This window comes from Dromiciops gliroides, chromosome 4 (genome assembly GCF_019393635.1).
Source record: "Dromiciops gliroides isolate mDroGli1 chromosome 4, mDroGli1.pri, whole genome shotgun sequence".
NCBI classification, from domain to species: Eukaryota; Metazoa; Chordata; class Mammalia; order Microbiotheria; family Microbiotheriidae; genus Dromiciops; species Dromiciops gliroides.
Genome location: NC_057864.1, coordinates 177,771,553 through 178,059,910, shown reverse-complemented (window position 1 = coordinate 178,059,910; position 288,358 = coordinate 177,771,553). Strand labels below are relative to the sequence as shown.

At 40.5% G+C, this 288,358-nt stretch overlaps 1 protein-coding gene across 16 annotated transcripts; it reads right to left on the bottom strand.

The window, feature by feature from the left end:
* Nucleotides 1-128,114: 128,114 nt before the first annotated feature.
* Nucleotides 128,115-277,699, bottom strand: SPAG9 (sperm associated antigen 9). Of its 16 annotated transcripts, XM_043962930.1 has the most exons (33): nt 277,259-277,699; nt 244,293-244,413; nt 223,062-223,132; nt 205,217-205,311; nt 188,190-188,343; nt 172,878-173,076; nt 172,315-172,414; nt 170,425-170,546; nt 168,665-168,676; nt 167,181-167,195; nt 166,493-166,550; nt 163,837-163,989; nt 163,482-163,533; nt 161,307-161,437; nt 158,173-158,229; nt 157,998-158,009; nt 156,951-157,124; nt 156,058-156,187; nt 154,359-154,448; nt 153,932-154,099; nt 153,555-153,726; nt 152,544-152,762; nt 151,761-151,956; nt 150,666-150,791; nt 149,661-149,741; nt 148,894-148,961; nt 146,962-147,110; nt 143,458-143,629; nt 141,452-141,565; nt 140,142-140,180; nt 139,041-139,217; nt 138,372-138,566; nt 128,115-134,713 (listed from the first exon to the last, which is right to left on the bottom strand). In XM_043962930.1, exons 1-33 carry the CDS (start codon nt 277,559-277,561, stop codon nt 134,598-134,600), a joined length of 4,041 nt encoding a protein of 1,346 aa, XP_043818865.1. In that variant the 5' UTR covers nt 277,562-277,699; the 3' UTR covers nt 128,115-134,597. The 16 variants fall into 16 exon arrangements, with proteins under 16 accessions (XP_043818865.1, XP_043818869.1, XP_043818868.1 ...); XM_043962934.1 differs by lacking the exon at nt 167,181-167,195; XM_043962933.1 differs by lacking the exon at nt 168,665-168,676.
* Between the last annotated feature and the right edge of the window lie 10,659 nt (nt 277,700-288,358).

Sequence of the window (288,358 nt, the reverse complement as noted above, 5' to 3'; positions counted from 1 at the left end):
CCCAGGTCCAGTGTTCCTTCCACCATACCACATGACTTCTGGATCAATTATAAGCTATAGATTTGCTCTCCCAACCACCTGTGCACCAGCGGGTCAGGGCTTGAGGGCACAGATGGCTATATTTTTCCCCATGAGGGTGCTAGGGACACCCTTGAGGGACAGTGAGGATCTTCTCATGCCGTCAGTTTGAGCTCCCATTCCAATGTGTTCCCCTCACAATTAATTATAATTGATTGGAAATATTTTGCATGACTAATTATATATAGCTTATATTGAATTGCTTGAGTTCTTGGAGGGGGAGGGAGGAAAGAAGAGAATTTGGAACACGAAGTTTTAAATTGATGTAGAAATTTGTATTTACATGTAATTTTGGAAAAATAAAATTCTAAATTAAATTAAAATAAAAAATTATGATTGAATACTCCCATGATGTTAACCAATTAACATCAATTAGCTTTGTGTGTGTGTGGGGGGGTTTGGTGAGGCAATTGGGGTTAAATGACTTGCCCAGGGTCACACAGCTAGTAAGTGTCAAGTGACTGAGGCTGGATTTGAACTCAGGTACTCCTGAATCCAGGGCTGGTGCTTTATCCACTCTGCCACCTAGCTGCCCCCAATTAGCTTTTAAAAAGGGATATTTACAAAAAAAAAAAATGCAGCCAGCACCAAAGTTCAAAAATATACCCCTTCAAAACTGGGACATACTCTCCCCTCTCTATCTTAGTCCATGAGGCCAGTGGCCTCAGACTTAAATTAGCAGCTACATTTATTTAGGTGCAGCATAGCCAATGGACAAGTCACACCTCTGTTTGCCGCACAGAGCATCATGGCCACTAGGCTGGGTCAAGCAGGTCACTCCTCAGAGTAGACCTCAGCCAACCCTGATGTTGGCTCCTTCCTAGACTCAGCTGCTGGACTGCTGGTGGTTCTTCTAACCTTGTGACACTTCCTAAGGCCCTGTGCCAAAGGAAAGAAGGTGACCCCATCGAAGACAGTTTGCCGAGGAAGCCATGTGCTCATGGTCCTGCCTGATGAGGGGAAGAGCAACATTCCATAGCTCAGAGGAAGGAATTCTGTTGCAGGCTTTCTCAGCACTCAGTGCTGGTACATCAGCCTAATTAAAAGGCTTCTTTTCATTGAACAGTAAGCAGACAGGAAATAGTCACAAAATACTTGCACCTGTAATGAACTGGGGACAGGACTCCCACTTACTGTCACCCAGAAGAAGGCTCCTCAAGCAAACCTGTAGGTCAACACCAGGGAGGGTGGATTGAGCATGTATGCAGGACTGGGCCTCTGTTGTCTAGTCACCTGTTATGCTTCAGTATAGTGACTTGCCCAAGGTCTCACAAGCCTTGTAGTGAAAGGATGGATTTAAATCCAGATCTTCTGATGTTACAGGAAATGGAGTATTGTGCCTAAAGTCAGGAAGACGTCTTCCTGAATCCAAATCTGGCCTCAGATATTTACTATTTGTGTGATCCTGGGCAAGTCATTTAACTCTGTTTGCCTTGGTTCCTCATCTGTCAAATGAGCTGGAGAAGGAAACGGCAAACCTCTTCAGTATCTTTGCCAAGAAAACCCCAAATGGGGTCACAAACAGTCAGACACAGCTGAAATGACTGAAGAACAACACTTTCTGACTCTGGTGAAAAAGTCTTTTTTTTTTTTCCTCCTGCCCTGTAGGAGCTCTTGATGACTAAAACTTCAGGACCACCCCAAAGTGGCTGTGTGTCTAGGGGGACTCAACTTAAAATATTATAACTTTTTCTTTTTTTTTCTTTTTAACCCCAGTCTGGGCTAGCCTGACTTAAGGTATTAAAAGTCTCAAAAGATTTCTCTGCATTTGGGCATTTGCTCAATTTTATTATAGCACTTTTTTATATATAGATGAGTTTTGATTATATAGCAGTGGCCATTCTCTCATCCTCATCACTCCCTACTCATAACAAATTGGTAAGTAGGGAGGGCAAGTCCTATGTTCATTTTACAGATGAGAAAACTGAGGCTCAAAGAGAAGTAGTTTGTCTCAGATCACAAGGCTGCCAGAGTACCACAGTGCCTAGGAATCAAATCCAAGTCTTCAGAATCTTAAGTCCAATGCTTCTCCCCCATGCCAGGCTTTTTTGCCCATTCATTATTCACAGGCAAAGCTTATGCCAAATAACTGTGAATCAGCTTCTACTCTTTTTTCTGTGTTTTCCCCTGTTACAAGGAAAGTCTCACTGGGTGGCAAGGGCAAAGGGGGAAGGATATATCTTAAAATAACTGGGATATAAATACAAGAGGCATCAACAACCCTTTAAAAATAAATGAGAGGGGTTGTTCTGAGAAGCGGCCATGCAGGTATTTTCTAAATATTTGTTGAATTGGACTAAGGAGAACTGAAGTTTTGCCGGATAGCTTTTACTGAGATTGGTTATCATTAGTCCGAGAAGGAAGGCCAACTGAAGCCATGTTGAAAATGAGAGCTCAGCTGCTTTTGATCAATGGTCTGTCGGGCTATCTTTCTTGGTCCCCAAACCCCCAAATCCGCAGAGATAGCACATGCCACCACCTTGGGCTGGCTTTTTCTGCCCTTTTGTGCCATTAAAAATCATGTTGTTATTCTCCTAAATCTTTTTTTAAAAAATAGTTTGATCAGGCTTAGTGGTATATACCTGTAATCCCTGCTAGTGGGAGAAGCAGACACTTATGGATGGCTTGAACTTTGGAGTTCTGAGATGCAGTAGAGCTAAAGCTGATCCAGAAGTCATACTAAGTCTAGCAACAATATGATGAGCCCCTGGGAGCAGGTTGGCAAAGGAGGAGCAAATGTTTCCCAGATCAGAAAAAAAGAGTCAAAGGTTCCATGCAAATCAGCATTGAGATTGGACCCATGAGTGGCCACCAAACTTCTAGCCTAGATGAGATAGGGAGACCCAGTCTCAGAAATAATAATCAATTGCATTGCTATCTTTTGGTTTTTCATTCTCTATATGCCCTACTGTATGTCTTCTTCATTCCCTCCCAAATAAAAAACTTCCTCCCTTATAATAAAGTTTGGATTTTTTAAAGAGAAAAAAGTTCAGAAAACTAATTGACATTTCAAAAAATTCTGCTGTAACATGAACTGTCCCACACTCCATAGTCCCCACCTCTGTTAAGAAGGGAGAAGGAAGTAGGCATCTTTTCACATCTCTTCTTTTTTTTTTTTTTTGAGCTGGGCAATGAGGGTTAAGTGACTTGCCTAGGGTCACACAGCTAGTAAGTATCAAGTGTCTGAGGCCAGAGTTGAACTCAGGTTCTCCTGAATCCAAGGCCGGTGCTTTATGACTGCATTACCTAGCTGCCCCCTCACATCTCTTCTTAAAAGCCAACCTTGGGCAGCTAGGTGGCACAGTGGATAGAACACCGGCCCTGGATTCAGGAGGACCTGAGTTCAAATCCTGCCTCAGACACTTAACACTTACTAGCTGTGTGACCTTGGGCAAGTCACTTAACCCCAATTGCCTCACCAAAAAAAAAAAAAGCCAGCCTTGGTCATTATCATTTCAGAGCTTTCAGCTCCTAATGTTGTTGTTCTTTCCATTTTCATTATGTATATTGTTTTTATGATTGTACTAAGTTCACTTTGCATCAGTTCACATAAGTCTTCCTATGCTTCTCTGTATCTACCATATCTATTTCTTATAGCACAGTAATATTCCATTATGTTCATGTATCACAACTTGATCAGCAATTTTCCAACTGATAAGCATCTACTTTGTTCTTAGTTCTGTGCTACCACACAAAGTATTGCTGGAAACATTGGGGTGTATGTGGAGCCTCTCTATCTGTCATCAGTCCCCTTGTGGTATAGCAGGCCTAACAATACAATATAATACATTCCTGTCAGCCTCAACTTAGGCCAGATTAAACACTGGAGAACTCCCAGTGAGGATGAAAAGGAATACTTGTACCACTCTTCAAAACCATGGTGTTTTGCTAGTTTCTTCATCTCTTCCAGTGGCTTCCAACTTTCACTTTCAACACAACTTCAGTAGGCTGCCCTTGTCAGTCAGATCAGGAGTTAGCGGTCAGCATGCAAAAGTCGAATTCTTGGTTCAATTCAGTAAACATTTAAGGCTCTCTGACAGGCTATTTCTCAGAAGAGTACTTTAAAAAAATTAAGCCTTAAATTTTTTTATTGATGCCTTTTCTTTTTTCTCTAGTAGTTATTTCAAGATACAAGTGCAACAGGGCACATTCAGAGCTGCCCTGCCTGCTTCCAGCTGGGCACGTGTGCCCACTCAGCAATTGGAAGCTTTGGGGATGACAAAGTCCTTGGCTGCTTCCAGACAACCATGTGTCACTCAGTACTGAAGGACTCAGTTGCTTTGGGAATGATGAAACCATCCCATCCTCAGCCCCTGAACAGGAAGAGATGATGCCCAGTTGACCTTTAAAAAGGGAGTGCCTTGGCCTCTTGTTGCTCTTCTTTGACCCTCCAGGTGTCATCATGTGAGTCTGAGTCTTCTCATGAAGGGTAGAGGAAGCATGGCTCTTCTTCATTTTAGCAGCCTCTCAACTACCCCCATGTGGCAGCAAGAACATTGGGACTCAACAAGGTGACCCTGAGTCCGGACCAGGGGGAAGTCTCTTTGGCTTTGTGTTGCTTTGCTTGCTTCTAGATGATCAAACATAGCTTGGAGGCAACCCTGTGAGCTGAAGAAGTCCAGAGATCAATCCTTGTCCTCATTTGGTGCCACCTGTACTTTGGAAAGAGGGCTAGGAAATCTTGGAGAAGATGAAAACTTGCTCAAGGCTTTTGCTTTGTTCCTTTTAGAGAGAGTAGTAAATGAGGAGTGGGAGAACGTGAAAGGGATTTCTCTCTCCAGATACAGGCAGCTGGTAGTATAGTGAATAGAGTGCTGGGCCTGTAGTCAGGAAGTCCTGAGTTCAAATTTGCCATCAGACAATTATTAGCTATGTGATCTTGGACAAGTCACTTAACCTCTTCCTGCCTCAGTTTTCCCCAACTATAAGATGGGGAGCATAATGGTACGTACTTTGGCATATAGTAGGCATGGCTCTGTCTAAATGCTAATTCTCTTCCCCATCCCTTCTCAATGTTGTCTTGTGGCAAAAACACCCACAGTCACAGGAAACAGCTTACCCAGTAGAGAGGGAAGGGTCCAGAGGACCCCACATGTGACATTCTGCATCTAGATTTTGGCACCTGGGGCAGCTAGGTGGTGCAGTAGTTAGAGCACTGGTCCTGGATTCAGGAGGACCCGAGTTCAAATCCAGCCTCAGACACTTGACACTTAGTAGCTGTGTGACCCTGGGCAAGTCACTTAACCCTCATTGCTCCACAAAAAAATTAAAAATAAATAAAAATTTTTTAAATAAATAGAATTCGGCACCTCTGCAATGGAAAGAAGATAGTGGGTTTTCTCATCTCTTTTGGGGGTCAAGATTGATCATTGCAAATACACAGGATCTGATGTAATACTATCACAGATTGAGATCTGGCCTCAAAGACAGGAACACCTGGGTTCTGGCCCCACCTCTGACATGTACTAGCTGTGTGACACTGGGCAAAAACCCTTAAACTCCCCAAAGCTATAAAAGTTGCAGAGAAGATGCCTACCTATGATGTGGAGGGTTTTTTGAGGCAATCAAGGTTAAGTGACTTGCCCAGAGTCACATAATTTGTAAATGTCTGAGGCTGGATTTGAACTCAGGTCATTCTGCCTCCAGGGCTGGTGCTCCATCCAGCCTACCTATGATGTTAGAGGGAGTATCCACATATGGGAGTTTCCTATACCAGTAAAATCAAAGTTCAAATCCCTCTCCATATGCCTATCCTTGAAATCTTCTAATGTTGCTGCTGTTGTTTTCATTGACATGACCGTAATCAGTGCATCTTGCTCTCCTGATTCCGCTTACTTTACTCTGCATCAGTTCATATAGCTCTTCTCAGATTTCCCTTGGTTCCTTGTTTTTCTTTTCTGACAGAGAAATATTCTTTTATGTTCACATTCCTATACCATGATTTGAAATATTCCTTTTAATAGGATCCTGGGTTCTCAACCCTTATTTGGTGATCTGTGGACTCACAAGTTTCAGTGACTAGAGCAGTGTGGTCCAGAATGCTGGACTTGAAGCCAGAGAGAGCTATGTTTGAATCCCACCTTAAGCATTTATTAGCTCTGTGACCCCAGGCAAAGCACTTAAAAGCTCTGGTCTCATCGGTAAAATGAGGTGGTTGCTCTCAGGGGCCCCTCAGGTTTCTTCTGACTCTAAGTCTATGATTCTATGATTCTATGATCCCCTGAGGCACTCACCTAATTATGCCAAACCCAGACCCTGAAAATGAAGGCCAGCTTGTCTTCTGCAGGAAGACGACTGATGCACATTACCATTTTTATCTTTCCCACTGTATAGAATATAGGCTTTATCAGTGGGGTGGCTGGGCCATGTGAATGTATTATCTAGCCTGGTTGCCTTCTTACTGATACACAGTGCAAGGAAGGCTGATTTGGGTTAATATAATTCACCAGTGACTCACTGCCTGGATAGGACATATGATGGATCATTAAGCTGTCTTGGAACTTGTTTCAGGCCCACACCCAAAGATGAAAGCTCTCAATTTGTTTATCTGTGCTCCAACAATAGGCCCACTATTCTCCCTTACCACAACTCAGCTCCACAATCATTCTTCTCATGTCTTTTAGCCACCTACTGAAAATCTGTCTGTGAAATGCAACAAATCCAACACGCTTCCACCCAATCCTCTACCAACAGGATGACTTGCACATCGTGTCCTCTCCTTTATGGCTTGCGCAGTTCCCTTTTGCCTAATCCAACTTTGCTCCCCTTCAACTTCATCTTCTAGAATCCATTTTATCCTCCCTGGGCCTCAGTTTCCTCGTCTGTCCTATAAAAAACATTGATGTTAATGAACTCCCTTCAACTCCGGACCCATAACTGTCATCATAAGAGAATATTTAGATAACAAAATGATGGAGAATCTACCCCCATCTCTGTCTTCTATGAATTTTATGATAAGCAAGAGAAGTACAAGCAGGGCTGTATATTGTTGGCTTTCCGTGACTTACCTAAAAAGTCTCTGTGAGGGGCAGCTAGGTGGCGCAGTGGATAGAGCACCGGCCCTGGAGTCAGGAGGACCTGAGTTCAAATCTGGCCTCAGACACTTAACACTTACAAGCTGTGTGACCCCGGGCAAGTCACTTAACCCCAATTGTCTCACTAAAAAAACAAAAAAGCAAAAAAAAAAAAAGTCTCTGTGAATGGCTAACTCAGGATGGTAGAGCAGAAAGCTCTAGATCTGGAGTCAGGGGACCCAGGTTTAAATCCCAGCTCTGGAATATCCTTGGGAAAATCACTTCATCTCTCTAGACCTCAGTTTCCCTAGCTGTAAAATTAAACAACTGGGCCAGATAGTATCTAAGCGACCTTCCAACTCTTTCACTCTGTGTGATCTGTGAGATCTCATCATCCTTCAGCCAATCTCACAGTGGGGCTTAACTCTCTGAACTTGGCTAGGCTGGTTTTCAGAAGACAGATATATACGCCATCACTTGGGCCAGGTATTCCCAGTAATGTAGCACCTTCCAGAACTTGTGCTGTGAAGAAATAATCTTCAAAACCCAGGCCATGGTGAAGCATAGCAATAGAGCTTAAGTGAAGGATGCAAGAGTAGAATATAAAGAGGCAGCAGGGTATGGTAGAGGTAAAGCATGAGAGTTTGAACCATTTGGCACCCACATAGCCTTGGGCAAGTAACTTTCCTGGGTACTATGTCTTACTGGTTTGAATTTTAAGGTAAGTGACACCATAGAAAGGACACTGGGATTGGAATCAGAGGACGTGGTTTTGAATATGGTCTTGGCCACCTACAAACTGTATCCTTGGGCAATCACTTGCTCTCTCTGGACCTGCTTTCCTGCCTTTATAAAATGAGAGATTTTCACTGGATGATCATCAAGATACCTTCCAGCTGTCAATCTACAATCTGTATCTTGTCCTACCCCAAATGACAGGAACTCAGTCTCTTGTTTGGACTCCTAACAGGGACAGATTTTCCCCCCTTTTCTCAAACACCCTCTTTCTTTTGTCTTCTCTGTTTCATTCATAGTCCCCCTCCCTGAAATGATTCCAACTTTCTGAATTACTAGTCTTATTCCTAATGGGGTGGCTAGGTGGCGCAATGGATAGAGCACTGGCCCTGGATTCAGGAGGACCTGAGTTCAAATCCGGCCTCAGACACTTGACACTTACTAGCTGTGTGACCCTGGGCAAGTCACTTAAGCCCCATTGCCCTGCAAAAAACAAAAAAACAAAAAAATAAAAACTAGTCTTATTCCTAATGATAAGAGACAGCAGAGTGTAGTGGGTATTATGCTGGTCTCAGCCAGGAAGACCTGGGTTCAAGTCCAACCTTTGCTACATACTGGCTGCCTGACATTGGGCAGCTGCTCAAGGCAGGTATTTGAGACTTTAAGTTGCTACAAAGGAGTTCCTTTTGCCAGTGAAATCAAAGGTCCAGCAATCTATCCCTATTCTGAATTATATTCATAAGCAGAGGATCATGGAGGAAAGCTAGCCCTGTTGTTGCATCTGTCCAGGAATCTTGTATGATGTTACAATGTGCAGGGCATCATCCTGTTGGAGGAGAGTGATTAAGACTACATTTCACTCTAGCAAATCAAATTACTTCTTCATAATCAATAAACAATGGACACAGCTAGGTGGTACATTGCATAGAGCACTAGGCTTGGAGGCAGGAACATTAGAGTTTGATTCATTTAACTTCTCTGGGCCTCATCATAAGAATAATAATAGCACCTACCTCATAGTGTTATTGTGAGGATCAAATAAGACAATATATGTAAAGTGCTTTGCAAATCTTCAAGTGCTATTTATTTTTTAAGCTCTATTTAAATTCTAGTTATGCATTTTAATTTATCTTGTATCCTCTGCACATTTCAGTCAATTGTATGACTATAAAGATGCAGTCTGATTGTTCATATTAATCTAAGCACAGGACAAGGAAAAAATGTACCAGCTGGAGATGTTTTCCATTGTCATGTAGGATGTCCAGCATAGACTCCTAAGGGAAGGGATCCTATAGATTGTGAGATTCCCCTGAAGCTCCCATTTACAGATGACTCTGTGCTGATTGCATCACGCCCTGGAATACCAGAGAGGCTTCCAAAATGAAATTCACAGTGACTCAGAAGAGATCAGCCTAAGAATCCACGTATGAAAACTCAAGAGATGAAGTATTCCTATTGTCCAGACTAGGATATGTCACTGGATGATTGCCCCATTGAGCTGGTCCATGAATGTATATATCTTTGAAAGACAACACAAATGGACAATGGGCTTCACCTAGAGAGAAATAATAGGAAGAGAGGTTGGGTTTGCATTTGTGAAGCAAGTTTCTCTAAGGAAAAAAAAAAGCTTTTTAAAAAAAAAAAACACCTTTAATCTTCCAAGAATGCTATATGGCTGCAAATTGTGGTACAACACAATCCCCAAAGCATTAAAATAATAGGTCAAAGGGTGATGGAGAGATTAGGTTGGGTATAAATTAGGCTGCAGCGTACACCAGTTGTTATTTGCACATAAGAATTGACATTAAAAAATTACCAGAGATGTATGATTGGAAAAGGGATCCAGTCACATAGCAAGAATGAGGAATGGAGAGGCTAGGTGCTGCCCTGATAACCTGTGTAAATATTAAAACAGGGAGGCCAAGGGTACAATGAAAAGAACACTGATTCTGGAGTCAGAGGGCTTGGGTTCAGATACCAGCCTCTGATGCTTAATAATCGTGTGACCTCGGACAAGTCAACTAGCATTCGTTAAGCACCTACTATGTGCCAAGCACTGTGCTAAGTGTTGGGGATACAAAGAAAGGTTAAAAAAAAAGTGTCTGCTCTCACAGTCTAATGGAGGAGGCAATATGCAAATAACTAAGCACAAACAAGATATATATATATATATGTGTGTGTGTGTGTGTGTATTTATATATATGTGTGTATATATATATATATAATATATATATATATATATATGGGACAAATCAGGGTAATGTCAGAGGGAAGGCACTAAGGTCACTAGAAAAAGCTTGCAGAAGGTAGGTCTTTAGCTAGGAGGCAGAGGTGGGAGAGCATTCCAGGGAAGTGGGATGGCCAGGGGAAATGTTCCAAGTCAGGGGATGGAGTATAGTGTGTGAGGAGGTGGGGGCGGGTTATGGGGGTAGGGGGAGGCGGTGTCACTGGACTGCAGAGCACATGGAGCGGAGTTAGATATAGGAAGAAGTGAAATGTAGGAGGGGACCACTTTATGAAGGGCTTTAAAAGACAAACAGAGGGGGCAGCTTGGTGGTACAGTAGATAAAGCACTGGCCCTGAATTCAGGAGGACCTGAGTTCAAATCTGGCCTCAGACATTAAACACTAGCTGTGTGACCCCAGGCAAGTCACTTAACCCTCATTGCCCTGCAAAAAAAAAAAATGTAATTAAAAGACAAACAGAGGATTTGGGATTTGATCCTTCAGGTAATAGGGAGACACTGGAGTTGACTGGATCATAGAAGGGGTGCGGGAAATAATCGCCCCTGTGCTTAAGGGAAACAATTGACAGCTGGGTGATGTATGGACTGGAGTGAGGAGAGACTGTAGGCTGGGAAGCCAAATGGCTGGCTATTTCAATAGTCCAGGTGTGAGGTGATGAGGACTTACACGAGGGTAGTGACAGTGTCAAAAGAGAGAAGGGAGTAGATAGGAAAGATAATATTGAGGTAGAAATGACAAGATTTGACCATTGATCATATGAGGTGGGGGGGAGGGAGTGAGGAATTGAAGGCTATAAGCTTGGGTGCCTAGGTTTTGAGCCTGGATGACTGGGAGGGTAATAGTACCCTCAAAAATAATAAATTGGGAAGAGGGGAGGCTTTTGGGGGAAAGATAATGAGTTCTATTTTGAACATGTTGAGTTTAAGATGCTTATGGGAAAATCATTTGGATATGTCTAATAGGTAGTTGAAGATATGAGGCTGAAGGTCATGATAGATGTTAGGACTGGACAGGTAGATCTCAGAGTCATCTGCATAGAGATGATAATTGAAATCATGGGGAACTGATGAGATCACCAATAGTACAGAGGGAGAAGAGAAGAGGGCCTCGGGGTACCCTGACAATCATCAGACATGTTATCATAGATGAAGACCCAGCAAATGAAACAGAGGAGTGGTCAGACAGATAGGAGAAGAACTGGGAGAGTGTCAGGAAAACTTAGGGAGAAGATGGTGACTGACAGTGTCACAGGCTGCACTGAAGTCAAGAGGGGCCTCGACAGAAGAGGACAGAGAAGGGTGGAACTGGTTCACCAAGGAATCAAGAAGAAGAAGAGAAGACAACATAGCCAGTGCAGGAGTGAAGGGTGTGGGAAAGAATTGGAAGGTGGAGGGACTGGAGATACCAATGAGGGATTTTATCTTGTATCCTCTGCACAATTCAGTCAAGAACAAGGGCCGGGTTTGCAAGGTTTAGGAAGACAGTATGGTCAGGGAAGGGAATTTCAGAGTTCATGACCTTGGATGTGTGATATGGGTGACAGGAAGAGCCACTGCCACCAGAGGCACCATACTCCTATTACCTTTCCCTCTCCTTCTCCTTCTCCCTCCTAATCGCCCAGGCCCAAACCCACACCAGGGTTCCCCCCTCGCCTTTTGCCATCCCCCTCAACTCCCTCCTCCAGCCCTAAGCCATTCTGGAACCTCTCCAGGCAGCCAGATGTAGTGAAGAGACACCCCCACCAAGGGTGCCTTGTCCTATTTCCCTATTGACTCTGCCCCAGCTGTTTGACTGCTCACAGGGCTCAAATGAGATGGGAATCAACAACTCAGTTCCTTCTGATGAGACATTACCGTCTTCACTGCCTCTCGATCCTAAAATTCTCCAGCCTTAACCATGTTCTGGGCACCTCTGCCCTGCAGTCCCCTGACACTGTCATCCTGACTACTTATGTAACCCAAGGTCCTCTGCGCAGGCCATGCCTATCACTGCTATACCCTGGTGGCTCCTAGGTCGTTCCATTTGACCCGCAGCTTTCTTTTTTTTTCTCTCCCAATTAAATTGTGAGCTTCTTGAGAGCAGGGATTGTCTCATAGTTTATATTTGTTGCTCAGTTGTTCCATAGTGTCCTACTCTTTGTGACCCCATGGACCATAGAAAGCATTTAATAAATATTTTCTTTATCCATTCATTCTGTGACCCAGAGGAAAGACCCCTTTGAAGGATATAGGGGAGGTTATGGATTAGAGTCACATGGGACGAGAAAGGAATAAACATTTATGTAGCACCTACTATATACCAGGCACTACGCTAAGCACTTTATGATTATTATCCCCCTTGATTCTCACAACAACCCCAAGAGGAAGGTGGGATTATTATCATCCCTGTTTTTACAGTTGAGGAAACTGAGGCACAGTGAGGTCAAGGTTAAGGGAATACCCACAAAACCAGGTCTCAGAACCGTCAAAGTCAGAGCACTTGGGTTCAGATCCCAACTCTGATATTTACTACTTGTGTGACCTTGAGCAAATCATTATTTACTCTGTGACTTGATTTCCCCACATGTAAAATGGTGGCAACTAAATAGCAACTAAGGCCCCTTCTAGTTCTCAGTCTACCACCAGGGACAGTAAACTTCCTGACTCTCTTCTAATCCCCTTTTGTAACTAATCTCTTTGGGCTGAATTCTAATTTTCAGGAGGGAAAACTTTCTACTTTCCCATATCTAATAATCCCTTTGGAAACTTGGCTTGAGTATCCTTGCTTCATTTTATTCTTCCAGAACGCCTGGCTCACTCTTGTGACAGCAGGTCCTTTCTCTGTGGGTGATGCCACTAGGACTTCTCAATGAAAATAAGCTACAAAACACTTTATTTTTTATCTGCCTCGTGAATGAACTGTAATGTTTATGTAGCAAGTAACCTGTTCTTGCTTTCCTTGTGCCTTCTCCAGAACCATTAGGAAAGATACGACTGTAGCCATTTAGTTATCTGCCTGAGCACACCACGTTGGGCTGGATCCAAGAATAACTGGAGTTCCACAACCGGTCCTGAGACAATTGGCTTCTTTGCACATGCTCAATAAGGGCCTGGACCTTTAGTCACAGAAACACGGAATCTGGGAGCCCCGAGAAACTAAGAAGGTCAACTAGTCCAACCTGTATCTGAACAAGGAGCCCCAGCCCCCACCCCCTCACCCACTACCTCTGCCTTGCTTTAGCAACATGCTAAAATAGGGATCATCCTCGCCTTTGCTTGGAGGGATCCAGGGACAGGGAATCCATCACCTCCATAGGCAGCCTATTCCATTTTTGGAAAGGTTAAGATCCAGCCTGAAGTTGCCTCTTTCCAGATTCCAAGCAGCTCCTGGTCCTGTGGCCAAGCAGAACAAGGCTAACTAATCCCTGCTCCCCACGACAGTCCCTCAAATACCTGAACATTGCTGACATGTCCCACCATCTTTTCTTCTTCAAGTTAAACATACCCTGTCCCTTCAACCAATTCTCACGTGGCATTTTACCAGGGTGACTTTACTGCTATGAAGACTGTATCCATCCCCGTGAAGGCTGAGGACTCTACCCCTTTAAAGTGTCCAGAGATGGAGGTTTGTCTCTATATAATAGAGTGCACACCCCCCAAACAGGACCTCAGCCCAATTTGGCTCATGGCATCATGGAATAACAGAAAAATATTCCATTTGACTCTTAAAACCCCCTTTAATCTGGCCCCTTCCTACCTTTTTAGTCTTGTTACACCTGACAACCCCACTCCACCCCAACATGTTCCCTTCAATCCAGTGACACTGATGACTCTCTTGGCTTTCCTTGCACAAGACACTCCAATTTATGCTTTGTATTATTTGTTTGTTCAAAGGTATTTTGTCTCCCCTGTTAGACTGTAAGCTCCTGGAGAGCAGTGACTGTCTTTTGCCTTTCTTCTTGGTACAGAGCTTGAAGCATATTTATTGTTGTTATTCTTTAGTCACTTAGTTGTGTCTGATTCTTTGTCATCCTATTTGGGGTTTTCTTGGAAAAGATTCTGGAGCAGTCTCCTTCTCTAGCTCATTTTACAGATGAGGAAACTGAGGCCAACAGGGTTGCCCAGGGTCAAACAGCCAGTAAGTACCTGAGGCTGGATTTGAACCCAGGTTCTCCTGGCACTGTATCCACTGGGCCACATAGTAGGCCCTTAAAGTCTTGATGTGACTTGACTTCATAGATTTTGAGCTTAGTGGAACTCAAAGGCAATGTAGCTCAACCCCCTCATTTCACAGAGAAGGAAATAGAGGTCCAGAAAGATGACTTATCCAAGGTTACACAAGTAGTAAGCAAAAGAGTCCACATGCAAACCCAGGTCTTCACACTCCCTCTTTCTACCATACCACATTGTTAATGACCTCAGTGGGTCTTTCCAGCTGCCCATATTTCCATTGTTCATTCTACCAATAGTATTCACAACAGCAGGACAAAGGTCAAACTCATCCTCTCCACTGATTACTGTTATACCCTACTCTCAGGGATGCCTTTCCCTGTGGCCAGGTTGTCACTCACCAGGCCTCCTTCATAATCCCAGCATCAATTCATCATGCCAAGATCCTGGACAACCAACAGGGAAGATTTCCTTTCTCTGGTTCTTAGAGAAGGGAAAAAATGTTTCGGAGAAATGTGACATAGTTGGAGAGGGAGGGGATTAAAATATACACATTAATAGGGCCCAAGACGGGGAGAATTGTCAATCAGTCCCCTGTACCACTTTTCTCTGTTCAGAAAAAGAAGGGGAAAAAAAAACTAGATCAGCAGAAGCCAGAAGCTACATTTAAAAACAGTACTGCTGAGTTTGGTATTGGGATTCATTCTTCTTCCTAAGTAAGGCCTTTGGAATACTTAATAGAATCCATGAACCTAGTAAGAGCATTCAGGGGATTCTGGATAAGTATCTAGTTTGGTTCTGGCACTTGGGGCCTGTGTAACTTTGGGCAAATCACTTAACCCCTTCAAGCTTTTAATTCCTCATCTATAAAGTGGAGATCATAGTAACTGATCAACCTCAATGGGTGGTTGTAAGGACCAAATGAAGTGTGGAAAGCATTTGGTAAAGAGATGTGTAAGTATAAGCTTTTAAACTATTGATGTAGCCAGTGATAAGGAAGAAGGAAAAGATAATTATCTCATTAGATATCTGTGCCAAGGAGAACAAAGAAATAAAGGGCACATATATATACATACTAAAATAGACATAACAGCCTTTTTTTGTAGTAGCTGGAGTGAGTGCCCATCAATGGAGGAATGGCTAGACAAATTGTGGTATAGGAATGTCATGTAATAATATGGTACAGTAAGAAATAATAAACATGCAACTGAGAGAAACTTGGGAATACTCATATGAATTGATGCAGACAGAAGTAAGCAGAACCAGGAAAACAATATATACGGTGACTGGTTGTTCAGTTTTGTCCAACTCTTCATGACCCCATGGACTTTTGTCCATGGGGTTTTCTTGGCAAAGATACTAGAGTGGTTTGCCATTTCCTTCTCTTGTGTGTCCCCATTTCATAGATGAGGAACTGAGGCAAATAGGGGTTAAGGGGTTTGCCTAGTTACACACAACTAGTAAGTATCTGAAGCTGAATTTGAACTTAGATCTTCCTGATTCCAGACCTGGTGTTTTATCTACTGTATTACCTATCTGCTCCCATATATGACTACCAGAATGCAAATGGAAAGGGGGTGGGAAGAAGCCTCACAAAACAATATGTTATGAGGAAGTCACACTGAAGAGTTATAATGACCAATCTTGGTCCTGAAGAATCAAACATTCCTTTCTCCTCTTGAAAGAGGGGTAGTGGTGGTGGTGGTGGTGGTAGGGTTATGGGTACATAATGTTACACACATTGTCAGATGAGGTCACCGTCTTGAATGGTTTTGAGTAACAATTTGTTGTTATTGTTAGAGGTAGTTAGATGACAGTCAAGAAGACTTAGGTTCAAATCCAACCTCAGACACTTGCTAGGTGTGTGATCTACGCAAGTCACTTAACCTCTGCCTCAGTTTCCTCAACAGGAAAATGGGATAATAATAGCACTTATCTCACAAGGTTGTGGTGAGGATCAAATGAGACCATATATGTTAAGTAATTAGCACAGTACCTGTAACACAGTAAGTACTAAATAAATACTTCTTCTCCCTCTCCCCCTTAACCTTGCTTCTCTTGTTACAAGGTAGGATTCAGTACTGGGGATGGGGTGAGGCAAGAATGTCTTAAGAGTTTTTTGTATTATGGCTTTCTTTGGTTGAAAGCTATGAACCCTTCCTCAGAATACTATTTTTAATGTATAGCAAAATATACAAGATTACAAAATAAATCAATTTTCCAGAAATGTAATTATTAAAATATTTTCAAAAACAAATTCATAGATCCCATCTTAAAAACCCCTGGGGCAAAGTTTATACCAGGGAATGATTGTACTGTAAAAATCAAAAGGATCAAAGATTTTATTTTTTTTAATGATAAAGATCTAAGAAGGAGCTAGCAACCCAAGTGGTGGTGGGTGTCAAAGGAAAGCAGGGGAGAATGAACACATTACCCCTGCTCCTTTTTTCTCCTTGAGTGAAAATGCTTGCAGCAGCAGAATTCACATGCTGCATTAGGGAAGGTACAAGGCCTGGAAGACGGGAACAGGAAGACATCTTCAGAAGATTGCTACATCGGCTGGCTTGGGGCACCAGTTGCCCCAGTTTCTGAGCCTCCCCTGGACTGACGAATCACAAAGGCCTTGGCCGTTACAGAGAAGACACATCTAGCAATGGGTCGTTTCTTCCAGGGAAGGTTATATGAAAGAATCTTTGATGAATGCAGTGCATGACCCATGTCTAGGAGATTGGGCCAGCTGGGGCACACACAGTAAATGATTCAGACCTCCCTTCCTACCTAGGCTCTTATCTGGGCTAATTGGAAGACTTTGCTGTCCCAGCCTCCTTGCATTTGAATTGATCATTCATTGCAGTCTCTTCTTTTCATTAACTTTAATTCGGACCTGAGTTGATCAACATTGCTTCTCTTTCGGGATGTAATTAGATTTATAAATAGTGTTAAGTAGTGATTTGGGGTAACTGAAGCTTCATCTGTTATAATGAACCCACCAGGCCTCCTCTAGTGAATTCACTAGACACTTCTGTTCTCAATAGACTTTGTTTGTGACATGCCCTGTTCAACTTCCTCAGTTCTTGGGCTCAAAGATTTAGAGCTAGAAGGGACTTTGGAAGTCATCTATTCAAGCTGTCTCATTTTAAATATGAAAGAACTGAGGCCTGGAGAAGTTAGGTGACTGATTCAAAGTCACACAGGCTATAAAATGGCAAAGCTAGAATGTGAACCCAGATCCAGCATTGCTTCTATCACACCGCAGTGCCCAAAGCTGAGAACTAGGGAGGGCCCCAGGCTTTCCTGTCTTTAGTCAATCAAACTTTTATCTTCATACAGATCATTCTGATTAAACTTTTAGCCTCAGGAACCTTTTGATAATATAGTCTAAGCCTTTGAAACATCCTATTTCCTCCATGAAGCCTTCTCAGAGTTGAGTAGATTTAGCAGGCCATTTCTACCCAGCTCACCCCAACTGAACACAGACTCCCCTGACTGCTTTCTCCTGCAATTTTCTTACAGTTTTGTACTAACCTTCACCTCATCCATAGCCCTAAAATAAGTATTCCTGATCAATATGTGTCTAGTCCCCAGGAACTACTCAGCTGGGCCCACAGGTGTACTGCAACTCCTTCTATTCTGCATGCAGGTAAGCAGTTTGGACCAGGTGCAGAGGCAGGAGAGCCCACACCTACTGAGAGGAGCTGGGCTTCCTGTTCGAACACTCATTGGCTGGCTAAGTCCCTGGGACAATTTTAATTTTTGTAAATTTTGTGACCACTTTTAAAAGGGAAGAGTAAAAAGGCACTCACTGTCCACTATGAATGAGGTCCAGAACAGTTAACTTATTCCTGCACACCAAAGGAATGCTAAACATAAAAGACATAAAAGAGGCATAAACAGAATGCTTTTTAAAAAAAAAAGGATAGACTAACTTATAACCACTATTAAAATCCACTGGGTAGTTGATACTCAAACTCCCACCAAAACATAAAGCAGTCTGTAGGGTTCCTGATTAGGCATTTTGCATTTCGCCTCAGCTCTGCACTATTTATTGTTCCACTCCAAACTCAAACCTCCGCTAAACTTTGGGTTCAATTGTCCCTTTATCTGCCACAACTAACAGCTTTTCTTATTGGATCCAGGACTTTTGGACCTTCCAAACTCACAGGATGACCTCCAAGAATGGACATGTCAACCTAGAAAACCAGGTTCAGTCTTCTACTCAGGAATGAATGAATGAATGAATGAATGAATGAATGAATGAATGAATGAATGAATGAATGAATGAATAAGCATTTGTCAAATGCTTACTATATGCCAAGCTCTGGGGTTACAAACAGACAAACAAACAAACAAACTGAAAAGGTTCCTGCTCTCAAAGAGTTCACATTCTGGTGGGAAAGATAACACATCTAGAGGGTTTCAGCTGCAAATCCCGTATAAAGACCCAGCCGGCCTTGGGGGACTATGGCAAAGTCAATAGTAGTCTATCTTCTTTAATACAATTTATAATGGTAAACATGTCAGTTTCTGACATTGAACCATATGATAATGCCAAGGACTTTGTTGGAGGGAACTTTCTATTCTGGGTCTTCAATAGCTGTGTCAGCAGCATCCACAGGAGTAGTTTTCAGGCTGAATCTCCATGGGATTTCTTCCTGGGGTTGATGCTTCAAGAGTTGGGGGTGGGGAGGTGGTAGTTCAAGGAGCACTACCATTCCAAGGCTTTTGGGCTCAGGGTCCTGGGCCATCTCCTTTGGAGTCTGAGGAGAGGTAACATTTGTAGTGGTGATGGTTTGATTCTCCCAAGGGTGCCATGCTGTCTAATAAAGCAGTAAAGACAGCTGGGAGCCCAAGCCCTAGCCTGCCTGCTTGAGTCCAAAAGGGGAATAAGGCTGGGGGTAGAGAGAGAGAAAACAGAAGGCAGAGCGGGCACTACTTGCTGGCTCCACGGAGGAGTCACGACTGAGCTGTCTGTCCTTTTAACTTAAGGGTTATAAATCTGGGGTCTGTGAACTTTTGATAACTGAATTTTGATAGAATTAGTTTCCTTTGTAATCCCATGGCTTTTATTTTATGCATTTAAAAACACTATTCTGAGAAAGCATCTGTAGGTTTCACCAGGTTACCAAAGGGAGCCCATGAAACAGAAAAGGTTAAGAACTCCTATTTTGACTAATGTAGCACCTCCTCTGCCCCCAGCCACTCTCATGGGATAGGGAGGAATGAGGGACCACTCAAGATTCACCACATCCTACTAAAATGCCAAGTCCTTTCAGCACTGAGCCACCACATGGCTGGAGATAGCTGGGACATTCATCATCCCCAAAAGGCCCAAGCAATGAGTCACCATGTCCGTGGAGTCCCAGAAGTTTCCAGGGGAGATCTGGGTGCACGCTCCCTTGAGTGTCCCCTAGAGGCCAATTCAGCCTCTGCTTCTTTGTGACATAAAAAACCCCAAACTAAACCTTTTCCATTTGTGTCTAGGTTTATGTTTCCATTCTACTCTTTGTAAACAGACCCATGAAGGTCTGTTTACGTTCCTTCCCCCATTTCCAGTTTCAGAAATTCTGTTTCTCATTCAAGATCCCACTCAAATGCCAGCTCCTCCATGAAGCCTTCCCTAATTCTCCTAATCAGAATGATTTTTTTCCTTCTAACATTCCCATAACGTTTTGTTCTCTCCTCATTTAAGTATTTTCTTATATTATTGTATGTGAGTTTAACTCATATCAAACTTAGAAATAACTGTATGGAATCCTTGGAATGCCAAGGCACTAAAGACAATGTGAATAGAAATGCCTTGCAGGAGGCTCTATCTTAATGAGATGGCTAACCACTTTGTCTGTCTTGTATTCTTCCAGAACCTCCAACAAGGGCAGAGAGCAGCCCCAGCACAGGGCTCTGCACATAGTCCTAAATACAAACTTACTACATTGAATTGAATATGTGGTGTCTATGTGCTTTTCTTTATAAGCACCCCCAATTTAAATACAGCCTTAGATGTTTCCAGGGTTGTTTTAGGCAACATGACTATGTTCATGGAGACCTGAATTGAGAGACCTTTGTTCTTATCTCAACTCTGCCCCAATTTGCTGTGAGACCTTGAGCAAGTCACTCTCTCTACCTCCAAAATCCACTCCCCACCACCACTGATAAACAAGAGCTTTAGAATAGAATCAGGGGTTCTTACCCTGGGATCCATGAATTTATTGTTATTTTTTAAAAATAAATATTTTGATATTTTAATTTCAATATAATTGGTTTTGTTTGTAATCCTACATATGTGTTATTTTATGCTTTTAAAAATATTATTCTGAGAAAGGGTCCATAGGCTTCACCAGAGTACCAAAGGGGCTGGGTCCATGGGATAAAATTGGTTCAGAGCCCTTGGACCAGGTAGTGTGTAAGGGCCCTCCCAGCCCTATTCACTGTCCTGTGATTCTCCTTCTGAATGGGCTGAAGGCAAGCCTGCAGAGATGTCCAGGCCTGCTCACCTGCTCACAGCTGGGCACTGCCATGTCAATGAAGGCATGACCAGTGGGGGTCTCCCCAATACACCATGGGAGATATCCTGTCAAGTTTTCAAACATACCCAGACTCCCACCTTTGGGGGGTGGTGTCTCTTCCAAAAGACCTGAGAGTAACGGAGGGAGTGAGGAAGGTATTGCCTGGGGAAGGAGTCCTGTGGAAGTGGGTTAAGGAGGCAGGCCCTCTGGGACAGGCTGAAGGGTTTTCTCAGCCACCTGGGAACCATTCACTACAGCACAGTGAGACCTAGAAAAGATAAGGTCCCAGGGAACCCAGTGGCAGGGAGGATTTGGCTGAATCCTGGCTGGAAAGAGTAGGCAGGCCTCTCTCTTGTCAGCAAGTAGCAAGGCCTTCCCAGAAGCCAGAGGGAGAAGCACTGTTGACATAAGTAAGTTGTTCAGGCTGGACTCTCAAGGCCCACTGACACAGGCCTCTCTCACTCCCTGGAAACTTTGTTCAGTTGGCAGTTCTTTCTCCTGCCAGTATTTCCTCACATCTTGACAGTCAAGATATTTTAGAGGCCTTGTGAATATAAGCTGCCAAGAGGCCTATGGCATGGTGGATAGGCAACAGGCCTTGAATGCAGGTTTGGATTCAAGTTCTGTTTCTAATCATAATGACTCTGTGACTCTAAGCAAATTACTTAGCTTCTCAGTGCTCCAAGCAATTCTCTGAGACCAAAAATTTCAGAGAAGGTGCTGACCCGGGCTGATAGAGAGCATTTCCTTACCAGGAAGTTCCCTATATAAAACCACAGGTCTAGTCCTGATCTCTTGTAAACATAAGCTTCTTGAGAACCAAGTCTGTCAATTCGTTTATTTATTTATTTGTGTCTTTTTCTTCCCAGAACCTAGCATGGTGTCAGGTGTGTAGTAGGTATTTAATAAATGCTGATCAGCATGTAGTAGGTATTTAATAAACACTGATCAGCATGTAGTGGATATTTAACAAGTGCTTGTTGATTGATTGATAAACACTAAATGTCATGCTTCCATCTCATCCAGCAGCCCCTTCCCAAAGACTTTAAGACATTCCTGGTGGTGACCTGAGAAACCAGGCCCAGTCCCTTGGCTGCAGAGAACACCAGAGTGGCAGGTGGTAAAATTAAAAGGGGACTGATAAATTGATTGATTACTTAAGAGCCTCCATCTCTACCCACAGACTCTGCTGACTGCCCTAGCCAGAGTGGTAAAGTAGGGCAGGAGAGGAAAACAAAGCTGGGGAGCTCCCTTTTCCAAGGGGGAACTCAGCTGAACTGGTGGTTCCTTGTTTCTTTGTTTTTGTTTTGGGGGTGGGTTTTTAATTTTTTTTTTTTTTAGTTTGCCTGAACATAGCAGGAGATTGGCTTAAAACTGCTGCCACAGGATGGTGAGAACCAGCAAAAGGGAAATAATTATAGCATTTCAGCCTACACTGTGTCTGCTTAAACTCAGGTATAAATAGATCCTTAAACCCTCCCCTATTCAGTTCAACTCCTTCTAATCTCAACCAGCAGCGATGTCTTGGAGGAGGGGGGAAGGGGGGATTTTTTGAAAGTGAAGCAGAACCATATGTCTATCCCTCCTCCTTCTTCCTCCTCCAGGCAAGCACCTTCCCAATTCTCTGGGCAGAAAGAGAGTACATGCAAGAGCCGAGGATTCCCAGAATGGAGGGCTCCATTCAAAAGACTGAATCTCGTCCCTCTCCTAAGTCAAGTTGGACAGCCGTTATGGGGGTTGCCAGACAAATACTTTCTCTAGTGCCCAGGTAGCTAAAGGCAAGTAGAAACCAGACGTATAGTCTCCAAAAGCAATCACCAAAGCTCAGGGCTTCAAAGTCTCAGCTGATAGAGCCAAGCTGGAAAACCTGCTCCGTGGCAACTTGGAAAAGGCCCCTTGATCCTCCAAGGGCACATCGAGAATTTCAGGTTGAACCAGAACCCCAGTGGAGTCCCCTGGGGTGAGCGTCTTGTTAGCCCCATGCCAGCTCAAGGAGTCTCACCCCAGCCCCGGTCAGGGTGGGTGCCTGCTTGCTCCTGAGTACAAGGCCGGAGAGGAGCAGGCAAATCCCTGGGAGTCTGCAAAGATGGAGTGAGTTATTCCTTTACCACAACTAGGAGGGAAGAAGAAACGCCCTTTGCTTGGAGAGATTTTTAGTATGCAAAGCAAGATTGTTTTGGGAGGGGAAAAAAAAGCCTAGAGGAGGAACACAACCACAGCACCATCTACTGTTCCCACAGCCCTGGAAAAGGGCTGGTTTTCTTCTGAAAGTGGGAATTTTAGAACTGGAATGTTAGAATACAGTGTCGAAGACGTCAGAGACAGAAGGGACCTTATGGATCATCTAGTTCAATCCCCTCGTTTTACAGAAGACTCGGGCCTCTCTGGTGGCAGTGACTTACCCAAGGTCATATGACTAGTTAGTAGAACAGACAGGATTAGAATTTGACTTCTATTTTACTGTTCTTTTCACTAGATCACTCTATTCCCATTTCATTTATTGGTGGATGATTTTGCCTTAAAAAACATTTTAAAAGTTGATTCTGAAGAATTTTAATTAATAGGCAGAACATGCCTCAAGCAAAGAAAGTATCTCCATTGAGTTTTTGGTTTAGTTTGATTTAGATATGGAAGTTGGAAGGGATCTTAGACTCCAGAGTCCAACCCCTTCATTTTTTTTTTTTTTGGTGAGGCAATTGGGGTTAAGTGACTTGCCCAAGGTCACACAGCTAGTAATTGTTAAGTGTCTGAGGTCAGATTTGAAGTCAGGTCCTGAATTCAGGGCTGGTGCTCTATCCACTGCACCACCTAGTTGCCCCCCCCCACTTCGTTTTTCAGATGGGGAAACTGAGACTTACAGAGGTTAAGTGAGCTGCCCAAAGGCACACAAGTAGTAAGCATCTGAAGCAGGATTCAAACCCAGGTCTTCTTGATTCCAAGTCTAGCACCCTGGTCATTATGTCACCAAGCTGCCTCTCCAACTCCCTCCTCCCATTTTACAGATAAGGAAACTGAGGCCCAGTGACTTGCTTAAGTTCATACAGATAGAAAAAGAAGCAGAGCCAGGATTTGAACCCAGGTCCCCTGACTCTAAATCCAGTCTCCTCTTTCCCCTGTGCCATTACAAAAAAGGCTTGGTGACATCGGAGAGCAGATCAAAGAGGACAGAAGCAAAAATGGGTGCAAGGCCTAGTAGTGGGAACCACAGTTTCTTCATCTGTAAATTGAGGATAATACTTATAGTTCCTCCTGCACAGAGTTATAGTAAGGAAAGAGTTTTGCAAATTTGTCTATATTGCTTTAAGATTTGCAGATCTTCAAGCAACACAGACATATACACACATTGGCATGATCAAAGCCATAGGAATGTGAATTATTTTGAGTCTGCAACACTAACCCAGTTGGTCAAAGGCACTAACCCTGAGACTATCCAATGAGGGTGCCCTGAAGCCTTTATTTTCTATGTATGTGACTGTTTCACTCATTCTCTAAAATCTCAACCTGGGCAGTTACTGGAATCTACCACTATTGAACTTCTAACCATCCTGCCTGGGACAAGAGGAGGTTTGTGGATCTGTTTCTCAATAGGCTTCTTTGCTTTAGGTGGGTCTCAGGGTGTGAGATGAGCACAGGCCTCCCTGCTCACTTGGAGATCCAGGACTGATCCAACCTCCTGTATGCAGCTTTCTCAGGAATTCCCTTGCCTCTCCTTTCCCTTCTAACCTTCCTTTGCCCTTCTTTCCAGGGCTTCAAATCTGTTTGGTCTGGTCTCTGTCTTCAGCCCTGGCCTGTCACCTGCACCTGTTTATCCCACAGACCTCAAACCAGAGTCAACAGTCTGTTTATTCCCATTGGTCTTCAGCTTATCTCTCCCAACTGTTGTTTGCTATAGCCCAAGGATACAGCGATAGTTAAACATTCCTCTCCCCTTGTCTTCTCTCCTTCACAAACTTTCTAGTTGACTTCTGAAAAGGGGGATCGCTTTTCTGTGCCTCAGTTTTCCCACTTACAAGACAAAGGTAATACCTATCTCTATCCCCCCTCTTGGTGGGACTTCAAATAGAACAGAACACTTGGGCTTGGAGTTGGAACACCATGCATGGGTCAGTCATTTCACTTCTCTGGGCTGAGGGCAGTGAGGTGATGCAATAGATAGAGCACCTGGCCTGGAGTCGGGAGATCAGAGTTAAAATCCAACCTTAGACACTTAAACAAAAAAAAACAAACAAAAAACACAAACAAAAGACATTTACTTACTACCTGTGTGATTCTGGGCAAGTCATTTAACCCTGTTTATCTCAGTTTCCTCATCTGTTAAAAAAAAAGAAAAAGCTAACTGGGGAAGGAAATAGCAAACCATTCCAGTATCTTTGCCAAAAAAGCCCTAAATGGGGTCACAGAGGGTTGGACATGACTGAAAAACAATTCCTTCTGCACAGACCCAATCCTGTCCTAAATTATGATGCCCTAAATGTGATCAGCATTCTGTATCACTGAAGTGCTGTTGAGCTGTTTTAGTTGAATTCAACTCTTTGTGACCCTATTGGGTGTTTTCTTGACAAAGATGCTGGAGTGGTTTGCCATTTCCTCCTCCAGCTCATGTTACACATGAGGAAACTGAGGCAGACAGGGTTAAGTGCCTTTCCCAGAGTCACACAGCTTGAACTCAGGTCTTTCTGACTCCAAAGTCAGTGTTCTATCCACTGCACCAGCCAGCTTTCACAAAGGAATATTTACTGAGAAGTTATAGCAAGAACAGAAAAGCAAACACATCCTCTCCTCTCCTCTCCTCTCCTCTCCTCTCCTCTCCTCTCCTCTCCTCTCCTCTCCTCTCCTCTCCTCTCCTCTCCTCTCCTCTCCTCTCCTCTCCTCTCCTCTCCTCTCCTCTCCTCTCCTCTCCATCCATCCAGGGGCACACTGTCCTCTACTCTATACCATCTCCATCCTACCCTACCTACCCTCATTTGCCCATCAGTAGTGTGGGCCTGGGAGAGCAGAAATGAACCGATGTACAATCTGCCAGCGTAGATTGCTCCCCTCTGCCACTCCACCCCAGGATTTCCCAGAAGGTATAAGGCAGGTATGTATGAACATGGGAGAGTCTAAAGTATTTGCATGGACATTTGTGTACCATTAGCCTGTGTCATCAAAGCAGTCTCTGAGGACATTTTAAATTTATAGTGTTTGCTTGAGTTCTTTGGGGGGGGGAAGAAAATTTGGAACACAAAGGTGTTTTTAAAAATTGATGTCAAAATTTGTATTTACATGTAATTTGGGAAAGTGAAATTCTAAATAAATTTATAGTGTTTGTTACCTGGGGTTGTTCCTTCTTGCTCTTTCTCTTTGTTCTTTTTTCATATATCCATCCTACTTGGCCCAGGTCCTTCTGAAAAGAGCCCTGAACGGGGGCGGGGTTGAGACCCCAGGATTTGATTCCTGGCTCTGCTACATACTGTGTGATTTCCAGCAAGACACATAACCTTGCTGTGCCTATTTTCCTAATGGAAAAAAACAAAAAAGATAAGACCTACCCTACCTACCTGTGGGCCTGAGTTCCTTTGGTTTGTTTGTTTTTAGTGTAAAGGGAAAGTTTCTTTACTTCAAAATAAAAACAACTTTTATCCTTGAAAGGTAAGGCATTATAAATGATCCTTGCCTTGACTTTTTGATGGTAATATTTTTATAGTTCTATTTCAAAATAAATGATTTCCTTTGTAATCCTATGTAGTATGTTATAAGCATGTAGAAATATTATTCTGAGAAGGGATCCATAGGTTTCACTAGACTATCCAAGAGGCCCATGACACTAGAAAGATTATGAGAGCCTCCGACCAGTGCTTTGTAAACCTTACAGCATTATATAAGAGTTATGACAGTGGTGATGGTGATGGTGAAGTTGATGATAACTCTACAGTTTACTGAAGCAATTTTAAGATATATAGCTTAGCAAATCCAGCCCACTTTTTTTGGGTGGGGGGGAGGCAGGGCAATGAGGGTTAAGTGACTTGTCTAGGGTTACACAACTAGTAAGTATCAAGTGTCTGAGACCGGATTTGAACTCAGGTCCTCCTAAATCCAGGGCTGGTATTTTATCCACTGAGCCACCTAGCTGCGCCCCCCCCCCCCTCCAGCCCACTTTTTTTTTTTGTTTTGGTTTGTTTTGTTTTGGGGGGGCAATGGGGGTTAAGTGACTTGCCCAGGGTCACACAGCTAGTAAGTGTCAAGTGTCTGAGGCCGGATTTGAACTCAGGTCCTCCTGAATCCAGGGCCGGTGCTTTATCCACTGCGCCACCTAGCGCCCCCCCCAGCCCACTTTTTAATGGTATCTTCATGATAGAGGCAGGCCCCACTTTGGGATCAGGTCCTTTACTAAAGTTCATTTGTGAATCGGTTTAGACCTTAGAAGGCAATTTCCCACAGAAATTCTGTTATAAAAGGGAGCCAGCTTTCCAGGCCAGGCTCCAACAGCCTACTTAAACTATAATATAACTGATATTCAGGAAATGTGCAATGAAAGAATAGTAAAGAAAAAAAATCATGTCGCAATACTAGTGCCTAGACAAAATCGACAAATAGAATTAAGCAAGATTTAAGGACATACCTGACTTGATTGTTGGGGCTTAAGGGGAAAAAGACACATGTTTACCTATGTACCCTCTATTGGGTGGGGGGGGGGGCTTATTTATCCCAATTCCCATTCACACCAACAAATTAAAATGCTGGAACAAGACCATATCTTCCCCTCATTATTCCAGGGAGATTCCTGAGGTGTTGGAGTGTCTCTCTAATGCTGTCAGCTCAAGGCCCCATTCTGGTGTGTTCTCCCCAATATCCATCATCAGTTACGGTTAGTATCTCCCCTATATAATCGATCGAACTTGTGCTTAGTATTCTGGTATCATTTAACTACTGTTTGGTTATTTTAGTCGTGTCCAGCTCTTTGTGACCCTATTTGGGGTTTTTCTTGGCAAAAACACTGGAATGATTTGCCATTTCCTTCTCCAGCTCATTTTACGCATGAGGAAACTGAGGCAAATAGGGTTAAGTGACTTGCCCAGGGTCACACAGCCTGTAAGTATCTGAGGCCAGACTTGAACTTAGGTCCTCCTGACTCCAGGGTCAGTGTTCTATCCACTGTGCCAGTCACAAAGGAATATTTACTGAGTAGTTATAGCAAGAACAGAAATACAAACATATTCTCTCTTCTCCTCCATCCCTCCAGGGGCACACTGTCTCTATCCCTGGGGAGAGTGAGCTCAGATGGAAAGTTTTTATTTCAAAGCCTTTGCCACCCCAAGTTCACTTCTGAATGTAGGCATAGACATGGGAGGGTTGCTCCCTCTTGCCCGCTGTCAGCACACAGCCCTGTTCTGCAGTACTGGGACCTCACCTGATTTTGCTGCCAGCACACTTTGGGCCCTTGGTGACTCTCCGGACATTTTGAAGCTCCCAAGTCCAAAGCCTAGTTCATTGCTTCTCCTGTACTCCACTGAAGAGCAGGAAAGAGAAAACAAATAGAAGAGGCACCATGTTCATAGCCAAGCCTGGGTCAAAAGAGAGGTGTCTGACAGCAGCAGGCCCCTATTACCGCTATTACTGCCTCCTTCTCTGGATTCACACCATTTACCTACCACTGCCTGTGAGAGAGAGGGCCTAAGCGTGTTGTGAGGATGAAGTAAAATAACAGAGATGAAGGAATAGGGTCCAATAGAAGGGAGGGCAGTCAGTTGGTCAGCTAGAACTTATGAAGGATTATGTTCCAGGCACTGAAGATCAAAGGTGGGAGTGAGAGGTGGCTGTCCCACTTTATTCTGTGATGATCAGATCACTCCCATGTCAGGTTCTATACAGAGAACATTCATAAGGTGGAACATGTTCAAGGGAGGGCAACCAAGAAAGTGAGGGGCCTGAAAATTCAAGCCATGCAGAGTACCTAAGCTAGTTAAACTACTTTGAGAAGAGTGGAGGGGATAGGTTGGGCAGTTTGTTAGTCAATAAGCATTGAAGTACCTACTGTATGTCAAGCCTGAAGTCAGGAAGACTCATCTTCCTGAGTTCAAATCCAGCCTCAGACACTTACTAGTTGTGTGACCCTGGTCGAGTCACTTAACCCTGTTTGCCTCAGTTTCCTCATCCATAAAATGAACTGGAGAAGGAAATGGCATATCTTTGCCAGGAAAACCCCAAATGGGGTCATGAGCAGTCAGATACAATTGAAACAAGTGAACAACAAAAGTATGCCAGGCATTCTACTAAGTGCTAGGCATGTGAAGAAAGGCTCTTTGAGGGTTCCTGCCCTCAGAAAGCTAACAGTCTGATAAGAGAGATAATATGCAAATAGCTAGACTTGTGACTTCACTCATATAGGGAATCCCCGGATGAGGAAAGTCCCTCTCACAAGACAGGTGAGGCCTTCTCAGAGACTCTTAGGTTTCCAGAGTTTCCTAGAGCACCAAGAGGTTAAATGAGCTGTTGTTCAGGGTCACAGAGATGGTATATTGAACATGGGTCTTCCTGGGTTGAAGGATAGCTCTCGATCCACTAAGTGACACCACACTGCCTGTGAGAAAAATGACATAGAATGGAAAGAAAAGGAATATAAGAGCAACATTAAAAAGAAAGCAGAGGGGCAGCTAGGTGGCGCAGTGGATAAAGCACCGGCCGTGGAGTCAGGAGTACCTGAGTTCAAATCCGACCTCAGACACTTAACACTTACTAGCTGTGTGACCCTGGCAAGTCACTTAACCCCAATTGCCTTACCGGAAAAAAAAAAAAAGCAGAGATGATAAAAACAAGCATTTTTATTTGAAGAGAAAGCAATGCAAAAAAACCCCCCAAACCAGCCTTTAAAGAGAATCCCCCTGGGGGCAGCTAGGTGGTGCAGTGGATAGAGCACTGGCCCTGGATTCAGGAGTACCTGAGTTCAAATGTGGCCTCAGACACTTACCACTTACTAGCTGTGTGACCCTGGGCAAGTCACTTAACGCCAATTGCCCAGCAAAAAAAAAAAAAGAGAGAGAGAGAGAGAATCCCCCTCTCTCTGGGTCTTGGTTGACCATGGCCTCCAGCTCAGCTGTTTTCAATCCCCCAAAGGACTCTGGTGCACAAGGAACAGTATCTTAGACAGATACTATCTCTTGGGAACATGCAGCAAATATGGAAAGCATTAAGTTCTTAAAGAAATGACAAATGATATGTAGGCTCAGCAAGAGAACCAGAGCAAAGTAAGTGATGGGGACCCCACACCATTTAGCTGCCATCTTTTGCATCAACCCACCTCCTGTTGGGGTAGTATTAGTGGCAACAATAGTGATGGTAGCAGTGGCACTCAGTGAGATTGCTCATACTCTCTCCTTTCCTTCTCAAAATTTCAGCTTCCTTTCTGATGAGAAGAGAAAGAGGTTATCTTTCTCCTCACACTGAAGGCTCCTAGTCATTGGGTCAGAATCCACTGAGGATTTTTGTCCCATTCTGCAGGCATCTATCCCAGATGCATCCCAATTCCGTGGGTAAGAGGTTGCTCGATTGTGGATCATTTTCCTTTTTAAAGAGATCTTCTTTTGGAGTTTTGGACTATTTGTGGGTGACATATTGGGGCCAATGTTATAACTCTGGGCAAGAGATGGAGACACTTTGAATGTGGTATGGATGCATGGTAGAGAGGATAGCATGATGTAGAGGAAACAATATAGGCCTTGGAATCAGGAGACCTCGTTTTGAATGCTTTGATTTCCTCATCTACAAGATGATGATAGTAATACTTGCTCTACCTATCTCAAGGGATAGTTGCAAGGAGCTCATTTTTTGAACTTTAAAGTGTTAAATAAGTGTGAGTTGTTATACTTGTGCCAAGGGCTCCAGCAGTCTTTCCTGGACTACAGAAAAGTTAGTGTAATTTGGCAAAGCGAATTAATAGGGCAGAATGTGGAACTACAAGTTAGTGTAATTTGGCAAAGCGAATTAATAGGGCAGAATGTGGAGCTAAGAAATCTGGATTTGAATACTGTCTTCCAATCTGCTAGCTATAAGACCATGCAGGGGCAAGTGACAATCTCCCAAAGCCCAAAGTCCCAGTCTCCTAACCTGTCAAATGTAGAACTTGGTGACTGGAGAACTGGACCAGGAGTCAGGAAAACCCAAGTTCAAATCCAGCCTCGTACATGGCATAGCTATGTGACCTTAGGCAAGTCACTTAATCTCTGTTTGCCTCAGTTTCTCCATCTATAAAATGGTGATAATAATAGCACCTACCTCTCAGAGTTGTTATAAGAATAAAATAATATTTATAAAGGGTTTTTCAAACCTTAAATCACTATGCAAATGCTAGCTATTATAATAATTATTAACATTTCTAACTACATTTGCAAGGAGGGGTGACACGAGGAAAATATTTTGCAAAGCTTAAAGAGCTGTATGATATGATTTTTTTAATTACTGGAGAATTGAAGATAACAAATCATCCAGTTAAGGAGGGTGCCCCAGGGCAGCCATCTCTTCATTTCTATCTGGCTGAACTCTGGTGGACGTCATCATGCCCCCAAACCAGGAATGACCCTTCTTTGCAGATTCTCTGTATGTGTTGTCTTCCCCCATCAGATTGTGAACTTCTTGAGGAGAAGCACTGTCTTTTGCCTTCTGTTGTACCCCTACTGCTTAGCACTGTGCCTGGCATATAGTAGGCACTTAATAAATGTTTATTGGCTGACTGACTGAAATGCAGTCACTGTGGTCATCTAGGTAGCTTAGCAGATAGAGCACTGGATTGAAATCTGACCTCAGACACTTACTAGCTGTGTAATCCTGGTCAAGTCACTTAACCACTGTCTGCCTCAGTTTCCTCATTTGCAAAATGGAGATGACCCCTACCTTCTAAGGTTCTTGTGAGAATCAAATGGGGACAATTAGGTGGTGAGTGGATAAAGCTCCGGCCCTGGATTCAGGAGGACCTGAGTTCAAATCTGACCTCAGACACTTGACACTTACTAGCTGTGTGACCCTGGGCAAGTCACTTACCCCTCATTGCTCTGCAGAGAGAGAGAGAGAGAGAGAGAGAGAGAGAGAGAGAGAGAATCAAATGAGATGATAATTGTAAAAGGCTTAACACAATGCCTGGTACATAGTAGGCACTTACATAACTGTTAGCTATTGTTATTATTCTTACTTAGGTGCCACCCAGTGCTTGGATTATTTTGTTGAGCAAAAGGCATTTGGCAGGCACCTTGTTTCAGGAGTTCAATGGTACAGTTTGGAAGCATGTACAATTATGGTTGCACAACTGGTTATACCCTTCCACCCAATGATCCCACTCTACTCTAAGGAATGTAAATTTGGAAAGACATGAAATAATGCAAAGCAAGGGAAACAGAATTAAATATCAGAAGCTACATGGACAACTGCCTAAAAACAATAGTGGCAAGCTTCATCAGAAAGAGATCGAGAAATAATAAAAAAATTTTTTTTAAAAAGAAAGAGATCGAGTGAGAGACCCCCAAAATAAAGAAGCTGTGAATCTTATTTTACTAACACTTTCAAAAAAGGCATGATTGTGTTGTTTGATTGAATTTCATTTCCCCTTATTTTATGTTAGTCAAGATCATAATTGTAAGAAAAATTATTTTGTTTCAAAATGTTTAACTTTTATCAATATATTTCATTTTCATGTTGCCTTTATGTCCAAATTTATCCTTTCCTCCCCCAACCAGAAAAAAAAAATAGTCTGATACTATTTATAATCTTGTGGCTTAGATCCTGATCTCCAACCCCTATCCTTTTCAGAGCGAATATGGCTCCAGCTAAAGTGTACTTGTTCTGGGTTACCCAGGACATGATGTTTTTGTGCATGAGGCTTCTGTTTTAAAAGACAGAGTAGGATAGTGCAAAGTAGAAAACCTGGAATCAAGTGACTCAAATTCATTTTCTGTCTCTAGCATTAGTTGTGTGAAGCCTTAGTTTCATCATCTGTAAAATGGGGATATTGACACTGGCAGGGCCTACCAGACTATATAGTTGTAGAGAAACTGTTTCCTAATCTTTAAAGATAATAGACATGTGAGTTACTTGGTCCTGTTTATGGCAAAATGGTGAAGTTGGATGTTATGTACAGCCTTTTGTTGGTCTCTGTCTACTCCTTTTTTGGCTTAGTAATGATCATAGAAAATAATCTATAACAAATAATGATATATTACTAAATAAATTTAGTAATATATAATAACAAATATGGTGATTTAATAATGCTATATGATAATAAATAATTTTAGTAATTTAATAACTATATAAATTTAGTAAATAAAATTTAGTAAATCCTCATCTGGAGGTGTCCGAAAGACTCTTTTGCTTTTTAATCCTTCTCTGGGATCGAAACAGGAAAAAAATCTGATATGTCATTTATCCTTTTTTTGGCGGGGAGGCAATTGCGGCTAAGTGACTTGCCCAGGGTCATACAGCTAGTAAGTGTCAAGGGTCTGAGTCCAGATTTGAACTCAGGTACTCCTGAATCCAGGGCCAGTGCTCTATCCACTGCACCACTTAGCTGCCCCATGTCATTTATCCTTTGGCAGAGACTCATTTACAGCAAAGTGTTAGCTCTCACTCTGTCAGTCAATAAACTGTTAGTCAATAAGCACCTAGTAGGTGCCAGGCACTGTGCTAAGTACTAGAGATACAGAGATTATACTTTTTTTGTGTGTGTGAGACAATTGGGGTTAAATGACTTGCCCAGGGTCACACAGCTAGTAAGTGTCAAGTGTCTGAGGCCAGATTTGAACTCAGGTCCTCCTGAATCCAGGGCTGGTGCTCTATTCACCATGCCACCTAGCTGCCCCCAAAATAAAGATGTCATTTTTTCTTTTTTTTGGTGAGGCAATTGGGGTTAAGTGACTTGCCCAGGGTCACACAAGTAGTAAATGTGTAAAGTGTCTGAGGCCGGATTTGAAGTCAGGTCCTCCTGAATCCAGGGCCAGTGCTCTATCCACTGCGCCACCTAGCTTCCCCCTCCTACCTAGCTGCCCCCTCGGTACTAGAGATACAAAAAGAGGCAAAAGACAATCTCTGCCCTCAAAGAGCTCACAGTCTAATGGAAGAGACACTAATATGTGAAAAGAGGTGAAATTTTATTTGGGACTTAAAGGAAGCTACTAGGTGGAGATGAGAAAGCATTTCAGGCCTGGGGGCCAGCCGGAGAAAGTAGCCAGAACCCAGAGATGGGGCATCCTGTTCAGTGTCATTGGATCAAAGAGTACCTGGGGTAGAGGGGAGTAAAATGTAAGACCAGAAGGGTAGAAGAGGGCTAGGTTAGCAAGGCCTCCAGTGGCTTCCTGTTACCTCCAGGATCAAATACAAAATCCCATGTTTGGCGATTCAAGTCCCAGCCCCGTTTCTGGTCTCCTTACACTTGACTCCCTGAAGCCTACTCTTCTACCCAGTGGCACCAGCTTCCATCTCTCTCCTCTAGGCATTCTCTCTGGCTGTCCTCCATGCCTAGAACTTTCTCCTCCCTCTGCTTTGACTATTGACCTCCCTGGCTTCCTTTAAATTCCAGCTAAAATCCTACCTCCTACAAGAAGCTTTCCCAAACCCTCTTAATCCCAGTGCCCTCCCTTCCCTCTGTTAATGATTTCCTATTTAGGGACAGCTAGGTGGTGCAGTGGATAAAGCGCTGGCCCTGGATTCAAGAGGGCCTGAGTTCAAGTCTGGCCTCAGACACTTGACACTAACTGTGTGACCCTGGACAAGTCACTTAACCCTCATTGCCCCACCAAAAAAAAATTTTTTTTTCCTATTTATTCTATATATGGTATGCTCTCTATATATATCTATATATCTCTATGTATGTATATACACATACATACACATACACATATGCATATACACATACACATATGCATGCATGCATATATACACATGCATATATATATATGTATATATAATTTATCTTTGTTTGCATGTTGTCTCCTGCCCTTAGATTATAAGCTTCTTTTGAGGGCAAGGACTGTTTTTTGCTTCTTTTTGTATTCTCAGTGCTTAGCACAGTATGTGGCACATAGCAGGCGTTTAAGAAATGTTTTTAATTTATTGATTGATTTTGAACGCCAAACAGAGGGTTTTGTATTTGATTCTGGAGGCGATAGGGAGCCAACAGAATTTATTGAGTAGGGATTATTGACACTTGGTTAGCCCTGTGCTTTAGGAAAATCACTTTTGTAGATGAATGGAGGATGAATTGGAGTGGGGAGAGACTCAAGGTAGCCAGACACACCAGCAGGTATTTTGGATTTTTAAGGCTCTTAATTCTTTGTTGTGTAATGTAAGGGGAAGATCTGGACATGCACTCTGGCCCCCTCCAGTAAAATATGTGCCTCTTTCTAAAGGGTAAGTTTAGCCAGAGGCTCCAGATTGGTCCCTGTGACTTTGGGGCTGTGTCAAAGATGATGGGGACTAAACTAGAAGGAACCGTCCACTCAGTAGGTTTCAAAACAAGAGGACACTGTGTGACCCTGGGCAAGTCACTTAACCCTCATTGCCCTGCAAAAACAAACAAACAAACAAACAAACAAGAGGACAAAAGTGCTACCCCCCCACACTCACTCTCTCCATCTCTTTCTGTCTGTCTCTGTCCCTCTCTCTCCCTCATTGCTTTGGGGCTCAGCCAGTTCTCCTTTGAATTTGGGGTGGGGGGAGAGAGAGAGAGATTTCTCTTCTTCCTTTTCTCTCTCACCCAATGAACATATGGCAGCAAGAGTACTCTGGAGCGAGCTCCTCCCAAGTGGTGATAGCTGATTGTTAAATTTTCAGTATGAACATCTAACCCTAGGAAATCAGCAAATGCTACGACCAAGGCTTTGTTTATTGTTTTATTAATGATCTAGAATTAAGAAAGTTATTAAATGCAGATAAAATCTAAAAATGGGTTCTGCGCGCATTTTTTTTTCTAGATCCAATCGTTAAACATTTACCATGCATGGAAGCGAGAACATGTACTTGCTTGGGTGAGCCCAAAACTGGACTTTGTGTTCCTGGCTGGCTCTTCTGCTTTGCGTTTCTTACCCTGAGCACAGGTGAATGAAAAATGATCCCGAGAGATGAATGTTCCCAGCTGTGGGGGCTACTCAGGAGTTCCAGATGTCAGAAGTTCCTGAGTTGGTTCTTTGGTGCTGGTTGCCTAGATGGAGGTGATTTCAGGTTTCAGCAAGACCTTCCCAGAAGAGTGGAGCACCTCCAACAGCAGCATTCTGGAGCTGAAAGAATTCGGGAATTCCAAGGCTGCTACTGGCCATCCAGTAGACTTAGAATTGACCATAGACTTATAATTGTTAAATATGCTATTTGTAATAGCATAGGTCAGATTGGAAAGTGAAATACTTGTTCCTCAGTCCTAGAAGGTCCTCTTGGAAGAGCATGACAGATAATGGGTTATTGTTTCTCTAATTTTTTTTGTGTGTGTGTGTGTGTGAGGCATTCGAGATTAAGTGACTTGCCCAGGGTCACACAGCTAGTTAGTGTCAAGTGTATGAGTTTGGATTTGAACTCAGGTCCTCCTAACTCCAGGGCTGGTGCTCTATCCACTGCGTCACCTAGCAGCCCTGGGTTATTGTTTCTCTAGAAATGTTTCCTAATGTATTGTTTATGAATCCTTTGTATCATATAAATTTCTTTTGTGGTAGAGGATATAGTTATCATATATCTGATACCTACTTTATTTATTTTATTTTATTTTATTTTTGCGGGACAATGGGGATTAAGTGACTTGCCCAGGGTCACACAGCTAGTAAGTGTTAAGTGTCTGAGGCCGCATTTGAACTCAGGTCCTCTTGAATCTAGGGCCAATGCTTTATCCACTGTGCCACCTAGCTGCCCCCCCACCAAAATACCTATTTTAGACATTAAGTACTTTTCTAGAAGGGATGCCACAAATCCCTTTTATGGAAAACCCTAGACATGAGTAATTCTTAAGTTTTAAGTAATTTTTCCCAAATTCCAAAGTGTGACCAGTGACACAGAGTGCAATAAAAGGCTGACTATCGATGCTCTTTTAGGAGTCAGGCCACCCCTAAGATGAATCTGGCTCTGCCAGAGTCCACAAATGTACCCCCACTCCCCACCGCACTTACACCCCCCTTCCCCATGGTTCTGGAACCATAAACTAAATGAAATCCATTCTGCAATTGCTCCTGAGTGAGGTGTGGTATTCTCCTATGGCCCCACTCAACCGTACCTGGAACTTTCTGGATCAAAATGCCCCTCCCTGGCCATCACTGTCCTGTGTGTATTATTTCCTTTTTAGGAATGTTCCTTAAGGTCAGGGCCCATCTATGTTATTGTATTGGTATCCCCAATGCTTAGCACAGTGCTTTGTACAGAGTAATACCCAATACCTTTTCATTCATTCTTCCTTTCATTCATTCTTGGGGTCTGTTCATCCAAATCCTGAGCTGAAGGTGCTGTAGGAAAGATAAATCTTGTGCAAGGGGTCTTCTCTGTCTCTCAAATACATTATGCTAGTCTTCAAGCTAGTCTTTGAACTAGAAACCTGCTTTAGTTTTATTAGGATGCCAGGGAACTTCCTGTATTAGGGGACTGGGTTAGAAGGAACAACGGGGTGCCTCTATCTCCCCTCCTTATTATTCTTGTTCAGCCATTTAAGTTGTGACCAACCGAACCTGTGTGACCCCATTTAGGGTATGCTTGGCAAAGATACTGGAGTGGTTTGCCATTTCCTTCTCCAGTGTATCTATTTTGTCAGACAATCAGAGGTTAAGTGACTTGCCCTAGATCACACAGCAAGGAAATATCTGAGGTTGGATTTGAACTCAGGTCTTCTTGACTCCAGGTTCAATGCTATATTCTCTGAGCTGTGAGCTGCTTCCCGCCTTGTCCTCCCACTTTATCTTAACCCTTCTCTTCTCATACTTTTGATTCAAGTCTCTCAGAATCGATTTCCACTCTGTCTGATCCTCTTCCCTGTTCTATCACTCCTGTTTTACATCTTCCCTTTAAACTTCCATGGCTCGCACATGGCAATCACTGCCTATAACCCCCCCATTTCCTCCATTCTAAGATATCCACAACTTCCACCACTGTATTTCCTGCCGCCTCAAGCCGTTCAGTGTGCAAGATATTGGGTTTAAGGGTACAGAGCAGTTATTACAGGACTCCTGGGAGGGTGAAGTGCACAAGGAAGTTCTGGCAGAATGGGAGCACATAGGTGAAGTCCAGGAAAGTACAGCCCTGGGTCACGGGGCTAGAAGGCAGTACTGAGAACAGCCCAGCTCTGGGAGAGGAAAATTCAGAACTTGGATAAATATATAATTGTGAGTATGCACATGTGGGATCATTATTATACAAAGATAGATAGACAGACAGACAGATGGAGGATGGATGGATGGATGGACGGATAGATGAATGGACAAACAGATGGAAGATGGATGGATAGACAGACAGATGGGTGGATGGATAGATGAAAGGACAGACAGACAGACAGATGGAAGATGGATGGATGGATGAATGGACAGACAGACAGATGGAGGATAGATGGATAGACAGACAGATGGGTGGATGGATAGATGAATGGACAGACAGACAGATGACAGTTTCAGGGAAATAAATGGTCTACATTGGAGTTGATTATAGTTACCAGAGAGCTAAAATGGAATTACAGATCTCAGAGTTAGAACCTTGGAAATCATCTAATCCAGCCCCATGTAAATCATGAAATCATGAATTCTTTCTACAACATCCATAACAAGTAGTGACCTAGTCTCTACTTGAAGATTTTCAACGCTGGCAACATACGAGTCTATTAAGTAGCCCATCCTGCTTTTGAAATGATTCCAATTGTTGGGAAATTTTCCCTTACATTGAGCCAAAAATCTGACTCCTTGAAAGCCAGGCTAAAGACATCTTTGATTTCTTCTCTCTCCACCTCCCACATTCAGTCAGATATATCCTTTAATTTTTCCATTCAGAATATTGCTCCTATTCATCCCCCTCCTCTCTAGTTATGGTGTTCCCAAGTCAGTTCAGATCCTCATTGCCTCTCTCTTTGCAAGAGCAGTAGCCTCCTAATTGGTCCCTCAGCCTCCATACTTTGCTTCTCCAAATCACAAAGTTACCAAGTCAATCTTACAGGCCTGCACAGGTCTAAGGAAGCTGGGTATAATGGATAGAATACTGGATCAGGAGTCAGTCTAACTGAATTTGAATCCTGCCTCCAACAGTTACTGTGTGACCAGAGACAAATGATTTAGCCTCTTTCAGCCTCAGTTTCATCTGTAAAATGCAGGTATTAATAGCACCTATCTCACAGTGTTGTTGTGAGGATTAAATAAGATAATATATGGGGCAGCTAGGTGGCACAGTGGATAGAGTACTGGCTCTAGAGTCAGGAGGACCTGAGTTCAAATCCAGCCTCAGACACTTGACACTAGCTGTGTGACCCTGGGCAAGTCACTTAACCCTCATTGCCTCGCCAAAAAAAAAAAAAAAGAATAAGATAATATTTATAGAGTGTTTTGCAAACCTTAAGGCACCATGTTGGATATTATTATCATAACATTTCCCTGCTTGAAAGCTTTCACTGACCCCCTAATTCCAGTAGGGTGAAAAACTAAATCCCAAGCCTGGTGTTTAGAGGGATTCCATTGTCTTTTCAGTCTCATTTCATGCTTCTCGCCTTTGCATATTTCCATATTTCAGACAAAATTGATTCTCAGTTATTCTTCAGAGCTCATTTTGCTCTCTTGGGAATATACATATTAATGCAGACCATCCTCTTTGCTTAGAATATATCCTTTCCAACTTCTGTTAAAATTCTCCTTACTTAAAGATGATCATTGCAGTTGACAACAAAGTTTAATCATCCTGGAAGAAAGGCATCTCTCCCATCAAATTTTCATATAGCTCTTTCTTCTTATCTCCCTTTGGCCCTGTCATATTGTGCCTTGAATCCTCCTAATTTGCATGCATGCAATATAGCTCTATTAGAGTGCAAGCTTCCTGAGGGTGGGGGATTGTAGCACTCTCCACCTTTGTACTCTCAGCTCCCAGTGCTGTGCATCATACTTAGTAGGATCTTACTCCAGTGTTTAATTGAATCAGTCCTGGTTCTGTTGTTTTAGTCCAAGTAGAAACAATTCGAATTTTCTTCCATGTAAAATGAGACGAGAAAAACTAAATCAAAGTGAGAAGAGAAAAACTTCGTTTGGCTGTATAAATGAAACCCAAGTTATAGTCATTTGTGTGAATTGTTTAGCATTTATACCTAATGTCAAACTTACTTTGTTGTAAAGTTTATTTGATTACGACAGTAAGTTGTAAATAAGTATGCTTAGGCCTCATAGTTTGCTGCCCACCTCACAGAGTATAAATGTTTGTTTGTGTAGCATGATCACAGATAGTTTAGGAAAATAGGAGAGAACATTGCTGGTGGCATATCTTGTAAAAATCCAGTTATCCTGATTGATTACCAAATCCAGCCGAGGAGAAGATAGAAAGTCCCCCTACTTCTGCCCACCTCTCTGTTAATAAGCCCCCCCCCGCCCCCAAATGAAGAGCCCATGTCTCTTTCAATGCCGACAATCCGTGTCAATGGCTGAGAGTACTGATGTTCTTTCAGTGCATTGGAAGCTGCCAAAGCTATTACAGCCAGGATCCAATTTTCCCCTAGGGAGAAAAGATCTCCGTCATATGTGCTTAAACACCTGACAGTTTTCTCATTTTTTGATAGGAAATGCGTTTCCCTCCTCTTCAACGGAGAGGAGGAACTAGCTGACAGCTCCCATCTGCACGGGGAGATAGCTGAGAATTTCCAATAGAGAAGTGTCAAACTTTGCCTACCCTGGGGAAAAGGGCTCAATCCATCCCCCTGTAGACAAAAGGCAGAGGCCTCGAGGAGATGGTGGGAAGAACTCCCCAAAGAGAGCTAAAAACAACCTGCAGACCTCTGGATAGACTGAGGGGTTTTTCCCTTTCTCCCTCACCCCCCCCCAATTTTGTATGCCTCAGCTGCCTCTTTCTTTATTAGAGGAAGAGGGAGGGAAGAAAGGAGAGGGAAGAAGGATGCCAGGCCCAGCACCAGGGCCAATTTGCCCTTGGGGTTTTGGTCCAACAAGAACCTCGACTGGGTCCTTCCTCTCCAAGTATCTGGCTTGGCCTGAGGGACTCTGGGACCATGTCCCTTTGGCCTCTTGGAGAGCTCCCCAAGAGGCCACGCTAGCCAGGTTCAATCTTTCAGATTCTCTTCCTAAGGTGGTTGTGATTTCCAGACAGGAGAACAAAGTTCCTCTCTTGGCTTCCAAGTCAAGGTGAAGGTGGGGAAGGTCAGAAAGAAGCTTGTTGGTGTTGGAAGAAATCCATTTGGGCTGGGGGTAGAGGGAGAGGTTGTTTGGTGGTGGTGGTGGTGGGGTTGTTTTGTGTGTGTTGTTGTTTTTGTTTTGTTTTTTCCACAAAGGACCTGGTATCAGGGGTCAGATGGGTCAGTGACCATCTCTCTCTCTTTTTTTTTTTTTTTTAGTGAGGCAATTGGGGTTAAGTGACTTGCCCAGGGTCACACAGCTAGTAAGTGTTAAGTGTCTGAGGCCAGATTTGAACTCAGGTACTCCTGATTCCAGGGCTGGTGCTCTATCCACTGTGCCACCTAGCTGCCCCATATATTATCTTATTTAATCCTCACAACAACACTGTGAGATAGGTGCTATTAATACCTGCATTTTACCAGCCACAGTGCCGGGCATATGGTAGCAACGTTATAAATGTTGGAATTGAGCAGTATTGTTCAATAGTAGGTACTCCATAAATGACCGGATGTGAGGAAAACTGTATGTGTGCAAACAAATCAAGAGATGGTCATTGGGGCAGCTAGGAACTGTTTTAGGTGGTAGAGTGGAGAGAACAGTGAACTTGGAGGATTCCATGCCCTCACCCCACCCCCGCTTCAGTAAACCCAAGAGAGAGCTAGCAGAGTTCCAAGCTGGATGCCTCAACTCTCTTCACCTCCAAAAATGGAAGAATTGGAATTCAGGAAGATTTGAGGGGTTTTTTTTTGTTGTTGTTGTTGTTGTTGTTGTTTTTTAAGATATGAGTTTGTATCCTGCCTCAGATACTTAACTAGCTGTGTCACCTGGGGCATTCAGCCTGCCTTGGTCTCAGTTACCTTACATGTAAAATGTTGTTCAGTTGTTTTCAACTCTCCATGACCCCATTTGGTGTTTTCTGGACAAAGAAACTGGGGTGGTTTGCCATTTCTTTCTCCAGCTCATTTTACAGATGAGGAGACTGAGGCTAACAGGGTTAAGTGACTTGTCCAGGGTCACATTGCTAATAAGTGTCTGAGGCTAGATTTGAACTCTGGAAGATGAGTCTTCCTGACTTCAGGTCCAGCATTCTATTCACTGTGCCACCTAGCTGCCCCACACATCAAACAGGGATAATAACAGCACCCATTTCACAGGATTATTGTGATAATCAACTGAGATAACATATATAAAGTGCTTTGTAAACCCCAAAGTGCTCTATAAATACTAGCTATTATTATTTTTGTCTTTAAGTCTCCCCAGTAGCTACCACAGTGCCTGGCATGCATTAGGCACCTAATAAATGCTTGTTAATTGATGTCCTGCCTAATGTCATCCATTTATTCTGTGGCTAGAATTAATATTTTCTTTCCTTTTCTTTTCTTTTCTTTTTTTTTTTTTTGCAGGACAATGAGGGTTAAATGACTTGCCCAGGGTCACACAGATAGTGTCAAGTGTCTGAGGCCATATTTGAACTCAGGTCCTCCTGAATCCAGGGCTCCACCTAGTTGCCCCCTTGATTCTGTGGCTATACATTAGGTAAAGTGACATCATGAAGGCTCATCTCAAGAGTCTGGCCAAAGACTTCCTCCCCAAACCCCATTATGGTGAAAGACAGCATTATGGGTGAAATATATTGGTATGCGTATTACAAAATAGCCAAGATCAGGGCGTACTTCTGGGTCGGATACCTATGGAGGGAGGGTGCTCAGAGGAACCCTTTGACTTGCTGCACCAGGATATTCTCATGGAGCTGAGAACATACTTTGGGTCCAGAGATATGACCTTATATGTATTCTATCTCAGTTGAAGGATTTGTGCCCTGGGATGAGGCTGTGTCAAGTAATGATGGATGACTAGGCCAGGAAGATCCTCCCACTCAGTAGGCTATAAAAAAGAGGACAAAGGCTCTGACTCTCTTCCTTTTCTTCTTGGAGCATTTAGCTTGGAATTCTGCCAGTTCTCTCTTGGGCTTCCCTTAGTGCAAGGTGTGGAGGGGGGGGGGTTGATGAGAGGAGGAGGGGGGGGACAGTGGAAGGATGGAATTCCTCTCCATCCATGGAAAGAGCAGCAATGATGGCTACAGTGTGCTTGGCTAGATGAGACTGAAACTGAACCTCAATCCCTGGGTGCCTGGATTTTTTCATGTTTTTGTCCCTGAGCACTGGAGACTGTTAGCCCTGGCTGCCAAGTGGGAGGTGCTCCCTGATATTACATCCCCTAGGAAAAGGTCCATTGACAGAATCATGCTGAATCTAAAGACCAGATCTTGACCTGATGAGTTGCTCAAATGGGATAACATCCAAGATGAACATGAGGGACACAAAAAAAAAGAAAAGAAAAGAAAAGAAAGATGAACATGAAATTTCTGTTCAGCAGCCCCATATCTTCACTCCAGGGATAGTATAATAGGATAAGCTATTGTCTTATGCTTTAATTATTTTTTACTAATGTATACTTATTTCTTTTGGTGGTAGAAGAAATAAATAGCTGTCCTCTACCTAGATACTGACTTTGTATATTAAATACTTTTTCTAGAGTAGTTTTTGATGCAAAATACCTCTGAAGAAGAAAAAGCTGCAGCAACAGCAGTCATGTTTTCCCAAAGCTCCAGGAGACAAAAAAGAGCCAATGAGTGTTGTTACACAAGAATTTTTGTTTTGTTTTCTTTTAAAGATGGAGTGGATGGAGTTTCACCCTTCTGACTCCTGGGTCAGAGTACTCTTTCCAAATGAAAAAAGCTCCCCCTTGCATATTATTTTCATTTTTTAGAAAAGTTAATTACAGCCAAGCTCCCATTTTAAAAGGTGTTTGGACTGTAATGATATCACAGGATCACCGTTCAGTCTTCTGTACTTATTTTTTTTTTTTTGCAGGGCAATTGAGGGTTAAGTGACTTGCCCAGGGTCACACAGCTAGTAAGTGTCAAGTGTCTCCAGTCAGATTTGAACTCAGGTCCTCCTGAATCCAGGGCCAGTGCTTTATTCACTGTGCCACCTAGCTGCCCCGCCGTTCAGTCTTCTGTAAATCAGACTAGGCTGGCCCTGCTAAACCCATCCTTGGGTGTCTGGAAGAGGAAGACTGAGAAATCACCTTCTCCATCCCACTAGCATGGAGGCATGAGGCCTATGTATACATGCTCTCCTGCACTGATGGGCCTTATTTCCTCCCAGCAAACAGGTCCTGCTAGTTTGCCACTTGGAGGCTTTGGGGCCACTATTCCCATGGGCTGGTTAACTAGTAACTAACCTTTGTTGTTCATGAAGAAGGGCCCCTGAGCATGCTTGTGACATGAGTCCATCTTGGGCTCCTGCGGATGTGCCTAGCAAAGCTTTCTATTGGTTTTGACTTATTCCCCTCCACCCCCACTCCGAATTTCTTCCTATAAAACTTCCCAACCACATGAATTACAAGACTGATAGTCATGATGATGACAGGGATTTTCTTTTGTCTAGGCCTTTCATTGGAGTATTTCAAAGCCGAGAGCTCTGGTCCCTGTTTAACTGATGGAACAACCAGGGCACAGAGAAATGAGGCCGTCATGAGTCACTGACTCAGGCTTCTCAGCCCGACTTTGGGTCCCTCTTAAAATAACACCAAGCCAAGGAAGAAGAGCGGGAAGCAGAATGGCTAGTGAGCTAGACTCAGAATCAGAAAGGCCTGCGTTCAAATCCTCCCTCTGACATGTCCTAGCTACGCCACCATTAACCTCTCAGCCTGTTTCCTCATGTGTAATAACAAGCTACTTCATTGGATGGTCGTGATATTTAAACAAGATGATGTCTATAAAGCACTTTGTATTATTATTATTAGCTGAACGTTTGTATTATTATTTGTATCATGTTATTATCTGAACACACAGTAGAGAGCTGGGGTTCAGTTTTATTCTCATGTCCGAATCTCTGGAATGAATCTCTAGCTCATAAAGATATAGAGCCAGAAGGCAAAGATCTGAATCTATATTCTGCTAGCTATACTGTTTGTGTGACTTTGGCCAAGTCACTTATCTTTGCTGAGATTCCTTTTCCTCTGGTATAGAATGAGGGGAGTGGGACTCGATGACCCCTGAAAATCCTTTCCAATTCCTAATCTATGCCCCTGTGATATTTGGGGGCCTTTAGATGTGTTAGATTATGTGTCTGTGTTTGGGTGGGAGGAGGGGAAGGAGGAGATGCAGGAAGGAAGTGCCATTGAAAATTTTCCAGGTTTATACTCAGTTGTGTCTTCAAGACATAGAATCCCATGGTCTCTGAAGAATTAAAAAGACCTACTCAATGGGCAATGGGGAGGTACATGTAGGTCTGAGCAGGCTGAAGTAAAGAACTGGAAAGAAGACCCAGAATAAAAGGTGCCACTAAAAAATTATACAGGGCATCCCAAAAGTCTTACTGTGGTTCTAAGCTTTAATAACTTCTCATTGTTTAGTCATTTTCAATTCTTTATGACCCCATTTGGGCTTTTCTCAGCAAAGATATTGTAGTCATTTGCCATTTCCTTCTCCAGCTCATTTTACAGATGAGGAACTGAGGCAAACAGGGTTAAATGACTTGCCCAGGGTCACACAGCTAGGAAGTGTCTGAGGCCAGATTTGAACTCAGGTCTTCCTGACTCCAACCCCCCCACCCCCAACTCTATCCACTGTACTACCTAGCTGCCTTTTAATTGCTTAGAACCAAAGTAAGACTTTTGGGATTCCTTTATTAGCAGAAGATAAAAAAGATGGACTGGTCACGTGGTAGAAGCAAAGGTGAGACAGTCCATGTGCTCTATTGGTATCCTCAAAATGTCAGAAGAAAGGCCCCTAGAATGTTGAATTGACCATTCCTCCAATCTTGGGAGGAACTGATAGAAAGATATTGACGGCATGGATAAGTTGTAATCTATAAGGGTGGAATGTCTATGATGAGATCATGGATCTGTCTGAGTATATTTTTCATGCAGCAAGAGAGGAAATGCTTGTCCCGGGGTTGGGAAGACCTGGGTTTGAATCTCACTTTGGATACTTATGACCCAGTTGATGGCCCCAGTCACTCTTTTTTTTTTTTTTTTTGCAGGACAATTGGGGTTAAGTGACTTGCCCAGGGTCACACAGCTAGTAAGTGTTAAATATCTGAGGCCAGATTTGAACTCAGGTCCTCCTGAATCTGGGGCCGGTGCTCTATCCAGCGCTCCACCTAGCAGCCCCCCACTCTTGAGTACTTTACCTCCTATTTCATAGAGGGTTGCAATTTCTATTAGTGCAGAAGATTTCCTCACTGGGAGTTCCCCAGTGCATGATGTGTGTCATCTCATCTAATGGGCAGGAAAAAAAAAAAGTCAGTGGAAAATGAGGAACCTTGGGGCAGCTAGGTGGTGCAGTGGATAGAGCACTGGCCCTGGATTCAGGAGTACCTGAGTTCAAATCTGGCCTCAGACACTTGACACTTACTAGCTGTGTGACCCTGGGCAAGTCACTTAACCCCTATTGCCTTACCAGGAAAAAAAAGAAAAAAGAAAATGAGGAACCTTGAGACTTTTGCCTTATGTCCTTTACAAAGGATGGTCTTGTAGGACTTCCTAACAAGGCCTTTCCTTTTCCTGCCTTGGAACACATCCTTTCTCTATACTTGTGAAGACTTTGCCCATGAGTTGGCCATCATTGTCATCACGGTGTTTACACAGATTCATTTCAGATCTTTTAGAATAGCTCTTTACTGGTGAATACTGACGATCATCGTTGGCTGTTTTCCAGGCTTCTACTTGCTTTGGTGTTGGTTATACTGGGGAAAGAAAAACAAGACGTTGTCTAGTTCATCTCCCAGCCTCCAAGCAGGATTTAACTTTACTAATTCTATGCTGGCAGAGGACAAATCGATTATTGAAAAGATCCCACAGTAATGGATCCAGACCAGCCAGCCATCATTTCTCCTAACTATGCCTCAGTTTCCTCATCTGTAAAGTAGGGGGATTGGACTACATGATCGCCGAGTTCTCTTTTACTTTCCAACATTTTGTGATATGTCTTGTCTCCAGGGGAAGAGGCCCTCCTGTTTCCCCCAGAAGTTCACTTGGGTGTCTGTCTGCCAATGTCTCATTTCATTCCCTTCTTTCCTCCTGGGGCTGCACAGTCAGTGGAAAGGATGAGGGCTTCAGGATTTTCCCGTGAATGAGCTATGGCACTGTTACACCGAGTAGCTTTGGAGTGTTTTCCACTTGACACTATTCTGGGCCTGAAGACTCCTTGCATTGGAATCTGCAAATGTCAGCCAGGAGGGGCCGGCCTTCTCTTAGATCATCTTCAGGAGCAAGTTGTTTAACAGGCTCTAAAGCAAAGGGTCACTGGAAAAGGGATGGAATATTCCTCAGAATAGCTTTGTTGTTTTGTTTTTTGAGGGGGGGGTGGGGGGGAGCAGGTAGAAGATCCCTGCTTGGTTACTTCTCGTGGAAGACTTTTTAGAGCAAATAACACCTATAATGAGGAAACTGTTCAGAGAATGAAAGTCTCAGTGCTAAGTATTTGAGAAGCTCCCAAGCTTTCCTCCCCTCCCCTCCTGGGCCCAGACCAGAGTTGCTAGGGGAAAAAGAAAGCAGCAGCTTCAGAAATTCAGATCAAAGCCACTACTCTTGCTCCCAGATCATTGGGGTTTATACTAGACCTAACTTGGAATTAGAGTCATGGTATTTTTGAGCTCTGAGGGACTTTAGAGGGCATCTAGATCCATCACCCACCTTTTATGGATGAAGAAATTGGGGCTCAGAGAGCAAAGTGACTTGCTCATGGTCACATACTGTGGCTAGTTAAGGCTCAGAGTTTTGAGGAGACTTCCCGTGCATGCCCCACCCACTCCCCTGATCTCCTGATTGCCAGGAATCAAATTGGATCCAAAAAAATAGCAAAGTTTTAGAGACAACAGATATAGGGAACCCTCCTTGGGCCGTATCATTTGAGAGAGTTTGCAGGATCATAGATCTAAAAGAAGGGTTCTTGACTTGGGGTCCCTGGATAGATTTCAGGGGGTCCGTTAACTTGGACAGGAAAAAAATTGCACCTATATTTCAAGACAATTGGTTCCCTGTGTTAATCTATATATTTTATTTTATACCTTTTAAAACGGAGAAGAGATCCATAGACTTTACCACATTCCCCAAGGAGTATGTGATCTAATACACAAAGGGTTAAGAACCCTTGATCTAGAACAGGCTTTCTTAAGCCTTTTCCACTGGAGACCCCTTTTCACTAGAGAAATTTTTACTCAACCCCAAGTATATAGGTATATAAAATAGATATACAAATCAAACATTTACTGCCAAATTTTTCTCAACTCCCACATTCAGTTACCCACAGTTTAAGGAGCTTTGATCTAAAAGAACTATATTAAGATTTAGAGGTAAAAGGGACATGTAGTCCAGCAGCCTCACTTTGCAGATGAGGAACTGAGGTTCAGAGAAGCTAAGCAGTATGTCCAATGTCACACAGGAAGAAGTAGGGCACAATTTGAATCCAGGTCCTCCAACTCCAAATTTAGCATTCTTTATACTCAGTCTCCAAGGGCCCCTAGAAGTCTTCTAGTCCAATCTCTTCTTGTCTTACATCAGAGAGAATTCAGTGAAAAATCAGCTGAACAAGTGCTTAGTATATGACAGGCTTCTGGTGGCACAGTGGATAGAGTGCTAGACCTGAGTTCAAAATCGGCTTCAGACACTTACAAGCTGGGTGACCCTGGGCAAGTCGCTTAATCCTGTTTGCCTCAGTTTCCATATCTGTAAAATGAGCTGGCAAACTGCTCCTATATCTCTGCCAAGAAAACCCCAAATGAGGTCACAAAGAGTCAGACCCCACTGAAATGACCAAACAACAACCAAGTCCCAGGCAATGTGCTAAATACAAAAAAGAGTCCTCTCATCCATCACATTCTAATGAGAAGGATGTGCTTTCCACAGACAAGTAAATACAAAAGTTACTCGTAAGGGAAAGAAGGCAACAGGCATTTATATAGTGCCTACTAATTGGCAGGTACTGTGCGAAGTGCTTTTTACAAATGTTATCTCATTTGATCCCCACAACAACCGTGGTAGGTAAGTACTATTATTATTTCCATTTTACAATTGAGGAAACTGAGGTTAAGAGACTTACCAGGGTCACACAGCTAGTAAGTGGCTGAGACCAGATTTGCACTCAAATCTTTCTGACTCTAGGACTAGTGCACCATCTGCTTGTGCCACCAAATGCCTCTGAAGTAAATAACAGCATGAACAACTGGGATAGTGCGAAGGGTATCATGAAACACATATAATAAAGGGACAGGGTGGGCAGCTAGGTGGTGCAGTGGATAGAGCACCAGCCCTGGATTCAGGAGGACTTGAGTTCAAATCCGACCTCAGACACTTGACACTTACTAGCTGTGTGACTCTGGGCAAGTCACTTAACCCTCATTGCCCCACCAAATAAATAAATAAATAAAGGGACAGAAAGGAATAGAGTCCTTAAATGCACCACTACTGACTAGGGAGGGAGGACAGACATCCCTGGCAGGCAGGTGTACCCAACCTTTGACCTAGTTCCTCCTTAGCTGGAGAAGAGCATTACTAGGTCAAGGTGTGGCTTGTCTGTCTTTCCAGCCAGGCCGTGGTATTCACCCTCCATTACCTACAGCCTCCTTTGATGGGGTCAAGTGGTTTGGTTTGGGTAAGCTGAGGTTTCCCTCTTCAGAGTGTTGGTAGAGGAGGGTGAGGTGTATTCATCTTCTCCCTGAGGAATGCGGCCTTTGACATCTTCCTGAGGAAGGACAGGGATTCTGGGGCTTCTGGGTGATTGGGGGAGATTCTTTCTACCCCTGCTCCTGCCGTATTGCAGGCCTCTCCCTCCTCAAGGACAAGTTCAGGCCATTTCTGCACTAAATTTCTAGCTGCAGGATGCTTGCCCCCGTGTGACACAGGTCTTTGAACTAGGGTGGACCCTCTCAAAACTAGTTTAAGCCAAATAATCGACCATAAACGACATACCAACTTGAGAAGCAACCAGCCTGCCATAACTAATCAATTAATCAACAAATACTAAACACCTATTAGCTGCCAGGCACTGAGTTAGGCACTTGGGAATTATAGGTACAAAGGAATATTTATCAGCCCGCAAAGGCACCCAGGTCACACTGCTCCCTTACCTCGTCTCAGCTCAAAAGCAAACACATTTATTTCTGACTAGCAAATTCCTTTTCCAAAAGGCATTGTAGGTAAGGGAGAGACCTCTGACAAGAAAGGTGGAGGTGATAAGATACCAATTGTACACGTGGACCTTAAGTGGTTTAAATGTAAGGAAGACAGTGCTGGAATTCTCCCAGGCAAGATGGAAGCTGCCTTTAACAGATTACTGTGCACCCAAACCATGGTATTTCTTGGATTCCTCCCTGATGGGCTGGCAAAGTTCCTACCTTAGGTGGGCTTGTGCCCAGGGGGCTGGGCTGTGAAAGAACCGGTGCCTGGAGACAACCAGTGGGCTGAAGAGAGTATCTTTTGATGTGCTGTGACCACAGCAGTATAGATTGGAACCCATCCCTGCCTGCCCATCCTGTTTGCACTCTGGTCCATGTCTTCCCATAAAGCCACCACAGGGCAGTCCATTCAATGTGCTTAGCACCTTCCTTTAGATCTCTTGACATTGTATGAACACCAAGGGAAGATAGGGATAGGGAATGGACTTATGATTTCACCGGCATCAGAAACTCCCAAATGAGGAAAGTCCTTCTACCATAGCAAGTAGGCCTCTTGTCTGAAATTTACAGTCTTAGCAGTCTAGAAAACATAGGGACTGGGGGCAGCTAGGTGGCGCAGTGGATGGAGCACCAGCTCTGGAGTCAGGAGGACCTGAGTTCAAATCTGACTAGCTGTGTGACTCTGGGCACGTCACTTAACCCCAATTGCCTCACAAAAAAATAATAATAATAATAATAATAAAATAAAAATAGAAAACATAGGGTCTGGTTCTGCTTGACTATGTGAAGTGAGTGAGAACCAAAAGCAGAACCAATTCATGCTATAACATTATATTATAAAAATGAAAATTTTGAAGAATGAGCAGAAGCAAAAGAAGCATTTCTCCAATAACAATAGTACTGCAGAAACAAAGAGCTTTGAAAGCTGCATGATCGAGGAAGAAACATGTTATCATTCACAAAGATATGGCCGAGTTAGGGTGCACAATGAGATATCTACATAATACTGTAGATCTATCTTTTTATACAGCCATTAAGGGAATTTGTTTTGCTTCACTATGTGTATTTATTACAAGAAATCAAATTTTCTTTCTTCCTTCTTTTTAGTGGGATGAGGAGTGAGAGGGAAAGAAAATAGATTTCTGTTAATTTTTTAATGGAAGGGCTACAGATATGGAATGTTGTAAACACTTTTAAATGAGGTCACTGTATTTTTAGTTTTACTTAATTTTTTAACTTGGTTATGAGACATCTGACAAAGTAGAAATAAACTCAATATGTTTATACTATATACATACATACATATACACATAGAGAGAGTAAATTGGAGGTAATTTCAGAAGGAAAGCACTAGTATGAAGGGAATTCAGGAAAGGCTTTTTGCAGAAAATGGAATTTTAGCTGAGAACTGAAGGAAGCCAGGGGAATCAGGAGAGAGCATTCCAGGCCTGAGGGATAGCCAGTGAACATGCCTGGAGTTGTGAGATGGAGTATCTTGTTCAAGGAACAGCATGGAGGCCAAGTGTCTCTGGGTCACAGAGTACATGGAGATGATCAACCTGTCAGAAGACTGGAGGGGCAGCTAGGTGGCGCAGTGGATAAAGCACCGGCCCTGGATTCAGGAGGACCTGAGTTCAAATCCGACCTCAGACACTTGACACTAGTTGGGTGACCCTGGGCAAGTCACTTAACCCTCATTGCCCCACCAAAAAAGGAAAAAAAGAAAAAAGAAGACCGGAAAGGCAGAAAGAGGCCAGGTTAATGAGATTCTATTTGAACTTTTGGAAATAGCCGGAGTCCTTTGTGCAAGGAAGGGCATTTAGGTGGTGCGGTGGATAGAGCATTGGGCTTGAAGTGAGGAAGACTCATCTTCCTGAGTTCAAATCTGGCCTCAGATACTTAGCTGTATGACCCTGGGTAAGTCACTTAACCCCATTTGCCTCAGTTTCCTCATCTGTAAAATGTCATGGAGAAAGAAAATGGCAAACCATTTGGTATTTTTACCAAGAAAAAGCTCATGAAGAGTCAGACGTGACTGAAAAAAAAAACACCTCATCATCATTTGTGTAAGAAATCACAGATAAAGTAGTTAAAATTATGTCAAGAGATGAAGACATGAAAGAAAAATGGAGGCATAGCTGGATACAATGATCACTGGCTTGGGAATTGGGACCCCCTACTTTACATGGAATGTTTCCATCTAAGTACTCTTTGTGGTTCATGTTTTCCAATGTTTAGTTCCATTTCAAGTTGCATTGACCTTTGGTCTTTTATTTTTTTGAGACTAGGCCTTCCTATCTTGCCCAAGCTGAAAGTACAGCAGCCTCCAATCAGCCAAATCCCAGTACTGATGAGTGTGGAAGCTTTATCATTTACCAAATGAGATATTTGTAAAGTGCTTAGGACAGTGATTTAGGTACTTAATACATGTCTATTCCCCACCCTATCCCTTACCTTTAGCCTGATTTCTTTTTCCCAACCTGGACCCAGGCCCCTCCCTAGGCAGCCGGGTGGCTTTCGTGGATTCATCATATTCATGCTGTGCTTTGCCCTACTGCAGCTGAGAACTCCCCAAATCAAAGGATCAACCATCCTCAGCCTGCCCAGCTGCAGGAACTACAGGTGTGTTCCTTGACCTTTAGTCTTAAACAATTAAGTTCTGACCCATTTATAAATTCTGTCTCATCTCAGTTGTCGTAACTAAAAATGTACTTGTGAAGTATTCATTTATGATGATTGGTACTTGATGGGAATAGAGTGATACTCATAGAATTTAATAAGAATATAGTGGAAGGAAGATACCAGTGTTTGATCTTATTATAGGAGACAGGCCTTGGGATTGATTGGCAGCCACAGTGGCTAAAGGAAGCCAACCTCCCTAGTCTTAAAAGACTAAAAGCAGGACATCACAAAAGCACATGGAGGCAGCTTCAACAAGAGCCTTGCAAAATTTCATTTGCAGTGTTGGGCTTTCTGATGAGCTTTTGCCATTTAGGTTTTCATAATCTTGTCCAGGTTGTAAATTTCTAGGTAGTTAATTACTTTCCACTGGATTTTGTATGGTGGCCTGTATACAGTGCACATACTAAATACTTAATTATTAGGGATATAGTTGAATTCTCAACCTCAAATCTAAACCCTCTGTCCTGAGCTTCAGCCTAGCCCCTGTGATCCTATGAATTGTTCCCCAAAGGTAGGACTTGAGGACCAAGATACTCCTTGGCTTTTTCCTGAGGCCCACAATGCTGAAGTCTGAGGGGCATGAATCAGGAGGAGTGTCACAGATTTTTTTTTTTTTTGGTAAGGCAATTGGGGTCAAGTGACTTGCCCAAGGTCACACAGCTAGTAAGTGTTAAATGTCTGAGGCCAGATTTGAACTCAGGTACTCCTGAATCCAGGGCCAGTGCTTTATCCACTGTGCCATCTAGCTGCCCCAAGTGTCACAGATCTTAGGAATTACTTAATGGTCTCAGTATTGGTTATTAATGTTAATGTCTCAGTAGACTTAGGTGTGATCTTTTCCAACTAGCAAGTCTGACCTTAAAAGCCAAACAGAGGATTTTATATTTGATGGCAAAGGTAATAGAGATGCATTGGAGTTTGTTGGGGGTTCTGGAGAGAGGGCAGGGTGACACAGTCAGACCTGTGCTTTAGGAGTTGATGACAGAGTCCAGCCTGGACCTAAGGGTGAAAGTAAAATGATCCAGCAGGAAGATAAATGACCTCAAAGGTTGGAATTAGAGAAAAGATGAGAAAGAGTGAAACAGAAAGAGCCTGCAGGTGACTAATTAATGCTTTGAACCAAGAACATGATCTTTGGGGAGAAACTTCTTCTTACTTCCCCCTTGAATGATGGTAGTGAAGATTTACTTCCCTAGTCCCAGACAAGCATGGTATGATGGGAAGAGATCTGTAATTGAATCCTGCCCCACCACTAAAGAGTTATATGATTTGGGGCAAATCTGGGTCTCAATTTCTCGGGTAAATTAAGGAGTTTGTACTAGATAATCTCTAAATTCTGTTTTTACAACTGTGGCATAGAGGAAAGAGTGGGGTCAGAGGAGCTGGGTTCAAATCTCAGTTCTGCTACTTCGTACTTTTGAGACCTTGGGCTTTAGTTTCCTCATTTGCAAAATGAGGGGTTGGAGTAGATAACTTCTGAAGTCCCTGTTAGCTCTAAACATAAAGAACCAAGCAGGATAGGGAGTTTTTCATTTGGGGAATGCCCCATTTTTGTTTTTTATTTTTTGCTACTTGGGGTTAAGTGACTTGCCCAGGGTCATACAGCTAGTACATGTCTGAGGCCAGAGTTGAATTCGGGTCCTCCTGGCTCCAGGGCCAGTACTCTATTCACTGCACCACCTAGCTACCCCAGGAATGCCCCATTTTGTTACACCCCTCAGGAAGAGCCAGTAGGGAGATAAGAGAAAAAGGAAGAGTTTTATTCAGTTTATTTAGCACTTACTGCCAGCCATGCAGTTTCCTTTCTTGCTCTTGATACCAAAGGTATATACTAGTGATTGCCTGTGACCTGAAATAACCTGGGACGGTCACACTTGCTTGTGAGGTTCTGCTCTAGCAGCAGCTTTGGGGTTGTTTCCAGATGTGGGCAGCAGAGGCAGCCCCTCCTGTGACCCATCTCCATCCCCCAGACCCTGTTCATTCTCATTTGCCCATCTGACTAGAGGTGATGAGTGAGCTGCCAACATTTCCCTTTTCCTTGACACACTGCTCACACACATCACTGGGTAGAGCATTCAGGGTCTCAGGCAGGCTCTTGCTGCTCTGACTTGAATTCCCCCACTAAAGAATGCCAGACTTGGAGAGGACAAGGGTTCAAATCCCAGCTCTGCAGTTACTAGTCATGTAACCTTCAATAAGTCTTTCTGGGACTCTGCAGAAGGGAAGTGTTAGATGAGGTCATGGCTAAGACTCCTTCCAGCTTGAAAGCCTATGCCCTCCAAAAGGGCAAATGACTGGGACAGCTAGGTGGTGCAGTGGATAGAGCACCAGCCCTGGAGTCAGGAAGGCCTGAGTTCAAATCCGGCCTCATACACTTGACACTTACTAGCTGTGTGACCTTGGGCAAGTCACTTAACCCCAATTGCCTCACCAAAAATAAATTTTTTTTAAAAAAGGGCAAATGACAGTCCCAATCCCCTGGCATGCCCTCCCTCTTGTCTTCTGTACTCTACCTCCCACTCTCACTTAGTTCCAGTTTTAGTGAGGCAGGGATGGAAAGAGCTATGAATTCAGAGCCCATACACCTGCAATCAAATCCTGGCTCTGACTCTAGGTGTGTGTATCGGATTGTAACACGAATTCTCTTCCAAATCCATGGTCTGCAGATTCATTTTTGGCTGTTTCACGGTGCCTTTAACACCAAAACACCTCCCATTCAAGGACCTCACACTCCCAGCGGCCAAGCGTGACGTCAGTGTTTCTATGGAAACTCTTCCTTGAAACATTCTCTCTGTCTCTCCATCTCTCTCCTTTCATTCTCTTTGCCCTTCTCTTTTTCATTCTTTTTCCCTGTCATACTTTCTCATTGTCTCTTCCTCTAAGTCTTTCATCTTTTGCCTTTCAGTCTATTCTCCTCTTTCTAGTTTCTTTCGTTTTCTCTCTCCCTCCCTCTTCTTCTCCCCCATCTTTTTCTCTCTCCTCTCTCTCTTCCTCCCTCTCTCCCCCTTCTCTGTCTCTCTGTTTCTGTCTGTCTCTGTGTGTATCTGTCTCTCTATTCGTCTGTCTCTGTCTCTCTCTGTTTCTGTCTCTGTCTCATGTCTCTCTCTGTCAGACATCTGTCTCTCTATGTGTCTCTGTCTCTGTCTTTTGTTTCTGTCTCTGTTCCTGTTTCTCTCTTCCTCTCTGGTGCTGCTGGTTTCCCTCTGTGTGGACTTTGCAATACTTGGTTGCCACAGCAGTGGGTCAGCCTGTGAGCCAGTATTGCCTGAAGGGTGAGGCTGGCAAATCCCCTTGGTCCCAGCATTAGCAACGGTGATGATGCATCAACAACACAGAAATCCTCCTGGAGGAGCCTGTATGCCCAGGTGCCTGGGCAGAGAGTCAAGGCCCAACAGAGGAGGTAGAGCCAGGGTGACCTGTCTTGCAGGACAAGCGTCATCTCCTTTAAGATCAATGTCTGAAAATTGAAAATTTTAAAAATTTTTCAAAATTAAAAGATCAGTGTCTGGTTTCTTCTGGTGCCCCCCTCCTTCTCCTTCCCTACAATACCCCATTCAGCCTCCAGAACAGGGTTTCATTGCATAGTCCTGAGGTACCCAAGCAAAAGCAGGCTTTGGCAAGTTTGTATTTTGGTTCATAGATTTAGGGCTAGAAGTCATCTAGCCCAACCCCCTCCTTCCTTTTGCAGTGATTTACCCAAGGACACGTGTAAGGGGTGGTGGCAGGGAGAACTTGAGCCAAATCCAGCATTCTTTCCCCTGAAACACGGTGTCTCTTACTAATAGTTGAGGGTAAAGAGCACTTGCCAGGAAATCACAGAATCTGAGTTTGGGATCAGGTTCTGCCATTAATGCACTTAATTTGTGACCTTGTGTAAGTCACTATTCCTTTCTGAGCCTCAGTTTCTTACTCTGAAAAGGAAGTGGTTGAACCATAAACTTAGATGTAGAAGAGACTTCAGAGACCAGGGAGTTATCTCCCCATTCTAGCCGCCCCTCCCCCAACCTCCCCACCCCCACCCTTTGCATTTTATAGGATAGGAAACCAAGACTTAGAGAAAAAGACTTGCTCAGATTCACACAAATAGTGACAATTCAAATCCATGTCCTCTGATTCCAAAGCCAGCTCTCTATTCTGCTTCACCACACTGATCTCCCCACAAGCCCAGACATTCTGGGATTTGTAGGGGCAGCAAGATGACCAGTGGATAGAGCTCTGGACCTGAAGTCTGGAAGACCTGAGTTCATATCTGGTCTTAGACACTTATTAGCTCTGAGACCCTGGGCAAATCCATAAATTGCCTCCTGCCTTAGTTTCCTTGTCTGTAAAAAGGGGATAATACCAGCACCTATTTCCCAAGGTTATTAGAAATATCCTCAGAGGGGGCAGCTAGGTGGCGCAGTGGATAAAGCACTGGCCTTGGATTCAGGAGGACCTGAGTTCAAATCCAGCCTCAGACACTTGACATTTACTAGCTGTGTGACCCTGGGTAAATCACTTAACCCTCATTGCCCTGCAAAAAAAAAGAAAGAGGGGCAGCTAGGTGGCGCAGTGGATGGAGCACCGGCCCTGGAGTCAGGAGTACCTGAGTTCAAATCCGGCCTCAGACACTTAACACTTACTAGCTGTGTGACCCCGGGCAAGTCACTTAACCCCAATTGCCTCACTAAAAAAAAAAAAAAAAAAAAAGAAAGAAATATCCTATGAGATAATATTTGTAAAGTTTCTGGCACATATTAATGCTCAGAAATGCTTATTCCCTTCCCCTTCTCTAAGATTTCCCTATCTGTAAGAAGAAACAATCGATTATTGGTAGAAAACAAAATATCCATTTCAGCTGTAATATCATATGATGGTGGTGGTGATGATAACATCTCCTGGGACCTCTAAATCTTTTGTTTTTATATCATTTTCACTTCCCAATATATATCTCCCTGCTTCCCCCAGAGCTTTTCCTTATCAGAAAGAATTTTTTAAAAGGCTGAGGGGGAAGCTATTCGGCAAAAATAATCAATATATCAAGTCTGCCCAATACTATCTGCAGTAATTCCCCTGCATAGCCCCCACCTCCTCAAAGACATGAAGAGTGAGGTGCATTCATTCTCACATCTCTTACTCAGAACCAAATTTAGTTTTTAAAAGTACACAGACTTTCAGATTCAATTTTGTCTCTGTCAATTATATAAAAGCTGCTTCCCTGGCTAGGCTTCTTCTGGTCCCTTCCCCCGTCAACCCTCCCCCTTTCCTCCATTAATAAAATCCACAGATATCTGCTGTAGGTCCAAAAAGGTCTAAGACACATAAACAGGTTATGACTCTGCCCTCTCAGGCTTCTAGCTCACTTATCATCTCTAATTGGAGTCACAAAGGCCTTCTCAGGTGGGTGAGTCCTTCCCTGTTGCCTTGAGGCACCTAGCCTAGTTGGTAGAGTTGTCCGTCCTTTTCTTAGAGCTCCCCAAGAAAGGTCCTTCCTCTTTGCTACCGATCCCGTGCCTACTAAACTGTATTTCTGGAACGGTCCTCCTGCTAACTCCCCTCCATTTTACAACATTTTAAAGCCCACTTTCTTTTGGCTCTGCTAACATTCTAATAGTGTCACAAGTACCAGGCCTTGTAAAGAATGGGGAAAGAGAAAACTTGTCCCCTGTCTTAAATTATGGAGGGAATTCAGATTTACTTTATCCATCTCATTTCTGTGTGTGGAGGCCTTTTTATTATTAACCTTTAGAGGCTATATACCTACTAGTAGAATCTCTGGGTCAAAGGGCATGGATATTTTCACCAATTTCTTCACATAATTCCAAATTGCTGACAATTTTCACAGCTCTACCAACATGGAGTTTACTGTACCCATGTTTTCATAACTTCTCCAACACTGAGGACTCCCATCTCTTTCTCTTTTCTTCTTTTTTTTTTTTCAGAGCAATGAAGGTTAAGTGATTTGCCCAGGGTCACACAGCCAGTAAGTGTCAAGGTTCTGAGGCCGGATTTGAACTCAGGTCCTCCTGAATCCAGGGCTGGTGCTTTATCCACTGTGCCACCTAGCTGCCCCTACTGATGGGCTTTATGGACCTCAGGTTAAGAACTTATGGTCTAGGGGCAGCTAGGTGACCCAGTGGATAGAGCACCGGTCCTGGATTCAGGAGGACCTGTGTTCAAATCCAGGCTCAGACCCTTCACACTTACTGGCTGTGTGACCCTGGGCAAGTCACTTAACCCCAATTGCCTCAGCAAATAAAAAAAAAAAAAAGAACTTATGGTCTAGTAGACCTATTTCAGCCATACGATTTTCAGGTTTCTTGGCAATTCTCTTCAAATAGATCATTTATGTTTTCAAGTTTATTGACCACTGGGTCACCAAACTCAGTTAGCTTTGACTCTGTCTATGTTATTATTTTCTAACCAAAGAGTTTTGTTGATGACTGTTTTATAATATAATCTGAGGTCAGGAAGCACTATTCCTCTTCAGTCCTACTTTTTTTTTTTTAATCATTTCCCTAGATAATCTAGATCTTTTGTTCCTCCAAATGAATTTTCTTATTATTTTGCCTAGTTCTGTACACCTTCTTCTCAGTATTTTGATTGGTAGAGCTCAAAATCTGTAAATTAATTTTGGAGACATTGTTATTTTTATTATATTGACATAGCCCAGTCAACCAAACACTCCAATTATTTGACATGTTCTTTATTTCTCCAAGGTGTATTTTGTAATAGTATCTGTACACATATTGGTTGTTAAATGCATTTTGTAGTTATTTTTAACGTGACTTTCCTTTCTAATATCCCCAACTCCCCCTCACATTTCCTTGTGTCTCCCCAAACCAATCATGAAACTTGGAGTTGGGAGGGGCCTCAGAAGTCATCTTTGCCCAACCCCTCATTTTATAAGCCCAGAAAAGCCCAAATTCAGACACAGAGTGTCAGAGCTGTCGTTTGAACCCAGGACCTTTGATGCAAGCTCCAATGCCTTTTTTGGATTTTGGGTTTTTTTTTTTTCTTTTTGGGCTTTGGGTTTTTTTTGTTGTTGTTGTTTTCTGATGAGGCACTTGGGGTTAAGTGACTTGCCCAGGGTCACACAGCTAGTTAGTGTTAAGTGTCTGAGGCCAAATTTGAACTCAGGTCCTCCTGAATCCAGGGCCAGTGCTCTATCCACTGCGCCACCTAGCAGCCCCTCCAATGCCTTTTTCATTACAATACACTGTCCTCTCAGCACTTTCCTCTGACTAAATAAAGACAAATAGTTAGGGGCAGTATGGCCTAATGGCAAGCACTCTAGCTAGACTTGGAGTCAGGCAGGACGCTTTGGATCAAATGCCTGCCCAGACACTTTCTAAGTTATGTGGCCACTGTAAAACGAATTTCCATTTCCCCATCTATAAAATAAGAACAAGGACACTTGCCCAACATACCTCACCTAGTCGTTGTGAGAAAAGCATTTTGTTCCCTTTAAAACCCTTTACCAAAATGAATTTTATTATGACAGATGCCTGTGTTTCTAGATCCAGGTTGTGTAAATGATTCTTAAGAATGTCAAGTGAGTTATTGGCGATTTTCACCCATCTTGGGAGACCTAAAAGTTCATTAATGTGCAGTCTCTAATCACTGTTGTTCATTCATTCATTAATTCAAGTATTTATTGAGTGATTACCGTGTTTTCAACAATGTGTTAGGTGCTGAAGGAGATGAAGAAAAGAAGCAGTCCCCTGCCCCCTTGGAAGTAATTGGTAATCATTTCATTTTGTTGTTGCCTGTTATTGTTTTTTAACTGCCCCACTTTAAAAACCATTCCTAAAATGCTGGAGTCTTGAAAGCTTCTTAGGCAGTGTCTTTCTTGAGGCCATCCAGTTCATTCCCCTGTCTCTAGGCAGAACCACACCTTGACAGGTCACTGGTCAATATTCCCTCTGATTGCCCTGTGGAGGGTGTGTGTGTGGCTGCCTGTGATGGAAACATTGAACCATGCCTGACAGGATGACTCAAACTGGAGGGTGCCGGAGGACTCTGACCCTTTCCAAAGAACATTGAGCAACTAAGATAGCAATTGGGCAAGAGCTTCCAAGGGCACCCACTACCGACTGGCACCACCACTCACACACTCCACAAATGCCCACAAGTGCCCTTCATTGCTACTTAGGCTCCACTGAAGAGTCTTTTCTTCATAATGGGGGAGGTGCCCCTCCCCCTCCTCAGCACAAATCAATCCCAGATGGGGTAATTCCAAAGTTGTTTCAACTTGCCTTTGTAATGTTTAAGATGGTGATTTGGGGGGCATCTTATTTACCCTCTCACCCGACAGGGATAAAGTTACAGGGCATTCACTTACCTGGAATCAGATTCTGAGCTGGAAAAAGGCTTAGAGTCTAACACCCTCTTTTAAAAGATTAGCAAAGGGGGGCAGCTAGGTGACGCAGTGGATAAAGCACTGGCCCTGGATTCAGGAGGACCTGAGTTCAAATCCAGCCTCAGACACTTGACATGTACTAGCTGCGTGATCCTGGGCAAGTCATTTAACCCTCATTGCCCTGCAAAAAACAAAAGATTAGCAAATCAAAGCCCAAAGAGGTTATGACTTGGCCAAGGGTACACAGGTAGTAAATGGCAGAGTCAGTATTTGAACCTAGGCTGTCAGGATCTACATTCATTGTTTTTCCATTATAATGGAATGTATATGGAGGTTGGGTGCTAAGAATGTAGGAAACAAGGCAGAGGGAGGGAGTGGTTTATCATTGGATAAAGAGAGCCTGGGGGGGTTCTAAAAGGGGAGTAGAGTGGAAGGGAAGTAGCTATAGCCTCGGATGACAAACATATACCCTAAGAATAATCCACAGTTGATTGGTAATAGAAAAATCATCTAGGGAAAAGATGAGAAGGTGTGGAATCTCAACATCATGCTATGGAAAGAAGGCATTCTAACTCTATCACTTCCTACCTATGTTACCTAAGACAAGTCCATGAGACTCAAGTTTCCTCAAGAAATAAGAAAAATTAGTGTTGGACCAGAGGGCCTCTTCATTCCTTCTTGCTGTAAACCTAAGATCCACTGTGAGTAATCTTAGCTTCTAGGTTCTACAAGGCTAACAATCTTTTTTCCCCACAAACTCTGGGGCTTCATCATTGACAAGACCACCCAAAACACCATCTTACCCAGACATCTCCTGGAAAAGGACCCTAGATTTTACTTCTTTTTTTTTTTTTTAAGAAGGACAATGAGGGTTAAGTGACTTGCCCAGGGTCACACAGCTAGTAAGTGTCAAGTGTCTGTGGTCAAATTTGAACTCAGGTCCTCCTGAATCAAGGGCTGGTGCTTTATCCACTATGTCAGGATCCAGCTGCCCCCAGGACCCATATTTTGTTATAGGCCTAGCACCCCAGAAGTTCTGTGGGGTACATAAAAGAACCTTCTCCTTGAGAAACTAAACCAAAGAACAGACACATCTAAAGAGACAAATGGCACTGGATCAGGACTGAGCTAGCTCCAGGACCACCACCCTTCATTCCAGTCTCCCCCACCCCTGAGGAGATAAGATTAGGTGTGGCTGCTGCCTTTGTGGCTTGAGGAGGAGAGAGATGGTTTGAGAGATCTGCAGCCACCCCTCACCCAACTCCCCCAGCCACCACCAGTGGGGGATGGTCCTCCCCCAATAAAGGAACTTTCCACAGTCAGATGATCACCCCCATCAGTCCTCTATAAAAGTATCTACCTGTCTCCTGCTTGAGGAGATAGGTATCTCAGAGCCAGGCCTCTGTGCCATGCCTTCTCCCCATGAGAAGAAGTCCAAGGATTTCTTTCTTGGTTTCCCTTCCCTAGCCCCTAAATAAACTATTATCTTACTCTATTAGATTTGTGTGCAAGAGGGTATAATTCTTTAAAGAGGAATTCCTAAGGACCCCTACCCCTAACCCTACTCCAAACCCCCACCTATTCTCCCCATAACAATTTGAAATCAGAGGACTTGAATTTAAATCTTACCTCTGCTCTCACTAGTGTGACCTTGGATAAGTAACTTGACCTCAGTTTCCTCATCAGTAAAATGAGGAGGTTAAACTAAATTATCTTTAAGGACTCTCCCAGTTTTAAATGTATGATCCAGAACACACTACCTTTAGTGTACAGAGGTGAATGCCTCAGGCTTCTGCAAACAGACAGTGGACTGGTAACTACCCTAACATAATAAGAAGGGAAGGGAGAGCCTGCAACAGGAATTACCAGCCAGAAACTACATATACAATGAAAGGTATTTACGTAGGTAATAGGAGTTTCTTCATTGAGAGCTCCCTACACAATAAAATCAAAGGTCTATGCTAAAAATATGTGTGTGCCTGTGTATGCCTATGGTACGTGTGTATATGTAAAATGTAGTGAGGGTCTCTTCCTGGTTCTGGCCCACTCTGTGGAAGCTTTTGGGGGAACCTACTTCGAGCTATGTGTGATTGCTGAAAGGCTTGTACTTGAGATGATGAAGAGTCCCATCATGTGTACAGAGTAGAAAACTGATGACTCAATGGATAGGCAAAAGAGAAGCAGCCTATCCTTCAGCTCGCTCTTCCTTCCCAGTTTTGAATTGTGTGGTACCGTTTCAAATTAGGTCCTGAGAGTCCAGTGGGGTAGGAACAGATGGCCCAACATAGGAAATGAGTCCATATTGGAAGCTAGTATAGGGAGACTCCACCGGGAGAGCCTGGGACAAGGTCCATAGCAGCCTTTTCCTCTTTTGTGTTTTCTTTCCCAAGTAGATGACAACTGGGGTGGCTAGGTGATGCAGTGGATAGAGCACTGGCCCTAGATTCAGGAGGACCTGAGTTCAAATCCAGCCTCAGACACTTGACACTTACTAGCTGCATGACCCTGGGCAAGTCACTTAACCCTCATTGTCCCACCCCCCCAAAAAAACAACAACAAAAAAACAAAAAAAACAAAACAAGTAGATGACAATTAACAACCTTAAGGATGATATCTGTAGGCTTAGATTGAAGGTGGTGGCAGCAGTGTCCACCAAAACAATGGTGTTGGCATCCATACTGCAGTGATGGTGGCTGACAACAGGAGAAGTTAATGCATGGCAAGGGATGGCCATCAACAGGAAGATTGGCCCCTGACTGACTGTTTTAATGGGAGACATGTTGTAGAAACTGTTTGAACAGTGTCCTGCAGAGGTGAAATGCAAATTGCCTCATTGGATGTTCTGCAAATTGCTTTACGTTCTGATGAGGTTTTAAGAATAACCTCCCACCAGACTGTAACAGTAGTTATAAATTAAACTACTAGATCTTATTCTGTAAATGCTTGCCTGTAAGCATCTGTGTTCAGTATTCCTTTCATGTGCAGGAATAAATTTTTGTTGCTGTTCAGTAGTTTTTAGTCATGTCCAACTCTTTGTGACCCCATTTGGGGTTTTCTTGGTAAAAGATATTGTAGTAGTTTGGCATTTTCTTCTCCAGCTCATTTTACAGATGAGGAAACTGAGGCAAACAGGCTTAAGTGACTTGCCCAAGGTCAAACAGCTAGTGTCTGAGGCCAGGTTTGAACTCAGGTCTTCCTGACCAGTGCTCTATGCACTGTGTTACCTAGCCATCCTATGTGGGAATAAATTACCTGTCCCATATCTGATTCCTGTTCTACATTCTGGCTTTAAATTTCCTCTTTTGGGGAAGGCCCTACGTATAAGCCAATAAGTAAAACTATCACCAGAGGAACCAGGATAACAGGTCTAATGAGCCACTGCATGAGAAAAAAGAGTCCCCTCTTATTAAGTCCAAGCTTCCCAGGACTGAATCCAGTCCAAACTAAATGCCTACGTACAAAACCAGAAGTGGGTGCAATACTCCCAGCCTGTGGCTATCCATCAATGATGCCTCAGTGCCAGAAATAATAATACACTTAACACTCAGGCTAGATGGAATGTCATTGTCTTTTTTTAAAACTAAATTTTGTTAATGGCCTTTGTTTTTACATCATGGACATTTATGATAATATCTCTCCTTATTCTCCCCTCCAATTGAATCCTTCCTTATAACAAAGAAAAGCACCTAGGGCAGCTAGGTGGTGCAGTGGATAGAGCACCAGCCCTGGAGGCAGGAGGACCTGAGTTCAAATTCGGCCTCAGACACGGAACACTTACTAGCTGTGTGACCTTGGGCAAGTCACTTAACCCCAACTGCCTCACTTAAAACAACAACAACAACAACAAAGAAAAGCACCTCATCTTACATTGTAGATAACATTCTGCCCCAGTAGCCTCCACTTCTCTGCTGAGAGGGAGGTATATTTCCTTATCTGTTCTAGGTTTATCTGGTACTCAAAGCTCAGCTTCCTTTTAGTGCTCTTTTCATTGGTGGGTGTTGTTTAATGTAAGACATGTACCCCCACATGTAAAATGTGTTTTATACATGATATATGTATGTCTACATGGGTTCTCAAAATGTGGCTCCCAGAGAAGCATTGCTGGAGAGCTCTGGCATTCTGCCCACTCCTCACCAAAGGAGACTTTGATTCCTGCCTGGGGAGGAGCAGGAGAAGGGGCCAATGAGGCTAGTTGCTCTCTTTTCCTCTGAGAAAAAGGGGTACTAGACTAAAATTATATGTGTCTTCCCCCAAAAAAATATTCAAATATTTCTGGTCTAGAGGGATTTTTTTTTTTTGGTTAGTTTGTTTAAGTCATACCTTGACTACTATCCCTTAAAGGGGGATACCTCAAACTCACATCCACAGAGTTGACCCTTTCCCACCAAATGCTAGTTACACAAAAGACCCTTCACAAAGAGCGAATGATGAATAAATTCAGGCAGATAGTGAACAAAAATCAAAGAAGTTCTACAGGTTAGAGTATATGAGAAAGCACACTATAAATGAGGGAGGAGAGGAGAGGACAGGAGCAGACAGGAGAGGGGAGGAGGGTAAAGGAGAAGAAATAATGACAGAATGTTTCAAAAGAAGAGTTTCCATAGTGTCCCCAATCTCACCCAAGGGGAGATTCCCTGAAGTCTCTCAATGTCTTTTCTCTCTCCAGGGTCTCTCCTTGAGAAAGTCTACAACCAAGTCTCTGTCTCTCTGTCGGCCCCCCCCCCCAACTCCCCACTCCTCCCGCTCCCCCATCTCCTGATTCCATGCATTTTTAGTGGCTATTCTCTTTGCCTAGAACTCTCTGCCTCCTCCTCCCGATCTCCTGGTCTCCCTGATTTTGTTCACCACTCGGCTTTGAAAAGCCTTTCCTGGTCCTCCTTAACCTTAGTGCCTTCCCTCTGAGATTACCTCCAGTTTGTTCTATATTTGTGTGGGTGTGTTTTACACACACATATATACACGCACACATACGTGAAGGTACAGATGTATGTAACTTGTTTTTAGATCATTGTTTGCGTGTTGTATTCTCCATTAAACTGTAAGCTCTTTCAGAGCAGGGACTGTCTTTTTGTCTTTCTTTTTACCAATGCATTTGAGCTATTCACTGGAAGGTCAGATAACGAAGCTTAAATACTTTGGCCACCTAATGAGAAGTCGGGACTTATTGGAAAAAAATCCTTATGTTGGGGAAGACTGAAGGCAAAATGAAAGCAGATGGTGGAGGTTGAGATGGATAGATAGTTTCATGGAAACCACAACCATGAACTTGGACAGATGTGGAGAGTTACTGGAAAGGGGCAGCTAGGTGGTGCAGTGGAAAGAGCACCAGCCTTGGATTCAGGAAGACCTGAGTTCAAATCCAGCCTCAGACACTTAACACTTACTAGCTGTGTGACCCTGGGCAAGTCACTTAACCCCAATTGCCTCACTTAAAAAAAAATTGTTAATGGGACACTGAATGAGTATATTATGAAGGGGGTGGTGTAGGAAAAGAGCAGGATAATAAATGGGAAGAGGCAGACTGTCATGGGATCCAAAGTACCTTTTGTATAATGGGATAGGACACCACTATAAATTGTACAGGAGATTGCTGAACAACAAACCACCCTATCACTGTCCTCCAACTGCCCTCCCCTGACAACTCTGGAATGATTTTTAACTCCTCCCCTGGTCATGCCCCAGATTCCCATTGCCTCCTATCTGATCTCTCTGCTGCAATACATCCTACACCCAGATGCCAGATCAATCTTCCTTAAACTCTGCTTTCATCAAGGCATTCCCTTGTTCTAGAGCCTGTGTTGGTTCCCTATTACCTATTTTGACAAATCTATCTTCTCCAGGCCAACAATCAAATCCCTCCACCCACTAGCCCCACCCATCCCTTCCCTCATTCACATTTATATCCCAGTATTACTCAACATAACTGCATTACTCCAAACAAACTAATCTGTTTGCCATCCCATATAAAGGTTTAAAGTTTCTTTGATAAAGGTCTCATTTCCAAGACATATGAGAAATGGATTCAAATGTATAAGAATTAGAGCCATTCCTCAAATAATAAATGATTAAAGGCTATGAAAAGGCAGTTCTCAAGGGAAAGAATCCAAACTGTCTACAATCTCATTAAAAAAACAAAACCTGCTACAAATCACAAATAATTAAAGAAATGTTCCTACAGACTTCTGGTGCTGCAGTAACATTTGATGTTCCACCTCATAGCCATCAGAATAGCAAAGATGACAAATAAAGAAAATGACAAATGTTGGAGAATTTATGAGAAAACAAGCACATTGATGTTCCACTGGTAAAGCTTTGAATTGGTCCAATCATTCTGCAAAGCAAACTATGCCCCCAAAGTTACCACATTACATGCTTTGACCCAGTGATACTACCACCAGGCCTATGTACCAAATAAAGGAGATCAAACAGGAAAAAGTTCTATATGTACATACATATATATATGTATATATATATGTGTGTGTGTGTGTGTATACATATATATATATATATACTTATGGTAGTTCCTTTTGTGGTGGCCAAGAACTGGAAAATAAGAGGGTGTCCATTAACCAGGGGATGACTAAAGAAATTATGGTAGGGGGTAGCTAGGTGGCACAGTGGTTAAAGCACTGGCCCTGGATTCAGGAGGACCTGAGTTCAAATTTGGCCTCTGACACTTGATACTTACTAGCTGTGTGACCCTGGGCAAGTCACTTAACCCTCATTGCTCCCCCCCAAAAAAAGAAATTATGGTACATGAAGATAGTCCTTGTTCCATAAGAAATGATGAAGGGGATGGTTTCAGAGAGACCTAGAAAGACTAGGATGAACTGAAGTAGGGTGAAGGGAGCAAAACCAGTAGGGAAATGCAAACCATAACAAAAAGATTGTAAAAATGAATAATTTTGAAAGACTTAAGAACTCTGATCTATGCAATAATCAACCATGATGAAGAATTGAAAGGGACTAAATATTCAGGACACACAGATTTCTGTACATGGCCTATAGGGATATTTATTTTCCTTGACTATTTTTGTTACAGGAGCAGCTAGGTGGTACAGTGGATAGAGTGCTGGGCCTGGAGACAGTAAGACCTGAGTTCAATCCAGTCTCACACACTAGCTGTGTGACCCTGGGAAGGCACTTAAACCTGTTTGCCTCTGTTTCCTCATCTGTAAAATGAGCTGGAGAAGGAAATGGCAAACCACTCCAGTGTCTTTGCCAAGAAAACCCTAAATGGGGTCATGAAGAGTTGGACATTAATGAAAAACTAATGAATAGGGGGCGGCTAGGTGGTGCAGTGGATAAAAGCACTGGCCCTGGATTCAGAAGTACCTGAGTTCAAATCCAGCCTCAGACACTTGACATTTACTAGCTGTGTGACCCTGGGCAAGTCACTTAACCCCCATTGCCCCGCAAAAAACAAAAATAAAAACAAAAACTAATGAATGACAACAAACATTTTTTACAAGGGCTCTATATGTTTAATATTTTTTTTCAGGGGCAGGGCCAGGAAGTGGGAGGAAGAAAGAAACAAAATAAATGATTGTGAATTGAAAAAAGTTAATTAGAAAAAATAGCATGTAACTAGCTTATTTCTTGCACCCTAGATTTCTAGTATGTGGGCAGGATATACCAGATGTGATCCATTTCAACTTTGGGAATGCTTAGAACCCAGCTAGATTCTAGGATCCTTATCCCAACTCCCACTCGTGCTGGCAAGTTTGGTTCCTAGATTTCCCCTCTGTAATAGGGCTACCCTAGCATCTTCCAGATGTTATTGGCTCATTCCCCTCTTCCAAGGTGTTCCCCTAATATCACTTGCCAGTGATTAGCACCCCAGGATCATTTAACCAGTTTATACCAATTAGCTTTTACAAAGATATATTTACAAAGAATATCTAGCAAAAAGAAAAGTACAAAACATTGCCCCCAGTACCCCAATACCTAAAGAAACATTCTTTCCTCTACCACCTTGGAAAGTAGACCCAAACTTAAAAGTGGTTGCTAAAAAAGAATTCATCTCCATCAAGTTTACTTTCAAATGTAGCATAGCCAATTGATTGTCACCCCCTTACTTGCAGAAACCAACATGTCGGCATTCAAGCAGTTGACTTGGGGCTTCACTCCTCATGGATTCCAGTTCTCAGATCCCTGGTGCTTCTGTCCAGTCTAGTGGGGAGAGCAGGTTGCAGGTGCAAGCTACCTCTCCCTACCCAGACAATGGCTTACAGAAGTCCTAGCCTCATCATTCTGACACGGTTAGGCAAGGACAAGAACAAGGGCCCTTGGGGTCCTTTGAATGCATACTTAGTTCTGACTGTGACACCAGAGAAGCCTTTCCTCATCTCTCGGTAAATGGACGTGAAATAGTCATAGAATAACTGAATGCTCTCAGGTGGAAATCTGAGCCCTCCATGATGCCTGCCCTCAAGGAACTTATACTTTACTAGAGAATACAATTTATAAACAGATAGGTAAATGCAAGATAATTTGAAGAAAGAAGGCTAACAATGAGGGGGACTAGCTGAGACTCTTGAGCCTCAGTTTCCCCAACTGTAAAAAGGCAGTTGGATTCGATGGCCTCCAAGGTTCTTTTCAGTTCCAGATTCCATTGGTCCCATAACCAGATGCTTTCCAAGCCCACACCTACTTCTTTATTTTTTCCCACAAAGCACTTTAAATTAATTTATATATATACTTTCATTCATTTATCTATTTTTATTTATTTATTTATTCATTTCCTCCTTTATTTGTTCATTTGTTTATTTACTATTAAACATTTTTATTTATAGTTTTGGGTTCCAATTTTTATCCCTCTTTCCCTCTCTCCCCTCCCCCTTCCCTAGGTGGCAAACAATCATATATTGACACCTACTTCTAAAACCTATGACCCCCCCTTTTTTTTTTTAGTCCGAGCTATAGGTTTTTTTTTTCCCTCTCTATCATTAAACCCAACCCATATCCTGATTTAACAACACTAGAGAACCTGAGCATGAGAAGGACTGAAGAAGCTGGACAAGATAGAACATTGGGGGCAAACATTATTATTATTCCCATCTGAAGAACAAAGAAACTAAGGGGGAAGGGACTTGCTCAATGTCACATAAGACCAGAACCCAGATCAGACTCCAAATCCAGGGCTTGGATGCAAAATAGAAGGGAAAAAAATAAACAGTTTATATTTCTGTTGTAATTAAAGATAATTTATTAGCTTAAGTAAGCACCCACCCCATCATTAAAGATATTAATAGAGAAAACTTGCCTGAAACTGGGTCCTTGTGATAACAAAGGTATAGATTAAAAAGCAAACACACTTGCACAAATCCAGACATATTATCATTTACTCATGTGTCATTTTGTTGTTGCTTAGTTTTGTTCAACAATTTGTGACCCCATCTGGGCTTTTCTTGGCAAAAGACACTACAGTGGTTTGCCATTTCCTTCTCCAGCTCATTTTACAGATGAAGAAACTGAGGCAAGCAGGGTTAAGTGACTTGCCCGGCGTCACACAGCTAGTCAGTGTCTGAGGCCAGATTTGAGGATGAGTCTTCCTGATTCTAAGCCCAGTGCTCTATCCATTGTGCCACCTAGCTGCCTGTAGAAACAACTTTAATAAAGGCAGAACATTTTAACTAGAATGAGCAAATGATTAGTCTTGCAGTGGAAGGAAATACATGGGGACTCTAATTAATATAATTGTTCTCTCCATAAAGAAAGAGGATTTTTTTTTTCCCTTTTGTTCCAAGCCTGTGATTTCATTGGTATGGGGAACTCCTGATGCAGAAATGCCCTTCATTGATTCAGATCTGCAATTCATAATCTCAGAGTTACCTGGGGCGGTGAGACTCCCTCAGGGTCACCCAACTATTTTATATATAATCTTCCTAACTCCAAAGTCAGCCCCCTGTCTATTATACTACACTCCTGTATCCTGAAAAATACAGCATTCATAATGAAGAACATTCATTTGATAATAATGTAGAGTCAATATATAGCTTGCTATAGTGGAAAGAGGGGCAGCTAGGTGGTGCAGTGGATAGAGCACTGGGCTTGAAAATCAGGAAAATGTATCTTCCCACATTCAAATCTGGTCTCAGACTAACTGTGGGACCCTGGACAAGTCACTTAACCCTGTTTGCCTCAGTTTCTTCATCCGTAAAATGAGCCAGAGAAGGAAATGGCAGACCACTCTGGGATCTCTGCCAAGAAAAAACACCAAATGTCATGAAGAGTCAGGTACAACTGAACAACAACAAAAAAGTGGAAAGAATGCTAGACTTGGAATTCTAAAAACTTTCAAATTCTTCCCTGATTCTTACTTACTTGCTCTGTTACTGGAAAGCATGTCACTTGACCACTAGCTGCCTCAGTTTCCTCATCTGTAAAATTGGGATAATAATCATCAGGGAAGGAAATAAGTATTTATTTAGTGCCTTTTATATTCTAAGCATTGTGCTAAGTACTTTTATAAATATTACCTCATTTGATCCTCACAACAACCCTGTGAGTTGCAGTAGAAGGAAACTAGGACAAGAAGTTAAATGACTTGCCTAGGGTCTTGAGGTCACAGTAGAACTCAATTCTTCTTGACTCCAGAACCAGTATTCTATCCATGGTGTCACTTAGCTGCCCTAGTTATACTACTTATCTCATAGGGTTGTTTTAATGAGAGAACTTTAATGGTTTTAAAGTATTATAGAAATGTGGACAACTAGGTGGTGCAATGGCTAGAATGCCAGGCCTGGAATTAGGAAGACTCATCTTCCTGAGTTCAAATCCGGCTGCAGGGGGCAGCTAGGTGATGCAGTGGATAAAGCATTGACCCTGGATTCAGGAGGACCTGAGTTCAAATCTGTCTTCTGACACTTGACAGTTACTAGCTGTGTGACCCTGGGGAAATCACTTAACCCTGTTTGCCTCAGTTTCCTCGTCTGTCAAATGAGCTGGAGAAGGAAATGGCAAACCACTCCAGTATCTTTGCCAAAAAAAAAAAAAATTCCAATGAGCTAACAAAGAACTGGACATGATTGAACAAGAACTTCAAACCATCAAACCAGCTCAGTGTCTCAGTGGCTCAGAGCCTGGTTAGGACCTAAATTCAAGTCTTAACCTAAATCCTTACCAGTTCTGTGACTCTGGTCACTAACCTCTCAGGCTCAGTTTTCTTCTCTGTAAAATGGGACTAAGAACAGCAGCAACCTCACAGAGATGGTATAAGGATCAAGTGAGAAAATACACAGAAAATGCTTTGCAAACAAGAGGAAGGAGGAGGAAGAGGAGGAGGAAGAAGAAGAAATGTGCACAATTATCATAGAATCACAGAATATTGGAGCTAGAAGGAACTTCAAAGATCTTCAGATCTAACACCCTCCTCCTATGGATAGGTTCAAAGTGAGGAAGTGACTTGCCCAAGGTCATGTGGCTAATTAACAGTCAGCACGAGTTTGTCAGGCGTGCACTACTGACTAGACATCTCTTAACTGACAGCTCTTGTGTTTTATCAGCATGACATCCCTGAGGCCCTAAGGGAACCAGTGGTGGGTCTTCTGAATCATCAAAGACAGAGAGGTTGGTCTCTGGCTCATTTTAGTGCGAAGCATATTGTGGTTATCCACAGTTCCTTGAAAATGACGTGTCACTCATCTTTGGGAGATGAGGCAACTCTTCACTCACCTGAATATATGATGAACCAAAACGTTTCATGCCCAAGGAATGGAAGGTAACTGTTGACTCTCTGCCTATGGATATAAATAGCTCTCTCTATTTACCTATTGAGGATGTGCTTTAAGCACAGCTGTGCCCAAATGCCAGCTTTGCCCTTCTCTCCAAGCTAACTTTCTTGTTTTGGTTTTTTGGTTTTGGTTTTGGTTTTGGTTTTGGTTTTGTTTTGGCAGGGCAATGAGGGTTAAGTGACTTGCCCAGGATCACACAGCTAGTAAGTATCAAATGTCAGAGGCCAAATTTGAACTCAGGTCCTCCTGAATCCAGGACTGATGCTTTATCTACTGCACCACCTAGCAGCCCCTCCAAGCTAACTTTCTAATGGGCATCGCTCAGAACCTCTTCCCCGGCCATTTGAGCCCCGGCCTCCTGAAGGGTTCTATAGACAAGTACAGTTTGATGCTTTGAAGGAGCCTGAAGTGGCTGCTTGTCAGAGCGATGCTCCAGCTCTGCTTATGTAACTGGGCGGCTAATGCTTTTTTACATGTTGATAAAGCCCAAATTAAAAGAGGAAATTATTTTCCTGATGCTCAACTCTCCTAATCCCCATCTGTCTGTGTTCTTGCTTTTCAGTGCTTACAGTGCTTTCTCATCAAAAACTCTTGAACGCATTCCAGCTTTCTAATTTGGTTTGCTTATGTAACCAAAAATATTATGGCAGCGTTTCCCAGGGTGATTAAGCATGTATTCTGAGCTCCAGAACTACTAAAAATGGCACAGAGATTTTTGCTTCTACCCGGGTGTTAACGCGTCTCACCACGCTGGGTGGTTTTTTTTGTTTGTTTGTTTGGTTTGGTTTTTTCTTTTTTTTTTTGGTCTCCCTGAAGGGCAGGTGGGTCTGGAGCCGGTAGGAGCTGGAACAGTACGATCCCACAAACATACGCTGACAGAGGCCAATCGGTGGCGACCTCCGGAACCCTAAATACTTTTTGGTAACCAGGCAATGCCAAGGATACATGTGATCAGTTGTGGGAAATTCTGTCCACCCCAGCCCAGTGAGAATACAGAACTGGAGGGCGAGATTCAGACTCAAAAATGATATTCCTAAAAGTATAGCTCTGACCTCATCACTCCCCTGCTCAGCAAAATCTAGTGGCTCCCTATTACCTCTAGGATCAAATAAAAATTCTGATACTGAATGCCTTTCACAACCCAACTCCAACCTTTCTAGCCCTATTATATGTTATTCACTTTGTGTATTCTATACTCCAGTCAAAATGCATCTTCATGCCTTTGTACCGGCTGTGTTATTGTTGTTCATCCTTCATTTTTGAAGAGGACCAATGACATCACAATGTTGGGATAAAAAATAGCAGATGGTGGGCAATGTCTTGACTTGTGTGTGAATTGAATTTCAGTGAGGCCAAGTTGTGCAAAGTCATTGGCCTCACTCTCTCCTCCAGAGTCATTAGAGTCCAGTGGCCTGGGTTGCATTTCTTTTACATCATTACCTCTTAGAATCACTGCTTTCGTTCAAAACTTAGTTCAAGAGGCACCTTCTGTTCAAAGGCTTTCCTGATTCCTCCAGCTGCTAGTGCCTCACCTAGAAATTACCTTGCACTCATTTTACATACATTTATGTCATTTCCACCCACTTACTGGGTGGTGTCTATAAGGACAGCCCTGAAACCATGCCGAGCTGGCTGGGAGGATGTAAAGTCAATTGAAGAAGCATTTATTTACTAAGCTCCTACTTTGTGTCAAGCAGCTAGGTGGCTCAGTGGATGGAGCTCTGGGCCTGGAGTCAGGAAGATCTGAGTTCAAATCTGTCCTCAGACACTTACTAGCTATGTGACCCTGGGCAAGTCACTTAACCTCTGTTTGCCTTAACTACTGGAAAAGTAAATGGCAAACCATTCCAAGTATCTTTGCCAAGAAAATCCCAAAAGTCTGACATGACTAAATAACAACACTTTGTGTCAGACACTGTGCTAAGTGTTGGGAATATAAAGAAAGGCCAAAGATAATTCCTTGGTATCAAGGAGCTCACAGTCTAATGGGGGAGATAATATGCAGACAATCATGTAAAAACAACATATAAACAGGATATATTGGAAATACTCAACAGAGGGAAGATACTAAGATTAAGAAGAACTAGGAAAGGCTGGGAAATGAGGAAGCAGAAGTGAGGAGGGAGAGAAGTCCCGGCATAGGGCACAGCTGGTGAACATGCACAGAGGCAGGAGTTGGGGGTGTCTTGTTCACTGGTTCCCAGAGTACATGGAGGGGAATGAGATGTAGGATAACTGGAGAAGTAAGGAGGGGTCAGATTACAAAAGCCTTTTTAAGGGGCGGCTAGGTGGTACAGTGGATAAAGCACCAGCCCTGGATTCAGGAGTTCCTGAGTTCAAATCCGGCCTCAGACACTTAACACTTACTAGCTGTGTGACCCTGGGCAAGTCACTTAACCCCATTGCCCCATTAAAAAAAAAAAAAAGAGCCTTTTTAAAAAGCCAAACCGAATGTTTGACATTTGATATCAAAGGCAATAGGGAGCCACTGGAATCTATTGAACAGAGGAGTAATATGGTCATATCCGTCCTTTTAATGAAGCTTTTAATGGGAGATCAATTTGATAGCTGAGTGGAGGATGGACTACAGTAAGGAGAAACTTACAGCAGGAAGAACAATCAGCAAATGCTGCAATGGTCCGGGAGTGAGGGCTGCGCCAAGGTGGTGGTAGTATCAGAGGAGAGAAGGCATAGATGAGAGATATTAATGAAGGCAGAATCAACATGACTTAGCAAAATATTGGATCTGATGGGTAGAGGGAGAGTGGGGAGTCAGGAATGACACTTAGGTTGTGAGCCTGGGTGATGGGGAGGATGGTGGTGGCTTCAACAGTACTAGGGAAGTAGAGAAGACATTAGGGTTTATAGAAAAGGATAATGAGCTCAGTTTTGGATGTAAAATAGGCAGTGGGAGATGCAAAACTGGTGGTTAACAGAGAGGCTAGGACTAGAGAAATAAATCTGAGAATCATCTGCATAGACATGATCATTGAGTTCATGAGAGCTGATGAGAACACCAAGGGAAATAGAAGAGGAGAGGGGAGGGGAGGGGAGGGAGGAGAGAGGAAGGGAGGGACCAGGACAGATCCTTGAGACACCCACAGTCAACAGGTATGACCGGGATGAAGATGTGATTCTTGATTGGTTGAAAGAAAAATGAACTTTGATGCTAAAAAGAAAAAGGACTTCTTCACAGATGACTGGAGGATATCTAGGGAGGCAATCTTGACAGGCAATAATGACATTTTTAATAACTATGGGGAGCATTCAGAACCACAAATATGTAGGGATCTAGTTCCCAACATGGCTCTCAAAACCTTAGAGTAGGCCTTTCTTGAGCTGAGAGCTCACTCCCACCCAAAGAACTCTTTCACTTGTATGTTCCTTTGCCTATCTTAATCTAAACTTCCCTGATTTCTCTTTACTGATTAGTTTGATAAAATAATATGCTATTTGTGATGGTCTTTTGTGTAACTAGCATTTACTAGGAAACAGCTAAGCTAGCCATAGTAAACCAAGTTTTAACCTCTCCTCAGGAAAAATATCTTTTATTTTTTTGACCCCATTATTTTACCCTGAGACAAGATTATAAATATTTGAAGTATAATATAAAGGCAGGCATAATTCTTTATACAAAATTCTTCCTCAAGATTTACGTTGCAGCACCCAGCCCAGTATCTGTTACTTAATAAATACTTGGTTCTTAATAAATTCTTGTTAATTGATTGATCAACTTTTTTGTACCATTCACAACTCAGATTTAGTTGGGAGGGCAGCTAGGTGGTGCAGTGGATAGAGCACTGGCCCTGAAGTTGGGAGGACCTGAGTTCAAATTTCACTTCAAACATTTACTAGCTGTGTGACCCTGGCAAGTCACTTAACCCCTACTGCCTTAAAAAACAAAACAAAAAAACATCTGGGGCCATCTCCTCTCATCCTGATCTATATCTTGCCACTGGACCCAGATGGCTCTGGAGGAGAGAGTGAGGTTGGTGACCTTGCACAGCTCTCCCTCTGTAAGGCACTAAAATTCTAGTTAGTCTGTCTAAAATATCTAATGAGTAAGCTTTAGCAAGAGTATTTAAGTATTTAAGTATTTATTAAAGAGCATTAGGATCAGAGAGAAAGGTAAAAATCTAACTATTTCTAAGAGACCCCATCATTGGACCTGCCATGGCGAGGTCAGGAACAAAAAGAACAAGAACCCCTCCACCAGCGTCTGCTTCCTACTTCATGTTCTCCTCTCAGAAATGGGAGGCTCCTCAAGTTGATTGGCTGGTAGTTTTGATAGACAGTACTGATGAGCAAACATCACTTCCTGACGCCAAGGACCTGACTGCATGGCTTGCCCTCAGACACCTTCTCCTCATGGCAGAGCTTTCCTATAGTACCTCTCCAGCAGGTGGCGTCATTCCAATCATTACAGTCCCCCCTTTGTTTTTTCGAGGAAAGTCCAATTCACTGCAAGTCAAGACATCATGATGCCATGGTCATCTTTGAGAATGAAGGGCAAATAACAACAACTTAGTTGGGACCAAATCACCAAACTAGCAATATTTCACTAAAGGTATGAAGGAAGGGCCTAGACTGAGACATGCAAGGAGGAGAATGATGGAAGAGGATGCCGTTGTAGGAGAGGGTCAGGGAACCCTGAGTACCAGTTTGTATTTCCTGGAGGCTTGTAAAGAGATTCCTCAGGAGCAGTTAGTTGGTGTAGAGGATAGAGTACTGGCTCTGGAGTCAAGAGGACCTGAGTTCAAATCCAGCCTTAGACACTTAACGATTACCAGATGTGTGATCCTGGGCAAGTCACTTAACCCTCATTGCCTCACCTCCCCTGCACCAGAATAAATAAATAAATAAATGCTTATTTTAAAAAAAAGAGAGAGAGAGAGATTCTTCAGCTAGGAAGGGAACAACTGCTCCGATGAGCTCCAGACCATTTCCCCCTAAGAATTCCTTTACTCTCTTTTCCCCCAGGAAATAGATTTTTATTGATGCCTTTTGTTTTTGCATTGTCTAGATTTTCCTCTGTATCCCTTTCCTTCCCCCTCCCAGGAAGCCAGTCCTTGTAACACCTTAAAAAAAGAAAAAAATAGCAAAGTTGATTAATATAGAAGAAAAAATCTGATATTATATGCAGTTTTCTACACCCATGGGCCCTCCTCACCTCTGTAAAAAAAAGTGAGGTGAAGTGTTTTCTCATATATCTTTTTGGGGGACCAAATTTATTTTTATAATTTTACAATCTCATCATCAGAGCTAATATTTATATAGTTTTTACTAGGAGCTAAGAATTTTAAAATGATTATCTCATTTGGTTCTCACAACAACCCTGGGAAGTAAGCACTTTTATTTATCCACATTTTATCAATGACAAAACTGAGGCAAATGATGCTTAAGTGATTTGCCCAGGGCCACACAGCTAGTAAACATTTTCATCTATCGCTCAGTAGAGTGACCCCAACTCTAGGGGTACTGGAGGTCATATGCTCAGTCCAACCCAACATTTTTCGGCTTTTGGCTAGAAACAATGCTCTTGTTCTGCCCACAGCTGCTAGTCTGGATGATTTTTTTCCCTTACTCTGTTAATAGGATTCTTATTTCTACTATAATTCTTACATATAAAAAGTGCTTTTGGGGGCAGCTAGGTGGCGCAGTGGATAGAGCACTGGCCCTGGATTCAGGAGGACCTGAGTTCAAATTCGGCCTCAGACACTTGATACTTACTAGCTGTGTGACCCTGGGCAAGTCACTTAACCCCAATTGCCTCACTAGGGAAAAAAAAAAAGTGCTTTTACTTTAAATGTCTGAGGCCAGATTTAAACTCAGGTCTCCATGACTCCAGGCCCAACATTCTCTCCGTTGTGCTACCTAGATGCCCATTGATTTTCTGGTTGTTTTGTGGTCGTTCTTCTCATTTACATTGTTGTAGTCATTCTATATTTTGTTCTGTCAGCTCTGCTTATTTCACTTTGTAGCAGTTTATGTAGATCTTTCAAACTTCTCTGTATTTATCACGTTGGTTGTTTTTGATCGCACAACAATATGCTATTACATTCACAATTTGCTTAGCCACTCCCCGGTCAATGGGCATCTGTTTTGTTTCTAGCTCTTTAACTTGACTCCGGTCTCGGCGCTCTATCCATTGTGCAACCCAGCTCCACACCATACCAATTATGGAACCTCAGAGTTGGAAGGGACTTCAAGTCCCACCCAAACCTGAGGCACTCTGTTTTCTCATCTGTAAAAGGGGGATAATAATAACACCGCCCTCACAGGGTTATCATGAGATTCAGAAGAGATGCTGTAGTCCCCTCTGCAGTACACCTGGACAATGGTCACCAACCTCTGCATGAAGACCTCAGGTGAGAGGAAACCCATTGCCTCTCAGCAGCGGATTCTACTTTGTGATAGCTCTCATCATGAAAAAGTTTTGGTTTTTTTCTTCCCTCAAGCCTAAATTTGATTCTTTAGCCCATTTCTCCTGTTCTGCCCTCCAGGATCAAGCAGAACAAAGTCAAGACCTCCCCCCTCCACGAACCAGAAAGGCTATCGCATCCTTTGTCTTGGATGCAATGTCTCTCTGTGTGGCTTTCATGTGAATTAATAGCTTCTTTGACTGCCTGTATAATACTACTGACACGAGTTGAGTTTGTGATCCACTTAAACACCGAGATCATTTTCAGAACTGTTGCTTTCTAATGCAAATTGTAATGAGCCAGTGACTGAATAATCTGTGTTATACCAATCTGTAACATCATCTAAATTTGTCTAAAGTTAAACAAAAAAGGAATATTTGGTTTCAAACTGCAAAAATTAAAAAAAAAAAATAAACCATGAGACCAAACCTGGAGTAGGGGCAAGTCTCTATAGAAGAAGGCATGTAGGGCAGTTAGGTGGCACAGTGGATAAAGCACCAGCCCTGGATTCAGGAGGACCTGAGTTCAAATCTGGCCTCAGACACTTGACACTTACTACCTGTATGACCCTGGGAAAGTCACTTAACCCCCATTGCCCTGAAAAAAAAAAAAAAAGAGGTTTATGGGTTTGTACTGCTAAAATTACAGCTCACAAACCTCCTCTGGTACACATACCTTTAGTAGCTAGCCAACAGACACAATTAGCTCAAAACAAGGCTATTACTAAAGACAGCATGGTAAGAACAGGAGCCACACAACATCCCTCCCATAAACATAGGGTGCACCCTCCAACAAATGCATGCAGTATTTCTGAGGACAGTTACTGGCATTGAAGCACTCATGTAAGTAATACAAGAGGCCCAGGTCACTCATGTCTCGGCTACTGCAGGGACTTGGTGTCCTTTCAGCATGGTGTCCTCATGCTGCTTCCCCCTGGGCTCAGAGTCTTTGCTGGGCAGGTGGCTCAGCTATGTTCCAGGGGGCTGCTCCCCTCTGTAAGTTGACTCCTTACTCTTGGGTCTAATTCTCTCTTGAATACATAGTTGATTCTTTTCTCTGCTGCCAAGAGACCACACTCCTTAGAGCCACTCTCTGTCTCTGTCTTTTGCTGTCTCTGGTTCTCTGTCTTTGTCTCTGCATCTCTGTCTCTCTGTGCCTCTATCTCTCTGTGCTTGTCCATCTACCCACTCCCCCTGTCTTTCTTTGTCTTTTGCTGTTTCTCTCTGTCTCTGTCTTTCTATCTCTTGCTCTGTCTCTGTCTCTCTCTGTCTCTGCATCTCTGTCTCTCTGTGCCTCTATATTTCTGTGTTTGTCTATCTACTTGTCTTGTTCTGTCTTTTGCTGTCTCTGTCTTTCTGTCTTTGCCTGTCTCTGTGCCTCTATCACTCTGTGCTTGCCTATCTATCTACCCGCCTTTCTCTCTCTGTCTCTTTCTGTGTTTCTGTCTGTTCTCTCTCTCTATCAGTTTCTGTCTGTCTCTGTCTCTGTGTCTCTCTCTGACTTTTTCTGGCTCTGGCTCTCTGTCTTTCTGTCTCTGCATCTCTGTTTCTCTGTGCCTTTATCTGTTTCTCTGTATTCTCTCTCTCCCTGTGTGCTCTCTATCTCTGTCTATCTCTGTCTCTCTCTGTTTCTCTCTGTCTCTCTCTGTCTCTCTCTGTCTCTCTGTCTGTCTGTCTCTCTCTCTTTGTCTCTCTGTCTCTCTCTGTCTCTGTCTCTCTGTTTGTCTCTCTCTGTGTCTCTCTCTATGTCTCTCCCCCCCCTTCTCCCTCCTCCCAGTTGGATACAGTGTCTCCTACAGATCAAATAGCTCTATTGAAAGATGCTATTGTAAACTGAGGAGGAGGAAGAAGGGTGAGCACCCACTCCCTCACCCTTCTGGTAAAGGTGCAGGGGTCCAGTCACATTCCACAAAGCAGCTTCCACTCTCTCAAATGAATTCAGAGCTGCCAAGCTTGCTTTTCAAAGGTCACCAGGGGGTGTGGCCAATCTTAGACCAACTAATGGCCATTTGCCCTTCCAATTTCATTAGGGAGATTTCTTCCCACTTCATAAAATAATAAAGGGAAGTAGATATGTCCTTGTTCTCTAACTGGGATTTGTGAAAAAGAATAATAGGACTTTATAAACATTACTCAATTTAAAAAGGAAACTGTTTTCCTGATGTTGAGCTCAACTCATCTCCCCCAAGAAGCTGTGGAAAGAGAGTGGACTTGGGCAGATCATTATCTCTCCTATGCCTCTGTTTTTTTATATGTAAAATAAAGGATATAGAACAGAAACTGAGAGAATAAAACTGAACACTGTAATTGTAATGACTAAGCTTGGCCAAGAAGAAGGTACGAGTAAAATGCATCTCCCTTCCTTCTTTGCTGAGGTGAATCACAATGAACATTGCATATTCTTTTGGAGTCAGATAACATATAAGTTGGTTTTGTTGAACTACTTTTCTCTCTCTTTTTAATTATTTTTTAGAAGAAGAAGAAAGAGGGGTGTGTTTGAAAGTGAAGGTGATGTAAAAAAGATATTAGTTAAGATGACATGTATAAAGGGGGACAGATACAGAGAAAGATAGCTATGGAGACAGAGAATGAGACAGAGACAGAGACAAGGATACAGAAACAGAGAGGAGAGACAAAGAAGAAGATGATGAAGATGGAGGAGATGATAATTGTTATGAGCCTGGGTACCTCATTTGAATGGCCCTGGGTACCCCAGAATTTTTGTGGGGTAAATCAAAAGAACCTTCTCCTTGAGAAACTAAACCAAAGGACAGACACACCTAAAGAGATAAGTGGCACCAGATCGGGACTGAACCAGCTCCAGGACCACCTCCCTTCATTCCAGTCTCCCCCACCCCTCAGGGAGATAAGATTAGGTGTGGCTGCTGCCTTTGTGGCGGGAGGAAAGAGATGGCTTGAGAGATCCGCAGCCACCACCAGTGGGGGATGAACCTCCCCCAATAAGGGAACACCCCCATCAGTCCTCTATAAAAGCATCTGCCTGTCTCCTGCTTGAAGGAGATTGGTATCTCAGAGCCATGCCTCTGTGCCACGCCTTCTTCCCCATGAGAAGTCCAAGGATTTCTCTCTTGGTTTCCTTTCCTCATCACCCTAAATAAACTACTATTTTATTCTAATTGGATTTGTGTGCAAGAGGGTGTAATTCTTTAAAGAGGAATTCCTAAGAGCCCCTACGCCCAAACCCCCACCTATTTCCCCCATAACAATGATGAAGATGACAATGAATATGAAGGTGTAGATGATGAAGAAGAAGATGATGGAGGAGGAGGAGAAGCCAGAAACAGAAATAAGAGAGACAGAGAGAAATACTACCCATCCATCTGTGATTGTTAAGTTTGGGAAATAGGCAAAGAAGGTAAAGAGGCATTTGTTTGTTTTGTGAATAAAAACATTAAAGAAACTTTAACATGTTGAGAGGAAAACAACTCCTGCTCAATAATTCTCTGGAACTCAGCGGTGGGGATGTGTCAGAGGCTCATTTATTGTCATTCTTATGAGAATGGTCACCTAGTGTGCAGCTGGTGGGTGCAAAAAATGGGGGCTCGCAGGCCCCATTTTAACCCCTAGTCCCTAACACGAATGGATCCTCCCCTTTTTTTAATCACTGGTCCATTACTCAAGGGTTATAATCTATGTGCAAAAACTAGCTAACCAGAACGCAGTATTCCTAACCCTAATTTCTATAATTATTCTTTGGATTCTTAGCCAATAGGGAAGGTTTCTTCAGACAGGAACATTTCTTCAATCTTCCCTTGTATGAACGCAGCCCAGGAGAGGACCTTATTGAGACCAGCTCAGGGCTAATTGGACCATGCGATCTTGTTTGCTGGAGGGGAAGGAAGGGGACTGAGACCTTTGTCCTCAACAGGTGCGGAGGGGTGTAATTTGGATGGTGACTTATATCCTTATTGAGAGGAGACCATTACCCATTTCCTCACACATGTCAAGAAAAATGAAAACCAGTTGGGTGAAAAGCAATCTGGCCCACCTGGAGAAGTTCCCATGGTAGGGAGAAGAGCAGACTGTAGCCAGAAATCCCATATTTGAAAGCTCTGGAACCCTCCAGGCACAAGAAGAAAATTCTAGCTCTTTCTGTTGGGGAGACACTGGGTATTGGAGCAATTAAACCAGGTTGCCCCTTTTTTCATGCAACTGTGTCAGGAGAGGCAGAGCAAGGAACGAGCAGATTAAAGGTATGTTTAAAGGCTGCTCATAAACCGCCCTGTAAAGCTGTTCACAAAAAGAACCTGCAGGTCGAGAAGGAGCTGCATATTCCTTCAAATATTTACATCTTCAGCACAAAGATGTCTAGCAGGGTGTGGGTGGGACCATCTTGGGGAAGTATTTTTCTTTTTCGTTTTTTTTCTGGAAAGGGGCCTGTGTGGCTAGATTTTGATTAACAATAATAATAATTCCCTTTCCTATAATACTAAAGGGGAAAAAAAAAAGCCAGTACTAAAGGAGCAGCTGGTTGGCACAGTGGTTAGAAAGCTGGCCCTGGAGTCAGGAAGACCTGAGTTCCAATCCAGCCTCAGACAATTACTAACTGGGTGACCCTGGGCAAGTCATTTCACCCTGTTTGCCTCAGTTTCCTCATCTGTAAAATAAGCTGGAGAAGGAAATGGCAAACCAGTCTAGTATCTTTGCCAAGAAAATCCCAGATAAGGTCATGAAGAGTCAGATATGACTGAAACAACTGAACAACAAATAATACCAAGGCTTCCCCTTCATATTTGCCCAGACAGCCAACCCTACAAAGGGGGGAGTTTAATAATAACAATAACAATAACAATAATAATATAATTATAGATGACACTTAAAGTTTGTAAAGCACTTCATGTATATTATCACGTTTGAACCTTACCTCCCACCCTATGAAGTAAGCAGTACAGCTATTATTATCCATTTTACTGCTGAGACAACTGAGGCTCAGAGAGCTTAAATGATTTGCCTCTGGTTAGTCACACAGCATATAGTATCAGAGGCAAGAGGTGAATCCCAGGTCTTCCTTACTCCAAGGCCAGTCTAACCACTATGCTGTGCTGGTGAGCATGCACAGTGTGCTCCACTGATACAATCCCCAGCGGAAGGCCTGGGAAACCTGCTTCAGAAAGGCAGGGTGACGTATAATGCAAGGGTCCAGACTCCTCATTCAGAGCATGCCTAGACATTCTGTCACTTGTTCTGGTCTGCTAAACACATGATGAAAAGATGAAGTGTCGATTTCCCAGGTAGCCAGAGTTAGGGTGAATTCAAAAGGCATTGACCAGACAGATAAAGTGACCTTGGTCCTCTTTCCTGAATAGTGGTGTTCCAGTGAAGAGGCAAAAACTGCTGTGGGGAGAGAGGCCTTTCACAATCCATCATGGCTGCCGCAATATGGCCCATGAGCACATGACTCTGCTTTTGCTTCTGTCTCTGTTATATTTTAGGTAAAGGAGCATTGGAGATAGCTTTGACCTTATGGGCTCTGACAAGTCAGAATTGTAAGCCAATAGAAATTCTAGAGCTAGAATCCATATTGGGATTTTCCAGAAGTCAGACAGACAATAAGGATCAAAGTACTGAGTTGACCTGCTTGACCCAGCCCAGAGGTAGCTGAGACAGACTTATCCAGAGGCTGTGTCACATTTGGAAGAAAATTTGGTGGGGAAAATGCAATGTAGAAACTTTCATCTCACTCCAGATGGTAAAGGGGAATCTCTTTACCCCAGGTACACCCCAGGTGTTGGAGGGAAATATTTGTAATTCTGCTCTTGGGGTTTCTTCACAGTAAATGTGCTTTTGCAAAAGCTAATTTATGTTAGTTGGTTACATGGAACCAGGGTGCTAATCACTAGTAGCCAACAGCGGGGGAGAGGGAACACACTGGAATGCAGACTCCCAGTAGATTATATTAGGAAGAAAAGCCACTTCACTTCCCTTAAGGGTATGAGAGAACCCTGATGTGGAGATGTAGCTGACCTTGATCAAGGAAAGTGAGTCCAGTCTCAGGACACAAGTATTAGCTGCTTCAAAGTTTAAATGACTTGCCCATATTCACTCTAGAAAATGTGGGAACTGATATTCAAACCCAGACCTTCTGATTCCAATTCCAAGGTTCGTTCCAAGATATTTCAGTGGCTCCCCAGGAAATGTGTTACTGGGTAAGAGAGAGGCTGGGCCAATGACTTCTCTGTCCTGCCAGGGCAGATTTGGTATCTACAGTCAACTTTGTTACCCCAATTCACCACCATGCCAAGATACCAGAAATCTGCTGCTCTCTCTCTCAGGGAAAAGAGGAAACAGGGCAGGCTTCTATTAGTCCCTGGGAGAATCCTTAGGATTTGACTGACAGTATGACCCAAGTCATACCCGACCCCAGCTCTTTCACAGCTTGTATTCCTCAACTGAGGCCAAGAGCTTTGTCCATTCTCGTGTCAATAGTCCTCTTCTCTTCCAAGAAGTGCTATCTTAGCTGTAGAGAACATTTCTTATACTGCAGCTGCCACTGAATGAGGGACCACTCAGTTAACTCGGAGCCAAAGTGAAGGTGAAATACCTCTTCAATAGCCCCACCAAATCTTTTCTATTTTAATGTTTTGAATATCAGTCTCCTAGGAGGGTATGCGAGTAACAAAAATCTTTTTCAAGTCAGTGTTTTAAGTGTTTCTTTTGCACAAAGGAAATAAATAGCTATCCTATAACTGGTCTACATTGCATGTACATTGAATATCCTTATACTCCCCTTTCTGGGGGAGACCCTTGACATGACCCTAAACTAAGCTGTAAGTGATTATCTCTAGGGATTCAGGGGATAGATTTAAAGGGAAAGAGAGTTCAAGAAAAGGAACCCGACTCTACTCTTTAATGGCTAGACTCTTGCCAGGACTAAACCCAATCTACAGGGAAGTCCAGAGTTAAGGGCCCCTTTAGAGTGAGAAGGTGGGCTCTCCAGTTTCGTAACTATAGCAGGAGTTGTATGTTAGCCACTAGGAAACTCATTTTGCAAGATTTTTTTGTTTACTTTGCTAGGTAGACCAGTTCTAATCATGCAGGACAACCCTAACCGTGTCACTGGTGGGGAGGGAGGGAATAGCCAAAGAAAATGTGTCCTCTTTCAGGTGAGAATAAGTAAACAGGATATACTGGGCTCCCAGTAATACCATGATCAGCTCTACTTTAGAAAAAGGGTTCCCAGGGGCAGCTAGGTGGCACAGTGGATAAGGCACCAGCCTTGGATTCAGGAGGACCTGAGTTCAAACCCAGCCTCAGACACTTACTAGCTGTGTGACCCTGGGCAAGTCACTTAACCCCCATTGCCCTGCAAAAAAAAAAAAAAATAGTACGCCTCCATCTGCATTCAGACTCCATAGTTCTTTGGGGCAGCTAGGTGGCGCAGTGGATAGAGCACAGGCCCTGGAGTCAGGAGTACCTGAGTTCAAATCTGGCCTCAGACACTTAACACACATTTACTAGCTGTGTGACCCTGGGCAAGTCACTTAACCCCAATTGCCTCACTAAAAAAAAAAGGGTTCCCAAACCGAGGTGTGTATATATATGTGTGTGTGTGTATATATACATATATATGTATATATACACACATACACATATGTACATACATATGTATACACACTAGATATACATTTATATTCCTGGGGTTATAAGAAAGGGGGAGATGAAAAAGCATTTATTAAACATCTGCTCTGTACCAAGAACTGTGCTAAGAACTTTACATGCATTATCTCATTTGATCCTTTATGAGAAGCTTGCCAAGGGGCTATAAGAATAATTTGATTTGGTTTCTTTAAAAATTAATTTACAATCAATAAAATTAGAATTTTTTTGTTATACCATTAGAGAAGCATATCCTTTTCTTACTTTTCTTTATGAAAAAAATTAATCTTATTTTATTTCTTATGTGCATATGAATATTAAACTTTAGAATTTATTTCTTTTTATATGGAATAGTGGGCATGGTCAGGTTTACTAAAAGCCAAGGGATTTAGGGACCAAAAAGAAGTTGGAGATCCCTGCTCTAGGACTTGGTGGGAGCTATTTCCCAGGTCACCATCCCTACTGTTCATAGAATATAACTTACACAGGACAATGGGGACAGCTCGTACTGGGCCAGCTGGTAGCCTGGCAAGAGGCCCAGCACTAGGATTCACTGCAGTAGCTATTGTCCCAGATTGCCCACATCCTTGGAGGAGAAGCCAGTCATGGCCCCAGTAGCCAGCCCAGGATATCAGGGAATATAAAGAGAAATCTAAGAGAGGTAGACTAGAAGATGTCTTGATTTTACACAAACTGAACTTTACCATTAAGTTTCCCAGAATTCAATTCAATTCAATATCTTTTAGTCCTTTCCCTACCATGCTCTGGGGGTTCGGAAAGATACAAAGATGAATATGAGATTTACTGCTCTCAGGAAACTTAAGAGTCCAACAAATCAGGTATGTACAAATATAATTATGTAACACGCCTTCCCTGCCCCCAAATAACAACTCTGGGGTAATGTTTGAACCAAGAGCCTACACTACTGTCTAGCTAGTCATGGGGGGGATACGGGGGCAGGGGATTTAAAAGAGAATTTGTAATAAATTCTATGAGAAAAGCATAAATGCTGTGAGAGTGGAGTTCATGGTATTTACTTGTGTAGGATTTAGAAGGGATTATTGAGTTCAATATCCTTATTTTTCATATGAAGAGACAAGGACAGAGGGAAAAACTGATTTTTTCCCCAAGTTATATAGTAAGTTGAGCCAGGATTCACACTCAGGTCATCAAATCATCTAATTAGAGCTGGACAGACTTTAGAGATTACCCAGATTCCCTCATTTTACATGTAGCCTTTTATACACACTGGGGGTTCTTATTCTGACTACCAATAACATTGGTAATCCAGGTTCCCCAGGGCAAGGCTAGTTACATCTCTCCCACAAAGGTCTGGGGGTACAGGGGAGGACTTGGTGGTATCTTCTAATATTATTGGCTCAATCTTCCATTTCTATGTGTCTTTCCCAATATCCATCTACAGATCCAATTGGTATTTCCTTTATATCTTTGATTGACCCAGTAGTTAGTATCCTGATATCTAACCAATTAACTGCAATTAACTTTTTGGATATTATTGTTGTTCAGTTGTGTCCAATTCTTCATAGCCCCATTTGGGTTTTTTTTTTTTTGGCAAAGACACTGGAGTCGTTTGCCATTTCCTTCTCCAGCCTATTTTACAGATAAGGAAACTGAGGCAAACAGGGTTTAGTGATTTGCCCAGGATCACACAATTAGTGTCTGAGGCTAGATTTTAACTCAGGTCTTCCTGACTCCAGGACCTATTCACAGTACCACCCCGCTGCAAATTAACTTTTATGAAGGGATATTTACTAAGATAAAGCAAGAACAGAAATTACAAACATTTTCCCCTAACACCTGGGAAAACACTCTCCCCTCTATCTCCTTGGTCCATGGGGAGAGTAAACTCAAACTCAGACCAATTGTTTCAATGCATTCCCTCTAACAACTTCACTAACCAAAAAGCAGCAGCATAGCCAGAGATAGGGGTTAATCACTTGCTGCAGAATCGAGTCAATGTGCTGCTGGGCCAGGTCAATCAGGTCATTCTCAGAACCCTGCTAGTACTTCACTGGGCTTGGCTGCCAGCAAATTCCACTTGCACCGCTCTGTTTGGAGGTCTGTGAATTTCCATGCTTCCAAAGTGGTATGAGCCCTGGAGGAGGGTCTGTTTGCTGCCCTCCTGCTGTGTACTCTGCCAGTTCCTGACCCAAGTCTGGGTCTGTTGGTTTGTGTGTGGTTAAGTTTCCATAGACTGCTGCTGCTATCAGTCTCTGATGGCAACTCTGGGGTGTTCTATACATGCAGAGGGACTGAACTTCTGGCTTGGTATTGGTCTCCCATCCTGGTTTGTTCAACATGTAAGCCTGAGCTTACATGCGGGACTAAAGGTTAACACTGAATCCTCTCTCTGTGCCTGGGCTCAGAGCCACACATGTTCTTTGCTCCTTATAAAGGTAGGGCCCGTACTCCTTCATCAACATGACTGCTTTTCTCCACCTTGGAATTGTGACCCAGGACTAGGTAACATGAGCTGGAGAAGGAAATGGCAAACCACTCCAGCATCTCTGCCAAGAAAACCCCAAATGGGGTCACAAAGGACATGAGTGAAAGGACTGAACAACAACAACAACTGGGTGATGAGTGACAGAGCTGTCACATGGCACCTGATCCTGCTCCCGGTGCTCATCCAGGGGTCCTCTGGGATCTCTTTCAGCTCAGGTGTTCAGTCCCCTCACGGTCCTCAAGCACGGGGCTGCATCTAGCCTGCTGTTACGGTTCTGCAGCTGCTGCTGAGGCTCCTTGCTCTTGGCAAGTGTTCTCAAACCTCCCTTTCTATCTTCCTAAGCTGCCCTGGACTGGAAAAATGACTCACTGAGACTTTTTCTTGGCTTTCCTGATCACAACTTGGTCTAGCAGTTTTTATCGTAGGGGAGGACTAGCTCTCACTCTGCCATTCTGACTCTCCTCCCCGCCCCCACACCCCACTCCCCACTGCCAACACCATTTGTTGTTGTTGTTGTTGTTGTTTTGTTTTGGTTTGTTTTTTTGGTGAGGCAATTGGGGTTAAGTGACTTGCCCAAGGTCACACAGCTAGTTAAGTGTCAAGTGTCTGAGGCCGGATTTGAACTCAGGTCCTCCTGAATCCAGGGCCGGTGCTCTATCCACTGTGTCACCTAGCTACCCCAAAGTTTTTTGTTTTGTTTGTTTGTTTGATTGTTTTTGTAGGGTAGTGAGAGTTAAGTGACTTGCCCAGGGTCACACAGCTAGTAAGTGTCAAGTATCTGAGGTCAGATTTGAACTCAGGTCCTCCTGAATCCAGGACCTGCCAGCACCATTTGGCATGGACTATGGCTCCTGGATTCCTGGTGATCCTCTTGACTGTTTGAAGCTCACAAAGTAGAATTTGAGCCTCTTCCATTAAAACAAATACAACGAAGCAAAGAGAGGCACTCTGCCCTCATAGCCACACATCAGCCTGAGTGAGCAGATAAACAAGAGGCTGCTACCAATCACTTCTCTGACTTCTCTCTGTCCCCAGCTAGAGAATGACAGCAGTCCTTGCCTCTATCGTCACCAGGAAGAGAGATCAAGCTGCACCCTAGGAATAATATAAAAGCAACTCTTAACTGCCAGTAGGCCCTGCTTCTTCAAAACCCCAAAGTCAATGAAGTAAAAGGACAGCTAGGATAGAGCACTAAGCTTAGAATCAGGAAGACCTGAGCTCAAATCTGGCCTCAGATACTTATTAGCTGTGAGACCCTGGGCAAGTCACTAAGTCATGTTTGCCTCAGTTTCCTCATCTGTAAAATGAGCTGAAGGGGCAGCTAGGTCGTACAGTCGATAGAGCACCGGCCCTGGAGTCAGGAGTACCTGAGTTCAAATCTGACCTCAGACACTTAACACACACTTACTAGCTGTGTGACCCTGGGCAAGTCACTTAACCCCAATTGCCTCACTAAAAAAAAAAAAAATGAGCTGGAGAAGGAAATGGCAAGCCACTCCAGTATCTTTACCAAGAAAACCCCAAATGGGGCCATGAAGAGTCAGACATGACTGAAGAACAACAATGAAGCAAATGTTAAATGATTTTTTTTTCTTTACAAAAGGATTCTTCCACTTTATGAGCTTAGCCACAATGCTACTTTAGTCAGAGAGCACTCCTTGCATGTTTCAAGGAGAATTCAATTTACATAAATTTGCTGTACATGAAGCTTTGGAATAATCCGTTGGTTGAGTAAAGTGAGAGAAGAGGAAGAGAAGAAACTGGCAAAGTAGATAATATTGAGAAGACTTCCATTGAACATGGTGAAATGAAAGGTCCTAGAGGATCCCAGCTCTCAAAAATGACCAAGAAAAGTTCTGAAAATGCACCAGAAGAAACAAGTATAAAGAAAAACAAAAAAGAAGTGTTACAACCACTCCTGCATTCAGTTCAAGGTTTTGCAAAAAGAATGCCAGAAGAAATCTTCTGTCATTCTGAGTGGCAACAAGCCAGAAGATACAGAAGCAACAGCATACAGGTGGTACATCACCCAAGGATCCAGCAGAGGTGCCACCTCATGAGACAAGGTCACATAGTATCTGGGTAGCACAATCACTGGGTGTTTGAAGGCAGTTCCTGGCTACCAGTGTAATCAATGACATCTGGTTGAGGCTTCTCAGGGCAAGAACAAGGACTGGAACCAACTCCCAGTTTGGGGCTGTGCAAGGAAAAGGAGATAGATATGGTGCTGGAGCCAGAACTCTAGTGGAGCCACCAGGAGATGGGGCCAGAAGCAAGAGATTCCTGAAAAAAGTTGGGATACCTCTAGTCACCACATCCAGAACAGCAGAAGCAACAGCATCCAGACAATATAGGGAACAAGACCAAGTAGGGCCTGACCACCTTAGTGTAGAAGGAAGGGAGAAGAAGCTGGCACAAGCACAAACTCCCAATCCAGAAACAAAGACTAAAGATATGAGTAAACAGAAGAAAACACCAAACATAATAAAGAAACTCTATGGATTGAAAGAAGCCCAAGAGATGAATGCAGAAGAAAAGAGTAACTCCACAATAAACTCAAATAGAGATCTGGAGAAAAGAATGGCTTGGCCACAATGACTGCAAAAATGAATGAAATAAATGGAGTGAGAGATTTTAAAGATAGAATTAGAATTGAAATAAAAGCTCTAGAGGAAATAAAATAGAAATAAAATAATGAGCTTGGAAGAGGAGGTGAAAAAACTCCATGAAAAAGAGAATAAGGTAATCAGAAATCAATAACTCCATTGGGCAACAAGAAATAGAACAAAATCTGAAAATTGAAAACAGGAAAAATAGAAAAGACAATATAAGATATCTATTGTCATTTATCAGTTGTAAGATACCTGTCATGTGTTATCAGTTATCTGGTGGGTCTGCCTGTTTCAGGACTCTCCCCAATCTAATCCCATCTCCATTCTGTCACCAAAGCAGATTCAACTGCGTCAAATATCTACTCAATAAACTTCCAAGAGCTTTAGTGCCTCTAAGATCAAATTTTAAATCCTGTGTTTGGTATTCAAAGCCCTTTATAACCCAGACCTCTCTTACCTTTCCAGACTTCTTACATCTTACTCCCCCCACATACTCTTTGATCCAGTGACACTGGTCACGTGGCTCCTTGCTCCTTGAGCAAGACATTCCATCTCTCTGATGGCAGGCACTTTCTCTAGCTATTTCCCATCCTAGTTATTCTCCCTCCTCTTCTCTACCTACTGGCTTCCCTGTTTTTTTTTTTTAAGTCCCAACTAAAAGAGGACCCGAGTTCAAATTCCAGCTTCAGACACTTGACACTACTTGCTGTGTGACCCTGGGCAAGTCACTGATGAGAACAATTTGTTCCTGTGGCCATGAAGGCTGTTAAGCAGGTGCTGTGGAGCATTTATATCTTGATCAGACATCCAAGATGCCAAGGTCATCCATTGCATCCTTAGGCCATCACCAATCACCCATCTTGACTTTTTCCTGCCATTAGATTTTGATGACTCAGGAAGAGGGACTGAGGCTGATGACTTTGCACAACTCTGCCTCACTTAAATCCAATTCACAGGCAAGTCAAGACATCACTCTGTGATCTTATTGGTCCTCTTAGAAAATGAAGGACAGGGGCAGCTAGGGGGCATAGTGGATAGAGCACCGGCCCTGGATTCAGGAGTACCTGAGTTCAAATTCGACCTCAGACACTTGACACTTACTAGCTGTGTGACCCTGGGCAAGTCACTTAACCCCAATTGCCTCACCAAAAAAAAAAAAAAAAGTTGTAGGCATCGAAAATGAAGAACAAACAACAATTTATCCATATGTAGCTCATTTGTCCATATGTGTTTGCCTGTTATCTCCACCTTTAGATTGTGATCTCCTTAAGAAGAAGGTCTGTCTTTTGCCTCTTTTTTGTCCCCAGTCCTTTGCACAGTGTCTGGCATAAAGCAGGCATTTAATAAATGTTTATTGACTTACTTACAGACAGTATCCTTGAAAAAGAAGTCAAAGAGATATTTTTAGAATCATCAGACTCCCTTAAAACTATAACAAAAAAAAAATTTAAAAAGGAAAACAAAACCTGGATACTAGATTGCAAGAAATCATAAAACAAAACTACTCAGATTTTTTAAAAGCAGAGGGCAAAGTAAAAACAGAAAGAATCCACTGGTCAGCTCCTGAAAGAAAGCCAAAGTTGAAAACATCCTGGAATTTCCTAGCCAGAATCCAGAGATTCTTGGCCAAAGAAAAAATACTGCAAGGAGCCAGAAAGGAAGAGTTCAAATACCAAAGTCTACACTCAGGTCACACAAAATTTGGCAGCAGCTACTACTAGAAGTAAGTAGGTGGGCACAGCTAGGTGGCACAGAGGCTAAAGCACCAGCCCTGGATTCAGGAGGACCTGAGTTCAAATCCAGCCTCAAACACTTGACACTTACTAGCTGTGTGACCCTGGGCAAGTCATTTAACCCTCACTGCCCTGCAAAAAAAAAAAAAAAAAGAAGAAGTAAGCAGGTGGTGAACTGGACAAAGTGCTGAACCTGTAGTCAGGAAGACTCTGGCCTCAAATATTGACTAGCTACATGACCCTGAGCAAGTAACTTAACCTCTGTGTGCCTCAGTTTCTTTATCTGTAAAATGAGAATAATAATGCCACCTACTTCCCTGGGTTGTTCTGAGGATAAATGAGATAATGTTTGTAAAGCATTGTGCAAACCTTAAAGTGCTATAAAAATTTTTGTTATTATTATAATAATTACTACAAAAGAGAGAAAATATTGGGATACAATATTCTAAAAGGCAAAAGGTAAAGACTTACAACCAAGAATAATTTACTTTTCAAAAATGAGTGTAATCCTACAAGGTGAAAAATACATTTTTTGAACAATAGAAGACATTTAAATATTTCTGAATGTAGGCCAAAAGGCAACAGTTAGAACCAAACATGGAACAATTGGTTGGTTTAAGACTGGAAAAGGAGTATAACAAGGCTGTATATTGTCAACTTATTTATTTAACTTATATGCAGAGTTACATGCAGAGATATACATCATGCAAAATGCCAGCCTGGATGGATCAAAAGCCAGAATTAAGGTTGCTGGGGAAAATGTCCACAATCTTAAATACATAGATGATACCACTCCAGTGGCACAGAGTGAAGAAGAATTAAGAAACCTCTTGATGGGGGTGAAAGAGGAGAGTGTAAAAGCTGACTTGAAGCTTAACATTAAAAACAAAACAAAACCCAAGCTCTTGGCAACTGGTCCCATCACTTCCTGGCAAATAGAGGGAGAAGAAATGGAAGCACTGTCAGATTTTATATTCTTGGGCTCAAAGATCACTCCTGACAACGATTGCAGCCACAAAATTAAACGAAGCTTATTCTTTGGAAGGAAAGCTATGGCAAATCTGGACAACATACTAAAGAGTAAAGAGACCGCCTTGTCAACAAAGGTCCACATAGCCAAAGCTATGGTTTTTCCAGTAACAATGTACTGCTGTGAGAGTTAGACTAGAAGGAAAGCAGAGTGCCGCAAAATCAATGCTTTTGAATTGTGGTGCTGGAGAAGACTTTGAAGAATCCCTTGGACAGCAAGGAGATCAAGTCAGTCAATTCTTAAATAAGTTAATTCAGGCTATTCAGTGGAAGGTCAAATACTGAAGCTGAAACTTAAATACTTGGCCATATAATGAAAAGACAGGGCTCACTTGAAAAGACCCTGATTTTGGGAAAGATTGAAGGCAGAAGAAGGGGACAGTAGAAAATGAGATAAATAGTGTTATGGAAACAATGAACAAGAACTTAGCCAGACAGAGATAGTGGAAGACAAAAGGGCCTGGCGTGCTGTGGTCCATGGGGTCATGAAGAGTTGGACTCAACTGAACAGCAAAATATTTCCAGTGAAATATTCTACACAAAGCTGGATAGAATGAGATGACAGGAAACAAGAAAAAGCTAGAAAGGTAAAAAAACAATTAAACACATTATTGGAAGTGAGTAAATGACGATTTAATGCTTACATTCTAACAGAGGGAGAAGAAATAGGTGTCTTTTCGAAAATCCACTGGCTTCTAGGGTCACAGAGGGAGTAAGAAAGATAAACAGGGTTTAGGAGTGGCTGTGATATTGATTTGGAGAGAAATAAAAAGGAGGGTAAAAGGGATATACTAAGAAATGAGGAATAAGGAAGAAACTATCTATCATAATAGCAGTCCTCAAAAAAGAAAATATATCAATAAAAACATGTAAAAGAGGGTGAGGGGGGAGGATATTTCATGACTTGACTCTAATCTGAACTGGACAAAGTAGGATTGAACTCACCAAGCAGCTTGGTGTGAGTGATTCATTACACTCAAGAGGAAAATAAGAAGAATCAGGGAAAAGGGAGTGAAGGTTAATAGAAAGGGTTGAGTATGGTAGGGAAAGCAAAACAAACTTTAGCTTCAGTGATTGGATCATAAAGAAGGGATCAAAAGGAGATAAAGAAAGTATAAGAACCAGGGAATCAAGATCCTGCCCAGGTGAAGAAAGGAGGGGCAGTGGAAGAGGGTTAGATCAATTCAATTATAGGTTACTGAAGTTGCTCACATTTCTTTCTTTTTTTTTTCCCTACCACCTTTTTTCATTGTAAAGAGGTGGGTAAGGATAAAGAGGAAGGAAGTATAAAAGGATAAAGTAAGAGAGAAACATAATTCTCAATCCTAACCATGAAGGTGAATGAAATCAATTCATCCACAAAATGGAGGAGAATGTAGAATGGATTAGAAAATGGAATCCAACCATATGTTGGTTCCAAAAGAAAAAAAAAAAGACTTGAAACATAAAGATTCACACAGACTTAAAATGAAGGTTTAGAACAGAAGTTATTATGCCTTAAATGAATTTTTAAAACCAAGATTGGCGGGGGCAGCTAGGTGGCATAGTGGATAAAGCACCGGCCCTGGATTCAGGAGTACCTGAGTTCAAATCCGGCCTCAGAAACTTGACACTTACTAGCTGTGTGACCCTGGGCAAGTCACTTAACCCCCATTGCCCTGCAAAAAAAAAATAATAAATTAATAAAAAAAAAAAAAACAACCCAAGATTGGCAATCATGATATCACACAAATGTAAGGGGCCTAAAATTCTAGCTATGATGTCTAAAATCTAATGAGTAGTCACCTTAAATTAGAAGCTTTAGCAAGAGTTTAGACTTTTAAGTATTTATTAAAGTGCATCAGAAGTTGGTGAGGAGAGAGAGAGAGAGGTAAAAGGCAAACTTCCTCTATCTATAGACCCCAGCATCCAACCCACCAAGCCAAGGTCAGGAACCCAAAAGAACTCACCTCAGCGGCTACTCCCAGAACCTCTTTGTGAAACTAGAAACAGGGCCATACACACACACACACAGCTCCAAGCTAATTGGTTGGTAGCTCTGATTGACAGGTCCCATGGGTGGTTCTATAGATGTAACTTCCAGAAGCTGGGTAACTTCCAAACTCTCAAGTCACATGGTTTCCAAGTCACATGCTTTCTCCTCATGGCGGAGCAATATCTCTCTCAGCAGTGGGTGTCATTCCAATTCTCGCACAAAGAAATAGTAAAAAATAGATATGGGTAAAAGAAGGAAGGGAAAGAAGGGAAATTATATTCTTTTTAAAGAAACCATAGATGATAAAATAATGTCAATACTTATATATATGTATATATGTATGGGTATGTATGTGTGTGTATATATATATATATATATATGTGTGTGTGTCTATCTATCTATCTGTGCACCAGATGGTATCACCTTCAAGTATTTAAAGGAAAAACCAATCAAATTACTGGAAGAAATAGATGATAAAAGTATAATCATTGGGGACTTCAACATATTCCCTTTCAGACCTAGAAAAATTAAACCAAAAGATAAACAACAAAAAAGTTAAGGACCTGAATAGGATTTTAGAAAAGTTAGATCTCTGGCAATTATTGAATAATTAAAAGGAATATACATACATACTTTTATCCTGTTCATGAAGCCTTTACAAAAATGGTCACATGCTGGGGCAGCTAGGTGGCGCAGTGGATAGAGCACCGGCCCTGGAGTCAGGAGTACCTGAGTTCAAATCCGGCCTCAGACACTTAACACACACTCACTAGCTGTGTGACCCTGGGCAAGTCACTTAACCCCAATTGCCTCACTAAAAAAATTTTTAAAAAAATGATCACATGCTAGAGCATAAAAACTCCATAAACAAATGTGAAAAACCAGAAATATTAAATGTGTTCTTTCCTGACCATAATATGATAAAAATTATCATCAATAAAGAACCTTTGAAGAAAATATCCAGGGGGCAGCTAGGTGGCACAGTGAATAGAGCACCAGCCCTGGAGTCAGGAGTACCTGAGTTCAAATCCAGCCTCAGACACTTAACACTTACTAGCTGTGTGACCCTGGGCAAGTCACTTAACCCCAATTGCCTCACTAATAAAAAAAGAAAGAAAAAAAAGAAAATATCCAAACTTAAATAGATACAAAATAATTTAATCCTAAAGATCTGGTGGATCAAATAACAAATCATAGAAACAATAAATAATTTGATTAAAGAAAAGAAAAAACAATGATACAACAGAACAAAACTTTGGGGATGTAGACAAAGCAATCCTTGTGTGCTAATTTCTATCTCTAATCTCCTTCATCACTTAAAAAAGAGAGGGAGAAAGAACAAATCAATAGATTGGGTATGCAGCTTTAAAAGAAAACTAGAAAACCAACACATCAAAACATTCCAACTAAACACAAAAAGATAACAGTAAAAATCAAAGAATAAATGAACAAAGTGGAAAACAAGATTTAATAAATGGGAAATTTTATTTGAACCTATTAATTTAAAAATATTTAATTTTTAAATAAGTCAACCAGTTTGGGGAGGAAAAAAATGATAAAATAGATATACCATTACTTAATTTGATATAAAATGAGAGGAAAATCAAATTGTCAAAAATAAAAAAGGCAAATTCATAATAAAGAAATAAAAGAAATTAATAGAAACTTTTTTGCCTAATTATATACAACAAAATTGATAAATGAAATGGATGAATATTTACAAAAATATGAAATACCCATATTGACAAAATAAAATATAAAAATTTAAATAACTGAATTTCAGTAAAGAAAATTGAATAACCCATAAATGAATACCCAAAGACAAAAGCTTCAGACAATATGGACTTATTAGTGAATTCTATCAAATATTTAAAGAAAAACTAGCTCCAAATTTAAATAAATTTTTTTTACAAAACTAGGAAAAGAAAGAAAAAATTAAATAGAAAGAAAGGATGTCTAGTAGCACCAGATCTCAAACCATGCTACAAAGCAGTAATCATAAAAACAACTTCATATTACTCACGAAATAGAAAAGTTAATCAGTGGAAAAGATTAGGTACCCAAGATCTAGAAGCAACTGAACATAATAGCATAGTGTTTAATAAACCCTAGGATATTAATTCCTGGAATAGGGACTCACTTTGAAAAAAAACTCCTGGGAAAACTGGAAAATAGTCTGGTAGAAATCACATTTAGTTCAAATCTCAAACCATATACCATAATAAGCTCTAAATGACCTAGACATAAAGGGTTCATATTATATAAACAAATTAGAAGAGCAGAGAAAGAGATTTCTTTCACAACAATAAAGAGGGAAAAATTTCTTGATCAAATAGGTGATAGAGAGGACCAAACAAGATGAATAAGATAACTTAGGTTGCATCAGAGTTAAAATTTTTACATAAGAAAAATCAACATAATTAGAATTAGATGGGAAATAGTGAACTGGGAAAAACTTGTTGGCAATTTTCTTTGGTAAAGGTCTGATTTCCAAGATATATAGGCAGTTGATAGAAACATATGAAAACAAGATCCATTCCCCAATAGATAAATAGTTTTAAAAAAAAAGCAGACAGTTTTTAAAAGAAGAAAGCCAAGCTATCAATGGTTATATATATATAAAAAAGGGGGCAGCTAAGTGGCGCAGTGGATAGAGCACCGGCCCTGGAGTCAGGAGTACCTGAGTTAAAATCCAGCCTCAGACACTTAACACTTACTAGCTGTGTGACCCTGGGCAAGTCACTTAACCCTAATTGCCTCACTAAAAAAAAAAAAAAAAATCCAAATCAGTAACAGTAAGAGAAATGTAAATTAACTGCAAGGTTAATGTGTATCAGAAAGATGACGAAAAAGGAAAAGACAATTGTTGAAGGGGATGTGAAAAGATGTTTAGTTGTTTTTCAGTCCTGTCTGAGCATTTGTGATGCTTTTGGGGATTTCTCAGCAAAGATAATGGAATGTTTTGCTTTTTCTTCTCCAGTAAGGACAGCTAGTAAGTGTTAAGTGTTAAGTGTCTGAGGCCGGATTTGAACTCAGGTACTCCTGACTTCAGAGCCGGTGCTCTATCCACTGTGCCACCTAGCTGCCCCCTATTTTTAAAAATAATACAATGTAGGGGTACTTACTCAGCACTGTTCAAGACCCCGAGGATGCAAAAATTCAAAACAAAACAGCACCTGCCCCAGGAGTTTACATTTAAAAGTAGCTAATATTAAATGAGTTTGGGTCACCTATCAAGGAAGGGAGTCGAATTGGGGTGGGTGGTTGGATGGCAGGGGAGGAAAAATTGGCCATAGTTAATCCCCACAATGGAGAGCCATCCACAGAGAAACTGAGCGTGTGCTGCATAATTTCTCCCATGCCATGTAACCCATCACATCATCTCTTACATAACCTTTCTCTAACCTAGTTTCCTTAAATTAGTGTCACAGTACACATTTCTCAGTGTTAAAAACAGAATGTCTGGTTCTCTTTTTTAAGTATCAAGATAGGGTCAGCTTTTTATTTCTCTAACTGGGCCCGGCCCAGGTCCCCACCCTCCCACTACCTCCCATTCCAAGTCCTCTAGATAAAAGTATTCTATCCCTCCTGAATATCTTCGAATACTTTGTCTGGATCCTTCCTTTGCTCAGATTACATTCCATCCTTATCATAATTATTGGTTTACATGTTGTGTTATATTCCCCCATTAGATAATGAGCTCTGAGGAGGAAAAACCAACCCTGGTATCTGTATTGATTGAATTATTCCCTATTCTGCTTTAGACTGAATAATAAAGCCTGACTCAACTACCTCCAACCTGCTTAGGCTGACTGCAAAGCCACACAAGTATTGCCATCAACATGCAACTAGAGACTTTCTAGTTCAACTTTCCTATAAGAGCAGACTATATGCCCCTGGCCCAAACCAATGCCACAGAATACTTCTGGTCCTTGAATATTCTGGGCAGGCCTGAAAAAACTGTACTGGAGAAAAGTGCTAATAAACTTCTTTTCCTTTGAGTCTGACTCATTTTATTTGTTCCCCAATCTTTTAGACCAGCTTGTGGGTGAGAGTCTCCATGGGCTCTCTAGAAACCCAGGCTGTAGGGGCAGCTAGGTGGCGCAGTGGATAGAGCACTGGCCCTGGATTCAGTAGGACCTGAGTTCAAATCCAGTCCCAGACACTTGACACTAGCTGTGTGACCCTGGGCAAGTCACTTAATCCCAATTGCCTCAACAAAATAAAAATTTTAAAAAAGAATAATAAAAAAAAAGAAACCCAGGCTGAGAAATTCCCCAATACCTCCTTTGAGTACTAAGATGATATAGATTTTTATCTTTTGTATCCTCTGTACTCAATGTTTTGTACATAGTAAGTACTTAATGAATGTTTGTTGAATGGATGGATGGATGGATGGGTGAATGAATGAATGAAATACTCTCCATCATTGAGAAGTATTTCAGTTTACAAATAACCTTCTAGACTAGAAGTTCTTTTTTTTTTGGCGGGGCAATGAGGGTTAAGTGACTTGCCCAGGGTCACACAGCTAGTAAGCATCTAGTGTCTGAGGTCAGACTTGAACTCAAGTCCTTCTGAATCCAGGGCTGGTGCTGCCACCTAGCTGCCCCTAGAATAAAAGTTCTTAACCTTTTTAGTGTCCTAGAAGCAACTAGGGGGCACAATGGATAGGGTCCTATCATCAGAAAGACCTGAGTTCATATTCAGCCTCAGACGCTTTCTAGCTACATGGCCCTGGGCAAGTCACTTAACCTCTATTGGCCTCAGTTTCCATCTGGACTAGTAGTTCTTAATTTTTTGTGTGTCCTAGAGGCAAGTTGGAGGCACAGTGGACAGGGCACTATCCACTGGGCCTAGAGTCAAGAAGACCTGAGTTCAAATTCGGCCTTAAACACTTTCTAGTTGTGTGGCCCTAGGTAAATCACTTAACCTCTGTTTGCCTGAGTTTTCTCAACTGCAAAATGGGGGTAATAACATCACCTGAGTCTCAGGATTGATGTGAGAATCAAATGAGTTATTTTTATAAAGTGCTTAGCACAGTTCCTGACTCATAACTTATTCCCCCCATTTTCAGGGACCCTTTTGACAGTCTAGTGAAGCCCATGAACCTCTTAAAATAATATTTTAAGTAATTGAGGGAAATTTTAAATTTCAGTTAGAAAAAAAAGAGAGAGAAAAAATTTCAGTTAGATATTAGCAACAGTAAAGATGTAATTTTTTTCCCTCTCCCTGAAATCTATCCATGATCCTCTTGGAGTCTGTGGACCCCTAGGATAAGAACCCCTGATCTAGAAGAACAAAGGTCAAATTACTTTTGAGCTACTTACAACTAATTTCAGGTCCTGGGAAAGGATAAGAAGCACAGAACTTGACAGGTGGGAACTGGGACCCTCCCAGAACTACAACTCATCAGATCATAGGATTTACCGTTGGAAGGGACCTTAAAGATTTTCTGGTCCCAATGCCCAAATTTTAAAGATAAGGAACCTGACACTCAAAGAGAAGAAATAACTTATTCAAGGCTTCTGTGGTATTAAAGTAAGTGGCAGAATCAAGATTTCAACCTAAGGTTTACAATTCTAGGTGTTCTTTCCATTGGTACCACAATCTGGAAAGGCCACTTCTCTCTTTTGCCTTCCTTGTATGTCCACTTATTGTTCTGGAGTGACTGATTATCTCCCTGGAAGGAATCTCCTTACATATTGGCTCCTTAGAAAAGAGAGACAGGGGAGGGGGAAATTTACAGAAAGTTGCTGCTGAAGATCAACTCATCCTTCTGGGCTGGATCAAGATTGTTGGAAGGTTTTGTTGGAGTATCCCTGTTCAATTGATTCCCTTAAATGTACTTAATGAAATTATAGGATGTGAGAGTAGTTACAGAAATGATAAAGTGTTAAGATTCTGTCCCTTTCGGGCTTTGAGTAATTGAATTCACAAATTGTAAAGCACAGGGAATTTTGATCGGCTCACACCTTGAGTGGCCCATTGGAACCTTGCAAAGATCTGGCCCTTTACAGACTTGGAAGGACCAGTGTAATGGAAGTGTTAAGAAGCTTTTCTAATTTGTTTCTCCCTTTTGCTGCCGAGAAATTCCTCAGTCTAACTTGGTGGTTTATAAGGGGCTGGCCACCTTTTGGCTGGAGGATCATCCATGCCCCCCCAGTTGACCTCCAAAAGCAGAGCAGGTTCTGAGAAGAGAATCATCCCGGGCAGTTGAGAAGAGAGGTGATTACTCTTTGCCTTTTCCCTTTATATCTATTCCAGAAAATCACAGGAGAAAGGGGAGTAAATTTCTCCCTCTTTTCTCTTCCCTATTAGTGGAGAAACTTGTGGAGATACTGGACACAGCAGAAAATTTAGCTGAAGAGAGGAATTGAGCTTTGGAGAAGATCTGGTTCCAAGAGCCTGGTCTGAGTCACCTGCCCTGAAGAGATGTTTCACCTAGTGGGGAGGGCATATGTATACCAGGAGAAAAGAAAGGACACTGGGGCCCTGTATGCTTCCCTACTTGTAGACTCTTGGTTTGTGCCCACTTTTCCCCCTGAGGTTGTGTGTATTTTTGGAAGGGTGTAGCCCAAGTTTATGGGGGAGAATGTTTTGTAGCTACTGTTCTTACTGGGCCATTTCAGTAAATGCCTTTATTTGAGCTAATTGTAACCTCGGGCTATTAAAGGTGGAAACATTGGTGGGGCCTTGAGTTAAAGTTTAAGAATTCAGATGGCAGCACAGTGTACCTTGAACCTTTAGTAAGTCATCCCGGGAGGCCTTGACTTGTGAATGCCAATAGGGGAGCAGGGAGGAAAGGGGAGGGTAGAAATGGGACTGAGAGCCAATTAGTCTCAGCTGTGTAGTGCCAAGCCATATCTTAGAAAGCTCAGTTTCACTTCAGAGAAATTGCATACCCTTACCTGTTTTGGAGGAACCCCAATCTGGACTGAGAAAATCTTGGGGGGAAAAAACAAACACCCAGGGTCTTTGGATCAAGTTTGCTATTTCTTCTCAGCCTGGGAACATCTGCTCAGAAACCCTAGGGACTTTGGATCCTCTGAGTCCCAGGGATGGGAATCCTGAGAACTTGAGCATGGACCTTAATGTTTGTACCTGGCTGGAGGGTCTGACTCCAATTACTGACTAAAGAGATTGGGGAGGAGGATGCCCAAAGAAATAGAAGCACTGACCTGAGGGGACTCTATTGAGAATCCTAGGCCTTATTCCATTCTTGAGCTTTTGTGGGCATCTCTGTGGCAGGGTCTGGTGAAGGAAACAGTAGGAATATAGCCTGAAAAGTGGGGTTGGGACATGCTGGTAACTAGCCAGGTACTTGTCCCCCCCCCCCACACACACACACACTCCCCATTCAGGAAAGAGAAGAAGGCTGATACCACGGAGATACATCCAGAGATTTGGGGCAGGGTTCTCTCATCTGGAGTCTTTCCAGGACATGGCACAGAACAGATGTTTTTGTTCCTCACTGTCCTCCATCCTGATTCAGTCTGTTACAATGGAAAGAGGAGGGAGCAGCTAGGTGGCACAGAGGATAGAGTACTGGCCCAGGAGTCAGGAGGATCTAAGTTCAAATGCAGCCTCAGACACTAGCTGTGTGACCCTGGGCAAGTCACTTAACCCCATTGTCTCCAAAAAAAAAAAATTGGGAAGAGGAGTCAGAGGACTTGGGCTCAAATCCCATTTCTGATGCTTATTACCAGTGTGACCTTCTGTGAGTCACTTCCAAGGCTTCAGTGTCCTCATCTGTAAAATAGAGGAATTGGACTAAATGGTGTCAAAGGTCCTGGTCTGTTAATATTTACATACACTTTCAGGTCTGCAAAGCCCTTTACACAGCTTCTCATTTGATCCTCACAACAACACTATAAGGTAGGCACTAGTATTATCATCCCCTTTTGCAGGGGAGGAAACTGAAATGCAAATGTCAAATGACTTGCCCAGGGTCACACAGCTCATAAATGTTTGACCTCAGGTCTTCCTGACTGATCCTAGGCCAGCTTCATCAGAGGGCAACGGTTTTATTATACCCAAGGCCCTGGAAGGCAACCCACAGTTTCTTGGCCTTTTCCCTTGGGGGAGGGAGGGCAGGGGAGGAGATACCGTGTCCTGAGCCTGTGGGGACCTACTGCCAGCCTGTGACTGCGGGCCCAGGGGAGGCTGTCTGACTTCTTTCTTCCCCCCTCCCTCCTTGGTGCCCTCCCCACAAACGTCCCCAGCTCAGAGCCTCTGCGGGTTCTGTTTTTCTGAAGTCAGAAGGGGAAGAATGGAAGGCAGGCTGGTGGTAATCAATACATCCCCATCTTCCTGGTCAGAGAGGGGTGCTTATCAAATGTTGCTGCTCTCAGCAGGCAGGCCCAGTTATTTATATCTCCAGTTTGAGTTACCTCCTGACCTTCAGCTCTAGCCCCGGCAATCGGGAGCGATTATCACGGTCTCACCCACTCCAGAACAAACACACCTCTGTCTCCCCAGCTGGCCCGGGGCACAGGCTGACAATGAGCAGCCTCTAAAGCGAAGCAGGATGTTAACATTCAGTCGGTACTCGGAGCTGTTCCCTTAGGAGCTGATCCTGCCACGTGGGAGGGAGGGAGGGAGATGGGAAAGGGGGAGGGGGAGGGAGGAGGAGGGAAGGAGGGAAGGAGGGGGAGAAGAAGGTGAGAGGTGGAGTCACTTTACCTTCTCTGTTTAGGGGAAAACAAAATCAATTCCCCCCTCCCCCGACAGGGGCTCCACTCCCAATGTCAGTGGGTCCTCCTCAAGCAATAAACCCTCCCTGTTTGCTCTGGGAGGGAGGGGATGGGTAGAAAAGAGGAGGGTGAAAGCTAACCTTTATGGGCTTATCTCCATAGAGGATTCAGAGCTGGGAGGAACCTTGGGAATCACAGGAACAAGGGTATAGATTTAGAGCTGAAAGAGATCTCGGGGCACCGTCTAGTCTGGTCCTATCCTCTTCATTTTACAGATGAGGAAACTGAGGCCCAGGGATATTGAGTTACTTGACCGAGATCACGGCAGATGGCTGATCCCCGATAGAACCCAAGGATGTGGGCTTCTCAGGACAGAAGAGAAAACCAGGAAGGGCCAGTTAACTCTTTGGAACTCCTTCCCTAACTCTGCAAAACCGTTCTTCCCCTTCCTCAATCCCAACCCAGCCAAGCCATCGCTGACCACTCTGTGAACTCGGGGTCTGCTGGAGTCAGCAGGTTTTCCTGCTTGTTTGCCAAAGGGGATGTCAGCAGAGAGATCCTATAACTGTCAGGAAGGGGGAGGGGAGGAGGGAAGGAGCAGGTGGGAGCCGGCCCTGGGGGTGGAGGAAAGTGACGGACTGGCAAGGGAGGCAATGACTTCATAGGAAGAGTCCCTGTCAGTGACCAAGGGACTAAGCAGCTGGAGATGGATGGGAAGGTGTGTGTGTGTGTGTGTGTGTGTGTGGGTAGGTGGGTAGGGGGAGGTTGGCATGAACCACAAGTGTTAGAGGCTTCCTTCTCCACACTTAGCCCCAGGGTTTGAGCGGTGGTGGGGCCTTTGACTGGGCCCTGGCCTCTGCCTGGAGTTTTAGGGGCTTTTTGGGAGGAGCAGGGTTGTTGCTTAACCCCTGGATATCCCCCATGGTGAGGGGAGTGGGGGAAGGAAAAGGGAAAGGAGCAAGACAGAAAAATTCACTTAGGATTTACAGTTAGAATGGACTTCAAAGGTTATCTAGTACTACTTCATTTTACAAATAAGGAGAGTTAATGAAGTAGTCTGCCCAAGGCCACTGAGGGACTAAGAGCAGAGCTGGGATTGAATGTAGGTTCCAAATCAAGTGCCATTTGCACTGCAGCTTTTTTCTTCATTCATTTATTCTTTCATTTCTTCATTCATGTATTCCTTTACCAAATATTTATTGAATACCTTCTTATAGTACTTTATGGTTACAAAGCATTTTACACGTGAGTGCTCCTAACAACAATGGTACATTAGTATACTAATTTTCCAGAGGAGGAAACTGAGGCTCACAATTGGACATTAGATGATCTCTAAGCAATATTCCTTCTCTTTCATCCAGTCCCTTTTTATATAACTTGCCTTCACTCCCTTCTAGTCTGTCTTGCCAGCTGTTCCCCATTACCTATAAAACATTTCATCTCTTCCCTATCTATACACAAGTTTTGGTTTTTTTTTTTCAAATTTGAAATGGTTTCTGTTTCATAGAGACCCAGCTTCCTGGTTCAGGGGTCACCTCCTACAAAAGACCTTTCCTGATTCCTGCCCCCCCTCCCTCCCCCCCCCACACACTTAGTTGCACTGCTTTCTCTCTCTCTCTCTCTCTCTCTGTTGTTCAGTCATGCCCTACCCTTTGTGACCCCATTTGGAACTTTTCTTGGCAAAGATACTGGAGTGCTTTGCCATTTCCTTCTCCAGCTCATTTTATAGATAAGAAACTGAGGCAAACAAGGTTAAGTAACTTGCCTAGGGTCACACAGCTAGTACATGGCTGAGGTGGGATTGGAACTCAGGTCTTCCTGACTCTAGGCCCAGAGCTCTATCCCATGCCTCACCTAACTGCCCTTGAAATTACTTTGTATTTGTTTACTGGTTTACAAGGAATATCCCCCAGCAAGATGTAATCTTACTGAGGGCAGGGATCATTTAGGGTTTTGTTTTTTGTTTGGGGGGGGGTTGTCTTTGTATGTCCCATCACCTAGCACAATGTCCTGTACATTGTCAGAATTTGATGTTTATTGAATTGAATTATTCTAGGTTAAGGGACTTGTCCAAGGTCACTAAGAAAATAAGTTATAGAGTTTTAACTTGATCATGATTTCTAGGGTCCCTTCCAGCTCTCATGCTTGGGGTGAAGGGAGGAGAGGTACAGAAGCTGTCCCAAAGGTTAGTACATTTTAGTGGCCCAAACTCCACTCTGTGTATCAGATTTAAGAGGCTCTGAATTCTCCCATCAACATTCATCCAGAGACCCCTGTGACAGCCTCCCTCCTCACTCTGCTTTCCATGCTTGGGAAAAGAGGACTGGGGTGAAGTGACACAGAATGGAGTCTTTCAATCGGTTTTTCTTTCTTTTTTTTCCCCCCCTTTAGATGAAGTCTGCGGGATCTTGCAAGAAGAAACTCAGCCCACAGTCAACATTCAGCCTTCAAGGGTCTCTTCCCCTCAGACCAGGCCCCTCCTCCTGAGATACCAGGGGGATCTGAATTCCCTAAAGAAGGGAATACAACCTCCACTTCCCACTGCCCTCCCCACCGTGAAAAAGAGGTTGGCTTCAGTGTGTAGGGTGGGGGTGGGAGAAGCCAGAATAGTCAGAGACCAGAGGAGACGTCATGGGTTTGGGGTTGGCAGGGACAGGAGCTGGCATGACAATAACGTATTAGCCAAATATAGAGCAGACACACAGACACAGGGGCAGGCGGGCGAGCCCTAGTCCTGCACTCAGGGAAGAGGCACCCCTCCCCCAGACTCCCTCAGAGAAGACAGCTTCTTTCCTCAATCCAGGTTTTTATCCTCCACTACCCCCCAAACCTGGGGTATGGATTCATCTGCATTTGAGTGGGGGAGAGCTTCTCTCAAGCTTCATACTATCCCACCTCCCTCCCTAATGTCCCCTAAGCCAAAGCTGCCTCTCAGCCAGTCAGTTGGTCAATCAACAAGCATTTATTAGGCATTTACTGTGTTACTGAGGGTACAAAGAAAGGCAAAAACACGGTGCCTGCCTTCAAGAAGGTCACATTCCAATAGGGTACAACATGCACATGACTGCACCATAAACATGGAGGGTGGGGGAAAGGGGTCTGGGGAAAGGCCTCTGAAGAAGGTGGGATTTAAACTGAATCTTGAAAGGGAATCCAGGAGACTGCGGTGTAGAAGAAGGGCATTCTGGACCTGGGGGACAGCCAGTAGTGAAAAGGCAGGAGTCAGGAAGACTAGTTGTTTTTTGTGGCCAGAGTAACTGAATTGTAGAGAAGTAGGGGCAGTTAAGTGGTCCAAGCCCTGGGTCTGGAGATAAGAAGACCTGAGTTCAAATCTGACCGGACTCACTAAGCTGTGTGACCCTAGGCAAGTCACTCAACCCTGTCTGCCTCAGTTTCCTCATCTGTCAAATGAGCTGGAACAGGAAATGACAAACCGCTCCAGTATCTTTGCCAAGAAGACCCCAAATGGGGTTACAGAGAGTCGGACATGACTGAAATGACCCAATAACAACAAAAGAACTATGTGGATGGGAGTAAGGTGTGAGAAGACTGGAAAAGTTTTTGAAGGACTTTAAATGTCAAAGAATTTTGTATTTTATAGTGGATCTGGAGGCAATAAGGAGCCACTGAAGTTTATTGACTTGGGGGAGCGCTGTGGTCAACCCTGCTGACTTTGGCAGCTGAGGAAGAACTGGAGTGGACAGATGAGGCAGCCCTCAGCCCTGTCAAACCCTAGAAAGAGATGGCACCATTGCCCCCCCCCCAAGTCCCCTAGAGTAGGACTAGAGAGGGAGTATGGGGAAAGCATCAGATTTTAACTATGTGTCAACCTGGGTTCAGTCCCAGCCCTCGAGTCTTCTCAAGTTTCTGGGCCTCAGATAAATGAACATGTAAGAGGAATAGGTTGGATCAGAAGGTTTCTAAGGTCCTTTCCACCTCCAACAATCACGAGGTCTGTAAGGCCAGGACTGTCCAATTAGTGTAAGGTGTGAGAATGAGACTCCCTCTACCCCGGGCACTTTCATCTCCAGATTCCCAAGCACATTTACAAGCGTGGGTTCCCAGGAGCTCCTCCCTGGGTTGAAGCATGGCCCTTCCCTCTGGTGAGGTGGAGGGCGAGGGTGGGCATGGGAGGGAGGAAGTTTGAAGGTAGGTTTGTAGCCTAGAAGGAACTTAGGTGTCCTGTCTTCTACAGAGAGCTACTAGGGAACCACTAGGGAACCCTTCCCCTCTACTTTTTCCAGCCTTTCCCAAATATAAGCCTATGGATCCCATGAAATTTAATTAATTTATTTAATTCCATGAAAGCCTGGGAAAGGTGAGTGAGAAAGAGGAGGGAAAGGGGTGAGAGAGGTAATCAGGGGGAAAGAGAAATGCAACTGTTGGTGATTGGGGCTGCATTTGTCCTTGTGGCTGTCACCTTCCCCCCAAATTCCCTCTCCAGAAAAAAGCAGATTGTTGGTTCCCAAGAGCTCCCGGTGCTGAAAGTCAAGGGTCAATTTGCTGACGCAAATGGTCAGGGAAAGGGGCACTGCCTGGACCAGCTGGGGACACTGGCAAGGCCCAAAGAAAGGCCGCCCCCTAATCCCCTTCTTCACCACCCCAGGGGCATTTCCACTCTGGCAGCCACTGTGCCCACAGCTCGGCCAGAGAGTTCCGATTCTGAGCTGGGAAGCAGCCTGGGATCTGGGGAAAGGGGCAGCTCTTCCCATACAGTTTGTTAGCCATGCCAGAGGCACCTCTCCTTCTCTCCTCACCTCCCAGCCCCTCCTCCTGGGCTATGCCCCACCCCCAAGTTCAATAAACTATCTGGAGTTAATAAGTCACTGGGCAGAAAACACGACACCACAAGCCTGATCCCAGGGACATGGGAGGGGGGAGAGACAGGAGAGGAGAGAGACCAGAGGGGGAGGGGCTAACTCCTGCTAATAGCTTCAGAGCTTGAATTCACTTTAGAGGTCATCTAATCCAGACCACTCATTCTACAAATGAGGAAACTGAGTCCCAGAGGGTTTATGCGATTTGCCCAAAGTCACAAAGATAATGACAGGGCTGGGATTGACTTCCCCAGACAGGGACCCAAACACAAAAGAATGAAACCGACTCAAGACCCTGGGACAGCTTCTCCCCCACCTCATAGGGAAGTTAAGAGATTTTTTTCCTCCCAGACCCATGCACCGACAGGCTCCGAGCATTCCTCTGGGAATGGAACTAGATAAAGGAACACATATGTCTGTCCTCCCATTGGGTGATTGGCAAATAGCCTTTGTGCAGAAGTAGTGACACCCAGTGGTCAGTGTGGAGTGCAAGCTGGGGCCAGACTCCTGTGCACTTGACCCTTTGCCCATATGTGGAAATATAGACTGTTAAGAGACCCCACCTCCCTGTCTTCTCCCACCATTATTTTATAAAAGAGGCCCAGAGGGGGCAGCTAGGTGGCACAGTGGATAAAGTACCAGCCCTGGATTCAGGAGGACCTGAGTTCAAATGCGGCCTCAGACACTTGACACTTACTAGCTGTGTGACCCTGGGCAAGTCACTTAACCCTCATTGCCCCACCAAAAAAAAAGAGGCCCAGAGAGGAACCAAGGGGCTGGGCCACCATTAGATAGGTCTTCAGACTCTCCCCCCTCAGGGAGCTTTGATTTCACCCACCAAAGAAAATGAATGACACAAAAGACTAACTGAGGCTCTTAAGAAGCACAGAAACAAGGGGCAGCTAGGTGGCACAGTGGATAGAGCACCGGCCCTGGAGTCAGCAGTACCTGAGTTCAAATCTGGCCTCAGACACTTAACACTTACTAGCTGTGTGACCCTGGGCAAGTCACTTAACCCCAATTGCCTCACCAAAAAAAAAAAATAAATAAGCACAGAAACAGCAAACACCCCTGTATAATAAATAGACCATTAGACTGATTAGTGCACTCCTATCCCCAAGGTCTTTAAAGCGTTGTGGAAGTTCAGAACAAACATGTCCCATTCACCAGGGGCTCCCACCTAGAGCTCACAGTGCTCTCTGGGAAGATTGGCTATGTCCAGATCTCCTGGCCCCTCTAAGCACAGTTGTTCTCCTTCAACTGCAGGCTAGTGCTCCCTCTTAGAGTCTCGCCATTAAGAAGGTCTCCCTAGAACAATCCTATGCCAGGCTCTCCTCCCCCCAGGCTGGAAACATCCTTGCTCAGAACACTAGTCTGTGACCTGTTCTCAGAAAAGGAAACGGAAAAAAAAAGACAAAAGCCAGAAACTGGAGGGGCAGACACTCCCCTCAGACTTGCCTGGCTAAGCCTAGGCCTGTGTGCATGCGTTCCTCCTTGGGTGGGAAAGGAAGAAATCTCCTCCCACCATCTTGCTGCCCTCCAGGTTGGAAATTCAAAGGTGTGAGTGAGGGTGTGGAGAAAAGAGAGGCAAAAAACAGTCTTCTGACTCCTTGTCTGTATCCCATACATCCCTGTTTGTTCCTTGCTCCTCTATTATTGTTGGTGGGTGGTGGTGGTGGTGGTGGTGGTGGTGTTGGGTCATTTCAGTTGTGTCTGATTCTTCATGACCCCATTTGGAATTTTCTTGGCAAAGATCTTGGAGTGGTTTTCTATTCCCTTCTCCAGCTCATTTTACAGATGAAGGAACTGAGGCAAATAGGGTTAAGTGACTTGCTCAGGGTCATACAGCTAGTAAGGGTCTGAGGCTGGATTAGAATTCGTCAAGATATCTTCCTGATTCCAAACCCAGTGCTGTATCCTCTGCACCACCTAGCCACCCTTAGAATTATAGATTTTAGGGTTAGAAAGAAACCTGAGAGATTATCAGACATTTCAATTCCTTTTCTGGTCAGGACAGTGAGGGACAGAAAGGGGAAATGACTTGCCCCAGGTCACACAGATAGTGAATAGCACAGCCAGGATCTGAACCCAGGTCTTTTGATTTCAAGTTCAAGATTGTGAGGCCAGGGCAGCTAGGTGGCGCAGTGGATAACGCACCGGCCCTGGATTCAGGAGTCCCTGAGTTCAAATCTGGCCTCAGAGACTTGACACTTAATAGCTGTGTGACCCTGGGCAAGTCACTTAACCCCAATTGCCCTGCAACCCCGCCCCCACCACCACCACCAAAAAAAAGATTGTGAGGCCAGCAGCATGTTGTAAGGTAGGAAAGGTTGGGGGAATATGGGGTAGGAGGGTTTGAAGATGGGGAGATTTTTGTGTTGGGGTTGGGAGGTTAGGGGTGGGAAGTTGGACTGGATTTTGTTTTGTTTTGGTGAGGGGAGGGCTCAATTTAACTCCCATGCCTACGGAGCTCTTATTTACCAGTGAATGGGGAATCTGGTGTCCCTATTCTGTCCCTTCCTGGGACCTCTCCAAAGCTCAGCTCAGACTGCACCTGCTTCTCCACAAAGCCTTTGCTGATCTTCTCTTTAACACCACCAACTACTAATGTCCTCCCTCTCTCCCCCAAATACCTTCTTTTTTTCTGCATCTACTTAACATATTTATATGTTGTCTTCCCCTCCCCCCATAGAATATAAACTCTTTGAAAGCAGGGATTCTTCTGGTTTTTTTTCTTTGCATCTCCAACTCCTGGCACACCTTAGGCACTAAGCAAATGTTCATGGATTGATTGGTGTTAGCCTTAAAGCTTGCAGGTACCTTAGAAATCTAGTCCAACTCCCTTATTTTAACAAAAGAGGAAACTGAGGCCTAGAGCAGTGAAATGTCTTGGCCAAGGCCATATAACTAATGAACTTCAGAATTTGAACCCGGGTCCTCTGATTTTAAATGCAGTGTTCCTAGGCCTTCTCAATGCATTGGAACAGCAGAGCTGGATTTGGCTTCTAAGAGGAAGTAGGCCTACCCTCTGCCTTGGGGCAGGTGTGCCATCATTCACTCTGAGGTCACTGAACCAGGGCATATATTTTGCAAATATTTTTCATGATGGGGCTGACAGGCTGAGTTGAGGCCATCATGAGTCATCTGGGCCCATCTGTGAGGTGAGGAGTGACTTAGAATGTGTTGGCTCCCCAGCTATGGCTCACGTGCCCAGTGGCACGTTTCATTCCAGGAAGGAGGGGATCTAGGGGGGTAGGAGGGGCTCAGACCCAGTCCGAACTCCCCTGGCCCACCCACCCACCACTCCCATACACGCCACCCTACCTTCCAGCAAGAAGTAGCCAAGCAGAGACAAAGCTCATTTAGCTTCCCTTCATTTTTTTTTTCCTTCTGCCTGGGACCTGGTTTGGGAGGAAACCAGGGATTCTGCTTTTCAGTTTGGCTTCCTCTCACCACCTAAAACTTGCCTAAAGTGGTTTATTATTATTATTATTATTATTATTATTATTATTATTATTATTATTATACTCTCTAGTCCCACAAGCTTTGAAATTCCAAACCTCCAATCCTTCCATGCCCTCTAAACCCGGGGTGGTATGTTGGTACTGAGGGAGAATGAGGATGGGAGGGAATGCTTTGCAAGCAAAAGATAACCCAGCTCCCTATTTTCTTCCCCTTCTTTCTTTCTTTCTTTCTTTCTTTCTTTCTTTCTTTCTTTCTTTCTTTCTTTCTTTCTTTCTTTCTTTCTTTCTTTCTTTCTTTCTTTCTTTCTTTCTTTCTTTCTTTCTTTCTTTCTCTCTCTCTCTCTCTCTCTCTTTCTTTCTTTCTTTCTTTCTTTGCGAGGCAATGAGGGTTAAGTGACTTGCCCAGGGTCACACAGCTAGTAAGTGTCAAGTGTCTGAGGTCGGATTTGAACTCAGGCCCTCCTGAATCCAGGGCCCCTAGGGGCAGCTAGGTGGTGCAGTGGATAAAGCACCGGCCCTGGATTCAGGAAGACCTGAGTTCAAATCCGACCTCAGACACTTAACACTTACTAGCTGTGTGACCCAAGTCACTTAACCCCCAATGCCTCTCAAAAAAAATAAAAATAGAAATAGATAGATAGATATAATATAATATAGATGTAACATAAATATATGTAGAAATATAAATAGAAAAATAAAATAAGAAATACCTAAAGGGATGGTTTCAGAGAAACCTGGGAAAACTCATAGGAACTGATGCAGAGGGTACTCAGACACTTAATATTTACTGTGTGACCCTGGGCAAGTCACTTAACCCCCATTGCCTCTTAAAAAAAAAAAGAAAGAAAGAAAGTGGTGCAGAGCAGCATCAGAAGAACAATTTATAGTGAAGACAAATGATTTTGAAAGATTTGGGCACTCTGATCAATGCACTGACCAACCAGGATTCCAGATCACCGATGCCACTGCACATTCCTGTCCATCTACTGACAGAGAGGTGATGGATTCAAGATGCCCAATGAGATATATCTTTTTGGACATGACCAATGTGAGAATTTGGGGGGGGGTTGGCTATGCTTATTTATCGGGGCAGCTAGGTGGTGTAGCACCAGATAGTGTATTGGGCTTGAAGTCAAGAAGACCTGAGTTAAAATCCAGTCTCAGACTGGGTTACTAGCTGGGTGATTGATGATGTTTTAGTAATGTCCACCTCTTTGTGATCCCCATTTAGGATTTTCTTGGCAAAGATACTGGAGTGGTTTGCCATTTCCTTCTCCAGCTCATTTTACAGATGAGGAAACTGAGGCAAACAGGGTTACGTGACTTGCCCAGAGTCACACAGCTAGTAAATGTCTGAGGTTAAATTTGAACTCAGGTCTTCCTGTCTCCAGCTCTATCCACTGTGCCACCTAGCTGCCCTACAAACTGGGTAACCCAGGGCAAGTCACTTGACCTCTGTTTGCCTCAGTTTCCTCATCTATAAAATAGGGATAATAACAGTATCTACCTCTCAAGGTTGTTGCAAGATTGAAATGAGATAATAATTATAAAACACTTGCACAGTGCTGTATAAATGAGAGTTAATATTATTCATTATAAGGTGGTTCTTTCCCCCAGTTGGGGGAGAGGGAGAACAAATAAATGCTCATCAAATGAAAAAATTAAAAATCCTCCAAAAACAACAAAAACCAAAATAAAGACCCTTTTATTGGCGTCTATGAGGCTCTGGTCCCCCATGAAAGGGTGGTAGAGGGAATGGAGGAGGCTCTTTTTAGGTCTTTATCAAATCCCCAGTGACCAAAACCTCCTCTTCCACTTGAGGAGAGGGCTTCCATGAATAAAGGTCCTCTTTGGAGCAAGCCCTAGGCTCCTGGGACTCTGGAGCCAACAGCAGCAAAGAAAAAAGCCATCTGGGATCTGTGTGCAACCAGGATAAGACATCATTTACCCTCATTATCCTGAACCAGGATCTATTTGTATTTGTCCTAGAGAAAGGAAGCAGGGGCAGAAAGGTCTGGGAGATAAAAACTGTCCTTTCAAGGGACCATGAGCTCAGACCTGGAAACAGTAATCAAACATTTATTAAACGCCTACTATATATAAGGCTGAGCATTGGGGATACAAAAAAGGCAAAAAAAATTTTTTTAAAGCAACATTTAAGCAACTATTTACATGCAAGCTATATGTATTATAAAGTGAAGGGAAATAATAGAGGGAAGGCACTAGCAGTGTGTGTTTGTGTGTGTGTGTGTGTGTGTGTGTGTGTGTGTGTCTAAGGGTGATGGGGAAGAATAGTGAGGCATCCTGCAGACCATGAGATTTGAGCTGAGTCTTGAAGGGATCCTGGAGACAGAGATGAGATGAAAAAAGATCTTAGAAGTCATTTATGGGGCAGCTAGGTGGTCCAGTGGATAAAGCACTGGCCTTGGATTCAGGAGGACCTTAGTTCAAATCCAGACTCAGACACTTGACACTAGCTGTGTGACCCTGGGCAAGTCACTTAACCCTCATTGCCTTGCCAGAAAAAAAAAGTCATTTATTCTGTTATTTGGATTTTTTTTGGAGTGATCGTGTCATGAGTTCGGGAGCTCACTGCCTTTTCTCCACCATCTTGAAGTCATTTATTCCAATCTCTTGCTCTTTACAGGTGGGGAAACTGAGGCTTGGAGAAGTCTCTCCAGATACTAGAATTTCACTCTCTCCGAGAGAAAGAGAGAGAGAGAGAGAGAAAGAGAGAGAGAGAGAGAGAGAGAGAGAGAGAGAGAGAGAGAGAGAGAGAGATCCAGCTGACAATACTCAGTACTGACAAGCCGGGACATGTTTCTGTTTTGAAAAATAGGATGGGGCAAAGTTGCAAGGAGAAGAGGAGACAGTTACAAAATGATGGAATGGAAGCTGGAATGGATTTCATTAGCCATCTCACCCAATCCCTCATTTTACAGGTGAGGAAACTGAGGCCCAGGGAATTTAAACCACTTGCCCAAGGAAAAAGTAAGCTTCAGAGGAGGATTGTAAATCCCAGTCCTCTGACCTGAGTTAATGTGGTTACTCATGTACCACACTAGGTCCCCAACCCTGAGACCAAAAAACCGGAGTTGGTGCAGAGGGGTCATTTGGATGCCCCACCTCCTCCAGGTGACATTGCTTTACATAACAGGAAGCTCTCCAGAGGTTTCTAACCAGGACTCCATGAATTTAGGGGTTTTTAAACATCATTTTGAAAACTGTGTTTCAATATAATTGATTTCCTTTGTAATGTGATGCATTTTATTCCGCGTATTTAAAAATATGATTCTGAGAAGGGGTGCATAGGCTTCACCAGTTTATTCCATAGAGGGGTCCGTGACACACAAAAAGGGCTGATGGCTTTGTGCCCACATGGGTGGTAATTAATGCCAACCCAGATTGGCAAAAACGTTATGGACCCCTACTAGGGGATTTCCAGTGTGGACAATTCTACAAGAACTTTTTGAGACCAGGGACTGTATTTGATTTCAGTGGTATAAGGAAATCCCGCGTGAGGAAACTCCCTCTCCCAATGCAGGTGTATGCTTCTTAGCTTCTAACTTACAAATCCTTCCTTCCTGATACTTTTCATTCCATTCTAGAGACGGAGACTAACCTACCTATTTGACTCAGTGTTGTTATTTACTCAGAAACCATCGCAGCCTTTCCTTGTCTAAAATCCCAGAGGTTTCTGGACAGTCACAGAACCTCAGAGAGGGGAGGGACGGTACTGACGTTCTCAGTCCCATCCCCTTGCCCCTTCATTTAACCGAGGAGGCAACTGATTCATCCCCAAACTGAGGAAGTAGCTTGCCCAGGATCATAGCTAGTCAACGGTAGGGGCAGAATTAGAACCCAGCTCTCCTGACTCCGAGTCCCGAGCTTTCCCCCAAACCTCCCATCCTTCCGCGATCTCCAACCACCTCAAAGGTGGGCTCAGAGTTGGCTGGGGTACGCTGAAGAAATGTTAGAAAGGCAGCGGAGAGGGAAAGAGGAGGGACAATGGGAATGGGAGAAGGGTCTGAAAGTCGTCTGCAGAAGATGAGAGATCCCAACTCGAAGTTATTTCTCCCAGCCCTAGTGATTGCCCGAATCGGGAAAAGAATAGGGGCACTCCTCCGTGCTCTGGGCGTTCAAGCCTCTTCCTCCCCATGGCATCTGCTCCTTCAGGATGCTGCTGTTTTACCAACCAGCCCTGCCCCCCTTCTCTGCTGCCAAGTTCTGTCGAAATATCTGAGCTCTCTGACACCCCCTGACTTCCTGTTCCCCCGGTTGACTTCCATTGCTCTTAGCCCCGCCCCCCAGCTCACCTGCGCGGGTTGCCCAAGAGGTCATTTGGACCAATTGGAGACTCTTAGAAGCTTTACGGTGCGGAGGACTAGACAAGTCTTAGGGACAGGGATGGAGAAGGTTTAGTGGGACTTAATAGTGGCTGAGCCTTATGGACAGATCGCAACACTATGTCCCTGCCTTCACGCAGGGAGCTCTCAGAAAAGCTAGGATGGTGTCGCTCCATCCGTACCCCACTGCCGGCAGTTATGCTGAGAGTTTCCTGGGTTTGTTTCCTGCACCACACCCCGAGCTCCTGAGGTTCCGAACAGTCTCTCTTCGCCCCGCCACCCCCATAATTACGCTAATAACTCCTTGAGAATAGGGACTGAGTTCTACTGCATCACAATAGGTTCTTCTTAGGGAAGGGGCAGTGTTTCTCCCTCCTCCCACCCAATTACACAGAGATCTCCTTTGGCATAAGGACCCTTTTACCCCAATTCTCCCCTGGGGTCCAAAGCCAGATTAGAGTCCTTCAGCTTGCATGGGAGAAAAATTATAACCTTGAGTTTCCTTTGTAATCCTGTGTCTTTTGTTTTATGCATTTTAAAACATTATTCTGAGAAGGGGTGCATAGGCTTCACCAGGTGGCCAAAGAGGGGTCCGTGACACACAACAAGGGAAGTGTCCCTGCCCTAGGGCCTGAAACAAGGTTCCACACACTAGAATGGAAGCTGATGGCCAGGCCCCTTCCACTCTGCTGAGTAAGGATGGCTTTGTGCCCATATGGATGGTAATTAATGCCAACCCAGAGTGATTCATTATCACACCAGGACCTTTAACTTCTGGATTAAGAATAGCAAATGCTGGTTTAGGAACTCCTGCCCTAATACAAAGCGTCTGGCAGACCACCAGCCCCGACCTTGTAAGGGAAGGATGGGGTCAAGGGTTTCTCCAGAGGAAAATACAATTCTTTGCAATTCAAAAACTATTGGGGGGGGGGACTGAGTTTGGTCGTGTCCCTCTTTTCCCCCAAAGAGGCCCAGACCCTTTTTGCTCAGTTCCAACCGCTTCATCCTTGACTATTATGCGTTCCTCGGAATTTGTAGGAAATGTTAGCCGCTTCTGGGCAAGCCCACAGAACAGATTTAGATGTTCGCAGTATGTGGGAGAGGAGAGTGGAAAGATCGGGGCTCTGGGGAAATCTGCTTCACGGGCCCTGGAGGTTTATGCCAGTCACATATGCTGGCTCACCCTCCCCATAGTCCTCTGTTCCCTCCTAACTCCCCCAACCTCCCTCCTTTTCATTGGGAGCTCTGAAATCCAGGAAATGAGCATGGATTCCAGACTTGTAAAGGGCTTAGCTGGTGCTCTGACCTGCTGGTTACATAACTCTTTTTTTTCCCTCTTTTTAAAACTTCCCTTCTATGAAGTCTCTGTGGAAAGAACTTGCTGATTGGGTAGCATTCTCTTTGGAGGGGGCCGCTTTCAAAATGCAGCCCCAGAAATTCCTCTGGGGCTTCAAAGCTGAGAGATAGGTCGTACAGAGAGTTGGCCAGGTTCCCTCCTTCCCCCCTGGACCAGAAGTTCTTCCTCCTGGGAGATGAAATCAGGCTGGGGTAGAATCACCAAGGGGTCAGTGGGGGCCTCTGCTAAGGGGATGTTATGTGTATGTGTATGTGTGGGTGGGTGGGGAATCTGCAATATCAGCCTTTTGAGAGCCTGATGGGGGAAGGGTGGCCTCTGGTACCAGGAGGGGGTGGGGGGGAATGAGGTGATGGAATAGTCCTGGAATAGCTCCTGAGTAAAATGAGGTGAAATTGAAATTAGAGAAACAGTATGGTGTAGTGGATAAAAGAAACAAATATTATTAAGCACCTACTATGTGCCCTGGGGCACTGTGTTAAGTGCATTACAAATATTATCTTATTTAATCCTCATGACCACCCCAAGGAGTAGGTGTTATTAATAGCCCCATTTTACAGGTGTGGAAACTGAGACAGGTAGAGATTAAGTGACTTGCCCAGGGTCACACAACTAATAAGTGTCTAGAACTGGATTGGAACTTGGGTCTTCCTGTCTTCAGGCTCAGCACTCTATATACCGCACTATCTGCCTACCTCTGTCCTTGAGGTCAGGAAGACCTGAGTTCAGGTTTGGTTTCTTGACATTTACTAGCTGTTTGACTTTAGGCAAGTCACTTAATCTCTCAATGCTTTAGGCAGCTCTCTAAGGCTTTATGTTGCAAGAGTAGTGACCCCCATTGATAAGAGGAGTTTCCCCTACTACCAGTGAAATCACTGATCTAGGTCCTGTTTTTTTGAGAGGCAATAGGGGTTAAGTGACTTGCCCAGGGTCACACAGCTAGTAAGTGTTAAGTGTCTGAGGTTGGCTTTGAACTCGGGTCCTCCTGAATCCAGGGCCAGTCCTTTATCCACTGTGCCACCTAGCTGCCCCAGTCCTGTTTTAAAATAAAAAATTTCAAAAGAAAGAGCACAGACCTGGGGGTCAGAAGGCCTGGGTTCTAATCCTAGCTTTGTCACTGGCTTGGACATGACTATTTCCCCTTACTGGGTCTGTTTCTTCTGAAAAATAAGGTATTGGATTTTTAGTTGGTCTCTGGCAGCTAGGTAGCACAGTGGACCTAGAGCCTAGAAGACCCGAGTTTGAATCCAGCTTCAGATACTTACTACCTACGTGACACTTGGGCAAGTCATTTCACTCCTGTTTGCCTCAGTTTCCCCATCTGTAAAATGGTGATAACAATAGCATCCAACCAAATGAGCTAATATTTCTGAAGTGCTAGATAAATGCTAGCTTTAATGATAATATCTTGAGTACCTTCCAGATCTGGCATTGAATAATCTTATGCACTTATTCTCAAGGTACATCTCTCTATGGGAGGAGGGCAGAGGGTTCAGTGGGAAAAGAAGGGAGAGATGATGGACAGTCCTGAGACAATAGGAAAGCCCTATTGCTTTCCTGCCCCTCTCTGCAGGTCACAAGATAGACATCCAGTACCCAAATTGTGCCATCTTGTGTTCACAAGGCAGAAATGTTCAGTCATTCCTCGGCACTGATAATTCCTCTCTTTTCTCTCCCTTAACAGGTTTTCTGTACATTTTCACCCCCCTACCCCTAAACTATCTCCCTCTCTATCAAATTCCCTTCTCTCCCCCTCCCCTACTGACCGAGCTGATGAATACCTGGAACTGTCGGCATGCATTTTCTTGTTTCACGTTTTCTGGTTGCTTGGGACTCCAGAGTCCTCGAAAAAAGATTCATCCTCTGGACCTTTCTCCTCTTTCACTCAACTGATAATAGGATACTCCGTTGAGAATGCTTGAAAGTACTCCCAGAAGTTTACATTGCCACCCTTCTGCCAGCCCGAGTAAGGTTTTGCCCTGTCCCAGGGAGCAGATCCTTCATTTCCAAAGGAAAGGAAAAAAGGGAGTAGGAAACAGAGGGCATCTGACAGCCGCCCAGTCCCAGGACTCTCTGCTTAAACACACGATTCCCTCCCCAATTCAAAAAGCATTATATGTTCAAGGGGGCATCTCTAGAAACCTTAGGGGCAAAAAGAATAGTGACAACTCTACACAGACGGTCACAAACTGAGAAAATGTGGCTCCAGAGATATTTAAGCCTAAGATATTAAAAAGTTGATTGGTTTAGGTCAGGGGTTCTTATCCTGGGGGTCTAGAGACCCCTCAGGGGTCTTATGGATAGATTTCAAGGCATTCATTGAATGGGGGGGGGGCGGAATTATATTTTTACTAACCTCTAGCTGAAACTTAGTATATCCTTCAATTATGAATGAAGGCAATTAAATATTATTCTGAGAAGAGGTCTATAGGTTTCCAAGGACTGTATAAACTAATGGATGGTAGACTTATAATGAAAAATTGAGGATGGCCAGATTATAACTCCAACCTCCGTGTAGGGCAGTTACCATACTTTCCTGGATTTGCTATTTGATTAATCTATAAACATCCATTAAGCATCTATTACATACTAGGCACTATGCTAGGTGCTAGGGATTGTTGTTATTGTTGTTCAGTCATTTTAGTTGTGTCCACCTCTTCAGGACTCCATTTTGGGGCTTTTTGGGGCAAACACACTGCAGCAGTTTACTTATTTCCTTCTCTAGCTCATTTTATAGATGAAGAAACTGAGGCTAACAGGGTTAAGGGACTTGCACAGGGTAACATAGCTAGTAAGTGGCTGAGGCTAGATTTGAACTCAGGTCTTTCTGACTCCAGGACCAGCACTCTCTCCCTTATACCACCTCGATTCCCTAAATACCAAAAAATGGAACAATCCTTAATCTCAAGGAACTTAATTCTATTAGAGGTGACACATACATATACACAGGTATAGCACCTGCATCGAGTGACATCTTTGGATCTGGCTTTCTGCTACTGTTTCTGGAGGCTTCTGAGAGAGAAGTGGGATAACTTTCCATCTTGTTATTTTTAAAGTGATGATAATATTTATTTTGATGGTTGTGCTGAATAATTGCAGATTTCAAGTATTCCCTGGCTGATTTTTTTCAGGTGACAGCAAAATTTCTGGTTCTGGTGAGGAATGTAGCATCTTGTGTTGTAAGATCTCTGTGAAGATAGGAAACCCAAGCAGATGCTATCCCTGAGTTCACCAGTTGGTGACATCTTTGAACTTGGCTTTCTAGCACTGTTTTTGGAGGCTTCTGGGAGAGAGAACTCAGAAGAGCATCTGTCTTGTTCACAACACATTGGAAGAAAAGTAGGCACAGAGGGCCAAGTGGAGCTTGTAGGATGAAACAAGCTAAGAGTAATATCAGACTTCTAAAAGCCTCTTGACTGTTTGCCTACTTTTCCCCCTGTGTGTTGTGAGACCCAACTCTAGCAGCTAGGGTCATGGTGATGAATAAGTTGTTTCAAGAGCCCATTCCAGCATCCAACACCTGAGAATGATACGGAAATTCTCAGACACCTAAGAATGAATGATATGGGAATTGGGAAACCTGGTGGATGTGATAGTGGCAGGCCCAATCTCTGATTGCCTTCGGAAGTGGGTGACCTAAACACCAGCCATCCTGAGGAGAAAGAAGAGTGACAAGAGAGGAGTGTTTTGTGAGAACTTTGATGGTGGCTGCAGGGTAGCACACTTGACTTTCATCACAATGATATAACCTGAATAGATATCACTTGCAGTAAGGGCAAACATCTTGCTCTGAGATGGAGGAAAGGGATCAATATAATCAATTTGCCTGCCAGTGGCAGGATGAAAGCCCTGTGGAATCATACCATATTGGTTTTTTTGAGGTGGGAACTCCAATTAGCACTCTTGGGTAGAAGGAGCTTCCTACTCCTTAGTTAAGGGGATGATGTGGTCCAATACTTACTGCAATATGACATGGCTCCCATACTCATATTAGCAAAAGACAAACTCTAGGGGCAGCTAGATGGCGCAATGGATAAAGCACTGGCCCTGGAGTCAGGAGGACCTGAGTTCAAATCCGGCCTCAGACACTTGACACTTACTAGCTGTGTGACCTTGGGCAAGTCACTTAACCCCCATTGCCTGCCCCCCCCCAAAAAAAAAGACAAACTCTCCAACCTTGGATGCTAACCTCAGCATCAACTAGGGCTGCTCAGTTCAATAGAGGGGGTAAGTTAAATCTGATGGGCACTGACACACACCAAACAGCTTTATAAAGGGGGGCATCAAGAGCATTCATCCATTGGTCCTGACCCCAAAGGAAAGAGAACTTTGATTGTTTAGATTTATTCTACCCAGACCCCAGACTGGTCTTGCCAGAACCCTAATCCCTCAGTATATCTCCCATTAATGGTTGTAAAGGTCTAGCTGTTCAAACCTCTCTTGTAGAGGGCAGAACCTTTGGTGAACCTGGCAAAATAGGTGGTAGGGGGCCACTCTGCTAGTGGAAAAAACAAGGTATTTGTGCTTGGACTAAAGGTTTCTGCCTCAGACAGAGTTGAAACCTATTCATGAAAGGCACTAATACCCAAAAGACCAAAAGATGAGTTGTCTTGAACATACAATTTCCATTCAATAACAGAGGCCTCCTGGGCCCTGCTCATCTTATTAGAGGTACCATTTTGGATCATTCAACTCATTCATAGTAGGCAACTCTGGATAGAAAGTGATGGTATGACACTGCTTCTTCTGCTCATGAGCAACTCAGGTCCAATAATAGGAGAGTAACTTTTTATTTATAGTTTAAATATTGCTATCTTTTGTTTCTATATAACCTGGATTTATCCCATAACTCTTACCTTCATTTATCCCAAAGAGCTATCTAATATAATAAATTTTTATAATTTTTTTAAATTATGTTTTACAATTTTTATAAATTTTATAATAAATTTTTTTTAAAGCGGGGGGGGGAGAGGGAGAATATCAGAAAACCTGATCAATAAACATGTAACGATTGGAATAACGCCACCTGCTGGATACTTACTGTAGAGGAGTTCTGCCCATGAAGGGAACGTCTTTGAGGGCAAGACCAGGAGTCAGGAAGTGACGCGGACTAGTGGGAGGAGGAAGGAAGAGACTGGCGCTCAGTCTCGCGCTCTTTCCTCTGGACTCTGGCGGAGAAGGGAGCTAGAAATGTGCTCTCCCTTTAATAGATAGGAATCTAGGCCTTTTTCTCTCTCTTTACCAAATTCTTATTCTCCTTAATAAATGCTTAAAAACCTAACTCTTGCTAAAGCTTATAATTTATTGGCGACCACTCATTAGATATTTTAGACAGACTAGCTAGAATTTTAGCCCTTAACAAACAGAAAAAAACAACCCCCAAATCTAGTTCTATTAAATGTTCTGTACTCATGGACCCCACCTAGCCAACTTCTACAAAGAAGTGGAATGAGGCATTTTCTTACATCTCTTCTTTGGGATCAAATTTTGTAATCTTCATCTTTGTTTTGTGATAATTGCTCTTTCCATTTACACTGTTGTAGTCATTGTGTATAATTTCCCCCCTGCTCTGTTGGTTTCACTTTACATAAATTCATTTAAGTCTTTTTCATGCTTCTCAGTTATCATCAGATTTATTATTTCTTATAGCACAGTAAGAAACTTCCATTACCTTCATGTCCTTGATTTGTTTAGCCATTAGCCAATAGATGGGGATCTACTTTGTTTCCAGATCTTTTTGTTAGCCATTTTTCAGTTGTGTCTGATTCTTTGTGTAAACCCCATTTGGGATTTTCTTGGCAGAGATCCTGGAGTGGTTTGCCATTTCCTTCTCCAGCTCATTTTACAGATGAGGAAACTGAGGCAAACAGGGTTAAGTGGCTTGCCCAGGGTCAGACAGCTAGTAAGAGGGCCAGAGTATTTTGTTCTATCCACTGGTGAGGTAAAAAACTTCATATATTTATCTTGGGCCAGGGCTACCTGGACTATCACACTGATGATGTCAGAAGTGTCCATGACAAGCTTCCTGTAATCCACTATAAAGTGTCAGATGCCACATAGTGTTGTTAGTATAACAAAATACTCCGGCTTTCTTCATCTCTAACATTAGGTGAGAAATATCCCCTAACACCTCCCTTTACCTGATATTGTTTGGAGTGCATTATTACATGGTATAGCTCAGGCACCCCTCAAGGGTTTCCACTTGGCCCTACCCACTATCACCAGAATAGAAATTGCCCTAATTGACTCCCAAGAGCTCATAATACTGTTATCTCTTCCATACCATGGCCCTATGGCTGTGGTGCACCCCCCCCCCCCTCCGTGAGGAAAATCCACATCAAATTTCTTGGCCCTCCCATCATACCAGAGAGGGAATCTGAACTTTTCCTTTTTCTTTTATGGGGTGTTTACAGTGCCTTATTATAAAATTTGGGTTGACATTATGCAATATTATATACATAGATTTTATGCATTTCTGAGTTCCTAAACCTTTTCTGGTTATCTACTGGGCTTCGAATGCCGTTTGTGGATTCTGCAAAACTCCCCCCAAATTCCCATTTAACTTCTTATGCTGACATGCAACACTTTGTAACTGCAATGGGGGAAAGTTGCAACGTGGAAGGGATAACTGTATTCATTCCCCCAACATATTCACTCTCATTAGCCACCACAACTGTGACAAAACTTGGGGGAGGGGGTGTTATCCCCTTATCTACTTTCTCCTTTCTAGACTGTGCCTTCAAACCCCTGATGGAAACTGAAGTATCCCTATGCACCTATTAAGGGTCTCCCGGTATGGTATACTATATATATATATACATATATATATATAGTATACTATGGCTACTGGTGTCAAGCAGCTTCTCCTGAGGAAGGACCTTCCCTCCCAAGTCACTGTGACCGGTCCCCTCACAGTCCTACAATTCGGATGACCTAAGCTTTAGGGGAAACCTAGGCCTTTGACCTAATTGGACCTATCCCAGAAGTCTCTGTATAGGTACAGAGACTGGCAGCTCTGGAATGACAAGTAGGCAGGGGTTTATAGGATGACTTAAGGTTAGATGGGACATAAGGACCTTTTATAATCCCATTCCCAGATGTCACCAATATAGTTTTACTAGCACTCTCCTTTATCAACCTATGTTTCAAACTCAAAGCTCCTCATGGAAGATAGCAACTTCTCCCCACCTGCTGTGGACAGCAAGCCAGACCCCCTGCTTTATTCCACAATCCACAGAGCACCCATCTGCCTGAACAGCTACTGTGGCTGTCCCCATCTCCTGCTCACATTTTACCATTTGGTCTGCTCAGGCAGAGATGTGGCATAAGGGACAGGGGAGGGATGCGATATCTAAGGCCATGAAAGCCACTCTGGTGAAGCTTCACCAAAAAGGTGAGAGAATTGCCCTCCTCAGTGGCTGTTCATAGGGTATGGGAATTTCCTTATTGGGCCAACTTCCTATCTTAGTCAACTAAAAAGGGACAAAGTATGGTCTCCATCCTTTGGTGACTGGAAGTATATGCTAATGCACATAGCAGCAGGGATTCCATCAAGTCTGAGGAAGCACTGGCTCCCTGGTGGGCTGGGGATTTTATAGCTTGAAAACTGCCTCAGTCCCCTGGACGAAGTCAGTCTGGAGAATTTCCTTGCTTTCTTAGGGATAAACCAACCTGGCTTATGTGAAGTACATGTTGCTTCTACCACATCCTCAGGGCATGAAACAAGACCCTGTGAGGAAGGTACAGCTAAAGCAAGTTTCCCCAGAGAGCAGAAATAATAACGTTAGCATTTATATGGTGCTTTAAGGCTTGCAAAATGCTTTATAAGTATTATCCTCCTTTGTTCCCCACAACCGCCCTGAGTGGGGGATAGATGCTATTACCCCCATTTTACAGTTTGGGAAACTGAGGCTAGGAGAGGTTAAATAATTTTCCCAGGACCATATAGCTAGTAAGCATTTGAGGCTGGATTTGAATTCGTCTTTCTGATTCAATGTACAGCACTATCCACTATGCTATCTGGCTCCCTTTGGAGCTCACATTATGCTATCTAGTGACTAGGATTGTGGAGGCAAAACTCAGGTTTTTTTCAAGGCATTGTGCATAGAGTGCAGGGCCTGAAGTCACTAAGACCCGAGTTAAAACCCATCCTCTGATACTCCTTAAGCTATGTGACCTTGGGCAAGTCACTTAAAAAAAAAAAATCACTATTTGCCTCAGTTTCCCCATCTGTAAAATGAAGATAATAATAGCCTCTCTCTCTCTCCCATGGTTGTTGTGGGGATCAAATGAAATAATTGTTAAAGTGCTTAGCACAGTGCCTGGCATATAGTGTTATGTACATGCTAGCTATGATTATTAGCAATTAAGTCAAAACCAAGCACTCCTGGGCTGAAGTCTCGGTCTTAAAAGGAGGCAACGCTTAAATACATCCTGGAATTTCCCCACTCAGGGATCCTTCTTCTTTCCTATCTCCTTTTAAGAACTTCCTGCACCAGCCAGGCTATTGCTCCATCTCAAACTGAAATGTTCACTTCTCCAGAAGGGCAAGAATGACTTAAGATGCTGAATCTCAACCCAGGCGCCAGTTATATCCTGTAATGTACAAAAAAACCACACAACTCAACACCAGTAAAAAAAAATGCAATCTTTTATTAACAGAGTGGATTCACCAAGTGGGCAGATATGATTTGTCCAAAGCCTTCCTCCACAAAAACTTTTAAAAAATAGCTAAAAGGTAGTGAAAGAAGTAATAACATCTCATATTTGGATGCTGCCTTACAGCTGACAGAGCAATTTCACATACATCGTTTTGTTGGCTCAAGACAACAATCCTTTTAACAGAAGGCATTTTTATTATCATTTTACAAACGAAAGAACTGAAGCTGAGAAGCAACTTTCAGTCATGTGGCCAAACAGCAGTCAGGAAAAGATTCCAGGCTCTTCCAAACCTCTTGTCCATGGCCCTTTCTACCATATTTAACTGAGAAACCCACTGAAGGTTTGGTTTTTTTTTTTTGAGCAGGGCAATGAGGGTCAAGTGACTTGCCCAGGGTCACACAGCTAGTGTCATGTGTCTGAGGCTGTATTTGAACTCAGGTCCTTCTGAATCCAGGGCCGGTGCTTTATCCACTGCACCACCTAGCTGCCCTACACTGAAGGTTTTTAATGCTTTGGTTTGTACTCATGAATAGAAAGGATCATAGTATCTAGAAGTCCCCTAGAAGGGACTTCAGGGACCAAAAGTCGAACTTGATCCTTTTTTGCCAGTAAGGCAGTATGGTGGAGAACGTGCTGGCCTTGAAGTCAGGGAGATGTGAATTCAAATCCTGCTTCAGACACCTACTAGCAGGACCACCCTCAATGGGGCAAACCAGGGGAGGGGGAAAGAGGGTATGGGATTAGTGAATGGACTACAAGGAGGGATAAATCTTAGAAAGAAGGGTCCCTTCATCTTTGTGAAGAGGCTCATGAAGATAACCTGTCATTTTCTCAGTAAAGTAGGTGGTATGGCCATCTGCTGAGAGAGGAAGGTGATGGGAGTGGCGCAAGGGGAGTTGATGAGAACAGAAAAGGTCTAGATACCACTGTAGGGAGTGCTTGGGTCAGGTGAATAAAACAACTTGTGCGCAGCAGTGAGGGCCTAGTTAAGGGTCTGATTACATGAGCTTGTAGAAGATCCAGCTGTTTGTGACTGCAACATTCCACAGGTAAGGAGTACAGGAAGAGAAGGCCTATGGCGGTGGGGATCCAGGGCTGAGGACCGGCAAGCCATTGCACAGTAGAAGGGCAAAGGGACAAGAGTAGAAGACAGTGCCTAGAACTGGTTATGTATAAGGTGAATACCACCAAGGAGAGGAATGAGGCTAGAACCAGGATAGGGAGAAAAGAGGGATAGAGATGGGAGGTCTCAGAGGAAGGATGAAGGATGAAGAATCAGTATAAGAGCAGGGAGACAGGGGAGAAATGGAAGGATAGGAGATTGTCATCACAGAGGATTTTCCAAGTTCATAACCCTGGTGGGAGAGTAATTTTCCTTGAAGGTGAGGTTTAAGGGAGCCACTCCATGTGAAAGGCTAAGAAAAAATGGAGATGGAGGTCATATTTGATGTCCAATATGCTGTCCTTACTCCAGATATATCAGAATGGAAATACCAGATTTATCCTGTATTAAGGCTACATGTACATGCTCATCATATCCTGGTTGTATCTAGCTAAGAATACATTTGGAAACTATGCTTCTAGTTTTAGATGCTTGTGAACCTAACCGGGCAGCCAGTGAACTCCTTTTCTCTAGGTTTGTTGGGCCTGGCTAAAGAGGCGGCTCAGTTGAGATGAGGCTTGTCTGTCCACCTCTCCTTAAGAGAGAAATAAAGTCATGACTTCTTTATGTGCATTGGACTCAATGCTTTGGTACTTGGTCCCCTAAATTTGAAGCTGTTCTGGAAATGCTTAAACCACCTGAGAAATCCAATTCCATCTACCCAGTGGCATCTCTGGTAATGGGAGAAAACAAATTGCTTCATGAAGATCAGGGAAATCCCCTAGGCTTGCCATCAGGCATACCGCCCAATAAACAGGGCCTAAGAGAAATGCTTAACAACAAAATCATGATATAAATTCCCTAAGAGAAACCAATAATTGCTAAAATTTAACTAGCTATTTTATACTAAGGTCCTTGACTGAACTACAAAGAAACACTGTGAGGATAATTACAGGAGAACTTAGGAACTTAAACCATCTTGTTATACAGAGGTTTGTGAAAGTCACCTCTGCTGCTGGAGGTTTCTGGGAATCCAATAGGCAAGAGGAAAAAAATCACAAAGGAGAATTCAGGAATTAACATTGTCTAGGAGAAAACTGAGTGGGTTTTGTTTCGTTTTCCAGTGGCAGGTCTGGTCAGGAAGGAGCTGACTACACTGTGAGTAATGATATGCATTTATTTCCAAAACAATGACTTGTCAGGCACTAGGAAGGTGATTGGGAATTATGATAAAGTCCAGCCCAGGACTGACTAAGGCCATTAACTGCTTTACATTCTAGGGCATCCCAAACCCACTGGGTGGGTCACTCATCTAAGAATTAAATGGTTTTGACTAGCTTATACTTTATAGCAAAAGAGAGGTAAAAGCAACGATGGATTGGCATGTTGTAGGACAGGTTACGTAACAAAAGTTATAGTCAACAGTGCACAAATTGTACTGAATTAAACTTGCTGTACCAAACACAGGTTACAATGTGAGCTACATGATGGCTGGCTTTAATTGTCCTTTGGGATTTTCTACTATATTATTAAAACTGACATTACAGTCTGCCTGTTATTACTGGCAAATGGCTTGTCTTAGTTTCATGTGTGGACTGTGACTCAGAGATCCCACATTGCTAGAAAGCCTAATTGTCTGTTGTTATTCACATCAAATGAACATGTGACCCAGACTGACACTCTTCAAACCAGTCTTCTCCACCCCTCCCTTTTGATCACTGCTTTGTCCCTCAGAAATAATGTTTCCTATGGGAAGGTACATTTTGACCTTCCAAAAGGAGCTAGGCCTCAGCCTCTGGTGTAATGCAAAAGAAGACACTTAACCTCATGCATGTTTCATATACATATTTATATATTTCATGTACAAAGTTACATTCTGAACCCCAAGGATTCAATAATAGAAATAAATACTGAAATCACTACATTACTAGATGAGCTATTTGCTCATTGAAACAAAGCCTCAACCTCAAATGAGACAGCCAGGGAACCGCTGTATGGTATTAGTACATGTCAGGTTACAGAGGCAAGTAGAACTCAGCATAAGATATCTAAGACAAAACTTAAAAATAAAAAAAAAATAAAAAGACCATAAAATGTTTAAAATGTTTTATGAGACTGAGAAATATGCAACTGAATTAACAAAGGAAACCATTTTGCTGAGAGAGAAAAGACATTCAGCATATAGAAAATGCTCTGAGGGGGCAGCACCAGTGGTGACAGGGGCAGGAGGCATATCTCTTTGGAAACACATTCTGGTTTCCACTGAACTCTACTTAGTTTTCTCTGATTCTTCCCAAGTTTTAGACCAGGGACTCAACCGGTCCCTATCTCAATGGGGTCCATCAAGAAGAATCCTAAATAAGGTTGAATCCTTTGGTAATTTTCATAATACTCACAGGGAAATAAATATTCAGTTACACAGCATTTGAAAGACAAGGCTCTTCAGAACAGTTAGTAAAATAAATCAGAATTTTGTGTTTTGTTGCTAAGGCAGCCTATGTTAAAGTGTCTACTCTTTGTTAACTCTTATCTGTTCAAATGCAGAAAGACCTTTACCAAAAAGACAACAATACAGCAGCTTTACCATGCAGACAGCCTCATTCTGACAAGTTATTATTTTGTGCTCCAAATGTTTTTACACCTTCAACAAGCTGCAGCTATCAAGATATTCATCCCTCTTTCTATGAAATTTAATCCACATGAGACTGATATTAATCAACATACACTTAAGGTTGTGGAATTCCCAGAGCAGATGCTCCCTCTGCCACGCGGGGCCTGGAGACTCACAATGCCATCAAGAGGCAGCAAGTACAGAATCCTGTGTAACAAAAGGATAATTTGCCATCATCCCTCATTTCTTTTAACAGGGTTTTTGTAGTTGTTGCTGCCACTAAAACAAGCAAGCAAAAAACCCACACAGGGCAATAAATCCCGTTTTACCCTACCCCAGGTAGCAGTTTTACCCTTTTTGCCACATGGTGGAATTCTTTGTCTTGGCAGTTCTTTACAAAAGTCTGTCAACACAAGGAGAACATTACAGAGAACAAGTCACCATCGGGGTCAAAGTAGTAAAGTATCTGACTGAAATTGAAAAACCCAACAGAAAATCTTGGAACCCTCACCCCCAACCTTGCCACCACCAATATCTAAGATAATTTAGCAGTTCACTACATCAGCTAAATGCTTTGGATAACACTTTTTAAAACTTGTATTTCTTATGTTAAAGCCTATAATACAAAAGAAGAGGGATCACATCATCTGCCTTTTCCATCATTAGTGTTTTTTTCAACATTTGTCTTTGGACCCTGATTTCCTGAATTCAATTCTGTCATGCAAACCTACAACTGCCTGATCATCAGTGGATGGGGTGAAACTCTGGAATTCTCACTTACTGGGACCCAAGATTTCAATATAGCATTTCATACATTTGTACAACTTCAAGGCCATCATAACAATGAATAATGGTTTGCACTAAGAGCCACAACAATTCACAAGTAGTTTTAGTTTTTAAGAACAAAGACACATCAAACAACTTGTGAAAGAATGGCCTTAGTTTTGGTGATCTGGAAAGAAAAAAAGTGATTGGAAAACTCTGAAACGGACTACTTTTGAAAATGCAACTTTTACTAAAATAGTCCTTCTTAACCAACTGTGTGGTAGTTTTACTGTACAGACTCTATGCTGTTTACTTACCTATAACGAAATGGTTTCTAAGGACCCTGCAGGCTATTCAAAAAACAACTTACCCAAGCGTTTTGGTGCAAAAAGTCATTGGCAGACACAGAGCTCTCTTGTAGTTTTCAGAAACTTCTTTGCATGATAGGCCAGGGGGAAAAAAAACCCCAGTCTGTTCAGAATGCTTAAGTAGTTTCATACATTCTTCTGCTTTTCCCTTTTTTGAAGCAGTTACTAGAATTTGGAACATCTACACTATAGGTTTACATTTTAAAAAATTATCACTTAATTTATCTCTGCTTAAAATAACAGAGAAGGAAAAGTAACTATAGATTATACACTTTAAAAAAGTTAAGGTGAGAATCATTATTGCAGCATTATGGTTTTAAAAACCAATCAAGTGAGAAAAATTGTTGTTAGAACCAGAATCTTTAATCTGGTTAAAACAGAAGAAAGAGGGATGCCCACAGCGAAGGAAGAGATGTAGTATCAATCTTAAGTTAGGAATACATATTGGCTTGGTTTCCCTCATGCAATCTTTCCTCGTTAACCATGGCCTTTTTTCATCTCCATATGGTGCAAAAACTTGTGTTATTTACATCTAGAGTGCCAAGTGCTAGCTGTTCTATAGTTTACACATACAGTAGAAAATACTTTCTCTAATCAGATCTCCCAGTTGGTTAGGCTCTACTCCACTATTATTATAGCTTTTATCTTATTAACAAGTAAGACCTCTTCAGAAACAAATGGAAAAGAGGTGAATTTTTACATGGGATGAAAAACAAAACAAACCAAACCAAAAAAAGCCAAAAAAAAAAAAAAAAGCCCCACCATCCCCTGTACAAGGAATACAAAACACAATTTTCCTTTTTAAAATCATCTCAGTGCTGAAGAATCTCTTTTTAAGCCTTATAGTAACATACCTTCGGGACACATCAGTATGAAAGTGGGAGAGACTGTTCTCCAAACAATTTAGGATATTCAGAGCAACAGTCTTCATAAATTTTAGAGCTCTAAGAAGTCAGAAACATGAAACTTTTATTTAAATAACATAGTCTTAATTTCTTTAATACAAACCCCACCCCCCTAAAATCTGATGGAAATGACAAAGTTTTATATACTATATAAACAAGATTTGTCAGATTTGAAAATGAAAGTTAAAGTAATTTACATTTTTCTTTTTGCCCTCCAAGGACATTTAGATAAATCCAGATGATTCCACCTGTTATTAGTTTTTGTCAGTTTTATAATACACCGGGGGGAAACTTTGCAATTTTACTTAATAGTACAGACAGCTTAATTTATCAAGTGTTTTCCATCAACTCCATTATTAGTGACAGCTAAAAAGTGATTCCATCAAAAGAAGTGAATTATGTTAGATTGTGGTGCAATAAACCACATGTGGATTGCTTACTATAGTTCACCAGTTTTAAGAAAGTAAACATTCTCTGATTTGTTCATAATACACTGAAGTTGCCTATAACACTGGTGTAGTAAAACAGCTAGTTCCTGTATTGTTATGGTAGGACAGATTCTGTAATATAAAGTTAACAGGAAAAATGCTCAAACATTATGTAGTGAAACTGATTCCACAAAAAGAGCATTAAATAAAGAGGGGTGAGGATGGGGGAACCATGCAGAAGAGACTTCTCTCCTCCCCAGCTACTTCCGCTGCATTCATTCATTGCCATGCATCACTTGCCACACGATCAAGTGACTTCTTTCAGCTTTGGCCACAGAGGGTTCAAGTGAGAGGGCGTCTCCCAGGAGTTCTGAGTCTCCACCTTCATCACCTGATTGAGAGAGGACAAGGCAGATTCAAGTGAGCTGAACACACCAAATACCATCAGGCAGAAGGGCCACCAGCTCAGCAGACCTGTCATTCTTGCTAAACTGAGACCCAGGCTGGGTTCCCACCTTGATGTACACAAAAGCAACATTAGGGGAAAAATATCATTACCACAAGCCACTGCTGAAACTACAAAATCTCAGTAATTTTCTAGACCAGATGTGTGAAAGGCGGTTGACTACAGCATGTTGGAAATGAATCTTAAAACAATTACTTATTGACATAGATAGAAATATAAAGCAAAACCAACTTTAAGCAAACTAGTTCTGTATCCATCTCAAATGGACAGAGTTTGACTTATCTTAGACTCTCAAACGGAGACACAATAGCTACTATAATGAGGAAGTTACAGATATAAAATGGACAAATCACTAAGCAAAATTTGGTGGGTCCATCAGCAGTGATATGAGGGTTATCTAATAGGCCAGATTTGCAGGTCAGAAAAAGGAAATTTAAGTATCTTTCTTCCATGCCATATGAAGTCAAATCTATTATTAGCCAGACACTCATTAACCACTTTAGATTTTCTTTTGTTTCCTACTCACTCCTTTAATTAATAGCCCTTGACTTAGCTGTATATGGTGGGAATGAAGGAATGGGAAAGCTAAGTGAAAATGCAGTTAAGTATTTTTTTGTTGAAAGCGAAGCCAATAGGTCAACAACCATTTGTTAAGCACCTACCTACTATGTGTGCCCATCACTGTGCTTTCTAAAGTGCTTAAGTGCTTTTTAAAAATGAGGTACCATGTAGTTCTTTTTTTGTTTGTTTGTTTTGTTTTGTTTGGGGTTTATTTTTGCAGGGCAATGAGGGTTAAGTGACTTGCCCAGGGTCACATAGCTAGTAAGTGTCAAGTGTCTGAGGCTGGATTTGAACTCAGGTACTCCTGAATCCACAGCCAGTGCTTTATCCACTGCACCACCTAGCTGCCCCACCATGTAGTTCTTAAAAGGTCAATTGCAGAGTTTTTCCACTCTTCTCTACCCACTCGTGACTATTGGTTGATACAACTAATCTTTTTTTTTTTTTTTAGTGAGGCAATTGGGGTTAAGTGACTTGCCCAGGGTCACACAGCTAGTAAGTGTTAAGTGTCTGAGGCCAGATTTGAACTCAGGTACTCCTGACTCCAGGGCCGGTGCTCTATCCCCTGCGCCACCTAGCTGCCCGGATACAACTAATCTTGATATTACAGAGCACTGTCACTCTGAAATAACCTATTGACAACTGGCATATTGGTATGCCAGGACTTCTAGCAGGGTCCCTAAAAAGGTCTGCATCAACGGATACTGGAGATAAAAAGATGCTGCTCCCGTGCTTGGTTTGGGAAGTGACAAGTCTTAGAAGGGAATATAGTACATGGAGATTACAGCTGGCCCCAAGAAAGCACCGTGATTCTTGGAGCAGCTGAAGAACAGAACTGAAAGAGGAGCATCTAAATAGTTTAGACTGTTCCCTTTTTAAACACAAACAGTCCTTTTTGCATACCCCACTGAGAGCCCTTTTCATAGTCTTTTGGATATAGAAGTTACATACTTTAAAGGCCTGGGACAGTAAAATAAAATTTCTTCAAATATTTATGGAAACATGCAAAGGCATGTTTGTTGAGAATTAACTGATTTTAAGAAGCAAAGTTTGGCTTTTTACACTTTGCTTTTTGTTAATACAATGGATCCGAACTGGCAAAGATGACAAACAAAAGACAGGAAAAATTCATGCTGGAGGAGTTGTGGAAAGAGAGACATATTCATGAATAGTTCATGGAGGGTTGAATTGATAAAACCATTCTGGAAAGCAATTTGGAAATAGACAAAGATTGCTAGGCACGATCTGGCCCAAAGAGGTCAATGTTTAAAAAAAAAAAAAAGATCACATATACCAAAATATTTATAACAATACTTTTCATGATACCAAAGAACTGGAAACAAGACAGAAATCCACCAACTAGAGGATAACAAAACAGCTTGTGGTGCAAGAATGTAAAAGAATATTATTGTACTTGTTAAGAAACAGTGATTATGATCAATAAAGAAAACCATGGAAAAACTTACACGAATTGCTGTAAAACCAGGACCCAGGAAAACAATACATTCCTGAATCCAGGGCCTGTGCTCTATCCACTAAGCCACCTAGCTGCCCCAAGTAGTAGTTATTATTAAGAACAGTCCCAAGAGTTCCCGAGGCGGAGTGAAACCAGGAAGCTGCCTGAGCTCTCCCAAATTTCCTCAGAAACAATGTTAAATTAAGCCTCTCAACAGATTCTGGAGCTGTAAAAAAACCAGAGTGAAACAATCTTCCGACTTAAGAACAGCCCCATTTTTCAAATATTGATCTATTTTTCAGCCTATATTCACGAGATACTGCCAACATTTAGTTAATCCACTTTCTATTCACTTTGGCTCAGCATGGGAAGGAATATTTAACTTGCAGGACGAAACCTGAAAATCAAATTTTTAAAAACTAAAAGTATTTAAGTATATTTTTTAAAAATTTATTTTAGAGCATATTTTAAAAAATATTTCATTTATTTATTCCTTTGTTTGGCTCTCTGCTTCTGACCAGCTACCGTATTTCCTACCATAATAAGGTTCTGAGATCTTTCTTGCAAAATGGTAGGTCCTAAAGCAATGATAATCCAATTATAATCAATGATAAGCCAATTTCTTTCAACTCAACAATGCACCAACTTAGTCAACTATTAGAAAAGGCTTCTACTGATATCACCAGAATCAGGGCACTACCAAACTTTACACTGAATACTTGAAATATCAACTCAAACCCATGGCAATTTCATTAGAATCTGTGATCACGTGCAACATACTGGCATTGATGGATGCCTCCCAAAATCCTATGCCATTAATTCTGGATCAATTCATACCTTAAAAATAAAGCAGCGGGGTACCTAGGTGGCACAGTGGATAAAGCACCAGCCCTGGATTCAGGAGGACCTGAGTTCAAATGTGGCCTCAGACACTTGATACTTATTAGCTGTGTGACCTTGGGCAAGTCACTTAACTGCCCTGCCACCCCCCCCCAAAAAAAAAGAAAGAAAGAAAAAAAAAAAAGAAAGCGCCTTCCAGCTACATGGTTTGAACGTCTTTCAATCCCTTTTGTGGTTTAATTTTAGGAAATTCTGGTCCATAAATATTTTGACTGGCTCAAAACATCCCTTTATTTATATTAAAAGAATTCTACCTCAAAAAAGATACTTTTGGGGCAGTTAGATGGCACAGTGGATAGAGCACCAGCCCTGGATTTAGGAGTACCTGAGTTCAAATCCGGCCTCAGACACTTAACACTTATTAGCTGTGTGACCCTGAGCAAGTCACTTAACCCCAATTGCCTTACTTAAAAAAAAAAAAAAGATACTTTTGCTTTAAGGAGAAATTCAAATTTTGTTACTAAGTTAATGATCTTTACTCCCTGTGAGACCTAGGGCAAGTTAATGTCTCTGGACCACAGCTAACTTCCAAGGTTTCTTTTAGCTGTTTATTTCTTAGTCTTTGGTCTTATGCTATCGAGATCTAAGTATAATGGCTATCTTCAATTAAGAAGATAGCCCAAATCACACTTGCACATGAAATTCCAGAGAGATCTGCATACTCACCCATTCTGAAATCTATATATCCCTCCCCTCCGCTAATCACAAGCATGGACTTCAAGGGACTCTGACTGGATTCCTGTGCGGGTGGTCCTGGCTTGTCACCTGCTAGTTCTGTGCCACTGCCGCCACTGGCCCCACCACTGCCACCAACACCAACACCACCAGCAGCAGCAGCATTTGGTGGGCTGACCACCTGACCTGTTTCAGAAGAGAACAAAAATAAAATGTTACATACATCAGTTGATTTTACTATCAAAAAGAAAAGCTAGATGTTTTCAGAGTATGCAAAAACACCATCAACATGGTTTAGTGTGAGAACACTTAAATTGTCTCTCTTTTGCCCACCTGGCTATTCAATTCAATTCAACAAGCAGTTATTGATTACCTAACAATATGTAACATTAGGTTCTTTTCTAGTTATTTCTTCAGTCCACTTATGTTCCTGTAATTACTGAAAAAAAAAAACATGGGTTTTTTCCATGAAATAACAGACACCACGGCTTTTCAAAAGTAAGTGTGTCTACATCCAAATAAATCTAGAATTCTGTTTACAAGCAGAAATTTTTAAAGTTGACCAACTCTGAAAAATGACAGTTTGAGAATGGCCTAGTGGATCCAAAAGCCACAAAAAGAGAATCATATGGACTATCTCACAAGCAGAATCCACCTTACCTGGTACTGCAACAAAGAATTTGACAGCATCCCGATGTCCATGAAAGCAGAGTTGGGCATGTGCCATTGAGCAATAAGGTATGAATGTTCCTGGAGTTACTTTATCACTATTTTCATCACCATACACACGAATTACACTTCCAGGACGGTTTCCAGGTCCTACTGAGGTTTTATTTGCTAAAAATAGAAAACCGAATACCAAATATTTTCCTCTGAAAAATGTTGCTGGTGTGAGAAGTTATTGGTTAATCCTTATGGTATCATCTAAAAAGCTACAGCCATTGAGATAAAATGAAACAGAAGGGCAGCAATGCCAATTCAAGATAAAGCTGGGAAAAGAGAGCATGCTAGTTATTTTAAAGTACCTCAGTAAATGGATTAGGGGATTTGCCAGTCTAGCAGGTATCAAAATTTAATTTTAAACAAATTTTGTAAAAAAAAAAATCCTTTTTTGTAAACTAAAGAGATCAAATGTCACATATGGTCTTAAATTATCTTCTTTCATTTGAAGAAAGAGAACAGTTTTATAGCCTATAAAGGAGACTTCCTTCCCATGGCCAAGTGTATTTTTAAAAATAAAATCTGTCTTTAGAGTTAGACTGTTCTGCTTTTTACAGTAAGCTCCCCCTTGGTAACAAGCAGCAGAATACTTCCCTCCTCTAGCCAGAAAGCAATGTAAAAAACAATCCAGCTACTAAAACTTGCTGGCTAGAACTTGTGCTGGTTAACTTTAAATCAGCTAGACATACAAACCACCCCCACTCCAAGGACTAGTCAATGAGTGAAAGAAACATGACTGATAACAGGAGTAAACAATGTAGATTAATGACAGTTTTAAGAGATGGTTTCATGTTTTTACTGGAAGAAAAACAAAGCCTGGATGGAAGTTCAGCTGCAACAAAAGATGATACAGACTAAACTGCTGAGCAGACTTGGTGGCCATGTAGCAAACAAACAAAGAAAGAGAAAACTGCTGCAGAGCAGTGACTGAGAGTGAATGGCATTAGGAACAGAGAAGGGGTATTTATTCTAAGTGAAACACAGCCTCGTAGTGGCCATTAGCAGCCCGGAAATAGAATTTGGTTCAGGATCTGCACTTACCCCTCAGCCCCAGTAAACGTCCCTGGTGGAGGATTACAGCTACAGTGAGAAAGGAGGAAAGGGGAAATGGATAGGTATATGACAGTAGAGGAGAAGGAGAATGTGAGTCACTTTCATGTTCTGGTATCTGATGAATTGGAGCTCTAAAACTCCTTACTAAATTAACAAAATCCCAAAAGGAATCAGAGAAAGCAAAACAAATGGAAGGTTCTTATTTTCAAAAGTTCAAGATATAGGAAAAAAAAATCGGTATGATCTTTAACATTACTCTAATTTCAATGAATCTGAATTGAAGGTTAGGAATTCAACAAAGGCTGCTTTCTGTCATATCAGTTTTTCCCCTTTCACTCTTTTGGCAAAGGAATACTGCTGAATTAGACTATGCCGAAATGAAATTGCCCCCTATAAAATATTAAGATGGACAAAACCTGGGATCCCTTACAAAAATATAAAATGGCTACCAAGACACAGAAGATGTTTCATTTAAAAAGTGACACTAAAAGTCACAAGGCTAAGCTTTAATCAACTGCCTTGATCACATGATTCCTATCGGCTCAGTTGTCACAGAGCAATGTGCTGGTTTTTAGCAGACAGTACATTCAATTTACCAAAGACAGAGAGCATTTACTGTGTTTAAACACCTTATCTTTCACAAAGAAATGGACAATTCAGTACAATAAATCAATGACTGCCAACAGGGCAGGGAATTCAGAATTCAGACATCAGGATCTTGAAGGATTTCCAGTTTAGGTGTTTTTGTTTTTTTGTTTTTTTTAAGGTAGGAAGGAGAAAAGACACAACAGTCTATTTATATTCTAAAATGTCATCTTGTGAATTTTATTTATTTTATGGAATGTGGCATTTGGCTGCCTTTCTTCTCTCCCTCTCAGGAATCATAACTGAATGTGCAACATAAAAACACTTATTTAATGGATGAGCAATGTAATGGAACACAGTATGAGAAAACACACAATGCATGTGCTATTCACAAAAGCACTCCAATCACATATTGCCCAAACACAGCACAGAACACACATTTTCAAACTCAAGGAAGAACCTGTTGACTTATTTTTCAGAAATTTCATTACACTGTTTAAGAGTTTACATGTGTGTGTGTGTGTCTGTGTTGTGTACGCGAATGTGCGCGCGCACGCACGCACGCACACACACACACACCCCTAGACTTAGCCATATGGGAAACATATTTTAAAATGCACATTCAAGTTAATTTGGAAAGTAAACATTTTAAGATGATGACTAGTTCCTAAAACACTCCTATATATATTCTGACTGATCTCAAATATACTTACTTTCTGTTAGTGGGATGGAGATAATGACACCATTTCCTGTCCCTACCCATAAACGATTACAAGATACCATAAGAGCGGTGATCCTCACAAAAGAGAAGCCCAATTTTCCAGTACCTATACAAATAAAAACATTTTACAAAATTAGCAATACAGTAAGAAACATTTATTAAAAACACCTATGTGTCAAGACCTGTAAAAGATGCTGGAAATACAGTTCCTGCTCAGAAGGGGCTTCCATTCTATTGCTACATGTGTTCAAAGATATGTCAATACAGGTTATCTGAAAAATAAACACAGTGATGAGTTAAGTGAGCACTTCCCAGGGCAAAGCAAGGGCTTCTTGAAGAAAGGCAGAAATAAAAAGTGTTCCAGGAATAGGTGATATGGGCATGAACTGGGCTATAGAGAGAGTAAAGAGAAAGGGGAGATGTAAGAGATGCTGAGGAGGTAAAATGAATAAGATTTATCAACTAGATGAATATGGAGGGGTTGGAGAAAGAAGGTATAAGCATTCAGTAAGTCAAGAACCATTTACCAAGTGTCTACTATGTGCAATTGCTGGGGATACAAAGAAAGGCGCGGGGTGGGGGGGGGGGGGAGGAAGAATGACCATGAAAGAGAAAGCACAAAACTGATGCATTTAGAAAACACACACACACACACACAGCTCTAGTGGCTGGGGGGACCTTTGGCAGAAGACAGGCTCTGAACTGAGTCTTGAAGGAAGCCAAGGAGCCCAAGAATTGGGGGGAGCACAAAAAGCACTCCAGGCATGGCAAGCAGCCAATGCCAAGGGGCAGAGGTCAGAGATGAAGGGCTGTGTCAGAGAAACAACAAGTCATCCAGCACAGCTGGATCAGAGTGTGGAGAAATAAAAGGGTGCAAGAAGATGGGAAAAGCAGGCAGGGGTGAGTGAGGGGGAAGAGTCAAACATGCATCTGTGAACATGGGTGCTCAGAGGATGGATCATAGTGAATTAGAAAGGGGCTCAGAGGCCCTCAAATCCAACTCTTCTCATTTTAAAGATGAGGAAGAATCCTCAACAGGTTAAGGGCTTCGTTCATGGTCACCCAGGTAGTTAAATAGCCAGTACCTATCCACCCAGCATCCCATCTCTGTACTACACCCTCAATAGAGACAGTGAAGTTGCAGGGCTGGAGTGGGGCAGCTTTAGGAAGAAAAAGAATGAAAGTGTGTTTTCATTTTTGTTTTTTTTTAAATATGCTGAGTCTGAGATACCCATGAGCCATCCAGGTAGAGATGTACAGCAAAAGACCGGAGCTCAGGAGAGAGATGAAGGCTGGATGTGTGGATTGGGAATCGTGCACAGAGATGATAATTGAATCCATAGGAAATGGTGAGATCACCAAGAAGGAGAGCACAGAAAAATCATTGGTCCTGGGACAGAACAGCATGGAACATGGAATATGATCCTACAAAAGAGACCATAAAGAATCCTTTGGCAGGTTGAAAGAGAAGTATGACAGTTGACATGGAAATCCAGAGGAGAGAGTTTCATGAAGGAGGAGGCTGTTGAGTGTTTGCTGCAGAGAGGCCAAGGAAGGGAAGGGTTGAGGAAAGTATGTGGTTTTAGAATAGAGTTCTTTGGTGACCTCAGAAATAGTAGTTTTAGTCAAATAGTAAGGTATGAAAAGACAGTATTTGGGGACCTACTGTAGATCAGTTTATTTAATTTTAAACAAAGGTGGGGAGGTCGTGGTTTTGAATTTCTAGGTAATATCTACAATTGTTTTTAGGTCCTGGAAATTATAAGAAAACCAACTGTAAAAAGGCACTTAAATAAAAACAAAAGTAATGCCCATATATTTTAATAAAAGTCACCACCCACCTATAACATTAAGCTCTATTTATAAAAACATTTGTATAAAATATAAAGTTAAATACCTTGATTATCCACACAGGACTTTAAACAATCTTAAACCAAAAACTCCCACTGCATAGCTATTATGGGGGATTGTTACAAGATAAAGGACTTGGAGACTTACCTAACATTTTGCTTACATAAGGTTCAATGTCCACATCCTGTAGATGCTGATATGTATGTGCATGATAGAGACGGAGGGTAGAATCCAAACGAATTGAGACCCACACCCCATCACCGACCCACGCCAGCTGTCTCACTTGGCTCTCTTTCCTTGGGTGGGCATCAAATGATTTCTAGGAGAGATGATCCAAATTCCATAGTTAGTTTGGATATAAAGAAACTCATTTTTATAACCTTTTCCAGGCAGTTGTGTTGGTCTTGGGCTCTAAAAGATGGGCATAATAAACTATCATTTACAAAAAGGTGGCTACAGTTCTGGCACATAACTGCTCCAAGAAAGAGTGCAAGGAAGTGTGGGTGATGACTAGACACTGCATGATACCACAACACTGCACAGTATCAAAGACACAAAAACTATATTAAGGATTTAAAAGAAAATACTTAATTCCCCCAACCATGAGACACAGTATCTCTTCTAGGTAAAGAACAGATGGAACGACACATGCCAGTAAAGCAGCCCTCCAATAAACAAATAAACAAACACGAGAACAGAACCCAGACATTCAGTGCATGACAATCAGAGAAGAACAGAATGCCAGAAATGCAGAAAAAGGATGAGAAGTTACATAAATTCTAAAAGGGAGCTTGGTAAAATCCTCCAAATTAGATCAACATATACTTGAATCACTTTTATGCAAGGGTGGACATGTTCAGAGAAAAATATGCTGGAAAACATGGTTCAAGAGGGAGCTGCACAGAGATCTCATAGCTATCCATCATAAATACTTTTTTCAAGAAAAGTGCTGAGAGGTGCCCAATATAGTGAATACCAAGGAATACCAAAAATGAAGCTAATTATACTTTAATGGAGATGAAATGGTTGGTTACAAAGGTACAGTCATTTCTAAACCACCTGTCCATGAACATCAGCCTACACACTTGATATAAAGCAAAGATCAAAATCAATAAGAGGAATCAAATTGAGGAAAAAATAATGTGGAATCGGGGTAATTTCAACCTGACATTTAAACAAGACTTTGATGCCAGAAAAAGAAGAAAAGAATAAACATGGACTAAGATTATTACTATTTCTTAAGAAAGGTAATGTATGTAAATTAACTGCCACAATGACAAAAGAGAACGTAGAAACTCAGCCAGAAAAAGTGTGATATCTTTGTGGATCAACTTAGAACATAAACTTGTTTCCAAAACCTGACAGAGGAGGAGGATGGAAGATTATGAGAAGTGTGACTCCTAAGACAGAAGGAAGTTTAAGAAGGCTTTGAGAGAAAACCAACCAAGCCAATTCATCCCTAAGGATGACTCTGCAAGGACCATAACAAACAGGTTAAAAGGTGCGGAAGATCTGTAAGTATTCTAAGCTTGTATATCATATACTCTTCATCACTGAGGACAGTGCAGCCTCCACATGTGAACTCGACCATCACAGTTCTGTATATTCTACATGAAGAACAGCTAGAACAGACTTGACTGAATGAAGAGTAGGCTTGTGCTGAACAAAACTCCCTTGGGAGCATGTCTATAGAGACTAGTCCTTGAAACATTTTAAAGAGGGGAAGATACCAAAAGCAAAAAGGGAAATGCCAGGCTTTAATATTTGCCCAAAAAGGACACTGAGACTATATAGATTAACTACCATCCACATGTCTCCCTTCTTCGTTTCTATAAAATTGTTGTTAAGAATAATATATACACAGGGTGTCTGATGATATGTGTGATTAAAGGTTCTCCTCAAAAGCGCCTCCTATGCATATGTTGAAATCATACAAAAAAGATGTAGCACAAAAGATAACTTGTTGGGTGGCCTGTAAACGTTAATATTAACTGAAACATGAAATAAGGAGAAGCCTGCTAGTCAAAGGAGTTTGCCATCACTGTGGCAATATTCCTGCAGAGTTCAAGTGAACAAGCAGTGCCTACAGAAGGCCAGGTCGCCCAGACACCCCCTTTTGTGGATAATATTGGGCTAATTACATCAAACCCCAGAACTCTGCAAGGCTTCCTAAGAGAGATCAAGAAACACTCAAAAAAAGGGGGGGGGGTTCTATTATCCAGGCTATGATACAGAACTGAATGAATGATTTATAATATTAGGTGGATATTGTGTATGGACAATGGATGAGGCTGAGAATTGAATGGGAGTAGAATCACTGGATTGTTTTGGGAAAACTGTCCAGTGCTTTCAAGCCTAAGCTTCACTGTGAAAGATCTTCTTTGCACCAGCATTGTTCTGAAGATGTATGATTGTGAATTGGGAAATAGTAGTCCCTGAAGAATTAAAGTTGTGGGTCACTCAAAGGGAAATGGTGAACTGTGAGATGAATTTGAATGAACTACTATACATTAAAAATGAAGAATTATGCAGGAGCAGATATGAACGACATAAAGGATATCATCAGTCATTTAAGAAGGGAAATGAGGTGGCCAGACATGTAGTGACAGGGAGGGGGCCGGGCTCATCTGATGAGGACAGTCGACCACATGCCCTGCTTGAATCCAGGCAATATCAAGAACTCTAGAGCAAGATTTGCCCAGATACCAAATAGCCCTCTCTGGAGGATCGCTGAGAGGATATGGACGAGTGCCTTATGCAATGAGAAGGCATGGATGGGCTGTGATCTCCATGACTGGAAGTATGAACATAATAACACTTTGATGGCTCTGTAGACTCAAGGACAGCTAGTGTTTCTCAACTTGTTTCAGTCTGATATAGGCCTGTGAATCTGTTATCATACATACTAGATGGCAAACTTGGGAGATAATTTTTCCTGGTATAATTAAATAGCAGGCTTGTTCATCTACAATTTTTTCATGCATACCTAAGTTTTACATGTTGCTCTGACGAGGTTACTTGATCCTCACAAAAACCCTGTAAGGTTAAGTGACATCCTCATCTTCATCCTCATCCTCCCTCTTTAAACGTAAAGAAACTGAGGGTAAGAGAGTGACTTGTTCAGGGTCACACAGTTAGTAAGCAGCAGAGCAGGGCTCTGAAATCAGTTCTTCCTGACTTTAGGTTCACCATGCTGCCTGCCAACATGTCTTCCTGCCTCCCTTAATCTCTTTTCTTTCTTTCTTTTTTTTGGGGGGGTGGGGGAAGGGGGCAATGAGGGTTAAGTGACTTGCCCAGGGTCACATAGCTAGTAAGGGTCAAGTGTCTGAGGACAGATTTGAACTCAGGTCCTCCTGAATCCAGAGCCAGCACTCTTCACCTAGCTGCCCCTCCTCCCCTTACATTTCTACATATAAAGAGTTAAATGTACACATGTAAACCAATCTCTTTCTTCTCTAAATCTAAACCGACCTAAGTCTACCACTCTGTTCTCCTTAGGAAAAAACAAAGTGGCAATGATATATGAAGAAACCCAGCATGACATGACATATACAAAGGATACCTTTGAAGCATTCTGAAGCAAGAGAAAAATGATTTGTTCTCATATTCTTTAGAGGATAAAAATAAAGCAGACAATGGGTTTTAACTTGCCTCTATTTTCATGGCCTTTGGTTGAACCACATAGATTTTATTCCTATAGCCACACCAGACTTTATCATGTACCACAGTCATGCATCTGATTGAATGGTGAGGCCGTCCTAAGTCCAAAAGGTGATAGTTTGACAAATCCCACTGACCATCTTTAAAATAAGAAACAGAGCAAAACAATGTTTAATTGAATAATTAAACCGTTATAGAGAAATAGTATAAAAAAGCAGTTTTCTGGCAAATGTGCTAGTTATGCATATCTCTTGTGCAAACAACATTCTATTTATAAACAGAAAAATTCCACTTGGGTTTACAATTCTAATTGTCAGTGAAACATTACAAAGTACACATGAATAATTTCAGCATAGCCCTCCTTTTGCTGCCCCCATTTACTCTTTTACTAAGTGTTAAGTGTCTGATGCTGGATTTGAACTCAGGTCCTCCTGAATCCAGGGCTGGTGCTTTATTCACTGCACCACCTAGCTGTCCCCACACCATTTACTCAAGAGAAATTCCTTTTATTTGATCCTCACTTATTCAGACTATTGCAAAGTGATCTATGAAGTAATACATGCTATGTGCCCTGTCTACAGGGAGTTCAGAGCTGGCTTTCTATCCAGCAATACTATAACTTTTCAACCTTTAGACCTGGATGGTAGAAGTAACTGGAGTCACTCAAAAAGAATATGAGTAAATTATTATTTGAAACATGGCATGAAATAATAAAAACTCATCCCATGAACCAAAATCTAGTTTGTTTTTAAAATAGGCTTACTTCTTAGTCAAACATGTTCTCTTAATGTATGAGGTATTTTATTTTTTCCATTACATGTAAAGATAGTTCTCAACTTTTGTTTATACATGCTTTACAATTTCAGATTTTTCTCCCTCCCACCCCTCCCTCCCCCCTCCCCTAGACAGCAGGTAATCTGATATAGCAAACATGTTCTCTTAATAAAATAGGAACAATTTTTTTTTCAACTTTGGACAAGGGGAATAAAAATATCTCCACAAAATGTTTAATTGAATAAAAGTTTGGATTCACAGACAGGTCAAGCTGGACAAGACCTCTTTGCAGCAAACACTCACATTTCTGGAGCCCTTTAAAGTTTACAAAAGGCTTTCCTCATGACAACCCCATGAGATAGAGTAAAAATATTATTTTCATTTTACAGGGGAACAAACCGAAGCTCAGATAGCATACCCAGGGAGTCCATAGTTAGTGCTAGAGATGCCATTTGGTGCTAGGTCTATCTACTGATTTCAAGTTCTGTGCTTTTTCTACTATATCATCCCCCCCCCCCCCCCAGGGCAATGGGGGTTAAGTGACTTGCCCAGGGTCACACAGCTAGTAAGTGTCTGAATCCAAGGCTGGTGCCTTACCCACTGCATGACCTAGCTGCCCCTTTTCTACTATATCATGTGGCCAGAAGCAGCAAGTTTAAGGCAAGCCAATAGTTATACAGCCAGGAAGCCAAGAGCTGGGACTTCTGACTCAGTCTAACACTTTCAATGATGTCCACAGCTGCCTCTGTTCTGATAGAATATCATCTATTCTATCCTTTGTCCCACCCCAACCCCTAACCTGATCACTTTGTAAATGGAAGCTGTTAAAGTACTATATAGTATATTTGGCTGCAAAACTAGAGACAATGTAAATACATTTTACTCTGACATAATCCTATGTAAAATATCATTAATCCGACAAAAATTTAAGCATTTTATTTATGATCCCAAGCAACACTATGACTATTTCACTAGGGTGTTTTTTTTCCCCATATTAATGTCTCTTAAAATATGAAAAGGGTATTTTCAAGAAAACACAGTTTGCAATGCAATAGATCTGGGAACATTTAAAATATTTACATATTAGAATGGAATCTCTTTTTAACATCTTATAAGAATAAACAATAATATAGGAGTAAAAATTCCTACCAACTCCTCTATGAAAAATTGCTAGTGTTCCATCAGCCAGTGCAACCAATACAATTCCTTTCACATGTCTGAAAAAATAAAGGAAAAAGAATTAAGTACACTTCATTTCTGGGGACAAAGGGTATCAAATATTACTGAAATCCCTATTCAAGGTGGATTAATCAAGTCAGGAGGTATGATTTTTGCAATTTAATAGTTAGAATATAAGAAGGCAATGCCAAAAACAAGGTTGAAAGTAAACCCCACAGAAGTTTGTCTGCAACCTGTAAGAGGCACTTGTTCTCTCACCATAACAAAGAATTTATAATATATGGAGTGAATCTGAGTTTTCTTTTATTTAAAATGCTCTGGGGGCGGCTAGGTGGCGCAGTGGATAAGCACCGGCCCTGGATTCAGGAGTACCTGAGTTCAAATCCGGCCTCAGACACTTGACAATTACTAGCTGTGTGACCCTGGGCAAGTCACTTAACCCCCATTGTCCTGTCAAAAAACAAAAAAACAAAAAAACCAAACAAACCAAAAAACTTAAAAAAATTAAAAAAAATAAAATGCTCTGCATTGTCTCCCTTTTAAAAACTAAAAATTCACTTTTACTTCTGTGGTCTTGTACACATAATGAAGATGGCTCGTTTCTGATCTAGCCCCACTGGACTGAAGTTTATTTGGGCCAGATATTGAGTTTTTAAAAAACTGATTTTTAAAAAAATTATTCTATTGTGTACAAAGATAGATATTTTAAAAAGAAGTTTTTGTAAAATAAAACTTACACAATACTGAGAATTGAATCTTTAAGTTTAATGGAATGGAGACATTTCCTCCACTGAGCCACTGATGAATGCACATATAAACTGCAAGAGCAAAGGCAAGAGAGGTTAGACATATATAGTTTCAAGGAATCATTCCCATCTAGCCACCGACAACTAAACTCAGGGAGAAGGCACACAACAGAAAATTTAAGAATAAGGGCCAGCTGCTCTTGTGCTGTTATGAACAGTGATAAGCAAACAGTGCCCTGCCTAAACAGAGTGCTTTGCAAGCTGCCAACAGAAACCCTATGACAATCGAGAAGGGAGAAGCCAAGCTGGTGCCATGTGCTGGCTGCCATCGGCCTCTCTTTACTCCCCATTGTAAAATCTTTGTCCATCACACAGGCTAGCCTTAGAGTATTAAGGAAGGCACCTCTTCCGTGCCTAACCCTGTTTGGGCAAGAGCATAGGACCATAAATAAAGAGAGCTCACTCTACTGACAAGGAAACGATCCTTCCAAACTGTACACTGCTTACCCCACAGGGCTCGGCCTTCCGTCATAATCATTCTAAAAGCTCTTTGTTTGGGATTGGGCCTGCCGTGCTGCTACATATATGGCTTTTATTTCTGGCATTTCCTCTCACATTCTAGCCAATGGAAGTCCCTTCTGCATTAGGAATCTCTCTTCTCTTGTGTTTAAGATCACCCAATTTTGAAACATCCAAATTTAAGGTTTAACTTGCCTCCTTTCCCAAGAATATTGTTATATAATAACGGAACATTCTTTGACAAAGGGCCATATGGTTTACCATTTAGAATCAGAGCAAATACAGTTACAGAGCCAGCTGCTTCACAACCTCAGCATTTGCACATATGTGAAATTTCTTTCTATTAACATAAAGCAAACCAGAGATGGCTGTCCTATTGCTACCAGAGTTACTGCCCTGCATTTCAAAAGGAGACTAAAAACACAAATTAAGAACCACAAGTGACCTAATATTAAGTTTTTGCTTCTTTGCTCTCACCATCCATTCTGTGCTCCAAGCCACATGGTTGGTAAAAGGCTACTCATTTTCTGAGCTTCCTCTCGCACCAGGTCTTGTTCACTAGGCAATACTGTTATTTGATCTTTATATACATCTGATTCATGACTGTCAGGGGGAAGAAAGAATAAAAATTATAAGATCCACAGCTGATGAATGAAATTTTCTCATCAATGAACATTTCCATTTTTAGTCTGTTCATGAAAAACCATTTAAATATAAAGCCCAGGAAACCTAAAACCAAGTTCCTTATTATATCCATTAAGACAGATAGCATTAAAAAGTCCAGGGTTGGGGACAGCTAGGAGGCACAGTGGATGGAACACTAGTCCTGGATTAAGGAGGACCTGAGTTCAAATCCAGCCTCAGATACTTAACACTTACTAGCTTTGTGACCTTGGGCAAGTCACTTAACCCCAATTGCCTCACCCCACCCTCCTCCAAAAAAAAAGTCATGGGTTGAGGGGGCAGCTAGGTGGTGAAATGGATAAAGCACTGGTCCTGGATTCAGGAAGACCTGAGTTCAAATCTGGCCTCAGACACTTAACACTAGCTGTGTGACCCTGGGCAAGTCATTTAACCCTCATTGCCCCACCCCCACCCCCGAAAAAAGCAAGCACAAAATCATCCAAAATGTTCTCTAATGAGTCTAATAAATGAATCCAGAAGGGAAATCCACAAAAAGGTCAACTTTTTAAATGGGCAATTATACAAATGGCAAAAGCAAAAAATGGCTAAAACAATAAAAATATGCTGACAAAATGGAGAAGAAAGGAAAATGTCAACCACAAGAAGTCATGGTAGAGGAAAAACGCCCAAGATCAAGACTAATGTACAATTTCAAGACCAGATGAAAAGACTCAGAATGAGAAAGGAGAAAATGAGAGTAAAGTCCACAGAAAGGATAAAGGGGACGGAATAAACTAAAACCCAGTGGGAGAAAATCAAGGATGACAGATTTTAGTCTCTTGCAACAATGATAATTAGTAGGATTTCTGCTGCTTGAGATTTTTCCTGGCTATTTACATCCATGCATTTTGTTCAAGTTTCATAAGATATCAATCTATTCTTGAATACCTTGAATGGTATACAGGAGATCCCTCTTCAGTATTTTGCACCCCCAAGGGATCCGTGAAGACATGTTCGGTGTAGACGCCAGGTTGGGTGAGATCCACAATATCTTCCCCTGATCCTGCATTTCCTTCCGTTGCCTCAGTCGCTTCTTCTGCTGTTGGAATGGTTTCATCTGCCTCGCTATTTTCTGTTTCTGTTTCTAAAAAATAAAAATGGAAGCAAATAACCCTTTTGGGCAGCTAGATCATGTTCACTTCCATTTTCCTTGTATAATACTTCCTTGACCCCTGCTATTCCCAGATGGGGACTTGTTTTTCTTCTTACTCTTCATTTTTATGGACTGGACCTGTGATTTTGTCATCATAGGGATGTGTGTGACAGTTCCCTGGGTCCATGTAGATTGGCAACTCATCTGTAATTTAGTCTGAGAGAGTTGTCTGGGGCACTAAGAGTAAAAGTGCCTCGCTCCTGGCCAAACTACAATAGCATGTGGCAGAGGAGAGGCTTGACCCCAAGGCACCCTGACTCTGAGGCCAGCTTATCCCCTATGTCATATTTACCTTTCATACTGTCTTCATTTGAGTATTTCCAAAGAGTATTAAAGCGATGCTCTTTTTAGGAACCGAATGAGGTACACAGTCTATTCACCAGACTGATGGCTCATTCATAATTCTATACATCTTCAATTTCCCTTTTATAGTACTTTTTGATTTGATGCCTCCCATAACAGATAAACTAAAGGGTAGCTTGAGTTCCTACTAATGCAATGGAGAAATGCAGGCCCACCTGGTGGTTTTTCTATCACTGGGGAAGAACCGTTGGTATTGGGTGAAGAAGCTGGGCCTAGAACACCTTCTGCAGTACAACCAACCACAGTGATGCCTCCCAACAAACTGTCTGTTTCAGTTGAACTGTTGCTGGTCATGCTACCACATAAAGAGGCTTTGTCCACTTGACTAGATTCTGTTGTCTCTTCTCCTACAGGATAATCTGTTTCTCGTGCCCCTAAAAAAAGACACGATTTTGTGACACAAAGCAGTAACAGTAATGGTTTATATTTCTGTAACTTATATTTACATGGTTAGAAAGTACTCTAACATGTAATTTCCTAGTATTTTTTCCTCCCATAAGGCAAGTTATGACAGGTAATCCAAGCTGATTTTTAGCTGCTAGGATTCATGTTAATGACGCCGAGGTGAGGGGCTGAATCCTCAGATCAGTCTTTCTGATCTATGGCTACAGAGTGCTCCCCTAACCCTGGCCAGATGTCTGTTTTCACCTGATTTCTGGGGCTGCTCCTTTGTTGGCTGGTGATTGTTTTTTACCAGACAAGTACTTCCAGTGGGGTGAGGAACTCCTATCAATGCGCATCTGCTCTGAGGCCCCTAGTCTGGCAGAGCTGCCTGGGGCACCCAGAGGGGTTTGTGTGCCATTTGTTCAGGGCCACGCAAACCCACTGTCTTACACGTGGATCGTGGTCATAACAGGACCAAGCAGCAGTGTGTAGACTGATCAATATAAATCCAATGCCACTCTACCATAGATAAAGAACAGCTCAAAAGGAACCAGCATTTTGTGGATAAGAAACGTCTTTATATGTAAAAGTCAGAGACAGATTGAAAGAGTATTTGTGTTGGCTACAGTCCAGCTTAAAATTGTTTTCTGGCCACTCTTCATGTATTCATTTTCTTGTTAAACCCACTCTTTGGAGTATCAGAATAACTCTGCTGGTGTAGAGAATTCAATACAATAAACAAAGCAATGAGTGTTTCTGGACTCACTACACCTTCATCCTACCTGGGACACTTGCAATACAAAGAACGTGGGAATTGCAAACAGTAAAACTGTCAAGGATGTTGCCAGGTTGATTAGCATCGACAACAAGAACTTTGGAGGCTGAGTGAGTGCTGGTGCAGATCCAGACGAGACTGGATAATTCTTCCTGATGTTTTAATTCCTTCTGCTGCTCCTATATGGGCAAAGCAAGATGAGGAGACGATGACTTGTAGGAGTATGTCTAGTACATTGAAAGGCCCTTGTGTAGCTATTCTGATACAAGGCCATCATCTCAGGTTAGTTTTGGAATCGTTTGTGGTATTTAAAGAACAAGTTAAGAAAGAAAACGAATGAGTCCTTTTAGGACAGTGGTTAGGAGCCCTTTCGTGTCCGCTCACCTTGAGCTCCTGATCTAAGCGATCCAAGCTGCTCTGAGAGGCACTGCGTTGCTTGTTGTCTTCTGCATCCAGAGTTGTCACATCATTATAAAACACACTGGCTCCAACCACAGAGCCACCATCTCTTGTCTTCCCACCAGATAAATTGACACCAACAGCACACCACAGCTTAAGGAAAAAAAAAAGAGTAATTACTCAAATATTTCTCTTTCCAAAATCTTTTTGGTGTAATTATTATTTAGGAAAGGATTTCTTTAACCCAAAGTCTGAGATCACAGCAAGGAATGAAATCTTATGCACATGGTTTACTTCTTTAACTATAGTTTCCTTCCTCTTATGTGAAGGAATTTGATCATTTTCTATTTTATAAAATTAAAGCTGCCTAGAAAACTAGAAAATTTCTCTTAACTTCATAAAACAGACCTACCTTCATTGATGCATCTTTTTCATCTAAAGGTCTAAGATAGACAGGCACAGGCAAATTTTTCATCTTATTTTCACCCTGACCATTTGCTACCTATAAAAAGAAAAGCAAGAAAGGGAAAAAAAAAAAGAAGCTATGAGATAGGATCCAGTGATGGGAGGCTGTGACAGCAATTACTGAGTCACATTATAATGTACAAGGGCTCAGTGGTAAAAGTAGTACTTCAAAGTAAGTATTAATTCTTGGTACTTGTTTGTGTTTAGAGTTCTCTAATGATTCCCTGAGTCCTACTCAGCTCTGTGATTCTGATTTGAAACATGGGTAAAAAAACTACCTTTATCAGCCAACAAACAACGTCCATTTCTTGTTTAATGAGGAAAGAAGGAAGGTTTTGTGAATTATGTTGCTCCTGGGCCAAATACAACAAACTAAGGAACAAATGTATTCAATTTAATACCATGTGAGCAGTTACTGATGACTGGTAAGAGACTAATTAAAACCTGGCAATCCTTCAGAAAGCCAAGAAAGGATGTCATCATTTTTTCTCCCTCCTCAAATACTGAAATAACAGTACTGGAGTGAATGATGTACTTATAGCTGTAATCATATGGAAAACAAAACAAAACAAAAAACAAACATTAAAAGCATTAGAGATAAAAGCTGAGTCTCTGGAATATTAGAAGAGCAGAATCCAGAGTGCCACCACCAGAATGGTGCTAGCTAGCAAATTCAATGAGACCAAGAATCATAATTTAGTTTTCTATTTTCCTAAGCAACTAACACACTCAATATATTTTTTTGGTGAGGCAATTGGGGTTAAGTGACTTGCCCAGGGTCACACAGCTAGTAAGTGTTAAGTGTCTGAGGCCGGATTTGAACTCAGGTACTCCTGACTCCAGGGCCGGTGTTCTATCCACTGCGCCACCTAGCTGCCCCGATAGGGGGTTTTCTAGATGGCCTCTGAAGGAACAGTAAGTAATCCAGTCTAGCTCTGGAACATGTGGCTAAGGAACCTGTAGAGGAGTAGCAGGGAATAGAGAAAAGGGAGAAGAATCTGGAGATTAGGTGAGACTCTAATTAGGAGGCTGTTCTAACAACCTAGGCAATAGATAATCAGGGCCTGAACTAGAGTGATGACAGTGGGAATTAAAAGAAGGGGACAGATGTACAGTTATCCCTTTCATATCATGAATTTTCCCATCATTGTTTCCATATATAGTGGGTCAGCATAAGAAATTAAATAAGCATTTTGGGGGAGTTTTGCAGAAACCTCCCCAGAACAAAACAGGAAAACTGATGAAAGGCATTTATAAAGTAGTTAGGTTTTGAAAAACTTTATGATGGCTTTGAAAGACAGGAAAAGGGCTTTCAACTTGCAGGTTTTTTTTTCCTCCTTTTAGTTCAAATTAGCTTGAAGGTTTAAAAATGGGCAGCATCGGGGCAGCTAGGTGGCAGAGTAGATAAAGCACTGGCCCTGAATTCATGGGGACCTGAGTTCAAATCCAGCCTCAGAAACTTGACACTTACTAGCTGTGTGACCCTGGGCAAGTCACTTAACCCTCATTGCCCCACCCCAAAAAAAAAAAAGAAAAAAAAAGATAGTATCTAACCACACAGCTTTTCATGAGCAGGCTTTATATATAAAGTACATGAATGAACACAGATATAGCTTTCCATTGTGTTCAGCATCTCAATAGTGTACCTGTTTGTACTTCTGGGGCAAACTCCAGCCAAAAGCTTGCACTCTGCCATCTTCCTTCTGAACATGCGCCTTCACCTGACGGTACTGTTCTCTCTTCTGTTCTCTTCGAGAAGCTAAACTGGCTTCAGTTCTAGACAAGAGGGAATTTTAAAAAGAAAACAAAATCTTTATGTCCACCATTGCATATTCCTTTTAATTCACCATTTACCTAATCATGAAATAAAGTGAAGTACAAAGACTTTTTGAACTCAAATGCTGTTTTGAAAGACATTTTCTCTTGATGTTTAAAATGTACCCATTTCACATCTGTGTAATGATACCAGATTACCAGTTTATTTTAATCGGCTGGCATATATACAACTGAAATAAGATGAATCTTCAGCCAAGCATGTTCACTAATGTTTCAAGTTTTAGCCATGCAGAAAATATCAACTCTTACATTTATTTAACCTCCCTCCTCACTTACCTAAAAAGTCACTATTAAAAAAAATTACTAAAAAGACAATTTTCTTAAAATAAAAATCATGGTTCTCTAATCGTTTTTTTTTTGCTTCAAAAGCACAAAAATTCAAGGCAACTTTAATCTTATTTTAAAAAATAAAGATAATTTCCCCATATTTGTTAGCTTAGGTCATAAGCCTAAATAATTCAGCATCAAGAAAGGCTAATAAATGTTTATAAAATACAAAAGTCTTAGAAGAATTTCAAGTGCTCCTCTTTGATTCCTTTTTCCATGTGAAAACTGGCCAAACTATTTCTATTAAAAAGCAATTTACTTGCAGATTTTTATCTTAATTGTTCATAACTTCTGGCACATAATAATATGACATTCTGCAAGTTTTCCAACCCACAGAGCATGACCATCTCAAGAACCAAGGCCTGAAGGCACTTACTCTTCACTAAGGAAGTCAAAAGCTTTCGATTTATCCCCAGGTAGTTGAGATAAAGTGCTGCTTCTTTTCTTGACAGAGGGGGTAACATGGGAAGTTGGTGCATTATATTTTAGATTAACTGGGGGTTCAGGCTTCTTGGAGGTATTACTTGAAGAACTAAAAAGTCGGCTGAAACTGAAACGAGAAAACAAAAATGTCGTGTTTAACTTGAAAAACCAATCCTAACTTTACACCAACTCTTTTAGATTATGGCAAAGACAAAGTGCTTTGAGGCATGATGGGTTAGAACTGGAAGACTGTCTATATTAAATTCCATATGAATTTGCAGCTCCTCTTAGCAGTGTTAGCAATCCAGGCTCAGATATTCAGAGATAAGGAGAAGTAACGCTTGGCATGGAAGGTCCTAAGAAACATGGAAATTTATGTTCCTAGTTAAAATAACGGAAGAAATCTCCTTCACTCTCCTGAATGACTGTTGAGGGAAGGCCATCTTATGTAGCAGATGTTTGGGTCACATTCGTAATAAGATGCTACCAGTACCAAGTAAAAAGTGGGTGCTGGTGAGGGCAAGATAAAGTAACAGCACCCAACCTCAGTCTAGACTCAATGTTCCAACTCTTACAATAAAGTGATAAAATGTAATTTTGCACTAGTCTCATTTTTCTGATTAAACAGAAATGCAATAAGCTAATCGAACATCAAGTAGAGCAATTACAACTAAATGCAGGTGACAAGTTCACTGGAAAAGGACATGTCATAAGCACAGTAACACAATCATCATAGCATAACCAAATGCAAAAGTTCAACACACAAACACTACTCAAACCCCACAAACACTATGTTTCCCATCTGAACTTCAAAATATCTTATCAATCACTGAACCAATGGATCAATACTTAATGGGGACCCATTCTGTCATCCACTTCATGAATTCATCATCATTTCAAGGCAATTAGGCATAGACTTTCACTAGTTCACTAAATGCATAACCAACACTAGAGGATGCAGCTTACGAGATCTTATTTTTGTCTTCAAGAACAGCCTTACCCAGTTGGCATGCTAAGTGTCAAAAAGAAAAGGTTCAATTTAGCAATCTTTACATGACAATATAGGGAAAAAATTGAATAGGATATAAAAACTACCGATGACAAGTCATTTTAAAAATATGACTTCCTAACTTTCAAGTGTTCTTTACTATTCTGACTTGTTTTTAGATACTCACAATTGCCAAATGCTTGACCTTTTTTTTTCCTGCATGGCTGGATTTTCTCTTGATGCCCTAAAGAAAAAGTAAAATATGCACATATAAAGTCACACACCAAAAATGAGACTCATGCTGACATAGAGTGGACGTGTCTGCTTTTTTTGTGTGTGTAGGCTGTTATTTTTTAAATAATGACTGAGATAGTACTTTACTGTTTATATGTAATGTTTCGTAGACAAAATCTCATTTGGGCCTCATACAACAATCCTTTTAGTTAAGTACCATGGGTGGTATCATGAAGAGACTAAGCCTCAAAGAGACAGGATTTGAACCCAGAACTTTCTGATTCCCAGTTCAGTGCTTTACTACATCACACACCTCTTTTTGTCCAACAAGTGACCTTCAATATTTTTAAAAAGGACTTTTTTAGGGGCAGCTAGATGGCGTGGTGGATAGAGCACCGGCCCTGGATTCAGGAGTACCTGAGTTCAAATCTGCCCTCAGACACTTAACACTTACTAGCTCTGTGACCCTGGGCAAGTCACTTAACCCCAAATGCCCCACAAACAAACAAACAAACAAACAAATAAACAAACAAAAAAAAAAGGATTTTTTTAAAAGATAGGGTTTCTCGGGGCAGCTAGGTGGCACAGTGGATAGAGCACCGGCCCTGGAGTCAGGAGTACCTGAGTTCAAATCCGGCCTCAGACACTTAACACTTACTAGCTGTGTGACCCTGGGCAAGTCACTTAACCCCAATTGCCTCACTAAAAACAAAACAAAAAACAAAAAAGATAGGGTTTCTCTATATTGGCTAGGCTGAAGGGCAGGGGCTACTCATGGGCCCAGTTCCACTAAGGTTACACAGAAACTTCAACCTGCTCTGTTTCCAACCTGGGCTAGTTTGCCCCTTCTCCTAGGAGCTTACTATACTGACCCTGACCTGGTTGATGGGCATAGCCCCCTGAAGCTCACAACTCCTGAGGTTGTCTCACTCAAGCTTGGGATAGCTAGCACTAGAGGCATGTGCCTCTGTCCCTGGCTGGCACTGAGTATTTATTCCAGTTTCCATCAGGAGACTGAAGCTTCCTTAACAAATCATCTTTGTATCAATGGCACCACCTCCTACATCTCAAATGTTGCCACCTTGGTGGCAACTCCATAAATAGTCAGCAAATACTGAACAGAAAGTACTTCACTATTTGGTACTAACTGTAATTTGGGCAGGTTAAAAAGTGTTTAGTGATCCTAGAAACACTGAAAAGCTACCAAAACTCCGGTGTAGCAAGGGCGGGGGGGGTGGGGGGTGGGGGGGTGGGGGGGGGGGAAAGAGAAGAATGAAAAAGTGAGGATGACTGGTACTTGGATGGAATTTTACCAAAGATACACTTTGCTCCTCTGAGTTGGAAAAAGGATGAAAAATTCACCTATGCAGTCAGGAGCTTTGCTCTCTTGCTTCAAAAAATTGAGGCAAATTTTTTTTTTTGGGGGGGGTGGTGGGGGTGAGGCAATTGGGGTTAAGTGACTTGCCCAGGGTCACACAGCTAGTAAGTGTCTGAGACCGGATTTGAATTCAGGTCCTCCTGACTCCAGGGCCAGTGCTCTATCCACTGTGCCACCCAGCTGCCCCTGAGGCAATTTTTAAAAGCTTCGGAAGCATTAAAAACATTAACAACAATTTACTTTTAGTTTGGAAACCAAATGGACAAACTAAGACTAATAAGGAAGTGGGATTAATGAGGTTAGTAAAATATGAATTCAAACTTTTAATTTAAGGAATGGTTAGAAACTCTAAAATGACCTGGGAACAAACTAAAACCTCTTTTGGAGCTGGGAAACACAATGTGCACAGAAGACAGGCTGTGTGAAATATTAAAATACTACTACTTCTAAAAAGAAAAAAGTCTGGCATAATCATCAATTAATGTTGAATATTAAAGGCTACAGAGTCAGTATGGTAGTTAATAACTGGCCTCAGAACCATAAAGATCTGCATTCAAGTCTTGCCTCCAGAACCTATTGGCCTACATGGTAGCAAGTCACTTAGCTTCTCAGTAATCTAAGTTTATACAGAAAATGCTGACCTGCATTTAGACAGAGGAAACGGCTTTACCCAGGAGTTCCTCAGAGGTGTCAAACATGAAGGCCTCAGGCTGTATGTGGCCCACCACACTCCTAAATCTAGCCTTAACTAGATGAATATATAATTGGAAATATTTAACAACATAAATGGAAATATAATAAAACAGTTCAGTACATCATTTTTATAAGGGAAATATTTTCTCCCTAAAGAAAAATACTCAATACCAAGGAAGTCAATACTGTGGGAAAGAAAACATGCTACATAATTCTAAGTCCAACTGAATAGGAGTGCTCCATTAAGAAAATCCAATTAGTGAAAACTCAAAATTAAAATGTATGATGATTTAGCATGACAAAGATTATTCACTTTACAAAATTATTCACACAAAAGAATTCTTTTAAATAGTAAGCTCCTTTTGTTATTTAAGACAGAATTTAAAAAAAAACAACCTTTATCTACATTCAACTTTCAAGGAACATGCCTTTTATGTTGGGTAAAGCCTAGTTGATCTGTATTAGGTACATGTGACCAACAGATGGCAGTAATAGGTGACAGAAGAAGTACTTTATGTGAAAAGCAAGAGGGAAGAATTCAAACAGGCACTATAACACTTCTGAAAAAGTGAAAATAAAATTTTCTTTCCTGACATCACTTATTAAGTGCTCTCAGATCATGGATGTAGAATGTGGGCTCAATGTTTTGGTTTGTTTTTCTGAACTTTTTTTTTTCCTTTAAAAAAACTGGGGGGTGGGGGAGAGGAGGTTAAGAAAGGAATGTGGAAAAAACCAAATGTCATAAAAAAAATCTAAATGAATAATAAAGTACCATCAGGATGATGAGTACTTATTCTTTTCTAATGAGCTAACAACTATTGCTAAGCTACCAAGATGACATTAGTGAAGTCACATGAACACAACCCTCATTGGTCCAATTTTGTTACTAGTTTGGGACCATTCATCTGAGCATAAGCTTAGTAGAGTAAGCAAATGACAAGGCAGAGGTCTAATGACTAAAGGATTAAATGAGACAACAAAACAATAGCACAAATATGTACCCTTCCAACACTAACCTTATCATCTCTGTCCATCGCACAGCTTCTTGAAGCTCCATCAACCTCTCTTTATACTGGTTTCTTTCCATGAGGACACGTGCCATCTCTACTCGAGTAAAGCGTTTCCTCTGAGCTGTGGGTATGTCACTCTACAAAGAAAGGAAAAAACAACAGGATTACTCTGTAGGTTTGGATCTGAAGAGATCCAGAAATGTTATACTCTGCTTATGGAATTTTAAAAAATGAGTTTTGTGTAACTTTTTCAAATATCTGGTCATCCATTCCACATTTGTGTGTGCACCCAATAGTTTTCTAGATTGCCTCAAGCCTTCTAAGAAAAATGTTTTTTAAAAAAATTTTAACCACACTTGTGATTTCATCAGTATAGGGAGGAAGCCCTTCGACCAATGAGGGTGAGCACCTGCTATGCAACTTCTAGTCTTAAAGGGCTGCCAGAGCATTGAGAGGTCATGTGACTTGCCTAGGATCACATAGCCAGTCAGTGTGAGATCACTCTAAGGTCAACTCTCTATCCATTCTGCCATGTTAAATGTCTAAAAATTAAACACATAAAATGACTATAATTTGCTACCTTATAGGGATTAATAGGGATGAAGGTAAATTATTCAAGTATTAGTGATTAAGTGAGGGCACAGATACAGAAAACCAGCTAGTAATACAAAGTGTAAATAATTAGATACTAATTAAAATATCATGTAAGAATTTGACCCAGTGATTCTACAGTGTAGGGAACATCGCAAATACATAATAAGCAGTTACTGATTGCTTGTTGATATCTTCAAGTAGAACAATGACAAAAAAACAGCATCATGTACACCAAAATATAGCAGCACTTTCTGTAATAGCAAAAAACTGGAAAGAGGGTAGACAGATGTCCATTAATTGGGGAGTGCCTAAACTGTAGTATATGAATGTAATGGAATATTTGTGTGCTTCAAGAAATGATGAATATTAGACTATGAAAGATTTATATGAACTGATGAAAAGTGAAGTAAGAAGAACCAAGAAAATTATATACACCACCAATAATGTTAACTACAAAGAACAAGAACAAAACACCAGAAAAATGCAAAATTTTAAGGACCACCCATACACAACATACGATTACAGGATCAGAGGTTTAGAATTAAAAGGAACATTCCTGGTTATCTGCCTCATTTTACAGATAAAGAAACAGGACTGGACTTGCCCATGAGTGAGGGAGGATGAATGCATACTCTAAAGAATTTACAGGGGATTGTGGACAAAAGCCCTATAGGTTAGGGTTTGGATGAATGGCAACCTTTCTCCAACTGAACAAGAAAACAGATTCGGTGAATTAAGTTTATTGCAAATTAACAATAATGAACATGGAGAGAAAATGAATATTACTCTGATTGGTTGGCCCAGTTAGTGAGGTTATCACACTAATTTGCCGAGAGCTAAGATGAAAAGAAGGACCTCTTCACAGGGGTGCAGTGGTAGATTTTAACTAGCTGGGGGTGGTAGTGTACATGATGCATTTTAGAGTTTAATCTTTGCATAAACTTAGACCACTGCCCCAAAAGTAGCACAAAGCACATATCATATTAGTAGAGAATGAGCCACTGTCACCTTTCTTTAAAGGCAATATGGGAATATGATGATTAACTAGCAAGTATATACTAACTATATTACTGTCACCAGTGAGTTCCATAATTCTGTCATATGATGGTGATATGTATGTGTGTGTTGTGTGTGTGTGTGGGGGGGGTCAAGCAAAAACTCTAGGATTGTGTTGAACAATGCTGAGGTTATACAAGGGACCCTTTAACCATGTTGTCAACAAAACAGCATCCGTTTTTCTTTACAGGGTTTTACTCCCTTGTTTGAGGACAGCTAGGTGATGCAGCAGATAGAGTGCTGGGCTAAATCTAGCCTCGGACACTTAGCTATGTGACCCTGGATAAATCACTTAACCCTGTTGGCCTAAGTTTCCTCATCTGTAAAATGAACTTAAGAAGGAAATGGTAAACCAAAAACCCCTAAGGGAGTCACGAAGAGTCAGACACGACTGAAAATGACTAAACAACAATATTCCCTATTTAAAATGCTACAACTCCAAACTAAGTGAACCACCCTTCTCTACAATACAGGCTGCAGTACAATGGGAAAAAAGCTTTTCATACAGACACGGTAAAATGCTATACCTACATCATCATCATCTTTTGCTTTCTGCCTTGCTTCTTCAGCTTCTGCTCGAGCTCTGGCCAAAAAAAAAAAAAAAAGAAGAAGAAAAAAATGATTCAAACTGAGTTAAAGGCATCTTTTTGAAAAGTACAAAACCATGATTAAGTACTAAAAGGTTGCCACTATTTAATTGGTAATATCTCTTTCAACAAGATTTTTTAAAGGCTTATTTAACTACCCCCTTTCAGGGCAAGTTATTCTAATGCTATGCCTACAAATAAATCAAGGTTAAAGGAAAACCATGATGGAATGAATGTTTCAAATTCCATAACTAAATCCAATTTAAGGTGAAGCTATTTAAAGCAATGGCACCACTTACTTTCTAAGCTCTTCTTCCAATTCTTTGTTTTTCTCTTCCAGTTTCAGTTTGGCTTGCTTCACAGCCTCTAGTTCTCCTTGTAGCACATCCTTCTCACAGGTCAACTCATCCACTTTTGCTATCAGATCATTCTTCACTACATTCAAAGCATTTCTACATAGCAAATATTTGAAAATCATAGTTCACAATATAAATGCTAATTTTTGCACTAACAAAACCAATACTACTAAAATTAGAAGTAATGCAGGAAACTGAGTAAAAAATTTTATACCAAGTTTCTAGGATAGAGGTCTCATTTCTAAAATATATAGGAACTGAATCAAATTGATAAGAATAAGAGTAATTTCCCAACTGATAGATGGTGAAAGGATATGAATAGGTAGTTTTCAGAAGAAATCAAAGCTATCAAAAACCATGTTAAAAATGCTCCAAATCAGGCAGCTAGGTGGTACAGTGGATAAAGCACCAGTCCTGGATTCAGGAGGACCTGAGTTCAAATCCAACTTTGGACACTTGACACTTACTAGCTGTGTGACCCTGGGCAAGTCGCTTAACCCCAATTGACCCACCCCCAAAAAAAAATAAGAAAGGAAAAAGAAAAAGAAAAAAGAAATTAAGGGAATGGTTTCAGAGAAACCTGGGAAGACTTGGATGAAATGATGAGAACAATCTATTGTAAAGATATTATAAAGATAATCAGCTGTGAAAGGCTTTAGCAACTATGATCAACACAATGATCCACACCACAATTTCAAAGGATTCATTCCAGATAGAGAAGTGAAGGACTCAGGAGCACAGACCAAAGCATATTTTTTTCCTCCTTCTTTCTTTTTTTCTCCTTTTTTGGGGGGTGGGGGAGAGGGGGGGGGAATAGGAAGCAGCATGAGGAGAAACATGGATAATTTGGTAATTTGTTTTCCATGAGTACACATATTTGCTGTAAGTTTTTTTTTCCCTTGCCTCCTTAGTGAATGGGGGTAGGGTATGGGAGAAAATTTGGAATGAAAAAAAAAATAAACGTATTTTCTGTGTTTTAATAAGTAAATAAAGCAAAAATATTATGAATGCTATTTTCTAGCACATGCCACAAAAATCACATTAACATAGCATTTTAAAAAGTTATCATGTGAGATACATATCTTATGAAGAAACTGAAGCTGACAGAAGTTAAACCACTGGCTCCAAGTCCCACAACTTACTGTCAAAGCTAAGATTCGACCAAGGTCACTCCATTAGGCTTCTTTGTGTTATAGTCAAAGAAAACCAAAGCGGTGCTTGCTTTCTTAGCATTTAACTGCAATAGAACTAAATGGTAACAACAGAGGAAAACTTAAGGGTTACCCATTGCTGTTTTTGCAAACAGAAAAAATATAGGAAACAATCATGTGAAAGAAAAATTCTGGTGTATATCGTGGCCTCTTCCCATTCAGAGGAATAAGATATTAAACAAGTGGCACAATGCAAACAATGAAAACAAAGCAATTGTAAAAATAAATCTGAAAAAAAATATTTTAAGATGGTTTTAATAAAAGTACTCTTGGTGACTTGCCCTGAAAAACAACTCATGTAACCATTGTCTTTAATGAAGACATAAAGACACAAACAAATTGCAAAGGAATTTGGGAAATCTAACTTTTGGGCAAATTCTGTCCTTGCACAGAAGCCATCTTATTTTCAATCCATTTGTCTCATAAAAATACAAATTTAATGAATATTGTGGAATTGAGAAATTGACCAGACTTTAGGATGTGACAACAAGGTGGTTTAGCAGATGACTGGTCTTGGAGTCAGAAAGACTTAAGGTGAATATCATCTTCAATATTTAGTAGGCCTGGGACTTGGGGTAAGTCATTTAACCTTTCTCAGCTTCAGTCTCCCCATCTATAAAATAAGCATGGGGGCAGCTAGGTGGCACAGTGGATGAAGCACCAGCCCTGGATTCAGGAAGACCTGAGTTCAAATCCAGCCTCAGACACTTGACACTTACTACCTATGTGACCCTGGGCAAGTCACTTAACCCTTATTGGCCCTCCCCCGCCAAAGTTTTAAAATGTATAAAATAAGGATAACAATAACACTTCTACCTCACAGGGTTGTTATAAGAATGAAACTAGATATGACATGTAAAGAAGCCCAGTGGATAAGACACTTGACTTGGAGTCAGAAAAACCCAAGTTCAAACCTTGGCCTCAGATATGTATATAGCTATGTGCCAGATATAGCTATGTGACTATGGTTATGTGATTTCAACTCTGTGAGCCTCAGTTTCCTCATTTGTAAAATTAGAAAAATAGCATCTACTTCACAGGGTTGTTGTGAGGACTAATGGAATAGCATATATTAAGTGCTTAAAAAACCTTAATAATGCTATATGAATGCAAGCTATTGCTATTATCATTATAATATGTCAGAAACTGAGAAGCTATAGGTAAGCACACCACTTGGTCTCCAAGACAAGCCACCAAAACGGAGACTGACATGCATACAAAGGCCAGAAAGGAATCAAGACCTAGGGTGCACCAAAAGAAGCAAATGTATGCACTATATATATAGCATGTGCTCTAATTAGATATAGGTAAAAATGGAGAAGAGAAGAGGTGGTTGAAGTAATTGATGAAACTTTAGTTTGTTTGATTAAAATTCTGTGAATACGTACTTGGTTTCCAAGAGTTGTGTGTTTTCCAGAATAAGATTCTCAACTTCACGACCCATTCCTTCAAAACAAGAAAAAAGATAATAGTGAATTTAGTTTTAAAAATGGCTAACTTAAAACTATGCTAATCATTAATATTATTTTATATTTAACCCGTTTGTTTTTAATTTCATTTGGCAAACATCCCCATAGATTAAGCACCTATAAAACTTCCAGCACAACAGGCCACAAATTGTATTAGTTTAGCCTTCATAATTGATGTTTTCTTCCCTTTCCATAGATAATTTTTTTTTAAATCAAGAATTCTGCTAAATATCAAAACAGGAGATTGTAGTTTATATAGAGCTGACACTCAACCCAATTAACAATTAGATGAAATGATGATGATGATGATGTAAAAACATGAGTCAATTTGAATTACTAAAAATATCAATGAGGAAATGAAAGGAGTAGATCTGAAAAGCTTTATACTTTATGTTATATATATGTACTCATATACTTTGTATAATATACTTTAGATCATATGTAGATAGTATAAATTAACTTAAGGGCTTGAATTCAAATCTTTTTTTTAAAGGTAGATTATGCTTCTAATACATTAAAATACAGTTTACAAATAGAGGGAATGTTTAAACAAAAGACAGCGAAAGTGAAAAAGCTTTGCAGTACCCCAAAGCAGATGGCACCTTACCCAAGAAATTATGGTCTTAAAGCCCATGCATCCCGTGTAGAGCAAAAACAAAGAACAAGAAACGTTTCATGTAAGAAACAGTATGAGTGTAGATTACCTATATAGTTTTATGAACTTTGTGAAAAACACAGCTAATATAACAAAGACTGGGAATCACAATGGTATGGTTGGAGGACACTAATGTGAGGGCAGGGAGAAGTGATGGAGAAGGTGTTCTGTGGCTTAGGAAGATGACCTACTATTGGTAAGCCCTTTCCAGGAATGCTGCAAACTCTGAAGTCCAAACAAATATTTTTCCTATTTTGCCTTATATTGAAAATAAATATGCTTAGATTAAAGTCTGTAAATCAGTTGGTTTGTAGTAGATTTTTTTTTCATGAAAGTGTCAAATCTATTATGATCAGGTTTGGTAATTTTAGAGACATTTAAAAAATCTACATACATTACATTCAAAGAAACAACTTCCATAGTTAACTTTGTGGAAAATAAAAGTTTCCACCTGTAGCACAGTAAGAAAAATGGAGGTAAAACTATGATTAGAGGGCTCATATAAACCCCAAAAAGGTTTTTTAAAAAAGTATGTGTGTTCTGTCTCCCTTGTGTACACACAGACACAGAGACACACACCCACAACCCACATACTGCACTGACCCTGAAGTATTCAAAAGCAGTTTCTGGAAACAAAAGGCTGCAATGACAACTGCAATATTTTTAACTTCTCAGTCAGGGGGCTGTTGGGTCAAAAGACCACAAAGAGATAATTAAGGAAAGCATAGTTAAGTTAGCAAACCGCTCATGAAGAAAATATTTTTAATAGTTAAAAGGAATTTAAATATAAAACAAAAAAATGAATCAGTGTCTTCAAAGAGAAGGGGATTCACTCACTGAGATCAAATGAGATAACATTTACAAAAAGTATATAGCACAATGTCTGGCACATAGTAGCCATTATATAAATGCTTATTTCTTTCTCTTCCTTTCCCCACTAAATAATACATATTAGATAAAACGATTAGGCTCCATAAAATTTTTTTAAAAGATATTTTTAAAATAATTTAAAATTTAAAATCAGAAATAGTTTAATCTGACATCTATTTTATTCACTGTTAAGAAATGTTTTGTCTTCAGATACTGAAAAAGGCTCCAAATTTCAAATTCAAACTAAGCCTTTTAGTTAACATTTAAATACTTAAACATGCATTAACATAGTATGAAATAATTTCTTTATAAATAATTTAATAATAAAAGTACATACATGGAAGAAAGAGACTCTAGTTTAGTTTGCAAAAAAGAAAAATCCTAGCTAACCATGTTTGCTGAAATTTTTACACAAATTGGGAAAAAAGGCTTAAAAGCTGAAGAAATATGCAGGGCAAAAAATATCAGTGAGCAGAAAAATGAAGAGAATGCACTGAATGACAACAGCAGCCAAGAACGCCTAGCTGTAGAAGCAGCAAGTTGAATGCATTTAAAAACATACACACCAGAATATTCCCCTGGGTAAGCAGCCCAAGAGAAAAGACATTGGAGAATCTCAATTAGCTTATTTTAGGAGACTAATAACTAAGCTCACATTAATTTCAAATGAGAGAGAAAAGAAATGGTTAACCAAACCGGATATTAACAGATGGCACTATAGCCCCAAAACATTCAAGATGTAATATGGAAAACACATTCATATATTGTACTCTGTGAAATGTATAGTTAATAAAAACATACTTCCAATAAATATTTCTATTGAAATAAATTTCCAAGATATGATTAACATGAATAAATAGATAAGAAAAGTATCATTTTAAATGAAACACAATGTTTCTTCCATTCCAAAAGCAATACAAACCTAATGGAAATTTGGATAGCCCGGGTTTCATTAAAATTCTTAAACGAAACATAATCTTAGGTTAGGTTTTTTGTTTTTCATAGGCAGAAACCCATCATTTTTGATGGTGGGAAGGACGATTTAAAAAATATACCCTTGGGGCAGCTAGGTGGCACAGTGGATAGAGCACCGACCCTGGATTCAGGAGTACCTGAGTTCAAATGCGGCCTCAGATACTTAACACTTACTAGCTGTGTGACCCTGGGCAAGTCACTTAACCCCAATTGCCTCACTAAAAAAAATAAAAATAAAAAATATACCCTTGCATAGTTTTGGAAGAGAAGATCTGATAACTTACAAAAACTTAGCAGAGTAAAAGATACTCATCTATTTGAATCAAGATAAAGGATACACACCTTCTCGTTTGACTTTTATATTATTAGAAAGTGATCAAGCAAAATGACCTAGTTATCAAGGGGATGGTAGTTTAAGGAAATCTATAGGCTAGTATATGCAAGGGGCAGATGGATTGATATCAATCTATCAGACAGTGAAAAATGTTTTGTAACTTGTCATTTCTAGCTTTCTTATTTAAAGCACTCTTGATTTGTTTATCAATTCAGAGTTGCTAAAAAGGACTAAAATCTAAGAACTATTATTTATCAACCACCAAACACCTGGAAAATTAGGCTCATTAACCAAAAAGGTAAAGGTATAAACACAACACTTAAGTTTAAACTTTCTTGAGCCATAGGAAATATAGATCTAGAGGCAAGCTATTATTTTCCCGTTAAAGAGTATTTGCTAAATGGAAAACCAAGTTTTCCATTATTATGTTTAAAAAAAATTTTCCAGTCTTATGATTGTTGTTGTTGTTGTTGTTGTTTTTAGTGAGGCAATTGGGGTTAAGTGACTTGCCCAGGGTCACACAGCTAGTAAGTGTTAAGTATCTGAGGCCACATTTGAACTCAGGTACTTCTGACTCCAGGGCCGGTGTCTATCCACTGCGCCACCTAGCTGTCCCCCGGTCTTATGTTTAAAAAAAAGAAATCAAACTACAATATTTGATCATGTCATTTAAGTTGCTTCAGTAATTATTTTTAAAGAAAATCTATATTTTCAGAAGATAAATTTTAAAATCAGAATGTTACTTATTTAAAATATTTATTATCTTTAAGAATGAGAGCTCTTGTAAAATAAGGAAGACAAATACATCTTCAAATAAAGCTAGTCTTTGGATTTATTCAAGAGTGGTTTTTGTTTAAGACCTCCATTATCACAAATATCACCTTCACAATAAGCTATGAGAGTTGTAGCAGCCCTTATAGGGGAGTAATCGGGTTCAGAAGGCTTTATACATTCACAAATTTGGAAACTCTTTTTCTGACCAGTAAAAAAAGAATTTTTTTGCGCAAGCTGCCATACCCAGTAAATCTGCTCCTTCATCTACATCTCCAATCAAGCCAGAGCCAGCTGAAGATAATTCTTCAAAGAGAGATTCTGTATTTCTGTCAAAAGCTTTATTCTCTATACCTTTGGTAGGAGTACTGTGCAAAAGAAAAACAAACAATTATGGTCTTTTACAACACTGTAAAATGGATATTTGAGCTACATTATTTGGGAATAAAACAATTATTTAATTTCAATATAACATAAATGATTATTGGGTAGGTCCTTTCTAAGTTTGGACTTTTAGTTCAGAGAATTTATTAAATATTAGTCAACATTTGCAGGGAGTTAGGAACAAGAGAATGAGGTTTCCACAAAAATCTATCAGGATAATTGTCTTAAGATGTGCAGAAATTTAGACTTAAACAATGAATGAAAGAAATTATCCCAAAGCCTTGAATTTTAGTGTAATTTCAAATATACAGTATTAACTAATTCTTATTTTATCAGTCCCACAAATAAATAATCTACCTAGGGAGAGTGCCACACAAGATGATGTCTTTCCTCTGTTAATCATTGATTGTGATTATCACATATAATAACATAAGGAGATTAGGGAAGACATGCAGAAGCAATTAGGAAACACTGCTAGCTGTCCTGAATGAAACACCTCCCTTACCACCAACTTGTTGCTTCACTGAACCCACGATTAACCCTGAGTTGTCATTTTCTACATCTCTACATTGCCCTGGAAGGGGCAGCTAAGTGGTGCAAAGGATAGAACACTGGGCTTGGAGTCAGGAAGATGAGTGTTCCTGAGTTCAAATCTGGCCTCAGACACTTACTAGCTATTGACCCTGGGTAGGTCACTTAACCCTGTTTGCCTCAGTTCCTCATCTGTAAAGTAAGCTGGAGAAGGAAATGGTAAATCAGGATCTTTGCCAAGCAAATCCCAATGGAATTATGAAGAGCCAGACATGACTGAACAACAACAACAACCAGACACTGTCCTGATCCTTGCATCCACTAGTAGCTGACAAATGACAAATGTATAAAGCAACCAATAGGCAGTTTTCTTACGTACAAAAGAGTTCAGTTTCAGGAATAACAGGAACAGGAATTCATTAACTTAATTTAACTAGGCAGCTAAGTGTTGTAGTGGATAGTGTTGCACCTACTAGTCAGGAAGACTTCAGTTTAAATTCTGCCTTGGATACTTCCCACTTATGTGCTCCTAGGCAAGCCAGTAACCTTCTCTCAGTCTCATTTTGCTCCTCTGTAAAATAGGGGTAATTAATACCACCTGCTTCTGAGGATGGTTATGAGGATCAAACAAAACCACTTGTAAAAACCACTGCCCCCCCCCCCCGGGGTGCACAGCTAGGTGGCACAGTGGATAAAGCACTGGCCCTGGAATCAGGAGTACCTGAGTTCAAATCCAGCCTCAGACCCTTGAAACTTACTAGCTGTGTGACCCTGGGCAAGTCACTTAACCCCCATTGCCCTGCAAAAAAAAAAAAAAACAAAAAAACCCAAAACAAAAAAAAACCCAACACTTGGAGGGGTTTGCCATTTCCTTCTCCAGCTCATTTTACAGATGAGGAAACTGAGGCAAGCAGGGTTATGACTTGCCCAGGGTCACCCAGCTAGTAAGCACCTGAGGTAAGATTTGAACTCAGGAAAATGAGTCTTCCTGATTTCAGGCCCAGTATTCTATCTATCCACAGTGCCATCTGGTTGCCCCACCACAACTATTGTCATTGTTAGTCCATAGCAAAGTACCTGAATTTCCCCTTGTAGAATTAAATATGTAAAAACTGACTGAAGGCAGGATGCTTGTAGAAGGAAAAAAAGAATATAAGTATCTCATGCCTTTGTTGCATTTAAATGAAAGGGCTAAGTAACAGAAGCAATATCCTGAAGTACCTTGAGCCTTTATATCCACTGAGCTCTTTATCCATATCCAGCTCAGGAGTGGATTCAATGATTGCTTGCACTTCTGATTTATCTTCATTTTCATTAGAGCCTGAGAAAAGAATAATTTTTATGTAAGCATTAGCCATGAGTATATCATGTAACTATGTCTGCATATTATCATTAAGTTACAAATATTTTTAAGAGTTCTCTTGAACTTTCACATTCCAAAGAACACAAAGAATTAGAGTATACTTGACATGTTTTATCAGAGGTGAGATCAAAACAGAGAAAAGAAAACACAAGTTACAGCCTCTCTAGCTTCTTCAGGGTACAAAAGGCTGGGTATCCCAAGCCAAAACTTCCCTCCTTGCATCCCTCCTTCTCCTTCCTTTCCCTACCTCTGTCATTTTTTAAGGCTGGTTTAAGGTTATCCACCACCATGACTTTGCTTGCTACTGGGTAAGATAAGTTTTTGTTTAGCACTGATACAGGCCACAACCAAAGCCTCATTTTTAAACTGGCATTCTCACTCAACCACAGATGCTACAGAAAGAAAACTAGGAGACACTTACCAATCGACACACTCCTAGTATCTTGAGCTACCTGTACTTCAATATGCTTGCCTATCTCTGATTTATCTGCAGCCTTCAAATATCCTTCATTGTCTTCCTTCAAAGGAGTATCAGGAGGAATTGCTGCAACATCTGAAGCAGCTGTTGATGCTGGAGTAGTTGCCTTTGATCCTCCTTGGCTAATATCAGAAAGTTCATCCTAAAAATTGTAAACATACTTTGTAAATACATTTGAATAACTCAGTCTTACTTTGAATGGGTATATAAAAATGTTGGAAAGTCAAGTTACCCAGAGAATTCTCCAATAAAATGCTCATTTATTTATTTTTGGTGAGGCAATTGGGGTTAAATGACTTGCCCAGCTAGTGTTAAGTGTCTGAGGCCAGATTTGAACTCAGGTCCTCCTGAATCCAAGGCCAGTGTTCTATCCACTGTACCACCTAGCTGCCCCCAATAAAATTTTAAAATATCAAATTATTGAATTAGAGTCACAGAAAACTGAAAAGACAACATTAAATAATATTCACAGATTTTTTTAAACAATCAAGAAATAAGTAGTATATTACTAATGAAAACACAGAAGAAGTGGAGTCAAAGATACTATATTGAAGAAATATATGACTGGAAAGGAGATGGACCAGTGTAACGATTGGAATGACACCACCTGCTGGAGACTTACTGTAGAAAAGCTCCGCCATGAAAGGAAGGTCTTTGAGGGCAAGACCATGTGTCTTTTCTTTGGCGTCAGGAAGTGACGTTTGCTGGAGGGAGGAAGGAGGAAGAGCCTGGCGCTCTGACTGGGGCTCTTTCCTGAGGACTCTAGTGGAGAAGGGAGTGAGAAATGTGCTTTCCCTTTAATAAATAGATAGATGAACGTAGGCCTTTTTCTCTCTCTCTACCAAATTCTTATTCTCCTTAATAAATGCTTAAAAGTCTAACTCTTGCTAAAGCTTAGAATTTATTGGCGACCACTCATTAGATATTTTAGACAGTAAAGCTAGAATTTTAGCTTTATCACCAGCTATGTATTATTATCATTGTCATCATCCTCATTTAGTGTGAGAGTAAAGGGATGATAACCAAACGTACTGCCTGAGTGTTCCAGTTTCACCCATATAATGGCAAGAGATACATGCTCCGACCAAAGGGGGGTAATTCCCTGTGTTGATTTTACAGGATGACAAATCCCAGGATCCTAAAAGATGAAAAAGCATGAGGGGCAGCTAGGTGGCACAGTACATAGAGTACTGGCCATGGAGTCAGGAGGACCTGAGTTCAAATCCAACCTCAGACATTTGATATTAGCTGTGTGACCCTGGGCAAGTCACTTAACCCCAACTGCCTCACCCCTCCAAAAAAAGATGAAAAGGAATGAGATCTCCACTAGGAGAGGTAGTAGCCCATCAATGAGAGCACAGATGTGAAGTATAGAAGCAGACATATTCAATCTGATCAAGTAATGTGTTTGTGTGTGTGTGTCTATGTGTGTGTAGTTGAAAATAAATACATTCTGATGGTTTTAGGTAGATACTGCTTATTATTTTAAGGAAAGCTCCAGCTATTCCTATGCTCTCTAGTATTTTTAATAGGAATGAGTGTTGTATTTTGTCAAATGATTTCTCTGCATCTATTGAGATATGTAACCGGGATTAAGTTAGGTGCATTCCCAATAAGATCAAGGGTGAAACAGGGATGTCCATTATCATCTCTATTATTTAATATTGTACTAGAAATGTTAGCTATAGCAATATGAGAAGGAAAAGGAATTAAAGGAATTAGACTAGGCAAGGAGGAAACAAAACTTTCATTCTTTGCAGATGATATGATGGTATACTTAGAGAATTCTAAAGAATCAACTAAAAAAAAATTACTTTAAACAATTAATAACTTTAGCAAAGTCAGAGGATATAAAATAAACCCACATAAATCATCAGCATTTCTATACGTGACCAACAAAGCTCAGCAGCAAGAGATAGAAAAAGAAATTCCATTTAAAGTAACAGTTAACAATATAAAATACTTGGGAGTCTACCTGCCAGGACAAACCCAGGAACTCTATGAATACAATTACAAAACACTTATCACACAAATAAAATCAGATCTATGTAATTGGAAAATTATCAATTGCTTATGAATGGATAGGCCAAGCTAATATAATAACAGTGACAATTCTACCTAAATTACCTATTCAGTGACATACCAATCAGACTACCTAAAAATTATTTTCTAGAGTTAGAAAAAATAATAATAAAATTCATCTGGAAAAACAAAAAGTCAAGAATATCAAGGGAACTAATGAAAAAAAAAATGCACAGGAAGGTGGGCTAGCCGTACCAAATTTGAAGCTATACTATAAAGCAGCAGTCATCAAAACTATTTGGTACTGGCTAAGAAATAGAGTGGTGGATCAATGGAACAGGTTAGGCACAGGAGACACAGTAGTAAATGACTATAGTAATCTACTGTTTGATAATCCCAAAGACTCCAGCTTTTGGGATAGGAACTCAGTATTTGACAAAAACTGCTGGGAAAACTGGAAGATAGTATGGAAGAAACTAGGTATAGACCAACATCTTACACCTTATACAAAAATAAGGTCAAAATGGGTTCAAGATTTAGACATAAAGGGTGATACCATAGATAAATTAGGCAAGGAAGGAACAGCCAAACTTTTTTTTTGCTATCAGACCTATGATTTCATTAAGAAGTAGAGAGGTGGGGCAGCTAGGTGTCGAAGTGGATAGAGCACCAGCCCTGGAGTCAGGAGGACCTGAGTTCAAATCCAGCCTCAGACACTTAACACTTACTAGCTGTGTGACCCTGGGCAAGTCACTTAACCCCAATTGCCTCGCCAAAAAAAAAAAAAAAGTAGAGAGGTCCCAATGAGGAACTTCTAGCAAAGCAGATCAGCAGCTTCTTGGAAACTTCTAATCTTAGCTGTGTGAGGCTGAGACAATGGTCTCCAGGGACCCAAGGCCAGTATGTGGCAGAGGCAGGTCTGGAGCCCAGTCTTCAGGATTCAAATGTCCCTGGGTTTAATTTTCTCCATGGAGATGATACCCTGCTCTCTCTCTTTCTATTGCCCTTGCCTTTCTCCTGAGTTTTGGCGGTCTGTGTCCAACTGCCTATTAGACATTTCAAAGTGAATGACCCATAGGCATTTCAAACACATGTCCAAACAAAAAGCATTGTCTTTTCTCCAAAACTCACCTCTCTTCTGAACTTCCTTGTTTCTGCCAAGTGTACTACCATCCTTCCAGTCCCCCAGGGTCACAGAGTTATTCTTAATTCTTACACACTCCACATATTCAATCAGTTGCCATATCATGTCATTTCTGCCTCTAAAACATCCCTTTAAAATCTGTTCCCTTCTGTACACTCACACAGTCAACAGCCTGGCTGCCCTAGACTGCTACAATAACCTCTCAACTGGTACTCCCTGTCTCAAGTCTCCTTAACTTCAATCCACTCCGCATACAGCTGATAAAATAATCTTCCTAAAGCATAAGTCTGATCATATCACTCCAACCCCCTCCCCTTTCCAACCTGCCTAGAAATAAACCCTAGTGGCTCTTAATTGTCCCTAGGATCAAACATAAACCTCTCTGTTTGCCCTTAACAACCTGGCCTCAACCTAGCTTTCTAGCCTTATTAAGCATTACTCCTTTTCCCGACTCTTCAGTTCAGCCAAAACGGCCTTCTGGCTGATCATCCTCTGCGTCTCTGCACTAGCTCTCTGCTACCCTGGAAAGGAAGGCACTCCCTCCTCACGAACACCTCTTAGAGCCCCTTCTTTCCTTCAAAAATCAAGCCAAGTGCCACCTTCTATAAGAAGCCCTTTCTCATCCCCATAGCTGTCAGTTCCTCCTCCGATTCGCTCTCTCCTCCCCTCCTCTCTCCCTTCTCCTCCCCCTTCTCTTTCCCTCTCTGTCTCTAACTCTGTCTCTCCCTCCCTCCCTCAGTAAACTCCTTGAGGGTGGGGACCATTTTACTATTACCTTCATTTCCCCAGCATGGTGCTTATCAAGACTGATGGTGAAACATCACTCCGAATTCTGCAGGAGAACACAAGCTAGCTATATGAAAGCTGGGATTTTCTTTTTTTTTTTTGTCTTAATATTTCTAAATTCCTGGCAGTGTTTACACATGACAGGTACTTTAATAAATGCATATTAACTGAATCACTCATTGATATTAACTTTTTCTATAATATATCCCTTAAATATCTTGATCCCTTCATTCTTACCTCAGTCACACAGAGATAATCACAAACTAAATCTCAACATTACCCACAAGGTCCAGAACTTCCGTAATTAGAAATTCAGACATTCCCCTATCTGATCAGAGCCTCCTGTCATTCCAACTCTACCTATGACTCACCCCTCTTAAATCTAGTCTTCACTCACTGAGACCTCCAATCCCTCTATCCCTTACCCCAGCTATGACCTAACTTTCCAATCTCCAACTCCACACTGTACTCTGCTCTTGAATCCTTGCCCCCATTAGTTTTGGCTAATCTCCTGCCAAACCTCAGCTCCAGATTACTTGCACCATCTATTTCCTGTTCCTAATGAAGAGCTGCTGAAGTCTCACAGCCAGGCTCGCCAGGTACACTGCAAAGTCATTTTATCCAACCTCAACCTGGGCTCTTTCTCCCAATGGAGGAATAAAAGGCAGTTCTTTTATCCCTCCACTTTTTTTTCTAGGCTTCGGCTGCCTTTCTCCTTCCTTCCAGCCATGCAGCCTTTTCCTCACACTGGCTGAGTTCCCCCTAGAATGTTCATTTTGAGAAAAGGCCCAGACTAACCACCCTTCATTCTCCAGACTTTACCACCAAGCCTCTCCTCCCTTCCCAAACCCTTCTGTGTTAGCTTCTTTTTACGTGTTACAGATTTTATGTATCATACTCCTTGATTAGAATGTAAGCTCTTTGGGGGGCAAAGACAATCTTTATTTTTATTTCTATCTATATCCCCGTGTTTAGCACATAGTAAACACTTAAATGTTTGTTGGACTTGACTTCATCTCGCTCCCCACAGAAGCCCTTCTCTTCTCCCCTCGAGTCTCTTGCACCTCCCCTACTCTCTCAGCTACAATATTGCCTCTCACTTTACTGAGAAAATTAAGGCTCCCTCCTATCCTATTCTCATCCCCAAATCCCTTGACACATTAGGGCCCACCTAGTTGGTCATTGGAAGAGCTAGGATTCACACCCACATATATATTCAGGTTCTCCATCCAATGTTACATAGCATTAACAAAATGTCTGTCTACTCTGATGACCTATGTGGGGCATTAATGATCAATTGATATAACCACTGGCCTAACCCAATATAGTGAAACCCTATGGAAAGTTGGTCCACAGGGTCAAAAAGTCAGACCTGACTGATCAACTGAACAACAAATATTTTTTCCTGGAGGCAATAAGAAGCCACTGTAGTTTACTGAGTAGGAAAGTAACATGACTGGACCTGAACTTCAGGAAAATCATGTTAATGTCTGAATAGAGGATGGACTGGAGTAGGGAGAGACTGGAAAAAGGCAGAGCCACCAGCAGGGTACTGTAGTAATGAAGGTATGAGGCAATGAAGGCCTGCATTAGAATGATGGCAGTACTAGAGGATACAACAGTGTCTATTCCAGAAATGTTGCCAAGGGGAAATCAAGAGGCCGTGATGACAGCTGGAGACGGGGTCTGGGTGGAGGAGGGTATTGAGAGATGGTGGTAACCTCTAGGTTGTGAGCCTGTGGGACTGGGATGATGATATTGCATTCCATCTTTCCTATTAAGGGAAGACAAGAGAGGAAAGGGTTTGGAGCCAAAGATGGGGAGTTTTGTTTTAGACAAGGTCAGTTTAAGATGTCTGAAAGGCAACTGAAGATTTGAGATTAGAGGTCCACAGAGAGGGGTTGGGGCAGGAAAGGTAGATTTCAGAATCATCAGCACATTGATGAAATCCATGGGAGGTGATAAAATCACCAAATGAAATGGTATAGAAGTAGTATAGGAGAAGAGAAGAGGGCCCAGGACAGACCCCTGAGGGACCCCTATGGTGAGCAATCAGATAGGTATGGTATCCTGAAAATCTAGAGAAGAGAGCATCAAGAAGGAGAGAGTGTCAGAGGCTGTAGAGAGGGCAAGAAGAACGAGGATTGAGAAGGGGCCATTGGATTTAGCAACTGAGAGGTCATTAGTAATTTTGGAGAGAGCAGTTTCTGTGTAATGATAAAGCTGGAAACCAGACTGTAAGGGAATGAAGCAGAATGAGAGGAGAGAAAGTGGAGGCACCTAGACCTTTCTGAGGAGTTTAACTACAAAGGGTAGAATAGAGAACAAAATGATAATTATGTGAGGATTTTTTCAGAATAGGGGAGATGTGGGCATATTTGTAGGCAGTAGAGAATGAGCCAGTAGAGGAGAGACTGAAAACCAATGAAAGAATGTCCTCCATTGGAGGACAAAAGATGGAATTACAACACTTGAACTGAGGGGTTAGCCTTGGTAAGGAGTGAGGCCAATTCATCATGTGAGATGGGGGTGAAGGAGGAGCTAGTGGCAGAAGGCACCTGAGGATAGGAGATGAGGAAGAAAGGACAAGATGGTAAAGTGCCTCAATTTTTTCTGTACAATATAAGGCAAGGATCCCAGCTGTGAGAGTTTGAAGAGGGATGAGAAGGTTTGGAATAGATGGTGTGGAGAGTGGGACAGTAAGTATAGCAGTTGAGGTTGTGTAATATAAATATGCAGTGGGGGAGGGGGGGAAAGCTAGGTGGTGCAGTAGATAAAACAGAGGTGTTGGATTCAGGAGCACCTGAGTTCAAATCTGACCTCAGACACCTAACACTTACTAGCTGTGTGACCTGGGCAAGTCACTTAACCCTCATTGCCCCGCCCCCCCCCCCCAAAATGCAGTGGACACAGAACAGTTTCATGATTTCCTCCATCTTCATTCAGCAACGTGTATAAGAGAGAATGTAACAAATGGTGATAGTGATAGGCTGATGGTTGACTGGACATAATGGTTAAGTTTCCTGAGGATTAATTAGGCTATTATGCAGTTGTTCTTGTAGCTGTTATTTTTTTTTTAACCATACTTTATTTTTGTTTCAGTGTGAAGGATCTGTCTCACGATGCAGTGGATTGATCTTTATGAAACCCTGGGCCTGTCCACACAAATAGCCTCTGCAATAACTCTGACAGTGATTAAGTGTGTTCTTTAAGAAATACAACTTTTTAAAAAAATGTCCTTGGAATGACAGCCATGCTTAAAAATTATAGATTTCAAAACACAACAAGAGAGAGTAATGAAACACTTTATGACATGAAAACTAGCTAGCACTCAACTGTCAAAGAACTAAAGATAAAGAAATCAGCTCAATCCAATTTCATCTAGTCAATCCTTCTGGGCCAGCCTATTGTCAATAGAAATGTACTTGTGTGTATGTTTGTATACATACATACAACACACATGTGCATTACACACATGCATTAAACCATATCTAAATTAATACTTTCCCCAAATAATTTGCATACCACCACATCTCCTTTTTATATGAGGAAGGAGAAGCAGAAAATACACGGGAAATATTTCATATCACCTTCACTGGTAATGTTTAAAATTTTTCTAATGGCAAAACCTCCCAAACTATTCTCATTTCATTACCATATTTATTATTACAGTATATTTTCCAAAATATTTTTGTAATATTTGTGTCGCTTCAGTTATTGTAGTAAACGATGCCACAAAATTCTCAAAGCTTAAAGTAACTTCAAGAAATTTAACTTAAAAAATGACTTTCATTTGGTGTTGTCAGGGTTTTTTGGGGGGGAGAAAGGCAGAAAGGGTGATACTGTAAAAAATTAGATTATTAGTGTTATAATACCTTCCCAAATTTAGGAACTGCTGATTGAGTATTTTAAATATATTTAATTATGCTGATGAAAAATCTAATAATAATAATCACTCACTGTAGAGCAGTAGGAATAAAGTCCAACTACTATATACAGATTCAAATGAGAAAATTCAGTCTAACAGAAATAATTTCCAAACTTATTCAAGTAAAGTAGAAAGAAAAAACTTCAAGGTGAATGTGAGTTATGTTCAGACATTCTCTTTTCTGTATGCTAAGCACATCCACACAAGAATGCAGCACGCATTGCCCATTAACTTGACACAAAACCTAACAAATCAGTCTCCTATCAGTATTTCTGCTGAAGCGATTCAAAGGTCAGCAATTTTTAAATTTCACAGAAGGTGCAGACAATATCACTTTAGCATATGTTAAACTTGTTTCCTTTTGCTGGTTAAATACAACTTCCAGACAAACAATTTGAAAACATTTTGTATACTTCACTGAATGGTAACAATAAATGAAAGTAATAGTTTAAAAATAAAAAGTCAAAGGTCTTAGCAATAACACCTCTTCTTTACTTTAGCCCCTTTTCCTACTTTGGTAATAACTAAGAAATACTGAGAATTTCAAAGTCATAGGCATCAAAACAGTTTATTAATACTGCTAAAACACTAATGTTAGGCAATTCAAATGACAATGGAATTTCATTTTACTAATTTCTAGACCTTGAGATTTTAGACTGTATATAATAATCATATAAAGGAAAAGTGAAAATGAAAAGGGCTCTGATCTCCATCTTGGACGAAAAGTTAATATAAGAATGGTGCACAATACTACTGAATTGTAGAAATTACAAGAAGTGCTACATGTAGATTTTCATATCTTCTTTTATCCCATTCTAATTTCTTCTAATAATCTCCATTTAGGCAACCTGAATCAGTATTTTTACAAGCTAGGAGAATGACCTAAATGTACTTATAATAGGAATATAAGTCCTGTAAAACATAGAAGGAAGATTCTAATAAGTCAATATTTGTCAAGATAATTACAAACTGTGATTAGTTTCTGATTTCCAGTTTCCTCTGAAATTTTTGTCAAATTGTAAGTTCTTACCTCAAAAGCTTGGATCTTTGGTTTCATAAAACACTAGATTACTATGGTCATTTACTACTGTGTATTGTGAGCCTAATTTATTCCACTGACCTACCACTTTATTTCTTAACCAGTACCATACTGTTTTGCTCATTATTGTTTTGTAATATAGTTTGAAATCTGGAACTGCAAGGTCATCATCCTTAACTTTTTTTTTCATTGATTCCACTGATATTCTTGATTTTCTGTTCTTCCAGAGAAATTTTGTTATTATTTTTTCTAGCATAATAAAATAATTATTTGACAGTTTGATTAGTTTGGCACTAAGTAAATTAATTTAGGTAGAACTGTCATTTTTATTATACTGACTTGGCGTCTTCACAAACAATTAGTATTTTTCTAATTCTTTAAATTTGTCTGTATTTGTGTGAAGTGTTTTGTAACTGTGCTCATATAATTCCTGGGTTTCCTTAGAAAATAGACTCCCAAGTATTTTATATTGTGTGCGGTTATTTTAAATGGAATTTCTCTATCACTTGCTACTGAGTTTTGCTAGTGGTATATAATAATGCTATAATTTATGTAGGTTTATTTTATATCATGTAACTGCTGAAGTTGTTAACTGTTTCAACCAGTTTTTCAGTTGATTCTCCAGGGTTTTCTAAGTATGCCATCATATCATCTACAAATATTAAATTGTTTCGTCATTACCTATTTTTTTTCTTGCCTTATTGCTATAGCTAGCAATTTTAGTACAATTTGAATAGTAGTGGTGATAACAGATACCCTTTGCTTCACTCCTGACCTTACTGGGAAGGCTTCAAGTTTATTCCTATTAGAGATAATGCTTGCTCTTGGCTTTGGATAGATACTACTTATCATTTTAAGAGCGACTCAATTGATTCTTATGCTTTTTAACAGGAATGTTTTTTAATAGGAATGGGTAATATATATTGTCAAAAGCTTTTTTCTGCATTTACTGAGATAATCATACTTTCCTTTGGTTTTGTTATTGATATGGCCATTTATGCTGAAAGTTTTCCCAATATTAAACTAGCTCTGCATTCCTTGTATACATCCCACCTGGTCATTGGTCATAGTGTATGATCTTTGTGATATATTGCTGTAATCTCCTTGCTAGTATTTAATTTAAAATTTTTGCATCAATATTCATTACAGAAATTAGTCTATAGTTTTCCTTCTGTATTTGCTCTCCCTGGATTAGGTATCAAAACCATATTTGTGTCATAAAAGTAATTTAGTAGGACTTCTTTACCTATTTTTTTCAAATAATTTATATAGCATTGTGATTAACCATTTCTTAAATGTTTGGTAGAGTTCACTTGTAAATCTATCTGGTTCTGGGGATTTTTTCTTAGGGAGCTCACTGATGGCTCATTGATGGAATACTATTTTTCTATAAGAATGATGAGCAGGATGGTTTCAGAAAAACCTGGAAAGACTTATATGAACTCATATAAAATGAAGTAGAACCAACTACACAGTAGCTGCAATACTGTAAAGATGATCAACTGTGAAAGACTTAGCGACTCTGCTCAAGACAATTCCAAAGGACCTGTGATGAAAGATGCTATCCACCTCTAAAAAAGATGTGATGAACTCTGAATGCAGAGTGCAGTATACTTTTTTACTACGTTTTTATTGTTTTGTTTTACAACAAAGATAATGTGAAAATGTTTTGTGTGACTTCACATGTACAATCAATATCAAATTGTTTGTCTTATAAAAAAGGGAGGAATATAACCTATATTAAATTGTTGGCCTTCTCAATGACGGGGGTGGGGAGGGAGAGAATTTGAAACTCAATTTTTTTTTAAATGAATGGTAAATATATATATTTTTTTACATATAAGGTATTTTATTTTTTCCATTACATGTAAAGATAGTTCTCAACTTTTGTTTATACAAGCTTTACAATTTCAGATTTTTCTCCCTCCCTCCTTCCCTCCCTCCCCCCTCCCCCAGACAGCAGGTAATCTGATATAGGTTATATCTATATAGATATAGATATATCTATACACACATATATATACACACACATAATAACATTAATCCTATTTCTGCATTAGTCCTGTTATAAGAGAAAAAATCAGAGTAATGATGAAAAACCTCAAAATAGAAAAAAAAAAAGCACCAAAAACATTCAGCATCTATACTCCACAGTTCTTTTTTTTTCCCCTTGGATTTGGAGATCCTCTTCTATCATGAGTTCCCTGGAACTCTTCTGTACCATTGCATTGGTGAGAAGAATATAGTCCATCACAGTAGATCAACACTCAATGTTGATGATACTGTGTACAATGTTCTTCTGGTTCTGCTCATCTCACTCATCATCAGCTCACATAAGACCCTCCAGGTTTCTCTGAACTCTTCCTGCTCATCATATCTTACAGCACAATAGTATTCCATTGTATTCATATACCACAACTTGTCCAGCCATTCCCCAATTGATGGGCACCCCCTCAACTTCCAATTCCTTGCTACCACGTAAAGAGCAGCTATAAATATTTTTGTACATGTGGGTCCCTTTCCCCTTTCCATGATTTCTTTGGGCAAAAGACCTAAAAGTGGTATTGCTGGGTCAAAGGGTATGCACAGCTTTATCGCCCTTTGGGCATAATGGTAAATAATTTTAACATGTAATTAGGAAATATTTAATGAAATAAAAAAAATTTTTTAAAGAATATTACAAATTATTGGACAGGACAGAGTATTCAAAAAGGAGGAAAAAAGTCAGGAAATATACTGAAAAGCGCCCACTAAACAGATGGGGAAAAAATTATAGTGAAAAATTGGAGGACAGCTTAAGATTAAATATTAAAGAATGGTGTTCCTTCCAAATCAAAAGGCAATCCAAGTCAAAGACAAAAGGTACTCAGAGTTTTACAAAAGCACTAGTTTAAAGGAGATGACTTCAAGCACTTCACTGATTTTTTTCTTTTTACCTTTATTCTTCTAATAAATGTTTAGGGTTACTTTTTGCCTTTCTCTCTCATTTCTTTTAAAGATAATTTCAGGGGCAGCTAGGTGGCGCAGTGGATAGAGCAGTGGCCCTGGAGTCAGGAGGACCTGGGTTCAAATGCGGCCTCAGACACTTAACACTTACTAGCTGTGTCACCCTGGGCAAGTCACTTAACCCCAATTGCTTCACCAAAAAAAAAAAAAAAAGATAATTTCAATAGTCTAAGGATGGAAGGATGTTGTAGGAGGAAAAGTTTAATCTGTTCTTTTCTCTGGCACAATGAAGCACTCAGGAGATTAGCTTTACTTTCAGCAGATAATAGCAATAGTTACATTGAGGATACTTTGAGAGCCCTTCCTCCCACAGCAAGCTAAAATGTCTTCAGCCTGTCTAAGAAGCTCCAAGAAAAAGGGAAGGTAATCCTATAGCCCTGGGGACGATCTCTCCCTCTAAGGTGGCTGTTTGTCCAGCCTGTAACCTGTGGCCCCGAGTATCCACCTGAAGCAAGCTGCTTATTAACCCTAAGCTGAAAATCTGGGCTGGCAGCTTGATCCAATTCTCTCAGACTACCACAGAGGAATTTAGTTGCTGTCTCCCAAGTCTTTGTTGAAGTAAAGCTAAAGATGTGTCGTGTGTGTCCAAGAGCATTCTTTAAGTTATTCTTTGTTTAATTCATTATCTGTTAAAGGCCAAGTCTGGCCACCACACGTGAGAAATATTTCATTTGACTCCTAGTGGTTTTCCCTTGCTCCAATCTCTCTATCCCTCCAACCCACTCAGCATATCAGATTACTTTCCCTAAAATAACCCTTTCTAGGGGGCAGCTAGGTGCCTTAGTGGATAAAGCCTGGCCTTGGATTCAGGAGGACCTGAGTTCAAATCCAGCCTCAGACACTTGACACTTAAATAGCTGTGTGACCCTGGGCAAGTCACTTAACCCTCATTGCCCTGCAAAAACAAACAAAACAAAAATAAAATAAAATAACCCTTTCTTTCTGTTGCTACTCAATGGCCTTGCCCACTCACCACCCTCACACTAACTTCAGAAGACCACTGCCACCCCTGTCTGGGGCGGCAAGGTGGCACAGTGGATAAAGTGCCAGGTGTTGAGCCAGGAAGACTCATCTTCCTGAATTCAAACTGGGCCTCCAACACTTACTAGCTGTGTGGGCAAGTCACTTGACCCTGTTTGCCTCAGTTTCCCCATCTGTAAAATGCGCTGGAGAAGAAAATGGCAAACCACTCCAGTATTTTTGTCAAGAAGACCCCAAATGGATCATGAGGAGTCAGACACAACTGAAAATAACTAATAACACCCCTACTATCTTCACTACTCAAAATGGAGCCCTTGGAAGGCAGAGAGGAGAAACTGGGAGCATTTAGAAAATTGGCAAGTTCAGAAGATGAGAAAGAAAATTCAAGAAAATAAATATTTATTAAGTGCCATGGACACTTGAGACACAAATTAAACATTTTCTGTCCCTAAAGAGCTTACAGGCTATTGGGTGAATGTCACATGTACATAACTAAATAAAAGTTCAAGAAATGTGAGGAGGGAGCAAGCACTAACCACTTGGAAGAATAAGGAAGACTTTACAGGAAAATCAGGAAATGAACTAGCCTTGAAGAAAAACAAGGCTTCTGAGAAAAGGCTGCAAGAATGAGGAAATAGCTTGTACAAATGCACAGAGACAGTAGATTAATTTTGGGGAACAATGGCAATGCGAATAGAATGTAAAGATCATGAAGTTGGAAATAATTTGAAAGAAGGTTGGAAAGGTAGATGGAGACCAGACTATAGAGGTTTTTAAAACCTAGGATGAGGATTTTGTATTTTATCTTATAAGCAAAGAGGAATCACTAAAGTTTTCTGGGCAGACATAACTTGGAGAAAGATTATCTTGCTAACTATACATAATGAATCCAAGACAGGAGAGACTAGAAACAGAGAGCCCCATAGCTCATATAATACCTTATATTACAGAGAGTAGAGAGAAGGATGTGAGAGATAGTATAGAAATAAGTGATAAGACCTGCACCATAATGTATATGATGGATGAGGGAAAGGGAAATACAAGTCTGAGGTTATAAAACTGAATTATGTAGAGTATGGTGGTATAATAAACAGAAATAGAGATATTTGGAGGAGGGGTAATATCAGTAAAGAAAATGAGTTTCATTTTGTTTTAGACATCTTGGGTTTGGGGTGCCTAGGCCACATGCATTAACGGAAATAATTGACGTACATCTTGTGCAAAGAATAGCAAATAGGTCAGTACGGTTAGATGCTTTAAATGCCAACAGATAATTCTGTATTTGATCCTAGATGTAACAGGAGTCACTGGAGTTTACTGAATAGAGGTGTGGTGTGGTCAGACAGGTTATTTTAGAAAAATAATTTTGGCATCTGTGTAAAGGATAGAATGGAGTAGAGAGATCCTGAGCTAATCCCACTCCTACACAGGATACCACTTAAATAAAGTGTGTATAATACATGTGTGTATAAAATGTTTATATACATATGCATGTACATTAATAATAATCAGAAGCACATCTTAAGATAAAAGGCATTTAAGAATTAACCAATCAGAATGATGATGAGGCCAAGGATTGACTGATAATGGTGGTGATGATAACTTTGCTGGGCTATTGTGAAGAAAATTCTTTGTCAGGTATAAAGTACTATATAAATGTTATCTATCTATTACTGTTGTTGCAATAATCAACTTCATGGGTTTATTGTAAGGAAATCTCTCTTTAAAGTACTACATAAATGTAGTTACTATAAAAAAATGTAGTTACTATAAAAAAATGCTATCAGAAAAACCCAGAAAGACCTACATGAGCTGATGCAAAGTGAAATATACTGTATGCAAAATAATAGCAATATTGTAAGATGATATGCTATGAAGGACTTGGTTATTTTCAGCAATACAATGATCCAAGACAAGTCTAAAGGACTTAGGAAAAATGCAATCCATCTACAGAGAAGGAACTGATGGTATCTGAATGCAGATTGAAGCATAATTTTTTTGTTAGTTCCTTTTCCTGAAAGTTTTTTTTTCTGTTTTCTTTTACCACCTGACTAATGTGGAAATGTTTTGCATGACCACACATATATAACTTATATTAAATTGTTTGAGTTCTTAAGGGAGGGAGGAAGAGAATTTGGAACACAAAGTTTTTTAAAAATTGATGTTAAAATTTTTTACATGTAATTTGGCAAAATAAAAATTCTAAAGGAAAAAAAGAAAAAGATAAGCAGTCAATGAGCATTTATTAAGTGCCTACTATGTGACAGGCCCTATAATTCTTAAAATATACAAATAAAGGGGTGGAGGTAGGTAGGTGCTGGGCAGAGAGTTAAGCAAAACAAATCTTACCTTAAGGCTGGTATGAGAACGAGGTTGGCTTAATTCTTGGAATTTCCAATTTTCTGATCCTGGTGTATCAACTCCTTTCTGAGTATCAGGGGTAAGCAGTCCATCTCCTGCAGGCAGTGGGAAGATTCCTAATGATATAGGGCGCTGTTCTTTTCTGTTTTGGGGAAAAAGTTAGAGCTTTTAATACAAGTAACTAAAAAGTAATGAAATTGGTTTTTTGAGTGGTCTCTGCTTATTATTTTATAATTAGACCTAATGATCCTCAATTAAATCTCATTATGTGGAACTATTCAAATATATCTGTGGACAAAGACCATCTAAGAAAACTGGAGAATAAACCCAAGTTTTCCACAATGTAAATGAACCTTGGGAAAGATGACTGAGGACAGTGATAGGTCTCAAAAATCCTTCTCTCAACTGCTTGTGGTTTTATTTTTTAAATTGTTTTATAGTATGATCTTTTTATAATGAAAACAGCTAAGTTTTACTCATCTCTTATTGATTCTTTGTGAAATTCAGCTTCAGGAGATAAATCCTAATCCTAACTTCTCACCTTGACACTCCATGCTGTTATATTACCCTTTTGCTATCTGTAAAACATTAAGTGTGCAACATTACTATGACCTACTCTTTTTGGGCACTGACTCCATGCACTAGGTATTTTCTCTTCTCTATCTAAAGGGCCTAATTCTATGTTTCACTGCCTCTACCTACTCTAGTAAATAATCTCAACATCATATTAATGATGGTCTAATTACCTAACCAGGCAACACATTTTAATATGGACTTTGTGTAAGCCAATCCTTGAAAATGAAGAAGAATCTAATGCTGGGGTTTTTAGGAATCATGTCAGGCTGATGAGAGATTTTTCAGGTAGATGGACAATCAAGCAGTACATATGGCTTCCTAAGAGTAAGGCTAACCCCAGTTATACCTCAAGCTCTATTAATATAATTACCAATTACCAAGATAATACTAAAAATCATATAAGAAATAATGGAACACATTTTTTCCCTTTCCTTTCAAAATGAAAATGGAACTATCAGATTACTTGCTGTCTAGGGGAGGGAGGAGGGAGGGAGAAAAATCTGAAATTGGAAAGCTTGCATAAACAAATGTTGAGAATTATCTTTACATGTAACTGGAAAAAAATAAAATACTTTTATCAGAAAAAAAAAGAAAATGGAACTAAACCGTACTCCAAAGTAGGATACTACTCAAGTAAAGTACTTATTTTCTGAAATTTCTCTTTTTTCCTATTAAGACAATAGTATGATGAGCCTCTCAAACTGAGGTCTATGATCATATGAGAACTGCTTTAAGTCAGATAAAATTATTAAATTACTACATGACAGTAGCATGTTCACAAACATTTTAGATGGACTAAAGACTAAAATGTGGTTGGGGTCAGAACTAAATTTCAGAATCTTATAGTTATACATAAAATTAGTTACTACCTGGGTCATAACTACTGTAATATATAGGTAGAAATATCTAATTTTTCCCCCAAAGTAAGAGTTAAGTATGCACTAGATGAAAGCAGCAAGAAAATTAATATGTACTAGAAAATCAGGATCTAGTTTATCCAAAAGGCCTAAAAGTGGGGCAGCTAAGCGGCGCAGTGGATAGAGCACTGGCCCTGGATTCAGGAGGACCTGAGTTCAAATCCAGCCTCAGACACTTGACACTTCCTAGCTGTGTGACCCTGGGCAAGTCACTTAACCCTCATTGCCCTGCCAAAAAAAAAAAAAAAAAGACCAAAAGGCCTAAAAGTTGTAAAGGTTTAAAAAATTAATTCAAAGTTTTATCATTAGCTGAAAGTCTCAAAAGGACAACAAAAGGCATGGTTTTATTAACAATGGAGCTCCAATAATGATTTCTTCTTAGAATACTTTGATTTGTGGAGCCCTGTATGTAGCCAAAAGAAAGTGGAAGCTACAAATATGAAGTGTGTGGAAATTTATTTCGATTTGGGGACCCTACCTTTAGGCTGAGATTAGAAAGCCTTAGGTCCTCAGGGTCTCTCCCCCTCCTCCTCAGCTTCAGCTGAGCAGAAAAAGCCCCGTGGGCTGTACAAGATGCCAGGTCAGACAGCTGGGGGGAAAAAAAGCCCCAGCTCCCTCTGACCTGAGTGGAGCTATGCCAAAGATCCCGGATAGCCTGTGCTGAGGCACGTGAAGTGGGAGTGCACCCCCCCCCCAACCAACCGCAGCCCTGACTGGCAGATTAGCTTGGTCTGTGGGGGCGAAGGAAGCCCCGAGATTTGAGTGGAGAGAAGAAAAGGTGTATATAGACCTGGGAGTTAGACAGCAAAAGGAAAAAGGAGCGAGGACGGACTAGATAGAGAGACAAGATTGGAGAGGGGAGCTCGGACTAGGAGCAAGGAGGAAAGGCAGGCGGACAATATTAGAGGGGCGGCAAAGGACGGAGCAGACAGATAGAACAGGAGGTAGCGGAAGAGCACAGAAGGTCAGCACAGGGTACAGGTTGGAGAAAGTGAAGATTAAGAGGAGTTAGAAGAAAGGAGCTGAGCAGGGAAAGTGTAGTGTGCCCTGAGGCAGGAGGCTGCTAAGGCCCTTATTATTGTATTCAAGAAGTTCTAATTGCAGCAGGTGGGAAAGGGATGCAATGGAAAGAGACCGAAGGAAAACAGTCAGGTTGTACATTTTATTTCCCTGTAGTCTTAATTTTCAACAGTATCTCATAAATAAACTCTGCTTTGATTATTTGGTTAAGAGGCTTTTTAATCTTTAGTTTATCAATTTGGGAGTGGAGCAGTGTGGTGGAACTTTACAAACAGCCCAGATTAAATTAACGAAGTCAGATAGCCAAATAGTCAAAAGTCCCCAGATTAGTCATCCATAGTTTAGTCCTCCCAAAATTAGGCTAGTCATCAAAAATATTTTACAAGTGAAATCACCAATTCACAAGAGAGAGAAGAGGTTATACCTGAGGTAGACTATTAACCCAAAGAACTTAGGGCAGTTCAGAAACAATAGGGTTTTAAATAAAAACTGGCAAGCAACCACTTTGGTGTGACTAAAATCAAATCTTGATTGATAAAAAGCCTTCTTTTGTAAGCTTGTTTTTACATTAAAAATAAATTTAATCCATGTTATTAATATGAATCCATTCAGTACAAAGTTTCCTCCCTCCCTCTCCTAACAATAGTCTGAAAGGATTAATAAACTGATAGCTAACAGTCCAAAGTATTCATCTATGCAAGGATGAGAAGATAAGAGTTTTTGAGGGTTCTATGCATCAGAAAATACATAAAGATAAACAGGACTCCCTCATGTTATCTAAGCAGTCAATTTCCCACTTTAAAAAAAATAGTTGCAGTATTTTCTCCTTCTCTACTTAGAAAAAAATAAATGCAATCAGAAAGGCAATACATACTAGCTATCCACGAGACTACAATACGACTAGGTGAAAAGTACCAAACAACAAACAACAAAGCGGTAGGTAAACAGTTATTTTACCTAGGCTTTGGCAAACAACAGATTTGAAATTTTTTTTTGGATAAGCCTGATCATTCTAGTGTCTTACCTTCAAGTCCCTACTGACCTAATTTCATCATAGTTATAATCGTTGAAGGATATCATTAATGAAGTTAAGAATATCATTTTGATGCTTCTATGGGTAGCATGAAGTAAAATAAATTATCACTGTTCTTGGAGCCAGAAGATGTGAGCCCTAGTTGTATGAGCTTGAGCAGGTCACTTAAGCTCACTGAGCCTCAGTTTCCTCATGTGTAATATGGGATTTTTAAAAAATCTACATACATACATACATACATACATACTTTGCCATGATGACCAAATCATTGACAAGAGTTGAAGCAAAAGACCATACCATATGCTAAAATACTGCCACCTTTATCTGTCAGTACGAAGTCAATGAGCCTTCTAACTATGTTGAAGAGTTAAGAGGGACTGAAGGGGAGGTTAAGAGATATCTATACCCCTTCATAGAGATTACTGACCTTCCTAATTATTTTTGTCAGTTTGCATCTTAATTGCTCTTTGTTTTGTTCTTTGAAGGGGGAAGGAAACCCAATGATGATACATAATCCTGGAATAACAACTTAAAACACGAATGGGTCAAAATAATTTTCTATGCTATAGCCCAAATTATTTAAAGATAAGCATTCAGATGTATTATCACAAATAGATGATTAGTAGATTTGTTAGTAAATGAAACTGATTAAATAGACAAGTTAGTAAACTAAATGGCAACTAGGCTAATAAATCATGGGCTGTTAATGTAAAATACAGATTTCAGTAAAGCATTTGTGAAAGTTTTTCATGTTATTCGTGTGGACAAAATGGAGAAATAGGATCTACATGATAACAAAATAGTTAGATTCGGAAATAGCTGAATGTCTGAATCCAAAATTAATTATTAATGGTTCAGGTCAACTTAGTGGGAAGTTTCTAGTATAGGACCCAACAGATCTACTTTTTTTTGTTTTTGGTGAGGCAATTGGGGTTAAGTGATTTGCCCAGGGTCACACAGCTAGTAATCGTTAAGTGTCTGAGGTCGGATTTGAACTCAGATCCTCCTGAATCCAGGGCCAGTGCTCTATCCACTGCACCACCTAGCTGCCCCCAGATCTACTTTTTAACATTTATCAATGACTTCAATACAGACCAGACAGCATGCTTATCAAATATGCAGGTGACAAGAAGTTAGGATAGCTAACACATTTAATGACACGGGAACTAAAAAAAAAAAACAAAACCCACCTCAATGTGCTAGAGGATTGAATCATTTATAAGATAAAATTTAATAGGGACAAATGCAAAATTATGTACTTCACTTCAAAAAATTAATTTCATAAATAGTGGATGAAGAAAGTATGATTAGTATGAATAAAAGCATGACAACAGCTTGTGTAAAAAAAAAAAAGCTGGTGGTAGTTAGTGAATTAATTGCAAGCTTAAAAATAAGTCAAAAGTATCCTTGGACTGCCAAAAAAAAAAGCCAATGTGATCATGGGTTGCACTGAGAGGCATAGCAGCCAGAATAAGGTAGGTGGTGATCCCACTGTACTCTCTACCCTGGTCAGATTATTTTATTTAATTCTAGGTATCAGATTTTTAGAAGCACATTGACAAATTATGGCATCTCCAGAGAAGAACGACCAGGATGGCAATCAGGGGATTAGATAGACTGAATGGGGAATGTTTACCTAAGAGAAGAGAAGACATGTCAGCTGTCTTTAAATATTTGAGGTCTGTAATATGGATAGGGGTTTGGACTCATTTTGTTTCATCCCAGAAGATGGAAATAGGCTTGGTGTAGGGGGACATTTCCGAACAATAAAAGCTTTGCAAAAATCACATGCATTGACTGCCTCAAGAAGCACTCAGTTCTTAGGGGGTGAACTAAAAAACTTAAGTGAAACAATGAACAAATTCAATAAAATTGCATAATATAAAATAAACCCTTACAAATCATCAGCATTTCCATCTATTACCAACAAAATCCAGCAGGAAAAGATAGGGAAATTTTACCCAAAATAACTACAAATAATATAAAATACTTGGGAGTCTAACTGCTGACACATACACACAGGAACTATATGAACACAATTACAAAAGTCTTTTTACAAATAAAGACTGCTAAATAATTAGAGAAATATTAATTACTCGTGGCTAGGCTGAGCTAATATAATAAAACTGACAATACTACCTAACTTAATTTACTTCTTCAGTGTCACACCAAATAAACTACCAAAGAATTACTTTAAAGTACTTTTAAAAATTCATCTGGATGAAAAGTCACAAATATCAAGAGAATTAATGAAAAAATGGAGCAAGGAAGAAGAGGACCTAGCAGTAGCACATCTCAAACTGTAATTAAAAAAAAAAAATTGTTTCTGAGTAAGAAATAGTGAGGTTAGGGGGTGGCTAGGTGGCACACTGGATAAAACACCGGCCCTGGATTCAGGTGTTCCTGAGTTCAAATCCAGCCTCAAGACACTTGACACTTACTAGCTGTGTGACCTTGGACAAGTCACTTAACCCCCATTGCCCCGCCAAAAAAAAAAAAAAAGAAATAGTGAGGTGAGTCAGTGGAATATACAATATACAGAAGCAAACATGCACAAAACCCTAGTATTGATAAACTCAAAGTTCTTAGGATAAGGTGAGAACTCACTATTCAACAACTGTTAGGAAAACTGAAAAGCAGTCCAGCAGAAACTAGGTCTATGGACCTACATCTCACACCATATATATATCAAGACAAGCTCCAAATGTACTCGTAATCTAGACATAAAGGGTGACATCATACACAAATTGGAGGAGTATGGAAAAAATTACCTGTCAGATCTATAGATAGGGGAAGAGTTCATAACCAAATCAAGGGATAGAGAAGTTCACAGGATATAAAATGGACAACTTTGATCACATAAAATTTAAAAGTGCTGCACAAACAAAACCAATACTGCAATAATTAGAGGAAAAACAAGATGGCAAAGAATTGGAAATTGAGAGGATGCCCTTCAACTGGGGAATGGCTGAACAAGTTGTGGCATATGAATGTAATGGATTACTATTGTGCTGTAAGAAACGATGAACAGGCAGATTTCAGAAAAACCTGGAAAGACTTAAGTGGACTGATGCTGAGTGAAGTGAGCAGAACCAGGAGGGCATTGTACACAGTTACAGCAACATTGTGTGATGATCAACTGTGATAGACTTGACTCTTCTCAGCAGTGCAATGATTCAACATAATGCCAAAAGACTCATGATAGAAAATGCTCTCCACATCCCGAAAAAAAGAACTGTGGAATCTGAATGCAGATTGAACCATACTATTTCCACTTTTTTGAGGTTCTTCCCTTTTGTTCTGATTCTTCTTTCACAACATGACTAATGCAGAAATATGTTTAATGTGATTGTATATATATATAAAACCTATATCAGATTGTTTTCTGTCTTGGGGAGGGGGAGGGAAAGGAGGAAAAAACAAAATTTAGAACTAAAATCTTATAAAAAACAAATGTTGAAAACTATTTTTACACATAACTGGAAAAAATAAAATACTATTAAGATTGAAAAAAAACAGGAAACTGGGGACAAGTATTTGTTGCAAATTTCTGATGAAGATGTTATTAGATACACAGGGGAAAAAAGAGCCACTCCCCAACTGATAAAACACTCAACAAATATGAATAGGTAATTTTCAGAGGAATAAATTCAAGCTAGCAATAGCCATATTTTTAAAAGGTACTCTAAATCACTAATAATTGGAGAAATGGAAAATAAAACAACTGTGAAGTACCACCCCAGACTTATCAGACTGACAAAATTGATTATTTTTTTTAAAGGAGGGAAAATGACAAATGCTGGAGAAGTGGTGGGAAAAACAGATACATTGATATATTACTTGTGAAGTTGTGAACTGGTTCAGTCATTCTGGAAAGGAATTTGGAATTATTTATGCCCCAAAAGTTATTAAAACTATGCATACCCTTTAACCCAATGATACTACTACTAGGACGTCATACTCTGAAGAGATCAAACAAAAAAGAAGACCTATATGTACAAAAATATTTATCTCAGCTCTTTTCATGGTGGTACCATGAAATTAGAAACTGAAGTGGTACCCACCAACTGAGAAACAAGTTATGGTACATGAATGTGATGGAATATAATTGCACTGTTAAAAAAAAATGGAGACAATTTCAGAGAAACATGAAAAGATTATATGAATCAATGCAAAGTGAAATGAGCAGAACCAGATGAACAGTTTATACAATGATACTATAAAGACACATAACTTTAAAAAACTTAAGAATGGTGATCAACACAATGACCAGTCACAATTTCAGAGGACTAATAATGAGCCATGCTATATGCACCTCTAGATAGAGAGGTCTCAGAGTACAGATTAAGGCTTTAACTTTTTTTTTTAATTTTTAGACATGGTCAATGTGGGAATTTGTTTTGCTTGTAATGTTTGTAATAGATTTTGGTTTTTTGGCTTTTTCAGTTTGGAGAAGGAAGGAGAGGTTAGACAGAAAGAATTTGGAGCTGAAAATAAAACAATTTTTAAAATAAAGGGGAAAGGTTGGACTGTTCAACTAAAGTCCCTACCATCTCTTAAAAAAAAAAAATGAAGCAGTAGCAGGATCAGTAATGGGTTTCTCTCTCACTGTAGATACTGAAGCAGAGGCTGGCTGACTATTAATCTGAGATGTAGTAGAAGAGATTCCTCCTTGGCTACAGTAAGGATAAGAAAACCTCTCAGTTGAAGACTGTGTGACACCTGAATTATCAGAATGTGTGTTTACAGTATTTCTTACTTGGGACTCTCATTCAAATTCCTCCTTGAATTTCGCCACCCCTAAGAGGTCTAATCAGACTAGTTGGGGTCTGTTGGGGAAATCCCAATCTTTGCATATTATCTGTCAACCTACTGCCAAGTTGGAGAGAGTCCAAAGCAAGGAGACCAGAATACAAGGGAGTCTTGAAACAATCACACATGACCATTAGTTTTAAAAAGTGGGAATGTTTAGCTTGGAGAAGTGAAGATATACCTTCAAGTATAGTGAAGGGTTTGTACATGGATTAGATTTGTTCTGCTTGGCACCAGAAAACAGAATTAAGAGCAATGAGTAGAAGTTAAGCAAAGGGAGATTAAGGAAAATCTTCCTAAACTATTCAAGTTATCCAAAAGAGGAATAACCTTGGAAGACAAAAGGTTGATCTTCATTAAAAGGTCTTCAAGGCAAGACTGGATGACCAATATATATGCTGTGGAAATAATTGTGCTATGGATAATTTCATTATCTTATCCTTTCAAACTCAGCCCCCAACTAAACCTTCCATATTTCTGTCAAGGGCACAACAATTCTTCCTATCTCCCATATTTGTAACCTTAGTATTATCCTTGAATCCTAACTCTCCCCCCCACATTTCCTATCAACTGCCAGATCTTGCTGTTTCTATTTCTGCAACATTCCCTTCCATCTCACCCCTCATCACCTCTTGCCTGAACCACTGCAATGGTCTCCCCCAAGATTCTTCTTCAAGTCTCTCCTAGCTCCAGTCCATCCTTCACACAGCAACTGAAGTGATTTCCTTAATGCAGAACTGACCATGTCATTCCCTCTACTCAGGAAACGCCAATGACTCCCTTTCACCACTAAGATTAAATATAAACTCCTCTTGGGGTCTAAAAACCTTTCACAACCTGTCTGGAACTTATCTTTCCAAAGACATTATATAATTATTCCTCTTCCTTCACTCTACCCTCCATTCAATGTGGCCTTCTCTCCATACTTCACACACTGGACTTAATCTCCCTCACCTCTGAGCCTCTTCACTGGCCATCATTCCCCAAGCCTGGAATTTACTTCCTCCTTATCACAGAATCCCTCTCCAAGTACACTTTCTTGGTGAAGTTTTTTCTGATCCTCCTGATGTCTATCCTCCATCTCTTCTCAACTTTGTTTAACTACTCTCTTTTATTTGTTTTGTATTCACAACTAAGAGTTCCCTTTAAAAACTGAAATTACAGGTGTAGTCCCTTTTCCTGTCTCTCCTGTACATATTCATTCTGTACATACTTATATGTTGTCTAAAGGACAGAATGTAATCTCCTTGAAAGTAGAAATTGTTTCCTTTTTTGCCTTTATATCCCCAACACTGAGCATAGAACCTGGAACAACATATGTGCATTATAATAAATTCTTGTCATTTGACTCATTGATACAGATACAGATACGCTTCTGAGTCCTCCCTTCCATCTTTCAGATGCCGTGGTTCCTTGGTTCCCTAAACTCATATATAAAACTAGAGCAAAATATTTAAAGTAAAGGCATGAAGAACTTTTATTTATATATATATATATATATATATATATATATATATATATATACACACACACACATACATACATGTATATGTGTGTGCATATATTTATTTATATATATAAAATATCACACTAAACAATTAAGGAAGAAAGGTTCCTTTTCTCTCTGAAATTACACTTAAATACTGCTTATCTGAAGTAAATGGAAAAGTTATACACTGGAGAGCCAAGATAGTATAGTAAAGGCAGGGACTCATCTAAGCTCTCCCAAACTCCTGTCCAAACAAATTTGAAATAATGCTTCGATATGAATTCTGGAACAAGAGAACGAAGGATGGGATGAAATAATTTTCCAGCCCAAGACAACTTGGAAGGTAAGCAGGAAAGGTCTATCTCACTGGAATAAGTGGAACAATCCAGCACAAGCTGTGTCATAACAGGCCACACCACAGCAAGCCAGCAATAGGCTTTGGGGGTAACTGAAATGGCAGCAGCATCTTCCAAAGCTTTCAGCACACAGACTGTAAGGGGGTCAAAAAGGAGAGTACAGGGAACCCATTGCTTGCACCAGGTGTTAGACTCTGTCGCTTCACCCATACTCAGTTCCCAGTTTCAGTCCCAAAGTGAAGAGGGTCACCAGCACACTAGAGGGTATAGGTGTAAGGGTACAGGGGCTCTGGACACAGTTCCAGAGTGGAGAAGAGTGTTTATGGTCACTCAAAGACAAGTGCACAGGCCAGGATAGCAGTGACAACACCTTTCCTTAGATAATACCACTTTGGAAGGACTGACAACTTATAGAACCCCAGAACTAGTTCTGAACACAGCAGCATGAAAGACCTGAACTTTGGCTCAGTGCCCCCTCCACTCTGAAAGAATCAATACTTTTTTTGTTTTAGTGAGGCAATTGGGGTTAAGTGACTTGCCCAAGGTCACACAGCTAGTAAGTGTCAAGTGTCTGAGGTTGGATTTGAACTCAGGTCCTCCTGACTACTGGGCCAGTGCTCTATCCACTGTGCCACTTAGCTGCCCCGCCCCCTCCACTCTGGAAGGAGAGCCCAATTTTAACATAAAGTTAAAAATCAAGAAAGAGGCCAGGAAAATGAGCAAACAACAAAAAACAAACCTGACCATAGAAAACTATGGTGATGACCAGGAAGAGTAAAAACAAACAAAACCTCAGAAGAAGACAGCAAAACTGCTACCCCCAAAGCCCCAAAATGTGAATTTGTCTCAGCCCAAAAAGAATTCCTGGGAAAAGCTCAAAAAGGATGTTGAAGGTCAAATAAGAGAGAAAGAGGAAAAACTGGGGAAAGAAATGTGAGGCAAGAAAATCATGGGGAAAAAAAAAAGAATCAAAACTTGGTAAAGGAGGCACACAAAAATACTGAAGAAAATAACACCTTAAAAAGCAGAATATGCCAAACGGTAAAACAAGCACAAAAATCAACTGAAGAGATTTCCTTAAAATGCAGAATTGGCCAAATGAAAAAATATAAACACAAAATCACTGAAAAATTCCTTAAAGAGTAGAACTGGCCAAGTGGAAAAGGGGGGTACAAAAGCTCGATGAAAAAAATAATTCCTTAAAAATTAGAATTGGGCAAGTGGAAAGTAATAACTCAACAAGAAATCAAAAAATACAACAAAACCAAAAGAATGAAAAAATAGGAAAAAAAATTTGAAATATCTCTTTGGAAACAGATCCAGGAGAGATAATTTAAGAATTATTGGACTACCTGAAAGTAATGATTAAAAAAAAAAAAAACCTAGACATCATTTTTCAAGGAAACCTATCCTAGAATGAGAGGGTAAAACAGAAATTAAAGGAATCCACTGATCACTTCCTAAAAGAGCTCCCAAAATGAAAACTCCCAGAAGTATTTTAGCCAAATTCCAAAGCTCCCAGGCCAAGAACAAATTATTGCAAGTAGCCAGAAAGAAACAATTCAGATATCATGGAGTCACAGTCAGAATAACACAAGATTTAGTGGTTTCCCCATTAAAGGATCAAAGGGCTTGAAATATGATTCTGGAGGGCAAAGGAACTAGGATTACAACCAAGAATCACTTACCCAGCAAAAATGAGTATAATACACCAGGGGATAAAATAGACATTTAATGAAATATAGGACTTTCAAGCATTTCTGGTGAGCTGAATAGAAATGCTAACTTTCAAATAAAAGACTCAAGAGAAGCATAAAAAGGCAAACAGGAAAGAAAAATCATAAGGGATTCAATAAAGTTAAAGTGTTTACATTCCTACATGGGAAGATGATACTTGTAACTCCTAAGAACTTTTATCATTATAATGGCAGTTAGGAGCATACATAGAGTGCATAAGTGCAAGTTGACTATGATGGGACAGTAATCTAAAAAAATAAAAGTAAGAGGTGAGAAAGAGGGATGTACGGGGAGAGACAAATTGGGATAAATTATCTAGAGTTAAGGGGGCAGCTAGGTGGCACAGTGGATAAAACACTGGCCCTGGATTCAGGAGGACCTGAGTTAAAATTCAGCCTCAGACATTTGACACTTATTAGCTGTGTGACCCTGGGCAAGTCATTTAACTGAAGAACAAGAAGAACAAGAAGAAATTATCTCAAGTTAAAAGAAGTGTGAAAGAGCTTTTACAATGGAGGAGAAGATGGGGGCAGCAGAGCCAACAACATTAAGCCTTACTCTCATACAAAGTGGCTCAAATAGGGTATTCCCTATAGATACATACAGTTGGGTAGAGAAATCTATCTTACCATATAGGGAAGTAGGAGGCAAAGGGGATAAGAGAATGGGGGGTGCTGATAGAAGGGAGGACAGATATGGGGAGCTAGTGGTCAGAAGCAAAACACTTTTGAGGAAAGACAAGGTGAAAGGAGAAAGAGAGAGAGAGAGAACGAGAGAAAAGGATAAACATGGGAAAAAATAGGATAGAAGGAAATACATAATAATCATAACTGTGGAAAAATTTTTTTACAGCAAGTTTCTCTTATAAAGGCCTCATTCTTCAAATATGTTGAGAACCAAGTCAAATTTATAAGAATACAGTCATTCCTCAATTGATAAAATGGTCAAAAGATATAAGCGGGCAGTTTTCAGAAAAAGACATCGTTGTTTTCTCTAGGCATGTGAAAAAAAGGCTCTAAATCACTACTGATTGGAGAAATGAAAATTAAAACAACTCTGAGATACCACCTTATACCTATTATATTATCTAGTACGACAGAAAGGGAAAATAACAAGTGTTGGAGGGGACGTGGGAAAACTGGGACACTAGCACTGTTGGTGAAGTTGTAAACTGATTTAAACATTCTGAATAGCAACTTGGAATTATGCTCAAAATCTTAAAAATAAAGTCAAATTTTATTTTACATGTAATTGGGAAAAAATAAAATATATTTTTTAAAGTTATATACTGTTAAACTTTTTCTACTGTTATCAAACCTGCAAAAGCTATGCTTTTGACAGACAGACTTGGTTGGTCATAATAGCAGACTGCCAAAGAGGAAATTATGATTCACATTCTATTACTACAATCCCATCAAAACATTATCACTAGATACTCACCCTCTCTTTATAGTGTCCTACACTTTGGAATAAAAACTCAAAACCCAAAGATTGTGTCTATTTGAAATGTTATAGGTTCCTTAAAACAAAATGGCTTCCTTAGCAAAATTAAAGAAATCAAAAAGGATACAAGATGACATATAACATATTCAAGTACTTAAAAGTATCAGATTTAAATAAAGTACCTTACCTGAAATACCAATTTTTAAAGGTATAATTAATAGTTTCATTTTAATGCTATTTAGAAATTTTCATCTTAAATTGGAAGCCTAATGTGCTTCTTCTAAGCAAAATCATCTCCAATCAGGATTCTCTAGATTATGCAGAAATAGTTTAATAACTGCATTTTTAAAAGTCAGAACTAATAAAACTCCAACAGCTTTTTCAAATTTCATCTTTTACATGCTTTCTAATTATTTAAATGCAAAGAATTCAGAGAAACCACTAACAACTCATTTCTTATAGTAGCCTTTTTACTAAGTATATAAAACTGATAATTAGCTTAAAGTTAGATAATTAGATAAACCAGATTATCTGCTTTTTTATAAAAATCCATTCAAACTTAAAGTTGAAATCTAAGTACAACAAAAAATTCAATTCTAACTTAATCACTTTCAAAATATGAAAATCATGGAAACTCCTTGAAGCTACGGTTTATTTAATAAATAATACAATTAGTTTTAAAATATTTTTAAATTGAATATACAGATAAGTAGTAATTAGATCTCTGTAACAATAATAACACTACTCTATGCTTATCAGACATTTTAGTTTTCCAAGCATTTTCACACTCACTATCTCATTTGTCCATCACAACAATCATTTGAGAGATACAGAAATTATTAGCACCATTTTACAGATGAAAGTGTGATAAAGAGTTAAATATGGCTTCCCCATTGTCACATGGCCAGTGAGAGTTAAGACTTAAACCCCAGAACTTTTGAGTCTTAGTACAATACTATTTCTCCTATCATGTGGCCAATAATAATATGGGCTTTTATTGAGACTATCCTATAATAAAGTTAATTCTGACGTGAAATATTTCAGCTAGCTACTCCCAGTTCTTAATATATATAAATTACAACAGGCCTGCTTCAAAAGTCTAAAGAGTCTAAAATTTTACTGGAGACCAAGCACAGATCACTAACTTTTTTATTCAACTGAATTTTAAAATTTAGAAAGTAGCCTCTCTCTACAGAATGTAAAATTACCTTTTTAAAAAGCTAAAGTACAAAAGCAATTAATATTCAGCATGTTTTCTAAGAATTTATATAGACATATTAGGGAGGCTTAGTAGGGAATTTTAAAATATGGAAAATATGAAACAAGAGGTTCGTTCTATTCCTGGTGTAAGAGCCTTTAATTTCATAAACAATATGTTCTATAATATCCATTTGAAATAAAGAACTATACATCACCACCATGAACTTAAAATATAAATGTAAATTCTGGGTTCTCAGATAGCTACTGAATAATTTGGGCTACGAATATATAATCACAAGTGCTCTTAATTAAATTGGTACTTCTGATTATTTCTTTTTAAATGTATCAAATTCAGTTAGGATACTTTTTATAAACTTTTGTTTGAAAGAAAATAATTTAACTATTAATTAAAGCTGTCCAAAGCAAAACAAGTGGGGGGGGGGGGAAATTAGTTGTGTTTTTTCTACTTTTAATGGAGGTTTGGGTTTGCTGTTTTTTTTTAAATAGCTAAAAGGTAGACAGTGGTTCTTGCACTGTACTAACAGAATGAAAAGCAGCCAAAGTAAGATTAACAAATGCAGTTCCCGCGCCACCCCCCACCCCCAACAAGCATGGACATTTGCCACCCAAGTCTCTACAAAGAAAAGAAGAAAGGATAACATCTGACAAAACAATAGTGAATAGGCTTTATAAAGCTTTCACAGCTTTAATGCCTGAATAATGAAAAAATGAGCTCACTGTCCAAAAAAAAAATCTCAAAACCTTTTAGGTTTAAAAGGTTCCTATTTTTTTTTAAATGAGAAAAGAATTGATTTGCTGGTTCCCATGAGTTGTAATATGAAATAATGAGCCCAAAGATATAAGAATTCCCATTAATCCATACAAAATACACCCCCATCCTTGGGGTACAAGTTTCAAACTCTAAATCTAAAAGCTTAGGCAAATGCTTTAGGTGCTTAATGAGAGGATAAACTTGGGTTGCCGGGCTCCATAACTGTTCTCTTATTCATTCACTTTGCCATCAGCCAGCTTCCAAGACCACACTGTCCTTGTACTCACGTTTAAACCCAAAGTGAACATTATTTCTTCTGCCCTCTGGTTGCCCACACAAAGCTTTTTCTCCCCAGGTCCTAGTTCCAAAATCACTTTAACCATAATCTGAGCGCCTAGCTTCGGGCCATCCCCCATTGTTTCATTCTGCAAGCTAAGGAATACAGCAGAGAGCAGGCGAGCAGGAGAGGGGGTGGGGTAGGGGAGCCCTGCCGCTGCCGCTGCCTCCACCACTGCTGGCTGCTGCCTGCCGCTGCCACTGCTTCTGCACTGCTTCGGGAGGTAGGGACCAGAGGAAGAAGGATGGAGGTAGGGAGGCAGGGTAGGAGGGAGGGAGAGATACCCCGGGGGTGGCGGGCGGGCTGGCGGGCTGCAGAGGAGCAGCAGCAGGAGGAGGAAGCGAGTAAGTACCTGAGTATCCTGGGCAGGTTCTGCGTCAGAGCTGGCACGCCGGTGGAAATAGAAAAGTGCACAAGAAGCAGAACAGAGAGCGACACCAAGATAGCTGAATTAATGACCACCGCCCCGCCAACGAAGCCAAACACAAATAGCAGCATGCATCCAGGACTCATGGCGCTGTGCTGGCATGGTGACCCGCCGCTGAGAGGAGCGAGAAGGCTACAGAACAGGGGCCACGGGGGGATCTTTGTAGTGCAAGTTTGTCATTCAGCGGCCACGGCCACAAAAACAATGCCATCAGCAGCTCTCCCACTGGGCTCTGCAGCAGCAGCGGAGGCGGTGGTGGCAGCGGAGGCAGCAGCGGTAGCAGCAGCAACTCCCAATCAATGACATCACCCTACTCTCCCCACCTCACAACCATAGAGCTGCCGCTCTTAGCATCTGTGCAGCAGCCTCGGGAGACGGCCAGCTTATTAACTGTTTTTCCCCCTCCACGAATTGTCCTGGCTTAGCTCATTGGTCACAAAGCCTACTGATCTACATAATTTATTCACAATTCCACATCAAATAGACATTCAGCTAATAACCCTTTCAAACCCGTACCTTGGCAACAAAAATTAGACTAAACAGAATGAGAAAGAAATGAAAGTTATTTTCAAACTCCCACAAACTCTGAGAATAATTTAAACCCAAAAAATTCCCAAAACCCAAAATCTTTTATCAAGTTGTTGGGTTGTTTTTTTTTTTTTTTAAACACACAAATATCTCAAAGCTGCCTATCTGGCTATCTCCTGATTTAGCCTTTTAGTAGTCAAGGCTGCTTCCATTCTTTTCTACTCTATTCTCTCCCACAACATTCCAAGCATAGAACAGAACTTTCTGAATCAGCCTGACTCTGTTGTTTTAGGATTGAAGAACACAACAACACAGAAATACAGATTTTTTTCACCTATTTTCAAGGGAAAATGTATAATAAAGCTTACCTAATTCTACTATGAGTTGTGGATTCTAGTTGATCACTCCCTGATAGCTGATGAAGTTTTGTTTTTTCTAAGTGTTCCATATAATTATGGATCATCTATTTAAAAAAAAAGAAAGAAAAAACATATATGAATTAAAACAAACATCATTCAGAATTAAAGTATATAGGAATATTTCATTTCTATACAAGTTTCCTATTTATATCTTTACATCTGAGGAATACTCAGTGACATGTGAAAGGATATTAGAAATATGTAAGTTTAGGAATGGCACTGTTAGTGAAACCAACATCTTTAACATATAAAAACACTGAAATGTTTACATGTTATCACTAGTACAACTAATAAGAATGAGGGAAAATATGAAAGGTGAGTGGTTAAAAGCTGAACCTAAGTCCTTGTTAGGATGTTTGTGTAGGAAGTAGGCAGTTTTATATTATACATACTTTATATAAGAGGGGACTTTAAAAAGGAGAAAATAAATTATCTGGAAACTCTGGGTAGATTCTTGGAAGAAGAGCATTTACTATATCCTTACTTAACTGGAAGAGAAGATGTAAATGTGGACACAACTATAAGTACCTAACAATATACATCAAATCTTTGACTATACTGAAAGAAAACTCTATAACTGAAGAAAATGAACAACCAATTTTTAAAATAATCCAAAGAATAACAAATCTTTACTAAAGAAATGCTATAGAAATTTGCTCACAATTAAGAGTTACAAAAATATTTTATCATGTACAACTTATTGATCAAGTTACATTTTTATTCTGAACCAGTAACAGTCATACCCTTATTCTATTGACAAGTCGAAAAGTGACACAAAAATTATTTTTAAAATCTATCATTCTATTTCTAAATAGAGAACATTCTTACAAGACACACAGTGAAGCGGGGGAGGGGACTAAAGAGAGTAGGGGAAAGGCATGCAGTGCTTTGAAATACATTGAAAATATTTACAGTATTTGAGTGTTAAGGTGAAAATTTTCCTTCTATCCTATAAAAAGCAGTGTTTATGATCTTAAGGGTTTTTTGGAGACTTTATGTCCAGCAACTCTTAGAGGTAATTTAGCCATTTTCTTCTAAAAAGAACTACTGGGGGAAAATCTCCTGAGAGAATAAGGGAATGGGTTATAATTTATGTCTGAGTTGAGATTGGGTAAAAGTTATAACTATTCCCATCAAAGTCTATTGTGGTACTATTGTCCCATCATCACCAAAACACACTGTTACCTAATGGTCAATACCTCAACCAATATAATGATTAAGGGTTGTTACTCAGACCCTGAATGGAAATAAAATACATCAAATTTTAAAATTTCTTTTAAAATAAATCTACCTTAAAAAAAAGAGGAAGCTACTACCTCTTAGCAAATTCAACTTAGTCAACTATTAGTTGACTACGTCAAATAGTCAATTAACAGTCAACCATTTCTAAGCTTTATAGATGAATTAATATGGTACAATTGGGTTTTCTTTATTGAAAAAAGAGGCAGGAAATTCCTTCTTCATTACTCACCAGTAATACCTATTAAGCATTTGTTAACTACCTCTGTGCTGGGCACTGATAAGCACTAGAGACAGGAAAATGAAACAGACACGCCCTCTTTTCTTGAGGAGTTTATGTGTTACATGTTCCCAGATAATGAAATACAGACTACATAAAAATTCCTGGGAAAATCAGATGAGGTCTCAGGAAGGAGGTAGCTCTTAAGCTGAGACTTGAAGGGAGCTAAAGAGTCAAACAAGTGAAGATGAGGAGGGAAAACATCCCAGACCCCGCTAAGGCACATACGAAGAGAATACGAATACAAATACAAATTTAAAAAGACTCTTCTTCCCTACAATTATACCAGCAAAGTTCTCAGCTGCTCATGTCTGAAATCAGAAAAGCTCTTTTTTGAAACTTTAACCAAAAGTGATTGAAAAATGGGAAATTCCAAAATATCCTTTTCTTTCTTTTTTTTTTTTTTTTTTGGTGAGGCCTTTGGGGTTAAGTGACTTGCCCAGGGTCACACAGCTAGTAAGTGTCAAGCGTCTGAGGCCGGATTTGAACTCAGGTACTCCTGACTCCAGGGCTGGTGCTCTATCCACTACGCCACCTAGCTGCCCCCAAAATATCCTTTTCAAATAGTTGCTCCCAGGCTGATCCAATCTCACAGGAGATCTCCTAGATAGATTCTTTAAGTTTCCATTACACTGTTCTCTTCTAGTTCTCCTATCTGTCCAACCACTCTGCCCCAATCTCCTTTGGTGGTTCTTCAGCCATGTCACACGGACTAAGAGTAAGTGCCCCAAAGTCTCTCTCTTTGGCCCCTTTTCTTTTTGCTCCATACTATTCTCACTTGGCAGTCTCATAAGCGCCCATGGATTCAATCATCATCTCTATGCAGATGATTCCTAGATTGGTTATCTATCCTTATTCTCTCTCCTGAGTTGCAGTCATGCATCACCAGTGGCCTCTTTTGAACATCTCAAAATGCCTATTCCAGAGGCACCTAACACTCAACATGTCCAAAATAGAACTCACCTTTCCCTTCAAACATGCCCCTCTTCAAAATGTCCCTATTACTTGTCAAGGGCACTACTAACCTTGCAATCACCCAAGGTTTGAAGACAAACCTCAATGTCATCCTCAATTTTTCCTTCTTATTCATCCCACAGCTGCCATCTGCTGCCAAATCTTGTTTCTATATTCACAAGTACCATATACATCTCCTTTTCTTCATTGATAGTCTTGGTTCGGGCCTTTATCACCTCTTGCTTGGACTACACAGAAATAGCTCTCTGATTAGTCTCCCCACCTCAAATCTCTCCCTGCTTCCCATCCGCCACTCGGTTACTAAGGTATAGGTCTCACTATGTCACTCCTGTGCTTAAGGAGCTCCAATGGCTCCCAAATACCTCTAGAATAAAAAATGAAATCTACTCTTTGGTATTTAAAGCTCCTCCCAATTTGAATCTTTCCTACCTTCCTATTCTTCTTTTGCATGCATTCTGTGATCTAGATAGCGTGGCCTACTTGCTGGTCCATGCACATGACACTCTAGTACCCATTTCTGTACCTTTGTACTAGCTTTCCTCAAACCTTAGACTAATCTGCCCCCTTACCTCTGCTTCCTGAGTTTTCCTGGTTTCATTTTAAACAGTTCAAACCCCAGCAACTACAAGAGGCCTTTCCAATTCCCCCATCTGCTAATTTTTCTTTATTTTTAAAAAATAGTTTAGAATTTTATTTTCCAAAACATATGTAAAAACAAATTTTGACATCAATTTTTTAAAACTTTGTGTTCCAACTTCTCTTCCTCCCTCCCTTCCCAACCCCCCTCCCCCCACCCCACCCCCCAGAAGAACTCAAGCAATTCATTATGTTATACATGAGTAGTCATGGGAAACATTCCCACATTAGCTAGGTTATGAGAGAAAACAGTTAAAAAACAAAACTTCAGATTAAGGAATTGTCAAAAGAAAATTTTTTAAAAATATGTTTCCATCTGTTTTCAGATACCATCAGTTCTTTCTCTGTAGATGAGTTGCAATTTTCATAAGTCCCTCTGGGTTATATTGGATCATTCCCTTGCTGAAAATAACTACATGCTTCCCAGCAGATTATTTTACACTACTGCTGTTATTTAGTATACAGTACATTTCACTCTGCTTCAGTTCATGTAGGTCTTTCCAGGTTTTTCTGATATTATCCTGTTCATCATAACCTGTATATAGTACCTTAAACTTGACAAAGAATTTTTTTCACAATAGCCCAGCAAAGTAGGTACCATAAGTTTTGCCATTGTAGTCAATCATCATAACTATTTCTTGCCATCCTATTCCCTTCCCTTGATATTTATTCTATTTTCTATCTTCTTTTACCCTATTCCTCCTCAAAAGTGTTTTACTTCTGACTGTCCCCTTCCTCACTCTGCACTCCCTTCTTTCACCCTTCCCTCCTTATCCTCTTCCCCTCCTACTTTTCTGGAACATTATGTGTGAAGGCCAGCATGTGAATAGTAGAGTCTAAGAATGCATAGATTGGCAGGGTTTAAGTTTGTGAAAAACTTTAATTGCTAAACAGAAGTAACCAAAATAGTCAAGAAAATAATTTTAAAAACAAAAACAAGAGGGCAGATAGGTGGCATAGTGGATAAAGCACCGGCCCTGGATTCAGGAGGACCTGAGTTTAAATTTGGCCTCAGCCACCTGACACTTACTAGCTGTGTGACCCAGAGCAAGTCACTTAACCCTCACTGACCCACAAAAACAAAACCATAGGCTCATAAATAGGTTCAGGTCTCCAAATCCAAAAAAAAATATTATTGCAAGTAACAGCAGGTAAAATCATGGAACCATTGCTCATCTTTGGCAAGTCACTAAGGGAGGAATGGGAGGGAGGCATGAAGCAAGGAAGAGAGAGATCATTGAGAACTTGACAGGTGTTACAAAACTGGAAGGTGAGTAGATGATATTCCAACTGCTTTAAGAAGTCAAGGTGGAGCTTTTATGAGAATGGGTAAAAGAGGGGAAAAAACAGCAAACAAGTATGTGTTCACATTCTTGCCATGAGAAATCACGTAGAAGCAGCTAAGTGGTGTAGTGGATAGAGCACCAGCCCTGAATTCAGGAGGACCTGAGTTCAAATTCGGCCTCAGACACTTAACACTTACTAGCTGTGTGACCCTGGGCAAGTCACTTAACCCCAATTGCCTCTCCAAAAAAAAAAAAAAAAGGAAAGAAATCATGTAAAATAACTTGTGACACCAATATTACAATTTTCAAAAAGGTATATGCACTGCTTATAGCTTTTGGCCTTTTCTTACTTGGATTCACATGTGCCTAAAAAGGGAAGAATTTTCTAAAACTACTACTGTACACCTGCATGCCAGTCTATCAGGACTACATCAGCTGAATACCCTTGTATCCCTGGAAGAAATGATCACAACTGCGCATGAGGATACTACAGAGCTGGTCTAAGATGATTTCTTAGTAAACCACTGAGGTAGAATGAAGAGTGAGCTATTAAAGATGGGGTCCATGTCTGAAAATGTAACTTACCAAAGCAAAATCTCTCACACTCAGAAACCTACCAATTAACAGAAAACAAAGTTCTCTAGAAGATTTTGTCTTGCACAACTGATCAATACATTGAAAAAGTCTGAAAATGTGCAAAGTATAACATCTGTGCACCTCCTACCATCACAAACGGGTCAGCTGGGGAGGTCTTCACATATCTTTTCAACTGAATCCTCTTGATCTTTATAATTTTATTATATTTACTTTTTTAAAAAATAATAAACATTTTTATTTAAAGTTCTGAGTTCCATATTTTATCCCTCTTTCCCTCCCTAATTCCTGAGGCAGTAAACAATCAGATCTATAGGTTATACATGTACAATTATGTAAAACATTACCATATTAATCATTTTGCATAAGAAAATTTGAATAAAAGAAAAAAATGAAAGAAATAAAGTGAAAAGTAGCATGCTTCAGTTTGTGTTCAATCAATATTAGTTATTCCTCTGGAGGTGGATAGTATGCTTCATCATTAGTTCTTTGGGATTGTCTTGGATCATTTTGTTGCTGAGAATAGTTAAGTCATTCACAGTTCTTCATCAAACAATATTGCTGTCACTGTGCACAACATTCTCTTGGTTCTGCTCACTTCACTGTACATCAGTTCATTCAAGTCTTTACAGGCCTTTCTGAAATCATCCTTCTTGTCATTTCTTATAGCACAATAATATTCCATCACCATCATATACCACAACTTGTTTAGGCATTCCCCAATTGATGGGCATTCCTCTGATTTCCAATTCTTAACCACCACAAAAAGAGCTGCTATAAATATTTTTGTACAAATAGGTCTTTTTCTCTTTTTAGGGATGTCTTTGGGATATAAACCTAGCAGTGGTATTGCTGGATCAAAGTGGTATTGCTGGTACACACTGTTCTATAGCCCTTTGGTAGTTCCAAATTGCTCTCCAGAATGACTGGATCTTTTCACAACTCCACCAACAGTGGATTAGCATCCCAGTTTTCCCATGTGCCCTCCAACATCCAATATTTTCATTTTTTGTTATATGTGCCACTCTGAGAGATGTGAGGTGATATTTCAGGTTATTACATTTACTTTTGATTTTTTTGGTATATAGTCTTTCCATTTATATTGTTTTAGTTACTGAGTTTATTATTTTCTTGGTTCTGCTTACCACTCTGCATCAATTCATATAAATCTTACCATGTTTCTCTATCATCATGCAATAACTTTGTATAGCACAATAATATTCTTGTAGGTTAATCCCCAGGTATTTTATGGATTTTGCAACTATTTGGAATGGGACTTCCTTTCAATTATTGCTTCTTGTATTCTGTTATTATCATATAGAAATGCTGTTTATTTTTGAAGATTTATTTTGTTAACATAACTTTTCTGGAGCTATTGTCACAATTAGTACCTTTGCTAATTTCCTAGGCTTTTCCCAAGTAAACGATTATATGATCAGCAAACTGGGATAGTTTTATCTCCTTTGTTGCCTACCTTCATTCCTTTAACTTCCCTTATCCATAGAAATGACAGGTAAACTATTTTATGTTCCCCTAATCTGCTTATGGTATCACCTTTTATATCTAAATCATGTACCCAATTTTGACCTTATCTTAGTATACAGTATGAGATACAGGTCTCCTCATGTCTGTATCTTTTATTTATGGTCCCAGAATTGATTTCTATTTTTATTGCATTTTGGTTTGTAAAGGATGTATTAACTATTTGTTCCTTTTTATAACATAATATATAATTATAATATTTGTTACTTTTTGCAATATCCCTGTGACCTAGTATGCTGTTAATTTTTGTTAAAGTATTATGTAGTCCTGAGAAATATGTATATATATTATTTTGCTGTCCCATTTATAAGATGCCAAGTCTTTTAAGTACAGTTTCTCTGCCAATTTGTTCAATTCCATATCCTCCCTTTTGTTTTCCTATTAGACTTACCCAAAATTTAAGAAAGGGGTATTGAAGTTTCCTATCACTATTGTGTTTCTGTCTACGTCTTCTTGTAGCTCAGATAGTTTCTTTACAAATTTGGATATTAAAGCATTAGGAGCATATGCTTATTACTGATATTAGTTTATTGTTTATGTTTCCTTTCAGCATAATATAATTTCCTTGTTTATCCCTTTTTATTATCTGAAGCTTTGTTTTTGCTTTGTCAGCAAGAATGTAACTTCTGCTTTTTTGGATTCACTTGATAAGAAAAAGCAAAAATTTCCATCCCTTAATTTTATTTTGCATGTGTCTTTGTTTTTTAAATATGTTTCTTGTAAGCAACAGATTGTCAAGTTTTATTTTCTTAACCAATCTGTCAGTTTTTTGTTTTGTTAAGAATGGATTAGTTTAGGGGCGGCTAGGTGGCACAGTGGATAAAACACCAGCCCTGGATTCAGGAGTACCTGAGTTCAAATCCAGCCTCAGACATTCGACACTTACTAGCTGTGTGACCCTGGGCAAGTCACTTAACCCCCATTGCTCCACAAAACAAAAAAAGAATGGATTAGTTTAATTTCATTTTGTTTTGCGGGGCAATGAGGGTTAAGTGACTTGCCCAGGGTCACAGCTAGTAAATAAGTGTCAGGTGTCTGAGGTCATATTTGAACTCAGGTCCTCCTGAATATAAGGCCAGTGCTTTATCCATTGTGCCACCTAGCTGCTCCCATTCACATTTAAAGTTAGGAGAGTTAGGTTTATATTTTCCTCTATCTGCCTCTAATATTGGGTTTGTTTTTTTCACATGATTTCCCCCCCTTTTCTGCTATGTTCCTTCAGTCACTTTACTTTAATCTTTATTTAAAGTGGTGTTCTTCCAACTGGCTCTTTTCTGCTCACCCCTGATTCCTTCCTCTCATTTGTTAACCCTTTTCCTTTAGGGTTTTAGTTTATGTGGTTATACAATTCTTCCCATCTTTTTTTCCTTTCAGTCAAGTAGAACCCCCTTCCTGTCCTTCCCTTCCTTAGTAAAGATAGTTTCTTAAAGTTCATTTTTTGGTACCCCTTTCCCAAAAGGATTTCTCTCACTCTTTTCATTATCCATCCTGTCCACTCTAGACCCTCATTCTTTCATTCATGACCCCTACAGTTATTTGGTCTCTCTCTTTTATCTGTACTCCTCATGAAATCTCTTAAGGTATTCATTCTAGGGTTTCTCCTCTAGGTGGTTTCTGCCACTGACTTGTAGTCTTTGCCCTGTGGATTCCTTTTCATTATTCCTCGATCCCCAAACAATGCCAATTATTGGGGGTGTCAGAGAGAAACAATGGTCCATAGTAGGGCATGTTCCTGATTATGCAGCCTGCCACTGATCTTCCCTAATTACCTTCCCCATACCCCAATTTTCTTAAAAAAAAAAACTCTCCTCCCTGAGTCCATGTCCTCCCACTCCAGGTGCCCTCAGGGATTCTGCCCATTATTTTTGATGTGCAGGTCATAAATTCTGTTCTCATAATTTTAATTTCTTTTGAACTACAGAGGAACAGTGTGTTGGTTCCATGTTGTTCTCCTCACATTTCACAAAGTCCCTCATCTCATTAAGAGAGCAATAATTTTCTTTGGTTGTGTAATAACTTATTTATAAATAACCCTTTAGATCTTGAGGTTACGTTTCCTGCTATAGTTATTGTTTTCCCTGTATCTGCCTATGTTCAAGGACTCTGAGTTTTCTTCCTGAAATTTTAAAAAATTTCAGTCTCCCCTCCCCCCCAACTTTCTCCTGATGCTCACTTTCTGATCCCCTCCCTTTTGACTGTGGTTTCCTTAGGAGCTAAATCTCGAAGTATCTAACTTCCTTCTACACTGGGCAATTTATGGTTCAACTAGCCTGGGTCTCTGCCCCAAATGACTTTTGGGTGATCAGAACTAACCCTAGTTGGATGATGTGCTTTTCCCATCAGATTTAGTAAAGTGTGTTCCTCATACAATGTCATGTTCTGTCCTGCTTCTTCTGTCCCTCAGTTCTTTGACCTGGTACCAGCAATTCAAAGTATTGCAGCATTGGTGATACGTGGTTGTTTATCCTGGCACTGACTCTGCTTGGTGCCTGATGTTCAGAGCTTTGCAGCACTGGTTCTATGGGGCTGTGGCCCCTGGCAAGCTTTTGCTCCTGAAAGGCTATAGTCAAGCTGTCTGTCTTAGCCAGGTGTAAATTTCTACAACTTGAAGCCAGCATCTCCATAACTCTGAAGAGAGGGGAGGAGGAGGGATTGGCATCTTAGGGATGGAATGTATTGTAAGCTTATGTCATATTTTTGGATCTACTAGTGTAGTCTCACTGTCAGTAGTACAGAAGGTGGAGAAAGGAGACCAAACAAGCACAAGATCAGAGAGTCAGTTCATGGATTACTGGGGGGGGGGGGGGGGGGGGGGAGGAGGAGGAGAATGAATTCTGGATATCCTAGGTTTTACCTTTGGTGTATAATTTCTGTTTTGGAGAGGTATAAGAGGTCATGAGGATCAAAGAAAATATCTAGTCCTCTATCTTGTTGCTCACATGACCTAGAAGCCTCTCTACTTGTGTTTTAGGTATTTCAATTCAGTTTTCTTCCTCCCAAGATCTCTGATGGTTTTAGTTTTTGTTTGATTTTTTTCCCCCACTTATGTTCCCCTGTCACTTAATTTCTGACTCCTCCTCCACTGAAGGCAAGGTCTCCTGGTAACTGTATCTCAATGATGTCTCAGCTTCTTCCCACTCTGGAGAATACTCTTCACTGCCTTCAGTACCTGCCTCAAGAGGCTTCTGGAGAGAAAAGACTGGTCCTTTTTCCTTTGGGCCCAATACAGCCCCAGATGCTGGCACTGTGACCCACTTTTCTGTTTCTTAATTCTCTGGCTAAAACCTGTCACCATTAGAAAAGTTAAGGCCGGGGGCAGCTAGATGCCACAGTGGATAAAGCACAGGCCCTGGATTCAGGAGTACCTGAGTTCAAATCTGGCCTCAGACACTTAACACTTACTAGCTGTGTGACCCTAGGCAAGTCACTTAACCCCAATAGCCTCACCAAAAAAATCAATCAATAAAAGAAAAGTTAAGGCCCCCTTCTTTCTATAGCTCCATCGCCACAAGTGGGTAGGCAAAAATAGAAGCTACACTGTCAAAGGCTAGTGGGGCTGAGGGTAGAGTGAACTGGCAGAGTCTGTAGCAGTCTCAAAAAACATGTTAAATCCTAGGGGGAAAAAAAAAATCCTAGGGAAGACCAGTAGATATAGAGAACTGGGACTAGTGGGAAGTGGGAGGTGCTGAACATTAGTGTTCTCTGCTGTTCTTAATTACCTTATTAGGCTTCTTTGATATCTTGGCCTTTAGAAATAGTTTTAATTGGTTTTCCTTTGAAGCATAACTCTTCTTTGAGAAGAGTTTTAGGGAGTTAGTGAGGACTAGGAAAAAAAAGTCTAGTCCTCTATCTTGTTGGTCATGTGGTCCTTATCGACTATTTCAGCCAGAATGTCTCATAGGTATGTCAAATTCAGCATTTTCAAAACAGACCTATTATCTTTCCAAGAAAACCCACTTTTCTCCTGAACTTCCTTATTGCTATCAAAGACATCACTATCCTTCCAGTTACTCAAGATTTAAAATTTCAGTGTCACCTTCAACGCCTCACTCACCCTCCCCCCACATATCTAACCAATTGTCAAACTGTTATTTTTCCCTATAATACACCTGTCCCATCCATTCCCTTCACTTTATTCACATGGTCACCATCCTTGTTCAGGCTCTCATCACCTTCCATCTGGACTATTTCAACAGCCTCCTAATTAGTCTCCTCGCCTCCAGTCTCTTTCCTCTCTTATTACTCCACACAACATTCTAAATAAATTTTATATATCACATTAGAATCCAAGAACTCTGTACAATGGTTGGAATATAGAAGGTGCTTAATAAATGTTTACTGATTGTTTTATTGGTTAATTTGTAGAACCAAATAAAAACATTTTGTTTGGCATTTAAGCCCTGTGCAATCTAGTTACAATCTACCTTTCAGCTTGATTATATATATTACTATTTTTCACAAAACTCTACACATTTTAGCTGAACTAAACTTCATCCTGCTCCTTAATGTGTCAATTTTACCGACCATTTCCATGCCTTGGCACGATTTCCCCCATGCTTGGGATACATTCCTTTCTCACTTCCACCTCTCAGAATCCTTAGCTTCTTAAGAACTATATCTTCCTTGAGGTACTTCCCAATCCCCCCAAGTGCCCGGGCTTCCACTAAAAAATGACCTTGGATTAATTTTGTATATACATTAATATGTACATGATGTCTACCCAAAAGGTTAAGATCCTTGAGTGCAGAAAATGATTCCTATTTTTTTGTCCTCAGCAACTAGCATTGTCCCTTAGCACATAATAGGAGCTTAATAATTGCCTAGTGATAGACTGATTGATCAATTCTACTTTGACTATAAAAAGCAAATTCATAATATTTTTCTGCTTTAGTTCTTACTCTTGAGACAGAGGAAATATGTAGCTGGGGAAGACATACACATCAGAAAAAACCCTCCCATTCAAAAATATATAGTATTTCTCCATTGCTTAGCATATCAGATATAATTTTCTCTACTTAGATTTCTTTTAAACAAATATTCCTGACAAATCCCCATCTCAAAGAACACTTGCCCTAAACAGGTAGTCAAAACATTCTAATAGAGTAGTTGTGACAAAAAAACACATAATCATGTTTCATTTTTTCACTTTACTGGTTGTTAATGGAAAGGAAACAAGAAGTACTTTAGATTTGCTAGCATGGTACCAATAAATCCACCTCATTTATTTTAAAAATTATTGTCTCTTAGTTTAATTTTATTTCTATTGCTGTAGCCACTCAGATGTTCCTCTTTTTCTTGTTTTCTTCAGTCTGCAACACTTCATTCAAGTTTTCCAGTGTTTCTGAGTTCTTCATTTTTGTCATTCTTTATACCTCATATGTTCTTTATATTTATCTGCTGTTTTGTTCATCTCTTTCCCCAGATATTTAATTTTTTTTTTAATTTTGATTGATATCTTTGTTTTTACTTCATCTAAATAGCCTACCGTGTCACTTCCTCATATCTTTTCCCAGAAAGACATGTAATAAAGAAGGAATAAGAGCAGGGAAAAGAGTTTGGCAAAACTCTGTAGTTCATTAAAAAATGTGTGGTGGGGGCAGCTAGGTTGCGCAGTGGATAGAGCACCGGCCCTAGATTCAGGAGGACCTGAGTTCAAATCCAGCCTCAGACACTTAACACTTACTAGCTGTGTGACTCTGGGCAAGTCACTTAACCCCAATTGCCTCACACAAAAAAATTTTAATTTAAATTTTTTTAAAAAGTGTGGTGTCATTCATATGCAATGTTACACATTTTTGAAGCTCTACTTCCACAAAACTTAGGTGGGTCTTCTTATCTCTTCTTTGGGGCCAAACTTAGTCATTATAATTTTGTCAATTTGGTTATTACATTGTTACAAATATTATAGTTATTTCCTGATTCTGCTTCTTCTTACTTTAGGCCACGTTTTTCTAAGTTTCCCTGTATTTCTCATATTTGTTGTTTCTTAGAGTTTCTCATATATTCCATTACACAATTGTACTATAATTTGTCTAGCCATTCACCAATCAATGGGCATCTACTCTATTCCCAATTCTTTGCTACTATAGATCAGATGCTGCTGTATATGAAATCTTTCATTTTGTCATTGATCTTGTATATGCCTAGCAGTGTAATCCCTGGGTCAAAGGATATGGACATATTAGCCACTTTCTTAGCATAATTCCATATTCTTTTCCAAATTGGTTATACTAATACACATCACCAACAATGTTAATGTATCTGTCTTTCCACAGTCCTTCCAACAATAACCTATTCCCATGTTATTCATCTTTGCCAATTTGATATTAAGTGAAAACTCTTGGTTACTATGATTTGCAGTTTTTTAATTACTAGTGATTTGGAGCATTTTTTTCACATGTTATTAATCTGTAATTCTTTTTTGGAGAACCATTTTTTCATATCTTTACATTATTTATCCATTAGGGACTGGCTTTTGGTCTCATATGTTTCCCTTAGTTGTCTATTTATTGGGGCTAAAAAGGATATTTTTACATATCTTAGTTTTTATTTTTATAAATCTTAGCTTTTGAGGCCTCTCAAATCTTGCCCCACTTATACTTATCTATTAAGCTCCATTTCCTACTACTCCCCAAAACAAACATTCTAATATAGATGGATCAGTCTTTTTGCCATACCCCCAAGATCCTGCTAATTCTTGACTCGGGGGGTTTGTTCATAGTCCTTCTCCCAACATGGAATGCCTTAGTTTGTGCTGTTTACTTTTAAGGCCCAGGTCAAATCCAATCTCATCCAAAAACCTTTTACCAGATAATCTGAACTTCAGTATCTCTCCCTTCTTCTGCTTGGCAAATGATCATAATAGCTTACTTTGCTGTTTATTATATGCACCTTAGGCTTGTTTCTCCGACCAAAATGTAAGTTGAGTGCTAGGATTTTTGCCTTTCATATCTTGTATCCATTCTACCATCCAGTCAGGACTTAGAACAAGCACTTAATAAACATTTGTTTAATTGAGAGAACACCCTATATATAAATGATTTAGCCATTAGAAAGCTCACAGGCTTAGGGCAGAGACAAGAAGAATTCAGATTTTTACAAAAGAAATTGCTGATTCTTCCCCAAGAAAAATGAAAGGAAGTCAGGGGACATTTTGGCCCTGTGGGAGGAGATCTCTGGAGGTATCTGGTGTCCTTCAATTAAAAGAAAACTTTGACTTTCCAATTTTGAAGTCTTTCTCGCCTGTCCCCTAAAACATCCCTGTGACTTTAATTCTTCCTCCCTGTCCTCTTCTGGGAGAACCAGGGGTGTGGCCTCATTTGGGGGGGGGGGGGTCATCATCCCTTTTATTTCCCTTTTATCCATTTACTGATGCTTCTTTATCACTCCCAACACCCCCCCCCCAATCTCTTTTTGTCTTCTTTGGCAAAGTCTACTTGCCACTAAAGGTTTTTGGATTGTATTTTTTTTTAATGTGCTAATTAGTTTGCTGAACTGCTTTTTCTCCTTTTTATAAGAGATGGAGGGTGGGGGGACCCTGGAAAATGAAGATGTTATAAAAAATTTTAAATACCAATAAATTAATTTTTAAAAATTAAAGAAGCGGAGGGGCAGCTAGGTGGCTCAGTGGATAGAGCACCGGCCCTGGAGTCAGGAGTACCTGAGTTCAAATCCGGCCTCAGACACTTAACACTTACTAGCTGTGTGGCCCTGGGCAGGTCACTTAACCCCAATTGCCTCACTAAAATAAACAAATAAATAAAAATTAAATTAAAGAAGCCCTTAGTTAAAAACTAGTTTTGGTTGTTACCTTGCTAGACCTCATTTTTGTAGATTTCTTTTTCCCCTTTCATTCAACAATTATTTACCAAGATTCTACTGTGTACAAGCACCCTGATTTAGATTACCTAGACCATTGTGTTTCATGTAGTAGCCTGCAAAGTGGAACCTCTCTAATGTCTTCATCAGACCAAAAAATTTCAACAATTCAAAAACCATCTATTAAGTACCTACACAGCATACTGTGGGGGCATTAGGAGAAAATTCATGATTTGGATAAGACATGGTCCTTTCTCTCATATTATCTATAGCATAGGAGAATGAAACATACATAAATAACACACAATAATAGGTGATCAATGCAATGAGGTTAAAAACAAAAGTTAAATGAGGTCTAAGAGGTGATTACACAAAGAGGGGTTAAAGGTATGGGAAGGAAACCAAGGAAGGCTTTCTGGAGGGGGCTGCATTTGAGCTGGGTTTTAGTGGATGGGTAGGAACTTGGCAGGCAAGGCAAGGGAGAGCATTTCAGACACAGGAAATAACAAGAACAAAGACAGGAAAGGAGAGACTGCTTGCCGTCTAATCTACAAGGTCCATAATAAAGTCTATCATAGAGGGCAGTAATATGATCATGCAAAAACATGATGGTGGCAGATTTCAGAGGGCTTTGCATAGCAAATTTATTTAATAGGCAAAAGGGAGCTACTTATGTTTTTCAAATAGAGGAACAGTATGGTTAGATCAATGACCAGATTCCCTTAAATAGCAAGCCAGTACATGCATGTAAAATGATTTGATTTATAAAAAGTCCATTTATGCACTCTTTCTAGAGTTTAGCAATTATTAAAGTAATATTCACAATCCTAGGTGGGAGCAATGAAGAGTAATAAATGTTTCAAAGATTTTCTAGAGTTTAGGAATTAGATACCATTGTTCTTTAAAATCAGGAAGCTTTTACTGTTGCTAATTGGCTACTCTAAACAAGAGAATTAGAACTATAGCAGAATTAAATTGCTTCACAAAACCACTATACCTTTTCTTCCTCTAACATTTTACAGTAACCCAACCTAAATGAGGATAGGATAACTGAAATGGAGGAAAGGTAAATGGAAGATGAGAGGAGGTAGAGATAAAAAGACCATTATTCCATCAACTTGTTACTTTCAACCATGGGTAGTTAGTTTCTGACTAATATTTAATTCTAAATTTTTAATTCTGACCACTTTCAGTCTCATTTATGGAAAGCAAAATAAAAATAATCCCATCTGATTATTTTTTTAATTTCCCTTGATTCTACAGTTCTCTAAAAGAATTAAACAAATTATAAGAAAACTTTCATAACTTTCTACAGAGTAGAGGTACCAAAGTTGAGACAACATTCTTCTGTAGAGTAATAATTTCAATTTAATTGAGCATATCAATGGACAAATGGGATCAAATATATAGAGCATTTCACTTTTCAGAAAACATTTCAACAATACACCTATTTTACACATACTGAAAGGATACTATCCATCATTTTTAAGCATATCATAGAAATGCCATAACAGCACTCAAGAATAAGTTGCATTAGGCCATAATATGATTGATTTAGAATTGGAAAGAACCTAACAGTTCATCTAATTAACTTCTTTATTGTACAGATGACGAAATTGAGGCCCAGAGAGGGCAAGTGACTTGCCCAAAGCCATGCAAGTAGCAAGTAGCCAATTTTAATTTACCCCAGTATATGAACATATTTCTCTGATATATTTTTTTAATGTATAAGGTATTTTATTTTTTCCGTTACATGTAAAGATAGTTCTCAACTTTTGTTTATACAAGCTTTACAATTTCAGATTTTTCTCCATCCCTCCCCTCCCTCCCCCCTCCCCTAGACAGCAGGCAATCTGATATAGGTTATCTGATATATTTTTTAATAAAGCAGAGCAGTGCAATTGAGTAGAGGGCTGGCCTAAAGCCAAGAAGAAAGGAACCCACAAGCCACCCCAACCCATGCTGGCAGTATGACCCTGTCCAAGTCTCTTAGGCTCACAGTGCTCTGGGTAGCTCTCCAAGGTCCCAAGTTGCAGAAAAGGCCCCAATCAACAGACATTGTTGAAAGGTTACTATGCGTCTAGGACACTGAGCTAGGCACCAAAATCAATACTGTAACCTCTATGACACTTGAACAATGAATTCAGCAGCCCTGAAATTCACCCAAAAGTTCATCATAAAAATATGGGCATTTTTAAACACAGCCCTTGGGTGTGGAGTCAGAAAGTTCGTTGTTGTTGTTCAGTCATGTCAGTCTTGTCCAACTCTTTGTGATCCCATTTAGGGATCACATGGCAAAAATACTGGAATGGTTTGCCATTTCCTTCTCTAGCTCATTTTACAGATGAGGAACTGAGGCAAATAGGGTTAAGTGACTTGCCCAGGATCACACAACTAATTAAGTGTCTAAGGCTGGTTTTGAATTCAGGAAGATGAGTCTTCCTAACTCCACGCACAGCACTCTATCCACTTCATCATCTAGCTGCCCCAGAGTCAGAAGACCTGAGTTCAAATCTCCTTAATCACTGTTTGTCTCACTTTCTTCAACTGTAAAATGTGGACAATAATAGCACCTATCTTGCAAGGTGGTTGTGAGGATCAAATGAGACAATATTTATAAAAGCATTTAGCACAGTGCCCAGCACATAGCAGGTACTATAAAAAATGCTTATCCCCTTCCTTGAAAAGGTAGTTGAGGGCAGCTAGGTGGCATGGTGGAGAGAGCTCCGGCCCTGGAGTCAGGAGTTCCTGAGTTCAAATCCGACCTCAGGCACTTAATACTTACTAGCTATGAGACTCTGGGCAAGTCACTTAACCCCAATTGCCTCACTAAAAAAAAAAAAAGGTAGCTGAGTGTGCTGCCTCTATTTTTCTCTACGCTCGATGATTCTAGCCTTCTCATAGACACTTTTCCATATACAGCACTGAACACCAAATTCTGTGATGTTTCATGATCCTGACCAATATATGTGACTATATAAGCTAAGATACAAAACATCAAATCTCATGTCAAAGTACACATTATTTCTCTATAACTTTTTTTAGAGACATTTTCACTTAGCGGAACAAATTTATCAGGCAAAAATTTGTATCATAAATTTATGAGCTAACAAATATTTTACCAGTCCATCCTCCTCTTTTATGAATACTGGTAACAAAATAAATTATGGTGCCACTCTTTTTTACCACACTCTTCCCATATACATTTTTACTTAGCCTGCCCAATGAAGCAAGTAGTTCTTTTTTAAGCAAGTGCCATTAATCAGAGGCATACAAACATCTGATGAAGTGTTAACAGATAAATACAATAAGATTCAACTGTTTCCCAGAAAATAAGCTATTCTAAATTTCAAAGGGGTTTTAATATAAACTAGGGTGAATTTCTTTGTTTAAATAATGGCATAACAGGAGCCTAGAGACTTACCTCTGTGTGCCTTTGATGTAGCGCATTATATTCTTTCTTCAACTCTGATTCTCGCTCTTCGAGTCTGCTAACTGAAATGGGGAAAGACAGAGTCAGATCAATATCACCAAATCATACAAAATTTACCTGGAAAAAAGCCAGCCCTGAAGTCAGAAATCAGGTTTACCAATCAACCCCTACTCATCTCTAGGGCCCAATATTCTAATTGATTTCCACGAAGAACTGAGTGATCTAATGTCTTCATTCTTAATCAATTCAAAATTTGAGAGAGAAAACTAGTTTTAAAAATTATTGCTTAGGATTCATTTTCTTAATGTAATTTGGTATAAAATAAGTAGTTGGCTTTGCCATATACTTAACACCTCTGAAAAAACCCATGTTTTATCAAACCATTCTTTAAAATCCTCATAGAGACCTTTCTGTCCTAACTCAAAAACCAAATAATATTATGAACACCAGAAAGTCATCTATTTTCACTATGTAATGATATGTGAAAGTATCAAAACTTTTTTACAAGCTTTTTTCTTTTCATGATTTACTCTTTGTACTTAATCCTCTCACAGATTTGGCTCCCTCTGCTGATGCCTTTTGGTAAATGCATTGTACTTTGGTCCGACTAATACTGTGAAATGTTTCTCTAAAACAAAGTTTAAAGGAAAAAACTAAACCAAAGGAATATTCTATTAAGCATTTGCACTATTCAAAGAAAGACCTATAAAGAAAATAAATATCCTGGCAAAATGTCTAACTTTATTTCGTTTATTTTCAATAAGAAAAAAACATTCTTTTTTTTTTTTTTAAAGTGAGGCAATTGGGGTTAAGTGACTTGCCCAGGGTCACACAGCTAGTAAGTATTAAGTGTCTAAGGCCGGATTTGAACTCAGGTACTCCTGAGTCCAGGGCCGGTGCTCTATCCACTGCGCCACCTAGCTGCCCCAAAAAATATTCTTAACAAAATTATCAAGTACCCTTTCCTAAAATGGAATATTCCAAGTGGGGTCAACTTAACAAGAACTGCTCAGACATGTATACACAAAGCATTATACGAAGCACTTTGGGGCCATAAAAGATAAACTATGGTTTTCAATCTAGCCAGGAAGATAAGATGTACTCACACAAAACAATTAGTGAAAAAAATGCAAGCTAACAAGCATATATAAACAAATATCATTACATAAGATACATGTTACAAGCCAAGTGCTATAGTAAAGCTCAGAGAGTGGAGAAATCAATGTGGGGTAGGGCAATCAGAAAAGGTTTTCCTGATCAAGATGGAGATCAAGCAGTATTTTTAAAAACCTGGCAGGTGGGGCAGCTAGGTGGCACAGTGGATAAAGCACCGGCCCTGGATTCAGGAGTACCTGAGTTCAAATCCGGCCTCAGACACTTGACACTTACTAGCTGTGTGACCCTGGGCAAGTCACTTAACCCCCATTGCCCCACCAGAAACAAAACAAAAAACAAATGTAAAAAAAAAAAAAAAACCAAACCTGGCAGGTAAGAAGAGTATTCAAGGTGACAGGAAATACAAATTACATTAGCATAAGGATAGAGGGAAACGTAGGCATAACAGAAGGGACACCACAGAGAGGCTTGGCAGGAGAAGTTTAGTGTTTTGGGGTAGTGGGAGAGAAGTTTAATAAGTTAGGAGGGGGCAGCTAGATGGCGCAGTGGATGGAGCACCGGCCCTGGATTCAGGAGGACCTGAGTTCGGATCCGACCTCAGACACTTAACACTTACTAGCTGTGTGACCCTGGGCAAGTCACTTAACCCCAATTGCCTTACTAAAAAAATAAATAAATAAGTTAGGAGGAGCATAAGATAAAAGATTAATCCGGCAACAATATGTCAGATGTGTTGAAGAAGAGACTTGAGCCAAGGAAACATTTAGTAGTGGTAACCCAGACATAATGCTAACAGCCTGTATGAGCAGTGCAATGAAAAGGATACAAATCTGAGAAACATTTGAGTGAAGACCTGATAAATGTTGTTGAATTAAGTGTCTAAGAGGATGGAATACTGGGCGAATGGTAGTATCATTGTTTCAAAATGAGGAAGATGAGAAAGGGAGCCAGTATGGAAAACAGAGAGGTTTTGGGGGTTTTGTCTGTTTTTATTCTGAACTTAAGTAAAACAAGCATTTCCATAACAAAGTAGAACAGAAAAAGAGGACTGCACATGAAACTGCAAATTTATTATGTACAACTTTCCTTTCCTTTTAAATATAATAAAGCTGTCATGTAACCTTTTCCTGTCTCCCCTGACCTAGAGTGCTACCATTAGACAGACAGACACACACACACACATACACACACACACATATATGTTAATATGAATATATGGATCACCTGGATTTGATGGAGGTACCTTATTATCCAAAAGTATTTTTTATGAAACTCTGGATTAACAGGAGAAAAATGTCCTTCAACTGAACTCCAAACCTGAATCCAGATAGCTAGCAGATAAAAGACTCTCCCTAGTGACTTCTTTTCCCTCAGGATAGTAAGGCCCTATCTTATGGTAACATCTGGGCATCCTTATCCTTGCCAAACCTTTTTTGGAATCCTGTAGTCTTATCATGATGCTTCTGTATTCCCTCCATACTTGTTATAACTGAAATTGTTAAACTGCTTTTTGCTTTTGGGTTGATTTCTATATCATATTATTGAAACTGACAACGCCCTGTAATCAATGGACTACAACCATATATGCACTCAAAAATGGGGAGTTCCCCGAGCTTCTCTCTTAGGACAGAAGTCTCCACATGATCATGTTCTCTTTCTTCTTGGGACAACAAAATATTAAATTGATATGGGGCAGCTAGATGGCGCAGTGGATAGAGCACTGGCCCTGGATTCAAGAGTATATGAGTTCAAATCCGGCCTCAGACACTTAACACTTACTAGCTGTGTGACCTTGGGCAAGTCACTTAACCCCAATTTCCTCACCAAAAAAAAAAAATTTTTGATATTTCGTTTTTTCTGTCTGTCTCTGTTCTGTTTCATAGGAGGACAGGCATCATGTTCTCTGATCTGGTTCGTTTGTAGGAGATATTATAAGATATAATTTCTCTGATCCATTTTATTAATTTTGTAGGAGAGATTAAACATTTCTCTGATCTGTTTGTAGGAGACAGGCAGATACAAAAACTATATTTTAATATTCAACACATACTATACACACTTCAGTTCTTTCTCTGGATACAGATAGCATCTTCCTTCATAGGTCCCTTTTAGTCAATTTGGGTATTTATAATAGTCAAAATAACTTGGCAGCTCAAAGTTGTTCTTAAAACAATCTTCTGTTACTATATACAGTGTTCTCTTGGTTCTGCTCATATTCCTCTTCATTATTTCATGCAAATCTTTCCCTGTTTTTCTAAAATCATTGAGCTCATCATTTCTTATAGCACAGTGGTATTCCATCATGATCATACACCACTTGTTTAGCCATTCCCAACTGATGGGTATGCCTGCAATTTCCAGTTCTTTACCACCACAAAGAGAGCTGCTAAATATTTTAGAACATATAGGTTCTTTTCCTTTTTCCCTAATCATTTTGGGAAATGACCTAATAGTGGTATTGTTTCATCAAAGAGCATGGGGTAGCTTTATAACTCTTTGGGCATAATTCCAAATTGCTCTCCAGACAAAGAGGTTTTAAGTTCAGTCTTAGGTTAAGCTAAGTTTAAAGTGATGGCAAGAAATCCAATTAGAAAGGTGTCATAAGTAGCTAAAATTATAGGACTAAACCTATGCAGAGGTCAGGCATTACAAATTTGACATAACAAGTGATAGCTAATAAAGAACAGATGAACTCTCCAAAGTAGAGAGCTGAAAGACTAATGGAGGAATGAAGAAAACACCAAGAACATAAAATGGCAAGTATTTATGCTTAAAGCAAGGATCAAAAAAAAGGTTACTGAAGGAGACAGAAAAACAGAAGGTTAAGAGGAAAATAAAAACAAGAATGTCATGAAAACGAAGAGATGAAAGATTTCAAGAAGGTACTCTACTCAACCAACTGAACTCAGTGCTTCTACTTCCTTTCCAAACCTTTGGCAATCTGGCTTCTGACTTCATCATTACTCAACTGAAACTATTCTTTCTCCAAAGCTACGAATGATCTTAACTACCAAATTCTACTGGTCTTTTCTCCATTCTCATCCCTTGATCTTTTGGCAGCATCTGGCATTGCTGACCACAGTGGATAGACTGCTGTGCCTAGAGTCAGAAAGATCTGAGATCAATTCTAGCCTTAGACACTTAGCAGCTAGGTAAGCATGGGCAAATCACTTAACTGCTCTCTGCCTCAGTTTCTTCAATCCCAAAATGGGGATAATAATAGCATCTAGTTCCTAAGGTTGCTATGAGGACCAAATGAGATATTTGTAGTGATTAAAACAGTGCCTGGGGCAGCTAGGTGGTGCAGTGGATAAAGCACTGGCCCTGGATTCAGGAGTACTGAGTTCAAATCTGAGCTCAGACACTTGACACTTAGTAGCTGTGTGACCCTGGGCAAGTCACTTAACCCCCATTGCCCGGCCAAAAAAAAAAAAAAAAGATTGTTTAAAAAAAAAAAACAGTGCCTGGAACATAGTAGGAACTTTAAAAATGCTTGGTTTCTTCCTTTCTCAACCCTCTCTTGGTTTTCCTCCTACCTGATTGCTCCTTCTCAGTCTCCTTTACTAGATTTCATTCATGTCCTCCCGCTCCTCACTGCAGGTATCTCCCAAAGATCTGTCCTGGGCCTTGTTCTCTTCTCTTTTTATACTTTCTCACTTATTGATCTCTCTAGCTCCCAAGAGTTGAATTATCATCTCTCCACACATAATTTCCAGACCTATAAATGCAGCCCACTTCAAGACTTTTCTTGAGCTGAAGTCCTGCATTATCAATAGTCTGCTGAACATTTCAAACTGTCCAAAACAGACCTCATTCCCTTTCCCTTGCACCCCCAAACTATCTTTCACCTTCTCAATTTCCCCATTACTGTTCAAGGCATCATCATGCTTCCAATCACCCATGTTTGCCACTTCAGTATCACTCTTACTCACTCACTTTAACACTCTTACTCACTCCATATATCCAATTGGTAGCCAAATTTTGCCATCGATTTCTCCACATCTTGGATATACATTGCACCTTCTCCCTACCCACACAGACACCACCCTCATTCAGACTCATCACTTCTTAAAATAGTGTCCCCTAAGTGGTCTCCCTGCCTCCATTGTCTATTCTAATTCATCCTCCATACAGCTGCCAACCTAACCTTCCTATAGTGTAGTTCTGACCTTATCCAAACTTCAGCGGTTCTTCATTACCTCTGGGATCATCTATGAACTCCACCGTTTGGCATTTAAAGTCCTTCTCAACCTGCTGCTTCTTTCCTTTCCAGTCTTCTCACACTTCAATCCTCTCCTTAACTAAAGTCCAGCCACACTGCTCTCTTGATTTCCTGTTCCTCACACAAAACATTCTACCTTCCATCTCCATGCCCTTTTTTTTTTTTTGGTGAGGCAATTGGGGTTAAGTGACTTGCCCAGGGTCACACAGCTAGTATGTGTTAAGTGTCTGAGGCTGGATTTGAACTCAGGTCCTCCTGTATCCAGGGCCGGTGCTCTATCCACTGCGCCACCTAGCTGCCCCTCCATGCCCTTTCAATGACTGGCCCTCATGCCACTGAAAGGGAATGTTCTCCCTCATCTCCACTTTTTAGAGTCTCTGATTTTCTTCAAGATTCAGCTTCAAATGCCAGCTTCTGTAAGAAGCCTATCAAGGTCCCACCAGCTGTTAGTGCCTTCCCCAATCACACACTCTCTAGACATCTTATATGCAGCTATTTACTTTTTTGTTTTGGGGGGGTTTTTTTGGGGGGGTCGGTTTTGGGTTTTTTGGTGGGGCAATGAGGGTTAAGTGACTTGCCCAGGGTCACACAGTTAGTAAGTGTTGATCAAGTGTCTGAGGCCGGATCTGAATTCAGATCTTCCTGAATGAATCCACGGCTGGTGCTTTATCCACTGTATCACCTAGCTGCCCATATGCAGCTATTTACGTAGAAATACCCCCAACTCTATTAGAAGAATGTAAGCTCCTCAAGAATGTTAAATGTTTTTACTTTTCTTTGCATCCCCAGAGCTCAGAACAGTGTCAAGTACGTACTTATTGTCTGATTTATGGGGTGATCAATGGTATTAAATACAAAGAAAAGCAAGAGGGCACTAACACCCAAAAGATCAATGGATCTGACTGGGAGGCTATCACCAACAAAGTTAGCTCAAGGAGTTTCAATGGCATGGTAGTAAAAGAAGCCAGGTGAGAGGGAAGTAGTATGTTAGGAAATAAAGGTAGACATTTCTTTGGAGTTAGGCAGCAAAAGGAAGGAGAGAAACAGAATATTAGAATGGGTCTCTGGGTCAAAGGAAGAGGATTTTTTCTTTTTAAATTATGTCTGAAGACAAAGGCAGAAGAGGAGCTAGCAAAGAAAGTAAAGGAAGGAATATTCTTCTGTCTAGGGAAAGACAAAGGGTTTAAGATTTACATCAGACAGGAAGAACAAAGCTATTTCTGGAGAATTCTTCCTCTGAGAAGACAGAGAATGATAAGAGAGTAACTATAAAGGAAATAAGAGTGAACTCGCACCACTGAGATCTTAATTGCCAAATCCAGTGGCCTTTTCTCAATCCTCACTCTCCCTGACCTCTCAATAGCATCTGATGCTATTAAGCATATGATGCCATCACAGATACTCTTTCCTCTCTGAGTTTTCACAACAATGACATCTCTCAGTTTTCTTCCTATCTGTCTGATTATTCCTCATTCTCCTTAGCCGGATCATCAATTATGTCCTCCCCCCTCCACTGTGGGCATACCCCAAGGTTCTGTTCTGTCAAATCTATTCTTTCACTATACTCAATCTTAATAATGTAGTCAGGGGGGCAGCTAAGTGGCACAGTGGATAAAGCACCAGCCCTGGATTCAGGAGGACCTGAGTTCAAATTTGGCCTCAGACACTTGAAACTTACTACCTGTGTGACCTTGGGCAAGTCACTTAACCCCCATTGCCCTGCAAATAATGATGATGATGATGATGATGATGATGATGATGATGATGATGATGATGATGATGATGATGATAACAATAATAATAATAATAATGTAGTCAGCTACAGATATCCAGCCTTAGTTTTTCTCTTGAGGATCAGTTCCACATCAACTCTATCTCAGACATTTGGAACTGATAATCTTATAGGAACCTAAAACTCATCAAGTACAAAACAGAACACATTCTCCCAGAATCTACCCCATTTTCAAACTTCCTTGTTTTATCAAGAGCGCCACCATTCCATCAGTCATTCATGTGTGAGACCTCCGTGCCATCCTCAATTCCTCATTCTCCCTTATACCACATTAGTTACCAAGTAAGGTCATGTTTATCTCTACAATACTTCTCACAACTTCCTCTTCTGTACTTAAATGGCTACCACTCTAATTCAGGCCCTTATGATATTTCATCTGGGCTACTGCAATAACCTCCAAACTGGTGTCCCTGCCTCAAGTCTCCCCATCCAGTTCATTCCTCCACATAGCCAAAGTGATATTCCTAAAGCACACATCTGATCATATCACTCTCTCACTCAAAAATCTCAAGTGGTTCTTTGTTGCCTCTAGGATCAAATACCAATTCCTGTGTTTAGCATTTAAAGTTCTGCAGAATCTGGTTCTAGCTGCACCTTCTACTGTAGCCATGCCAGCCTTCTTGTTATTCTTCAAGTAGGACATAACACTGCACTTTTCCATGACTTTGAAAATTCCCTAAGACCTGAAATATATTTCCTCCTCATTTCTGCGTCCTTCAAAGCTCTGTCTGCTCAAGCATCATTTCCAACATGAATCCTTTCCATATTTTTCCAGCTGCAAGTGTCTCTTTTACATGCTTAGAAATTAGCTTATATTTACTTTGGGTATATTTTGCACTTATTCGTACACATGTTGTTTCCCCTGGTGGACTGTCTGAGGCTGGATTTGAACTCAGGTCCTCCTAAATCCAGGGCTGGTGCTTTATCCACTGTGCCACCTAGCTGCCCCCCCCCCCAATAAGCTTTTACAGAGAAGGGTCAGGAAGGATATACTCAAATTGGATCAACTTCATAGCTTCTCGAGGTTGCACAGTTCTCACAATTTGGAGAACCCACAGTTACTTTTGCAAATCAAGTTAAAGCAGTTAAAGACCCTGGAATGTCCCTTTTTAGCTGGCTAAGATAGAGAGTTTTGAGGACCTGGCGCCATACAAATGAATTCACTCTACCTCTAGTTCCTAACTGGAGACTTATTATCTCTGATCAGGGTACCTTTTTTTTCTGAGAAGATTTGGTCTGTCTTTAAATAATTACAGGAAATCCAACGGGAAGAAAGGGGATCCCTTAGTTGATTTGGTGGCAATATTAAGTGCCTGGATAAAGGTTATAGGGGGAGTCATCTATCCCCCAGAGAAAAAAGGTGGCAGCCCCTGAATTGAGGCATCTAAAGGGACAAAGATTTGTTAAATCCCCTACTAGAGCTTCCTCCCAGAGAAAGCAAGGTTTTGGCTGGTGGAACAGAGAACACTCAGTAGGCAGCCAGGAAGGAATAAGTGCCATTATCAACTTGGGTCCCAGGATAAGTTGCATGCCAGCGATTCACTACCTCTTGGTTATAGATGACCCTGACAATGGAGGTGGAGTGGGAAAGGGTAGGTCTCAGTGGCTGTTAGAGGTTCTGCCACTGGTACTGTGACCCAGAAGCTAATGAGGATTTTGGGGACCTTCCCACCAAGTGATAGTATATGGCAGGAGTCATGGTTATTGTACTAGGCTAGGATTATCTCACTTTCAGGAGTTTGTCTTTAGAATTTGCTTGGTCCAGAGGAAGAGGGCTTGAGCCACCAGTGTTTGCTTCCTCGTTGCCTTAAACTTAAAAATCCCAGACTACGGAGAGCCAGTTGCTGGAATTTTAATCAAATTCCTAAGACCCTTTGGGACAGCTCTCTGACCCAGCATTGCCAGATTAACAAGTAGAGAGGTAGAAGGGAGCAGTGAGTCCATTTCAATTGCCCCTTTTAATCTTCTTCTAAATAAATGTATCTTATTGAATTGTACAGTAGATGAGTGTTCCATTACATTTCAACCCTCTGCCTGAATCACCATCCTGGCTTGAGCTACCTTAGCCCAGAACATGCCCCAAACATCCTTAGGACACAAATTCTGATATTCAAAACTGGCATCTTAAAATAAAATGCCTTTGATTCAATAATGACTCCACCCACTCTATACAACAAATCTGAGTTCTCCAAGTTTTCCTACTCAGTGCCAACTGTTTTAAAACAGATGGTAACAAAGTCAGTTTTTTGCAACAACAGGAGATAGAAGCAAAGAAACTGAATGTCTAAAAAATAACTTTTAATCTACATAAGTAGTAACAACTTGGTTTCCCTTATTTTAGCTATCATGGGGAGGAAGGAGATTTTTTTTTTCCAATTATGGAATTCTACTTGTGAAAAGAACCTGAAAGATCACCTAGTTCAAGAGCGATCAGGTAACTTACCTGATGTCACACAGCTAACTAATATAGCTAGGGTTCTTTTGAAATGATAGATTTTGGAACTGTACTTACTTTGGGAAGATACCTGTTCTTTGCAGAAAGGTTCATTAGGCAAATCTCATGTTTATGATATCAAAGAAAATGTAAGCTCCAATGGCTTACCTCATTTATCTGTAACACTGTGGTTCCAAAACACCTAACAAAAATGTATAAGGTGATCAATGGCTGTTTCCTAGTGCCAACCTTCTCCAAGAAAAGAAACATGGAAAAAAGCTTAAAGTTATGGCACACAGAATTCTGCCCACTTATTAGTTATTTCTGGGGCTTCCTTTTATAGTTCGAATATCTGGTTAGAAATACCTGGGTTCCCAAAATTCAGAAATTCACTTCCAATAAAAAGGGAAATTTTGACACCTCAATCTTAACTTGGCGTGTTATATAACTTTTTTTCCCTGTGCAAATGTTCTCAAGAGTTGATTAAACTCCAGGAGTCAGATGATCAGCATTCCAATACTTGTGTCAACAGCACCAGGTCAGATTCCACAGTTCAATACTCAGCTAGCTACCAACTATATACTCACCCTAAACTTAACTGCAGGTAGACAACATTCCTTGGCTAAAAAGATCTTGGTAAACAAGATTGAATATGACAGCATTTTACTCTCTCAATTATAAACAAAGTTTCCTGCTCCCCTGTCTAGGAAAAAAAAATAGGAAACTCATATCTTACCTACTTTTAAAAAGTAGATAAAAACTCATCTCTTGTTTTTATACCACTACACAGAGATGCATACACCTTAGTAGTTATTGTACCAACCTATAAGAAAGAGGTTAATACATATTAATTGGGAGGAAATAGCAACTAGGGATCAAATGTAGCACCACTTAAGGAATCATTTATCTTAAGAGCTCAATGGGCCTAACAGCCATTTGATCTTTTATAGGGCAACAACAGTAAGAAGTATCACTCTATAACTATTAAGGCTGTGATGAAAAGAATTCAGGTAAACTCACAAGAAAAATCAGAAAATCTTTAATTCCCTCCCAGATTTGCACTTTAATGTCTGTTCTACTTCCAGTAGGTTACCTAGATTAAACTCTTTCCAGAAAAATGGGCACATTTCTGGTTGTCTCTAGCTTTCTGATCAAAAGAATCTAAAAATACCACCAAGCATCACAATTTGGATCAAAGCTTCTTAAACTGTGGGTCACAATCCCATATGGGATCTCTTAACTGAATGTGGGGTCGCTAAAAATTTGGCAATATTAAAAGGTTATGTATACCTATTTTTTATACCTATATACCCAGGGTAGTGTAAAAATTTCTCGGGAGAAAAGGGGTCGCAAGTGGAAAAAGTTTAGGAAGTCCTGATTTAGATGACTCAATAAGCTATTCTTTTATCTACGTATCAAGAGTACTTGATTTAAGGAACTATAATTGTGACTATAAAGATAATTCTAATCTTTAAAAAAGCTCTTCCTCTCCTTCACCCATCCTACTCCCTTCCCTATAATCAGGAGCAGAAGTAGATCTCAAAACATATACAAAGATACAAAAAAAAAATCCAAAGGAGATACTCCTGCTGAATATACCTACAATAAAGAAAGACCGCTAGCTTCATTAAATTAATATATTAAACCTAAAGTGCAGTGCAAACAAAGGATTTCTAACAGAACAATTCCCACACAAACTCAAACCACTAAAGAATCTGATTGAAATTGAAAGACCTACAGAATCTCACTATCTTGTTCTTCAAAATAAAGTACCTGAGATTAAGCAGAAACAAAATTATAGCTTCATTCAACCTACCAGAAGTTGAAAAGTCTAATTCACTACTTATAAAATATCGACGATTATCTGAAGAACTAAACAAACCAATTCATCTCAAAAGTTTTTTAAAAGGAATGGCGAAGACAATGGGTAGAAAATAGAAACTAACATGTTTCCCCATCAGAGAATAACCACAAGAGAAAATTTTGCCTCCTTTTCAAATTACCCTGCCACAACAGTATATAACAATGAGAGGGACTTAAGGGGTGGGGGGGGGGGGAGAGGTCCCATCTTTCCAAAGAACAGGTGGGTCAAGTTAAGGCAGGAAGAGCTACCTGCTCTGCCTGCTCAAAATCAGAGCTTACCTCCTTAGATTGATGGCCTTTGCCAAGTTTGGAACACCTTCCATCTCTGTTGTCTTCTGCCCAATCAGACTGCTGATAGGCCTATGAGGGAAGAAAGAGAAACAGACCTGCTAGAAAGCCAAATCCAACTCATATGCCTTCTCACAAAGAATCATCAGTTCTTACTGTTTTAAGGAAGGCAGACAATTCAGCTGTTACTAGGCCTCATAGGATTGACACAAAGCCTTTCAAAAGTTTCTCCTTAAACAATTAGCATCAAATGCCTTAAAAATTAAGGAAACCTCAGACCAAAACAAAACAGTACTTAAAAAAACTAAACTCAGACACAAGTCCTCTATGCAATCTATAAGCCTAAGGAAAAGTGATTAGATATACTTTATAAAGTGTAAACTAATGATGCAACCTTAGAAACAATAAATATTCAAAAAAAAATGTCTGCACAGACTAACAAATCAGATTCTTGGAAAAGATTTAGACAATGTCAAAGAATCAAAATTGAGAGGGGCCTCTAGAGAGCATGTGATCAAGTCCCTCTGCTTTCAGTAAGATAAGGGTCCAAACTGTCTAGGACAGAAGGTAGCCTGACTTCTTGAAGGTCTGAAGATTCCACAACCTCCTTCAGTAGCACAGTTCAGTATTTAAAATCACCTTAATGATTGAGAAATACCTTTCTTTTTTATGATCAACCAAACTCTCCTTTACACCATGAATCCCATTATCTCCAGTCTTCCACAAACATACAGAACTACTTAGCATCCTGCTCATCCAAAACCTTCATCTATTTGCAGTAACTAAGTCATCCCTTAGCCTTATCCATTCATGGCTACACAACCACAATGCCTTCAAACTGTACTCACAGGCCAATTTTCCAAACAAGAATCTTTGACTTTAAGTCCTCTTCATAAATCAGGGCTTTCTCTCCCCATTTAAGGCACAAAAACTTAAATGTCTAAAATATTTTCTGACTCTCTTCAGCAAGCTAACAGTAACTAACATAAGTTTCTTCGGAATTTTTAAATCATTACCACCACTGTTGAATGATCAGCATATAAAGGACAAAGAAATGAAGTCTTAAATTATAAAAATTACTGATTAGATAAAACTTGAAAATGAAATTGAATCAGAATTATAGGTTGTAGAATGCAAAACCAACTCTAAGATTACATGATGTCCAATGGGGAAAAAATGGAATAAAAGGTCTCACATATCAACATAATTTCTATCTCACACGCACATATATAAACACAAATACATGTGTGTGCAGGTACATGTAGACACACATCTAGCTCAAGATTAAAAAAGAAACTGGCTTTTATAAAGCAACTGTCCATTCTATTCCTCCAAAGTATTTTAAATTAGGAGATATATTCTCAACAGTCCTAAGGCTATTATATATAAAATGTAACAACTGCATAAATATTCAGAATTTTGTAGAACTAATTTTATTAAGTAGCCATGAACATGAATTTAATTAAAATAGAAAATGGAAATCATAATATTAGCCAGTGCTTATGTGGCTAGGGAATACAGATAAGGTATACCAACTTATCTGTAAATTTTAATTTTTGAAAAAGGTTTAAAGTCACCATTTCAAACTGGTACTAATATATGAATAAGGAAATGGGATGGTTAACTGCACAGGAAAAAAAAATACATCCTCAAGAAAATCTGCAAATAAGACTAAGGCACACCCTCCTCCCCAACTTACCTAAAAGTATGAATATAAAATAGGGTACAGCCTAATTAATCATAGAATAGCAAATGCCACTTTCTCCATGAAGCCTTCCTTTGAGTTCTCCTAGAAGAAAATACTCTGCTCAAGTGAAATAAGTATTCAAGTCCATCTGCTATCTCTTTATGTAAACTGATCAACTGGCATTCTGATTCAACAAACTGTCTTCTGCAAGTTAGGTTGATGTGAAGTTATCTTCTAGAGTCTAGGCAAGCTTGATAAAATCAAGTTCCTAACCATGCCAATTTGAGCACCAGACTCTGGAGTGACTCCTGGTAACCCTACCAAAATACCAAACACACATTTAAACCCTTACCTGAGCAGCCACCCACAGAATCTCTTTTCAATTATGTTCATTTCAATTAAATACTGTAAAAGAGCAGGTGGAATTTATGTAGGCCAAAAGTTAGAGAGCAGTTAACCTCTTCTTAAGTATTAAAAAGACAGATTTCGGGGACTGCTAGGTGGCGCAGTGGATAGAGCACCGGCCCTGGATTCAGGAGGACCTGAGTTCAAATCTGGCCTCAGACACTTGACACTTACTAGCTGTGTGACCTTAGGCAAGTCACTTAACCCTCATTGCCCCCCCCCCAAGACAGATTTCCAGAAGAAACATCTAAGTATAAGCTTAAGCCCTTAAGAATTAACTCTGGGGGCAGCTAGGTGGCACAATGGATAAAGCACAGGCCTCACCAGCCCTGGATTCAGGAGGACCTAAATTCAAATCCGACCTCAGACACTTGACACTTACTAGCTGTGTGACCCTGGGCAAGTCACTTAACCCTCACTGCCCTGCAAAAAAAAAAAAAAAAGTCTACACAGATGACTTTCAGGTCTATACCTTCAACCTTGACCTTTCCAGTGAATGCTATTTCCACATTTCCAAACACAGAGCAACTCCAACACAAAATAAATCATTACTTAAATTGGTCAACTTTTCTAAGGTACAAGCTTATCCCACCTAGTCAGTTTATTAGACACATCTATGACAGATACAGTGTTCCTGCTCCTTTTTAAAATTTTTCATTGCATCTACTTTTTGATCCCTTGGTGTGTACAAAGAAAGGTGGGAGTAAATGAGTACAATTCTCATTTGCAGTAGAAGCTTCAAGTGATTCAATTTTGAAAATTAAAATACTTCTCTCTATAGTGTTGGAGTACAAATTATATACACAGATCTGCTCAATCGGGGAGTGCTAATCCTGTATAGTGCTGTCCTAGCATGTTATAAAATAACATGCTAGCCTCTGGTCCAACAGCAGCTACTGTCTTAGTCTTGAAAAAAAAAATGGGACCATTATATTAAAATTAAAGCTTCTAGATAAAATACATTATATCCAAGACAAATTAATGCCAAATGGGAAATGGGTAAGAAAGGAAGGACAGAGTACAAGGATGTACCAAAAAAGAATTTCTTTCAAAATACAATTATGAATTATTTTAAATGTTTAAAAAATTTTCTACCAAGTACCTGATTCTAATAATGCCTTCTCACTGAAATGGATGGAAGCAAAACAAGCAAAATCCAAATACAACACCTTCTTCCACAAAAAACAACGGATCTTTTATCCAGGGGAACCACAAGAAAAAAAAAAACCCACCAGAAATATAATCATTGAACTTACGAGATTGAGAGGTGATTCCTCCAAGAGAGAGAAAAGGAGTAAAATACCCTTTTTCACCTCCCAAGAGTAAATGCTATCTTATCCTAAGGGTTACTAAAATTGCTTTAGATTCAGATCTCCAAAGAAGTTTCAGGTGCCACAGTAATTGGGGGTGGGGGGTGTGGAGAGAGAGAGAGAAGGAAGAAATTTATTATGCCTTTCATTCTTGCTCACTATATTAGAAATAGACAACTATTCCCCATTTGATAAATGGTTAAAGAACAGGCAAATTTCAAAAACAGAAATCCAAGCTATCAACAGCCATGGGAAAAAATATTCCAAACCACTAATAAGTAGAGAACCACAAATTAAAGACACACACACACACACATCAGATCAGCAAAGACAACAAAAAAGTAAAGTGATACATTGAAAAGGCTATGAGAAAACAAGTACATTAAATTGCACTGTTGGCAGAGTTGAGAATTAGTACAGCCAGTCTGGAAAGCAATTTGGAGCTATGACCAAAATGTCATTACATTGTGCATAACCTTTGACCTAGGAATACCCTTACTAGGTTTTTGCCCCAAAGAGATATAAAAAAAAAAAAAAAAGAGGAAAAAGACCCATAAATACAGAAAAAAAAAAAAAGACAACTCTTTGTGGTGGCAAAGAACTGGATGAAAACTGAATTTGTTTTGCTTAACCATACATGTTCCTAACAAGGGCTTTCTTTCTTTTTTTCTTTTCTTTAATTGAAGGAGGCAAGAGGGAAAGGAAATAAAGGCTTGTCAACTTAAAAAAAGTTAAAAAAAAATAAACAACCACAAATTTCTTTTGTATCCATCTACTGCTAGGGGAAGAATGTTCTAATTTTTTTCAGGTACCTAACTACTTTAGTATCAGCAGAGATATAGGAAAGTTGAAAAGTTATGTACAAGTTACATCTGCTGGTTAATTCTGTTTGGTGTATGTATTTCTTGTCTCCTCAATGGACTAAGCTATAAGAGCAGATATATCATATATGCTTTTTTTGTTTGTTTTTGTTTTTGTTTTTTTTTAGTGAGGCAATTGGAGTTAAATGACTTGCCCAGGGTCACACAGCTAGTGTCAAATGTCTGAGGCCGGATTTGAACTCAGGTCCTTCTGAATCTAGGGCCGGTGCTTTATCCACTGTGCCGCCTAGCTGCCACTATATATGCTTTTTATATTCCCATCGGCACATTATCAGTACACAAGAAATTGAACTGAATTAAAACAAATATATGTTTTGGTCTGATTTGGGGCTGAATTTATCTCAAAAATCAGTACTCATTCACATTCAAAATACTAAAAATAAAAATTATTTTCTAATAAAGTACCCATGGGGCAGCTAAGTGGCGCAGTGGATAAAGCACCAGCCCTGGAGTCAGGACGACCTGAGTTCAAATCCAACCTCAGACATTTAACACTTACTAGCTGTGTGACCCTGGGCAAGTCACTTAACCCCAACTGCCTCACCAAAAAGCAAAAATAATAATAATAATAATAAAGTACCCTCTTTGGTTCCAGTAAAAGTGACAAAGATGGTTTCAAACTCTTTCCATAATAAAGTGAGTTTTCAACCACCTTCCCCATTCTAACCTCAAACATGCTCTAGAGACTTCCCTAAGCCTTAATGGACGTTAGCTACTAATTGAAATTTTCAAGAAATATAGGGGCATAGAATGCCACCTATATTTTTCCAGGTGTTTTGTAGAGTATTGGTGTTAATTGTTCTTTAAATATTTCTTAGAATGCATTTATGAACCCATCTGACTCTGGGGATTTTTTTTTTTAGGGAATTCATTAATGGAATGGGTTGTTCAATTTCTTTTTTAAGATGGGGTTCTTTGGGTATTTTGTTTCCTGATCTGTTTATCTAAGTAAAATACGTTTTCATAAATATTGATAGATTTTGTTCAGATTGTTGGATTTATTGGCATATAATTGAACAAAATAATTCCTAAAGACTCCTTTGATTTACTCTTCTTTGGGGGTGATTTGATGATTTTCATTTTTTTATAGAAATAATTTGGTTTTCTTCTTTTAAATCAAATTAAACAATGGTTTATCTATATTATTGGGTTTTTTTCAATAAAGCCAGTTCTTCATTTAAAAAAGAAAGAAAGAAAGAAATATAGGGGCAGCTAGGTGGTACAGTAGATAAAGCACCAGCCCTGGATTCAGGAGACCCTGAGTTCAAATCCAGCCTCAGACACTTGACACTTACTAGCTGTGTGACCCTGGGCAAGTCACTTAACCCTCACTGCCCTGCAAAAAAAAAAAAAAGAAAGAAAAAAAAAAGAAAAGAAAGAAAGAAGAGATTCTAAGGCTACAAAGACAAAATGAAAATAGTTTCTACCTTCAAGGAGCTTGAGAGGTATGATACCTCACATATACAGATAAGTAATTACAATTTGAAGATGGAGAGAATACTAACAATAGAGGCATTAGGAAAAGATTCATGCAGGAGGAGGCACCTAAGCAGTGCAATAAAGGAAGCTAGGAGTCTAAGAGGTAGAGGTGAGGAGTAAATAACATTCCAGCCATGAGCAAGAGCCTATTCAAAGGCTCAGAGGCATATGAATACTAGAGATGGGAGTAAGCAGGTAAACCAACTTGTAACAGTACAGGAAGGGAAGTAATATGAAATAAATCTGCAAAGGTAGCTGGGCACTCTCTTCTTATCTGTCAAGCACATCTAAATTTTCGGGCTCCTTTTCAGGCTCCTTGTCGGGCTCGCATTTGGGGAGGGAAGAGGAGGGAAGGGGTGAAGAAGACTGTTGCTCTTCTCCCCACTCCTAGAAACACTGACAAATGTGTACACACATGCTGGCCTACACCAGGGCTTCTTAAACTCTTTCTATTCATGACCCATTTTCACCCAAGAAATTTTTACACAACCCCGGAAATATAGTTATACAAATCAAACATTTACTGCCAAATTTTTTGCAAACCCCATATTCAGTTACAACCTACAGTTTAAGAAGCTTTAGCCTAGACAAGCCTAAAACTGGACTTCAAGTTTTGGCTCCTTCTGCTTTGTGTTTTTCCCTTGATTAGAGATAACCCAACAAAGATCCCAGCCTTGGCAGAAACTTCATGAGTTTGAAAGGTCAGGAGAGCACAGGTCTGGGTGCCAAGTGCCATGCAGGAGGTTATCTCTAATACATACTTTCAGATGAAAAGATGACAACCTCAAGAAGGATGAGCCCAAACCATAACCTAGCCTTGCAAATGATATGGATATTGATTTTCTTAGTAATGTGGAGCTGAGGTGAAGGTGAATGCCTATTCAGCAATCCAAAGTGTTTCATGTTTTAATATTTGAAGTATAAATCTTCCAGAAGAGTATAATTGGAATGATTACTGCATGATGCTTTTATTTGTCAGTGCATAATTGCTAGTCTTTTTTGCTATAAATATATCTCTTACAGAAGAAGAAATTAATAATTGTCCTATGTTTTGGGGGCGGGAGGGAGCTAGGCTGGAACAAAACTACACAGAGCTTTAAATGTCAAGTTGAAGACTTCATTTTATCCAAGGGGTAACAGGAGCCATTCTTAAGCAAGGGAAAGACATGGTCAGATCTATGTTGTAGAAAAAATATTTTGGGATCTGTGTGAAGGATTATGGGGGAAATTACAATGTTAAAAGGACATGAAGAGGGCAGCTAGGTGGCGCAGTGGATAAAGCAGGGGCCCTGGAGTCCGGAGGACCTGAGTTCAAATCCGGCCTCAGATACCTGACACTAGCTGTGTGACCCTGGGCAAGTCACTTAATCCTCATTACCTCACCAAAAAAAAAAAAAAAAAGGGACATGAGCCAATAATGATGTACCTTACAATCTATAAATTAGCCAACAAAGTACTGTAGAGACCAGGTAGCACTCAGGAAACAACCCATAAACAAAAAAGTCTTTGATAATGCAGTGATGGTACCAAGGCTATAGCACAGACCAGTACTTTGTAATAATAAGATGTTAGGTTCCAATTATGTGAAGAAAAATCTGTAGGCCCGGAACATTAAGTCCTTCACACACACACACACACACACACACACACACACACACACACACACACACACACACACACACTCACTCACTCACTCTGCAGAATTAAGAAAATTTAAAAGCACAGTAAATTTTTTTTAAATGGGCTTCTGTTTCAGGAAGAAGTTTGGGAATCATTAAAGGAGTTTTCCAATTTCCCAGGGGCAACACTGCTTGCCACTTCTCTCATTTAATTATGGACTCAACCCATTATCCATCTGTACTATCCTTCCAAAATATAGATACAGATGAACTTTACAGGTTATCCATCTAACTGCATGCCATAGGCTGGACAAGACATCTTTTGGTTCATCCTTCTGGTTTTTTCCTTTGTGGATTGCTGAATAAAATTCTTAAATTATAAGATCTCTTCTAGGAATCTCTGCAGTAGTTTCAGGATGCCATGCACAAATAGGAACATCTGTAGAATCCCACCAAAATAAACTGTTCTTCAACTTGGATTGAGCTTAGAGTTCAATATATACCAATAGTCTCCTGTGTTGTAGGGAAGGCAATGCAGATGTGTGTGGAGGATATGAGTACCCTGAAATGTAAGATCAAAAAAGAAAATGGGCTGGTGACAGAATGAGAGAGTCAGGGATAGATAACAGGAGAACAGTCTGAAGGCGCCATTGGTATTCTTGTGATTTTGAGAGAAAGCAAGAAAGACCCTCCCCAGGATGTGGAGCCTAGCTCCTCTGTTGAAGTTAGAGGAGTACATGGACAAAAGTCACAGAGATGGCAAAGCGTGGATGGGTTGCAATCTTCAAAATTGAGGAGCTCAGAAAGCCCTAACATATTATTTCCTATAACAGGGTAACACAACCTGGATTTGACCCTGGGTAAGTCATTTAACCTTTAAGTGCTCTAAGCAGCTCTCCAAAATTAAAGGTTGCAGAGAAAGTTCAAACCAGCACTGGCAGAACAAGTTGCCTATACCAAAGAACACAGGTCCAGTCCCTAGTTCAATTCTTATATGGTCTGGAGAAATCTTATGGAGATCAGTTAAGTTCCTAGGGAAGATATTTAATTTATGTCAACAATAGGTAAAATACAACTCCTGAGCCTCAGTTTCCAAATCTGTAAAATGAGGATACTTCCCATACTAACTTACTTCTCACAGGGTTCCTTCAAGGAAAGTACCATGTAGATTATACTAAATGATTATTTCATCATATATTGAAAGTTATATGGAAATTGCAGAAGGGAGAAGAGGGGTTGTGGGGCTTTTTTTCTTCCTCAAAAGTAAATGATTAAACAAAAGCTATTTTAAAATAAAGAAATAGAAACATAAAAATGCTATTCAATAGCTATAACAAGTACTTTGAAATCTGTATTGTCCACTATAACCAGTTATGGGGCACAGAGAAGAAAATGGGAAACAAAAAGGCAACGAAGGAGAAACAAAAGGAAAAGGAAAGAGAAATGTTATAATTCCGGATTCTAGGGTTCAATCTACCTCTTGACCACCTGTTTCAGGCATGAAATATGTTTGTAAATTTTTCTACAAGTTCTTTCTTTCCATGAGTGAAATACCTCTTTACATGAAGTAGAAAAAATACATGAGGATTCATTCATTCACTCCTACTGTTTCAAAGAGGGAAAAATGACTTACCTGCTACATTTATCTCTGTGTCATCTGAAATAAAATTCATAAGTCATCTATCAATTCTGTTCCTTACTGCTATCTACCCTTGGAAATTGTTGCATTAAAAGGAAAAAAAAAATTCAAGAGTTGAGATTCTGTGATTTGGATGGAAGAAATGATCCAAGTGATTTTTCTCATATTAATGAAATCTTGAAAAGTTCAAAAGAATACCAAGTGATAAGAATAGCATGATATGACCTTGCAACAAGAAAAGTCAACCATTAATGACAAAACAGCTGAAAAGCACTAGTCTCTTAAATCTTGTCATATCTGTAGCTATGAGCACAAAATTAAAATATGAAGCAGAGGCTACACTTGGTTTTCTGGTCTTGCAAACCTTAGTCAGAATTGTTAATTCCAAACACATACTTTAAAACATAGTCAAATGCCAGGACGAGTCACAATGTTATTAGAACCCACTTTTGACAATGTATTTATGAGGAGTGGTATTTTTACTTACTCTGGTCAGCATAGTTTTTTGCTTTGAGTTCAAGTTGTCTTGTTTGGGACTCTAAGGATTCCACTCGAGTTTGTAAGTCCTTTTTTTCCTGTTCTTGGGAATCTTCAAATTCAATAAATTTCTAATAAAGAAGAACATATATTATTTTCACTAATGGAACTGAATGTCATTTAGATTTTTCAACTCCTGAGTCCCTTGGCATCAGGGACCAAGTATAAGACTGAACTCCAAGGAGAAATAAATTTTATTGCTATGAACTTAAGCTAATTTATTCAGTTTCTTTCAAAATTCATGTAAAATAAATTTCACTTAAAGTATACTCATAACCTAATCTTTAAGTGTAAGACAAAAAAAGATATTTTACTAACATCATCAAACTTCCAGTGCTTTCTTTTTTATACAAAAGTAAAATCAAAGGAAGTAAATATACCCTGCTCCAAATTCAGCAACCACCACAAACCCAGAAGGATACTTGTACATTTAGCTGAATTCAAAACAGACTATAATTTTGAACTCATCCCACCTGTAAGACAGCACACATTGCTGAGAAAAGAGTAAGTTGCTTAATAAATTTTGTTAAATAAACAAATAAATGTTATGATTGACATGTTTACAGCTAAAATATAATGGGAAATTCTAAAACATGGAATTAAAGTTCATGAATTAAACTCTAGTTAAATCCATATAAAAGCATACATCTTTTGCAACTTATATTATCAAGACCTAGGATCATATCTAAAATGGCCCATACTTTCATGAAAAAGATAATAGTAATGAAATGAATTTATTTTCAGTCCTTGCTATTTGAGGAAAAAGTAAAAACTTGTCCTCAAAAAATTCAGTCATTTACTTTTTAAAGGGCAAATTTGCTTAATACCAAAACATGAAGAACATGTTTTAAGATCATGGGGAAAAATTCAACCAAACTGCTTGAAGGCGAAAACCTATATATCACAAAATACTCTGTTAACTTATTCCCAACTTCTACATTTCAGGAAAAAAAAAACAAAACAATCAAATCTCCAATACTTATTTTTAGTTTTCTGGCTGAAAATGAGTCAATGTAAACTATGTATAAGTCAAAACATGGACAATGTTTAAAAACAATACCAAGCATAAAACAGGCACTGTGACAAACTATCCTGCTGGTCCTTTTAATTAAGGGTGTGTGTGTGGGTGTGGGTGTGTGTGTGTGTAAAATACTCCAAAAAATTTAACTTAAAAAAACAAAACCGTATTCCTTGTGATTTTCCCTTAGAAAACAAGATGACACAAGATCCAGGTTAGCCAACTAAAAATAATGTATATTTTAGATTTTTTTTGTTTTGTACAAAAATGTCATTTGAGAAATAGTATTTCACAAAGGGCTGGGTATGGACAGATAGTATTTATAATAGTTGTGCTACTTTCAAAAACTGTATCATAGATGCATTACTGCTTCAATTTCTATGTTACCTCCCACCTGTTAAAAGATAAAATATTATGGGAACACAGGCTTGTGTGAATAATCTATAATCCTATAGGCATCTATGCTGTTTGTGTCACAAATGGTCCATAATATTAGAATCTAATGATACAATATAAAGAACCCCCAAATTTTTCTTCATCTTTAACATCGATATGACTCCTGGGAATTGGTATTTGAATCATCTTGAATGAATGCAGCCAAAAGGAAAAGAGATTAGTAAAAGCCAACATAAAATAAATAATAGGCCTATGACATATGAGTAATTTACTTTTTCCTCAAATAGCAAACTCTCATTTCCATCTACCCAAAGAAAAGGTCTATACCTACCACATGAGGTACTTTGGGATCCTGGATCATATGTCACAAAATCTGGACCCTTTCAGGCCACTATAAATACCGTCTAGATTATTCTGCTAAACAACAGTATAGTTGAAAATAATCCAAAGTAAAGACATTTTCACAGGCCTCTCCATAAAGCAAGGATACACAGCATCAACCTCAAAAATATTAGCTATATGTGCTCAAAGGGATGAAATAATTTAATATCCCTTTAAAATTTTAAGTTTTTCACCACAGTGATTTGAAACAAATAAAAAGTATTAAAACACAAATATATTTATTGTTCTCTATTTGTACTATTATTTATTTATTGCACTATTGTGCAATAATGTTTTCTGATTAGAAAGTACCATATTATATTAACTATATGTGTTTTGATATAAAAGTGCTAGGAGAGGCCTAATACTATAGTCAAGCCTAATGTCAGTAATAAATAAAAAGTAGAGAGATTATACAATGCTAATAAATCTTTTAAAATATCATGGTAATAAAATATTTTAAGATATCGTTTAAAAATTCTAGGAATGGGGCAGCTAGATGGTGCAGTGGATAAAGCACTGGCCCTGGATTCAGGAGTACCTGAGTTCAAATCTGGCCTCAGACACTTAACACTTACTAGCTGTGTGACCCTGGGCAAGTCACTTAACCCCCATTGCCCCGCAAAAACAAACAAACAAAAATAAACAGGAAAAAAAAAAGGCATCTACAGTGGCCTGAAAGAGTCCAGACTTTGTGACATGTGATCCAGGATCACAAAGTACCTCATGTGGTAGGTACAGTTCAAGTCTAAAAGATATTACAGGGTGGAGTCAGAAACCAGAACCTAACAGGTAGGACATATGAGAAACTGCAGTGAGAGATGAGGAGCAGAGGGGGCATTGTGAAAGCAAATAAACACTGATTATGAAATAGCCAAGAAAAGGAAAAAAGGAATGACAACAGGAGGCTGTAAAAACTCTATAAAATGCAGTCAGATGACAAGCACGAGCCGCAGAGGAAAAACATTTGAAAACCACTGAACTGAATCAAATTATACATCACTGTAGGGAAAACCTGGAGGAGAGAGAAAGACTTTGTTCTATCCCTAATCCTTCTCTCCATCCTTTTCTGAGGTAAAGATGATATGATTATATTCATTAATAAACAGTATGGATAGTATTCCAAGATAGCCATTAACTGATTTTCCTCCTCTAATTTCTCCCTTTCCAGCCTGTTCACAATAGTTTAGATCTCCTAGTACTATAAATGAATATTGCCAGATCTTGATTACTAGCAGCAGTAACAACCAATAGATTTGTCTCCTATTAGAAAATTTTATTGACTTGTTTATTCATATATTTTGTTGTCAATAGACTTTTGTTACTATCCCACAGTCTTGCTAAGGGAAGGAGTGTTCACTACTATTGTGCTTAGTTCCCATAGTTGCCCCTTCCTTCTTACTCCTTTTCTCACTTTCTCCCATTCCTAATTACGTGTGGGCTTCTCATCCACCCTCTGCCACCACTGTTCTCATTTCCCATTTTGACTTTTTTAAAGATAGTAATACAATTTTGTTTTGCCACAGATACTTTTCAAACAAGACTCCACCTCCCACCCTCCATTCCACCTCCAACCCCCACACAAAATACATTCCCCCAAAGAGTTAAGCAAAACCATTCTTAGTTTATTTAAACAAATGTGTTCTCCCTAATCCAATATTAAAATACACTGATTGAATTGGCTAAAAATAAGAAATAAACCCTATCTATTATTTAAAATAAAAAATTGCTGTATTTTTAAGGCTCACTTATATTTGCTTTTTCCAAATGTTGGGGAAAATAGCAGAAAATGGAGGAGACCAGTGGTTAATTACCAGATCTGCTACTTAACTGGCTGGCCGGCTATGAGTAAATCACTTAATATTCCTGAGCCTCAATCTCTTAATTTGTAAAAATAGGACCTTTCCATATTTATACTATCTACCACACAGGGAATATTTTGAGGAAAGTACTTTCTAAAGTGTTATAAAAATGTGAATTGTTATTAATATTGTTGTGAAAATATTTGTTACCAATAATAAAAGCAGTCCCACACCTGTTACTGAAGTTATTATTGTTATTGATAATAGTTGTTATTAAAGAGGAAAACAGATTGAGAGGAAGAATTAAGAAAGTGTTAACTCTGGAATTTCTCCCCCTTTTAAAATTCCTTTTTTCCTTTTATCTTTTTTTGGGGGGGGAAGGGGGTCTCCCTATCTCACTCAGATTGGATGGGCAAAAGCCACTCAAGGACTGTTCTCAAAACTGACTGGGAAAGAAACTTTAAAACCTGTTCCATTATTCCAACTTGGGCCAATTCACCTCTCTTTAGACAGGCTGGTGGATGGACCTCTACTTCCAGGGGTTCACCATGTTAGTGACAGAGCTTGTGAAGACAGTTGGTTGATTTTAGGTCTACTGCTACTCAGATGTAAACTCAAGTAATCTACCAGTATATGTCACCAAGTCCAGACCCAAATTCCTAGCAGTAGCATTTTTTGCCAGAGACAGCAAACTGTACAAAAGGGCCAATTCTTAGAGGTCAGAAGGCAGCCTCTGTGACCATAGCTGCGTTTTGCAAGAACCCTGAGAAATTCCACCCACTCTGGCCCAAATGCTGCTGAGATTCTACCTAGCTCAGGAAGCTCTGAGCTAATGGCTATGCTTTTGGTGCCACAGCAATCCTCATAGGAGAGCTGCAGCAGAAACTCTACATAAATTAGGAGATTAAAATTATAGTGGCAAAAGGAAGAGAAGAGACTAATTCAGCATGAAATCCTCCTTAATGTCTAGGAGTCAAAATGTTTTCCACAGTGATGTGTCTGTGATTTTGTAATGAAAGTCAATGCAAAACAGGATTCAATTTGCAAAACTTCACTTTTCATGAAAAAAGGGAGTTCCTGAAAAATTGTCTTGAAAGGTTCCCAAGTAACCTTTGGAAAAAGAAACAAAACACTAACTTCCTTATTGGTATAATGAAACTCAATAAAATTGGAAATTTGCTACTCATGTTTTTTAAAAATCTATACAGGGGGCAGCTGGGTGGCACAGTGGATAGAGCACCAGCCCTGGATTCAGGAGTACCTGAGTTCAGGTCCGACCTCAGACACTTGACAATTACTGGCTGTGTGACCCTGGGCAAGTCACTTAACCCCCATTGCCCCTAAAAAAAAAAGAAAAAAAATCTATACAGCTAGTCTTCACAACTGAGATTTTAAAACTTTTACAATTTAACATTCCAAATAAGAAAATCTTACATCAGTCTTAGCCTTGTATGTTAAACAAAATATGTTTGCAAAAATACTGGAATTTCTCAATGATCCCTTACAGATTTAAAAGTGAATTATGGGGGCAGCTAGGTGGCGCAGTGGATAGAACACCGGCCTCAGGAGGTCAGGAAGATCTGAGTTCAAATGTGGCCTCAGACACTTAACACTTACTAGCTGTGTGACCCTGGGCAAGTCACTTAACCCCAATTGCCTCACCCCCCCCAAAAAAAAGTGAATTATGGGGGCAGCTAGGTGGTGCAGTAGATAAAGCACCAGCCCTGTATTCAGGAGTACCTGAGTTCAAATCCAGCCTCACACACTTGACACTTACTAGCTGTGTGACCCTGGGCAAATCACTTAACCCTCATTGTCCTGTGTCCTGTCCCCCCCCCCCTCCCGCAAAAAAGTGAATGATGCAAAGATAGGAGGATGGCAGAAATGCCTCCATTTTAGATTTTCCACAACTCATATTAATGTCAATTTGATTTGCTTAAGTCCAGAGTTGGAACACAAGAGTAACTGAAGCCCAAAAATCAAACACCAGCATAGGAAGGCAAAATTAAATCTGCAGGAATCTACAACACTTGTTTTCTTACATACTATTCTCCACCACATTTTAGAAGGTCACAATGACAAGGAGATCAGTTTTTACAAAGCTAAATTTTCCATCTCAAATTCCCAAAAAAGGAAGACACATGCCTGACAATGAGGCTTAAACCCAGACCTTGGGATCCTAAGCTGTCTTTTCTTTCTGCACCTCACATCTCACACTTTGTGATAAGTGTAAAAAACCTAAAAAGAAGAAAGGCCCACAGATTTTTAAACTCTCACCCTACATAAGAAGATAAACTTTTTGGAAGAGATAATAAAATGAGCACTAAAAATATGCAGGCACACACACTTAAAATATATGATCTATGGGGATTTGAGAATGTTTTGAAACTAGGTCACCTCCACTAACTTTTTCAAGTACTGGTAATTACAATAAACATCTTTAATAACTGCCTCTTACTCTTATCACTAACAAAAAGAACACTAGACAAGATAGCAATATTAACATTTCTTCAAAGGCATTATTCCAATGAGAGTAACTAGATACTGTGGGGAAAAAAAAGAGCAGGAATAATGCAGGCTGATGTCAAGGTCTTAAAAAGAATAAGCCTTGTGAAGAAGCAAAATACCTGAGAAGGCCAGATGGCTTATATGGGACGGGGACACACACACACACACACACACACACAAATGTTTTCAATACACAAACTCCTTTAATTAAGGAAAAAGATGCCAAATATGGTTTCTCATGAGGGCAAACATTCAGAAGATGATGGTAAAGAGTGTGGGGTTTTTTTTAAAGACATCAAAGAACAAATGATTCATTTAAAGTCACAGAGTAATTTAAAATGAAATACAAACTACTATTCTAAACTCAATGTCAGGCATGTGACATCCTCCTAAATACCACCAAACAATGATTCTCTACCTTCCCCCATAAGTATACATTTGAAAAAATGAATTTCATTTATACTGAATAACTCATTGAGAAATTCTAATAAATTTGTAATGTGCTTGGTTTTGTTCATACCACAAAACTAAACAACAGTGCTTTCAAAAGGCTGATGGAGGGCTATCATGAGATCTCCTAAAGAGTATTCATGTGATCATCTTGAGGCAAAAGCTTAACCAGCACCAAGATCCAACATTCAAAAAGCAGGTGAATAAAACTTTGTGGCCCTCTGGACTTACATTCTGATACCATTGTGTAAAGATAGATTAGAATTATTCAGCTACAACTAGAGAGTAAACAGAATGTTTATTTGAGGTATTTTAGCATACTTTAATGTATAATATATTCAGCAAAATGTTTCATTTCATTCTCTTCTGGAACCTCTTAAGGAGTAAATTCTATCATATTGTTAAATGTTTTTGCCTTTGTTTCCTAAAATTTTTTTTATACATGGCAACAATCCTATTTCATTCTGAAATGGACTAGACATTTCCTTAAAGGAGCAGAACAAAATTAGTATTTTCTACTTAAATGTTTTTTTAAAAATAACCACACCCCACCTTTATCGTATCCACTTCATACTAGAATATTACTCATCACAAAATTTAACACACCAGAATGTTGTTATCACATGAAAAAAAGAAAGAAATTTTTTTTAAAGGACAAAAAGTGAACCTAACCAAGGTAACCACTGAAAAAAATCAGAGCCTGAATGTTCATATAATCCAGTTTATCCAAGCCAATGCCCTTTGTTTTATGTTTCAGGTCGGAGCTAAGTGAAATTCTAGTAAAAAGTGTGCCTGCCCTGAATGGTTATGCTAAAAGAGTTTTTAAAGCTTTTTACATTTGAAAAAAAAATCCAATCATGTAAGAACTAATGCAAAAGAATGAGGCAAAGGAGAATAGAAAAAAGGGGGCAAAGGGCACTTATTGTGGTAATTTGAGCCATATTTTTATGCTGATCTACAAAATATACCTAACATAATTCCTCTGAAAGAAAATCTAAATTCATTCTTATGTGTTGCCTTTATTTTTTAATAAGACAATCAGATTAATTTTAGTTTTTATGTTGTTGTTTTTCTTTTTATATAATCTTTATTTCTCCTCCACTCCCACCTATGGAGACTTCCTTTGTAACAGAATAAAAAAGCAAGTCTCTTCCTCTCCCCAATCCCCCCCAAAAAACCCAGTTCAGTAAAACTAACCAAGATATCAACCAAGTTTGACAGTATATGCAATGTTCTATAACTCTTGTCCCCAACCTCTGCAAAGAGGTGCATTTTCTCATCTCTAGGGGAAAATGTGTTGATTACAAAATATTCCACTTCTTTTCTGCTTGTTCTTTCCATTTACATGATTATAGTCACTGTTACATTCATTATTTCTTATGGAACAAGAAATAATATTCCTTATCTCATGAACCACAACTTGTTTAGCCATTCCCGGATCAATTGGCATCACTTGTTTCCAGTTCTTGCCTAAAAAACACACACACACACACACCCCTGTATCTACTTTGTATATCCCTACAGATGCACAGATTGTCACACACACACACACACACACACACACACACACACACACACACACACACACACACACCCGGTATCTATTTTGTATATCCCTACAGATGCACAGATTGTGTCATCCAGTTGGGCTTCTCAGGGCAAATCTAGTTTCCCCCTTTGTCTTTATTAGCCCCAGAACCATGCCTGGCACATACTGTCTGGGCTTAATAAATGCTTTTTTTTTGAGGGGGGGGGGGGGTGGCAGGCAATGGGGGTTAAGTGACTTGCCCAGGGTCACACAGCTAGTAAGTGTCAAGTGTCTGAGGCAGGATTTGAACTCAGGTCCTCCTGAATCCAGGGCTGGTGCTCTATCCACTGTGCCACCTTGCTACCCCAATAAATGCTTTTTGATTAACTGCTCTGCAAATTAAAGTACTGTTTAAAAAATTTAAATTTAAAAATTAAAGAACAGTTCTGAAATGGAAAAAACCTAGGAAGCCAAAGCATAGGAGAAAATTTCTAAAAGTTAATTGCTTTACCGGCCCTGGAGACAGGAGTACCTGAGTTCAAATCTGGCCTCAGACACTTAACACTAGCTGTGTGACCCTGGGCAAGTCACTTAACCCCAATTGCCTCACTAAAAAAAAAAAAAGTTAATTGCTTTATTTCGGATAATCTTCTGGCAAATTATTTTGTCAGTACATAGGGAGAAGTGGGTATTCTAAATCTGAGATTTCAGTAGCTAATATTTATATTGCACTTAAGATTTATGAAGCACTCTACATATATTATTTCACTGATCCTCACACAACAGCAACAATCCTATGAGATAGATGCTATTCTATCCCTATTTTGCAGATATAGAAACTTCAACTGAGAGGGATTAAATGACTTGCCCAGGGTCACTGGCTAGGCAGTCTCAGGTAAGATTTGAAACCAATAAATTAATCTTAATTAATTAATTAACATTAATTAAGTGCCTACTATGTCCCAGGCTTGGGATACAAAAAAAGGCAAAAGACAGTTCTTGGCCTCATAGAGGTTATAATCTAATGGAAGAGACAATATACAAACAAGCTATATTCAAGATAAATAGGAAAAAATTAACAAAGTGAAGGCACTGGAATTAAGAGGAAATGGAGGATGGGGCAGCTAGGTGGCATAGTGGATAGAGCACCGGCCCTGGAGTCAGGAGAACCTGAGTTCAAATCTGATCTCAGACACTTAACACTTACTAGCTATGTGACCCTGGGCAAGTCACTTAACCCCAATTGCCTCACCAAAACATTTTTTAAAAAGAGGAAATGGAGGAAGCTTCCTGTAGAAATGGCATTTTGGTTGGGACTTAAAGAAGTCAGCGAGGTCAGTAGTGAGAAATGAGAAGGGAGAGGGTTCCAAGTATGGGGTCAGTCAGAAAATGCCCTTGTTTGTGGGACAAACAGGAGGCCAGTGTCACTAGATCAAAGAGAATTGTGACAAGGAGTAATGTATAAGAAGACTGGAAAAGTAGGAGGGGACTAGGTTATGAAGGGCTTTGAATGCCTGCCACCTAGCTACATAAGTAAGTAGATGGTGCGGTGCACAGAGCACTGGGCCTGGAATCAGGAAGAACTGAGTTCAAATTTGATCTCAGATATTTACTAGCAGCATGATCCCTAGACAAGTCATTTAAAACCTCTGTTTGGCTCAGTTTCCTCAACTATAAAATGGGGGGGGAAATAACAGTACCTACTTCTCAGGGATAGTGTGAGGATCAAATGAGATATATGTAAAAGTGTTTAGCGCAGTGCCTGGCACACAGTAGGTGCTATATAAATGTTTATTCCGTCCCTTCAATAGATGCCTTCACTTCCTTTCCTATCACTATCTTCTAAACTCTCTAAAATCTGGCTTCTTACCTCATCATTCAAATGAAATTACTCTCTGAAGTTACTAATCACATCTTAATAGCCAAATCGAATATATTTTTCTCAGTTTTCATCCTTGAAGCCTTCCCAATCTCTCAATTCCAGTGCCTTCCTTCTGTTAATTATTTCCTATTTATCCTACAGACAGCTTCCTTTGTATATGTCTGTTAGCATGTTGTCTCCTTGAGGTCAGAAACTGTCTTTTGCCTTTTTTTTTTGTATCCCCTGAGCTTAGCACAGTGCCTAGTATATAGTAAGTGCTTAATAAATGTTGACTGAGGGACAGCTAGGCGACGCAGTGGATAGCGCACCGGCTCTGGAGTCAGGAGTTCCTGAGTTCAAATCCGGCCTCAGACACTTAACACTTACTAGCTGTGTGACCCTGGGCAAGTCACTTAACCCCAACTGCCTCACTAAAAAAAAGTAAATAAATAAAATAAAATAAATGTTGACTGACTGACAATAGCACCTACTGCACAGCACTGCTGTGAGGATCAAATGAGAATATTTGTGAAAGTGCACAGTAGTAGTACATAGTAGGTGCTTAATAGCACAGTAGCAGAATACAGTAAATGCTTAAAACATGCTTATTTCCTTCCTGCCTACCTCTATTAAAACAGAATATGGGGGCAGCTAGGTGGCGCAGTGGATAAAGCACCAGCCCTTTGTTCAGGAGTACCTGAGTTCAAATCCGGCCTCAGACACTTACTAGCTGAGTGACACTGGGCAAGTCACTTAACCCCCATTGCCCTGCAAAAAAACAAAACAAAACAAAAAAAAAAAAAACAGAATATAGTATACACTTAAGATGTAGTCATGTTACTGAATGCTTTTGCTTAATTATTTTGCTCTATCACAAAGGAAGGTTCAATCTGGTGGGGACATAGGGGGTGTTTAAAAAATTAAAAGACATTGATAAAGTGTACTTTGAAAAAAAAAAAGGATAGCTTTAAATGATTCACAATGGCAACTAAAACAAAAGCCCCATCAGTACTAAAGCTAAGTATGAGAGAAGCAATAAGGAAAAAAGGAGTGGAGATTCCATCCCTACCCCACCAAAAGTCAAAGAATACAAAAAGGGAGAACAGTAGACAAGAAATAATGATGTAAGAGGTAGATCCAGTGACAGGAGGTAGAAATGACCAAAAAAATGTCCCCAAAGACAGGATATGAGAAGACTCTTCCACACCCCACCTCCTTTGCAGAGATCTGAGAGGTCCACAAGAGTTGCACACTGCAAGTATTTTTCAGATTTTTCTTTTTCTTTTTTTTTTTTTTGGTCTTAAAAAATACAATTCGTTACATAGGATGGCTCTCTGTGAAAAAGAAGAAAAGATATTGGGGGTAACTGTGATGATATAAAAAAGACATCAATAAAAATTTATTTTAAAAAGAAATGACAGAATAGAAGAGATGACCCACCAGAAAGAACAAAGAAACAAGAACTAGAACAAAAGAGCAGTCATGGAGGACGAGTCATTTGACCTTTCTGGTCAAGTTTCTGTATCTGTTAAAAATTAAAAGGTTGATAAAAATTTCCATACTCTTTGACCCAGAGATTCTGCTATTAGGCATGTACCCCAAGGAAGTCAATGATAAGAAAAAAGTCCTCAAATGCGACAAAATATTTATAGCAGCACTTTTTTCAGTAGCAAAGAACTGGAAACAAAGTAGATGCCCATGTATTGGCTAAGCAAATTATAATACATGACCATAATGGACTAATTCTGTGTGGGATGTATATGATAAATACAGAGAAGCATGGAAATATTTACATGACCTGATGCAGAAGCAAATGAGCAGAACCAAGAAAACAATATGCACAATGACTATAACAATGTAAATGCAGAGAACCACCACAAAAACCAAAAGTCAATATTGTAAATTACAAAGAACAATCATGGCCCCAAAGAAGAGATATGAGAAGATACTCCCAATGCATTCCTTTGCAGAGGTGGGAAGTCCACAAGTGTGAGACACTCCATATATTATCAGACTTTTCCAATGTGTGTTATCAGTTTTGTTGAATTTTTTCTTATCTTTTTTCTTTTTAAACTTTATCTGATATGATCTATGGCTAGGGGAAGAGTTCATGATCAGTGATGGGATAGGATATAAAGAATGAAAGATGATAAAATAGATCATTTTGAGTACATAGAATTAAAAAAGGTTTGTACTAAATTGTAACTAAAATCAGAAGAGAAATGAATTAAGTAGGGGAAAAATCTTTGTAACAAGTTTCTGATAAAGGTCTCAGTGCTATAACAAAGAATTGATTCAAATGTAAATAAACAAATAGATACCTGTTTCATGACATGACAGACACTCTAGGAGGGCAAAGAAGAGGTATACTGGGGAAAATTCAAGCAATATAAAAAAACAAAAGCTATTAGAAAAAATATTTTTAAAAAATTGTTTGAACAACATGATATCTAAAGTCCTATTCAGATCCAAAATCCCACAATTACATGAAATTCACTCTAGACAAAGCAATAATTGGTGTTAATGACCATGAGAAAAAAGCCCAACTATGTTCAATATATACTGGTATATGAGCTAGAATGTACCATTGTAAAGTTATGAAATATTCCCAACAAAACCAATCAAAATAAAATTTTGGTACATAATCTTCAGTAACTTGGAAAATGCAGGCATGAAGAAATGACCATTTTTGAAATGCACTGGAAAACTGACATTTTGCATACTATGGCTTCAAAAACAGAGCTCTGGCTAAAATAATCCACAAAGAATAGAGAGTTTCCATCATTGTGGAATCATCAACCCCAAATTGTTTCCTGAATATCTACTATCATGTTATAGGTGCACTGAAGCACTATGTACATTCTTACCTAATAACCAAAAATACAAAAAGAAAACTTATGTGAATGACAGGTCCATTTCTGCTTGAGAAAAAAGTCATTTGTCTTTAAGTTATGGACTTATATCAAGATATTCTTTAGAAGCAATGGCATAGAAAAAAAAGATTACTTCAGCACCAAGTACAGGACACAAAGCCATATTTAAAGTGAAGTGACAAATAGCAAAATATACTCATGGAAAAATTAATAAAAGTGGTAAGAAAGCATAGAACTATGAGAAAAAAGAAACCAACAATCAGTGAAGGTAAACAACATAACTCAGACACAAATGATTAAGCAACCAAGTCGGAATTACATTAATGCAGACACGTAAAGTGTGAGAAGGCCCCATGTTTAAAAACACACGCAACACAATTTTAGTTCTAGTTTACTGTAGTTCATGCACATAACAGAGTAAACTAAGAACCAAAACAATACACATGCAAAGAAATGCAAAAAAAAAAAAAGAAAGAAAAAGAAAACAATACACATAAGGACAACAAGGTAAATGAACAAGAAAAATCAGAACAGAAAGTTGGTTAATTAAAATGACCAAGTTTGACTCTAAAACAGGAGAACGTATCTCACTTCCTTCTTTGCAAAGATGGGGGACTATATTGGCCAGTGTACACCACCACATGTATTGCTTCACTGATCTGTTATCTCTTCCCACCCCCACCTCCAGTCCCCACTTTTTTTTTTTATTGAATAAAATGGCTCTCTGGTAAAGGAGGGATATTTGGAAAGGAAGGCAATTTACACACAAATCAATATTTTAAAAGTTTAATTTTTTAAAATATTAATACATATGATTAGCTTTCTTTTGCCAATGAGTAAATAAAAGAATGGTAAGTTTGCATGGCAAATCATTTGATATAATTTTTGATGTTTTAGCTGAGATTTTATGGAAGCTCTTTTTTGCTTAATAAATGGTTTTGATTGGGAGTTTGATTCTGTTATTGTTCTGAGGATTTTGCTAGGATTATCTTTTTGGTTCTGATTCACATGTCTGAATACACATATCTGTTAGTGGAAGCTTTAACAACATTTACCAATTAAATTTATCAATTAACAAAGAAAATGAGTCTTCAGCATATAAGTAAAAACATACAAAAACATTCAAATAAAACATTGATATGCACACAACTTAATTTTTCCTGATTATGAAATAAGAACAAAGTCACTAAAAGTGTTAACTAATTATCAGTTTGTTCAAGTGGGTATCCTAGTGCTCTTGCTTTATTTAACAAGGAGATAACTACATTTATAAAAGCTAAACACATTTTCTGTAACCTTAAGCAAAGGTCCTAGCTACCTGAAGATACTAAGTGCTACTCAGCAATGGGATTAGTTAATTAAACAATCATTTATTAAGCACCTACTATATGCCAAGAATTGTACTAGGCACAGGAGGTACAATCACATAAATTAAAAGTACTTGTCCTCAAAGAAGGCAAATCTACAATGGTAATTCTCTATAAATTGGAGGGTGCATTAAAGAAAACATGAGAACCATAGAGAGCAGCACAGCTATTCAGCATACTTGTAGCCACTGCCTGCCTATGCTGCTCTTTCCCCAGCCTACTACCAAAGACCAAGCAGTTAGAAGGACATGCAAGTAACCTTCCTCCACCTAGCCCTACACCCAATCCTCTGGACTCTACCTTCACCAGAAGTAGCAGTGCGTACATCCTAAGTCCCTTGGAAGGACAAAAAAGTTTTTTTATACTAGATTAAAAATTATTTATTTCTTTATTTCTTTGTTTAATTTCCATTTTTGTGTTTTATAATGCACAGATATATCAAACTTGTGCCCTACAAAACTCAAAAAAGTATAAATTAAACTTGAGATTAAAATGTAATTTGGGGGGACAACCAAGTGGCGCAGTGGATAGAGCATTGGCCCTGAATTCAGGAGGACCTGAGTTCAAATCGGGCCTCAGACACTTAACACGTACTAGCTGTGTGACCCTGGGCAAGTCACTTAACCCCAATTGCCTCGCCCCAAAAAAATGTAATTGAGAAATGTTTAACAAAATAAATAATATAATACAAATTTGGCTTTCTAAATCCATATAGTTTTTGGTTTTCTAAGTCAATATGTGGCTGTTTCTATATGAGTTTGATACAATGGATGTACATAATATAGCACAATTGTACATGTATAATTATAAATAGGCACTTATTGAATTGTGTGCTCAAAAACTTTTTACCAATGAGTGCTATAGGGGGAAACAACATGTTCACATAAAAGTCTAAGTAAAAGAAACATAATGCAAGGCAGAACCAAGACAGAGAAGTAGGAAGTAGTTCAGCGAATCTCCCCCACTTCCCACCAAAAAAAAAAAATTCTTCCAAATAGATCCAGAAAATGTACCAGATCAAATGTTGATGGGGAAATCCAAGAAGTCAGTGGGTCATTTTTCCACCCCAGAGCAGCATAAAAAAGCAGACAGAGCTCTGTGGACTGTGGGGAAGGATTACAGCCAGGAGCACTATGCAAGCTTTGTGAAGCAGTCCAGTGCCCAAGGAGAGGCCATGCACCAGGGCAAGAAGAGGTCCCAAACCCAGTCTAGTCCACTAGAATGGAAAGAGGTGCCAACTGGCAGCTTTGTCACTTACTACACAATTCCAGGTCATACACAGATTCAAGGTGTCCTGAAGAGAAAACCTACAGGTCTTCTAGAGGGTGCTTTCCAGAGTAAGAAATGGTCTCAAGGTCCATGCAATGTATCAAAAAATTAGCAAATCCAGAAGCAAGGGACAGCAATGTGGCTCAAACCCCAGAAGAAGAGAAGGGTCTCAGTTTAGCTTCTACCCCTGTCTAAAGTTAGTAAAGAAAGAACTCTAAGGATGTACAAAAATATTTATAGTTACTTTTGAGATGGCAAAGAATGGGAAACCAAGGTGGGGTATCCCTAAATTGGGGATGGATGAACAAATTATGGCATACGGGTATGATAGAATACTATTGTGCTTTTTTTTTAATCATAAAAGTATTTTTATTTTTTTCCAGTTACAAGTAGAGATCATTTAACATTTGTTTTCATTAAGATTTCCAGTTTCAAATTTTTCTCCCTCCCTCCCCCCTCCCCAAGACAGCAAGTAATCTGATATAGGTTATATATGTACAATCACATTAAACCTATTTCTTCATTAGTCATGCTGAGAAAGAAGAATCAGAGCAAAAAGGAAAAACCTCAAAAAGGAAAACAACAACAAAAACAATGGAAATAGTATGGTTCAATCTGCATCTAGATTCCACAGTTCTTTTTTTTTCTGGATTTGGAGAGCATTTTCCATTATGAGTCCTTTGGAACTATCTTGGACCACTGTATTGCTGAGAAGAGTCATGTTTATCACAGTTGATCAACATACATTGTTGTTGATACTGTGTACAATGTTCTCCTGGTTCTGCTCATCTCACTCAGCATCAGTTCATGTAAGTCCTTCCAGGTTTCTCTGAAAACGCCTGCTCATTGTTTCTTACAGCACAATAGTAGAACACTATTGTGCTTTAAAAAATGATGAAGGAAATGGTTTCAAAATAACCTGGGGAAACTTCTATGATGGGACAGAAAAGTTTACAGAACCAAGAGAACAAGTGATAGAATAACAAGACTGATGACCAACCACGATTCCAGAGGACTAAAGATGAAACATGCTACCCACCTCCTGATAGAGAGGTGAACAAGAGTGTAGAATGAATCATATTTTTTGGACAAGACCAGTGCAGAAATTTTTTTTGCTTAACTATACATGTTTTGGCTTGTTTAAATTAATAACTAAAAGTTATGTTCTGCATGAAAAAATTAAGTATAACCAAAGTACATATAAAATAAATACAAAGAGGGGCAGCTAGGTGGCACAGTGGATAAAGCACTGGCCTTGGATTCAGGAGAACCTGAGTTCAAATCCAGCCTCAGACATGTGACACTAGCTGTGTGACCCTGGGCAAGTCACTTAACCCTCATTGCCGTGCCATAAATAAATAGAGAGATAGATAGATAAATGAATGAATGAATCAATAAATCCATAAATAAATCAATAAATAGGGGCGGCTAGGTGGCTCAGTGGATAAAGCACTGGCCCTAAATTCAGGAGGACCTAAGTTCAAATCTGGCCTCAGACACTTGACACTTACTAGCTGTGTGACCCTGGGCAAGTCACTTAACCCCCCATTGCCCCGCAAAAACAAACAAACAAGCAAACAAACAAAATCAATAAATAAATAAGTACAAGGACATAAGGTGAGCAACAGCACAAGGTAATGGATACAGAGCTGGTCTCAATCAAAAAGATCTAGACTCTTAACCCTGGAAAAGTTGCTTAACCTCTCAGGGCCTCAGACAAATCTCTAAAACTACAAATTACAGAGAAGGTGCTGATCTGTATTGCCAAGCAAGAGATCTCATTTATTAAGATGAATTATTTGTTTGAGCTTTAAAGATAACAAGCATAATGATAATGGGTAATGCAGTAAAGGGGTAGACTTCTATATGCACATCCAACACACTTACACACATATCAATGACAAACATTTATTAAGCACTTACCATGTGCCAGGCACTGTGCTAAGTGCTGGGTAGGAGTTTACAATCTGGGAGGTGGGGCGGGAGAGGACAAACATATTTACAAACAAGATCTGCACGGGATAGAAAATAATTAGCACGTACATGTATAACCCAAATCTGATTGCTTGCCACCTCGAGGAGGGGGGTAAAAATTGGAACTCAAAACTATAAATAAAAATATCTGTTAAAATCAAAACAAATAAATAAATAGCAGGGGAAGGTTAAATTAAGAATTAAGAGGGGCTGGGGAAGTCTTCCCACAGAAGGAAGGATTTTTTTTTTTTAATTAATAAAGTATTTTTTTTCCGTTACATGTAAAGATAGTTCTCAACCTTTGTTTATACAAGCTTTACAATTTCAGATTTTTCTCCCTCCCTCCCCTCCCTCCCCCCTCCCCTAGACAGCAGGTAATCTGATATAGGTTTTATATCTATCTATCTATCTATCTATCTATACACACACACACACACACACACACACACACACACACACACCCAAAACAAAAGAAATAGTATGGTTCAATCAACATCTATATTCCACAGTTCTTTTTTTTTTTCCCCTTGGATTTGGAGATCCTCTTCTATCATGAGTTCCCTGGAATTCTTCTGTACCATTGCATTGGTGAGAAGAATATAGTGCATCACAGTAGATCAACACTCAATGTTGATGATACTGTGTACAATGTTCTTCTGGTTCTGCTCATCTCACTCATCATCAGCCCACGCAAGACCCTCCAGGTTTCTCTGAACTCCTCCTGCTCATCGTTTCTTATAGCACAATAGTATTCCATTGTATTCATATAACACAACTTGTCCAGCCATTCCCCAATTGATGGGCACCCCCTCAACTTCCAATTCTTTGCCACCACGTAAAGAGCAGCTATAAATATTTTTGTACATGTGGGTCCCTTTCCCCCTTCCATGATCTCTTTGGGAAAAAGACCCAAAAGTGGTATTGCTGGGCCAAAGGGTATGCACAGCTTTATCGCCCTTTGGGCATAATTCCAAATTGCTCTCCAGAATGGTTGGATCAGTTCACAGCTCCACCAACAATGGATTAGTGTTCCAATTTTCCCACAGCTTCTCCAACATTTATTATTTTCCTTTTTTATCATTTTAGCCAATCTGATAGGTGTCAGGTGGTACCTCAGAGTTGTTTTAATTTGCATCTCTCTAATCATTAGAGATTTAGAGCATTTTTTCATATGGGAATAGCTTTGGTTTCTTCATCAGAAAACTGCCTGTTCATATCCTTTGACCATTTCTCAACTGGGGAATGACTTGGGTTCTTATAAATTTGATTTAGTTCCCTATATATTTTAGAGATGAGGCCTTTATCAGAAGTACTGGCCTCAAAAATTGTTTCCCAGCTTTCTGCCTCCCTTCTAATTTTGGATGCATTGCTTCTGTTTGTACAAAAATTGTTTAATTTAATGTAATCAAAATCATCCACTCTGCATTTTATAATGCTCTATCTCTTGTTTGGTCAAAAACTGTTTTCCTTTCCAAAGATCTGATAGGTAGACTATTCTTTTCTCTCCTAATTTACCTATGGTATCACCTCTTATGTCTAAATCGTGTATCCATTTTGACCTTATTTTAGTATAAGGTGTAAGATGTTGGTCTATGCCTAATTTCTGCCATACTATCTTCCAGTTTTCCCAACAGTTTTTGTCAAATACTGAGTTCCTATCCCAGAAGCTAGAGTCTTTGGGTTTATCAAACACTACATTACTAGTGTCATTTACTACTGCATTTCCTGAGCCTAGCCTATTCCATTGATCTACCACTCTATTTTTCAGCCAGTACCAGATAGTTTTGATGACTGCCGCTTTATAGTAGAGCTCCAAGTTTGGTACCGCTAACCCACCTAGAAGGAAGGATTTTAGTTGGGTTATTAAGTCAGGAAAACCAGTAAGGTGGAAGTGAGGAAAGAGAGCATTCCAGGCATGGGGGAAAAGAGATGATGCCCAGAGCCAAGAGATGGAATGTCTTGGTGGTGGTAGAATAGCAAAAGGGCCAGTGTCACTGGATCAAAAAGTAGATGCTGGGTAGTAAAGTGTGAGAAACAGAAAATTAGGAGAAGGCTAGATTATGAAGGGCTTTGAATGCCAAACAAAGGTTTTTATATTTGAGCCTGAAGGCAATAGGCAGCCACTTGAGTTTATTGAATGGGGGGGGGGGGGGAGAAGAGCTAGATGGCCCAGTGGATAAAGCACCAGCCCTGGATTCAGGAGGACCTGAGTTCAAATCCGGCCTCAAACACTTAACACTTACTAGCTGTGTGACCCTGGGCAAATCACTTAACCTTCCTTGCCCGGCAAAAACAAAACAAAAACAAACAAAGGAGGTAGAAGTTTTGGCCCCTCACTTTAGGAAAATCACTTTAGTGGCTAAATGAAGGATGAATTAAAGCGGGGACTTAAAGCAGGTAGACCCACCGGCAGGCTATAGTAATAGTACAGGTACGAGGTAAAGAGGACCTGCACAAAAGTGATGGCACAGTCAAAGGAGAGGATGGGCCAAGAGATATTGAAAAGGTGAAATCGACCTAAATTGTGAGCAAGAACTGAGAGTTTGATGTTGCCCTCAATAGAAAAAGACAAGGTAGGAGGCAGGGAGAGGGTTTAGGAGGAAAGATAATGAGTTCTGACAGGGACTTGTTGAATTTAAAATGTCTACTGGACATCCAGTTCCAAATATCTAAAATGCAGTTGGAGATGTGAAATCAGAGATCACCTCTGCTGACCAGGGCAGGAAAGGCAGATTTGAGAATCATCTGTATAAAGATGATCATTAAATCCACAGGAGCTAGTGAGATCACCAAATGAAGTAGGATACAGGGGGAAGAGAAGAGGGCCCAGTGTGGGACAGCTGGAGGGTATGATCTGGATAAGGACCCAGCAAAAGAAACTGAGAATCAGGGGCACCTAGATGGCACAATGGATAGAGCACCGGCCCTGGAGTCAGGAGGACCTGAGTTCAAATCCGGCCTCAAACACTTAACACTTACTAGCTGTGTGACCCTGGGCAAGTCACTTAACCCCAACTGCCTCACCAAAAAAAAACAAAAAAGACTACTACCTAAAAGAAACTGAGAACCACCCAGACAGGTAGGAGAAGAATCATGAGAGAGTGATGTCCTGAAAACCTAGGAAGAAGAGAGCATTAAGGGAGAGAAAGTGATCAAATGTCAAAGGATGTAGAGAGGTCAAATAAAATGAGTATTGAGAAAAGCCCATTGGATTTGGCAAGTATGAAATCACTGGTAACTAACTTTAGAGAGAGCCGTTTTTGTGGAATAAAGGTAAGAATATCATTTGTAAGGAATTAAAAGAGAGTGAGAGGAGAGAAAGTGGAGTCACCTATTGTAGATTGCTCTTTCAAGGACTTTAGCCACAAAGGGCAGAAGAGATATATAGGAAGACAGTGGAGATGGATCAGTTTAGAGGTTTTTTTCAGAATTAGGGACACAGGCATGTTTATAGGCAGCAGATAAAATGAAAATAAATTAAAGAGTGGGGATGAAAGAGGGGACAATCTGTTGGAGGAAACAGGAAGAAAGGGGATCACCTGAACAGGTAGAGGAGGTTAGCACTAGTAAGGAATTAGGCTACTTCATCATGTGAAACAGGCAGCAGAATGTGGCAGAAGGAATATGTGATATAAGGATGAGAAAGTCAGAGCTAAAGGAAAATGGTTTCAACTGTTTTCTGTAAAATGTGTGTGTACATGTGCATATACCCTTCACCTGAGTAAATAATAAAAGCTCACATTTATAAAGCATTTTTAAATTTGCTATTTATTGGTTATATAAACATTATTATTGCCATTTTACAGATAAGGAAACTGAAGCTCACAGAGGTAAAGGGATTTGCCCAAGGTTACACAGTAAAATAAAATGTCAGAGGCAAGATTCAAATCCATGTCTTTCTAGGATAACAAATTTAAAGTTAGAAGAGGGTTGTGCATTCATTTATTTAAGCAATGTCTTCATTTTATAGACAAGGCTCAGAGATGCTAAATGATTTTGCCCAGTGTCACACTGATATATTACACAGCAGAACCAGAATTTGAACTCAGGTCCACTGACTCCAGATGTGACTCTCTTTTTATATACCATAAGAACTTTTAAATTCATATCAATCTAGTTATAACTATATCTTGGTCATGCAACCAATTCAAAATTCACCAAAATATATCATTATATAACCCAGCTTTCTAGCTTCTACAGAACAGAATGGCAGACTGCTAAAATCTGGAGAGACTCTATCTATAACATACCCCTAATATACAAGTTGAAAGAAGGGGAGGGGAGGGGAGAAGAAGGAAGGTTAATCTGGCATGACCTGTTCAAGTTAAAATTCAGCATGTTTTCCAAAATAGCATTAAAATAATCTTAGATTTTTATACATGGCAGTTTCATCTGAACAATTCTTGAGGATGAATGCAGTGATAACAAAGAAAAACCAACATTTCAAGAAAAACTGGAGTATAATGTTTGTATTCCCATTTACATGACCTTACACAGATAAAATTCTATAACTCTTCTCAAGATCTACAGTACTAATTGGACAGCACATTACCAGTCAGAAATAAGATGTGCTGGAAGAAAGCATCCAACTGAGGAAAGAATCACTATCTCAATTACAAAAGTTTACACAATCTAAATATGCTCTGATAGGAGGGGAAAAAGGAGATATATAAAGTTTAACAGCAATTTCAAACCTATTTTTTCAGATCATTTCAAGAGAATATCTCTATAATTTAAATTCCTCAGTAGGAAAAATAGCTTAAGAGCAAGCAATCACTCTTTCCAAATGGGAGGTAGATTTTCAATCCACTTATACTGTTTTCAACCATTTTTTAATTTCACACTAACTCATCTATAGAATTAATTATCTTTTTGCAGAGGTTGGGGTGTCTATTGGGTATGAAACCTTGGATACATCAGACTTTTCTACATCTTGTTAGTTTTCCTGAACTTTTTTTTTACTTTTTTCTTTTTTTTAATCATAAAAGTTATTTTATTATTTTCCAGTTACATGTAAAGAGTTTTCAACATTTGTTTTCATAAGATTTTGAGTTCCAAATTTTTCTCCCTCCTTCCCTTCCCTCCCCCTTCTCCAAGACAGCAATTTGATATAGGTTATATATATATATATGTACAATGACGTTAAACATATTCCTGCATTAGCCATATTATGAAAGAAGAATCAAAACAAGGGAAAAAACCAAAAAAAGAAAAAAAAAAAAAGGAAAAAAACAGCCAAAAAGTAGAAACAGTATGGTTCAATCTGTATTCAGAATCCACAGTTCTTTTCTCTGTATGTGGAGAACATTTTCTATCATGAGTTTCTATCATGACATTTTTCTTTTCTTATAAGAGATAGATGGGAAGGAAAGGATATGTTAGTAAATGTGCATAATGTAATAAGAGAAGATAACAAGAATAATTAATTTTTTTAAAATAATAAAAGGTCACTAAAAATAAATAAATAAAAGGACTGACTTAGTAATAGAAACGGGGTGAGGCCTGAAATCAGAATGTCTATTAAACAGGGCTGGAGTATGGGACAGGACTATCTGCCCAAGCAAGGGTAGGGAAAGGGTAGGGAAGCTGGGGCCTATATCCAGATTATGAGGGTAAGGTAAATCCAAAAATAATGTGCTTAGTTACATACTTGGAAATTAATAAAATTCTGGCATCCAAAGGGATGGGGAAGACAAGATGTCTTTAGTTCATAGCTGCAGAGGAAAGACCTTCACTCTATTTGCAGAAGTGGCAGCTGGGAAATCATGGGAACCCGTTCTGGCAGTACTAGAGGTAAAGGTAGGACAGCAGCAATGGTAGCTGGGGCAGTAGGAAGTAGAGGTCCCCAGGTTCCAATGCCGATTATTCCCCTCCTGCTCCAGGTGTTGACAAGCTGCTTGGGATCAGTTACAACAATGATCCAGGCACCTCTAGAAGCTACTCTGGCACCAGTGGGAACCCCTCCCCACCCAGCCCCAATCCCCAGATATGCACAACCTACCCCTAGATGACCTGGCAAAAATGGCAGGTACCCCTAGTGAAAGGGTTGATATGGATGTGTTTGAAACACATTTTGTAACTGGCTATCTTAGAGAAGATATGGGACCCCTTTCTGGTTGGTTGGTTGGTCCCACAAGACCCATCCCAATAGATCATCTCATATTAAGAACTTGTAAAGAATTGTTATTTAAGGTTTTTATGCCTTGGCACGCAAACCAAACGGTGCTCCACCCACTGGATGTAGCCGTTGCCATGGCGCTGGCACCTTATGTCATCACCACTTGTGGAGGGCCTACATGGGCCTGGCAAGATTATAATGATTGGAAGCCTTGTGAGGGCAGTCATGTGACTGTCAGAGCGGCCAGTCAATCGGCTGGGGTTTGGGGGTTTTCTGGGATTGAGGGAGGAGAATTTGCCATTCTAGCTGGACACTGGAAGGCGACAGGAGCTCTGCTGTGTATTCTCAGCTGATTCCTGGGCGGTGGTATTTCTTCAGATTGTATAATTTCCCTTTCCCCATTTTATTTCCTTTCCCTTGAGGCTACTGATCCTGTTTGTGTTTTTTTTTTTTAAGTTCGTTCTTGTTAAAATAAATCCTATTTTGTTTTTTTTTTTGTTTTTTTTTGTTTTTGTTTTTTAGTGAGGCAATTGGGGTTAAGTGACTTTCCCAGGGTCACACAGCTAGTAAGTGTCAAGTGTCTGAGGCCGGATTTGAACTCAGGTCCTCCTGACTCCAGGGCCGGTGCTCTATCCACTGCGCCACCTAGCTGCCCCAATCCTATTTTGTTTTGAAGGAGGCTGCCGGTCTCCTTCCTTGCCCCAATATTGTGGCGAGCCGCTTAGCTAACACTCCCCAATTAAAAATTGGTCCCCAGAAACTCTAACATCAGCAAATGCCTCTTGACTTCAGGTATACAAATATATAGATGTCAGAAAACCCAGCAAAGCAAGAGAAGGGTCAAGGGTCCTACTAAATAAATACTGATATGCTTGACATTTACATTTTTTTCAGGATTTTAAGCTTTATGTTTTGTTGGAACAGAAAATGGTCATATATGAAAGCACAGATCTATATTATGTACAACTTATCATATACACACACACACACACACATATATATATATATGAAATACACTTAGTTCCTAAGCTGACCTGCTTGTCTGGATCGCCTTCTGGACTTCTCTGTTCTTGTCTGTGCATTTCGTTAAAAGCTTCATTGTGTATCTTAACTTTTCTTTCAGGGAAGGGTGTTGGAGGAAATGAAGCAGAATCTCTAGCTTCCTCCCTCTCCCCAACATTTAAATTTAATAGTAAATACAGCTTCATATACAAACACTATTTATTTAATATATATTTGTTTATTAGCATTTAGAAGATCTTTCTACGAACCCTTAGGCTTGAATGAGTGGCACACCACTTCTGAAAGTTTGCTGATCTCTGTTCTAGTGTAACCAAATGAGAATTAACCAGTCACAGATGAGTCAAGTCAGCACTTAGACAAAACATCTGGTAAACAGCTGCTAAAGGTGTAATAGGAAATACTGCTATTGGTACCTTAAATGATGGCAACCTTTCCTACAAGTCAGAACATAAATAATAATTCATAATCATAATGAAAATAGTACTGTGTCATCTCATTCAGTCAATAAAGCACCTGTGCTAAGTACTGAGAACAAATGAAAGCAGAAATTATGTCCCTTTCCTCAAAGAGCTCACATTCTAATGGGAGAGAAACACACAACATACAAGTCATATAGAGAAACAAACAGAAAGTAGTATCAGAGTGAAGGGGGGGAGGACCAGGAAAGTTCTCTTGCAGAAAGTAAGGACAGGAGTCTTAAAAGAGACTAGGAGGGGGCAGCTAGGTGGCACAGTGGATAAAGCCCTGGCCCTGGATTCAGGAGGGCCTGAGTTCAAATTCAACTCAGACACCTTGACACTTACTAGCTGTGTGACCCTGGGCAAGTCACTTAACGCTCATTGCCCTGCCCCCCCCCAAAAAAAATAATAGGAAGCAGAGTTGAGGAAGAGAGAATCCCAAACTTAAGAGACATCCAGTTGCAAATGCAAACAAAATTGAAAGACTACAACGCCCCACAATAAGAACAGCAAAAAAGCCAGCGCTACTGAATTGTTCAAGTACTTCCAAGGGGAGTAAACAGAAAACTGGAAAGGAAGGAGCCAAGTTGTAAATGCCAAGCTGAGCAGTTTCTATTTGAACCTGCAGGTCACTCTTGATGACATGGTCAGATCTGTGCTTTAGGAAAAATCACTTTGGCAACTGAATGGAGGATGAATTGAAGTAGGAAAAAAAAATTTGAGGCAGGGAAGCAAACCTGAAACCTACAGCAACAGTCCAAGAGAGAGGTGATGAGGAACTACACCAGGTTGACACAGCTGTTGGAGTATAAAGAAGGAGATTTGTATAAGAGCTTGTGAAGGTAAAAACAGTAAGACTTGGCAATAGTAGGTTAAGTGGAATGAATATGAAAGAGGAGTCAAGGACAACACCATTTCAAGCCTAATACTATATATACAGAGTTTGGGTCCTCCTAAATGAAAATCTAATGGCATTTTTGCTGAAAGGTTGTATAGATTTGAAAGTTTAAAGTTCAAATCCTTCAAGTTACAGATAAGGTAAACTAAAGCCTAGAAATAGGAAGATATGAAGTGACTTGCCCAATTTCACACAAGTAATGAATAAGCAGCAGAAGCAAGATTTAGGTTTAGGTCATCTGTCTCCAAATCTAGTGCTCTGTGGTATTCAAGTTAAATGATTATATACTATTGGTCTAAAATACCAAATCTCCATTAGATAATATGTTCACTTCCTCCCTTCAGCTATTATCTCATGTTAATTGAATGAAATGTACATGGAACTCTTAAATAACTTATTTAGGATTCTATTAGTTAAAAAAAAATTATCCAGAAAATTATAATTAAATGCACAAGTAGTACTGGTTAACATCTAGATCCAAAGGGAGAGGTCGGTTTGTTTGGTTTTTTTTTTAAAGGCAGGAAAATAAAGGAGTATTAATGTAATTCTTGTCTTCACCAAATTTCACTTTATACTGAAAAAGTGTTCAGTGGATAAAGCACTGGCCTTGGATTCAGGAGGACCTGAGTTCAAATCCAGCTTCAGACACTTGACACTTAACTAGCTGTGTGACCCTGGGCAAGTCACTTAACCCTCACTGCCCTGAAAAAGAAAAAAAACCCAAAAAACAAAAAAAAGGGTTCAAAATATCTATGATGATTTCATGCTACATATTATAAACCTACTCTTTCATTAGAATAAAATCAGAGAAAAAGTCCATAAAAAGATGCCCCTTTTTAAAGAATCTGTCAAAACCCCACATCTTCCAAAGGTCTAAAGGAAAAATTCAAGCAAAATATGTCACAATAAGGAGCTATGACAAAGTTAAAAATGCAAAGCAATCCTCTACTAATGTCCTACTATGATGCCTCAGAGTTCTCAAACGTCTGCAATTAGAGCACATATGCTCTGCCAGTTCCTACACCAAGCTGAAAACACTCTGGCCCAGAACTAAGCATAAGCCATGTCAATTACCCAAGGAGCTAGATAAATTCTGAGAGGCTCAGCATGAGAAAGCTGGCTACCAGGTGATGAATTCTTTTGGTCAGCTCAAAAGATAGCATATTGGGACCCAGTAAGGCTTTGATATGCTTTCTTTTAGTATGAATATATAATGCTAATTTATTGTAATTTTATATACACATACATGTATGTATATATCCATCTATAAGAGTATATAGATATATCTATCATAGTCTCTCCAGACTTGTGATTTTATCAGGCTAGCCTTCAGTCCAATATAGCACACTACATGTTAACTCCATGTGGGTATGACATAAAATAAAGGGAGAGAAACATATCAAGGAAGACTTGGGATGGGGGGGAGAGTCAACTTTTATAATCACTAAATGGAAATTAATTTTCCAATGTAATAATTATTTGCAGAACATCTTACTTAAAACATGGATTTTGAAGCTTCATGCAAGTGATCTAGGGAAAACACAGCGTTTATCACATATACTAATCTGTTTAAATCACCAATGTTTACCATCTGAACCACTCATTTGGATACCTTGATAGAGGTAGCAGCTCTGTCAGATAAAGTTTTTTTTTTAGGACTCCATCTCATATTTTGCAACAAGAATCTGCTATAGGTATTAATCTCTACTACTGTCATTGTTCATGTATATAATATTTATGCAGAATCACATAATTTAAGATTGAAATCAGACCTTACAGAACAAAAGGAATTCCCATGACAATAATATGGGACGAGTAGTTTTATGCAAACTTTGTTTGAAGACCCTTTAAAGAAGGGAAATTCATCACCCTGATGCCATGATGATGATCCTGTGACCTCCCCAGGCAGCCTATTCCGATTATGTACAGCTCTAGTTGTTACCAAGTATTTCCTCACATCAAGCTACATTTATTTGCTTCTTTGCAAACTACTACCTGGTCAAATGGAGCAAGTTTAATCCCGCATTAACCTGATAGCTGGAGACAGCTCTTATTCCTTCCCATATATCCACTCAGGTCTTCTCCAGGCTAAAACTTCCAAGTTCCTTTAGCCAACGCTTCGAAGAAGTCATAGACTCAAGAGTCTTTACCATCATCCTAAGTGCCCTCTTCTGCATTTCCTCCAGTTTATTCATGAACTTAATATGTGACATCCAGAACTGAACACAATATTCCAAATATAGTCTGAGCAGCGCAGAATATGAAGGAATTACTGTCACATTTATGTTTTTAATGACTCAAAAAAATTTTAAATAAAAATCAACTCCCTTAATTAATAGCTTTCTATTTAAAAAAACATTCATCAATTCGTTTGAAGTACTAGAAGAGCAAAAAACAAAGGGTTTCAAGTTCTGCTTTCCAGTACAATTGCCTTATTTCTCCCACATTCATACTCATCCAAAGCAGAGAAACTTATTCAAGTCAGTATACAGAATAACAATTGTTAGTTACTATTTTAGATCAAGCTCTTATTCCTTGAAGAAAATAATTTTTTAAAAAAATTTGCAGGTAATCTCTTACCACTACATTCAATCCCACAGAATGTAATCTTTAAAATAAAGCTATAAAACAGGAAGTAGTCACAACAATATAAATTTAGGATTCTACCTCTCTTCCAGAGCCTAAAACTCTTCAAAATTACTTCTCCATGGATGTTTTCATTATTATTATAAGCACCTAAGAATATTTACTCAGTAAGACCAGTGATATGAAGCAAGACTGAATTCCTACAACTACAAGGAAGCCAAATTTTCAGGTAGTACAAGGAACCTTAACGCTTTTCTAAAACAAATGATTCAAAAATTCCTGAAGTTTTCTGTGAAAAAGAATTAAAAGATTAACTCTGAACCTTGAAATTAGGATTTTGAATGATAAGAATCTGTAAATAAGCTCCTTTACAATTTTCAAGACCAATCATTACAAAAGGGAATTAGGCCCACTTGAATTTAAAAATAAGAACAAAGGCCAGAAAATTTTCAAATACCAAGTCAAACTATTATTGCAATAAAATATATTTCCCAATATCTTGCTAAGTAAGAAACCATGAAAGAAGTTCTAACAATCTGACTCATTCATGAAACATTATTGGGTCCTACTGACCAAAGAGAAGCAGGCAATTCAGAGCCAGGATATCTAAACTTGAACAATATCTGATACTTAGTGAGTCAATGACCCTAGACAAGTCACTTGGCCTTTCTGTGTTTCCATTTCTTTATCTGTAATAAGAGGTAATCAAGAAAACTAATTGTAAATCTTAAAGTGCTATACATAAAATCTGAACTATTATTATTGACGCTTATGTGTACTAAGAAACTAAATGATAATAATGACTGACATTTATATATAGCATCAGCAAGGCAGTTATTTTACTTGAGGCTCCCTTAAGGAAGGTATGACAGGTATTTTAATACCTACTTTACTGCCTTGGAGAGGTTAAGTGACTTGCATAAAGCAAATACGGGTCAGAAGCAGGAATTTGAGAGCATGTCTCCCAGACTCCAAGTTCATCAATCTTTCCACTCAACCACACTATCCGATATAATAAACAAAGTACTTTCCCTCAGGAACACAAACATTATCTCTACTGTACAAGTAAGAAAACTGAGACTCAGATAGGCAAAATGACAAGTCTGTGTGATGAGGCCAGAAGCCAGGCCAGCATTTGGGAATTCAGTAAGGTACCGAATACACTGTGTACTCTCAGGTGGAATAAAGGTGCCATGCTGAAGTCAACCTGAGACATTCTTAGTAGCACAATACCCTGACCTGAATCCTGTAAGTACTGATACAGCATTGCCTTGGAAACGTACAGAATTTACCCCTCCATGCTGGCCCACTATGTGTACACTCCTGTGGCAGAAGGTACAGATACAAGAACACAAACACCACACAACACTTCCTTCAAGGCACTCACATTCTGGAATAGAGGGGGAAAGCATGGTTGAGGTGATACAACATATAAACAAAAAGATAGGCATATGCATGATTGTTATTTAAGAGGGATAACATTATCAACCGGCAAAGGATTTCCTACAGATTGTGGCCCATGAACAGAATGTTGACGGGATCTTAGGAAATGACAGAAAGGAGAGTTCATTACTGGAAGAGGGGGCAGCCTGTGCAAAGGCCCTGAGGTTGAGAGATGGGCAAGCTAAACGCCAGAGAAGATGGTGTGAGTACTGTGAAGGGGTATAACATGAAACTTACGTGGAAAGGTATGCTGAGGCCAGATTGTGATGGACTTTAAATGCAAACTAAGAGGTCAGCATTAATCCTAGAGGCAGTAAAGTGTCACAGAAGTTTCTTAGGAAGGAATGATGTAGTTTGGAGAATGAGATCCTGAAGTCCTAAGTAGGAGGCAGAAGAGAAGTGTTAAGGGCCCTGGATTCGATTCATTGTGGAGGTAGAATCAAACACAATCTTGCTTCAGGACTGGAAATTAGTTCAGTTGAATATTTTATCAATGTGCACTGCTCTGAGGCCACTCAGAACACATGTGCTCAGAGATTCTCAAAGCAGGGGTACTATGCATTTCTTTTTCCAATTATAAAGTATAAAGCTGATTACTAATTATTGACAGACTCTCTTACTGAACAAACTAGTAAAAAAAAAAGTTTCAGTGAGGAATGAGCCTACATAAAATTTTGTTTTGGATCCCTGCATCTATTCCCTAGATTAACTGGGGTGAGCTAGGTTTCTAAGAAGAAAGTGGAACATTGCTGAGTTCACATAGGGAAGCAGGTAGACCCCCACTTCTTCCTCTTCTCCTTGTGTTATTCTTATGTGGCTCAATGGATAGAGCCACAAGGCCTGGAGTCAGGAAGACCCGAGTCCAAAATTCATCTTCAGATACTTACTAGTTATGTGACCCTGGGCAAGTCACTTAGCCTCTAACTGCTTTAATCCACTGAAGAAGGAAACGGCAAACCACTCCAGTATCTTTACCAAAAAACCTCCAAGGACAGTATAGTCCACGAGGTCACAAAGAGTCGGACATGAATAACAAACACTGTGGGAAACCTGAGGCTAAAGGGAGCAGTTTGCACAGGATGTAGGTCCTCAACAGTGCTTCTATAAACAGACAGCCTCCAGAAAGTTGACACTTTCCTTTCAAGCCCTGGCTAGGGACCTAGATATACAGTGTGGACTCTGAAATCTTCCTCTTTACTGACTTCACCCCCTCCCTAAGACTTACCCAGCTCCCCTCTCCACCCCCTTCCCCACAACCCCCAGGAAGACCTGGGGTACCAATTCTCTAGATAGTGGCAACTAAGCCTTTTGACATTTGCAGAATTCTTTCCTTGTTTGATTTCATTATACCTGCCTTTCCTTCTCCCCCACCCCAATATAATAGGTGATATTCTTATTTTAAAAATTAAAGTGAACCAAGATTAATCTGGTTTTGATATATTCATCACACTCCTTGAAATTAATGTATCAAAACCAAAACTGGAAATAAATGCTCCCGGTAAGTACAACAAGAAGTTTAACCTAATCTGACCTGGTGCAAATTACAGGGGAACAAGGACGCATTCATTATACATCTGAAGATAGGAAATGGGTCATAAATCAGATTTCATCTCAAAGAATCTTAGAAATTATTTTCATAAATTCAAAACTTACTGAAATTCAGTTATTCATTGTTGAAGGTTCATAGAACTAAGTAGGAAGCATAGAAGAACAGCTGAGATCTATGTACACATTCTCACAAAGTAGGTAGTACAAGTATTATCATCCCCATTTAACAAATGAGGAAGTTGAGGCTCAGAAAGGTTCAGACTAGCCAATGGTCAACATAGTTGTTAAATATTCAATGCAAGATTCAAAGACTTGTAAAGTGAATCAACAGTGGGACAAAAAGTCAGAGGTCGCTGACACTACAGCTCAACCCCTGGAGAAGCCACTTAGTCTCTCTGCGTCTCAGTTCCCTCCTCTGAAAAATGAGAGGGTTGGCTTAGCATCTCTAAGGTCCTTTCCAGTCCTAAATGTGTTACCTCAGGAGTCGGGCCTAGGATTCCCAATCTAGGGTTCTGTGCTCCTTCAAGTCAGCTAAATTCCCAAAAGCAAGAAGCCTTCCCAGTCCTCCTGATAATCTTAATGCCTTCCCTCAGACTTCCCCGAATTTACTCTGTATATATCTTGTTTGTACATAGTTGTTTGCATGTTGTTTACTCCATTAGACTGGGGCGGGGGCAGTTTTGTTGTTGTCTTTCTTTGTAATGCCAGGGCCTGGCACACAGCAGACACTTAATAAATGCTGGTTCTTGCTAACATCACTTCAGCTTTCCTCTTAAGTTACACAAAGGTTCAGGTAGCCAGATCCACAGGAAAAACTGAAGTCTGCAAAAGGAAACGGGGCAGAAAAGAGGAGGGTCTCTCTCTTCCTTCCTGCCCCCGCCCCCCTTGCTCTGGCCCAGCTCTCCCCTCTCCTCCCCTTCCCTTCCTCCAGCTTTTCCGAATTCACAACAGGTGAAGGAGGGAACTGTCCAAGGTTATCTACCTGACTCAGGGGCGTAGAGAGGCCTAATACAACAGCACTGAGGGCTCTAGTGGACGGGACCAACAACTCCTAGGAGTTTCAAAAAAAAAAAAAGACTTCACTCGAAGGCATTTATTATGCTGACCGAGTGCCAGACGCTGCACGAAAAAACAAAACCAGCTCCCTCCTCACTCCTCGGGGTGGAAACTTGAACCACGAGCAAGGCCCTAGATGAGCAGGGGGAGCCCGACTGGAAAGCGGGCGCTTGCCCTGGGAAGGCAGGCAGGCAGTGCGGGGCGGGCTGAGCCAGAGCTCGCTGGGGGCGAGAAGGGCGGGCGTCTTTGGCCTGGCTGCGGCTGGCGGGCGGCCGGGTGCTCCGCTCCGCTCCCCTCCTCCCCGCGGCCCTCGCCTCGCCTCGCCCCGTGGGTCGGTCCCTCCCTCCCAGCTCGCTTACCTCCTCGGCGTGCTTGCGCAGCGCCTTCTCGCGCTCGTACTGGGTGATGAGCTGCTCGTTGTCGTCCCGCAGCAGCTCGAGCTCCACCTGGTGCTCCTGGTCCTGCGCGAACACCGAGTCCAGGTTCTCAAGCACCGCCACCACCAGCGGCATCAGCTCCTTCACCACCTCCTCATCGTAGCGCCCGATGAGGCGCTCGAACTCGCGGTAGATGGAGCCCGCCAGGCCGGACACCCGCTCCGACATCACGGCCCCGGAGCCGCCGGGCTCCTCTTGGTACACCACGCCGTCTTCCAGCTCCATGGTGCCGGCGCGGCCCAGCCCGGCTCCGGGGAGACCTCACGGGCCCGGCAGGGGAGGGGAGAGGGGGAGGAAGGGAGGGAGGGAAGCCCGCTCGCCCCAACTGCCACCCGCCGCCACCGCCGCAGCGCCGCCAACTGCCCAAGCTGTCCAGCCAGCGGCACGGCGCCCGCGTCACCGGCGGAGGGCGGGGCTCCGGGAAGCCGCGTCACCGGCGGAGGGCGGGGCTCCGGCCGGCCGGCGCGAGGTGGGGCTTTCCCGGGAGGCGAAAGGGGGCGGGGCGAAGATGGCCTTATGTCATCGGTAATGCGAAGGAAGGAGGAGGGACTGCATGAGGGAGGAACGTCCTAAATCTTCCTCTCTCCCCCCGCCCCCATCCGGGGTCGGGGGCACGTGGGGTGGAAGCCATCCAGGACTTGGACGGGTGCAAAGGTCTGCAGAAGAGGAATCGTACGACAGGGCTTGCGGGCGGGACTTGATGGAGGGGGCGTGGCTTACGCAGAGGGAGGGCTTATCAAGGAAGGTCGGGGAAATTCCATTTGGAAAGGAGAGGGGCGGGTACTCCTGGAATGGACGGGGCCTGCTGTGGATGTGGGCGGGGCCATAATGGGAGGGATGATCTGGGGGGAGTGGTTTGGGAACCTCCAGTAGAGGAGAGCGGATTTGAGGTGGAAGGCCGAATCTGGCTTGTGGGTGGGCGGGGAAGTTAACACCCCGTCTGGCCTCCTTCGGAAATTCTGACCCGATGAGTGTGTGTATCTCCTCTGCTTTGGGAGGGGTGTGCTATTTCCTTTCTTCTGCCGCCCTCCTTTTCCACCCTTTCCTGTAAAGCACCGGAGGAAAAGGCATCAGGGGCTCCTTAGGGGGAAGAGGCCTGCTAGGGTAGGAAAGTGGAGTGGGGGGTGATGAATAAGAAAAAGAAAGGAGAGCCCAGAGAATGAAGCCCCTAGGACTGAGTCCCCTGAGCGTGTGAGAAGTGTCCAGGTCACTGGGACTGCATCCCATGCTGGGATGATGCAACCCGAATCGCTGAATTGAAAGAGATCTTAAAGGTCACCTAGTCCACACAAAAGCCTGGGAGTGGCTTAGGCATGGTGCCCTTACAGGCTTTCTTCAGGTTCCTAGATACATAAACTAGAGGGTTTTCCAAAATTACCCCCTTTCTAGCTCCTGGTTCCCTACTTATTTTCACTGACTGTCTCCAGTGCCTGGGATTCTCTTCCTCCTCGTCACTTCTTCCCTGGCTTTCAGTGGTTTCCGTTAAGACTCAGCTAATATTCCACTTTCTTCTAGAAGCTTTTCTCGATCCTCACTTCCAGTGCCTTCTCTCCCAATGATTATCTCCAATTTTTCCTGTATGTCTCTTTATATAGTTGTAAAGGGCTTAGCAGTCTGACTCAGAGGCGCTTGTTCCCTTTATTTCTCTTTCATCTATACATAGTTGTTTGCATGTTGTTTTCCCCATTATGTGGTGAGCTCCTCGAAGGCAGTAACTGTGTTTTGCTCTTCTGTGTATCCCCAAGGCCTTTGAACAGTGCCTGGAACCTAGGAGGGACTTAGTAAATGCTTCTTTACTTGTTGATTTGACACATTATCCCTGTCCAGGACTCCTTAGTTTTTTCTCTGAATGTATCTTCAGAAGGAAAAAGGACTTTACTCCAGTCGTCATATATATATTTGTTTTTGGTGAGGCAATTGGGGTTAAGTGACTTGCCCAAGGTCACACAGCTAGTAAGTGTTAAATGTCTGAGGCCGGATTTGAACTCAGGTCCTCCTGAATCCAGGGCTGGTGCTCTATCCACTTCGCCATCTAGCTGCCCCCATCTTATATATTATTGCAAGATGGTGACCTTAGCACCTCCTCTCCTCTCCAGTCCTGATCCAGCTACCCCAATTGGACAACCATCAATTAAATTTTAACTGTGTTGGAGACTGAGAGGCAATGTGACAATGAATAAAAAGTTGGTCTCCAATCAGGACTATCTGGGTGCAAGTCTTACCTCTGCCAAAGTACTAGCTGTGGCATCCAGAGCAAAATCACTGAACCTCTGAGTGCCACCGACAGCTCTCTAAAGAGAGTTGCTGAGGAGTTGTTGACATACACTGATAAAGAGTTTCTTCATTATGAGTTCCTCATACCTATAAAATTACAGGTTCGGTTAAAAAAATGTTCAAGGCAATGGAGATCCAAAATAAAGGTAAAAAAGTCTCTTCTCAACTCAAGAAGGCGTACATTCTTCTGGGGATAGAGGATGGGAACTATAGAAGTATATATAGATTGGTGTAATATAAACACAGAGGGTGTGACCTGGGGTAAGCCTAGGCAAATTGTATAGGTTAAAAGATGAGGTCTTTGGGACTTTGAATTACCGTGGGAGGGACCTACTTGGCTCTAGGGGAATCTGGTGATAATACTCCTAGAGATTCCTGAACTCAGCTTCCTTGTTGTTTGTCCTTCATTCCAAAGAGAGCCTTGACTTCAGGGTGATATCATAACTTGCACTGAATTGGATTTAAGTGAGGGAACCTCACTCTCTCCTCCTGAGCCATCTGAGTCCAGTAGCAAGATATATTTTCTGGGCGAATGGAGATGGCCCCAGATGTTTAAGGCAATAGGAGTTGTGACTTGCCTAGGCTCAAACAGCTAACAAGTATCCAAGCTGAGATTTGAACTCAGGTCCTCCCAATTTCAGAGTGAGTGCTCTATCCACTTCACCACTTCGTTGCCCTGCTCAGCTTCCTAAAGAGAATCCCAGGGTCCTATACCAAGACTCCTAAAGTAAAGAGGGAAAAATTTTGAGTATCAGGGAGTTCCTGGACCCAAACTTCTTAAGGAGAAGAGGCAGAACCTTATGGCCTCCACTATTAATGTGAATTGTGTGACTTTGTTAAGTCTCTATTGGAAATTCTATTTTTTTTCTTTTTTTGCAGGGCAATGAGGGTTAAGTGACTTGCTCAGGGTCACACAGCTAGTGTCAAGTGTCTGAGGCCAGATTTGAACTCAGGTCCTCCTGAATCCAGGGCCAGTGCTTTATCCACTGCACCACCTAGCTGCCCCCAGTGACTTTTTTAAGTCTCAAGGATGAAGGTATATAGCTCTCTGTGTCTCTTAACTGTCTCTCTGAATCTGTCTCTATCTCTGTCTCTCCACCCCCATGCCCTCACACACACACACACACACACACACACACACACACACATATACTTCTTCCCTTCCCCTTTCTTTCTGGAGCACAGCCTCATGGACCTACTTTCTGGGGGCCTGGCAAGGAAGAAAATAGAGAAACTGTGCCCTTGTAAGAGGGGACTTCCTGGACCTTGAGTTCCTGACCACCTTCTGCTTTCTGCTTCCATTTCTGATTCCAGGTAAAAGATCAGAAGCCTGCCAGTGGAATTCCCCAGCTTAAGAGATGGAGGCAACTGGGGTACTGAGCAATTTCCTGCTAAAGAATATAATATGGCAGAGGCAAACATGTGCATGACTTTTCAGCCCCAAATCTGGGCATTTCTTAACTAGGGAGGTCAGGGAGTTCTCTCAAGAGAGAGAAGGGGATTTCTCTATGCATCATACTCCTTACAGGGAAAAAAAATTAAAAAGAAGATAACCCATCTAGTACCTGCAACAGCATTGTACTTGGAAAACCAAGCCAATGACTTATTCAGGCAGTGCAGGCAGGTCTTCCATACAGGATTTTGCATGTTAAGCAACTCCACCAAGTGTGTTTACCTGAGGGTGGGGTAAGGAGAGTCTAACCACAGGATTGTATCATAAGTATAGGACTGTATGACTCAGGAATAGAAGGATTTTTTTTTTCCTCTCCCTCAGACTTCTCCTAGGGAAACTGAGATATAGTGAATGGAGATATCTGGGTGGAAGTTAGCAGAAGAGGCCAAAATAAAGGATAATGTCTCAGATCTTCCTGCTAAGGACTTGGAAAGCAGAGAGAGAGTTCTGGGGCTTGACATTCAGCCAACTGATCAACCTTCTTAACAGTCATACACACACAAAAAAAAATTCAACAAATATTTACTAAGTTTTCAGTGTTTTATACAAGACTCTGTGCTAAGTGCTGGGACAACAAGGATGAAATAAGCCACATCCCTGTTCTCAAAACACTTAGGTTCTCTAACAGGAATCATAAGACATATGCCCACAAGTATGATCTAAGTGCAGAGGAGAGGGTCAGAAAGTTTGCTATGAGACAATTGCAAAGGGAGGGGTTAGCCCTTTTTGTCTGGCCCTTGAGGGCAGCACCTGAAGCAGTGGGTAAAAATTTCAAAAGCAAGTTTAAGCTTGGCATCTGAAAAAAAAACTTCCACTGACAGCTATTCAAAAATGGAATGCTACCTCAGGAGGTATCAGGATCCCACCCAAGGAAGGTCTTTAAGCAATGGTCCCAGGACCATTTGTCCAGTGTCTTTATAGAGGGGATTCCTTTCATGTATAGGTTGGGCCACATGGCCACAGAGGTCATCTCAAATTCTATGATTCTAGCAGACCCCATTACGTACAACTGGGGACACCTATAGAAGAGCAATACCATGAATTTTCTCCATTTACATAGTATAAAGTAACTACAGCTAAGAGTAATAAGACAACCAGAGAAAATGTCCTTTTGGGCTCAGCCTGAGGTTTAGACCTATTTCATCTGAGCCTAGAAGCTTAGAGGGATGCTGGCTGATTACATCTTGGGGTGAAATCTATGGATACATGCTCCTTCTAATGCCTCCAGACAAAGATCTATGACCTATAACCTGCTTTAGGTGATGAGGGAACTCATTTAATTGATTGGGGACTCCCCTGATCATCACCCCCACTTCCATAAGACCTGTCACAATCTGGTTCTAACCTGCCTTCCAATTCAGCAAACATTTGTCATATCCTATGTGCAAAATGTTGTACCTTTCTCACTTTATCTCACCCTTCTTCCCTTTAGTCTTATTGGGACAAACTGGATGGTTCATCACATTCTGTTTTTTGTCTTGCCTCCAAGCCTTTGTTCCTAATACCCCATGCCAGAAATGAACTCCCCATGATACTTCCATCCCTGCCTATTGCACTCCCTCCCTTCTCCCCTATGAAACCCTCTGCCCAGCTAAAAGTGATTTCCACTCAGATTTCGAAGAGGGTTATGCCTGGTATCAGTCTTACATGCATCTGTTGTTGTTTGTCCTTCATTCTCAAAGAGGACCATGACAGATGTCATGACTTACAATGAATTGGATTTAAATGAGGCAGGGCTATGCAAGGTCACCAACTTCACTGTCTACTCCAGAGCCATCTAGGTCCAATGGCAAGATACACATCAGGATGACTGGAGATGGCCCTGGATGTCTTAAGGCAATTGGGGTGACTTGCCCAGGGTTACACAGCTACTAAGTGTCTGAAATGAGATTTGAACTCAGGTCCTTCTGATTCCAGGGCCAGTGCTTTATCCACTGTACCACCTAGCTGCCTCTTCTATGTCTTGTGCCTCCTGTTAGCTAGATTGTATGTATGCTCTTTTAGAACCAGGCTCATCTCACCTCTGCTGCCCCAGCACCTAACAGACAGTGCCTTGTATATAATATTTAGTAAATGTTTGTAGAATGGAATTGTTTGTGTGTATGTATTTGTGTGTGAATGGTAGGAATGCTGAGCAGCTGGCTTGGTGTCAAGCCCCAGGTGCTGTCTTTCAGCTTTCCCAGTCTCTGTCAATAAAAGACTCCAAAGACACCACCCTCCCCACCTTGGCCTCTTCTAGTAGTCTAGTAGATGGCCTCAGCCATCTCCCCTTTCTGTGGCTCAGTTTCTTTAGGAGTAAATAAAAAGGGAGAAAAGCCTCTTATACCATACACTAGAGGGGCAAGTTATGGCTGGGGAGCAGGGAAGGAGGTAGAGGTTTGTGGTTGAATCATTTGATAACTTAGAGAGGTGACTCTACTGGACAAATATTGGGTGAAGTGCCTTGGAGAGATATGGGAAACTTCCTGGTTATAACCTGGTTATAACAGGCTTCTTATAACCTGTATGGGCAGCAGAAGCTACTGCAAAGTGTAGTTTTCCCCAGCTGAAGGAGGAGGTTGAAAGATACTGAAGAGAGCTAAATTCTCAAACCCCAGGAGTCCGATGCTTGTATTTGTCTCTTTTGAATTCCACTCCCAGTTTCCTTCCCTACCCTCCCCCATCCTCACAGGATAAAGACATCCCAGGCCATAATTCTGTAGGTGTGGCTACCTGACTAGGTCAGGTGTGGAGGATTATGGGTCCTCACTGCTACAGACCTATCCTCTGGCTCTTTCCTAATTGATTCTCTATCCCACTTCCCACAGTGGCTGTTCAGAATCTTCTCTTTTCAAGCCACCTTCACTACCCCACCACCCCTCTCTCTCAACAGAGGATCTCACCCAATACTTTAAAGAAAAAAATGGAGACCACCCCTATTGGACTTCCTCTACTTCAAAGCCCCACACTTCCATTTCCATATTATCCTTTTCTCTCCCTCCTCTACTCCAATCTTGAAGATCAAGGGACCCATCTCCTTTCCCATACATCAACTCTTCTACTTGTACCTTTAATCCCTCTTTCCCATCTCTTCAAGAACTTGTGCAGTGGAGATTGGCCTTCTTCTCCCTAATTTTCTTTCCTTTTGGGGGTAGGGGTGTGGGGGTAAGGAAGGGCAATCAGGGTTAAGTGACTAGCCCAGAGTCACACTGCAAATAAGTTTTTGAGGCCAGATTTCAACTCAGGTCCTCTTGACTTTAGGGCTAGTGCTATATCCACTGCACCACCTAGCTGCCTGTCCCCCAACCCTCAAACACTAATTTTCAATTCCTTATCCACCAGTTCCTTTCCTGTTTCTTCTTGCCTCTAGAATAAAATATAAACTCCAATGGTTAGCATTTAAAGCCTTCTACAGTATTTCCTACCTATCTAGACTTGTCTGAGGTTCTTTTATGATCTGGCTAAACTGTCTTATATGATCATTATAGCTGATATTTATAAAGCACTTTTGAGTTTACAAAACCCTTTACCTATATCATCTCATCTGATCCTAGCAACAACCCTGGGAGGTGGATACTATTATTATACCTACTTTGCAGATGGAAAAACTGAGACTGGAGGAGGTTAAGTGACTTGCCCAGGGTCACAACTAGCAGGATACTAACTCAGATCTTCTCAATTCCAAGGCCAAAACTCTGTGTTGCCTATTTGTTATTTCTCATATACAACCTTCTATCTCCCATCTCTTGGTGCTTGCTTGCTGCTTGGAACATGCTTCATCCTCTCAGCCACCTCTTAGAATCTCTAGTTTCCTTCAGAATTCAGATGAAATGAGTCAGCATGATCCTGTGTATAAGACATCTGACTTACAGTCAAAAAGACCTGGATTCAAATCCTATCACCTACTTATCAGGCATAGGATATAGGGCAAGCCACTTTTCTCCCCTTGAGATTGTATTCAGTGGCCTCCCAAGGTCCCTTGCAGGTCTAACTCTAAAGTGCCCCCTTGTGCAATTTCAGGATCCTCTGATCCTTCTTCTTGCTAATGTTCCCTCCAAACCAAAGTCCAAAACTCAGTATTTGATTTGTACATAGTCTGTATTTTCTTATTTGTGTACATGTTGTTATATACATAGAATGTATATACCTTGAGGTCAGAGACTGTTGTGTTTTTGTGTCTCTTTATCTCTAGCACCTAAAAGGATTGGTGATTAATAAATGTTTACAATTATGACCAGGGTACTGACCTCAATTGCTTGAAGTCCAGATCTGTTACGTTTCACCCCTCCCCCCCAAGGTTCTCTGATACCCTGAAAGGGGGGCTGGGTAGTGCCTAGTCTCTCTGTTATTAGTTCAAACCTCCACTGATGGTGTCTCTCCAATTTTAGGGGTCCCCTATACCTCAGCTCCATTGAACCACTTAATAGAGTGGCTTTTATAAAGTAGTATTTACTTCAAATGTGCAGTAAGAACAAATATAAAATATCCCCCTCCCCAACATATGGGAACAAATCCACCCCATACCACCTCAGGCTCTGCAGAAGGAGGGGGAATAGGTTTACTGCTAACATAGTCAGCCAATAAAATGTGCTCCATAGCACTATGCTAAGCCCTGAGGATACAAAAAAGGGACAAAAAACTGTCTCTCTCTTCAAAGAGTTCACAATCTAATGGGGAGAAATTAAACAAATCCATACAAGCAAGTTTTATACAGGATAAGTAGGAAATGATTAAATGAGGGATCACATGAGAATTAAGAAGAATTGGGGCATCCTGTAGAAGATGGGATTTTAGTTGGGACTTAAGTCAGAGAAGCCAGTAGGTGAAGGTGAGGAGGAAAAGCATGCTAAGCATGAAGGACAACCAAAGAAAGTACCCAAGCCGAGAGGTGAAGGGTCTAGTTTATGGAACAGCAAGGATGCCAGTGTCACTGGATTGAAAAGTAAGTCTGTGGTGAAGGGTAAGATTTTTAAAAACTGGAAAGGTGGGAGAGGGCTAGGTTATAAAGGGCTTTGAATGCCAAGCAAAAGATTTTATATTTGATTCTAGAGGCAATAGGGAATCACGGCAGTTTACTGAGTAGGGAGGTGAACCTGTACTTTAGGAAATTCACTTTAGTGGCTGAATGGAAGATGGAAGAGGGGAGAGATCTGAGGCCAGCAGATCCACCATAAAGCTATTGTGCAGCTATAGTTCAGGCATGAGATGAAAAGCACCAGAACCACAGTAATGGCAGCATCAGAGGATAGTAGGGGGCACATTAGAGAGATATTGTAAAGGGAAAATGGACTTAAATTGTATTGTATTGCCCTCAACAGTGATAGGGAAATAAGGAGAGAGGAAGGGTTTAGGGGAAAGATAGTAAATTCTTTTTTGTATGTTACCTCTTGGGTGTCCTGTCTGAGATGTCTGAAAGGCAGTTGACAATGCAAGATTAGAGGTCAGCAGAAAGGTTGGGGCAAGATAGATTTGAAAATCATCAGCATAGAGATGTTAATGAACTTCATGGAAGCTGATGAGATCACCAATGAAGGAGTATAGAGGGACAAGAGAATAGGGCCCAACTCTACTCCTATGTAGTGTAATCCCACCAATTCCAACTCCAAAGCTCCTTTGGGTTTGCATCCCAGTACTCTGACTTCTCAGGGTTTCCCTGATGGGCTGGTAGCAACATCCATCCTGGAATTCTGTCTCCAAGGTCACCGTGATTGGTACTCCTGGGTCTGGACACTTTGCCACCTCCACCTAGAATTGAAAAAGATAAACAAAACAGACCAAAATCCCCAATCTGTTTCTTGAGGCCACAAGGCCTAGATGGGTACCAAGCTTTGTTCATAGTGCCCAGGCTGGGGGTGAACAGGGACTTCATCCTTTTGGACAGTGCCAGAAAGTGAGTCTGTCCCAATTTGTCCCAATTTGTCCCGATAAAGACATCACTTGTTCCAGCTACACGTCCAATGGAAAAATGCCATTCCCACCCATGTAGTAGGGAAACTTACTCGTGTCTTTTCTCAGAAGCAGGTCCCTGGTATCTGCCACATGAGTACTTCCTCTATCTTGGGTGATCTGGGCACGTATCAAAGTCAAATTACATATTGATTGATTTGTGAGCACTATAATCAGATAAAGGCAGAAATCACTCACAGCAGCAAACATTAAGAAATGGAAGGCACCTTGGAAGCCATCGCGTCTAACCTCAAAAGTTTTACAGATGAGGATTTCTCATCTTGTTTGTCCACAGAACTGGAACCTTAGAAATCATTTCAATGGATTTTCTTTCTCCAGTTTCCAATCTTGTTTCTTTGTGCAGGGGAAGCAGTGTTCCTGGGGAGCTACTTAGACCACAGCACAACGCTGGCCATAGCTAAGTATGGAAGCCCTTCTAGAGGCTAATTGTGGCCCTAGGCCTTTCAAAGAAGTGATAAGAATGAGTCCTGTTCACTCGTTCTATTGCAAGAATTTGTTCAGGTGCCAGGGCAAAAGGAACTAAGTATGCAAAGGAGTAAATGGAGCTGGATATGGGAAGACAGCCTCAAGGCAGCCATGGCTGCCCGAGCTCTGGTGAGGTCTGCAAAGGACTGTTAGGAAAGAGTTTCTATATGTTATAGAGTTTGAGATTCTAGTATTTTGGACTATTTTCATGGGATCCAGGAGCCACTGGGTACATTTATAGTCCCAGTCCCATTACCCTTCCCATTCCCACTGTAGAACGAATACAGGCCCATGTGTCCCAATGCTGGTTTGGCTGGAGTAACCCTCTCTTCTAAAGCAAAAATCTAGATACTTGATACGACAAAGACTCAGGTTTTAGGACTAGGAATGACTTTTGAGATTATAATCTAGCCCAACTCCCATTTTTCAAACTAGGAAACTGAGGCCCTCAAGACTTGCCTTCAGGTCACAAATAGCAAAAATCAGATATAGATTCTGGTCCCCTGACACCAGATCATCCAAAGAATTCAATGCAATTCAACAAACATTAATTTCTTGCTAGATGTGCAGTGTGTTCGATACTTGGGGGAATACAAAGTTTAGATTAGATAGGGGTCCCACCCTTCATAGAGCTTGGACATATGACATGCTCGAAATCCAATCCAATAAGCATCAGTTAAGCACTTAGCTCGTCTAAGACACTGCTAGTCAAAGGACATACAGAAAGACAAAAAAATAATTGTTCCAAAAAACGAAATATCCCATGTGGCACTGGGCAAGTCATTTAACCTTTCTAGGCACCTGTTTTCTCATTTGTCAAATGACATTTGACTAGATCGGTGGTGTCAAACATAAAAACAGGCCACTAAACCATCTATAAGGTT

Coding starts and splice junctions, on each gene's coding strand:
- SPAG9 (XM_043962930.1), bottom strand. CDS start 277,561: ATGGAGCTGGAAGACGGCGTGGTGTACCAAGAGGAGCCCGGCGGCTCC. Junction 223,133..244,292: donor AAAAAACTATGCTGACCAGA/GTAAGTAAAAAT, acceptor TCCCCATTTCAG/TTAGCAGACTCGAAGAGCGA. Junction 138,567..139,040: donor ATTCTTTGTTGCAGTACCAG/GTAAGGTGGATT, acceptor CTTCTGAAACAG/GTCAGGTGGTCAGCCCACCA.